Below are 262418 nucleotides of genomic sequence, written 5' to 3' on the forward strand. Positions count from 1 at the left end.
ATGCAAATACACATTTTTCTAATTAAAAGCCTGGGAGGCTGTGCTGCATACCAGAGTCAGGCAGCAAGTTCAAACACTGGCTCTGTTGCTCAGTAGTTACTCTGTCTTCTGGAGAAAACTCAATTTTGAAAAGACACATGTGCCCCAGTGTTCATAGCAGAACTATTTACAATAACTAAGACAAGGAAATAACCTAGGTGTCCATCAACAGATGAATGGATACCTTGACCACCTGATGGGAACAGTCAACTCATTGGAAAAGACCCTGATGCTGGGAAAGATTGAAAGCAGAAGGAGAAAGGGGTGACAGAGGATGAGATGGTTGGATGGCATCACCAATTCAACGGACATGAACTTGGGCAAACTCCAGGAGATAGTGAGGGACAGGGAGATCTGGTGTGCTGCAGTTCATGGGGTTGCAAAGAGTCAGACATGACTTGGCGACTGAACAACAGTAACATATGTGTGTGTGTGTATGGGTGTGTGGGGGTGTGTAGGGTTGACCCAAAAGTTCTTTCCATTTTCAAGTAAAAATAAAAGACTCATTTTTCATTGTCACCAAAAACTTCATTGAACAAAACACTCACTGTTTTGTTCTACTGCCTTCTGCCATTTTAGGGCAACTTCATAATTCCAACTTCCCAAAACTTTTTATCTTTTTGAGCAAAGAATTGTCCCAAATGTCTTTTACACTCTTCCAAGGAATTGAAATTTTTCCATTAAGAGAATTTTGTAAAGACCAAAATGAAGGGAAATCCGAAGGTGTGATATCTAGTGAATACAGCAGGTGAGTCAGGACTTCCCAGTTAAGCTGTAACAGTTTTTGCTGGTCATCAAAAAAGCATGTGGTCTTGGTTACAACAGAGGACTTGCTCATAATGGAGGACGCCCTTCCAGTCCCACCGTATATACACCACCTTCTTTGGATGAAGACTTTCTTTGTGGTATGGTTGGTGGTGGTTCATTCCACTTGCCCCAAGATCTCTTCCATTCCACATCACTGTACAATATCCATTTTTAATCACCTGTCACAATTTGTTTTAAAAACAGAATATTTTTGTTCCATTTAAGTAGAGAATTGCATGTGGAAATATGGTCAAAGTTTTTCTCCCCTTAACTTATGTGAAACCCAAACATCAAAATGATTAACATAACCAAGCTGGTGCAAATAATTTTCAATGCTTGATGTGGGTATTTTGAGTATGTGAGCTATCTCCCACGTGGTCTAACATTGATTGTTCTCAATTACTGTCTCAATTTGATTGCTATCAATTTTATCTAGTATACCTGACCTTGGAGTGTCGTCCAGTGAGAAATCTTCAGCTTGAAACTTTGCAAACCACTTTTGACAAGTTCTGTTACTCACGGCACCTTCTCCATACACTGCACAATTTTTTTTTTGCGTTTCAGTTGCATTTTGAAAGTGAAAGTGAAAGTTGCTCAGTCGTGTCTGACTCTTTGCGACCCCATGGACTATACAGTCCATGGAATTCTCCAGGCCAGAAATACTGGAGTGGGTAGCTGTTCCCTTCTCCAGGGTATCTTCCCAACCCAGGAATCAAACCCAGGTCTCCCACATTGCAGGTGGATTCTTTATCAGCTGAGCCACAAGGGGTGCAATTTTTTACCTTTCTTGAAATCATAAAGCATAATATGCTGAAAATGTTGCTCTTTTCCTTCCATCTTCAATATTAAAATGGCTACACAAAAATTCACCAATTTTGATAAGTTTTTAAATGCACACTGATATGACAACTGTCACAATACAATCTAACAAAATTGTTTCAAATGAGGTTAAAGACTAGTTTCAAATGAGGTTAAAGTGCTACTAGAGCCATATTATGGGGGGAAAAAAACAAACGAACTTTTTGGTCAACCCAATATACATAATGGAATATTACTAGTCATAAAAAATGAAATAATGTCATTTGCAGCAACATGGATGGACCTAAAGATTATCATACTAAGTCAAGTCAGACAGAGAAAGACAAATTTATATGATATCACTTATATGTAAATCTAAAATATGACACAAAGGAACTTATTTACCAAACAAAAACAGATTTATAGAAATAGAAATCAAACTTATAGTTATCCAAGGGAAGGTAGGAGGAGAAATAAAATGAGATTAACAGACACACACTACTAAATATAAAATAGGTACACAACAAGGATTTATTGTACAGCACAGGGAACTATATTCAATATCTTGTACCAAACTGAATATAGATATACACACAAAGATATGTACAACCAAATCACTTTGTCCTAAAGCCACCACTAGGATACCTGGATTCAGCCATTCCTGAAGCCAACATACCCCAACCTTTAACTTGCCTGAGTTAGAAGGTCCCTCTTTTCATTAATCCAGTTAAGAGGGATTTCTGTCACTTCCAGAGGAGAGACACTTGGATAGGTGGTGTCCTCAGAGTGCCCCACATTTTTCCTGTGACAACTCTTGTCATGCTTGCTTGTAGGGCTAGATGTCACATCTGACTCTCCCACCAAAACAGAAGTCCCATGAGAGCTGGATGCCTGCCTAAACCCTCCAATCCAGTGAGGAGTATGGCCCATTCCCTTCCATCTCTGTGGTCTCCAGAAAGGCAACCTCCATGAAGAGATCTCCCTTGACCATTCTGCCTAAAACAGTTCTTCCCATAATGCCCTACTTCCCAGGCCACATGGCTTCTCCTTAGAGCATCTCTCTCATCCCTTCATAACATTTTACTGTAGATGATGTTTTTGTTAGTTTCCTGTCTTGCCTCCCCATGAGAATGTAAATGCATATAACTTGCATGAAGCAGGGATCTTGTGTCTTGGGTTTTCCATCGCATTCACAGTGCCTGCAAAGTGCAGCATCTGATAACCATGGTTAGCAAGTGAGTGCATGACCACCGCTTACACTGTGGTGATTCTTCCTCTGTGCTAACCACACTTGGCCTTGTTCCAGGCACTGTGAGACTGCTAGCACATTCAGAGCGACAGCTAAGAGCTTTACACCTACTCTTTTCCCTTAGCTTCACAACCACCCCAGGAGGTAGGTATTACTATCACTCCCAGTTTACAGATAAGAAGCTGAGTCACAGAGAGGTAAATTAACATGCCTAAGGTCACACAGCTAAGTGGCATTGGTGGAATTAGGGTTGGAACCCAGGAAATGTGATATCAGCATCCATCATGTCATCACAATTACACAGCTCATATTCTTGTGGAAATAAGTAAGGCAGAGTCTCTGCTCCCAGATAATAGCCAGATACATGAAATAAAGTCAGTGCTACCCACACACAAAACTGGTTTATTTATTACTAATTCATTGCATTTGTGGGTAGAGGAGATATTCTGAGCCACAGAAGCCAAACTTACTCTGTCTCTTTTCAATGGTCAGCACAGATTTACCTTCATTAAAGCTGAGTGATCATTTAAGCCATAATTCCTTTTAGCTATTCTAGAGGAATTGATGGAAGGGTAGACTTACCTAAGATCTTTTCCTTCTTTTTTTTTTTCAGTAGTATTTTATTTTATTTTGTTTTTATTACTTTACAGTATTGTATTGGTTTTGCCATGCATCAACATGAATCCGCCATGGGTGTACATATGTTCCCAATCCTGAACCCCCTTCCCACCTCCCTCCCCATACCATCCCTCTGGGTCATCCCAGTGCACCAGCCCCAGATCTTTTCCTTCGAAGGTCAGTGAGGGAGGAGGTGGAGCAGAGGGAGGCAGGCAGAAGCGTGGCTGTTGATTATGTTCAAGATTATATCTGAGCAACTTCCCTGGCAGTCCAGTGGTTAAGACGCCACACTTCCAATGCAGAGGGCCCAGGTTCCATCCCTGGTTGGGGAACTAGGATCCCACATGCTGCACAGTGTGGACAAATAAATAATACAATCCATTTTAAAAAGATTATATTTTAAATAATTTCTAAGGTGTCACATAGAAAATGGCCCTTTAAATGGAGAGCAATGCGCCTTCATGCTGCCATTTTTCTCCCCTCCATCCATGAGAATCTTCTAGCTCTATGGTCCCTCCCCCTCCCACCCCTGAGCAATATACAGGCACATTTCAGAGAAGCCAAGAATTAAATCAAAACTACCTTTCTTGCTCTATCTCTCAGACAGATGGGATGGTTCATTTTCTTTGGCTCCTGGAGGCTCAGGGGGGCCAGAGGAGGGTTAATAATAATAATAATACTATATATCCATAGACTGCTATGCATCAGGGAGTGCCTGTCAACATCATCCTGCAGTATTATTAACCAGTAACTGGCTCTGAGCTCTTAGTCATAGGCTGGAATGAAGCCCCAGAGGCCAGTGAGAACTGAAAGCTATGTCTGAAAATGGCTAGATCCAAGGGTTAGTGCTCCATAAGAGCAGCCAGCATTTTCTTGTCCCCCACCATCCACACAGGCCCTTCCTCCTATCTGAAGATCTCAATGCCTTCACCTCTATGATGGGCTCAACAAGAGAAAAGGGAGTTAGGAATGCTTTCTGCTCCTGGTAACAGGACATCTGACTAACACAAACAAATAAGGGGCTGTCAGAATCTATTCATTAGCTCAATGATATCAGGGCTGTGTCTCTGCAATTATACTATCTGTTCCCTCATGGTTAGAAAATGGTTGCTACAGCTCCAGGCATCATGCCCACATTCCAGGCAGGATGAAAGACAGAGAAGCGCAAAGACAAGTCTATCTAGTCCTTTTTAACCACTAAAGTAAAAGCTTGGAACCCTCACCTCACCCCCAGCAAATATCCACTTATACCTCGTTGGCTAAAATAAGATCCCATTAAAACACCTAGCTGTACTCTAGATTGACTAGTCAAGGGAGAAAATGTTGGGAGTGAGTGCAGAATTAATCAGCTAGCAGTGCAGGGTAGTGGAAAGAGCACAGACCCAGTAGTCAGATGATCACTCTCTTCTGCCATCTAGGCCTATAGTCTGTTTCCTCACCTATAAAATGGGAAGTATTGAACCAGAAGATCCATACCTCTGACACTGAGTCAGTTTATGACTTCTACAGGAAGACTGGAGATGACATAGAAAGAGGCAACAGACTATAATCCCCTGCTCCTTACACTACCTTGAAATTGTAGCCTTGGGCACTGGAGCCTAGTCTAGAAGGAAAGGAATTACAGCCAGGGGGAAATCAGAGGGACTGGAGGGTCAAGACTCCTGTGTTGGGCTTCCCTGGTTGTGTAGTGGATAAGAATCCACCTGCCAACGCAGGAGACACAGGTTTGATTCCTGATTCCAGAAGATTCCACATGCCTTCAGGCAATTAAGCCCATGCACCACAAGCACTGAGCCCATGCTCTACAGCCTGAAAACTGCAACTACTGAGCCCGAGTGCTGCAACTATTGAAGCCCGCATGCCTAGAGCCTGTGCTCCGCATCCAGAAAAGCCACTGCCATGAGAAGCCTGTGCACTGTAATGAAGAGTAGCCCCCCTTGCCGCAACTAGAGAAAGCCCTAAAAGCAACAAAGACCCAAGGTAGCCAAAAGTAAGCAAAATAAAAAAGACTCTTGTGTTCCTTTTCCTGTTCATACTAACTTCCCAAGGATTTGGGTGTGCCCAGTACAGTATATAGAGAGTACATCATGAGAAACGCTGGGATGGAGGAAGCACAAGCTGGAATCAAGATTTCCAGGAGAAATGTCAATAACCTCAGATATGCAGATGACACCACCCTTATGGCAGAAAGTAAAGAAGAACTAAAGAGCCTCTTGATGAAAGTGAAAGTGGAGAGTGAAAAAGTTACCTTAAAGCTCAACATTTAGAAAACTAAGATCACGGCATCTGGTCCCATCACTTCATGGGAAATAGATGGGGAAACAGTGGAAACAATGGCTGACTTTACTTTTCTGGGCTTCAAAATCACTGCAGATGGTGATTGCAACCATAAAATTAAAAGATGCTTACTCCTTGGAAGGAAAGTTATGACCAACCTAGATGGCATATTCAAAAGCAGAGACATTACTTTGCCAACAAAGGTCCATCTAGTCAAGGCTATGGTTTTTCCAGTGGTCATGTATGGATGTGAGAGTTGGACTATAAAGAAAGCTGAGCACCGAAGAATTGATGCTTTTGAACTGTAGTTTTGGAAAAGACACTTGAGAGTCCCTTGACTGCAAGGAGATCCAACCAGTCCATCCTAAAGGAGATCAGTCCTGGTTGTTCATTGGAAGGACTGATGTTGAAGCTGAAACTCCAAAACTTTGGCCACCTGATGTGAAGAGCTGACTCTAATTAGAAAAGACCCTGATGCTGGGAAAGATTGAGGGCAGGAGGAGAACGGGACGACAGAGGATGAGATGTCTGGATGGCATCACCAACTCGATGGACATGGGTTTGGGTGGACTCTGAGAGTTGGTGATGGACAGGGAGGCCTGGCGTGCTGCGGTTCATGGGGTCACAAAGAGTCGGACACGACTGAGAGACTGAACTGAACTGAGTACAGTATAGAACCTTCCAATTGAAAGTCAGATAATCTGAAATAATAGCAGATAACCTATAATAATATCAGACATCGAAACTTTACCGCGTATCAGACACTACGCTAAGAGGTTCACAGGTATTATCTCATCAAATCCTAGCAATCCCATAATATAGGTGTTACTAACACACTCATTCAATAGATGAGTAAACAAGCTCCAAGTCATGCCTTTGTCCAACTCCACACAGGTACAAAGTGGAGGAGCTGGAATTCAGACCCAGGGACTCGTACTTACTGCCCAGGTTCTTAACACAACCTAACTTTTATCCTCTACCCATCCTTTATCCTATTTATCCCCATTCCCATGGCAACCCTATGGGGATGCATTGCTCTGTCTTCTACAAATAAGAAAAGTGAGTCTCCAAGACATTACTTGAATGACCCAAAATGACCAGCTGGTAAGTGCTAGAGGGCAAATGGGAACAGAGCACTCGCCCTGAGTCTTACTCTTGCCACTGTGCCATGCTACGTGGGCATGCATGTAGGAAGGAGGCCCTGAGAGGCTCCTCTGCCAGGAAGCCAATCAGTGCTGACCCTACTTAGCTGACCCACTGGAATTTGCTAATTCCTGCTAATTCTGGAATTTGCATTGTCAGTAATAGCCCAAGGAGGGGCATCCTTAGTGGCCTTGCTCTTTTGGGGGTCCCTGTGACAGCCAGGAATGTTGGAAGAGCTGTGTCATGACCAGAGGTTGACAAACACCACAGCTCAATCTCCTCCTCAGCTGGTTGTCCTGGGATTCACGGTGGCCGGTGATGGGGTACAGAAGGGGAGACTTCAAGCCCCGCGGCTCCCCTTTCTGACCCTCAGTCCCTACAGAAGCAGAAGACAAATCAGATCACAGCCGTGCCTTCTGGGAAAATAAACCCTGCACGCTGCTCTGAGCAGTTCTGGAAGCCTGACCCTCTGGGCCACCTTTAACAGGTGTGCAGAGTGCCAATAATCAAACCAGTCAATCTGAAAGGAAATCAACCCTGAATATCCATTGGAAGGACTGATATTGAAGCTGAAGCTCCAATACTTTGACCACCTGATGCGAAGAGCCAACTCATTGGAAAAGGCCCTGATGCTGGGAAAGATTGAAGGCAGGAGGAGAAGGGGGTGACAGAGGATGAGATGGTTGGATGGCATCATTGATTCAATGGAAGTAAGTTTGAGCAACCTCCAGGAGATAGTGAAGGACAGGGAAGCCTGGCATGCTGCAGTCCATGAGGTCACATAAAGTCAGACATGACTGAGCGACTGAACAAGTGTGCAGATCCCCCATGAACATGGCAGCACCAACCTCCTCTTAAATCCCACAGCAGACCACGTCCTGACCATACTCAGTTCTGAGGTGCAGGGGAGAGCATCACGTCCTGCAGGGATGCAGTATCATTGGGCTGCCTTCAGGAGTTAAAAGGAAGCTCAGAAGATCGCGTCACATCAACACTCCCACTTCGTTAAGTCCTCAAACCCCCTTCATTACAACAAGTTAAAAGGGGCCCCCAAATAAGAAAGGCTCCCGGTGAGACCCCTGCCTCCCTCTCCCCTGGCCCAGTACTCACCACCTCATGACAGCCACGGGGCAACTAAGCCCGTGTGCAACAACTAGTGAAGCCCGTGCACTCAAGAGCCCATGCTCCACAACAGGAGAAGCCGCTGCAATAAGAAGACCATGCACCACAACTGGAGAATAGCTCCCTGACTGCCACAACCAGAGAAAAGCCCACGCAGCAGTGCAGACCCAGCACAGCCAAAAATCAATCAGTGAATCAATTTAAAAACTTTACTCACCAATTTTTTAAAAATAAAAATAAATAGCAATTTAAATCCTTACTTGAAGTGTCTCATGAAACTTTTACAAAAGAGGGATTTGTGCATATGTGTGTGCTAAGTCGGGCTTCCCAGGTGGCACCTATGGTTAAGAACCCTCTTGCCAATGCAGGAGACATAAGAGAAGTGAGTTCGATCCTTGGGTTGGGAAGATCCCCTGGAGGAAGGGCAAGGTAACCCACTCCAGTATTCTTGCCTGCAGAATTCCACAGACAGAGGAGCCTGGCGGGCTACGGTCCATGTGGTCACTAAGAGTCAGGCACGACTGAGTGACTAACACACTGAGCGACTAACCACGCTTTTGGCCTGACCCTCCCACCTTGTGCCTCAATTCTCCAACTAGAGTTTTGCTTCGTTTCCAAGAGACTCCTACCTGCATTCCACTTATGGTAACTATACTCCTTCATTGTCCCACACAAATGAATGCTTTGTCGGGGGGAGCCCTGCTTACCAACCCAGCTCTCTAGGGCTTTTTAAACTTCAGTGTGCATGTGAATCACTTAGAGAATCTTGCTTAAATGTAGATGCAGATCCAGTAGGTCTAGAATGAGGCCCAGAAGCCTGTATTTGCAACAAGATCCCGAGTGATGCTTATAGCCCCGAACTGCATTATAGGGTCTAGAACAGGGATCCACAAACTAGGGCACATGGGCCAAACACAGCCCACTCCCTGTTTTGGTTACATAAAGTTTTATTAGAGCCCCATCTCACTCATTTATTTACACCCTGGCTATGGCTGTTTTGCAACAGTTGCAGAGGTGAGTGGTTGCAATAGAGACCACATGGCCAGCAAAGCCAAAAATATTCACTATCTGGTCCTTGAGCAGAAAAGTTTGCAGACCCCTGGGCTAGAATGATCACTGGTTCTCAAACTTAGCTGTATATTGGAATCAGCTTTGAAGTTTTAAGAGTTACTGATCCTAGACTTCCCTGGTGGTCCAGTGGTTAAGAATCTGCCTGCCAATGCAGGGGTATGGGTTCGATCCTGGCCTGGGAAGATTCCACATGCCATGGGGCAAGCAAGCCCATGCACCACTACACCCTGAAGCCTGTGCTCTGCAACAAGATAAGCCACTGCAATGAGAAGCCTACGTACTGCAACTAGAGAATAGCCCCCACTTGCCACTACTAGAGAAAGCCCTCACGTAGCAATGAAGACCCAGTTCAATTCAGTCGCTCAGTCATGTCTGACTCTTTGCAACTCCATGGACTGAAGCACGCCAGACCTCCCTGTCCATCACCAACTCCCAGAACTTGTTCAAACTCATGTCCATCAAGTTGGTGATGCCATCCAACCATCTCATCCTCTGTCATCTGCTTCTCCTCCTGCCTTCAATCTTTCCCAGATTTGGGGTCTTTTCTAATAAGTTAGCTCTTTGCATCAGGTGGCCAAAGTATTGGAGCTTCAACTTCAGCATCAGTCCTTCCAAAGACTATTCAGGACTGATTTCCTTTAGGATGGACTGGTTTGATCTTCTTGCAGTCCAAGAGTCTTCTCCAACACCACAGTTCAAAAGCATCAATTCTTTGGTGCTCAGCTTTCTTTATAGTCCAACTCTCACATACATATATGACTACTGGAAAAATCATAGCCTTGACTAGATGGACCTTTGTTGGCAAATGATGTCTCTGCTTCTCAATATTCTGTCTAGGTTTGTCATAGCTTTTCTTCCAAGGAGCAAGCATCTTTTAATTTCATGGCTGCAGTCACCATCTGCAGTGATTTTGAAGCCCAAGAAAATAAAGTCTCTCACTATTTCCATTGTTTCCCCATCTATTTGCCATGAAGTGATGGGATCAGATGCCATGATCTTAGTTTTCTGAATGTTGAGTTTTAAAGCCAATTTTTTCACTCTCCTCTTTTACTTTCAAGAGGCTCTTTAGTTCTTCTTTGATTTCTGCCATAAGGGTGGGGTCACCTGCGTATCTGAGTTTATTGATATTTCTCCCAGCAGTCTTGATTCCAGCTTGTGCTTCATCCAACTCAGCATTTCACACGATGTGTTCTGCATATGAGCTAAATAGGAAGGGTGACAATATACAGCCTTGACATACTCCTTTCTGTATTTGAAACCAATCTGTTGTTCCATGTCCATTTCTAACTGTTGCTTCTTGATCTGCATTCAGATTTCTCAGGAGGCAGGTCAGGAAGTCTGGTATTCCCATCTCTTGAAGAATTCTCCACAGTTTGTTGTGATCCACACAGTCAGAGGCTTTGCTGTAATCAATAAAGCAGAAATAGATGTTCTTCTGGAACTCTCTTGCTTTTTCAATGATTTCTTTCTTTTTCAGTGCCAACAGTTGCTGGCAATTTGATTTCTGGTTCCTCTGCCTTTCCTAAATCCAGCTTGAACATCTGGAAGTTCACAGTTCATGTACTGTTGAAGCCTGGTTTGGAAAATTTTGAGCATTACTTTGCTACCCTGTGAGATGAGTGCAATTGTGTGGTAGTTTAAACATTCTTTGGCATTGTCTTTCTTTGGGATTGGAATGCAAACTGACCTTTTCCAGTCCTGTGGCCACTGCTGAGTTTTCCAAATTTGCTGGCATACTGAGTGCAGCACTTTCATAGCATCATCTTTTCAGATTTGAAATAGCTCAACTGGAATTCCATCACCTCCACTAGCTTTGTTCGTAGTGATGCTTCCTAAGGCCCATTTGATTTCACATTCCAGGATGTCTGGCTCTAGGTGAGTGATCACACTATCGTGGTTATCTGGGTCGTGAAGCTCTTTTTCGTACAGTTCTTCTGTGTATTCTTGCCACCTCTTCTTAATATCTTCTGCTTCTGTTAGGTTGATACTATTTCTGTCCTTTATTGTGCCCAGGGCAGCCATAAATAAATAAATAAATAAATTTTTAATAAAAGGAATGAGGGAATGCTAGTGTACGTAAAAAGAGACAGGAAGCAGTGATTACTAATTTGCAAGGAATAAAACAGTCCACAATTTAAAAAAATACATTAAAAAATAAATAAGAACTGATCCTACTCCTAGAGATTCTGTTACGGGGTTCAGCCTAGGCCTTCAGTTTTTTTATACACTTCCCAGATGATTCTACTGTGCAGAATCATAGGGAATTGAGAAATGTAGTCTCCTGGACAACTTCCCCGCCCAGCCCTGCAGCTGGGCCACTCCTCACATTGTGACATCCTTCACTTTAGCTGGACTCTGCTTCCAGAAGAATTAGGCTTCAGCTTTTTATCAGCTGTTTTAAACAAGACAGCCAACTGGGTCCTGAAATGTGCCCTCTACCCAGGGCAGGATTTTGGAGGAGTTTCTGATCCTTTGGATATATCAGGCTTCACATGCTCATTTGCAATAATATAGAGATTCCCACCTCGTAGCTCAGTTGGTAAAGAATCTGCCTGCAAAACAGGAGACCCTGCAATGCAGAGTTTCATTCCTGGGTGGGGAAGATCCCCTGGAGAAGGAAATGGCAACCCACTCCAGTATTCTTGCCTGGAGAATCCCATGGACAGAGGAGCCTGGTGGGCTAAAGTCGACAGGGTCGCAAAGAGTCGGACACAACTTAGCGACTAAACCTCCACCACCCCTTCCCAGCTAAACTTCATTCAGTTTGCAAAACTGTGCATCCTGCCCCCACCCCTCTGAAAGAGGCACTACTGCCTAGATTGCCATGGCATGAAGCCACACAACCAAATGTGTTCCTGAAAACATGTGAATTGCCCTTCCTGGAAATAAAGAAAAGAGAATTACTGGTAAAAGGAAGTGAATTTTCAGGCCTCACTGTCCAAATGCATGTATAGAAACCCTTGACACTGGGCTCCAATTAAAGTCCCTAGGAGTCCCCTGGTTAAAACACTTGCATAGTCCATTAGAAGCCACCAGCTTCAGAAGGAGAAATGTTAAAAAAAAAAAAAAATCAAATGGGCTCTGAAGCTCACAGAGGTTATCGTCAAATTTTATATCACAGATAATGACAGACCCAGATTTTGACACCTACTGACTTGTCACATTGTGATGCACAGTTTTCTCATGCACGTGCACTTTTTTGTTTCCTTTGAGTTAGCTGGGACCATGTTCCCAAAGGCCCCAGCTCTGAGCACCGGATGCCTGTTATCTTCAGATCCATTATAGGACAATACGCTGCTAACTACAGACATCAGCTAGAGGGAGAGAAGGCTCCTTCTGGCTCCTACGAGGCCGAGGGAAGAGGCCTGATGTGCAGGTCCAGTGTGTGGAAAGGTCACATGCATCCCCCGCTGGCATGCAGTATTGCTCTAACAGACACCGACCACAGCCTGCCTAGGGGTCACTCCTCCCTTCTCCCTTGTTAATAAAACGTCAGTTTTATTCAGGTGACAAAGTGCCCAGCCTGGCAGATAAACCATGATTGATTGCTCCAAACTATTGTGCAATCTTCGATTTCTTTGCCAGGTATTAAGTCCAAAAATGGGCATTCGATCCAGTTCTGGAAATAAAAGAGAGAAAAAAAAAAAAGGTGCTCAGAAAAGACAACCAAGTGCTTCTGGGAAAGCTATTTCTCTCCAGACTTCCCTGATGGTCCAGTGGCTAAGACTCCATGCTCCCAATGCAGGGGGTCCAGGATTCCATCCCTGATCAGGGAACTAGATCTCACATGCCACAACTAAGAATTCTTATGTTGCAGCTAAAGACTCTGAAAATCCTGCAAGTCTCAACTAAGACCCAGCATGGCTAAATAAATAAGTAAATATCAAAAACAATAATAATAATAGCAAGAGAGAGATTCCCTGCATACAACAGAAGACAGCATCCTTCACAACCCAGTCACAGAAGTCTGCTCCTTTACCATATTCCATCAGCAGAAGCAAGTCACAGGTCCTGCCCACGTGCATAGAAGGATTTAGATGCAGGCATGACTCCCAGCGGGTGGGCGCTACTAGAGCCACCCTTCAACTCGCCCACCACTACCTCCGTATTGATACATCTACTGATAGAATTCTGATGAAAATCCTCTCTGGCCACCTCGCTCCTGAGTCAAACAACCCAACTCCTGCAAAAGATGTTTAAGGTACTTGGAAGATTCTGAATATAAACTATAAACTGGATGATAGGAAGAAAACAGTGTTAATTTTATTAGGTGTGCTAATGGAATTGTGATTCTATATAAAAAACAAGAAAACGTCAGTTTTCAATACAATCCCAAAGAAAGGCAATGCCAAAGAATGTTCAAACTACCACACAACTGCACTCATCTCACATACTAACAAAGTAATCCTCAAAATTCTCCAAGCCAGGCTTCAACAGAATGTGAACCATGAACTTCCAGATGTTCAAGCTGGATTTAGAAAAGGAAGAGGAACCAGAGATCAAATTGCCAACATCCATTGGATCATGGGAAAAACAAGGGAGTTCCAGAAAAACATCTATTTCTGCTTTATCGACTATGCCAAAGCCCTTGACTGTGTGGATCACAACAAACTGTGGAAAATTCTTCAAGTGATGGGAATACTAAACCAGCTGACCTGTCTCCTAAGAAATGTGTATACAGGTCAAGAAGCAACAGTTAGAAATGGACATGGAACAACAGACTGGTTCCAAATCGGGAAAGGAGTACGTCAAGGCTGTATATTGTCACCCTGCTTATTTAACTTATATGAAGAGTACATCATGAGAAATGCTGGGATGGAGGAAGCACAAACTGGAATCAAGATTGCCAGGAGAAATATAAGTAACCTCAGATAGGCAGATGACCCCACCCTTATGGCAGAAAGCAAAGAAGAACTATAGAGCCTCTTGATGAAAGTGAAAGAGAGTGGAAAAGTTGGCTTTAAAACTGAACATTCAGAAAACTAAGATCATAGCATCTGATCCCGTCACTTCATGGGAAATAGATGGGGAAACAGTGGAAATAGTGACCGACTTTATTTTGGGGGGCTCCAAAATCACTGCAGATAGTGACTGCAGCCATAAAATTAAAAGATGCTTGCTCCTTGGAAGAAAAATTATGACCAACTTAGATAGCATATTAAGAAGCAGAGACATTACTTTGCCAGCAAAGGTCTGTCTAGTCAAAGCTACAGTTTTTCTAGTAGTCATGTATGGATGTGAGAGTTGGACTGTAAAGAAAGTTGAGCACTGAAGAATTGATGCTTTCAAACTGTGGGGTTGGAGGAGACTCTTGAGAGTCCCTTGGACTGCAAGGAGATCCAACCAGTCCATCCTAAAGGAAATCAGTCCTGAATATTCATTGGAAGGACTGATGCTGAAGCTGAAACTCCAATACTTTGATTACCTGATGCAAAGAACTGATTCATTGGAAAAGATCCTGATTCTGGGAAAGACTGAAGGCAGGAGTAGAAGGGGCTGACAGAGGATGAGATGGTTGGATGGCATCACCAACTCAATGGACATGAGTTTAAGTGAACTCCGGGAGTTGGTGATGGACAGCGAGGCCTGGTGTGCTGCAGTTCATGGGGTCGCAAAGAGTTGGACATAACTGAGCAACTGAAATGAACTGAACTGAACTGAACTGATAAGAAAATGACTTCTTTTTTTTTCCTTTGGCCTCAACACATGACTTGCAGGATCCTAATTCCCCAACCAGGGCCCAGGAATGAAATTGTGGAGTCCTAATGACTAGACTGTCAGAGAATTCCTGAAAATGACCAGTTTTTAGTAACACTTAATAAAGTATGTTGGGATGAAATGCCATAGCATCTGAGGTTTGCTTTCAGGTATTTCAGCAGGGAAAAAGGAAAAAATACGGATAAAGCAAATGCAGCACAAACAAGGTAATTATGATGAATATATGAGAAGTCATTGTACTGTATCTCAACTTTTTGTATGTTCAAGTTTGATATTTCTTTTTTTTTTTTTTTTTTTGGCCTTGTGGCATATGGCATCCCAGTTCCCCAAACAGTGATCCAACCCTTGCCCCTTGCAGCAGAAGCACAGACTCTTAACCACTGGACCACCAGGGAAGTCCCCTGTTCAAACTTTTTATAATTATTTTCTTAAACCTGGCTACACTTTTATGATCTCCATAAAGCCAAGAACTCCACATTAAACAACAAGATTCAGTAAAACTGTGTTGAAAATACAAGCAGCTCTGAGCTGAGGGGCTTTTCTCCAAAGGTCTGCCCTGGCTTCCCTCTCCATCCTTTCCTACTTGTGTGCTCTAAGTCTGCCATCCTCAAGCATGCCTAGTTCCCCAAATAGACCACACTCGTTCATGCCCCACCTCAACAAGCTTTTGCATTTCCTGCACATTTACCTGGGAGTTTGTCCAACACCTTCCTCGAAGCCATCCATCTGGTCTACCTCCAAACTTCAGCTCAAGTGTCAGATCTCCAGTGAGGACTACCCTGACCCCATTTGCTTTGTAGAATGTACCCTCCCACTCTAGAGCTCCCAGTGAGTCTTCTGCAACATACTGACTATTCTAGTATGTATCACAGTGTATCAGAATTGTCTCCCTATCTGATTTCCCCACCAGGCTAACAGCTTCTGGAGAAAATAAGATTTCTCATTCATCTCTGTATCCAGTGATTAACACAGGGTTTGGCACACAGTCAGTGTTAAATAAATGTTTATTGAATAAATAAATGAGTGAAAAAAATCTCTACATACAATTTTAATCTGTTGATCAGAAAGAGATGAGCCCTGGGAAAGAGTCAGCTCACTAAGTGATTTCTGCAACCCAGCCTTGCCCTCCCCCCACCATCTGAGTCTCCCTTGGTCTAAATACAGGACCATTGCAAATCCCAATAAAGGAAAGACTCCAGGACGCTGATATTAAGATAAAGCACCAAGTGTCATTCCTTCATATAACTCAGAAATAGCACCAAAAACCATTCTTCAAGAGGAACTGCAGAAATTGTCTTAGAATTGATCTTGGAAAGTACAGCTTCATTGGCAGCTACCATTCTATGCAGGAAAGGGCTCAGAATAATAGAGCTATGGGATAGGAAGGAGGATTTAGGCTCGATATCATAAAGAAGAATGTTCAAACTACCACACAATTGCACTCATCTCACACGCTAGTAAAGTAATGCTCAAAATTCTCCAAGCCAGGCTTCAGCAATATGTGCACCGTGAACTTCCTGATGTTCAAGCTGGTTTTACAAAAGGCAGAGGAACCAGAGATCAAATTGCCAACATCCACTGAATCTGGAAAAAGCAAGAGAGTTCCAGAAAAAACATCTATTTCTGCTTTATTGACTATGCCAAAGCCTTTGACTGTGTGGATCACAAGAAACTGTGGAAAATGATGAAAGAGATGGGAATAGCAGACCACCTGATCTGCCTCTTGAGAAATCTGTATGCAGGTCAGGAAGCAACAGTTAGAACTGGACATGGAACAACAGACTGGTTCCAAATAGGAAAAGGAGTACGTCACGGCTGTATATTATCACCCTGCTTATTTAACTTATATGCAGAGTACATCATGAGAAACGCTGGACTGGAAGAAGCACAAGCTGGAATCAAGATTGTCAGGAGAAATATCAATAACCTCAGATATGCAGATGACACCACCCTTAGGGCAGAACATGAAGAGGAACTAAAAAGCCTCTTGATGAAAGTGAAAGTGGAGAGTGAACAAGTTGGCTTAAAGCTCAACATTCAGAAAACGAAGATCATGGCATCTGGTCCCATCACTTCATGGGAAATAGATGGGGAAACAGTGGAAACACTGTCAGACTTTATTTTTTGGGGCTCCAAAATCACTGCAGATGGTAACTGCAGCCATGAAATTAAAAGACGCTTACTCCTTGGAAGGAAAGTTATGACCAACCTAGATAGCATATTCAAAACAGAGACATTACTTTTCCAACAAAGGTTCATCTAGTCAAGGCTATGGTTTTTCCTGTGGTCATGTATGGGTGTGAGAGTTGGACTGTGAAGAAGGCTGAGCGCCGAAGAATTGATGCTTTTGAACTGTGGTGTTGGAGAAGACTCTTGAGAGTCCCTTGGACTGCAAGGAGATCCAACCAGTCCATTCTGAAGGAGATCAGCCCTGGGATTTCTTTGGAAGGAATGATGCTGAAGCTGAAACTCCAGTACTTTGGCCACCTCATGCGAAGAGTTGACTCATTGGAAAAGACTCTGATGCTGGGAGGGATTGAAGGCAGGAGGAGAAGGGGATGACAGAGCATGAGATGGTTGGATGACATCACCAACTCAATGAACATAAGTTTGAGCAAACTCTGGGAGATAGTGAAGGACAGGGAAGCCTGGTGTGCTGCAGTCTATGGAGTCACAAAGAGTCAGACACGACTTAGCAATTGAACACAACAACAACAATTGGGAAGAACTTCCTTGAGGGGAGTTCCCCATTTTCTAAAGAAGTTCCCCATTTATCCAAAAGCCAACGATTACTCACCAGGCACCTACAGCTCCAGGTGTTGCATTACTCTCAGGAACACTATAGAAAGTTAACTACCCTTGGAAATGATATGCTGGATACGCCCAGGCAAAGTCTGGGTGATTCCAAGAATACTGCAGAGAGGGTCTAGATTGAAAGAACCCTTTCCAATTGGACCAGATAATCTCTAAAATTCCTTCCAAACAGCAGATCTGTTTTTCTTGTCCCGATGCTCCTTTCCGCATTACAAATTTCACGTAGGACTAGAGGCTTCCAGGGATCATCTAGGGAGACTGGAAAAGGAACTATATGTCTTCTATCAAAGAATGCAAACTTGAGACTTCCCTGTTTGTCCTGTGGTTAAGACTATGTGCTTCCAACACAAGAGGTGCAGGTTTGATCCCTAGTCAGGGAACTAAGATCCCACATGCAGCACAGCCAAAACAATTTTTTAAATTAAATTAAAAAAAAAAAGAATATAAACTTTATCATATCTCAACAAAGGGAGATGGAGGGAGGGAAGTGCAACAAAGTGAAAGAAGGAAAGAAGGGAGAACTTTGGAAACAAGAACCCAGACAGGCAGTCTGAACAGCAGATCCACAGGGCAAGGGCAGAAGAGGCCAGAAATTAAGGTCACTGGTGTCAACCAGGTGAGCGACAACAGTGGGAATGGTGGACACAGACCTGGAAAGAGCTGGGGAAAGCAATGCAAATTTGAGAAAGCAAGAGCCACGAGCCTTTGGTCTGCCATTATATTCAGAAATCGGCACATAAGAGAGACTCAATGCAAAACTGAATAAATAAATAGTAATGGGAGTGGATGGCAGGGGACAAAAGTAACAGGGTCATTATAGCAGAGAGGACTGGGCTGAGGGGAGCTTTATGTATATGAAAGACAGGAAGAGTATAAGAAATAAGAAGAAAGGAGCTTTAAGAAGTTTTGCTATGCCTTTTGACGCCAGTTTCTTTTGTTATTTTCTCAAGAGGATTGCAATAAAAAATTAAATTGCCTGTTCAATTACTTTTGGATTCTGGACAGATCATTCTTTGCATGGGATTCCCGTTGAGAACAGAGAAAAAGTGGCCTACAATTTATATGAGTGACGATGTTTTTAACCTCATAGGAGGCCATAGCATTAGTCAATGGGCAATGATATCTTTGAGATGCCAGTCTTATGCAAAATGAGAATGCCATAGAATTAGCTCGACACACTGCAAACTTAAAAGTCATCCCTGAGATTCATTGATCCCCAGGCAGCTTGTTGTCTGGTCTTGTTAGATTGTCCAAATTTCCTTTTTGTGTTTTATTCATGACCTAGCTAAGGAAGGACATACTTACTGACAGGCAGTAAGACAGGATGTACAGAGTGGACAGAACACCAACGAGATTTGTTGTGTGTGGTTTTGATCAGCAGTGACATGTACAGTCTCTTGTGATACAGAAAGCCCCAAGAATTCATGTAGCACACATCATCCAAAGCATCAGGAGACGAAGTCTTGGATGGATTTGCAGCAGAAGTTAGATTTTTTTTTAATATTTACTTATTTATTTGACTGTTCTGTGTCTTAGTTGGAGCATGTGGGATCTTCAATCTTCTTCAAAAATCTGCAGCATGCGGGATATTTAGCTGCAGCGTGTGAGATCTAGTTCCCTGACCAGGGATCAAACCCAGACCCCCTGCATTGGGAACACAGAATCCTAGCCACTGGACCACCTGGGAAATCCCACAACAGAAGTTAGATTTGCTGCAGACACCAGGCTCGGACTCCACAGTGGGTCCATGGGCCACTGGGTTGGGTGACCTTGGCACCAGTGGACGTGGAAAACACTCTTGCCCCTGCACGGTTCTCCTTCCGCTGAGAGCCGTATCTCTACCATTCCAACTAAGAAACCACAGCCTTCAACATTTTCTGCCACTTCAACACACAAAATATTACCTGAATTAATTCATACAAAAGTCCCAAGAGTTAGCCATAATTGACCTAAGCCCACACCTCTAGTAAATGGAGAAACATGGTTCTTAGACCCAGTTTTCCAGCGCCTCTGTTATGGACTGAATGTTTGTGTTCTCCAAAACTTGTATGTTGAAGCCCTAATGACTGTATGACTGTATTCAGAGATGGGGCCTTGAGGGAAGTAATTAAGGTTAAATTAGGTCATAAGGGTGAAGCCCTAATCCTACAGGAGTGGTATCCTTTATAAGAAGAGGAAGAGACATCAACGAGAAAGACCTCACTGATGTCTCTTCCTCTGTCTCCCCACCTGCTCAGAGAAAAGGTCATAGGAGGATACAGCAAGAAGGAAGCCACCTGCAAGCCAGGAAGAGAGTGCTCATTAAGAAACAAAATCAGCCAGAACCTTGATCATTGACTTCTAGCTTCCAGACCTGTGAGAAAATAATTGTTGTTCAAGTCACCAGTCTGTGGTCCATTGTTCTGACATCCCGAGCAGACTAAGACAGACAGCAGCACCTTCCTAAAGTGCCCCACCACCTACCCTTCACTCTGAACTTTGTTCATCCTGATTCCCTGCTCTTAGGTCCCTTTCCTGGCTTAGATGCACTAGAACCACTCAAATCTCCCAACAAGCATCACCCACTCCATCAAACCATTCTGAACCCTTCTGACGCTGGTCCTACCCAGACATCAGCAATCCTGACAGCAGCAAAAGACGTTTATTGAGCACTAAGTGTCACCAGGCAGTCTGCCATGTATGTGTCATTTAAACCTCCCATCCACTATTTCTATCCACTTTATCAAATAGGCACTATTTCTATCCACTTTACAGATGAGGAAACTGAGGGTAAGTATCTTGCCCAAGTAAACGGCAGGACTCAGATTCAAATCCTAGCAGTCTGATGCCAGAGCCTGTGACCTTGCCGAATCTCATAGCACATGAATATCTGATCACCTGACCTGTTTATTATTTCATCTCCTCCCACCAGATTGTAAGCTCTGCAGGGGCTGGACCTGGTCGATCCATCTCTGAATCTCTGTGCCTCCAATGCCCAGCATAATGCCTAGGGTATTTTGGGCCTCCCAGAGGCTTGGGGAATGAATGATCGAATGAACGAATGAATGCCTCAACCTCACGCTGGTAGCCACCTGTCACAGTGATCAGAAGATGTGCAGTCCCTCTGACTGCGGTTATTAACAAAGAACCTCAATGTGTGATAGTGAAAGTTACAGCGTGTGCCCGTCTGTCCACACAGCCTCCCTCTGTCTCCATGCAGGCACGTCTGAGTGAACAGATAACTCACAGTGAGATTTACTTAAAAGGCATTTAACTCAGCTTGCACGTCTCCAGACCAAGCCTATTACTTGCCGTAATCTATTCCATGAATTACCATTTTGATTTCCAGTGCAGAGAGACGGTGGTGGGTTGGTAGGGTTTTCGCCCCTCCTCTCATCAGTTGAGTTACTGTCTGCTTTTGTGGAATAAATCGCTGTAAATTGAGTTACCAGCACTCCAAAATGGGGAAATATATTCTCGATGCTATATGGGCAGCTGACAACATTATGGAAATACACAAAGTGTATGTCCGAGTTTACGGGGAAGGTGATGAGTTGTGACAGATGTTGGGAGAAGGGTGGGGGTGGGGGTGGCCTCAGGCTCATGACAGGCTTTTCCTCCAGTGGGTTCAGTCTCTAGTGAGGGTTTTTGGAAGTAAAATGCCAGGGAGGGCTGAGGTATGAGGATAAACAAGGGGGCTGATCGCTGGACAAACAACTTGGGAAATAAAATAAAACCATCCAAGTAGGGATGGTACTGGGGACACTGTTGGTGCCCTACTCCGGGTCAGGAAGATCCCCTGGAAAAGGGAATGGTTACCCACTCCAGGATTCCTGCCTGGGAAATACCATAGACAAGAGGAGCCTGGCAGGCTGCAGTCCACAGGGTCACAAAGAGTCGGGCATGACTGAAGCCACTAACACTAACACGGAGATAGCTCTTACCCGACCTGTGTGCCCACCTCTCAGTTGCGAGATGCCTTGATTATAAAGGCTACAAGTGCAAACTCTCTTTGGAAGCCCACCCTTGGGCTACTGGAGTAGTTTTGCCGCTCTGCAGCGTCCCACCCCGGACCGGAGGCTGCTCTCTGGTGTGACGCTATGAAAGACCAGCGTCTTGCTCTGAGTGGGGAAGTGCTCTGAGGTTTCATATCCACTCCAGAGCTTCCCACGGAACCTGACTGATGCTGGGGTTTCTCCCGACGTCTCTCACCCACACTTTGTCTTCCTCCCCTTCCCTGTCCACTTTTCCCCTACTAGCTTACAGGTTTCTCCAGGGAGCATCTCCTTAATAAACCATGTGGATACAAAGGCTGATCTCAATGTCTGCCTCTGGAAAAGGACACAGGGTTTGCAGTCAGGAGCCTCCTACCAACCATGAGGGTCTGCAGCAGTGGATCATGGGAAAGCCAGGAGCTGATGGGGCAGCAATGTCCAGGGGAACAGAATAGGAGTGGAGGGCAGCAGGGGGATCCCCGGAAAATCTATCCAACGTCTGGCAGAGGGTCAGCTCCATCAGCCAGTCCAAAGGTCAGGAAGGCATGTGATGACACTACCAGGCAAATAGACCTTCCCTGAATCCCCTTTCCTTCTTCCCTCCACATTCCCCTACCCAATGCTCCACAGCCCCAGAGGAGCCAGAAATAACAGTTATCCATAAGAAGAAAAGAGAAGGACCATCCCCTTCCCAAAGCCAGAGCCCTGTCTGCAATCCAGCTGGATGGTGGAGGGAGAGGGAGGTGACTTACCTTGGAAACCCATTGAAGTACTAATATTGAATAGATCTAGACTGGATGTATGTAAGTGAATGCATGCTCAGTTGTGCCCAACTCTTTGCAACCCCATGGACTTTAGCCTGCCAGGCTTCTCTGTCCATGGGATTCTCCAGAATACTGGAGTGGGTTGCCATTTCCTATTCCAGGGGATCTTCTCAACCCAGGGATCAAACCCAGGTCTCCTGTAGCTCCTGCACTGGCAGGCAGATTCGTTACCACTGAGCCACCTGGGAAGCTCAGACTGTACATTCCAATTTCTGAACCAAGGCTCTATTTTGTACTTAAAGTGACCATAGGGGTTTCCCTTTCCTCAGCTGACCTGCAGAGCCATAAGGGACCACCAGAGTTTTCCTCCAGGGAAGGGAAGGGACAAAGCCAAATTTAGAGGGCTAGGGAGAGACAATAATAAAGTGACTTTTAGGATTACACCTCACAAGTCCTGAATGTTTGAACTGGGGTCCTGAATCGATCCAGGGTCTCCTGCATTGCAGGTGGATTCTTTACCAACTGAACTATCAGGGAAGCTCATTTGACACACCAGGACACATCTAATAGACTTTTGCCATAAGTATTACTGTTGCATTTGTACTTTAATTGATTTGCTGGATATAATGGTTTCTTATGCCCCTAAGACAGACATACTGTCAACGGGAACACTCTGGTGAGAATGGAGACAGAAAGATCAATTCAGAGGCTGCTAGGCTGAGGCATGACATAGCAGATGCCAAGATTGGCTACCTGAAGCCATATGCATCCCTCTTTCCCCTGCTTCCCTCTCCTATAGAGCCTGGAAAGTGAAACACAGCAACCAGGGGGAGTCACGTGACACAGTTCTGGCCAATGAGACATAGATGGAAGAGAGGAACTCCCTTCCCAAATAAAAAGACAAAGGCTCTCAATTAGAAGTGATAGCCCAGAATGTGGATGTGACGCTTGGAGAAGCAGCAGCTATATTGTGGTCATGAGAACCAATACCAACACTGAGGATGGCGGAAGAGAAAAAGCAGGAGCCAGGGTCCCTGGTGACATCCTTGGGCTTCTGTTCCGATCCTGAACTGCCTGTCCCAAACTTCCTTTTGCACATGAGAAACATACCCTTTACCTCTTAAAGCCACTGCAACAGAGTTTCCTGGTACTCAATCCTAGCCGATGTGAATGCTGAGGGTTTGACATAGAGAAGCTGTAGAGAGACAGAAAGGGAAAATGTGGGAGACGCTTAGGAGATATAATTGATAAGACTTGACACCTGATTGGACATGAGAGGAGGAGGGAATCAGGGATGAAAAGAGTGACTGTTTTCCCTAGATAAGGAATAGAGAAGTAGAAACAGATTTTAATGGACAGAGATAAACCATCATCATTTAACAAGCTGCTAAGAACTGAATCATGTCCCCCTAAAATTCCTATGTTGAACCAATGTGATGATGCTTGGAGCTGACGCCTTTAATTATCTCCTAAGTTATCTGTTTAGGAGATAGTTAAGTTTACATGAGGTCATGAGGGTAGAGCCTTCATGATTCGACTAGTGACCTTCTAAGAGGAGGAAGGCACACCAGTGCTCCCTTCCTGCCATATGAGGACCAAAGAGAAGGCAACTGTTTGCAAACCAGGAAGAGGTCTCTCACCAGGAGGCACAGGCTGAGGGTAGAGGTGGAAGAGGGCAGAAATACAGAAATAAAAAGTCAGATGGGAGGCAGCAGAGGGGCAAAAAGGAGAGAGAAGAGGGAGGGAATCGAGAATAAATCTCTGACTGGAAGGAAGAAGCCTCATATGAATTCTAGATCTCATCCTCCCACTTCTGAAGTTGAGAAACTGAGACCCAAAGAGGAGAAAGAGGAAAAGAGAAAATCTGTGGCACTGGTGGATGTCCACCCCTCGTTTATTCACTCAACAAACATGTATAGACAGCTTACCGTGTGCTACAGACCAGGAATCAGGGTCAGATAGGGCAGAGTCCCCAAGGGCACAGCCTCGTCCCATGGAGAGAGACTTTCTGTGCTGATCATGAGCATCAGTGTCCCAAAGCTCCCAGCCCTTAATTATTAAAGTACTTGCAAGAGTTGGAGTAAATTCACATTTGGAGGAGTCTGAAGCTTATTGAGAGAATCCTATCATGGAAAAATAATATAAAATTATGAATGCAAAACTGCGTACAAAAGTAGAAGGGGGTTGTGCAAGTGAGAGACCCAGAAGCTTAAGCGTTCGGGGCTTTAATAGCAATTGTACTCTGACCACACCTAAGCTGGAAAGAGGGTACCAATACTTCTAAATTGGGCCAGCAGTGCCCTCTAGTGGACATGTGGAGGAACGCCTTAGAGAGCCCCTAAGCTCCGACTCCGCTACCAACAAAGCCAGGCAGGCCAGTTTTCGCCGTTGGATTCCCAAAAGTTTCTCATCACCTTCACCTACTGACCCCAGAACTGTGTAATTATTACTAGAGGCTCAGAGATAAGCACCTAGATGTACAGTTTCCTGTAGTTGAGTCTGAGGCAAGTAACTTACACTTCTGAGTTTCAATCTCCTTTCCTGTAAATAATATGTATCTGAATATGATTAAATTAAATGTCTACTTCCAGGGTGGTTCTAAGATTAAATAACATGAGCTGGCGGGCCTAGAGCCTGTGCTCCACAAGAGAAGCCACCGCAATAAGTCCAAGCATCACAACCAGAGAGAAATCCCCACTCGCTGCAACTAGAGAAACCGTGCACGTAGCAATGAAGACTCAGCACAACCAAAAAAAAAAAGAACAAGGACAGGCTCTTCTATAATCACAGTTCAGTGATCAAAAACAGACAATCAACATAAATGCAATAAATGTTATCAACTCCACAAACCCTATTTCAGTTTTACCAACTCACCCAATCATGCATCCAGTTTCATCACTTCCTGTCAAATAGATGGGGGAAAAGTGGAAACTGTGACAAATTTTACTTTCTTGGGCTCCAAAATCACCACAGATGGTGACTGCAGCCACGAAATTAAAGGACTCCTTGGAAGAAAAGCTATGGAAAGTTTAGACAGCATATTAAAAAGCAGAGACAAAGGTGCGTACAGTTAAAGCTATGGTTTTTTTCAGTGGTCATGTAGAGATGTGAAAATTGGGACATAAAGAAGGCTGTGCATCAAAGAATTGATGCTTTCAAATTGTGGTGCTGGAGAAGACTCTTGAGAGTCCCTTGGACTGCAAGGAGATCCAACCAGTCAATAGTAAAAGAAATCAGTCCTGAATATTCATTGGAAGGACTGATGCTGAAGCTCCAATACTTTGGCTACCTCATGTGAAGAACTGACTCATTGGAAAAGACCCTGATGCTGGGAAAGATTGAAGGCAGGAGGAGAAGGGGACGACAGAGGATGAGATGGTTGGATGGCATCACCGACTCGGTGGACATGAGTTTGAGGCAGCTCCAGGAGCTGGTGATGGACAGGGAAGCCTGGCATGCTGCAGTCCATGGGGTTGCAAAGAGTCAGACACAACTTAGCAACTGAACAGCAATACAAAAGAAAATCCAGGATCATGCATGACATTCAATTGTTATGTCTTTTTGTGCCCATGAATTTGAGCCAGTTTCTCAATCTCGTGTACACACATACTTTACAACACTGGCATTTTTTTAAGACTTTTTTAGAGCTTTTTTATGCTTACAACAAAATTGAGAGGGAGGCACAGAGATTTCCCTGGCATTGACATTTTTAAGAGGACAGGCTAATATTGTAGAACATTTTTCATTTTGGATTTGTCTGATGTTTCCTCGTAATTAGATTTGGGTTGTGCATCTTTGGTAAAAATAACACGAGAGTGATGTTTTCTTCTCAGTGCCTTCTATTGAGAAGCACATGATGTCAAGTTGTCCGTTTGCTGGTGATGTTATCTTTGATGCCTGGCTAAAGTGGCCTTTGCCAGGTTGCCCCAGTAATGTTGCTGGGTTTTCCTTTGTAAATAATAAGTACCTTGTGGAGAGCTAATTTGAGATTGTGTAACATCCATCACCCCCCAACTTTGCCCACTATATCAGCATCCCTTGCCCACTCTCACCTCAGTTGTAACTATAATAGTTGTCAAAGAATGATTGTGTAATGCCATCTTTTTTTCTCTTGTTTATTTGGTTTTTCTCATAAGGCAGAGCTTTCTCTTCTAGCCCATTTTTTAATTTACGTACTTACCTTTATCAGTGGACTCTGATTCTTCCTTTATTATGGGGTTGTATTTGCTACTATGCTATGCTATGCTGTGCTTAGTCACTCAGTCATGTCCGACTCTTTGTGACTCCATGGACTGCAGCCCACCAGGCTCCCCCTCCATGGGGACTCTCTAGGCAAGACTACTGGAGTGGGTTGCCATGCCCTCCTCCAGCGAATCTGCTACTACTGTTGTTTATTTTCATCCTCAAATGGTGCCACCAATTTGACCAGTAAGAAAGACTGGGAGGTGAGCGGGTTTGGGAGCTGGTGAGAATAAAGTATATTTTTAAAGTCACAGGAAGACAGTGCTCAGCAAGCACCTGGGATTTAGAGCCAGAATGGAAAGTAATAAGATGTCATCCTTCCCATTTGCATTTTATTTATCTGTAGCCACAGGAATAAGGAAGAGAACTCTGATCCCTTCCCTCTGTAGTTTAAAGTCATTAAAACATGTCTTACAGACTGGGTAGCGCCAGCTGGAGCTTGGTTGCTGGAAAGGAAGATGCTGGGAGGAAGCTCACCTTCCAGTGAGGGGCTGGGAACTGAGGAGCATGAGGATGAAGCAATGACTAGACTCTGCACTGAGATCCTGTCCTCGAGGAGAGGTGATGGTCCAGCCAACTGGCACTGTGGGTGTGCCAGGGGGACAAGACAAGGCTGCCATCATCCTCTGGGAACTCATCACTGAAGAGCTGGGACCCTTGGGGACCCATATGACTCCCCGGCTGAGCATAACACAGAGAGAAGGAGGAAGGCAAAGCAAGGGTCACAGGGAATGGGCAGTGAGGTGGGAGAACAGGAAGAGCTATTGGGGACCAGGAGTGGCAGGATGAAAGCCAAATCATGGGTATGTGACAGGACCTCTGAGCATTTAGGAGACCAGAGGGAAAACGATCACCCCCCTCTAAATAAATTGAGGGCTCAGAGCAGTTGCCATTTGAGCAGGTTTATATATGCAGCTGTGCTTGGCTCCATGAAATGGAGAACATCAGGATACACTCTCTGCATCCCTGGGCACTGAATCAGAGTTACTAGCCTTCAAACACAAAGATGGGGTTGGGAATGACTTTTCTGGTGGGGTCGAGAGAAAGTGAGTTCTCATCTTGGTGTTGGTGGTGGTGGTGCTCAGTCGCTCAGTTATATCTGATTCTTTTGCAACCCTACGGACTGAAGCCCACCAGGCTCCTCTGTCCATGGGATTTTCCAGGCAAGTATACCAGAGTGGGTTGCCATTTCCTTCTCCAGGGGATCTTCCCAACCCAGAGATCGAACCTGCATTTCCCGAATCGGCAAGCGGATTCTTTACCACTGAGCCACCTAGGAAGCCCTCTCATCTCAGTACTGCCATTAATTTACTATGGGACCTTGGATAAGTCACTCCTCATATCTGAAAAACCAGTAGGATGAGGCCAGCCAGTACAAAAGGAGTATTTACGAGAATACAATGTATGTCTCAAATGACCAAGCAAATGATTTCGTGTCTATGAACGGGTCCTTCAGTTTATTGGGTCGTACAGAAAATTGCCAGATATGTACACCATGTTAATTTTTCTTACACTGGACTTCACCGGGAGGTTGAAGCTTTGATCATATTTTGAAAGAGCAAAATTCAAGAGGTTATTAATGTATTTCAGGAGGTCTGGGTGTTTCCATCATCTAGGATTAACCTTAATTGGTCATCTCATAGGTGAAAGGCATGGAGAGGAGGGAGAGAGATGGAAGCCCCCAAGCTGAGACAGAACAGAACTCAGGAAGTCAACATAGGAAAAACACAGAAGTTCATTGAACCACTTTGAAAGTAACCTGGTGATATCGGTAAAGAGTGATATGCACTAGGTTATAGTACTTCCAGGCTTCCCAGGTGGTAAAGAACTTCGCTAGTGGTAAAGAAATCACCGGCCAATGCAGGAGGCATAATGAGGGTTCAATTCCCGGATCAGGAAGATCCCCTGGAGGAGGGCATGGCAGCCCACTCCAGTTTCTTGCCTGGAGAATCCCATGGACAGAGAGCCTGGTGGGCTACAGTCCATAAGGTCGCAAAAAGTCGGACACAACTGAAGCGACTTAGCACACACGCGTAGTAGCATTTTCACTCCTAGAAGACTTCTCGAGGAAGCTCTCACACAAATGCACAGGGCACTCAAACAAGATTGCTGCACTACTGCTTACAACCATTTTTAAGTATTTATTTATTTGGCCGTGCCGGGTCTCGGTTGCGGTATGTGTAAGATTTGGAATCCAGGATCTTTAGTTGCAACGCTCACACTCTTAGTTGCAGCATGTGGGATCTAGTTCCCCGATCAGGAATTGAATCCAGGCCCCCTGCATCAGGAGCTCTGAATCTTAGCCATTGGGCCACTAGGGAAGTCTCTAATAATTTTTTAAATGGATACAATGTAAATGCCCAAAGTGATGAGAATGAAAAAATAAAATCTGGTACACTGCCACCATAGAATACTATGCAGCTGTGAAAATAAATCACTTCATGTACGTGTGTCAACACAGATGGACAGCGAAGGCAAAAGTTGTGTGTGTGCATTTTGCAACTGGGTTTCTGATTTTACTATTTCATGCCTTCTTTCTTTTTTCTCTCTGATCAGTCCAACTAGAAATTTACCCATTTTATAGATCTTCTCAAAGGACAACCTTTTGAAAATAAACCTTTATTTGGAATAATTTTAGACTTACAGAAAACTTGCAAAGATAGCTGAGAAAGTTCTCATACACCACTCACTCTGCAGTCTCAGGTTCCCCTTGTGTTACTATGTCACACTACTGTTGTATATTTGTCAAAATATAAGGAACCAACAAAGACACATTACTATTAATGAAACTCTAGACTTTGGATGTTGCAGGTTTTCTGTTAATGTCCTCGCTCTGTTCTAGGATCCATTACACTGTAGAGATTACCACTTTGCATTTTGCTGTGTTCGTGTCTTCTGGTCTGTGACTATGTTTCAACCTTCCCTCATTTTTCACAACCTTGACAGACTTGAGGAGTACTGGTCAGGTGCTTTGGAGATGGTCCCTCAATTTGGGTGTGTATCTGATGTATTTTATCATGATTTGGCTGGAGTGATGGATTTAAGGGAAGAATGTGTGCTCAGTCGCTGAGTTGTGTCTGACTCTTTGTGACCCCAAGGACTGTAGCCCATCAGGTTCCTCTGTCCATGGAATTTTCCAGGCAAGAATACTAGAGCAAGTTGCCATTTCCTACTCCAGGAGATCTTCCTGACCCAGGGATCAAATCCACGTCTCATGCGATGACGTGCAGATTCCTTACCACTGAGCCACCTGAGAAGCCAGGGGAAGAATACCTCAAGGTAAAGAGTCTTTCTCATCCTGTCATATCAAAGGTAACTAGTATCACTTGGTTAAGGCAGCACGTGACAGAATTCGACATCTACAATTACCACCTTCTCTCTCCGTGACTACAGTCTTCAGAATTGAGTCACTAAGTCTAGCCAACTCTCAAATGCAAAGGTGAGAATTAAGCTCAACCTCCTGGTGGGGGCCAGGAGTGCCTGCATATATTATTTGGGATTTTTCTACAATGCATATTTGTCTCTTTTCCCCTATTTATTTATCTCTTCAATCATTTACATCATTATCAACTCCTGTATATTTATTTTATAACCTTGGTTATGATCCAATAGATACCATTTAGTTAGTTTCTTGAATTGCTCCAGCTCTGACCATCGGGAGCTCTTTCAGGTCAATTCGTCTGTCCCTTTGACATACCCTCGCCTCCCCTCCACCCCACACACACACACAACAAACACACACACCCTCCGTTTCTCTTTCTGAAGAACTCTTCTTATTTTCTGGTACTACAGCGTGCTTCGGGCTCATTTGTACTTTCTCTTCCCCAACCCTGGAATCAGTTTTTCAGTTTTATTTATTTTCTCTATCATTTGTCTGCTTTCCATTTTAACGATTTTTGCCCTTCCTCTATTATTTCCTCTTTTCTGCTTATTTTGACTTTAATTTTAATTAATTTCTCTAATTTTTTTTTTTTTTGGCTGCATGGTGCAGCATGTGAGATCTTAGTTCCCCAACCAGGGGTCGAACCCATACCCCTGCAGTGGAAGTACAGAGTCCCAGCCACTGGACTGCCAGGGAAGCCCCCAACCCACTGATAATTTCTTAGAGTGAAAGTTGATGTTATTGACTTGAAACTTTGAGACCTGTCTTTTACTGACAGATTTAGTACCATAGATTTTAGTACTATAAATCTTCCTCGGAGCCCTACTTTAACTGCATCCCACACATTTTGATATGTTTTGTGTTTTTTGTTTTGATTCAGTTCAATATACTTCTATATTTCCCTTTTGACTCATTTTTGGATGTCTGCAGGATTTGAAGGTACATGATTTAATCTCCAGATAATTGGGAATTTTCCATAGAGACATTATCCCTATGTCACTGATTTCTAGCTTAGTTCCATTATAGTGAGAACATATTTCACATGACTTGAATCCTTTCTAAACTTATTAAGACTTTTTTTATGGCTCAATATATAGTCTATCTTGGTAAATGCTCCATGTGCTCTTACAAAGCATGTATGTTGTTGGGTGGCACACGCTAGTAAAGTAATGCTCAAAAGTCTCCAAGCCAGGTTTCAACAATACGTGAACCATGAACTTTCAGATGTTCAAGCTGGTTTTAGAAAAGGCAGAGGAACCAGAGATCATATTGCCAACATCGTTGGATCAGTGAAAAGGCAAGAGAGTGCCAGAAAAACATCTATTTCTGCTTTATTGACTATGCCAAAGCCTTTGACTGTGTGGATCACAATAAACTGTGGAAAATTCTGAAAGAGATGGGAATACCAGACCACCTGACCTGCCCCTTGAGAAATCTGTATGCAGGTCAGGAAGCAACAGTTAGAACTGGACATGGAACAACAGACTGGTTCCAAATAGGAAAAGGAGTACGTCAAGGCTGTATATTGTCACCCTGCTTATTTAACTTATATGCAGAGTATATCAAGAGAAACACTGGGCTGGATGAAGCACAAGCTGGAATCAAGATTGCCGGGAGAAATATCAATAACTTCAGATATGCAGATGACACCACCCTTATGGCAGAAAGTGAAGAATAACTAAAGAGCCTCTTGATGAAAGTGAAAGGAGAGTGAAAAAGCTGGCTTAAAGCTCATCATTCAGAAAAAGAGATAACGGCATCTGGTCTCATTACTTCACGGCAATTAGATGGAGAAACAGTGGAAACAGTGGCAGACTTTATTTGGGGGGGGGGGCTCCAAAATCACTGCAGATGGTGACTGCAGCCATGAAATTAAAGATGCTTACTCCTTGGGAGAAAAGTTATGACCAACCTAGACAGCATATTAAAAAGCAGAGACGTTACTTTGCCAACAAAGGTCCTTCTGGTCAAGGCTATGGTTTTTCCAGGAGTCATGTATGGATATGAGAGTTGGACTATAAAGAAAGCTGAGCACCAAAGAATTGATGCTTTTGAAGTGTGGTGTTGGATAAGACTCTTGAGAGTCCCTTGGACTGCAAGGGGGTCAAACCAGTCAATCCTAAGGAAATCAGTCCTGAATATCCATTGGAAGGACTGATGTTGAAGCTGAAACTCCAACACTTTGGTCACCTGATGCAAAGAGTTGACTCATTTGAAAAGACCCTGATGCTGGGAAAGATTGAAGACAGGAGGAGAAGGGGACAACAGAGGATGAGATGGTTGGATGGCATCAATGACTCAATGGAAATGAGTTTGAGTAAACTCCAGGAGTTGGTGATGGACAGGGAGGCCTGGGGTGCTGCAGTCCACAGGGTTGCAGAGTCAGACACGACTGAGCAACTGAACTGAACCGAAGCCAATTAACATGCTGCTCAAGGTTTTAGTTGCATTTCTGATTTTCTATTTAGGTATTCTATCAGTTATTGAGAGACAGTTGTTGAAATCTCTGACATAATTGTGTTTGTCTGTTTCTCCCTACAGTTCTTCTGACAACAATCTCTGATTTTCCTTAAGGTTCTGCCTGACCTACTCCTGGGTGAGGATGTGACCTAATTTAACCAATGAGCGTACCCCATGCCTTTACTCATACCAATTGCTTTCTGTTTGGACATATGATCCAATTCAGGAAAGAAGAGTCAGTCCCATGATACCTACCAAACAAACAGGAAAAAGAAACCTTCTCTCCAGGGATGTTGCTAGCAGTAAAGATAATAAAGCCTGGAACTATTGGAGTCACCACCTGGAGCCTGAGAATAAAGCCAGAAGAAAGCACCAAAGAGAGATGTCAAGAGAGCAGCTGGAGCTCCTCCCTGGATCCAGCCACAGCTGAATGCACTGGACACCTCAATAATGTTAGCCAATAAATTCCCCTTTCCTGCTGAACTAATTTGAATTGGGTTTCTGTCGCTTACAACTAGAAACATCCTGACCAATATTGAAGAAGAGAGATATACATTCCTGAGGCTCTTAAATACTTAGCAAGGATGCTAATGTCAGGTAAGGTGTCCCAGAAGTGCAATCCCATACCATTTGGTGAAACTCATTGCCAGTCTTTTTGGTGAGCAGGATAGGGGCTGTGCAGAAGGTCATTATGCCAGAGTTATTTTGTGTGCATGTGTGGGTGTTTACACTTGAGGGATATATTCAACAACTCTGTCTCAAGTGTTTTAACATCTCAGCATCTCACAGTTGTAAGAACAGTAATTAAACAGAATCTCATCTTCTACATAGCATAGAGGAAGAGAGAGAGTGATATGGCGAAAACGGCAGTGAAAACCAAGAGTCCAATAACCTGGTATCTAATCCTAATCTGATCACTAATTGACAGCATGGGTTGAGACAAATCCCCCTGCTCCTTTTGACCTCAATTTGTAAGTCTGTAAAGTGATAAGAATGACTATATCATCTTCAAGCACCTGTCCAATTCTGGAATGGACAGCCGGCTAGGATAGAGGTTCCTAATCTTTAATAGGATCTAAACCCCAGAAAAATACACACGTGCACAAACACATAATTTTGCAGAGAGTCTCATGGGTTTCACAACTCTAGAAGCCATTCTTTTAAGATGGACTTCTTGTAAGATGGAACTAAGATGGACTGGAATAGGTGAATTTAACTCAGATAACCAGTGTATCTACTACTGTGGGCAGGAATCCCTTAGAAGAAATGGAGTAGCCATCATAGTCAACAAAAGAGTCCGAAATGCAGTACTTGGATGCAATCTCAAAACAACAGAATGATCTCTGTTCGTTTCCAAGGCAAACCATTCATTATCACAGTAATCCAAGTCTATGCCCTGACCAGTAATGCTGAAAAAGCTGAAGTTGAACGCTTCTATGAAGACCTACAAGACGTGCTAGAACTAACACCCAAAAAAGATGTCCTTTTCATTATAGAGGACCGGAATGCAAAAGTAGGAAGTCAAGGAACACCTGGAGTAACAGGCAAATTTGGCCTTAGAATACAGAATGAAGCAAGGCAAAGTCTCACAGAATTCTGCCAAGACAACTCACTGGTCATAGCAAACACCCTCTTCCAACAACACAGGAGAAAACTCTACACATGGACATCACCAGATGGTCAACACCGAAATCAGATTGATTATATCCTTTGCAGCCAAAGATGGAGAATCTCTATATAGTCAGCAAAAACAAGACCAGGAGCTGACTGTGGCTCAGTTCATGAACTCTTTATTGTCAAATTCAGACTGAAATTGAAGAAAGTGGGGAAAACCACTAGACCATTCAGGTGTGACCTAAATCAAATCCCTTATGACTATACACTGGAAGTGAGAAATAGATTTAAGGGACTAGATCTGATAGACAGAGTGCCTGATGAACTTTGGACGGAGGTTCATGACATTGTACAGGAGACAGGGAGCAAGACCATCCCCAAGAAAAAGAAATGCAAAAAAGCAAAATGGCTCTCTGAGGAGGCCTTACAAATAGCTGTTTAAAGAAGAGAAGCAAAAAGCAAAGGAGAAAAGGAAAGATATACCCATTTGAATGCAGAGTTCCAAAGAATAGCAAGGAGAGTTAAGAAAGCCTTCCTCGGTGATCAATGAAAAGAAACAGAGGAAAACAACAGAATGGGAAAGACTAGAGATCTCTTCAAGAAAATTAGAGATACCAAGGGAACATTTCATGCAAAGATGGGGTCAATAAAGAACAGAATGGTATGGAGCTAACAGAAGCAGAAGATATTAAGAAGAGGTGGCAGGAATATACAGAAGAACTACACAAAAAAGATCTTAATCACCCAGATAATCATGAAGGTGTGATCACTCCCACTCACCTAGAGACAGACAGCCTGGGAAGTGAAGTCAGGTGGGCCTTAGGAAGCATCACTACAAACAAAGCTAGTGGAGGTGATGGAATTCCAGTTGAGCTATTTCAAATTCTAAAAGATGATGCTGTGAAAGTGCTGTACTCAATATGTCAGCAAATTTGGAAAACTCAGCAGTGACCACAGGACTGGAAAAGGTCAATTTTCATTCCAACCCCAAAGAAAGGTAATGCCAAAGAATGCTCAAACTACTGCACAATTGCACTCATCTCACATGCTAGTAAAGTAATGCTCAAAATTCTCCAAGCCAGGCTTCAGCAATATGTGAACCGTGAATTTCCAGATGTTCAAGCTGGTTTTAGAAAAGGCAGAGGAACCAGAGATCAAACTGCCAACATCCGCTGGAGCATCAAAAAAGCAAAAGAGTGCCAGAAAAACATCTATTTCTGCTTTATTGACTATGCCAAAGCCTTTGACTGTGTGGATCACAAGAAACTGTGGAAAATTCTGAAAGAGATGGGAATACCAGACCACCTGACCTGCCTCTTGAGAAACCTGTATACAGGTCAGGAAGCAACAGTTAGAACTGGACATGGAACAACAGATTGGTTCCAAATAGGAAAAGGAGTACGTCAAGGCTGTATATTGTCACCCTGCTTATTTAACTTATATGCAGAGTACATTTATTTTGGGGGGCTCCAAAATCACTGCAGATGGTGACTGCAGCCATGAAATTAAAAGACGCTTACTCCTTGGTAAAAAAGTTATGACCAACCTAGATAGCATATTCAAAAGCAGAGACATTACTTTGCTAACAAAGGTTCGTCTAGTCAAGGCTATGGATTTTCCCGTGGTCATGTATGGATGTGAGAGTTGGACTGTGAGGAAGGCTGAGCGCTGAAGAATTGATGCTTTTGAACTGTGGTGTTGGAGAAGACTCTTGAGAATCCCTTGGACTGCAAGGAGATCCAACCAGTCCATTCTGAAGGAGATCAACCCTGGGATTTCTTTGGAAGGAATGATGCTAAAGCTGAAACTCCAGTACTTTAGCCACCTCATGCAAAGAGTTGACTCATTGGAAAAGACTCTGATGCTGGAAGGGATTGGGGGCAGGAGGAGAAGGGGACAACAGAGGATGAGATGGCTGGATGGCATCACTGGCTCAATGGACATGAGTCTGGGTGAACTCCGGGAGTTGGTGATGGACAGGGAGGCCTGGCGAGCTGCGATTCATGGGGTTGCAAAGAGTTGGACACGACTGAGCGACTGAACTGAACTGAACTGAAGAGTACATCATGAGAAACGTTGGGCTGGAGGAAGCACAAGCTGGAATCAAGATTGCCAGGAGAAATATCAATAACCTCAGATATGCAGATGATACCACCCTTATGGCAGAAAGTGAAGAAGAACTAAAGAGCCTCTTGTTGAAAGTGAAAGAGGAGAGTGAAAAAGTTGGCTTAAAGCTCAACATTCAGAAAACGAAGATCATGGCATCCGGTTCCATCACTTCATGGCAAATAGATGGGGAAACAGTGAAAACAGTGGCTGCCTGTTTTTTCTGGGCTCCAAAATCACTGTGGATGGTGAATGCAGCCATGAAATTGAAAGATGCTTGCTCCTTGGAAGGAAAGTTATGACCAACCTAGACAGCATATTAAAAATAAGAGACATTACTTTGCCAACAAAGGTCCGTCTAATCAAGGCTATGATTTTTCCAGTAGTCATGTATGGATGTGATAGTTGGACACTAAAGAAAGCTGAGTGCTGAAGAATTGATGCTTTTGAACTGTGGTGTTGGAGAAGACTCTTGAGAGTCCCTTGGACTGAAAGGAGATCCAACCAGTCAATCCTAAAGGAGATCAGTCCTGGGTGTTCATTGGAAGGACTGATGTTGAAGCTGAAACTTCAATACTTTGGCCACCTGATCCGAAGAGCTGACTCATTGGAAAAGACCCTGATGCTGGGAAAGATTGAAGGCAGGAGGAGAAGCGGAGGACAGAGGATGAGATGGTTGGATGGCATCACCGACACAATGGGCATGGGTTTGGGTAGACTCCGAGAGTTGGTGATGGACAGGGAGGCCTGGTGCACTGTGCTTCATGGGGTCCCAAAGAGTCAGACACGACTGGGCGACTGAACTGAACTGATAAGTCATTCTATATCTCTAAACTCCCTGCTCCACAGAAACTATGACACTAGCTTCTGCTTGGACTCCTCTGGTGACAGGGAGCTCACTACCTTACAAAGTAGTCAAACATAACTGAACTGCGCTGGAAAAATTAATTCGTCTGCATATTGAACCAAGAGCTGCACACTGTAACTTCTACCCATTGGTCTGAATTCTCCAGAGCAAAATGGGGAAAAAACAAAACCCTTTCCCTCCTTTGTGTAGCAACTTTTCATTTCTCTGAAAACTGTTTCTAACTTTGAAATGCAAACGATTTATGGGGAGAAATGCAGATGATGTGCCGTGCAAATTATTTTTCAGTGCATTGTTATAAAGATACATTCTGCCTACCTCACCCCAAATACGCCAATCTTCTAAATGCAGATGCTAAATTCCAGACAAGCAGCACTGGTATTAATCTGCACGATTTTGCAAAGACAGAAGTTATTGTATAAAAATATCTTGAAGGAAACAGCAGGGTTTTTCGGAAAGAGCACTTCAGTAAAACTCAAAAGTCTTAGAAGTGGCTGGTAGCCTGTCTTGCACTCCAACTACCTGTGTATCCTTGGGCAAGTCACTTAACCCCTCCCTCTGAACCCCATTTCTGATCTGTAAAATGTGACGGAACCTACCTCACAGAGATGCAGTGAGGATCAAATGCTGTCCTGTTCGTAAAGCTTCTAGCCCAAGCCTGACACAGAACTAATTCTTATTACAGACTAGCTCCGGGGCTCAGCAAGCCCAGCATCTCATTCGATGCGCTCGGCGCTCTTGCACCAGCGGGATTCCCCTTCCAAAGCAGAGTCTGCGCTCTGGGCTCGACTGAGGCTCCCTGGTCGCTCGCGCTTTTCTCTCCTTCTCCAAGATGGCGGCGGTCGGCGGCGCTGAGGCGGGATCCGGGCGAGCCTAGTGAAGGTAGCGGCGAGCGGAGCCCCCACGAGGCCGAGCTAGGCCCCCACCCCCAGGCGGCAGCGGCCCCGCCCCGCCGCCACCCGCCGCCTCGGGCCGCGACACCGCCCCGAGAGCGCCCCGGGCCCCTCGCGGCCTAGCCCAGGGGCCGAGCCGGGGACTGGAGTAGCGGCCGCAGTCCGCCCCCGGGAAGGGGCTGGAGCGGGCCGAAGGAGGAAGGCGGGCGGGAGCTGTTCAAATGGGGAAGGCGGGAAAGTGCGGGCCGGGAGGGGGCGTGCGGCCGCCCCGGGGGCCCGCGGGCCGAGGCCGCCCCTCCCCCTGCCCGGCCGTCTCCGCCCTCGGGGGCGCCTAGAGCCGCCGGGACGCGGGAACCCGGGTCGTGGCCGCCTTGCGGCTCAGGACCCGGGACACGGTCCCTGGGCTGTCAAGGGGCAAGGGAGCCGGGGTGACGGGAGGGCTGGGGCGCGGCTGGCAGGAATGGATGCGACGAGCTTTCTTTTTTTTTCCCCTCTTCGCCCAGCTTTGTTGAACTAGCTGTTGCTGCAAAACTGCCAAGAGAATCCCGTTGGTTTGCCGTGGGGACCACAAAAATGGTGGTCTTGGGGGCTCTTTGTAGCAATAACCTGTGTGGTATGTAATCATTGCGTGCGACCCAGTTTGAACGTGCCTTCCTTAGTGGGATCTGCTCCATCCAGACCCATTTTAAACCCAAAGCTGTTTACTTGTAGGTTTCACTTAATTTTTCTATCGGGCAGAAGAGAACCATCTTATCTCTCTGCTACCTGATGGCTAAGTTGGTGGCTGATTATATTACCCCATAGCAGAATTAAAAAAAAACAACCACTGAATCTAGAGTAGAGCCTGTTGATTGGATAAGGCTTGTCAAAATTTGTACCGCTGGGTTTTTTTGGAAATGTGTGTTGTCAGCAGATCTGTGTGGTGGTCGTGGTTCCGCTCAATTGCACCCCAATGAGAGGATTCAATCCCCACCCCTGGCTGTCGGGATCTCTGCAGTTTCCAGAGCTGGCAGGGGCTGTGAGTGCTGCATAGGTAGGTTCGTGGAGAAGGGAGTGGCAAGAATTACCAGGCTCTGGGTTCTGAGATTGGAGGAAATCTGGGCGAAAATGAGAAGGCATCCCCTGCTCCTATCCTCAAAGTAACAACAGCAGCAATTCAGAAACTGGCAACAGCTGTATGTGCATCTTCCTTTTCCTGCACCGACTGGCAGCTTGAGTTCCTGAAAGAAGGGCTGGAAGAAGAGAACGTGGAATCTTGAAAATCTTGACAAAGGCTTGCCTCCTGAACTGGACCCGCGCCTCAGGATTTCGCTTACTGCCCGGGTTTCCGAGGCTTACTTTGTCTTTTTCAAAACACACTTACATTTTGGGATGAAGAAGCTTGCTAGTGAATGCTGGGGCTGAGATGACCTCAAAACACCATCTTCTGAAACTTTATTTTCCAAAGTACTTTTAATTTGGGCTTTCAAAATAACAAAGTACTATGTCTGATGATTTCCCCTTTTTTCCTGATTGCTTTGATAACTCCGAGGGCAAAGCCTGAACATCGCCATATACTCGCCTACAAGTGGAAGAGTAGCGCTGTCTCCTTTTTTCATCTCTTGAAGAGAAGTCCCCAAGTTTGATAATTCTCACCTTCCAAAAGTACACGTTTCGTGATGACATATTTCTTACTTCCACAAACAACATAAATAATGAACTTTTACTTCTGTTGTCATTTCTTAACCCACTGAAAGGAACATAATTGTAAAATTATCCTACCTTTTGAAGTTGACAGTTTTGAATTCTACACACACCAAAATTTATGGAGTTCCGGAGAATGAGCTTTAAACATCGAAATGAGTTTTTACATTTGCCAACATTTAATGTAATTATGGCCTCTGTTTTCTAATGTGAATATCCAGCCTAATATTTTTCAATTTCATTAATCCTCACAATCTGCTGCCTAAGCCTGGACTCTGAATTTATCATGGATAATGTTCAAGACCTGGAAAGAACATCAGGAGAGTTATCTTGTATAAATGTTGCCCTAACTTTGCCTTTCCTCCACACTGTTGCTTGAGACTTCTTTATCTGGTTTCATCTTCCTTCTATGAGTCAGCATCCAAAACTAACCCCTGGGCTGCAATAATATCCTCACTTGAAAGAACCTACAAGTTCAGGGTCCATCAGTCTGCCCAAGCTGTGAGTGAGTGAGACCATTGTATCTAATTTTAGTTTTCTAAGCTCTTGACCGTCCCAGTTCTTTACTGAGTTGGACTTGCCTTCAGGCCCCGTTCATTTTTTACTATAGGTTGTTTAATCTTGTAATTTATAAATGCTCCTCCTGTGTCTTTAGAATAATAGTAGCAGACCTGATTGTAATACAAAATGCCAACACCAGCACACGTTTTCTGTGCTGTTCTGTGCCTCTGAGGATCAGCTCCTAATTTTCTGTTCCCTTGTACAGTTTTTTCATCCACTGGTTGTTTTTCAAAGCAGTTAAGAGACCATGAGTGCCTTTTCATAGTCCAGTAAGTGACATCATTGTTTTCTTTCTGGAGCTGTCTTCAGAACTACTTACTCCTATTCTGTTAGTTGTTCAGCTCTGTTTTATGTTAGTTTTGATATTTCCAAAGGGAAGGCCTGGTTATAAGTCTCAGGACCTGCCTTCACTTCATACAGTAGAGCATTTTGTTCTTGACCACAGATTGGTGGCCGCATTGGCGTTGAATATTTCAGATTTTTTTGCCCATTATTTCTCAAAGGTTCTTAGCCAGAATCCATTTGGCATGGAAAACATTTAACTTGAGGTCACAAGTTGTGCTATTTCTTGGCATTATCAGCCTATGAAAATGAATGGGGTCCATATACTCTTCTAATAAACTTACTATGCTTTAGTGCCAGTGAGCAGATATTCTGTTTTTAAATGAATGGATGTAATTCCCTATGATGATGCTTCTCCTCTGACCCCTCCTGGAGTTGCACCATGTGGGTGGACAGGGGGCAACAGTAATTTCTATTTGAGAAAGTTTAACGCTTAGTATTGGAACATGGAAAACTGGCTATATTATGAATTTCTACATGATACCCAACCTCATATCCCCATAATTTCCTGTGAAAAGCCCTTTGAGTAAGCAGTTCTCCAGTTATTTGTAAAAAGAACCAAGTTCATTTCATTTTTCCACTTCACTCAAGCCCCTCTTACCTTGACCAAGTCCATTCTTCTTTCCATTCCTTAGGGAAGTGGAGAAATGCTTTTTTACATTTCTGAATGTTACTTGTAAATCGTTCCTGGTAATACTTCTTTTTCTATTTTCAACATAAACTTATCTGTGCATTGCATCTTATCTGACTTGTGCAAGTAGGTCTTTTTTCTTTTGGTTTATTTTAAATGTAACTCTTAGGAAAGTTGCCCTTGTTCATTCATCTTTTCTTTCCTAAAAGTTGCATACTTCACAATTACCTGTACCTTCCTCAAAGGGATTGTCAATATCTCGTTGAAGTGTCCTTCAGCATTTCTAAACCCCACTGTCGTTATGAAGGTAAAATATAAGTAAATAATCAGATCAACTTTTAAGCATTTCACTAACAGAATGAAGACATTTTCAATATATTTAGTATATAAAATTTAAACTTCCTGCAAAAACTTTTCCTGCAGGAATTGTGACATTGCCTGTCCTAAAAATATTTGAAGAACCTTACCTTCCAGTGCAGTTTATGGCTTGTCATCTTCACAGTCAAAATGGACATATAAAGTTGAATGCCAAAAAAGTAATGTTAACGAATTTAAAGCAGTATTTAGAACACTTAAATTTTAACAGTTCTTCAAATTAGTGAATATCTTAATAATGATAAAAATTCCATCACCAGTGGACAGGTGGCAATTCCTCCTTATTTTCACCTGTGAAAGTGAAAGTTGTTCAGTCGTGTCCGACTCTTTGCGATCCCATGGACTATACACTCCGTGGAATTTTCCAAGCCAGAATACTGGAGTGGGTAGCCTTTCCCTTCTCCTAGGGATCTTCCTAACCCAGGTCTCCTGAGTTACAGGCAGATTCTTTACCAGCTGAGCCACAAGGGAAGCCCATTTTCACCTGTAGCCTTTAAGAAAGGCTTGATGGCATTAAAGCTGTTTTATGGGCAACTAATATAAGAAGTGTGCCTACTTTTACACTTCTGTGATTTTGAGCAAATTCAAAGAGCCCAACAAAATACACACCAAAAAATTATGCTCTCAAGATCTTTACTATCCCTGTCATCATTTCTGCTTAAACTGCAATACAACAGATTTTAGCCTGTCACCAGTTCAACCAGTAGGATGTTGTGGTCTCAAATGCCTGGCATGATCTGTCTTCCTCTGCATCCTGCTTTGTCTGTGCATTTTGTGACCGTAATTGAACCTAACCCTGACTTCATGTCGGCTTTCACCCTGTCTCAGTGTTACTAGGCCTGTTGGCATTTCACAAGTTCTCATGAATTTTTGAAGTTTTTTTTTTTTAATGGGAGGTATTTTATATACTTCCCCAACTGACAGCTTTAATTCATGAATCAAATCGAATTAAGCCTAATGCACTTGCTACAGCTGCATCCCTAGTATATTTACAAACAGAAAGAGAAGGTGGTGACAAGACCCTCCTTTATTCCTTGCTGCCCTTCCAGTCCGCCCTTGGATCACTTCGCATTTCCACCTGGACGGTTGCTTCTCCACAGTGATTTCGCATTACAGGCGGGTTTTCCTTCTTTGTTTCTCAGACCTGGTCCTGTAGACGGGAAGGAGCCTGGACACAGGGACCCCATTCTCAAAGGCCCTGCAGGACCGCCATGGCTTATGATGACTCCGTGAAGAAAGAAGGTATGACCCCTTAACCTGAGAAGCATTCCAAAGAGGGTGTCCTCTTCAATCCTTGCAGCCCATGGACATAGAGACCAGGACTGGCCATCACAGCCTGGACTCCCAAGTGATGACCCAGAGCACTAGTAAAACTTCACATCATCCCCAGACTGGGCCCATGGAAACGCAAACTGGGACAGGGTTCTAACCCGAGAGTCTGAGCCATAAGTCTCTAGTCTATGGGGTGATCCCCAGCAGCACTCGTGGTCCTTGCCAGCTCCAGTGTGCAGGAGCCTGGGGATAGGAACCACACAGTGGACGCCCACAGAGCAGCACAGCACATGAATCCTTATTCTTTTCAGCCTTACCTCTGCAAGTCCGTGTCCACCTGCCAAACCACAACCAAGAAACCATGTTTCAGGACGCACCTTGGGCCTTTGCATAGCATGGAAGCATTGTTTCTTCAGGTCTGATTCTTATTTGCAGCCAACTCGTCAGGACATAATGCTCACCCCCTCGGATCTAGCCCTGTGTTCCAGTGGACTTACCAAATGACATGATTCTAATTCGGAAATGGAGGGACTGTTGCATTTCATGGGTGGTGATGCAGTCGTGACTTACTTGACTTTCTCATTTCCTTTCCCAAATGAACCTGTGCTTCTCAGATTGCTTTGATGGTGATCACAGCTTTGAGGACATAGGGCTAGCTGCTGGCCGAAGCCAACGAGAAAAGAAACGTTCTTACAAAGATTTTTTGAGGGAAGAGGAAGAAATCGCTGCTCAGGTCAGGAATTCTTCCAAGAAGAAATTAAAGGTAAATTCTAAACATTTGAATTAGGAATGTTTAAACTAGTTCATAGTGTGTTTCCTAGTATTCGAAGAAAGATGCTTCTTTGAAAAACGTTTAAAAAGAAAGATAAGCATCATTCACATCTTTTTTTTTTTTACTATTTCCTGTGTGGTACTTTATTTCCAAAGTCAGAAATCGTCAGAAAACAACATTGGTTCCAAAGTGCCTGTGCCTCATCGTCTTATTCGTTGCTCAGTTCTCCTTCCTCTTGAATTCTAGGACAGTGAGCTTTACTTCTTGGGGACGGACACGCACAGGAAAAAGAGGAAGCACTCCTCCGATGACTACTACTATGGAGGTGAGGCTGGGGAGCGGCAGCAGGCGGGACAGACGCTTCACTGGTTCTTGGAGTCGGGGTAGGGGAGAGAGATCCAGATGTTGCTGACTCAGTGGCCTATTTAACAGGACAGTGGTTCTTGTTCTGAGTGCCGATAAACCAGTGTGAAGGAGGAGAGAGGTGGAGGGCTGGTATTTTGGAGGATTCAGCATAGAAGAACAGTCTTCATTTGTGATACACCAGGTACCAGGTTCCTTCTCCCCCCAATCATCCACTTATCTTGCGCCCATTGTTATTAGCATCCCTCTTGCCATTTGTAGTCCTGGGCCCTCCAGCCTGCGCCTGTGGGTTCCTTCTCACTCCAGCGCGTATCCACTCACAAGACCAGCTTTTCTGAGCTATATTATGCACTTAGCTGACGAGACCGACTCTTTGCTAGAATGGATTTGTCCTGAACCCAGAAACAAATGAGGCTTTGTCTTCAGCGTAATCTAAAGTTGTAACTACGCGTAACCCCGCAGCCACAGTCCATCCTTCTGAGCATGCTGTCTTTGGTGGCTTGTGAAGACTCAGTGAAGAAAAACATCTTGAGTGGCAAGAACTGTCTTCAGGGTCAGAGGCAGGATCTACCAAGCCAAGAAGCACGTGGGCATCATCTCTGAATGTTTACAATCAGTTGAAGGGCCTCCCCTCCAGTCATTCCTGTTAGCCTCTTCCTCATCTTAGTTGGGGGTTTTTGGTGAGAGAGGAAACTTGCTAGAAGTTACTCTGCTATAGGGACAATTACTTCTCTTGATTACTTCTAGATATTTCGTCTTTGGAGCCGTCACAGAAGAAAAAGAAAAAGTCCAGCCCACAGTCTGCTGATACAGCTATGGACCTATTGAAAGCAATCACTTCCCCTCTGGCCACAGGGGCCAAACCCTCCAAAAAGATAGGAGAAAAGTCGTCCAGTTCCTCAAGCCATTCGGAGAGTAAGAAGGAACACCACAGGAAGAAAGTCAGCGGAAGCAGTGGGGAGCTGTCCCTGGAGGATGGCAGTTCCCACAAATCCAAAAAAATGAAACCGCTCTACGTGAACACAGAGACACTGACCCTCCGTGAGCCTGACGGCTTAAAGATGAAACTTATCCTCTCGCCCAAGGAGAAGGGGAGCAGCTCCGTTGACGAGGAGTCTTTTCAGTACCCCTCTCAACAAGGGACTGTGAAAAAATCTTCTAAGAAGTCAGCTCGGGATGAGCAGGGTGCTTTACTCCTAGGACACGAGTTACAGAGCTTTCTAAAAACAGCCCGGAAGAAGCACAAGTCATCCTCAGACCCACGTTCATCTCCTGGCCCCGAAGGCTGTGGCTCTGAGGCCTCCCAGTTCCCAGAATCCCACAGTGCTAACCTTGACCTTTCAGGGCTGGAACCTATCCTGGTAGAATCAGACTCCTCCTCTGGCGGGGAGCTAGAGGCTGGGGAGTTAGTGATCGATGATTCTTACCGGGAAATCAAAAAGAAAAAGAAGTCAAAGAAGAGCAAAAAGAAGAAGGACAAGGAGAAGCATAAAGAGAAGCGACACTCCAAGTCCAAGAGGAGTTCGGGGCTTCCCCCTGCTGCGGTGGCAGGAGAGGTCCCCGTGCCGCCTGTCCCCGCTCCCAGCCTCCCGTACGCCGGAGCCCCCACCCCGCCCCCGCCGCTTCCCAGCCTCCACACAGACGGGCACAGCGAGAAAAAAAAGAAAAGAGAGGAGAAGGACAGAGAGAGAGACCGAGGAGAAAAGGTAAGGCATGTTTTTAAGTATGACGGAGGACAAGAGGTGAAGCAGGTTTTTTCCTTGACCATAGTAAGTGGACTTGGAATTAAGCAGGTGAACCATTGGGAATGTAGCAAGATAAATCCACTGGAACGATGCAAAGTATAAAATAGTGCTGGGCTTCCCTGGTGGCTCACGAAAGAACATTGCAGAATCTCTAGTCCACTTTTTTTTTTTTAACAGAAGCAACAGTTCTACTGAAATATAAATCTGATGGCTCAGATGGTAAAGAATCTGCATGCAATGCAGGACACCCGGGTTCAATCCCTGGGAACACCCCCTGGAGAAGAGAATGGCTACCCACTCCAGTATTCTTGCCTGGAAATCCCACGGACAGAGAAGCCTGGCTGGCTACAGTCCATGGTTTGCAAAGAGTCGGATACGACTGAGCAACTAACACGTTCACTCATAAAATAGTACCAATGGTACAGAAATAGGAGCCATCTTAATTATTCATGGGTTTTCATGAGAAAGTTGTTCTCCCACTGTGCCAAGCATGGGTTTAGAAATACCAAGGTTTTTTTTCTGACTGGCCCTTGGAATTCATAGAAGGAGCCAAACCCAATTTCTTTTACTCGGCAGTGCAGTCTGCCTAAGGCAGTTGAGAGAGATGAAAAGGTATTCATTCTGTGAGTTCATCTTGAAAAACAGATTTTTTAAATTAGAATGACAAAATAAGGTAATGGCTTCCCACTAACTGATATTGGCTATGATGCGGTGTTCTTTTTAGTGTCAGAGATGTGTTCTGTCACCGTGTGAGTGCTTTCTGTGTGCCAAGACCAGTGCTGCCATATGAGTTAAGAGGTGGGAAGAGGAGCAAGGGGCCTATAGCTCTTGATCTCAGGAAGCTCACCATTTACTGAGAAGAAAGGAATAGAAATCAGATGCCTTGGTTTGATTTCTGTCTCACAACTCAAGAAATTTTCTAACAGTTACAGGTTTCCTTTAAAAGATAAACTTTTTCCCCCCAGTTATCAAAGTAGCATGTTATTTGTCTAGAAACTTAGAAATTCAGAATAGTAGAAAAAAATCTATCATAGTTTTTACCACCCAAGGACAACCATTTTCTTCCTTTCCCCTGCAAAGTTAAATGTCAGGTAAAATCAGAAAAAAAAAGCAACTAAGAGAAAATCAACTATATTAAGAACATAGGATTGGTGATTTCATTTCGGCCTATAATTGAGGCACAAGTTATTTTCCCCACTAGTAAGATTGCTGTTTAAGAAAATATACAGATCAGAAAGAAAAAAACTGTACCTTCTGATCTAAGGATCATCAAGAACTGGACAAATTCCAGGGCAGGTTTTATTCATTGTTTATTCCAAAATTATTTCACAAAGTGATACATTTCCTGTGTAAGATACTGTTTATTCCAAGAATTTCCACTCTAGTGATACATGCTAATGCCATTAATTAATCTCCTAGTTAAATGTGAGGAAGGCAAGGTGATCACAGAAAGCTTGAAGGAGAAAAAGGTTAATCAGCGGAAGGGCATGGAGGCAGAGAGATGTTTAGGAAGCAGGAGAGCAAAAGAGCTGAACTCCGGTCCTGTGTTTCCAACTCTCTGATAATATTTCTACCTGAACGCCTTGGCTACCTCAGACCGTGTGTCACTCACGAAGCTCATCGCCAGACCCCTAAGCCTGCCTCTCCCCCTCCATCGCTTCCTATAATCCTCATGTCCTACCAGTCAACCGAGACTCAAACCTATATGCTTATTATTTTTCTCAGTACTTTATTATGAAATTTTTTAAGCTAAAAGCATTAAAGAATTATACAGTGAACACCATATGCCACCCATTGAGATTCTGTAGTTAGTATTTGGCCATTTGCTTTGTCATCCATCCATTTATCTTATCTTTGTTAATATATCTTAAAGTAAGTTGTATGTATCATACACTTCACCCCTAGACACTTCAGTTTGCATATCATTAACTTAAGCTCAATATTTGTCTTCTGGGCTTTTATTAGGTAAAATTCACATATGGTAAAAATGCACAAATGTTAAGTATACCGTGTGATGAGTGTTGATATGTTCACACACCTATGTGACCAAACCTCTATCATGATACAGGTACTACCCTCATCACAGATACTCAGAGGTATTTCTCGTACCCATTCTCAGTCAGTCCCACTTTTTCTGATGTTTTTTTCCAACCTTATAGTTCACTTTTACATTTCCCTCCTCTTAAGGACTGAGGCTGATATTCTTCCTTTTTAATAACTTCCACACTTTTATGCCCTCTATCACCACTGCCTCATCTCTCTCAGTACTTAATGTAATAAATAGCCCTCTTTCCATCTCTTCACCCATGCAGTTAATTAGTCTTACACTGATGCCAGAATGAACTTAAGTATCACTTGATGATGACAGTTGTCCGCTCAACATCCTCAGTGAATTTTTACTGTCTTCATGTTAAACCATAAACTCCAGGGGGACCGAGATCATGTCTGCCTTGCTGTCCATTCTGTCCCTAATACGTAATCTGCAGTCTGGCCCATTGTCAAAAATCAATGAATGCTTGTTGAATGAATAAATATCAAAGTCCAAACCCTTGCCCAAGCATTCATAATGGTGATCTAGCCTGAAGCCTCCCTTTCCAGCTTTACCTGCTAGCAGTCTGATTTGCATGCAACTGTGCAGAAACCAGACTTGCTCCTCACAGTCTGACCTCCACTCCTTGGATTGTATTTTGCAGTGACCTTCTTCCCCTTATTTTTTCTCCTTCACATAGTGAAGCTCTGCTTCCCTTTCAAGACCCAATCAAACGCCACCTCCTCTAAGATATCCTGACCCTCCAGTTATAAGTAACTAATGAATTCCCAGAACACCCTTGCTATGGGCAGTTACTGCACTTATTTTCTTCTTTATATTGGATTTGTCTTTGTGTGTATTCCATTTCCCCTGTTGAAGATGGTAAGCTCCTTGAGGATGTTTTAGCTCCTTAGGGACTCTTTTAGCCACCTACTGTGATAGCTTTCAACTCCTCAATGTCCTTGGTAGGCATTTTGTGACACATGTCAAATGAATGAATATGTGGGTGAAAACAGCATCCAAAATGTAGGTTGTAAACAAATGGTAAAGAATCTCCAATGCAAAGTGAGAGATTTGGCCATGGCACTTTGGGTTCTGAGCAGGGTTTAAATATGCGGTAAATGATAATTTAAGAATAAAATGATGAAGCTATACCTGGTGGCTTAGACCGAGGAGAGACTTGAGGCAAATCACCCAGGAAGTTACTATAGTCAGAGGTCAGTAATGAAAGCCTGTTAGAAATAGAATTGAAGAGACAGATTCAGGAGAGACTCTGAAGGAAAAAGTGACAAGATCTGGCAGCTGGGCTTGGCTCTGGGGAGCCAGAAACATGAGTGAGTACATAGGTGTCCCTTTAGGTTTTGAACCTGGGTGCCTAGGAAGATAAAATTATAATCTCCTCAAGGGTGAGGACTTTTTTATAACTCCCCCAAGTGGTGAGCGGTTGCTAGTGAAAAATGAATTTGAGTTTATAGCAAAAAGTCTTACTATGAATCAGTATTTGATTGTGACTGTCCACAGCTGAAACCTGATTACTCTGAATGTAATTCTTTATTTCTCCAACAGATTATTTATGGGACATACACTGAGTTTTCACTGTGTGTGAAAATTTCCATGGAGCTTGAAAAAAATACAAAATCCTTCCCTGGGCTTTGTTTCAGTATAAAAAAAGAACTATCTGAGGGACTTTCCTGGCGGTCCAGTGGTTAGGACTGAGCACCTCCACTGCAGGGTCCATAGGTTTGATCCCCGGTTGAAGAACTAAGATCCTGCATGCTACTCGGTGTAGCCAAAAAAAATAGAACTATCTGAAAATTCACCTCAAGATAGAAAGGAAGGCTTCAGGAACAGCTTTCCCTTGGCCTGCAGGAAACACACACGAGGAGCTCACTGTGGAAGTGTGGTAGGCTTCCGTGTGCCCTTTCTACCCTAGGTTCTGTGACCAGGACAGCAGTAAACATGGAGAAGCAAGAAAATGTCTGATTTGGAAGAAGAAGAAAAGTTAGGTGTAGATTCCAAGACAGGAATCTAGAGATTCAGCAGAGCTAAGTGTGTGGTGAAGCTAAGTGGTGAAGAGCAAGGCCATGGAGCCAGCCCCGTGGGCTCCATTCCTGGCTCTGCCACTCAGAAGCTGTGCAGTGCTGGACATGTTGCATAACTCCTCCATCTATAAGTTGGGAGTGAGGATGGACCAACCTGGTAGGGTTGTTAAGGTTCAGTAAGGTGATACATGGAGAGGTGTTTAGGGCCTCTGTATGCCAAGGCCCTCTGGGGCACCAATAGCAAACTCACAGGGGTACCATGGGATTTTTTTCAACATTAAAATTTCAGGAGAAACAGCCATATATGCCATCTGTCAAGTACCTTCTGAACTACTGGAGTGAAGTAATTCTCAGTTTCAACATCTTTTTATACTCCGTTTCTTTCCGTAATGCCATATCTTTTCAAAGCTAGGTTTTCAGCGATTGCTGTTATAAAAAGCATATACTCTCTGGTGGTCCAGTGTTGAAGACACCAATTTCTACCATAGGAGGCACAAGTTCAATCCCGGGTTGGGAAACTACGATCCCACATGCCATACAGCTAAAAAAATAAATATGTTTTTTAAACAAGGAAATTAAAAATAAAAACAAAACAGCTATACCACCTGAAGACCTGCACAGGCACCGTGACCCAACAAAGTTTGGAAGCCCTCGACTTTGCACGGTGTTCGGCAAGCTAGCCAAAGAGCACGCGATACTTACCATTTGTCACTGACAAGTCACCAGTGACGAGGCATCATCTCAGGAGGTTTTCCAGGGAGCACTAGAAAAGTGAGGCCTTTGAGGTTGATGGACCACCTGAGACTTGGGTTAGAAGTTGGTGCTCGTGGGCAGTAAACGAAACGCGAGTGGATGAGAGGTCGTCGAGCCCAAAGCAGAATCATGCAACACGCACGAAGGCCCTGGAGGGGAAAGACCAGAGAGGCCTAGTAAAGACAGAAGTTCAGGTGTAATGGGAGCGGAAGCCAGGTTGGCAGAGTTCCCATGAGAATGGGAAGTGACATGGGGGGAGCTCTTCCTAAAGAACCATGACTGTCGATACAAATAAGGGAGACTTGACTGTCTCCCTCATGGACACGCTTTCAGTGTGGAGTTTTATCTTGGAGGAGGTTTTTAGCTTTTTTATTCGCTTCTTTGCTTCTTTGTTACTGCATCCTGCTTTCCAAGAGGAAGAGCGAAATCGTGAGGTGGTACCTTGCTGCATCATTTCCCCTTTAAGATCATGCTGTTGGAGTGGGGGTCTTCTGGTTTATATTGGACGAGCAGAATATGGTAGCATTTCCAAGACTCTTTTCCTTTTGTGTGTGTGTGGCTGTGCTGGGTCTTCATTGTTTTGTGCAGGCTTTTTCTGGTTGCAGCGAGTGGGGGCTCCCTAGTTGTGATGCTCGGGCTTCTCATCGTGGTGGCTACTCTTGTTTCCAAGCACAGGTTCTAGGCACTCAGGCTTCAGTAGTTGCAGCGTGTGGGTTCAGTAGTTGAGGTGCATGGGCTTAGTTGTGCTGAAACATGTGGAATCTTCCCAGACCAGGGATCAAACCCATGGCACCTGCGTGGGAAGGAGGATTCTTAACCACGGGACCACCAGGGAAGTCCAAAGATACCTTACTTTTGGTTTTACTAAATCAGTAAAACCTCATTCACTACCACTTGAAATAAAATCTGTGACATTGCCACTTCAGAGGCATGTCTTCACTTATCTCTTTCCAGAGTGATCTCATTTGCTCTAAGCAGATGAAGGCTGGCCTAGTGCCTGGCACGCTCAGACATTGCTATTGATCTACTAATAAACTAAATTCAGAGAGATAACTAGACTTGTCTTGTCGTGGTATTACATAAACGAGTCACAATAGCCAGAAGTGGTACCAGTAAGGAGGCACCATCTCTGACATCCTGCCATGTGCCAGGCTCTCTGAGGCCTTTTTGCACACAGAGGGGTCTTGAGTGATAGGTATGGTTAGCTCCCTTTCACAGAGGAGGAAGCTGAGAAGACAAGACATGGAGCCAGAATTTTAATAGAGGTTTCTTTAACCCTAATGTTGTACTCTTTCCACTATAGTGCATGCCTTTCCAATACTTAAGATGATTACCCAGTGCCACAGTAAGCCTTCAACAAAGCTAAATGTAGGTCCTAGGGGAACTGAGACTGATACAGTGCGCTGGTGTCTGAGATCAGCCCTATGGAGACAGACAGATGTTGTAATAAAGTGGCTGAAAGCTTGGACTCGAGTTCAGTCATCATTCAGTCATGTCCAAGTCTTTGCGGCTCCATGGACCGTGGCCTGCCAGGCTCCTCTGTCCATGGGATTTCCCAGGCAAGCATACTGGATTGGGTTGCCATTTCCTGCTCCAGGGAGGTCTTGTTCTAGTTGCTACTTACTAGACTTGTTCTCTGGAGATGGCTTCCTCGCTTCCCTGCTCACTTGTGAAAGGGGCTACTTAGAGTAAATCAGGTGAATGAGTAACATGCTTGGCACAGGGCATGTCTCAATCAAGAGCTTCTGTTACAGCAACTGTTTTCATCCCAAGTTCCTTGGAAGCATAAAATATTCTTGAAAACAAAACTTTTTTTTTTCAGCCACTCATTTCACAAATTAGAATAAGCAAGGGGGTGCTGCTTTTATGGTTTTGTTTCTGTTTTGTTTTCATATTAACACCCACCTTTTAGGAAGCCACCTCTGCAACTAACATCTATTTGGAAAGCAGTTAAGAACCAGAAAGAAAACAGGGTCCCTAAGGAGCAAAAGCAGATGTTACAGAACGAGTTTACAACAGATCCTTGGAACACTTCATGGGCGCTGGGGAAAGGGGAACATCAACTGGAGGTGCATCAAGGGGCCACTGGTCCTATTCTTTTCTGCACAGTCTTAATGAACAAGCACCCAGCCTGCTTCATGTAGAAGCAGATGAGGGAATACAAATGAATGTGCTTTTCACACACAATTCTGACACTTGGTTATGCATAAAATACATATTTATTCTGCACTTACATTGTGCCAGGCCCTGATCAGATACAGTGTCAGCTCTCAAAGAGCTCTCGATGTAGTAAGAGGGGTTGAAAAGTACCCAGTGGATTGAACCTCAGCAGAGATGCATGCCGAGTGCCAAGGAGAGCCTAGGGGTGACCAGGAAGCTTTCAGGGGCAGGCAGCACCAAAACCGAATCTTAAGGCCAGATAGGAATTGACAGGTGGAAAGGAGGAGTGGGCATTCCAGTCAAGGAGTGGAGAATGCGTGTGAAGGCACGAGAGGTGGTAGGGTGTTCAGAGAACCACAGGAAGTCCAGCCAGCCGAAAGGTAAAAACCGTGTGGAAGGCAGGAAGCAGGCGTTAGTAAATTACAGTGGTAATAAGAACTTTGCTATGGAGTTGCTCATACATTCTAAGAACTGCACTAAGTTTTTTAATCTATGGTGTACTGATGAATTTCCACAAGTGCCCAATGAGGTGTAGGTATTTTCATCTCCATTTCACAGAAACGAGCTCAAAAAAGTGAAATAACCTGCCCCTGGATGCATACCTGTTTAGTGGCAGTACAAGGGTTTGACCCCAAGTTTTTATGATGACAGGACACAGAAAGAATGTTTAAATTCTACTCAGTGATGTAATATGAGAGAGAGCAGAATTAGATTCCAATTGAGAAGGGTTAAAACAGAAGCTTTGGTGTGAAAACTTGACTGCTCCGGCACCCTTTCCTTTGGCCAGTACAGATTTAGAGATCTCAGTGAGGTTAGTTCAGAGGAACATCAGATGGTGGCCCTGCCAGTTCCTGGGTAAATGCCTCAAGTATCTGGTTCTCATCTTAAAATGCCAGGAATGATGAAACCTACCTTGTAGGATTGTTGGGAGCGGTAAAAGAGTTTCCACAGGTAAAGCCTTGGTAACTGTCTCCTGCATAGTATTAACATCAGTGAAGAGATTGGGTTCCGTCATCAGCAGAAGAAAGCCAAGTTTATTTAGAAAACTCATAAATTATGTTTTGCCAGATTCCTCTGTCCAGGGGGATTCTCCAGGCAAGAACACTCAAGTGGGTTGCCATGCCTTCTCCAGGGGGATCTTCCCAACCCAGGGATTGAACCCAGTCTCCCGCTTTGCAGGCGGATGCTTTACCGAATGAGCAACCAGGGAAGCTGTTTTGCCTTAACCCTCAGGTATTTTACCCTTTAAAAATAGGTTTTTAAACTAGAGTCCTAGATGGGTTCAAACAGCGATTTTTATCAGACTTTCACAAAGAGTTCTGTGCTCTAAAGGAGTTCAGCATGACTGCTTTATACAACACATTAAGAAATTGCTCTTGGAAGGTCTTGATATTGTGACACATGTCTTCAAACATTTAAAATGAGGTCTGGCTGTAAAATTACAACCTCCTGAGTCATGCTTAAGTGGATTTGTTGTAGTTATTTGCTGCTAGTAATAAAGTATCCAAGTTTTTGAAGTATTAACATTTTGTTAAAGGAGAGCCCCCAGTTATTCCAGATGTAACCACTATGAGTCACAAGACTTTGGGGGTAGGGAGAGGGATTAAATATTTGTATAATAAGTGAAAAAAAAATGGTTTACCAGTTTGTTATTTAGTTGCTAAGTTGTGTCTGACTCTTTGAGACCCCATGGACTGTAGCCTGCCAGGCTCCTTTGTCCATAGGATTTCCCAGGTAAGAACTCTGTAATTGATTGCCATTTCCTTCTCCATTACCAGTTTGGGAGTGGGGGAGAGGTGGTTATTTATTGTAAATAGCAAGTGCTAAACTTGAATATTGAATATTAAAATCCTACTATAAAAATAAAAAGTCTAGGGTATGGGCTTACCTGGGGATCCAATGGTTAAGACTGAGCTTCAGTGCAGGGGGCTCAGGTTCAATCCCTGATGGGGAACTAAGATTCTAACATACTGTGTGGGGCAGCAGAAAAAAATTCTAGGGTGAAATTACTGGCCTTGCACTTAGAATCATATGGAAATATTTTGTTTATCTGGAGATCATCCATTATTTGTTTTATTTCTGACTGTTAATTTAGAAAAAAATGGCTCTGCCCTGGAAAAAAATTTAACCCTCAAGTTTGAATTCCTAACTTTGGATCCTTAGGCTGGAGTTGCATGTTATAACACAAAGGCTAGGTTCTAAGGTCAGCACATAAGGTGAAAATTTAAATCCCTTAGGAAAGCTGAAGGCCAGTAGATGCTCAGTCCAACAGAATGTCAGCCCATTCTTCACCAGATGAAGTCATTGATGTATATTGAGAAGCCATAATTTTATTTTTTAAATTATGTCAGCTCCAACATCAGACTTACCCTTGGGAAGCGAGGTGCACACACTGAGAGAGACGTACAGGAACTGTCTGAGGAAAGCAGATTTATGCTTTCTGTCACACTCACTCCAAGGACTGGGTTCTCAGAGCAGAATCACCCAGACTAATCAGTCCATAGCTCCCTCTCTCTCTCTCATGGCCAAATATAGAACTGTGAACGCATATCTTTCTCTGTAATGCCACTTCATTTTATCTTGAGCCCAATGAAGGGAGATTTGAAAGGAGTAGAATACTTAGCACGTCTGGGGATATGAGGCTGTTACTCAATTAATAAAGGAGATACAGCACCCAGAACTCACTCCTGTAGCATCTCTGAATAGGACTGGCATCATCAGAAGAATACTAAAACTAAGACCTTTACTATTTAAATGAAATGTTTAAAGGCCTTGCCACTGTTTTCTTTGTCTGATTTAAGATGGATTCACCCTATCCCCCTTCACCAGAATTTCTATTTTTAAGAAAACTCACATTGGCTTTTTGGATGCTACAACTTCTATTGTAAAAAAAAAAGAAAAGAAAAAAATGGAATAGAAATTAACTTTTCTATTATGGCATCACAAATTATCACAGTATCCATTTGTTAATATCACCTCACTGCCCTATAGATCAGAAGTCCAGCCAGGGCTCCTCTGGGCCCTCTGTTCCGTTTCTCACAAGACTAAGTCCACGTGTTGGCTAGAACTGGGTTCTCGGCTGAGGCTAGATGTCCTCTGCCAGGTTGTTGGCAGCATTCAGTTCCTTTCAGTTGTAGAACTCATGGCAACTTGTCTCCAAGTTCAGGGCCAGCAGGGGAGCGTCTCCTGTTGGGTCTCACCTCTTTTAAGGTCTCACTGAATAATATCTTGGGTCACAAAGAGTCAGACGCAACTGAACTGAACTGGATAACATCAGGCCCACTCAGGATAATCTCTCTTTGATTCACTCGGATTCAATTCGCTTAGGAACCTTAATTACATCTGGACAAGTTCTTAGGAACCTTAATTAATAGCAAAAAAATCCCCTTTTGCCATATAGCATAATACGATCCATGGGAGTGACACCCTCTGGTATTCACCCGTCCTGCCCATAGTCGAGGGAGGGTGTTTTACAAGGCATGTCCACCAGAGGGGCAGAAATCTTGGGTGCCATCTTAGGATCCTGCCTACCATAGAGATAACATGACTGAGTACCTCCTGAAGTGCCAAACTGATGAATTCCCACCTCTGGAAACAGTATTATCCAAGCTCAGTGGTATCATCCAGGTTTTACTTACAGGGAAACTAAAGTCAGATTCTAACCTAGCTATGTCGGCCCCCAAAGCCCAGGGTCTTTCTCTTTACCACATTGTGTCTGATAAATCCTGTTAACTTTTCCCTCCCTTTCAATTGACCTGCTTCTCTCCAACCCCCCTGACTTGGCCATGGGCCTTCATCCACCCCTCCTGGGTGCTCCTGCAGCAGCCTTCTCACATCCACAGGACTCCCTGCCTCCAGTCCATTCTCCATGGTCATAAATTGCAATCTGACCTAGTGACTTCCTGCTTGAAATAATTGCCTCTTTCAGATAGAACCCTTACTCTTCAATACAGTTTACATGTCATCCATCTCTGAGCACTCCCTGCTTCTCTGGCGTCATCTCCTACCTCCTCTCTGATGAGTATCACCACGCTGAGAGCCTAGAACACTTGTACCACTCTTCACCTGGCTAATTCTACCCAGCTTTAGGGTCTAAGTTAAATGTCCTTTCCTCCAGAAAGGAGGACCTTCTTCAACTCCCTGATTAGTGAGGCGGTCCTGTTGTGTATTCCTGTAGCAGCCAGTACTTCCCCTATAATAATGTCACATTGTATTATGATGACACATTTATCTGTCTCCTCTGTTAGATTCTGTGTCTGGTTCTTGGCTGTATTCCCAATGTCTGGCATATAGTGGATGCTCAGTAAATATTAAGAAATGAATGACAGTACTTTGATGGGTTACTTTGTTTCCTTTGCAATCTCCTCCTTGTTAGTCTAGTCTCTGCTTTTCCTTCTTTGCCGCTGAAATACTTTTAATGGCACATGTCAGAAGAGCTATCCACTTCTCCTGTGTTTTATTCAGGATCAAATCATTAGTATAAGGTGAAGCTGAGAAAAGATGGTGGGCCTTCAAACTTTATGTTTCAAAAGTTTTCCATTTTATGCTGCTTGACTGCCTTAGAATAAGATCTGGGCTTCAAAAGCTCATCCTCTTTAACTACTCACTATACCCAGTACAGGTACTCAAAAAATGCAGGTTTATTTTCTACACAATTGAATAAAGTCCTTATGAGAGCTATGAGAGGAACTCCTTTCTTCAGGATGTGGATTGGGATCTAGTGTATTGAGTAAGAGTTGTGATTCATTCTATGAAAGTCATTTTAGTTTTATGTTATAGCTGTAGATAGCCTTGTGAAATAGAGGGCAGTAACCTTTCACAGTCTTACAACTTGTCTAAGGAAACATTGTTAAAACTCCTTACAAGTTTTATAATATGGCCAAATGTCAGTCCTAAGCTGTTTTTAAAAGACTGGTCTGAAATTTTTGAAGGTAAATTTACAACAAACATGCCATAATTTTTATAGCCAAAGAAGTGCTATCTCATTCAGAGCAGGTACTTTGGGAGATGTCTCAGGGTTGTTTCCATTCTTCAAAAATGGTTTCAGAATTCCTTTGGGAATTCAAGTCAGAGCTGTCACACAGCTTTTTTTATTGTCTTAAGTGTTGGCTATGACAAACCTAGACAGCGTATTAAAAAGCAGAGACATCACTTTGCCAACATAGGTCCATATAGTTCAAGCTATGGTTTTTCCAGTAGTCATGTATGGATGTGAGAGTTGGACCATAAAGGAGGCTGAGCTCTGAATAATTGATGCTTTCGAACCATGACGCTGGAGAAGACTCTTGAGAGTCCTTAGGACAGTAAGGAGATCAAACCAGTCCATCCTAAAGGAAATCAACCCTAAATAGTCATTGAAAGGATTAATGCTGAAGCTGAAGCTTCAGTGGTTTGGCCACTTGATGCAAAGAGCCGACTCATTGGAAAAGACCCTGATGCTGGGAAAGATTGAGGGCAGGAGGAGAAGGGGGTGACAGAGGATGAGATAGTTGAATGGCATCATCGACTCAATGGACTTTGAGCAAACTCCAGGAGATAATGAAGGACAAGGAAATCTGACATGCTGCAGTCCATAGGGTCACAAAGAGTTGGACACAACTGAGCGACTGAACAACAAAAGTGTTGCCTAGCCTTTGGTCTTTGAGGATAGCAGTTTTATGAAAACAGTATTAAGAATTAAGTCAGGTGAACCCAAAGTGCGCGATTAGACTTCGTTTTAAACAAGGTGCAGCTCTGAAGTCATGAGACAGGGATGGTGTTGTTTGTTGTTTTGTTTTGGTTGTAAAATATGACTCTTGAGGCAAACAAAAGTTTCCAGCAGCTTTTAAAGCACCAAACATTCATGTCATTATAATAACTTGCAGGACCAGAAAGGACTATCTTGGAAGGAGGTGGAGGACCAATCATCGTACTCTGATACTTACAAATGAGGTTGTAAGGAAAGCCAGACTGAAAACATCTCAGTATATTAGATAAAAGTTATAAAGGGATAATCGTTTATTCTGAAATAGTAACTTTTTCTGTAAGGAAGCAATGTATTTTTTCCCTTGGCCCATAGTGCATAGCCCTAAAGGTCAGGTGCTTGGGTTGTAGCCATTCTGGTGTTAAAACCGGCATAGCTGCAGGACCCAGACAAGTCACTATTTTTCTGAGTTTCCTTTTCTTCATCCTCAAAGTGAGGGGGTTGGACAGGTGCTATCTAATGTGCCTTTTCAGGTAGGAAAACTTTTTTCTTCCAAGTTTATGGTTAATTATAAAGTGGAATGCATAGTAATGTATAATACCTTCTGTTTTATATACACTTGGTTGATTTTAAAATCTTGTTTTTCAAAAATCCTGTGTTGCTTTTGGAATTGTCATAATTCAATGAAGCATAAACATACTTCAAGTAGTACAAAGCACTTGGTTGATGTGGAAAAGGTTCATCTTACGTTGAGTACCAAAGAATTGTCCTCGGTTATTTATTTACTTTTCACCTTGGACCACAAGAATGTGAATAATAAAATAACAATAAACTACAAGTGACAGTCAAAGCAGGATCAAGAAAATTTTAACATTAGAAATCAAAGCCAGGGACTTCCCTGGTGACCCAGTGGTGATCCAGTGGTGATCCATTGGATCCACATCCAATGCAGTGGGCGCAGGTTCGACCCCTGGTTGGAGAACGAGGATCCCATGTGCCGCAGAACCAAAAGAAAAAAGAAGAAATGAAAACCAGAAGCACAATATGAACGTAAATTTGGTTCTTGATTTTCTAGCCCCAAAGTAAAGGAAAGTTATGTGGTTCTTATTTTAAAGACAAAAAATAGCTACCCCAGGAGAGATAAAGATTTGCTTAGCACTCAATTCTAAAAGAATTAGGTAACATTTGTAGGACGAATGAAGAGCTTTACAAACAATTATCAAGTAGCTGCAACAACCTGAAAAATCTAAAAATCAGCATCTGGTTTTTACCTTCTAAAGGTAAAACTTATACTCATCTCTGAGTCATATGTAACATGGTTTAATAATTATCCTATTTAAGGAAAGCTGGTTGGCAACTTAGGACACTTGAGGAAAAAGTGCAGGTCACTTTTCTGTTTTGTTCTCATAGACACAAAGTTGTTCAACTTGGCTTCTGATTAAGTCTTACCGTGCTCTGTTTTTATGTGGTGCTAGCCAAAAAAGAAGAACATGTCGGCCTACCAAGTGTTCTGCAAGGAGTACCGTGTAACCATTGTGGCTGACCATCCAGGCATAGGTGAGCACATTTCTCATTTTTAGTGTTCTTACTTTCCATGTGTATCGAAGCAAGGCAGTTAATCCAATCAGCAGGCAAAGTTCTTCCCATGGTCTGAAAAGGACACAAATCTCATTTCTCTCCTCAACTGTACAGGTCTCTTTAGATTTTGTCTTAGTACGCCCCGTCCAAAAGCACAGTATATAAACATACAGTTGTTTCTTTCCAAGATTCTATAGTTGACTTTTTCCTTCAGCCGCCTCTTGGGTATGGAGTTGGAGTATAGGGTTGGAGTTGGGTATGGAGATGACATATTACATTGTTCATTATTTGTCTCTGTATCAGAAGTTGGTAAGGTGAGAACACTACACCTCAGCCCTTGGACAAGTCAGGTAACATCTACAAATCTCATCTGCCCGGTGTGTGGACTCGCTTCTCAACCCTCTCACCAGGGCTGCTGTGAGGCACACATGAAGCACCAGAAAAGACTCGGATGTGCTTTATAAAGTGTGAACTTGCTCTACAATGTGGGGAGCACAGTATCACACATCTGAAAGACTGCTTCTGAGCTGCTCTAGGGAAATTCTCCTTTGTTTCTGAGCTCTCAGAAATTTGGTAAAAACCTAACATTTCTTATCAAATTCTACATAACATTTTTTCTTTAACCTAAGTAGATAAGCCATGTTTCATGGGATCATATTAAAAGATACCAATACGATGCTTCAGGCATAAGTCCTTAAAGAGTAGATGTGTGAGATTTTGAGCCTGTCTCATAGCGACCCAAACAGCTTCTTCCTTCTATAAAAGACCCAAGGGAAGTTGTGGGGTTTGGTTTGGTTTTCTGAAAGAATCTTGTGCTATTTAAATCTGATCTTCAAAACCCTCTTCCTAGTTTTTGTTCTATTCGGCCTTCTGTTTTGTTTATGGTTAAACCTTTACTGTATTCAGTTTTCCTGGGTTTTTTTTACTCTTTTGTGCCAGATTTTGGGGAACTGAGTAAAAAACTGGCTGAGGTGTGGAAGCAGTTGCCAGAGAAGGACAAACTGGTAAGCAGACTTATCACAGGCACGTTTTCATTGCTCTGTCCTTCCAGTGTGTGATCCTCCTGTGTTGTTGTTGTTCAGCTGTTCAGTCGTGTCTGACTCTTGCTTCCCCATGGACTGTAGCCCACCAGGCTCTTCTGGCCATGGGATTTCCCAGGCAAGAATACTGGAGTGGGTTGCCGTAGCCTTCTCCAGGGGATCTTCCTGACCCCAGACTCAAACCCATGTCTCCAGCATTGGCAGGCAGATTCTTTTACCTCTGAGCCACTGGGGAAGCCCGAAATCCCAAACACTGAAAATAGGGAAAAAAAGAAAAATTATAGATTGGTGGAAAATGGCTTAGAGGGCAGTGAACAAGTTGGTGCCAGTTCACTCTAGGTGAGGATTTAGCTGCAGGGAGGCTGTCTTCTAACCTCATCTAATTTTTTTTCTCAGCAACCTTACATTTGAGCCAAAAGATGACCTACCTAGGGCAATGATACGTGTTAAAAGAGGATCTAAAGTCAGAGCCCCTGACTATAGCTAGTAGTTAGCTGTGGTCTGAGAACTGAGGAAAGAGGTCCATAGTCACAGCAAATAATAAAAACATGGGACAGTGTTTACTAGGAAGATAGGTTCTGGGTCATCACCTCCATCAACCATTACCAAATAATATACCGCCCTATCGAAACACTAATAAGACAATGATAAATAGTCATACCTGAATCACTCACAGTCACTTACAGTTAGATGATACAAAGGTGGTCTAGGAATTAGAATTTCCATTTTGCTTTATTTAAGATACTGCTCATCTAGGTGAGATGACATATATTTTTCACCCAGGTAGATTATCTTTAGTTTCTGAGTTTTGTGTAATTGTTATCCTACTGTTGGTGTTGCAAGCCGACAGGTTAGAAGAAATATTTAAACCAGATGGACATAAAGGTGAGCCAGAGGTTTCCTATGTGGTTTTACATTCCAGCCTTAGTTAGAGGGATCGCAGAGTGAATGCTGCCGTCTGAGCAGTAGCACTGAAGGACGTGCCTAGTCCTCGCCTGGGATGCTGCTGTCACCACTGCTGAAGCCTGTGCAGTGACCTTCCAGCTTAAAAAGAAACGCTAATCCTCTGTCTGCTCCCCTCCACTGTTCCTTTTCTTTTCTTCATTCTGTTCTTCCATGACTGCTTTCCCTTTCAGTTTTTTGCCCTTTGAAATTTATTTTTGCCCTGATCTGATTGCAGGTTTGGAAGCAAAAAGCTCAGTATCTACAACACAAACAGAACAAAGCAGAAGCTACAACTGTGAAAAGAAAAGCATCCAGCTCAGAAGGTTCCATGAAAGTGAAAGGTAATGACTACATCCTTCTCTTTTCATTCTATTCCCCACAGCTCTGTGAATTTTGCTTCTTTACTAAGAAATGGGGAGAGTGGCCTATATTAGAAGCAGATCTTGATATCCAGATACCAGATAATAAAGGTTGGCCCCAATATTTAGAAAATGTTAAGTCAGAAGTCAGCACACTTTTCTGTAAAGGACCAGAGAATACATATTTTAGGTCTGAGATCCATATGCATTCTCTGTCACGTATTTTTCTTTATTTCTTCTACAACAACCGTTTAAAAATCTAAAATCATTCTTAGCTCACAGGCCACACAAAGTAAGTTATTAGCCAGATCCAACCCATAGTCTACAGTTTTAGCATATGCCTGGTGGAGCTCATAGAAAGGGAAAACCGGGAAGAACAGTTTTGTGGTACAAGGCCCTGGGCAAGCTTTATCGCTCTGTTTCTTCTCTGTTCTCAGCTTCTTCTATGGGAGTACTGTCACCCCAGAAGAAATCCCCACCCACCGCCATGCTGTTACCTGCCTCGCCAGCCAAAGCTCCTGAGACAGAGCCCATTGATGTGGCTGCTCACCTCCAGCTGCTGGGAGAGTCCCTGAGCCTCATCGGACACCGCCTGCAGGAAACTGAGGTAAGGGCACCGTCAGTGGCAAGCTCCAGCTGCTGGTACAGTCTGGACCCGTGTGCTCATTCCACATCCACACAGTGAGCAACTGCTGTGTGCTGTTATACCAGGTGCTCAGGATACAGTGATAAGTAGGGGTGGCAGTGTTCACTGCAGCACTGTTTACAATAGCCAGGACATGGAAGCAACCTGGATGCCCACTGACAGGTGAATGGATAAAGGAGTTGTGGTACGTATATACAGTGAAACAGTACTCAGCCATAAAAAGGAACGAATTTGAGTCAGTTGTACTGAGATGATGAACCTAAAGCCTATTACACAGACTGAAGTACATCAGAAAAATAAACACCGTCTATAAATGCATATATATGGAATCTAGAAAAATGTTACTGATGAACCTGTTTGCAGGCAAGACTAGAGACACAGACATGGAGAGCAGACCTGTGAACAGAGCAGGGCAACGAGAGGGCGGGACAAATTGAGAAAGCAGAATTAAGATACATACCTTCAGTTCAGTTCAGTTGCTCAGTTGTGTCCAACTCTTTGCAACCCCATGAATCACAGCACGCCAGGCCTCCCTGTCCATCACCCTCACGTCCATCAAGTCAGTGATGCCATCCAGCCATCTCATCCTCTGTCGTCCCCTTCTCCTCCTGCCCCCAATCCCTGCCAGCATCAGAGTCTTTTCCAATGAGTCAACTCTTCACATGAGGTGGCCAAAGTACTGGAGTTTCAGCTTCAGCATCATTCCCTCCAAAGAAATCCCAGGGCTGATCTCCTTCAGAATGGACTGGTTGGATCTCCTTGCAGTCCAAGGGACTCTCAAGAGTCTTCTCCAACACCACAGTTCAAAAGCATCAATTCTTCGGCGCTCAGCCTTCTTCACAGTCCAACTCTCACATCCATACATGACCACTGGAAAAACCATAGCCTTGACTAGACAGACCTTTGTTGGCAAAGTAATGTCTCTGCTTTTCAATATGCTATCTAGGTTGGTCATAACTTTTTTACCAAGGAGTAAGCGTCTTTTAATTTCATGGCTGCAGTCACCATCTGTAGTGATTTTGGAGCCCAAAAAAATAAAGTCTGACATCGTTTCCACTGTTTCCCCATACCTTCCTGCTGCTGCTGCTAAGTCACTTCAGTCGTGTCCGACTCTGTGCGCCATAGACGGCAGCCCACCAGGCTCCCCTGTCCCTGGGATTCTCCAAGCAAGAACACTGGAGTGGGGTGCCATTGCCTTCTCCCCATACCTTACCGTACATAAAATAGATAGCTAGTGGGAAGCTGCTGTGTAACACAGGGAGCTCAGCCTGGTGCTCCGTAACAACCTAGAGGAGTGGGATGAGGTAGGTGGTGGAGGAGAGGTTCAAGAGGGAGGGGAGATGTGTATACCTGTGGCTGATTCACACTGTTGTATAGAAGAAGCCATCACAACATTGTAAAGCCATTATCCTCCAATTAAAAGTAAATAAAATTTTTTAAAGAAATGGGATGGTGATAGAAATACCTAGAGCCAGACACTGGAATTTGAAGTCAAGTGGGCCTTAGAAAGCATCACTACGATCAAAGCTAGTGGAGGTGATGGAATTCCAGTTGAGCTATTTCAAATCCTGAAAGATGATGCTGTGAAAGTGCTGCACTCAATATGCCAGCAAATTTGGAAAACTCAGCAGTGGCCGCAGGACTGGAAAAGGTCAGTTTTCATTCCAATCCCAAAGAAAGGCAATGCCAAAGAATGCACAAACTACCGCATAGTTGCACTCATCTCACATGCTAGTAAAGTAATGCTCAAAATTCTCCAAGCCAGGCTTCAGCAATACATGAACCGTGAACTTCCTGATGTTCAAGCTTGTTTTAGAAAAGGCAGAGGAACCAGAGATCAAATTGCCAACATCCGCTGGATCATAGAAAAAGCAAGAGAGTTCCAGAAAAACGTCTATTTCTGCTTTCTTGACTATGCCAAAGCCTTTGACTGTGTGGATCAGAATAAACTGTGGAAAATTCTGAAAGAGATGGGAATACCAGACCACCTGACCTGCCTCTTGAGAAATCTGTATGCAGGTCAGGAAGCAACAGTTAGAACTGGACATGGAACAACAGATTGGTTTCAAATAGGAAAAGGAGTACATCAAGCCTGTATGTTATCACCCTGCTTATTTAACTTATATGCAGAGTACATCATGAGAAACGCTGGACTGGAAGAAACACAAGCTGGAATCATGATTGCGGGGAGAAATATCAATAACCTTAGATATGCAGATGACACCACCCTTATGGCAGAAAGTGAAGAGGAACTAAAAAGCCTCTTGATGAAAGAAGAGAGTGAAAAAGTTGGCTTAAAGCTCAACATTCAGAAAATGAAGATCATGGCATTCAGTCCCATCACTTCATGGGAAATAGATGGGGAAACAGTGGAAACAGTGTCAGACTTTATTTTTCTGGGCTCCAAAATCACTGCAGATGGTGACTGCAGCCATGAAATTAAAAGACGCTTACTCCTTGGAAGGAAAGTTATGACCAACCTAGATAGCATATTCAAAAGCAGAGACATTACTTTGCCAACAAAGGTCCGTCTAGTCAAGGCTATGGTTTTTCCAGTGGTCATGTGTGGATGTGAGAGTTGGACTGTGAAGAAGGCTGAGCGCCGAAGAATTGATGCTTTTGAACTGTGGTGTTGGAGAAGACTCTTGAGAGTCCCTTGGACTGCAAGGAGATCCAACCAGTCCATTCTGAAGGAGATCAGCCCTGGGATTTCTTTGGAGGGAATGATGCTGAAGCTGAAACTCCAGTACTTTGGCCACCTCATGTGAAGAGTTGACTCATTGGAAAAGACTCTGATGCTGGGAGGGATTGAGGGCAGGAGGAGAAGGGGACGACAGAGGATGAGATGGCTGGATGGCATCACTGACTCGATAGACGTGAGTCTGAGTGAACTCGGAGTTGGTGATGGACAGGGAGGCCTGGCGTGCTGCGATTCATGGTGTCACAAAGAGTCGGACACGACTGAGCGACTGAACTGAACTGAAAGATTTGGAAGCTGGCTCTCAAAGCTTACACTGATACTTTTCTATTGAAACAATGACACAAAAGAAAATTACCCTGACACTTCCTCTCCCTCCCCTCTTTATAGAGAAATAATTGACATATAACCCTACAACTCACTTTTATTTTTGAAAAATGAGTCCAAATCCCATGGAAACTTTCATCATTTTTACTTCCAAGAGAGTTTGGATTTTTCTGTGCATTTCCAGCAAGGATTTGAATAGACAGGTTAGATTATCCAGGGGAGTCAGAGTTCCTCTACAGCTTTGAAAATAGGTAGCAAACGGGGAGATTGAGGTGTCCAAGCTCTTCATTACTCTGCACTTGAATTATACAGTGTTGTATACCCTAAGGAGATCTTTGTCCTTTTAAGCTTCAGTTTCAAAATCACTTAACCTGCAAAACTGTCATGTCCCATTTCTGTTAGCATATTCCACTTCTAACCATACTGCCCCCTGGCTCACTCAGTGGTGTAGGATTTCAGGTTTCTGCTGGGTCCTAGTAGGACATTGCAGCAAAGAAATCAGTCTCCGTTCCTAAAGCCATTTTTAAGCTGAGAAGTCAGCGTAAAAATATAAAACTACCCACTTGGCTTTTATGTGAAAGTTGAATTATTATTCAACAAATAAAACGCCAGAGGCCATGAGAAATGAAGCTTTGTCTAAGTTCTTTGGCTAATTTCTCAAAATTTAGTAAGTGTCACAAACAGACACTTCCTGGTAGGCTAGGATATTTGAATGGATATAGATATTTCTAGAAGAAAATATTCTGGAATCCTTATTTTTCATATTTAGATATTCTTATGTTTCCTAAAAAGTTACAGTGACTGTAGCCATGAAATTAAATGTTACTTGCTCCTTGGAAGAAAAGCAATGTCAAACCTAGACAGTGTATTAAAAAGCAGAGACATTACTTTGCCAACAGAGGTCTGTATAGTCAGTACTATGGTTTTTCCAGTAGTCATATATGGTTGTGAGAGCTGGACAATAAAAAAGGCTGAGCACTGAAAAATTGATGCCCTCAAACTGTGGTGCTAGAGAAGACTCTTGAGAGTCCCTTGGACTGCAAGGAGATCAAACCAGTGAATCCTAACGGAAATCAATCCTGAATAGTCGTTGGAAGGACTGATGCTGAAGCCGAAGCTCCAGTTCTTTGACCACCGGATGCGAAGAGCCCGACTCACTGGAAAAGACCCCGATGCTGGGAAAGATTGAAGGCAGGAGAAGGGGATGACAGAGGAAGAGATGGTTGGATGGCATCACCAACTCAATGGACGTGAGTTTCAGCAAACTCCGGGAGATGATAAAGGACAGGGAAGCCTGGCATCCTGCAGTCCTTGGGGTTGCAAAGAGTTGGACACGACTGAGCGACTAAACAGCAATAAAATTCACCTCCCATGTTACAGATTTTCCCTGCCATTTCCTTTTAGTTTAGCAAATACTTGTTGAATACTTAGGCATAATTCCAAAAACTGGGAGGAGGAGAATTCCTAATAGCTTCCTGATGATTTCATATCATCAAGAAACTTGCAGTGTAACTGGAAAGATAAAATAGATACAAAATGAGCAAATAAAACAAGCTAGCTTCTGTGAGCAGTTGCCATGGGAGGGTTACATGTCCATATTGACTGGAAAAGGGAAAAGAACGTTGCAGACCCTCTATTCCACTTTTTTTAAAAACATAAGAAACAGTCTTATTGAGATATAACTGTCATGGCTCAGACTATGAAAAATCTGCCTTCAGTGCAGGAGACCCAGGTTCAATCCCTGGGTTGGGAAGATCCCTGGAGAAGGGAATGGCAACCCACTCCAGTATTCTTGCCTGGAGAATTCCATGGACAGAGGAGCCTGGCAAGCTACAGTCCATGGGGTCACAAAGAGTTGAACATAACTGAGTGACTAACACAGCAACAACCATAAAGTTTACCCTTTTAAAATGTAGAATTCAGTGGCTTAGTATATGCACAGATTTCTGGCTCCATTACTACTGTCTAATACCAGATCATTTTCACTATCCCCAAGAGAGACCCCACATGTATCTGCAGTGGACTTCCCTGGTGACTCAACGGTAAAGAAGCTACCTGCCATTGTTGGAGACGAGGGTTCAGTCCCTGGGTCAGGAAGATCCCCTGGAGAAAGGAGTGGCCACCCACTCCAGTATTCTTGCCTGGGAAATTGCATGGACAAAGGAGGTTGGCAGGCTACAGTCCATGAGGTTGCAAAGAATTGGACACAATTTAGTGACTAAACAACAACAGTGTGTCAGCAGTAAGCAGTAATTCCCCTTCTAATCCACTTCTCCGCAGACTTTAATCATTTGCATATATCTTCACAAGTTTGCAATTTCCTCAGACCACTTATACTGTTATCTACTTTGTATTTTTATTTAAATACATTTATCCATGCTTTCACAGTGATATCCTGGATATCACAAGTGTGGTATTCTAATCTTTTTTCTAATGTACATTGGAAAAATGGATGTGCATTATCAACCGATTAATGTTCACCTGTATGCCACCTGAATTAGTAAACTACTACACTTTAAGGAGCATTGATTTATATATAGTTGCTCGTTTAAAATTGAATACCTGAAGCCTAATAAAATTGTGACCGTTATCATAAGTCTACACAACTCACTGTGAACAGGCTCAGCTCGCCCCACTGTGCAGCCTGCTGTCATTCTACAGCTCTGCCACCTGAAGCAGTTAGAGCAGTAGTCGAGAGCAGAGTGAGGGGGTCAGGAGAGGCTCTGAAAGGGAGGTGGGGTTCCATCAGGACCCAGAAGGACAGGCAGGACTTGCATCATGGAGATAGCATCCTAAACCAAGACCACAGTGCACATGTGCTTCTCAGCCCTGGCGTCTTCTGCCAAGATAGGTCAGAAGAGACCCAGTGGGGCTCTCAACCCCCATTCCTACCTTCACCAGATCTTTTAACTGTTTTATGTAGTAGGGTTCCACTTGAGGTTTTATTTTCAAAGGGTTTTATTGCTTAAATGATGAAAAACTAGAACATCCAGCGCCCAAGGTGGGGGAAGGTGAACTATGAAGGGCCCAGCACAAGTTGCGGAAGGAAATGACAGCTCAGCTTTGGGGATGTTTTGAGTAGAAGGAATGATCACAGCTCTCATCTGATTTTCTTTGAGAATATCTTCTACTTTAGATTGAGAGTGAAGACACCAGAATTAGGGAAAAGTTATAACAATAGTCTAGACATGACAAAGATTTGAATTTAATTCAAATATTTATTGGGGGATATTACACTATACAGAACCCCAGTAGTTACTGGGAGGATATAAAAAAGAATAGGACTTGGTTTCTGCCCTCAGGATGCTTATTGGGAGAGTCAGACAAAAAATATTACCTATAATTAACTGTAAAAGTATGGAGTAATACTATTAATTGCTATCTTTCATTGAACTCTCACTCAGGCAGCTTTGTGAGTGCTATACATGGAGTCTCTCGTTTAATTCACATTGCATGTTTTGTAAAACAGAATTTGTGTTCCCTTATTTTACAGAAGGAAGAATAGACTTTCAGATTAAGGAACTCTGTCTGAAATTTAGCCCCTAAGTGCTGAAATGGAGCCTTGAGTTTGGTGGCATGACCTCAGGGCCCATTCTTATAACCCTTTGCTTTATTTTCTGACTTGGAAGTAGGGGGATACATTAGACGAGGAGAATGAAGGGAAAGAAAAGTCAGTGGTGGCATGGCCTTGAGACTGGGCAGGTGTGTGAGTGATAATGACTTTAGCAGAGGAAGGAATGCTAGGAGGAACGGTAGGTTATTTCTCTTTACAGTGTGTTGAGATTGAAAAATACCCAAAACGGAAGATCTAGCAGGAAGCCTGAAATGCAGTTTTGGAGATGAAGATGTTGGTAATACTAGTAAGCAGTATGGATACTTTCTGAGCAGTTACCAGGTAGCAAGAACCACCCCCAAGTACTTTACATCTGTTATCTCACTTAATCCCCTCCTTGCTGCAGATGCTGTTAGTACTGTCTGTTACAGGCACAGCATAGAAAGTAACTTGCCCCTTTCAGTGAGTGGGATAGCCAGGTTCTGAACCCAGCTGTCTGAAGCCCAGAGCTCCTTCTCTGATGGACTCTGCTACACTGCCTTCTAGGTCCCATATCCTCACAGTACTCCTAGTTGAACCAGATTACACAAGAGCTCGGCAGCAGTATTTGCAGCAAGCAATCTTATTTCTTATCTCTTTGAATCCCAGAGATAACAAACGATATGAATTCTAGAAGAGGTTAAATTTTAAAAAGAACAGAAAAGTGGTATCCTCACCTGTCAAAAAGCTACATATGTGGAGAATTTGTGTGTGTGTGTGCTTATATTAATCATTAGTATGTAGAATTCTCATGGTTATCACATTTGAGCTATATTTGTGGAGTTCATGAGAAAAATAACTTTTGCATTCATGACCTCTACAAATCTTGCCAGCAGTTCTCCACAATAGGTGGGGCCTTTTTAAATATTTTTAAGTGTAGGGTTGTCCCCCCTCCCAGCCCCCACTCTTCCTAAGTGACCAACCCAAGGTCTCACAGAGGATACAACGGTTTAGAAATATAGACAGGAAACCTGGAATGTATTGAGTTACCAAAGCAGAAAGCTTCCATTTCTGCCGCAAGTTTCCTGGAACTGCCCCAGACTCAGAGAGCCATGCGAGGAAGTACCCAGGGCCTGGAGGGAGCCTCACGAGTGTGATGCAGGCCGCAACCTCCCCCTTTCATGCTCTTCTTTCAGGGCATGGTGGCTGTGTCCGGCAGTCTGTCCGTGCTTCTGGACTCCATAATCTGTGCGCTTGGCCCCTTGGCGTGTCTGACCACACAACTACCTGAGTTGAACGGCTGTCCCAAACAGGTCTTGGTAAGTTTCCTTGTTTCCTGGGATTTAGGAGGGGCCAGACCCTTGGGAGCCCTGTCAGGCACAACCTCTTAAAGCTCCCTGGATACCGCACTGCTGTCAGCCGGCGGAACGTGACACTGACTGCTGAATGTGTGCTGGACCCTCAGTGAAATCGCAGACACGCCATTTCCTAAGATTTCTCTCCTTTGGAGAGAAGCAGCGTAGCCCCTAAGGCACTGCACCGCCTGTGTTTCCTATTTGCTCTTCCAGAGATGAAGAGAGTGCGAGTCTGCTGCCACTGCTTTACTAGGATTAATGGGAGATGTCAGCAGAAAAGCTCCCAGCAAACAGACAACAGAATACCATCTTCTCCCCCGTTTTCTCTAACTCCAGACTCCTTTTCTGATCTCTCTCCCCTAAACAAAGAAATATGTCTCAGGGAACTAAGGTAAAGTACTCTTCAACTGAAACTTTTCCCCTTGTTTTGCAGTCAAACACACTAGACAACATTGCTTACATCATGCCTGGACTGTGACAGCAAAGACTCTTGGACAGAAACCTTTTCCTGCCCTGTTGCTGGCTTGTGTGTATGTGACTGTTCCAGATCCCTTCACTGGCCTCTGGGTGTAGGTTTTAAATTTTTATATATATGCACATATATATATATATATATGTAAAATGTAAAATATATACATAGGACTGTAAGTACTTTGCTTTTAATAATTTTATGAAATGGCAAAGGTTTAGCCAAGATGAAACCTTGGCATGAATATGGGCTTGGAATTCTTTCTTCTCCTGTGGTGGATAAATCTGCCTTAAAAATCAATGTAACTTGGGGGCTGGGGGCTAGTTTTGGATGCCTAGTGCGTCACGGTAAGGTTGGCTAAAATGTGATTTTTTTCCAAACTCAGTTGTACCTCCAGACCCATCACTGACCATTTGCCTTACCTGTCTTACAGTCTGAAATGTAATGGGAAAGATTATGGGAAGACGTCAGTTAACTGAAAATACAAAGCTTTTCAACTTGAAGTGACCTAGGTGGGAGGCGATAACATCGTTCCCATCGGAAAGTTATTGTGATGGCCTAAGTGAACTTAGTAGAGGGTTCATTCCAATTCCTGCTCTATCGGTGTCCATGTCTCAAAACTTATTGTAATCATTGGTACCATTGGCAGCCTCTGTCTGGGCCAAGGAGTTTTGTGAGCCCTGGAGTGGGTAAAGTCATCAGTGTCACCAGTTGCACAGTCTGTATTGTGAACTGACCCAGAGCATTTGGTCAGCAGCACTAAGAGCTGGTATCTTCCATGGGCAGCATCAGCTCAGCTCACAGTTCTCCCGCTTGGTTGTTGGGTGGATGTAGAAGGTGAACTTTGCCCAGCCTAATTCCTGGGATCTTCTCTTTGGCTCCCCTGCTGGCCAGATACATGGCGTTTCGCATTCCACACATAAGCGAATTGCAAAAAAAAAAAAAAAAGTACTGTGTTCTCATGTAGGTTTATTTATGTGCAAGTATGAATGTGTTTTAATTATGTGTATTTAACTCTTTAAACTCCCTTAGATTTTAATTTATCCTGTAAATTTCTGTATATATAATTTAAAAAACAAGAGCCTCCACCAGCAACAGCATGTGGAAGAGACTAGATTTGTCATTTCTTCCTCCCCTCCTTCCTCTGGCCTCCTCTGCAAACTCCAGATCACCCACTCTTTAGGGTATCGTGCCTCAAGACGGAATCATTATGTTGGGATTCTAGTTCTTTACAATTAAATAATGTCAAGAAAGTGAAATAAAAAGGAATGTTACCATTCCCAGCTGCCCTCATTTCCAAAGAACCAGATTTTGCTTCCAGTTCCAAAGAAAACAGTTGAGCCCTTCAGGGTTGTTTTTAAATTTGGTGCAAGAGTCCACATCAAAACCAAGCTCTGAGGTGACTGCTTGCTTCCCTTGGCCTGGATGGAGCAGAGGCATCAGAGTCGATCTCTGAGGATAGTGCCCCCAGCCTGCATCCTGTGTAACTCCTTCCATCCTTCTTCCTTCCCATCCATGTGGTCACAGGACTGTGTTCCTTAAAGGTATTCTGGCTGCCGAATGCCTTTCTCACCTCAGAGCAGTTTTGAGATTGAACTGGGGAAACAGAAGGGAACAGGAATGTCTGGGAACCAAAACTACGAAGAGCAGAAGTCCTGGTTTGATTTCGTGTGTCAGCGCTTGTCGCACACCTCCTCTCTACCCAGGTCATCTCCTGTTGGACACAGGGTATCAGGGAAGGGGCCTCGGAGACATGGATGAGTACAGAAAGAAGCCAGTCCCACCATCGTCATTTGTACACATTAACGACGTCTTGACGAGAGCCTGCTTTTTGTTTGTTTGTTTTCCTTTAGAGTCCAACCCTATTGTATTTGTATTTAAAATTTGTAAACATTTGTATAATAATCTGTTCCTTGTGGTATTTGGTACTATTAGAGGAAAAACTTTGGATTCAGACCTTCTTGCAGTTTTTATATCATTGTTTTATTTTGTTTTTTAAATAAATTCTAGCAGTTTGATCCAAATCCCATTACAGTTGTATAAAGAAATAAAATTTTGTACTTATATTATTAAAAATCACATTTTTAATATTTGTAGTCCAGTGTCAGCTATCTTTTTCCTGTGGCAACCAAAGTTCCTATGAAATTTTAAACCTGTCTTTCACATTAAAAAAAAAAAAAAGCCCATCTGGAATAGAGGTCAAGTTTCTGATCAAAGCTATCTTCCTAACAAACATCTTGCTCTGTTTCTATTAACTTTTACATTGAGGACTTTCATCTTCTCTTTTGCTAATTGCAAAGCCAGTGGCTCTGTAAGTGTAGCTATATTCACTGGCAAATGAAATTGTATGCATATTACATTGTTGGCCTAAGTCAAATATCTATCAGTCTTGTATAAGAGTTGCATTCAAATTGTGTGCTAAATCATGTGTTTCAGTACTGTCCTGATTTGCTGAGTTACACTGGATTGGATAAATCACTTAATTTTATAGGTATCTGCAGTCCTGTCTATAAAAGTGTTAATGTCACTTCCCTGTTTCCAAGCCTTGCAGCCAGCCAGCCTGACATGTATGTTTAGTAATACTGTGAACATCTAATATATGAGATTAGAACTTTCAAGGTAAAATTTTCAACGCAAACATAAGGTGTTAATAGTCATAAATAATAAAATATTATGATTGGCTGTAAGGCTCACTTCTTACAGAGAGGCAGCAAGAAAGAGATCACCATATTGCTGAAGAGTGCTTTGCATATTTTATTGCACTTAATCCTCCCCCAAAGATTTATAAATATTATCCCCTTTTACAAATAAGGAGACAGGTACAGGAAAGCACTTTCCCTGAGTTTAAACAGCTAAGTAAATGGCAAAGCCAGAATAAGCACACTGGAACAGCAAACCCCAAAGCTGAGGCTCTCTTCTACCCCATGCTATCCTATGCTAAGTCACTTCAGTCATGTCTGACTCTGTGCAGCCCCATAGACGGCAGCCCACCAGGCTCCCCCGTCCCTGGGATTCTCCAAGCAAGAACACTAGAGTGGACTGCTATTTCCTTTTCCAATGCATGAAAGTGAAAAGTGAAAGTGAAGTCGCTCAGTCGTGTCCGACTCTTAGCGACTCCATGGATTGCAGCCTAACAGGCTCCTCCATCCATGGGATTTTCCAAGCAAGAGTACTGGAGTGGGGTGCCATTGCCTTCTCTGCTCTTCTACCCCAAGCCACCTTCGAATTTAAATTGTGTATGTAATTCATCGGAATCCTTCTCCATTATCTGCAGTCCTGAGCAAATGTGATTGCAGGAAAACTATCAGAACTATTCATTGTCCAAATGTTCTTTTGTCCTAGCTGGACTTTACTATAGGGATCTCACTTTTCTTGTCATACTGTGGTCTTTAAATTTTGGAAGCAGAGTATCTTAATTTTTTTGTTTAAATGTACTTAAAGGTTATAATCAATTATATTACATTTATGCATTGTCAGTCTTGAGGGATTTCAACATTTTTATCCATAGTAAGGCATTTGATATTGATATTGCTAAAATGCTTAAAAGGAAAAATTAAAAGACTATTTACTAAATGAGTTTGTTCTGTTAGGAAATAGTTTGAAGACATAGTTTGTACTGCACTTAATGTTTTCCATTTACATTACTATTTATTGACAAAATCTACACACTTCCATTTCTAATTTAATAGCTGTACAACTTTCTGTCTGCATGGAGTTAATATAATTTCACTCCCTGTTTGGGGGTATGTGGGTTGTTTCTGCTTTCTTACTATGAAGGATGAAACTTATGGCTGTTCTATTCTCTGTAGTAAAGCCAAGATCTGCCTATAATCACTTCAAACCAGAGTGATGCAAGAAGGCAAGAACTTCCAGTCATCCAACATAGTGATATTAAAGGTTAATGGAAGAATCCAAAGGAAAATCATGCTAAATACTTGCCATACTAACAAGCAATATGCTTAAATGAAAAAAAACATGGAAGGTACCTACCTGACATGAAAATCATCATAAGTGCACATCCCCCCTTTATAGGCTAACTGCCATTGCTAATTTAAATTTTCAAGCATTAGTCATCGTGCTGGACAACAGTGAGAGAAACAGACATAGCATCCCAGCCTCAAGGAGCATCTAGACTACTGGGGGACTGGTTATATATTAACATGTCTCATGAGCATTATTAAAACACTTCAAAGCACAGGAGTACATGATTTCAATAAAGCTTTTATATGGTACAATAAAGATGTCAGACCCTATTGACTGTTCAGTTAACATACAGAAGTGATAAAGTTGTAATTCAGGTTTTCTATCATCCTAAATTTGAAAATTACTAGCCTTTCAAATTAAAAATTCATAAATATGTTCGATAAATACTAAATCACCTCGCAGTAGCTCAGACTACCAAAGCAGTGGTTATTATATCTTTTGGAGTGCATGTCATTAGAAGCAAAAAAATATAACCAATAGATAAGATATCTAATGAGTAAGTGACACAGCTGAAACATGGCACACGGGAAGATGGAAGAAGATATATGAATTACAAAGCTGGAGAAAGCCTTTGAGATTCTTAGCTTGGGGTCCACTGATGTACCTCAGGGACCCCAGAACCCCTCTGAGGTACAATTCTATCTTGCCTTTTTTCTTCAGAAACGCTCGAATGCTTTGTACAATTTCTCAAAGGATCCTGTGACCTAAAAAAATAAAGTTTATAAGTCCTTGATCTAATTCCAGAATTCAGAGAAAATGGAAGCCTGCTGTTTGAATCACACCGTAAATGAATGGCAGAGATGTGTCCTAGGACCCACTCACAACATTTGTATGCTTTCTGCCACCCTGAGCTCTAGCCCATCACTAGCTGCAATTCACTGAGTTGTCTCTCAGTGTCAAGGTCTCGAAAATCCTTGGCTCTTGCCTTCTATTTGAGGTAAGGGAATCTGGGCTGCAAACATGACGCATTTTGCAGCCAGGAGACCTGAGCCTCAAACAGGAAGCGTCCTCTCTGGGTAGGGAGGCAACAGGCCAGAGAGGCTGTCAACCCCAGCACCGGGTGTGTAGTCATACTGAGGTCCCGGGAGCTTAGACTAAGAGCTAGAGCTTTGGTCTCGGCTTGCTGGGTAACCTTACCCAAGTCATTTCCCGGGTCTGAGATTGGGTTTTCCAGATGAGAAGAGCTCAAAGACCACGCCCCTAAATCCTTAAGCACGCATGGAGGGCGTGGCTTAGCGAAACCCACGCCCCCTTGTCCGCAGTCGCCCTACGTACTGCGTGATGTCCACCGACGCCAAGTTAACCGCAGTGAGGTCATCACCCTCCGCCTCAGGGAGCCGACACTCCACGTCCGAGGCGGGGCCTGCGGCTCGGCTCCAGACTGCCTCTGCCCCGCCCCAGCCGCGCCTCCTCGAGGACGGTCCAGCGCGTCACGTGACGGGTCCGCGGTGTTGGCGGTTGCTGTCAGCTGATTCCCCGGTTTGGTGGCAGCGGCAGCAGTGGCGATGGACTTTCTCCTGGGGAACCCGTTCAGCTCTCCGGTGGGACAGCGCATCGGTGAGTCCCCGGGGCCCCGCGCAGCCCCAACGCACCACTCCGCGTTGGACCCCGGCCCCCCAGGGTACCTCCAGGTCCCGAGTCACACACCGGAGGGAGGCAGGGAGGGGAGTGAGGCTGGCGTGTCTCTCCCAGACCCGGCCCCGCCCTGCCTCCCGCCTGCTTTGATTGACAAAAGCCGCTGTCCACTAGGAGGCCTCGGATTGTGATGGATGCCCACGGCAGCCAATAAATAAAGAGAGAAGGCGGGCCCGCGTGGCCGCGGCTCAGCCAATGTGCAGCTGCTGGGGTCGCGAATCCAGGCCGAAAGTTTGGGGGGTTAAAGGGACTGCGTGGTTTTTGCAGTCCTTGGGTCCCTCGATGGTTTCTGTCGTCGCCTCCCCTGCACGGGTTACACCACCTGGGCTCTTGCCATTTCCTTCCTGGCTCGTCTGGAGCTGCGAACACTGATACCTGAGAAGGGCTGGAAGTCCATTCTCAAGGACCAGGAGGCTGGGGCTTGGCGGCCGGGCGGGCATATTGCGGGCAGGCGGCTGGGAGCCCTTCCTCCGCCAAGCCGGGGCTAGACGCTGGGGAGCCCACCCCACGAGAAGGCCAGGCCAACGCCTCAGGAACTGCCGGCCGTAGCCGCCTCATCGGCCGGCACCGAATGGACCGCGTGGAGTCGCAGACTCGGAGCTGGAAGGCATCTTCGAAACCACCTGATTCGGCCTCCCTCATTTCTCAGCAGCTGGGAGGGCCAAGCCCTCTGGGCGAGACACAGGCTCACTCAGAGCCCAGGTCTCCTGATTCTCTTGGCACCTGTTGACCCGAGACTTACTAATGGTGCGGCGTTGGCTGTCTGTAGAGAGGATCCCTCCCCCAGTGATGAGGGTATAATAATGATCCCTGCCTCCTTGGGGTTGTTGTTTAGGTTAAACTCGTTCATAAGTGTGAAGGATTTAGTGCATTCCACGTGGCAGATGCTCTCTAAAAGAAGGTGGTAATATTTATTATTGTTACTGAGACACCACCAAGTGAGGGTTCCAAAATCCTGAGAATGGCTGGACAGTTGGTCTCACAGACACTCATTCCTGCCCACCATCTCAGAGAGGACCCACACGCCATGGCCCGGACACTTCACCAGAACAGTCTGGGTGTGCTTCGTCGCCTGAATAAACCGAGGGAAGTACTGTGAAAGCGTCTCTCTATCTTTTTGATGATTTTTAGCCTTAAGTCCAGACTGGGAAAACTGGATCTTTTAGACAAGACATTCTTTTCATTCTTGCTGTCTTAGAAGTCAAACCTCACTTAAGTCTGTTAACCCAGCTCTGTGTTGAAATCGCCCCCTGCGGCTGTTTGTGGCTCTTTTGAGGTTTTGTAATCAAATGTTTTGAGAGGATGCTGTCAGTAGAGACTTTACATACCAGGAAGCTCCTGGACCTGAGAGGGGCAGCTGCTCTCTCAGGACCCTCACCCACCTGCTACACAAACACACACACACACTGATGAGTCATTGTTTGGAAGCTGAAGAGAAGGCAGCTCATCTCTTGTCTATATTTCTCCAACTGCAGAAACCTCTGCTTTTATCACATGTCAAGTTTGAGACTTCCTACCCACCCACCCCCCAAAAAAGAAAAAAATTCTGGTTCACAGTCAGCCAAATATGCCTGAGGCTTTCTAGAAAAGCTCGTTGGGACTCCAGGCTTGAGGTAGTCAAAGAAAAAAGCTTCTCTTCTTACCCTGAAGGGTTACCTGTCTTGGGCAAGAAATATTCAATCCGAAGAGCATGCTACTAAACTCTTAGTCCCTTAGAGCACAGACCATGTTTTACTGCAGGAACAGTCCTTATCCTGGGGCTCTTCTAATCCAGGGCTATCATCAGAATCCCCTGGAAGACTTGTTAAAGCATCAAAGGCTGGGCCCCACCCCCCCAGAGTTTATGACTGTAGATCTGAGGTGGCCACCAGATTGAAAACCTCCATTCTAGCCCATCCCCTTCATTCTACACTAGAGACTGAGGCCAAGAGAGGGAAGGTGGAAAATAGGACTCACCCAAGACCCCAGTGACGTGGTCAGAAAGCTGAGATTTCAGGGACCCCTCTGAGTCCCTGAAATCTGAACCAAAGCTGAAGAGGCTCTAAAAGTACGATTAAATGAATAATGTCTGCTATTTGAGTTAATACCCTCAGTATTCCTTTTCTTTTCTTCCCCCCCACCTCCACTCCCGGGGTGTGGGGGAGCAACATCCCTGATCAGCTGTAATTACTAATGACCTAGTATGAGCTGCTTGCATTTCTATAAACTGCAGGATTGAAATAATCTCTTCTCGAGCCTGCCAACTTCATCCCCCAGTTGAGCATAGAGCCCTGTCCAGTTGGCAGCGCTGAGCACAGTAGGTCCTGATGGTGTAAATCAGAGCACAGTGTCTCTCGACTCAGAAAGTTTGCAGTCACCCATCCACACCCCTTTCTGCTTGCTGCTCCCTGTGCCTGGAATGCCTGCTGCCAGTGCCTCCTTCAAAGCTCCAGGCATCATCACCTACTCCATGAGGCCTTCGCTGACCCCTTCAGATCCAGCCATTGTTGTTGTGCCCTCCCATCACCCTAGCTCCTCAGGCTCACTCCCTGTCTGCCTTTGGGCTCTGCTTCCTGGGTGGAATGGTGGTTATGGCAGCATCCATTTCTCAGAGTGGTTGTGAGAGTGAAGTGAGATGCTCTCTGGAGAGGGCCTGGCACATTATCAGTTTGCAGGAAACATCGTCATCATTTTTATTATTTTCACCAATGTCACACTAATAAAGCACTGTGGCATTCTGTTAGTAATTGTGCGTGTGTTTCCCCTGCTGGACTAGGCTTTGTGAGAGCAGATGCTGAATCTGACTGATCCAGACCCTGGGTACTTAGCATCATGCTGACACATGACTGGAGGGAAGAAAGGAAAAAAGGAAAGTAACAGTTTGTGAGCAAACACCAGGTGCCATACTCGCATCGCAGTCCTGTTGTCAAACCCAGGTTTGTGTGCTGGGTGTGCAGTGTGGCCAAACAGACCACAGCGGGAGTTTGGAGCAGAGAAAAGTTTATTGCAAGGGCCCAGGAAGGAGATTGGGCTATGCATGCTCACAAGACCCAAAATCCCACTGGTTTTCAGGGAGGAGTTTCTAAAGGCAAAATTAGGAGGAAGGTGGAACTCCAGGGTTTGTAAATTTCTCCTGATTGGTTGTGGGAGGTAACAAGGTGGGGCTCCAGGAATCTCCGGCGTCAGCCTTCTGGTTCCATCCAGTCTGGGGTCTCCCTGCTTGCGCAGACCTGAAGTCACCATCATCCACCTGGGTGGGGCCCCAGCTCCTATAGTAGAACTCAGAGATGTGTATCAGATTGTCAAGTAAATCCCTTGAGAAGGAACTAGGACACTTTTATATTGCTGCACTCTTGTTTCTTGACTGCTTTTCCTTTGTTTCTGGGTTCCCTCCCTCCCCTAATGAGTAACTGAATCTGCCCTTTGGAATTCAGGGAAGATTTAGGAGACAGACGCCTTTTCCGCAAAAACAAGAAATGGGGAACACTGAAAGGCTTTCGTACCCAGAAGGGCCCTGCAGGATACCAGTGGTTTTCAAAGCCCCCTTTTCTTTGATACTCTTCAGTCTTGGGGGCAACAGGTGTGGGACAAGAAAGGGAATAAAGTTTTGAATAAAGAAATTAATATGAACTTGACAGAGGAACTCAGTTTTAGGGGGAGTCGGTTTCAAGCCTACAGGGTTTTGCTATTTTTTCCAATCATCAAAAGTAAATCTGAAGGAAGGTGTCACTTCCCAAGGTTTCCCAGCTTCCTAGAGTCAGGACCCAGACCCAGGTCTCTCTGCCTGCAGAACTGAGGTCCTCTCTTGCACCCTCACCACCCTGCCCCTGGCTGGTCAATACCTGTTTGGAATTTGGAGCAACCCAGCCCTCCAGCAGCCACAGTTATTGTTTGACCCACAGACCAGCTTTTCTGCTTGTGGCGCTTACTGGGCCCTGAATGTTTCCAGGTCACTCGTGCTCAGTCAAGTCAGTCATGTCCAACTCTTTGTAACCTCGTGGACTGTAGCCCACCAGATTCCTGTGTCCATGAGATTTCCAGGCAAAAATACGGGAGAGGGGCGCCATTTCCTCCTCCAGGTCACTAAAGAATCCACTGTGAAGTAAAGAATATGCACAACCTAAAAGTTGAGCATTTTGTTTTGTCTGGAGCCCACACTGAGAACTACAGCCCGGGAGGCAGTCTCTCAGATAGCTCTTAGGCACCGTTCCAAAGAGGTCAGGGAGGAGCCAGGAGATATAGGAGTTTTTGGTGGGGGAAGGCAGGTGGAGGGGGGTGGGGGGACACACAGTCAGACAGCAAAAGATGACTGCTAATCACAAAAAGCAGACATCACAAATGAATGATTTTAGTGCTTTTCTCTGTGTGGGAAGAGGCAAGAGTCTGGGCGTTTTGAAGTCATTCCTTTGGTGTGCATCTTCACTATCTAGGCCCAGTATACTCTTTTTCTCCATCCTGAACTCTGCTCAGGTGCACTTTGGTGAAGGGAGGGTGCCGCTGTAACCAAAGGCTTGATGGCCACAAGTGCTTTTGTTTACTGAAATGGTGGGTGATGCTTTATCTATCAGAAAAGCTTCCAGTGGGCAGCAGCCTCTGGCTGAAAGGACCCCAGATAGTGAGTACTAGCTGGTGTTGACTCAGCCCTTTTCTTCCAAGGATTTAAAAACCCATCTGAGGTATTTTCTGAGGACAGCCCTGGCTGGCCTTGTTTTAAAAACCCAATTTTCCACCTCCAGCTGTCAGCTCACCCCAGCACTTTGACTGGAGGTGCAGCTGACCCAGGAGAGCCAGCTGCAAACAGCAGAGACTCTAGACACAGGCAGTGCCTGGGGACTAGCCCCTAGTCATGGGGCAGGAGGAAAGCTCAGAGCCTAAGACTGAGCCCTGGGGTGGACAGGAGAGGTGAAAGGTCAGGGAGAGCCACTCTTAGCCCCACAAAGGCCAAGCTAGGGGACTACCAGAAGGCATCATAGGTGGGAGACAACAGGCATTAGCAGGAAGAGAGCCCCACAGGCCCTCAGGGCTGCCCTTTGGGGAGCAATGAGTGGAAACCAAACCGGACATTCAGGCGTGTTGTCAAGGGAATGCCAGGCTAGGTGGCAGGAGACCTGGGTCCGGCTCACGTTCGTTCCTGACTGTGTCTCATTCCTTCTCACCACTTTCTGTTAGGGGCCATCACTCTCCCTCATTCACAGAGGACTGAACAACTGAGGGGACGGTGAGGACAGGGGAAGGTTGGTATTAGAGAGAAGAAAGAAATGGCTGGGTACTGGGGAGGAGTGATGGAACCGATTCCATCACTCCGAGGAGCTCAGTGCCAGCACGGTTCACAGCGGGACTGGGCGCAGTTTGGTAGTGAGCTCCCCACCACTGGAGGTGAGGAGGGGAGGGAGGCTGTAAGCAGGATGTTGCGTGGCTGGCAGAGTAGACTAGACCAGGATTTGCAAACTTTTTCTGTAAAGGGCCAGAGAGTAAATATTTTCAATTTTGTGGGCCGTATGGCTTCTGCTGCAATCTATTGGCCTCTGCCCTCAGAGGACGAAAGCAGACAGACAGTGTCAGTGAAGGGACATGGCTGTGTTCAGACTTCTTTTGTGGACACTGAAATGGGAATTTCATGTAATTTTCATGTTATGAAATGATCTTTGGAATTTCTTTTTCAACCATTTGAAACTGTAGAGACTAAGCTTGTGGGCCATGCAAAAGCAGACTCCTTTTGGCACATGAGTTTATAGTTTGCTGACCTCTTGGCCAGAGGCAGAATGATGGGGGGCATTGTGCTTCAAAATGGGGTCCCAAGATATCCCTGTTAGAGATGCTTGAGAACGCTCCAATTCTGGACCCCCCGATTCAGAATCTCTACCACTTCCCACTCTTTGCTATGTGGAGCCCTTGCAGCTTGAAGCTCCGATTCCTTGATCTGTAAGTGCTGGCACCAGGTTAGAACCCAACATTTGTGTCTTAAGGATAAGAGGGACTAATATCTAGAAAGGGCTTTGAGTCAGATGGCCACACGGGGTGTGTTCCTGAGTCAGACCAGGTGGTCCAAATCCTGGTTTATCCATCGTCTGCTTTGTTACCTGAAGCAAGTTACTTAACCTCTCTGTTCTCCAATTTCCTGTCTTAAAAATGAGGATAATAATAGCAGGGATCAGTCAGGATTGGGAGGTTCAGCCATGTAGGGAGGTTCTCATATGGTCACGTTGTGAAGCACTTGGCCCATTGCCCACCAGACAGTAATTGTCCATAATTGTCAGCTGTTGTGATTTTCCCCAGGTGTTATTATCATTGATGGGGCAGAGTCTAAGGTCACCAGGGAGCCAGGGTACCCACCTAGGGCCCTGGTCCCAGCACAGCCTCTATCTGGTCTTGGTGTTACTGGGAATGAGCAGTCGCAGGCTGGGTGGCAGCCACAGTCACAGACAGGTCAGGTTTCAGGCTGTGGGGTGGAGCCGGTTTTCACTTGGGAATTAAAGCCTTTGCCTGACTGTACAGATGGAACTGGTGAATAGGTTTTGTTTCCTCCCTGAGCTCAAAGAAATAAGAGTAAAGTCCCACATTTCCGCCCTTCTGGTTTCAGAAAAAAACAAAAACCCTCAGTCTTCTAATTAGCCTGGGGCCATCACTCCAAGGATTCAGGACAAGTTAACTCTTTACCTCCTTATCACAGAAGTCTCTGCCGAAGCTGGCTCTCTCCAGACTTCTGCCCTTGTGTCCCACCTTTAGTTGTATTTTCATAGTGTCTTCCTTTTATTCACTTACCTTTTTAAAGTTGGCCTTATCCTGTGTAATTACATCCTGAAGTCATGACTTTGACAAGCTGCTCGACATTAAATAGGCAACTCTAAAAATGTCTTTATGTTTGCTCATGATCCCACCTGATGCCAGGTTTGCTCGTGATCCCAGATGGCACATTTCAGCCACTCAGATGTAAGCAGTCTGAATAGGCTCAGAACATAGACCCTGCATCAGAAGATTTGGGTTCAAGTACCAGCTCCTCCCCTCCCCAGCCATGTCCCCAGGCAAGTGACAGAACCTCCAAGGGGATTGTGCTTCCATGGACATGGAAGACTTGAGAACTGGTAGAGACCCCAGAGTGCCATGAAGAGCCAAGCAGCTATGCAGGATCCATGGGAGGAATTGGGCTTTACACCTGTGGGGAAAGCAGGAAAGGGAAGGAGGGAATCGGGAGGGAGGAGCCAGCCAGGTTACAGAGATTGAGACCAGGAGAACAAAGGACAGGCAGAGATGTCCTCTGTTCACCTGGAGCTTGAATACACTGATGCAGGATAAACCCTGGGTTGGTTCCCTTCATGTGTCAATTTTGGCCAGGTCACGGTACCCAGATATTTGTTGTTGTTGTTTAGTCACTAAGTTGTGTCAACTCTTTTGCAACCCCATGGACTGTATAGCCCACTAGGCTCCTCTGTTCAGGTGATTCTGCAAGCAAGAATACTGGAGTGGGTTGCCATGCCCTCTTCCAGGGCATCTTCCCAACCCAGGGATCAAACCTGCATCTCCTGCACTGGCTGAGCCACCAGGAAAGCCCACACAGATATTTAGCCAAACATTAATCTAGATGTTTCTGTGAAAGTATTTTTTTAGATGAAATTAACATTTAAGTCCATCTTTGAGAAGAGCAGATTACCCTCTATAATGTGAATGGGCCTCATCTGACCAGTTGCATAGAAGAAAGACTGGCCTCCCCAGAAGATGGGATGCTGCCAGCAGATGACCTCTGTACTTGAACTGCATCTGTCTCCTGCTTGTCTGTCCTGCAGATTTTGAAAGGTTCCATGCTCTAAAGAGCAAAATTGCATAGGAACCTGGAATGTTAGGTCCATGAGTCCAAATTGGAAGTGGTCAAACAGGAGATGACAAGAATGAACATCGACATTCTAGGAATCAGCGAACTAAGATGGATTGGAATGGGTGAAGCAGAGACATTACTTTGTCAACAAAGGTCCGTCTAGTCAAGGCTATGGTGTTTCCAGTAGTCATGTGTGGATGTGAGAGTTGGACTATAAAGAAAGCTGAGCGCCGAAAAATTGATACTTTTGAACTGTGGTGTTGGAGAAGACTCTTGAGGGTCCCTTGGACTGCAAGGAGATCCGATCAGTCCTGGGTGTTCATTGATAGGACTGATGTTGAAGCTGAAACTCCAGTACTTTGGTCACCTGATGCGAAGAGTTGACTCATTTGAAAAGACACTGATGCTGGGAAAGATTGAGGGCAGGAGGAGAAGGGGATGACAGAGGATGAGATGGTTGGATGGCATCACCGACTCAATGGACATGGGTTTGGGTGGACTCTGGGAGTTGGTGATGGACAGGGAGGCCTGGCGTGCTGTGGTTCATGGGGTCGCAAAGAGTCAGACACGACTAAGCGACTGAACTGATACTGAAGCCTCCACAATAGCACAAGAAATCCCTTAAATCTCTCTATGGATAGATAGGTACATAAATAATAATGTACATGCCTACATACGTCATACATACATCTTTTGCATTCATGAGTTGGGGGAAGAAAAAAAGAATGTCATATATGCCTTGGCCAGTCCCTTCAAACCTCTGTTTTCACAGTTTTGCTCCTTCTTACCTGGATAGTTTTTCAAAAGCCTTCTTTCAGCAAACTGGAATTTTCTTCAGTTAGGTACTATAGTTAGCTGTATCAACTTTAAAATTGTGGGTTGCCAAAGTTATGCCTTCGGTGAGGTATTTTCGAGTTCCTCTTGTGGCGTGTGGTTACAAAATGGCAGGGGAGAGGCAGCCAGGGTTTTGGGGAAGGATGGCTCAGCAACTCAGGAGAATGATGGAACTTTCCATGCTGAGTCTGGAAAGAGCTGTTCACTGGAAAGTGGGCTTCAGGACAGTTTGCTGGCTGGGGGAAAAAAAGAATGGCTTCTGCATGTATGTGATTTAAAAAGCTATTTTTTGGGGATGCTTGAAATTTTCAAGCAATGATTTGGGGATTGATATTTCTAGTTGGTAACGTTTGTTTGGGGGCTGGCTGTTGTGCTGGGTGGGACGTGGAGCACATGAAGTGTCTTCTCTCATTTCCTCCTCACGTAACCCTGAGGGTCGGTGCTTTAGTTATCCTTTCCTCTATTCTGCAGGAGGGGAACTCGGCACAGAGAGGTTAAGGAATTCACTCAGGTCACACAGTCAGCGAGTGCTCCCGTCAGGACTTGAACTGGGGTTTGTCTGTGTCCAGATCCCACTCTCCTAACTTTGCCACCTGATTGCTTCCCCTTAGAATTGACAGGGACCCGGCAGGTTTCCTTTACAGTGGAAATGTGTGGGTCCAGAATGCGTGTAGTTTTGAGTTTGTTCGTATTCTTCTTTCTGCATTTCTGCACCCACGCACCCCCAGCCTTTAGCGCGTAGGTTTCCTCCTCCTGCTGGACTGCACGTGACAGAGCACGGTTAGCACCTGCCAGCACTGCCTCTGTTATCAGGGCAGGAAAACCTTCGCTGGGAGCCGCCAGAAAGTTCCACTAACGTCAGAGGCCAGCACTGGGTCACAGGGCCTCTTCTGACTGCAAGGGAGATTAGAACACCTAAACAGAGTACAGCAGTGGAGAGTGTCTTTCACAGCAACAGACTCTGTGGGGGTCAGGTCCATACGGTGGAGTGAGTAAACATCTCATATAGTCCCAGGGTGAGTTAACACGGATACCGCCTCCCATGTGGACAGGTACGTGAGTTCCCATGCTGCATTTCCAGGAGGACAGCACAGCTGGCCAGTGTCCCAAGGGGATGATGGGAATGGCGAAGGCTCTGGAGGTCACATCCAGAGTGGGGTGGTCACAGGAACTGAGGATGTAGCGCGGAGGTCAGATTAAAGAGGGACATGGTACTTTTTAGGGCTTCCCAGGTGGCACTAGTGGTAAAGAACCTACCTGTCAAGGCAGGAGACATAAGAGACACAGGTTCAATCTCTGGGTCAGGAAGATCCCCTGGAGGAGGCATGGCAACCCACTCCAGTATCCTTGCCTGGAGAATCCCATGGACAGAGGAGTCTGGCGGGCTATAGTCCATGGGGTCACAAAGAGTCTGACACGACTGAAGTGACTGAGCACACACGCAAGGTAGTTTTTAAAAATATTCATAGGACTCGGACTTCCTGGCAGTCCAGTGGTTAAGACTCCACACTTCCAATGCCGGGGGCAGAGAACTAAGATCCTACATGCCACGTGGCATGGGCAAAAAAGTTAAAAAAAAAAAAATTAAAAGTTCATAGGACTGCCAAGTGGAAGGAAGATTAGGATTTCTACACAGCCGCTACTAAAGGGTCTACGAGGGCCAAAGGGTGGGAGTAGTTTATTTAAATTAAAGTGCTCTAAGGGCTTATTGTCCTGTGAATATGGCCTCATCCTTCATTCAGTCATTCATCAAACACGTCCTGCAGGTTTTTCACAGGCCTGGTCATCCGGTCTGGTGTAGAGAATTCCATGACTCACAATCTCCACCCTGGAGCTCACAGCTTAATGGAAGAGACGGAGGAACAAAGCAGTAAATACTGCAAAGTTACCGTGACACTAAGCAGAGCTTGTAGTTTTGTCTGCGCAGAGTCCTGTTGGCCTAGCACAGAGGGCAAGGCCCTCTGGGGGTCCAGGCAGGCCCCATAGGAAGCAGGGCCCAGGCAGAAGTCCCAGGCAGTGGGAGGAGGAAGCGGGGAGAAGACCAGGCTCCACACCACATCCCGCCACCAAGCTTTGGAGTACCCTGGCTGCAAGTGACAGACAGATACCCAGCCAACACAGCCGAGCCGGCCCCACATGCTGGGCTTACCTGGCAAAAAGTCGGAAGGTGGGAGGTTTCAGAGTTGGTCTGACAGCTCAGAGATGTCTTTTAACACCCAGACTCTTGGTCCTGGACGTGCCGGCTTTATCTCCTGAGTGTGTCCCCCCTCAGCCTGAGCTCCAGGCACCATGCTCCTGTGCTGGCTCCCAGAAGCGAAGGAAGGAATGAGCGAGACAAAGCTCTCCCCTCCCCAGTGCAGCCCCGCAGACACCCCATGCTCCCCAGGGATCAGGACTGGGTGGCTTGCCCACTCCTGGACTGGGCACTGCCAGTGGGTAGCGGGGTTGTTGTTTTGGGTGGGGACGAGGGAGGAGTTGCTAGGGGGCAGGCTAGGGGTGTCCATGCCTGATTCCTTCTGTCCTGCTCCGAGGACTGGTCTTCCAAGCCGTTGGCATCACTGCCCTTCTCTGGCTGCCTTGCTCCCTCCAGGACCCTCAGCCCACCTCCGGCTCCTGGATCTTTCCTGGTCTCAGAACAGCCTTGTCTCCCTCCTTCGGGCCCTTCAGACTGACCCTCAAGCTCCTTGTCGCTCCTCTTCTCCTCTTCACCCCTGAGGTTTCATCTTGGAGTCTTTGCAAGACTCTCATGCTCTTCCTCTCCCAGGAATGTCCCTCCTCATCTCCTCCAGCCCAGCAGCTCATGCCCTGTGCTCAGCCCAGAAGGTACCTCCTCACTGGAACCTTCCCGGTTCTTCCCGTAGGTGCTGACCCCTCCCCGCGGCTCCCCGGTGCCCTGGACTGACCCCAGTCACATCACTTGTCCTTTTCCTCTAAACACATCTCTCCAGCTGTTTTCACTGACTGCTGTTGGGCCTCCCCAAGGGCAGGGATTCTGTTCATCTTTGCCCCTCTGGCACCTGGTGCAGGACTGGACAAACAGGAGCCGCTCAGAGTGTGTCGTGGGAGGGAGAAGAGAAGGGCAGGAAGAGGGCACCTGGGAGGCAGTGGAGAGGTGGGCAGAGGGGGCAAAGGGGCGCTGGGCCAGCGATGGAGGCAGACGTGGGTGGGGAGAGGGGCAGGGATCAGAGGGAGGGGTGGGTACAGTGAATTCCAAACAGCATATCATTTCACTCATAAATATTTCTGTGTCTTTTAAGGGTATGGAACAGGAATTGTAGTTAGAAACAAATGAGCCATAGTCACAATACCATTACACATCTTTAAAAAAATTATGCTGATGTGTTTTTTAAATCCTGAAAACAGTAAAGACTAGAAGGGAAATCTCAAGGGTTCACCATGGCTCCTTTGAGCGATATGAGTAGGTGGCCTTGAACACTGGAAAGGTGACAGTTCCTGAAGATCAGGTGGCCTGTGGGCACCCTCACAGGGATCTGGTCATAGGAGGAGGATCTGGAAAGAGAGCCCGTGGGAGCTCTGGGTCGAGCTGGCGCCTCATGTCACTGCTTGCTTGATCATGGTCAGCTACCTCACCTTCTATCCCAGGTCGGTGAGCCCTGCCCCAGGCGTGGTCACGGTCAAGGTGGGACTTGAGCTGTCGGCCTCGCCCTTTAAGACACTTCATTACTGTTTGCAAACCATATTTCATTGAATCTAGAAAGAAAAATCTACCAAGTTCTGACAGGTCGTTATTTGTAAGCCACATCCTAGCAGCAGAGGGGCTCAAGAGTGGACAAGGGAGCTTAGGTCAGTGAAGCATGAGGAGTCTTCCCCGGGACAGAGTGGGGACGGGTGCTCAGCAGCGAGGTGCCCTGGAGCCTCGGCTGGTCCTTCCACAAACATTGGCTGAACCTCTACTCTCTGTCCCACCAGAGGTGGGCCCGGAGAGACAGAGATGTCTCCAGAGCTCGGCATCCAGCTGAGGCAGGCGGGAGCAGAACAGAGGGGGAGCTCACAGGTCCAGACCCCCCTAGACCGGCTCTGCATCCCCACTCTCCACTTCCGGGTGTGGGTGTGAGCTGTCCCCGCACGTGATATGGGCTGTAGGGTGGTGACAGGAGAGGAGGGTCCCAGGCTGACGGGCAGGGAAGGCTGGTCATCTGGTTGCTGTTGTCCACAGCGTCAGTGCAGAGGGGCAGGATGAGCCTGGCACGGTTCACCTGGCTGGAGGTACGCTGCGGAGCTAACACTGGGGTAGGGCCTTACAGGTCCTCCCATTGGCACATCTGAATCGCACACCCCTGTGCTTGTCTCAGCACCTGCTCTTTTCTATCCAGGGGTTTTTCCCTTCTGTGATGCCATGGTGGCTGCCCACCAGGCTGCAGACTTCCTGAAGGCAGGACCTGGCCAGCTCTGCTCACCAGTGTCTCCCGGGGCCTGGATGACACGTGTTCAGTATGTTTGAGAGGCACGCAGCCTAGTAGCTAAGAAACTCTTGGGGTTCGAACCTCTGCTCTGCAACACGCACACTGTATGACCATGGCAAGCCACTGGCTTCTCTGCTCCTCAGTGTCTCCGCCCTCTGCCTTAGGGGCTGTGGTGAGCGCAGTGGGGCTGACGAGAAGTGCAGGGCCCGGGGCTTGGTTGTGCTGAGAAGCCGACAAGTGTTGGTGGTGAGGGCTGAGGTCTGACCGTCACCTGTGACCTGGTGCCTGCCTGGAGGGGAGCCAGGCGCCCCAAGCAGAAGCCCTGATGCATGAAAGAACAAGGGCAGCTGAGGGACGGAGGAGACCACAGCAGATTGTGGCCGGGCTCAGCCTCAGATGTCCCTCTCAGCCCGTAAAGAGATCTGGTTTTTGATCCTCGGGCAGTGGGGTATCATAGACAATATTTATACAGAGAAGAGCACTGGTTGGATTTATGCTGGGAGAGGAGAGTGTGAAGGTGATGGTACAGGGCTAGGTGGGAGACAGGCCCGGAACCAGAGCTGCGACCGTGATGACAGAGGTGGGCACCTCAGAGACACGTTGAGCAGCCGGGCCCCTGGGGACCTGGTGACGGAACGTGCAGGGTGGTGGGGAGGCAGCTCTAGGCTGCTGCCCTCGGGCTGACCTGGCAGGAGGCAGTCAGGGGGACGGGCACCCACAATGGTGACCCACAGGTCCCCTGAGCTCCACAGAAATGGCCTCCTATGAAGCAGGGCTTCCCCCATGGCTGAGAGGGTGGGCTCTCCAGAAACTCAGGGTGCCCCTGAGTCGAGCAGGCTGGCTCCAGGGGCCTGCAACTGGAGACTGCGGTGGCCACTGTCTGCTGCTCTCATCCCGGGTCATGGTCGTGGGACTCAGCAGCAACCTGCCACTGCTCTTCAGCTGACGCACTGCACATTGTCAGGCTGAAAAGTCCCATCACCTGTAGGGGCGGCCGTCTTCTTCCAGCTTCACAGATGAGGAAACCAAGACTCTGAGGCTCAGAGCCTTGCCCATAGTCTCCGAGTTCAGAGGTGAGGCCAGGCTTGTCCCACTCCAAAGCCATGCCACCACTCTGGCTGTGCCGGCACCAGCCCCACATGGAGAGGACAGACTGCTGAGCAGACAGACAAATGCCCCAAAATCCCCAACCTCCACCTGCCCGCCCGGACGACAGCAGGTGACTCACAGGGCCCGGCTTCCTCCAGAGCTGGGGGACAAGGGTAGGATTGCCCCAGGGCCTCCAAAGGTCACAGCCAACAGCAGAGAGCTCAAGAAGTCAGCTGTCATTCTTTTGGAACTAGTAACCATTGTCAGTGTTTTTATTCCGCCTTCTTAAAATAACCAGCTGAGTTGCTTCTGCGGTTAAAACCAAAAATAAAACACACATCCCCAGATTCCTGTGGGTTTAAATTTCTGCCCTTAATAGAGCATGCCTACCCCTTGGACCGTTTTGCACCTTTTTTTCTTTTCTTTTTTTTTAATCTTCTGGTCAAGCTGCTCAGCTTATGGGATCTTAGTTCCCTGACCAGAATAGAACCCACGCCCCCTGCATTGGCAGCACAGAGTCTTAACCACAGGACCACTCCACCAGGGAAGTCTCTGGACATCTTTATTGAGGAAGTCCTAGAACTGTCCCAGCCCTGAAGGGAGGGGTCTGGGCGCACCTCCCTTCTGCTGGAATTGCTCAGATGTCTCTTGTCTCCCTTCTGCCTCTTCCTCACCTCCTACCTGCTCAGACTGACTGCAGAGCCCCCTTTACCCTAAACCCCCTACAAAAAGCTCCATCCTCCGAATGGCTCCGCCCACAGCTGGCACTCAGGACTAAAGAGCTTGGCCCTGTGCTCAGGTTGGTGTCAGACTCACTTTCCAGGGGTCCCGCTGCACCCACCCTGGTTCCTCAGGATGGCTTTCTCTCACTCATAAATGCCCCATCTGCCCCCTCAACAGCCGCTTGCCTTTCTAAATGATCATAATCCCTTCTGAGACCTTGCCGCTCTCTCCCCCAGGAGGAGGGAGGTGCCGTGGTTTTCAGCAGTCCCTGGGGAGGTCATAGGGAGGAACCAATGGAGGAACCACCGAGAGCTGCTGGTGGAGCCAGGGTCCGGAAGGAGGGGGCAGATGGGCTGAGTGCTCTGGGTGCATCCTTCTGGAAAAGCAGAGTGCCTGATGCCCGATGGGAGATAAGGGCAGAGGCAGCCATAGCCACCCTCCCTCACCACCGTGTGATCTCTCCATGCCTCAGCTTCCCCATTAGTTAGACAAGGGCAGTAGTGGCACCTTATAGCTGCCAGGGCCCCAGTCACCTTGATGTAAACAGCTGAGTGTTACCTAGCAATATAACTTGGGAAGTGAAAACATTATCACTGTGGAAGAGCCTTGTAGGTCCAGCCGGGGGCTAAGGGACCTTTGAAGGATTTGGGAATGGACGGACACAATCACTTTCAGGTTCCAGAAAGTTCACTCTGGGTTAGCATGGAGGATCAGTGAGGGGAGCAAGGTGGGGAGGTGCCCTGGCTGGCAGAGAGCAGGGTGGGGAAGGGAGGGGCTGGGATGGAGAGAGCGTCCAGGGCTGGAACTGGCAGAACTCAGTGGATCATTAGAGGCAGTCAGGACTTAGGTTGATGAGCCCTTCCCGCCGTGGGACGGGGTTACTGAGACGTGGCTTCGGAAGGAGGTGCTATTCTGCATGGTTGATCAGCCACTGCCCCCCAGACCCTCAAAAGTAAGACCCAGCCCTCCCCTGCCCAGGGGTCACTTGTCAGCTCTTTCGGTTCTTCATATGTGGTTCAGTAGGCGTGTAGTCCCAGGGGTAGGGAGTGTGGCCCAGAGAAGCCACACCCAGGACATACTTGTGGGATGAGTAAGTCCCTCTTTCCACCCTTTTAAAGGGAGCCCTTTGTCAACCCCTCTCGCAGCCCTAAGCCAGGAGCCAAGCAACCTGCCTGCTGCCAGGTCCATACCTGGATGCCTGGCTGCCTGGCCCGTGTCCTGAGCTACCCAGGCCTCCATATAGCCTGCAGGACCCAAGGGGGCCCAGGGTGGAGCTGAAGTCAGGCTAGTTTCCAAACGTAGAGCATGGAAGCCACTGTTCTAGGGATCTGACTATGCCAGCCCAGCCCAGGCTCTGCCCCACAGGATAGGACTGCCTCCTGGCTGGAGGAGAGCCATGACCAGTCTCACAGAGCCTACTCATCTGTCCTGAGAGCTCGGCCTCTTTGAGCGCCACAAGGCAGGGACCATATCCGTCTGTCCACACTGCACCCCCGGTGCCCAGAGCAGGCCTGGCATGTCACCCCATGAGCAGGGTGGTGCGGGAACCTCCCCTGCACCATCGTGTGTAATAAGCTCTGGGTGCCTGGTCCACGGGGGCTCCTGGGAGATACCCCGCTGTACAGTGCCTGGGGGTGCACCGAGGCTACAGACAGGAGCACTCCTAGCCTGGAGCTGGGCTCTCAAGCTGAGAACTCAGCCATGACGGGGGATCTTGACTAGTGTCCTAACCAGTGATCCAGCCAGTGGTAAACACTCAGGTGCGTGCTTGACAGAAATGCAGGGATAACTCGCAGGGCAGACTCTTGCCTGAGACAAGCAGGGTATATGCAGTCCGCTGGAGCTTTTTTAAAGCTAGGTCTGTATGTGGATGGAACCTAGAAGGTGCAGAGGTCAGAGAAAACAGGCAGTGTGAACGCAGGTTGGCACTTCGCTCTTAAAGAATGTTTTTGAACGTCCTAGGATTTTCTCTTCCTGAGTTCGTTGTCCACCCACCACCTCTCACGCTGGAGCACACTGAGCAGATTTTACAGCAAAGGACCTCTAAACACGGCCTCTCCAGGCCTGGAGAGTCTCGTAGCCGGCTACATGGAGACCTCACCCTAAGATCCAGACAGAGTGGTTGGACACCTTTGTGAATATGCTAAATGCCACTGAAATGGTGAACTTTACTTTGTGTGACCTTTGCCTCAATTTTAATAAGAAAAAGACCTGCCACCACTTAGAAGCACCCGTTTGGCACCAAATATCCTGTCAATGCTGGTTTGCATTACCAGCTTCCCCTGGGTGGTTCTGCAGGGCACCTCAGAGTCCACCTCTCTGTAGATGAGCTGACACAAAGGGGAAGGCCGTGGCCAGGCCTTGTGGTAACAGAGTCAGGATTTAAAACCCCGTGTCCTTGGCTGTGCAGGTAAAGAATATCACTGGGAGAATTGAGAGGAAACTGAGGAAAAGGGAGCTAGGGGCAGGGGAGGCAGGTAGATTGACTCTCCATTCGATGTGTTTTTGGAACTTTTTACACTTTGAACCTCAGAAGTGTTTCCAAGTCCAAAGATAATTTAAAAGTCAAGAAAGAACACTTATTTGCAAGTATAAAACCAAACCCTGTTCTCAATATTGTCATGTCAGAAACGAGCACACTGAGGCCAGGCCTCTGAATCCATCCGCTGCCCATGTGGTAGACTCAGCCGGGGCTTCCCTCCTGGCCTCACATGGCTACTATAGGAATTAAGAGACGAAATGGGACGGTGAAGGTGATACCATATACATGGTGCTGGCCCACCTCAGTGCCCAGAGGCGCTGTCCTCCCCACTCCCGCTCTCTGAGTTTGTCCATCCGGGACCCCCGCACACCTCTGTGACCTGTGATTTCTTGTCCTCAGAGAAAGCCACGGATGGCTCCCTGCAGAGCGAGGACTGGGCGCTCAACATGGAGATCTGTGACATCATCAACGAGACCGAGGAAGGGTGAGGACCGCGGGGGGAGAGGGAAGCGGGCGAGGCGGCCACTGCAGTTCATCTGAAACATTTCAGAACCGTGATCTAGTCTGACCATCTCATCAGGTGGGTGAGAGGCCCAGAGATGCCACGTGTGCAGCCGGCCAGCTGGCCCCTGGATGCTTCCCACCCAGCGGCCACAGCACAGCCTGCTGGCTCTTCCAGGGACATCACCTGTGCGGCATCTTCACAGGACAAAGCCAGCCGGAGGCTCCTAGAATCCGGAGGTGGCCCTGAGCCCCCTCTGCATGCCGTGGGACGGACTGTGCATCAAGGATACCTAGCTTCCCCCGTGAGCAGGGACAGACTTTCATTTCCTTAAGATCTGAAAGCAGCACGGAGGGTTGGGATCACAGGGAGGCCAGTGAACATGCAGCGGAACCGAGAGAGACTGGGCAGAGTTAGTGTTTCTGGAGTACAGGGCACAGCCTCCTGCTCAGGGTCAGGGCATCCCACTGAAGCACGTGGTGTGGCAGAGGCACCGTGGTCCCAGTTCCTGGCCTCTGACTAGCATTGCTCACCAGCATCTGACCTTGGGCAAATCACTGTACCTCCCCAGGTCTTTGTCCTTAGAGACAAAGCTCTTTTCTGTTCAAGGCCCTGAGGGGAGCAGAGAAGGGTACAGGGTCACTGTCCTTCTCATGAAAAACCAGGGATGAGATGGAAGGGGTGTGATGACCACCGCCAGCCGGAGGAACTACCAGAGGAGGCCTCTGTCTGGAAAATGAGGCTCAGCAGTTGGAGCAGGCTCTCAGCGCTCCCCCCATATCTCCCTGCAGTGGTCCAGTTGCCCTGCAAGGGCTCCCTCACCGTGTGGAGGGAGCAGACAGGCAGCACCAACCTCAGAGCTAAGGAGGCTGTAGGCGTCTGCGGCACACAGTCAGGGCCAGTCAGGAGCGCTCAGTGGCTGCCAGAGCCTTCCAGTTCCCCAGCCGTGTGCCCTGGGCTCGCCAAGGTGCTGGGTGGGGACATGCCTTCCTGCATCTGGACTCTTGAGTGTGGCGGGGGGTGAGGAGGTGGGCAGGTGGTGGGGTCCCCGAGAGGACTGAGGCAGAAAACCTCACGGAGCCCGGTCGTGAATGTCGAGGCTGGAGGTCACTGCCGTGTCCTTAGAGAAGCAAGTCCCCATCTAGCTGTAGACATCGGCGGAACTGGGGTCATACTCGTTCAGGTGCTGTTGATGCGAGTACCTCCTGAGTTCCAGGCTCTGCGCAAGGCCCAGAGGATCCAGCAGTGAGCGGGGCAGACATGACCCTTGACCTCACTGAGCTTGTCATCTAAGCCTTTGTCTCTTGTCTGCTGCCACCTTGGGTTGCAGCCTTCTTGTCATCCACTTTGTGCCCTGGCAGAGAACTAGACCCGCAGGCCCATAGACTAGAACTAGACTCGTAGACCCATAGCCACAGGACACAGGCCAGAACTGCTGGTTCCCGGTGCTGCGCCCCTTCTCTGGTCACTTGGTAAGAAGTGGAGACTCGTCCCTTCAGAGCGCTGACGTGGCCGCAGGTGAGCGGCCAAGCCAGGAACAGAAACCAGCTTCTCCCAGGTTGGAGCCCCGAGGGCGGCTGAGGAGCTGCCCCAGGGCGTTGGGTTGAAGACTGCCCTCACACCCCAGGGGCAGGGTCCCTCCCCGGCTAGGGCCATTCGGTCCTTCACCCCTTGTGTCACCTCTGTCCCCACCGCCCTCCACGCAGGTCTGTTCCCAGGAAGCCTTGGCTGCCTCCTTCACTCCTGCACGGAGCCCCCGTCAGGGTTCCCGACTCTCCTATATTGCCTTTGATGGATTTGGCACTGACAGCCCGACACGTCCAGCCAACAGCAGGACAGCCCCCTCCCCACTCTCCCCAGCCTAGAAGTATTGCTTGAGCTCCTGCAGTGCACTGGGCTCTGGGAAGGCAAAGTGTCAGAGGAGAATGCCGCCCCCGGCCTCTAGGGGGTGTCCTCTCTAGCCGGGCAGCCCCGGGGGGCAAATGCAGCCAGGAGATGAGGACTGGGAAAGGGTCATGAATCAGCAGGATTTCAGCTGGGCTTTTACTCAGTAGGTGTGCAAGTTGTGGGCCACAGAGGCTTTTAGGCCGGAGCAGTCCAAGCAGTGTGGATCTCCCCTGCACAGGGCTGAGGGACAAGGACACGGGGTGAGGCGTGCAGACAGCCGTGGGGTTACAGGTGGAGCAGGGAGAGCAGCTGCCGCGCTCCCCTCCCCACCATAACCACAGGCCTCGCCAGCCCCTCCCTCACCTGCCACCACACGCGTGGCCTCCTCTCATTTCCTCCCCACCTGGGCCTGCTCCAGACTCCTGCCTCTACTACCTGAACCACTCTCCCTGCTCCTTCCAGCTGACACCATCCCACCCTTCACACTCAGCTGCGGGCCTTGGAGAAGGAGGAGGCTTCCCTGGCTTCCACACCCACCCACCCGCCTCCCCCTGGGTGGATAAGAGCCGTTCCCGTCTCCCAGCACCTCCTGATCTCAGGCACGCAGCCTCCCTGCTGGATAAAGAGGTTCTGATCCTCCGCCCATCCTTTCTTTTGTCCTTCTGCCCAGTCCCAAAGATGCCTTCCGAGCCGTGAAGAAGAGAATCGTGGGGAACAAGAACTTCCACGAGGTGATGTTAGCTCTCACGGTGAGTGCCCCGTCCCTCCATCCATGAGGATCACAGTCCACCAGGGGCCTGGCGGGACTCCCAGCCACCCTGGGGCCCCTCTTCCAGGTGGTAGCAGTTCAGTCACTAAGTCGTGCCCAACTTTTGCAACCCCATGCACTGTAGCCTGCCAGGCTCCTCTGTCCGTGGGATTCTCCAGGCAAGAATACTGGAGTGGGTTGCCATTTCCTTCTCCAGGGGATCCTCCCAACCCAGGAATTGAACCCAGGTTTCCTGCACTGCAGGCAGATTCTTTACCAAACAAGCTACGGGGCTGTGAGCAAAGCACTGGCCTGTCTACACAGGTGGCCAACATGGAGTGACAAGAGAGGCTATTTGGAAAAGTTCTCTCCAGCCTACTGGTGTGGGGAACAGACACACGGAGGCCCACAGCCCTCCAGGGCCTGTCGTGGAACACCTGGGCAGAGGACCTGCCTGGTGACACAGAGACTCAGTGCGCACAGGCCTCTGGCGGGCAGTACCCAAGTTGAGTTCCAATTGACACTTGGACTAATTGGCCCTGAAAAAATGAATGTAATGCAAATGTCAGAGGCCAAGGCCAGTCCTTGCCCACAGCAGGGCAGGACAGACATGAGCTGGCAGTCAGGGTGGGTTTGGCTGGGGAGTGGGGTTGGAAGGACTCTGTCTCTGCCTCCCCCAGGCAGTACTTATATTTGGATTAATCCACTAAACTGAAAGTCAAAGGCAGCTCCTGCCAGGAAGTGGGGACAGGAGTGGGGAAGAAAGTTGAACACCTTTTTCCTAGGCCACAGGGTCACCATTTCAGTGAAAGTTCTCTGCTTTCCACCTGAAGAGCCACCTCCCTCTAGATTGTGCTCAGCTCAGAGAAGGCCTCAGGACAGGATTCTGTGGGCACCAAGGCCACTCAGCCAGGGATCTCCAGCCAGTACTCAGCCCTCTGCCCACTGCAGGCTCACCCCAAGCTACCCAGACCCTGAATCCAGCGTCGTCCCTGCTCCTCCATGTCTGGGTCTCACTGGAGAGAGCCGCACCCTCTGCGGGGTCTGCATGATGGGACGTGGGTCGGGAGTGAGGGTGGGGTCCTGGGTGCCCCCCCTCCCTGCCAGGTGCTCACGGGCACCACACGGCATCCAGGTCTTGGAAACCTGCGTCAAGAACTGTGGGCACCGCTTCCACGTGCTGGTGGCCAGCCAGGACTTTGTGGAGGGTGTGCTGGTGAGGACCATCCTGCCCAAAAACAACCCACCCACCATCGTGCACGACAAGGTGCTCACCCTCATCCAGGTGCGTGCAGGCAGCCCGGGGCAGGCGGGGAAGAAGGCGCCCCCATCAGTGCTGCTTTTTGTTTGTCTACTTCGGTTTCTCTCGTTGGGAGCATCTTGCTCATCTGCGGACGGGACTTCTAAATGAGGGAGCCTAGTTGGCAGAGGCCTGGCTGCCCGGGTGATGCTGCCAAAGGACCAGCGAGTCCAGGAGGGAATTTCTGCTCCCTGGGGTGGTAGGCAGGCTTGCAGAGGAGCCACTGAGGAGCGATTATCAGCCCTGTCCCCTTGTCCCCTCTCAGTCCTGGGCTGACGCGTTCCGCAGCTCGCCCGACTTGACAGGTGTGGTGGCCGTCTACGAGGACCTGCGGAGGAAGGGCCTGGAGTTCCCCATGACTGACCTGGACATGCTGTCGCCCATCCACACGCCCCAGAGGGTGAGGGGCAGCGGCAGGGGTGGCGGGGGTCACTCCAGAGGGGGTTCTGCGGCTGTTTCCTGAGGGGCCCTGACCTTCCAGCCTTGCTGATTCAGCCTGTTGCCTTCTAGACTGTGTTCAACTCAGAGACACAGTCAGGACAGAATTCCGTGGGCACTGACACCAGCCACCGAGGGGACTCCAACCAACAGACCACACCCCTGCACACCTCGGCCCTACTCCCCAGCGACACACCCATTACGCCGACCCCTGAGCAGGTAATCAAACCTGGGTCACAGCCGTAGGCTCAGCACCTCCCCGCACGTTACGGAGGGGGCCCTGGCAGTGTGGAGGTACTCCAGCCAGTCCTCAGGCAGCCCCATAGGGGCTCATTATTTGGGAGATGAGGCTCAGAGAGGTCAGTTAACTTGCCCAGAGCCACACAGCCCAATGAAGACAGGGCCAGGATTCAAGCTCAAGTCTGTGACTCCAGGCAGGCTCTGTCCTGCACCCGGGCCCTTCTCCACACTGTCTCCTCTGTGGAGCCTTCTGGGCAACACCAGGAAGAGGAACAACTCAGCAGACGGCCCCTCATCCACAGCAGCTCCACTCCCTGCTAGGGTTTGCTCAGGTGCTCACACAAGATTTCATTTGAATAGAGGTTCTCGCTAAAATAATGATTCTCAAACATCTGCACCGAAAAAATGTTAAAGCTTTGTCTCACACCATGATACTTGCCATCAAGCCCTAAGAAGAGGATTGGGATTGTATGTAGTGTAAGACCCTGGAGGCCAGTCCTGGGCAGGCTTTTCTGGCGCCCCACGAGTAGCTTTGCAGGGCTTCCTTCTTCAGACCATGCCACTTGTCCCTCCTGCCCCTGAGCCCAGCGCCATTGCTTCTGCCCAACGAGGGACATCCACGGCCATGCCCAGCATCTCTGGGTGTTCGGTCAGTTTACTTGTGGCTGGGAGTCGTTCGTGGCCTGTGCACCACGGGTATCACTTCTGAGGTGTTTATAAATGTCTGCGTATTATTTAGCCTCAGAAACAAATAAGCTTACCAACAGCTTCACATTCAAACCTATTTAATTCCGTACTTCTAGCAAGTTATGATGGAGAAGGAAATGGCAACCCACTCCAGTGTTCTTGCCTGGAGAATCCCATGGACGGAGAAGCCTGGTAGGCTGCAGTCCATGGAGTCGCACAGAGTCAGACATGACTGAAGCGAGTTAGCAACAGCAGCAGCAGCAAGTTATGAAGTCAATCCCCAGAGTTACAAATATTACTAGAAAAGTTTTCCTAATAAATAATAGGCCCAATAATAAAAGGTGCATAAATGTTGTAAAATCACCCTGTGATCCAAAACTGATCTCAGTTCAGTTCAGTCGCTCAGTCGTGTCCAACTCTTTGCAACCCCATGGACTGCAGCATACCAGGCCTCCCTATCCATCACCAACTCCTGGAGCTTACTTAAACTCATGTCCATTGAGTCAGTGATGCCATCCAACCATCTCATCCTCTGTCATCCCCTTCTCCTCCTGCTTTCAATCTTTCCCAGCATCAGGGTCTTTTTTCAAATGAGTCAGCTCTTGCATCAGGTTGCCAAAGTATTGGAGTTTCAGCTTCAGCATCAGTCCTTCCAGTGAATATTCAGGACTGATTTCCTTTAGGATGGACTAATTGGATCTCCTTGCTGTCCAAGGGACTCTCAAGAGTCTTCTCCAACACCACAGTTTAAAAACATCAATTCTTCAGTGCTCAGCTTTCTTTATAGTCCAACTCTCACATCCACATATGACTTCTGGAAACACCATAGCCTTGACTAGATGGACTTTTGTTGGCAAGTCTAGGTTGGTCATAACTTTCCTTCCAAGAATAAGCGTCTTTTAATTTCATGGCTGCAGTCACCATCTGCAGTGATTTTGGAGCCCAAAATAAAGTCAGCCACTGTTTGCACTATTTCCCCATCTATTTGCCATGAAGTGATGGGGACCAGATGCCATGATCTTAGTTTTCTGAATGTTGAGCTTTAAGCCAACTTTTTCACTCTCCTCTTTCACTTTCATCAAGAGGCTGTTTAGTTCTTCTTTGCTTTCTGCCACAAGGGTGGTGTCATCTGCATATCAGAGGTTATTGGTATTTCTCCTGGCAATCTTGATTCCAGCTTGTGCTTCATCCAGCCCAGCGTTTCTCATGATGTACTCTGCATATAAGTTAAATAAGCAGGGTGACAAAACTGATCTAACCTGGTTATAATTTTAACCAGTTTGCCTGAAGTCTGGCCTCTGTGTAGATTAAGACTGATTATGTCCAGTGAAAGAGGTTCTTGCTAAACAAGACTGAGTAGTCTGAGTAGTTTAATTTCAGAGGGCCCTTCTGTCTTTGAGACACGTTGATGTAACTCCCATACTCCTTGTAATTAGGTCCCATCTGACCCAGACACGCGGGGTTTGTGATCAGTCGTTTTTCCACTCGCTTCTACCAAGAGCCTTCATTAAACAGGACAAATGTACCAGACATTTCACAGGTCTGGAAGGTGCTGGCAGACTGCAGTAGACTGTGTCTGCAGGCCCACTTCTTCATCTGTAAGGGGTGGGGGGTAGTGATACTTGTCTCATGAGACTGTGGTCAGGGTTAACTAGCAACATACGGTAAGTGCTTGTCACTTAAGAGGTGATCAGAATGGCAACTGCCTTCACAGGCACCGTGAATTTATATGATAACACTTGTATTTTGAAATCAACTGGGTCACCCAATTTAGAATACATCCAGCATTTCCCAAAATGTAGGCCACTAAATCTTAGTCTCATGAGATAGCCCGTGATCAAAGGGTTCATCAGCCAGGTCATGTTTGGCAACGTCCACAAGGGTCCCTTTCTGGGCGTTCACGGTGTCCACGTTGTCCATGAGGACACAAGACACCCCGCAGAGCCCACAGTGTGAGATGCTACACCAGGGCACTTCCATCACCTCACCTGGGTGCTAAGACTCTGCGACTTGATGTGCAGCTGTTTCCCAAGCCAGGACTGGGACCGTGGTCGTTGAGAATCTGCTCACATGCATACTCAGGTGGGGGGTGGCACTGGGACTTACCCTTGGTAGAATCTGGGACGCCAGAGCAGGCCGGAGCAAGACAGAACCCCATCTTCCTAGGAGGACGGCCTCCCTCCTCTCCCCTCAGGGGAACTGCCCTTCAGGGCCTCGTTAGGCGCCAGCATCCATGAGATGCTGGAGTGCTCAGCTTCTTTCCTCCTGGCCTCTCCCTGCTCCAGGCACCCCAGCTTGGAGATGGTAACGGTTGGTGGCACCTCTGTAAGCTGGTCTGTGAGGATGGGAATTAGCCCCCCACAGGCCTCCTGGCACAAGACTATGGTCCAGGAGCCTGGAGAGGGTGCCAGCAGGTTGGGCTAGTGGTGCCAGGCTGTGGGAGGAGCAGCGGCTCTGGACCCTGGCCTCACTCAGCAAGACCGACCATGTATTCCAGATCGGGAAGCTGCGCAGTGAGCTGGAGATGGTGAGCGGGAACGTGAGGGTGATGTCAGAGATGCTGACAGAGCTGGTGCCCACCCAGACGGAGCCAGCAGACCTGGAGCTGCTACAGGTGAGTGGCCACTGCCCCTGGCTCAGCCTCCCCGCTTCCCACCACCAGGGCAGTTTCCATGGCGACTCTGAGCTCCTTGGTCACAGTGGGAGAGGTTAAAACCAGGGACTTTGGGCTCCATCAGATTGGAACTCAGCTTCTACCACTTGATGGTATAAACAGTAAAGCCCCTCTTGTCTCAGTTTCCTCATATGTAAGATTCCTTTTATGGTATACATTTGACATGAGAATTAAATAAGGCTTTGCATGTAAACACTCCTTCCTGTGCCTGGTTCCAAATAGCTCCCAATCAGTGTCTTGATGAAGGCTGGAAGGTGAGGTTTCCAGCCATCAGAAGAGGAAGCCTAGCAGGTAGGCGTGAGCTGGGATCTACGGGCCAGGGCTCCCGTATGTCAGGTGATATCCCCAGGGTTCCACCCCCAGCTGGGCATGAAGGGGCTGTATGTGGGGAAAGGCACCCTCCCCATGGAGGTCATCCCTGGGGACCCCCGAGGCCCAGGAGCCACCTGAACCTGTGAGGGGACAGAGGGCTTGATGTGATCAACTCATTTGGTGACTTTCCTGCTGGACCCTCGCATTTCTGGTGGGCGGAGCAGGGTCGTTCTCATCTCTCTGTCCCCGGGCCCACCTGAGCTATGTGGTCCTTACCTTACTACAGGAGCCAGGGGGAGGGGTGAAGTCGGAGTCTCAGAGTTGAGTGAACCCACAAACGTGAAGAGTAAATGACAGAAGCCTGAGTGAGTTGGGAAGCGACAGGATTACTGTAGTGCAGTTAATTTCAGGTGTCTCATGCCAGGGCCATGTGGGGGTGAGTGATTCTGTGGCCTCAGGAGGCTGGCTGGCAGGCAGGGGTGACCCTGGGACAACTGACAGATGCTGAGCATGTCCCATGTGCCAGGTTCTGATGTGGACACGTGGTACAGGGTCACTCACTCAATCCTCCCCTTCCCCCCCATTAAGGTAGGCACCCTTACTGTCTCCATGTCCCAGGTCAGCAAACTGCTGAGGCAGAGAGATGTCATGGGACATGCCCAGGTCACAGAGCTGGTCATCAGCAGAGCTGGGTTATGAACCCAGGGCCCTGGCTCCAGTTGCTGCTTTTCCTCTCTTGAGAGGGAGTGGGAACAAAGCCACAGTGAGCTTAGTCATGGGGGGAGGAGAGGGGAGGCCCATGGGATGCTGGAGTCTGGGCTGCCCTGCCCCATGCTCAGTGGGCAGAAGAAATCCCAGGAGAGGGTCTAACTCGGGGAGGGGCAACAGGGTCTGCAAAGAACCAAAGTCAGTGGTCTTCATGATGCCTGGAGAAAAGTCTGGCTTGTGGCTGAGTCCATAGTGCCCAACAGCTGTCTGTTGGGACCTCAAGACTCTAACCTGGACCCCTGTCCACCTGGTGGCAGGCCCCTGAGGAAGGAAGTGCTCAGTCCTACAAATGAAAAGCCTGTGATGCTGCAGCTTCATTTTTTTTTCTTTTTCCCAAACAAGCTTAAATACATAACATTAACTGATTAAAAATCAGTCAGTGACCTGGTGACTAAATGCAGTGTGGGACTCTGGAACAGAGTGGAAAAGGACATGAGTGGAAAAGCTAGTGAAACCTGAGTGAAGCTCGTAGGTCAGTCAATAGCAGTGTACCCGTGCTAAGGTCTTGTGACAGTGCCAAACTAAGGTGAGAGGCTGGGTGAGGGGTTTACAGCGACCCCTGTGCTCTCTTACCTTGGGAACTTTTCTGCATATTTAAAATTCTTCCAAAATAAAAGGCATTAAAAAAAGAAATTAGACTAGAGAGGCAGAAATTTGGAGTCGGGGTTTGTGGATAATAGTTGGATCATCCAGTACATTTTTTATGCTTTGGTCACAAAAAACCTAACTGCCCCATGACATGTGGCAGGTGTTTCACCAGCCACCTTGCCAGCTCAACCTTTCCCCAAATCGGAGATGGTGGCAGGAGCTCCATCCAGAGGTCCGCACAGAGCCAGGTAAACGCACAGCGCAGTTCCCATTTGGTTGTGTCCAGTGTGCTCCACACTTAGAAATGAGACGCCGGTGCTCGTCCGTAGAACCCCAAAAGCTGTTCCCTGCAACCTCAAGTCCAGTGTGGAGACCGCTGCTTCTCCATGGCGCGCCAAGGACCGGGCATCTGGAAGGGACGGCCTCGCTCCCAGTCCAGTGGCCATAGTTGTCTCCCTTCCTTCCCCGGCAGGAGCTCAACCGCACGTGCCGCTCCATGCAGCAGCGGGTCTTGGAGCTCATCCCCCGCATCGCCAATGAGCAGCTTACCGAGGAGCTGCTCATCGTCAATGACAATCTCAACAACGTCTTCCTGCGCCACGAACGGTAGCCCTGCCTCCGGCCCCGCCCCACCGCCTGCCCCGCTCCAGCCTGCGGCCCCTGCCATCTCCTCTGTTCACACCCGCTGACCTTTCATCTCCCTCCCAAACACCAGGCCAGCTGCCCAGTGCGCACTCTCAACTGCCTTCATCCAGCGCAGGCCACAGTGCCCGCCCTCCCTCCACCCCTCCTCTCCTGCCACCGGTGTGTTGTGTCTGCATCCCGCCTCCGCCTCCAGGCTAGCACCGGTGGTGGCTGAGCGGCTGGCCCACAGGCAAACAGGCCCATTCTGTCCCTGCTCCCCCACCCCTACCCCGCGCCCAACTGCCTGGCTCTGGGGCTCCTTGATTGCAAACTCGGTAAGCGCTTCTGGCTAACTTAAGCAGAAAAAGAAGTCATTAGGAGAACAGCTTTTATTGAATGGGCAGCTTTCAGAGCCCAGAGAAGAATAAAACAGTGAGCCTTCCTAAGGGGAGAGAAGGGCAGATGCCAGGATGGCTCAGGGGTCTCGGGACAATAATGCCTGGACCATGATCCCAGGGTGTCACCCTGAATACGTGGGCTCCAAACACTTGCCGCCTTGGGAGGTATCATTCTGTGCAAGAGTCAGAACCCCGGGAGACACTCCGATTGGCTCAGCCTCCTTGTGCCCACAGTAGGAGGGAGAGGCCCCCTTGATCCTGGCAGGCCCACCAGGGGCACAGGAAATGGGAAGCAGTTCCCCAGAGGAGCATGTAGGTGCTGGGCCTGCAGAGACAGCACACCCCCACTCTTTTCTCTGTCTGTACAACGAAGCTGTGATCCCTTGTAGATAACCGACAGCCCATGCAGTTATTCCTGTAAGGGCCTTGTCAGTCAGGCTGTCTGCACAGGGTGCTAATTAGCCTGCTGCCTCCAGCTCCCGGTTCATTTCATATGTTTATCCATCATCAGACACTTGCTCAGTGATTCTGAATCAAGTGATGGGGATGGGGCTGCAGCAGATAACATCTGCCCAGCCTTTCCTGCTCACTGGACCAGTGGCGCTAAGAGCCCCTGCTACTAGGGTGTGGGCTGGGGGGTGGCCCACGGGCCCAATCTTGAGGTGACCAGGACCCCTCTGACACTCACTCATCGGACCTCGTGTCTGGTTGTTTCCGGTTTATAATCACTCCTCAGTGTCTTTGCTTGATCCTCACACCTGGGAGGCAGGTTGCACTGTCACCCCCTTGTTAATTGTTCAGAGGTGATGTAATTCACCTGGGGTCACACAGGGAGGGACAGAACCAGGACAAGAGCAGATCCCAGACCGAGGTCTTCAGCCCACCCAGCAGCAACTTGGCCTGTCTAGGGTGGTTTAAGTGTCTCCATGAAATAGTGTAAGAGATATGTGTCCTCCTTACACCACTTTAGACACTCACCACATGCACAAATGTATGTTATCAAACAAAGTCCCCCAAAAAATCCATACCTTTACTATGTGCATGCACCCCCTTTTCCTTTTCCTCTCTGCTGCTGCTGTCGCTTCAGTCGTGTCCGACTCTGTGCGACCCCATAGACGGAAGCCCACCAGGCTTCCCCGTCCCTGGGATTCTCCAGGCAAGAACACTGGAGTGGGCCGCCATTTCCTTCTCCAATGCGTGAAAGGGAGAAGTGAAAGTGAAGTCACTCAGTCGTGTCCAACTCTTAGCGACCCCATGGACTGCAGCTTACCAGGCTCCGCCATCCATGGGATTTTCCAGGCAAGAGTACTGGAGTGGGGTGCCATTGCCTTCTCCATTTTCCTCTGTAGTCTATGCCTGTTGTTTGTTTAATGCTAGTTGTAACTAAATAATTGGTCATCTAATTGGGACAGTTGCTAGTGTAAGAGGCACCCTGCTAATACTCCTCTAGGGCATACACTGGATTGTCCGGGGCAAACCTGACCAGTCACCATCCTGCTTGTGACCCATTCCGTGGGTTTCGAGACCTGCAGTGGGCAAAGCTCTGGCCTGGTCTGTCTCCTTGACCCAGGTCTTTTCTGTCCTGTAGGTTTGAACGCCTCCGAACAGGCCAGACCACCAAGGTAAGAGGCAGCTTCTCCATATTAATGACAGGAAGGGCTGTGCCCACCTCCCTCCCCAGGTATCCTGGCCAGAATGTGTCTTCTTAGCCAGGCTCTTAGAAAAGGCTTCTTCTAAGTTTTTTTGTCATTGTCCCTTTAGGGTAAACAAGGTTCTGCCACCAGCTGATGCCCCAGGGTCTTATGAACCTCCCAGCAGGTCCAGCTGAACTAGAGGCCAAGGGGAGGAAGAAAGACTCCCTGACTCCCGGTCATAGCTGCTGGGGGTGAGGAGGGGAGGAGGGAGTCTAATGACACACCCTCAGGCAAAGAATGCAGGCACCAGTGCTTCAGGGCAGAAGGGAATGAGGCTGCACCTCCGGTCAGAGGGTGATGGTGGCCTCTCCCCTCCCCACAGGCCCCAAGTGAGGCCGAGGCGGCCCCTGACCTGATCGACATGGGCCCTGACCCTGTAGCCACCGGCAATCTCTCATCCCAGCTGGCAGAAATGAGTAAGTGCAGCACTGGGGGCTCTGGCCAGGGTATGCTACCTACCATGGGTACCCCTGCAGCTCTTGGGGTGCCCTCTCATTCCACAGTTGGGGCTGGAGTGCCCACAGCAGAATGTTGGCCCAGCCCCTACCTCCCCAGGGTCCCCTGCTGAATCTTGGTGTGGGTCTCAAATCTTGCTGCACAGCTGGGATAAAACACGGGAGACTCTCCCTCCCAGCCCCATAGCTCCTGAGCCCTCTTAGATCTCAGAAACCCTGCTGTTGTGTGATTGCCCCTGGATCATCTGGTGAACTTGGACACATCACGTGGACACCCTGGGCCCCTTTTCTCCTGAATAAGCTTACACACAGAGTGGGCTTAGACCAGGCCAGGCCCAGAATGGGCTTCTGGTACACGTCAGCCATCAGCACCATCGTCACTTGATCTGTTAAGTGTTATCGGCTGCCTGCTCAGAAGTAATTGAGAGAGAGGAGGTGAGGTGCCCGGTGTCCCTCAGCCAGCAGGTGGCCTGTCCCATCCGTTTGCCCTTCCCTGCCCCCACTCCAAGTTGCCCTGCTTCTCCAGAACCAACCTGGGCCTGCCAGGAAACAGCCCAGCCGCAACTCAGTGTCCAGGGACAGCCAGGCAGACCCTTCATGTGGTCTTTTTGTCCCCACAGACCTGGGCTCCAGCAGCGTGAGGGCTGGCCTGCAGTCTCTGGAGGCCTCTGGCCGACTGGAAGATGAGTTTGACATGTTTGCGCTGACGCGGGGCAGCTCACTGGCTGACCAACGCAAAGAGTGAGTGCTGAAACCCACCCTGGGCTCCTGCAGTTTGGGTCAACCGCTGTCGGGGGAGGGCCTCTCTCCAGGTCTCTGAGCTCGGTGTGTGGGTGGGCACACCAGCCCCTGCCTGCACCCCCTCAGGATGGCAGAGTTTTTCCCCCTGAGTCAGTCCTACATGGCCTGGGATGGATGAGGGAGGGACGCCCTTTGGGTGATGACCAGCTTTGTTCCAGAATCTTACACAAGCCAAGCAGATGAGGAAACAGAGACTCTGAGAGGCTGATCATTTGCCCCAGCTCAGACAGCTAATGTCTGATAGAGTTGGGAATCCCAGACTGTCTGGTTCTAAAACACAGTGTCTCCAACCCAGCCCAGCTCCCCACTGCACTGTACACCATGTACCAAGCCCTCAGGGACTGGTCCAGTGATTTCTGCTATTCTGCAACCAGCCTTAATTTCCACAGAAGTCGCATTATCCCACTCGAGTCTGCCTGCCCTGCTCTCGAGCTGGGGCTCTATGCTTCCTGGGACTGTCCATTTTCAGGGAGATACTTTCAGCAGCAGAGGCCATGTGGCCAAGTGTCCACCAGGCTGGCTTCCCAGGACTGGCTCCATACAAGTTGGTCAGGGGACAGGGTTTGCTTGGGGTTGTTGTCAGCCTTTTGCTTGTAACCCCGGGGCAACCAGGATGTACAACCAAGGAAAGCACTGGACTAAGGGAACTTCTCGGCAGACTCCATTCTGGTCTCCTTGGGAACTGTTGATGGGCCTCCAGAGGGCCCAGGGGTCCGCCATCCACACTGGCCAGTCCCAGTGAAACCTGACAGGCGGTAGCCAGCCTGGGTCATAGGGCTGCTCACAGCCCCACCCACTGGCCGACCAGCCCTGCACTGTGAGCCGAACCATGAGTCTGGGGCGGAGTCTGTGCTCCCAAGCCCAGGCGCTCTGGGACCAGCGGCTCACGGTCACCTTGGAGGTAGGGCGCGGTGAGGCTGCTGGGGGACTGGAGGCTAATGAGCCTGGTGGGACTTGCCGCCAGAAGGTGGCCGCCTGAGAGCCCCGGCCCGGCTGAGGTTTGCTGCCATGCTGTCCCTACTCTGGGGAGCCCTGAAGGCCAGAGAAAAGCACACCCCGAGCTTGCCTCCAGAGCCTGCAGTCTCTTGGGGGTGGGAGGTAGCCTGCCTGTGGACTGCTGCTGTGCAGCTCTGGGCTGTGGATCAGCTCGTGCAAAGGGTCAGAGGCAGGGGTAGCACAAGACACCCAGTTTTCCGGTTGGCTGCAGCCCCCTTGCGTGGTGAGCCATGTGACAGGGTTAACCCGCCAATTCCCGTGCCCTCCTGGCTACCTCCGTTCTTCAGAGAGGCTGCCTGAGAATTTCGGGGTTTATTCTAGAGGCCCCTTTAAGTGCCAGCCTACCCAGTCCCCAGGGAGGCAGGTTGGCGCTATCAGAGCTACATGTGCTGTGCTTGCGCTGGTCCAGCCCAGCTCCAGCAGAGTGTGAGGTGCTCCCCACCCACCCCACCTGGAAAAAGACCCTTCCTCCCCAATGGCGCAGGGCCTTCCTTTGAGGCAAGAATCCCAAGATTCTCATCTTCGCCTCAACAACTGACCCAGGGACTTCCTGATGGTCCAGTGATTGACTCCATGCTTCCAATGCAGGGGACACAGGTTCAATCCCTTGTCAGGGACCTAGATCCCACATATCACAGGATGACCACCAGAAAAAAAAAGACTGACCCAGTCTCACCTCCTCTCTGCCAGCAGTTCAGGGCAAGAATGACAGCTCTTCCCAAGCTGCTGGACCACGTCCCCAAGCCTCCCTGGATATCCCCCTCTGTAGTAGCCAGAGAAACACCAGCCCGCTTGTTAGCATGGGCTTTCCTCCCACTCCCCCTGAGCCTTCACTGGAGACACAGCGGATCCCTCCCTCCCCATCCTCCTCTGCCCTGAGGGTACAGTGTCCACTGCGTTTCCTCCCAGTCGCCAGGGCTGGCACCCCGAGCACATGCAGATCCTCACCCGCCGTCTGCAGGTTTGTTTTCAGCTGCAGAATGGGGTTCCCCCGTTCACACACAGCCTTCACAGAACCACAGATTCTGAAATGACGCTGTGGGAGCTGCTCTGGAGAGGGTCTAGATACGAGCTCTCCATGACCACGGAGTCTGGGACGCTGTGCTCATCCCTGTAGTGTGGCCAAATCCGGAAATAGGAGGTCGGTGGTCTTGGTCTCTGGCCCCCAACACCTCGCTTCTCCAGCCTTGCTCTGCCTGTCATGCAGGTCACATGTCTGACCAGGTTCCCAAAGGCAGGAAAGGAGACCTTTTCCTCCATCTCAAGGCAGGCCTACAGATTGGTGCCCCTCCTAGGGCCCCTGCCCAGGCACATTCTGAGTCCACACAGGATGTGGGTCCAGCCCTTGCCCACCCAACCCCTTCCCTCCTCACATCGGCTGGCATGTCTGGTTCGGTGAGGGTGGCAGGTAATGGCCACAGTGGCCTCTGTATTTCAGGGTAAAATATGAAGCCCCTCAAGCAACAGATGGCCTGGCTGGAGCCCTGGATGCCCGGCAGCAGAGCACTGGAGCGGTAAGCAGAGGGGCCTGTCCAGAGGAAGGCTAGGCAGTGCTTGCCTGGTGGTGCCCTTGGTTTATGACAGGAGGTGTAAGAGTGTGGATGGGAGAAGCTCAGCACTGACTTGGAGCTGAGCTAGTATTCAGCCTCACTGCCCCTCCAGAGCCCTGTTATCTGTAGGAATGTGGACAGAGAGGGGCTGGAGGACAGACCCTAAAACCATAGGGAGGCACCCAAAGGTGCCACTTGTATCCATTTAACTGCTTGCATATGTGGAATGAAAGCCACCTCCCACCCTGAGCATGCTCTGCCAGCCACTTGCCCCCTCGGCAGGAGCTCCAAGGACAGTTCCCTTGCCTTTGAATTTGTTTCTGGGTGCCTTTTGGGCAGAGAGCGGTGGTTAGAACGTGCAGGACCCGGGTGCTGGAGAGGCAGGGGCAATGAACATCAGGGCCAAGGAAGGGGTTGGTCACAGCCCAGGGCTTCAGAGGTGCAGGTGGGACTGGGTGCTAGGAGGTGAAGCCTGAGGGGCAACTGGGAGGACTGGCTTCTGCCTGAGGTGGGAGCCCTGGGCAGTCTGGAGCAGGGGTTGGCAGGGGGACGTTTATCTGGCTTCATTTTAGAAGGACCCAGCCTGGAAGCTGGGAGAGCAGTCAGGAGGCTGTGGAAGCTGCCCTGTCCTCTGGAGTGGGAAGGGGGGCACAGGAGATGCGGGAGGGATTCCCAGCTGCATCCCCAGTGTCCCAGGAGTCATTCCCAAGTCAGAACAGGGCAGGACCAGCGAAGGGCTCAGATGCCTCCTTGGGTGTGTTATAGATCTGCCACCACGCGGAGTGCGTTTATGCCCTGAGTCTCAGAGCCTCCCACTTGGACCCTATGTCCCCTGCTGAGTGAGCATTCTGTGTCCCCCACTTACTAAGTCATTACCCAAACCCTGAAGGGGTCCCCTTTGCAGATGAGAAAGCCAGGTCCCAGAGAGGGGTGAGTGAAACCAGAGATCTCACGTCCTTCGCACAGTGCCTGGCATATAGTGAAACGTTTTACCTTCAGAGCACTGCAGTGTGGTCGTCCTCACTTACAGAGGAGACACCAGGGCTTAGAATCAAGGTCATTTGCCCACGATCTCACAGCCGTTGGTCTGTCCAGCGTGGAAACCAGTGCTGGTAACGAGAGCCCCAGATGACCTGCAGAGCTCCAAGGAACAGAGTTGCTCCGATGCTCAATCTTCCTTTTCCATGGGCCATCAGTCTGGCTCCCGAGAATTCAGATGAGTGCGGACAGTAGGGAGCACATCCCTCCGCCACCACCTGGTCCTCGTGGGCAAAGACTGGCCTTTCAGCCCTGTGCTTTCTTGTTACAGAATTGGGGTGGTGGGGGACAGATGTCACCTGCTAGGGGCACAGAGCAGCTCAGGGACCTGACGAGCACTGGGACGAGGGCTCCTGGCTGCTGCCCCACCTGCCGTCAGCCTTGGGGCAGAAACACACACACCTCTGCCTGCAGAAAAGCAGATGCTGACAAGTTCTGCCCGGTCATCTTTGGTGACTTGAGATTTAAGTGAGTTCTACCAATCATGGTACGACTTCCTCCAAAGGAAGTAATAAAGCAGATCATAAACATCTGCTCACAAGATACTCAGATCTGGCTGAGGGCCAAGGCTTTCTCCCTCTCAGCTGTCAAAGGCAGCTGAGTACCGAAGGAATTCCAGGCAGGTTCCAGGCAGCAAAGTACCGAAGGAATCAAGCGTCGACCCTGTAGGTGGCCGGCCGGTGTTTGCCCCCAGGGGTTGATGAGTCCTGGGAGGTGAGGATGCTGGACGGCCTGTGCCAGGCCCCAGGCTGGGTCTGTCTGGCTGGGGAAGACGATCACGGGCTGATGGGCCAGGAGCCAGGACCCTAGGCTTCCTCCACCATCCGTCTGTTCTGGGGCCCTGGGCATCTCCTGTTTGCCCATCAACAAACATGACGGGAAACAGGTACAGCAGTGCTCCTGACACTGGGTGCCCATCAGACCCCCCTGAGAGCCAGTGGAGAGCTGCCTACTCCATCCTAGGATTACTCAGCACACCCACCGGGATCTGTGGGGTGAAAGTAGGTGGCGAGGCTTTGCCCCACCCATCCAGGGATGTGTGTGCGTGTCCCCACAGGAAGACACCTTTCCTATTCCCTTTCCCCGGCCACCACACCTACACAAACATGGACACATACACACCACACACATACCACACACACACACACACACACCCATACACACACACACACCCCATACACACACACCACACACACACACACACACACACCACATAAACACCATACACACCACACACACACACACCATACACACACACACCACGCGCACACACACCACATGTACACACACCACGTGCACACATACCACACACACATACTACACACACACCACACACATACTACACACACACCACACACACACACACACCAAACACATACACCACGTGCACACATACCACACGCACACACCATACACACACACACCACACACACACACACACACACACACCACACACCCACCACACACACACACACCACACGCACACATACCACACTCACACACACCACACGCACACACCACACACACACCACACGCACACACCACATGCACACATACCACACACACACATGCGTGCACACACCACACACACACACACCACATGCACACACCACACACACACCACACACACACCACACGCACACATACCACACACACACCACGCGCGCACATACCACACGCACACACACCACACACACACACCACACGCACACCACACACACAGCATACACACACACCACACGCACACATACCACACACACACACACCACACACACAGCATACACACACACCACACACCACACGCACACATACCACACACACACACACCACACACACAGCATACACACACACCACACACACACACCACACACCACACGCACACATACCACACACACACACACCACGCGCACACACACCACACATACACCATACACACACACCACACACACACACACCACGCGCGCACACACCACACACACACATCACACACACACACACCACAAACACACACACTACACATACACACGCACACACCACACACACACACACACACCCCTCTTGAGGCAGTAGAAGGCCTGTGCTGGATGAGGCTCCCAGTACACCAGTGGCCTGACATCCCCACCACCTTCAGCGCGACTCTCTCTCACCCAGATGGGAGGCGGCAGTGAGAAGAGCCTCAGTGACTGGATGGTGAGACAAGGCATGGTGAGGATGGGCCAGGCGCACTCGCAGGGGGCCCAAGTGGCGCCGGCATCACAACCAGAGGAGCACAGGGTCGACCGAGGGCCTGCGGGCCCCACCCAGCGCCCAGCACAGTCCCACTCCCTCTGCTCTCGCTTCCACGGCCCCTCGGTGCTGCCTCGCAGCAAGTTCTGGCAGCTGGGAGGTACCCGGGGCGTGTCTGGGTCTGGGCTAAGTGCCGGCAGAGGGAGCTGGAGGGTGCAGCCCAGAGAACTTGCTGCTGCTGCTGGTGCTGCTGGGAAGTCAGCTCTGCCGCTTCTATGGTACCCCCGCCCCCTTGGGGTCTCGGTGCTGAGTACGGGGCTTGGGGCCTGAGCTGGCTTTGGTTGGAGGAGGACTCGCTCTCCCTCTGTTTCTCAGAGTAGCTGAGTGGTAGCTTGCATTTCCCAAGCGTCTGCCCTGTGCTGGGCGCAGAGTGCACTCTTTATCTCCTCGTCTCTTTAATCCTCACAACGACCTGGACCTAGACGGTAGGTGCTGTCATCCTCTCTAACGATGAGCAGTGAGGGTGAGAGGAGCTAAGTCACCTGCTCCAGGTGCAGGGACCCAGCCAGCTTCCGGTCTCTGTGACCCCGGAATCTGCCCCTAACCTCCGGCTGGATTCTTCAGATGTTTTTCGAATGGGAAGACCCCACACCAGCCCTCAGCCCCCACCCTGTGCAGGGCTGTGTGGCAGACTCACAGTGACACATCGCCTCTGGGCCCACCAGCCTGGCCTCCTCTGGTTGGCTCGGCCCCTGCCTCCTCACTGGCCCTCCTCTGCCAACTTCCACCAGGAACTCCAAGTCTGCGGAGGCTTGTGGGGACAGCCTGCGGCCGTGCCCCTGCCCCAGCCTTTCTGGCTGGCTGCCCACTTCCTGGGCTTTGAATAATGTGCCAGTTGTCAGGAGCCCCTCTCCATCCCTTGCTCAGCCTGCTGACCCCCATCCTCCTCGCCCACAGCCTGGCACAGTGGGCAGAACTCAGGGAGACCTCAGCGTCCCAGGCAGCTGGGCCGGAGCTGTCTTGGAGGGACTGCCATGAGGGGGCTGGGCAGGTCAACTGGCCCCATCCCATGAGTGAGGGGCTCAGTTTAGGTAACTCCCCTGGGGCCATAGCCGGTGGACTCAGGGTGGTGAGGGGCACTGCCCTCCCGCCTCAGCCCTGCCCTCCCCTCCAGATCCCCGTCACCCAGGCCTGCCTCATGGAGGATATCGAGAAGTGGCTGTCCACGGACGTGGTAAGTGGGGCCCGCTCCTCACCCACCTCACCTGGGGCTCCCATTTTCCCAGGAGGAAGTGACCGGTGTGGGGGCAGGGCGAGCAGCTGGTGAGAGAGCGTCAGCAGGGTCAGTGTCCCCTCCCCTGCTGCTTCCCCAGTACTTCGCCTTAGAGGGGGAAGCCTCACACTCGCAGCCTCTGGGGCCTCCCCTTGCCCAAGCCTGCTGCCCGCATGAGGGCCCACTGTGGCAAGACGGGCCGCCCAAGGGCAGCAGGGACATGAGAGCCCTGAGCTCGGCACCTGGGGTAGCTTAAGGAGTGGTGCCAGAGGGAGCCCCATTGTGCAGAGCAGAAACTGATGGGCAACTGTCAGGAGCGCTATGCCAGGAGAAGGGGGCCCAGCATCCTCCAGAGCCCCCAGTGTGCAGGAGGGGCAGTCAGTCCAGGCCCCCTTCCAGGTTTCTTCCCCAGCCTCTGCCAGCCCACCCCTCATCCTGAGCACCAAGGACCAAGTGCCTGGGCACTTCCTAGCTCCAAGGCCGCCTTCTGCAAGTGGCCAAGACCATGTTTCTGCCCATGGTCCATCTGTTTTGCCTACTGGGTGAAGGCTCACCCCCTCCCCGGCCCCTAGTTGAGCGTGTGTAGCTGACACAGACGGGTGTCAGCCTCTCCACCATGAGCGAGTCTGCCCATCTCTTTGAACACCGGAAGAGGAGGAACTAGTGCCCTTAAGGGCACCACACCCTGCACCTTGCACTCTTCGGAAGTCCTCCGCCTTAGGTTGCCAACAACCCCGTGAGTGTCACCAAGCAGAGAACTGAGGCTCAGAGAAGCCAAGTGACACCCAAGGCCCATTGGCTCAGAGTGGTGGGGCCGAGGTCTCTGGGTCAGCAGCTGAGCCCTGCCCCGCCGTGCGCGCAGCTAACCTCCCTCCTTCTGCCTTGTCAGGGGAATGACGTGGAGGAGCCCAAGGGCGTCACCAGTGAAGGTAGTAGACCCTGGCCCTGCCCCCCCTCCCCTGCTCCAGCCTCGGAGCCCAGCCCCAGCCTCCCTCTCGTTGCTCTAGAATTCGACAAGTTCCTGGAAGAACGTGCCAAAGTGGCCGATCGTTTGCCCAACCTCTCCAGTCCCTCAACCGAGGGGCCCCCAGGCCCCCCACCTGGCACTGCCCTGAGAAAGAAGACCCAGGAGAAAGACGACGACATGCTGTTTGCCTTATGAGTGTGGGGCCTGGTGCCCTGCTGCCCGAGCCCTGGTTGTTCCCACACCCCGTTGCGGGGGCCTGTCCCTCCTTTGGTGTTAAGGCTGCTTGGGGGTGGCTTGTCACATAAGTCCTTCTCTTCCCCTTGAGGTTGGGGCCGTGCTGCCTGGGAGTGTGGGAGGCAGATGGATGAACTGGGGGAGTGAGTCAGTTCTACTTCGGGGCCCTGGGCACTCATGCCTCCCCTCCCACCCCCACCAACCACTGCAACTTTGCTGAGGACAGGAATGCCCCAGGCTGGAGAGGCTGGTCGCTTGGTGGCCCAACGTGACTCCCCTTGTCCTGGGTGATCCCCTCCTGGGACCCCACCCCCACCCCAGATGAGCCCTCTTCAGAGCCCACACTGCCAGTCGAAGCCTGGCCAGAGGCTGGAGACAGCAGAAGTCTCTTTCGCAGCCTCAGGCCCGTTCCCCAGTGCCTGCCATGGAGCCTGAAGGGTTGGCCAGCTGTTGAGGGCAGGGCCTGTGGCTCTCTACTGAGAGCGCACTGTCCAGATAAGCTGCATGTGACAGGGGGAGACCTCGCCAGCCCGAGGCCGCCAGGGGGCTTCCACCGATGCTTGTGGCTCCTGGGACCCCCCCCCCCTTCCCCGCCGTGACCTCCACTGCCTTGCCCTCCTTCCTCTCTTTCTCCCTCGCAGGGCTCCACCAGGCACTGGGCCCCCCACCTTTCGGTTGATCCTCTTGACTGGGAGAGGTGCCTTTCGTATTCCCAATAAAGGTAGAAGAGCACCCTAAAAGTGTTCAGTCTCCAGGAGGAAGCTACTTGGCCTCACCAGGGCTGGGCTGGGCTGGGCTGATGGCCGCCCACGAGACAGACATCTGCAGATGGGGTAGATGCAGGGGCAGGACTGGGCACCCAGCCACACTGCACCAGCACAGGCTCCGCCACCAGTTGCCCGCCAGGCAGCCCCGTTGCTCTCTGTGGGTGACCTGTCCGCATCCTCAGGCCAGCCCCTGCCCAGCAGCAGGAGCTCTGTGATCACAGACGGAGCAGGTGTGGGTGTGGCAGGCGACGGCCTGCAGGGAGGACGCAGCCATCCTGTCCAAGGCCTGGGTGCAAGGCTTTCCGTGAGCTCATGGCATCTAATCCACAATCCTGGGTGGAGCAAAGTTGCATCTCGTTTTCCAGAGGCTGAGTCTCTGACTCAGTGGGTCCTGTGAACCGTCCCAGATGCACTTGTTTATCAGGTGCTGGGCACTTCCTCATGCATCAGTACATCATCCCCATTTTTCAGATGGCAACACTGAGGCTCAGTGTGGAGGCCTTGGCACACGGCTCAGGAGCTGGGCCACAGGTCAGGTGCTGGTGTCAGTTCTCATCTCTGTGGCAGCTCAGGTGCCCTGGTCTTAGAGCACAGCCTTTTCCGGTCTGGAATCTTCACACCAGGCTCTCCAAGAGTCATTGCTTGAGGCACATGGGAGCCCCCAACCCAGCAACCCCTCGGTGGTCGAAGGGAAGGGGGCTGGTGTGGAGCTAGAACAATTGACCTGCCTGAAAGGTCAGCCTGTGGAGGAGAACAGAAGTTGGAATGCCTGGGCCTGGGGGCTGAGTGACCAGAGTGGGTCCAGGGGCCTCAGTAGCCCCCATCTCCCATGAGCAACAGGTAGGCTGTGTGTTCTGAGGTGTGGCCTGGAGCTGGACGCACAGGAAACCAGGCCCAGCCAGCCCTTCATGAGGAGCTGGGGCAAGGGGAGTAGCTGCAAAGCAGGTACATGGGACCAAAGGCTTGTCCATACTCCAGGCAGGGAGGAGGGGGCTCATTGTCCAGGCCACGGTTCAGAGCGTGACGAGAAGCCAGCCTGGAGAAAGACGGTTGAATGTGACCTCTGACCCGTCTCCCCAGCCTGAACCACCTTTCTCTCCCCACCACCCCCTGGGGAGCAGCTGTGTCCCAGTCCCTGGGCAACCAGTGTCAGCCTGGTCTGGCAACTTTTTAGGAGATGGAGGCGCCCACCCTTCAGTCACACCAAGCTCAGCTGGTCTGAAGGTTACCTCCTGCATCCTGCATAAATTAGTTGTGTCCGCCCAGGTAGTGGGAAGGCTCTGGTTCTCAAAAGATTAATATTAAGCATCTCCTGGATGCAGTCCAGGCTTGCCTGGCTACTTGGCAGTGACCCCCATGCCAGCCCTGCCCAAGGATGCTCAGGCTCAGAATGGGGGAGAAGCCAGAGTTGGTGTACCATGCCGGCACACAGTCCCCAGCACCTCTCCATCTTCTGCCTCACATCACGCAGAGGTGGCCGGGTGCTGGGGACCGCAGCCCGACTCGCCGGGCTGCCACCCCCCGACAGCTATCAGGACAGCAGATGGCTTCCAGAGGCCCCTTACTGGACTATTCTGGCCAGTGGTCAGCAGCAGTGCACCAGACCACCAGCCTCTGGGGTGGTAGCTGAATTCTGTGTGGAAGGAAGGCCCCAAAGCACCTGCGTTTTATGACCATCTTTTTCATAATACCCACCTGTATCATGAGGTTGGGAGCCTCTGGTGGTCAGATAAGAGGACTGTGGTGATAATAGGTGGGTTACCCCCAACCCTTGGCCTGATGGGACTGCTGTCAGGCACACTCACACACACGGCGGAGCGGGGTTGGGTGGGGGCGGGAAGCTATGCCGCTGAGCTCTGGCAGGTGTCCCACCTGCTCACTGAGCCTCCAGGCCTCTGACCTGGGTCCCCCAGAGGCTGGGGCCCTCCCCTGGCCTGGGCCTTTCCACCCCTCACAACGGTCCTGTGGAGTCAGCCAGGAGTGAAGGGTGGGACCCAGTGCTCTGGGCGCTGCTGCCTCTGCTCATTTCTGCCCCCGCTGCTCCAGGTGAGTGACGGCGAGCCAGGAAACCCTCAGTGGGAGCTCCAGGGGCTCATGGCCTGTGCATGGCTAAAGTCACCTATTCTTTCCTGTGTGTGGGTACCCCCAGTGGCACACCAGATGTGGTTCTGTGTACTTAGAACTCAGAGGTGAATGTGCCAGGCCACGGAAGGGCAGGGGGCAGTAGACACAGGTGTAAGCTCCACACGAACCACCTACTCTGATGTGGAGAAAACGATGCCAAGAACAGAGCCTGGAGGTCAGACAGGGCCCGAGGCCTGCCCTAGAGAGCCTGGCCTCAGAGGTGTCCAGGCTTCCCCTGGAGGGGGCAGCACAGGGCAGCCCCACCTTAAGGGCCCCTCCAGAGAGAAGGTGTCTGGGGCTGCGATGGGTGAGGGAACCCTGGCAGAAGCTACCAGTGCTGGCCAGGCTGGGTCTCCTGGCACCAGGCGTTGTTTGAGGCCGCAGGCCCCAGGTCAGTCGCAGCAGCAGGAAGCCGCGGGGCCCCACTTAAATGAGGACCATCTGCAGGGGGGGCCTTGACCTGCGGGTGGGGGCAGGATTATCCAGGCGCCAGTGGCTCCTACTGAGCCCAACTGCCTCGGAAATGGTACCCAGCCAGGGGCCTGGGGAGGTTGAGTGGAGCCAGTTAGGTGGGTAGGGAGAGGGGAAGTACTGACCAGAGCTGCCTTCAAAGCCCACTGGCAGAGCCTCCACCCCCTTTGCTCCCTCCTGGCTTCCCTGACCCACCAGACCCAACCCTGAGCCTGGACGGTGACCCCACTTCCCCGCTCCCAGTGTCAACATCTAACCTCTCCAATTGTCATACAATAGCCAGTCATGGTGCAGCCCTTCTGAGCTGTGTGGCTTTAGGTTAATAACTTAACTTCCCTGTGCTCTGGTTCTCTCACTTGTAAATAGGCTAACGGCAGTTGCTCCCTCATAGGGCTGTTACACGAGGGTTAATTAAGAGGACCAGTAGCATAACATCTGTCAAGGAAATGTTCCAACATGTCGTCATGGATGGTACCACCTCCATCCAGAATGGCCTCTGCATCAGACACTCAGCCAGGCGCACTGCCCTGTAATTTCAGAGACCCCAGTTCAGCCTCCAGTATTGCCTTTCCAGCTCTCAAAGGTGCTGGCTGCCTCCCAGACAACCTGGGTTCCCACAACAGGGCCCTCGGGCTCCTCTCTTGGGTCTGAGCTGCTGCCCCTGAGTGGGGCCATGGTGCCTTGATCCCAGCAGTGGAAGAGAAGCAGGATCTGCCCACTGGTCTTGGATGGTCCTGCTGACTCATGGCGGGCACTTGGGAAAGCCCTCCCCCCATCTCATCCCCGCCCTCTCCAGGAGTGACTGTGGCTCGGGACAGTGTCCTACAGTGACCACAAGGTGGCAGCAGTACTCCATGTCCCAGGGCCAGTGGGGCCAGCGCCTCTGAGTTGACAAGAGGAAGAACCCGCAAAAGAGCCCTGGGTGGGCAACACGGAGCCATGGCCCTCTGAGCTCCCCAAGGCTGTGAGTGCCTCCTACGAAGTTACAGGGTGCGCTCATTCCTGCGTGGACGCTCAGTGGACGCAGCATGCAGATCCACGTGTGTTTCTAGTTCTACCAGTATACGCATGATAGCACAAGTTTATACAGTCACAACCCAACACCACAGATAGCCTCCAGTTTTCTATTCCTTGTGCACCCCCTTTAACTGCAGAGCCTGGTTCCCACTGCCCTTCATGTACAGACCTATTTGCTCAGGCCCATTGGTAGCCAATCACGCTCTGCCCGCACCGGCCCAACCCTGAAGGTGTCCTCACCTTCCTTGCGTCCGGACATCCTTGGATGGACCACCAGAACCCCTGCTCAGACTCCACCCTACCTGGGGCCACCGCAGCACAGCCCCATCCCACGGCTGCTTCCTGCCTTGCCTGATACTAATGACTTTGGATCAGTTACTCAGGACGGAAGAGAAAGAGGGGATTTCACTTTAAGAAGCATGGTCAGGGACTTCCCTGGCAGTCCAGTGGTTAAGACTCCCTGCTTCCACTGCAAGGGGCTTGGGTTTGATCTTGGGTTGGGAGCTAAGATCCTGCATGCTACGCAGAACAGCCAAAAAGGTTTAAAAAAAAAAAAAAAGGATGGTCAGAGAAAGCCTCTCCAAGGTGATGTGTGAGTCCCATTGTCCCCACAAACCATCCAAAAGTTTGCACAAATCTAGAATTTACACCTCCAAACTACCATTGCCTACCTCTTATATCACAAAACACAAAAATCCTTAGTGAGTTCGTGTGCTAGGACTGCCATAACAAAATTCCACAGACTGGGGGCTTAAACAGCAGAAGTGTTTTATCTCATAGTTTGAGGCCAAACAGTGCCAACAGGTTGTTTGTCTGGAGGCCTCTCTCCTTGGTTTGCAGACAGCCATCTTCCCTCTGTGTGTATCTATGACCTCATCTCCTCTTACACCAGTCATACTGGATTAGGGCCACGAGGTCTGCAGTCCATGAGGTCGCAAAAAGTCAGGCACGAATCTGTCTCACACTTCACTAGTGACCTCATTTTATTTTAATTACCTTTTTGAAGACCCTGTCTGCAAATACAGTCACATTTTGAAGTCTTAGGGGCTAGGACTTCAACAGATGAATTTGAGGGAGACACAATTCAGTCCGCGTGCTCAGATATACAGAGTCCCTCTGGCCATCTTCCTAGGGCATGCCTGCTCTGCTTTGGCCCCTGTCCCAGAACAGGATCACCCATGACCCACACCAGCTCTGCAGAGGGGTGACCATGTGTCACGCCCACCTCCACCCTCTTCATGTCCCCTCCCCTGGTAGGGGTTCGAGGGCAGTTTAATCCATCCTTGGGCCAGTCTGGCCTTGAGGGTCGAGGAAAGCAGCCGTGGGGGCCAGGGGCAGAGCAGAGCGGGAAGGAGCTGGAAGCAAGGAGACCACAGACACCCAGAGCCTAGGCCAGGGGCTGTCCTGGGCCCCATTGCCACCTGCTGTGTTTTAGAGCAGATCCAAGGGAGTGACCTGGTGGAGTTCCCTTCCACCCACCCTGGGGGACCAGGACCAGGCCCCTTCGTCTCCCTTTGCCTCTGACTCAGGACTCGTGGCCTCTCCCAGCCCCTGCCCGAGGCCAGCCTGCACCTCTTTCCCCTGTAGTCCAGCTGGCTTCATGCCGAGTTACAGCTGGCTGGGCCACTGTGTTATCACCGACAGGGAAACAGCAGCCGAGAGAGGGGAGGGGGCCTGTCTGTGCAGGTGTACTGCCTCCCTGTCCAGGAAGAGGCAGCTCCCAGCCCACCGCAGGAGCTCAGGAAGGCCAGGGCAGGAGGCCTTATTTGTCAGGCTAGAGGCTGCGCAGGGCTAGCCCTGGCAGGAAGTCAGCAGACACAGTGGCTGGCTCACACAGCCACTGGTTTACGGTGTGGTCTGAGGCAAGCCCTTCCCTCCCGGGGCCTCAGTATCCCCAGCTGTCAACCCAAGAGACTAAGTGATCCTGGGACTCCCTCCCACTCTGCTCTTCTGCTCCCTCAACCCCCAGACTCCACTATCCTCCCTCTGAAAGGAAAAAAATACATATATGAGGCTAGAAATCCTAATAACAGAGGTAGCAACATGGGGTCTCAGGGTTCTCCTACTCCAGGACACACACGAGTGGGAAACGCCTGCCGACCAGGATAGTAGAGCAGGTAGGTGAGGCCCTGGGCCAAGCTAACTGCCCTCCGGGAGCTGGCAGCCCCAGGGGCAGAAAGGAAGTGAAACCCAAGCTGCGAGCTGCGACAAACCTCTTTGCACTCACCACCCTCCCTCCGCCCCCCCGCCACCACCCCAGCCCTGGGATAGCCCCTGAAAAGAGGAAGCTAGTGGTGCAGCAGAGCAACCTGCCCTTGGGCTGCACAGGGTAGGGGTGGGAGCAGCCCAGTCCTGGGGCTCCTGAGATGGAAAGGAAAGGAATCACGGCTTCCCTGGTAACTCAGTGGTAAAGAATCCACCTGCTGATGCAGGAGACACGGGTTCGATCCCTGATCCAGGCAACTGAGCCCGTGCACCGCAACTGTTGAGCCTGTGCTCTGAAGCCCGGGAGCCACAACTACTGAGCCCACATGCTGCAAGTACTGAAGCCCTCGCACCTGAGAGCCGAGCCCATGCTCTGTGACAAGAGAAGCTACCTCAGTGAGAAGCCCGCACACCGTAGTGAAGACCCAGCACGGACAAAAATAAATTAAAAAAAAAAAATGTCCATCTTGTGGAGAAGAGAAGCGGGCTCAGAAAGGTCAACTACTCAATCCAGGGTTAGACCACTGGGAAGTGGACTGCCCCCACTGAGTCCTCCTCTTCTTGGAGGATAGAGTCCTACTGGGGGTCAGATGAGGTGCATTTTATTCTGATACTGGGGCAATGCCTAGGGCTGCTTTGGGGCTAGAAGAGTCATTGTGTGCAAGTGTGTGTGCATCACATGTGCATGCTTGCACAAATAAATGTCTGTGTGCCCCTAAAGTGGGCTGGATGCACCATTTAGTCTGCAGGAGCGTCCTGGTCACCTGTGGGAAGGAGGCTGCCAGGGTGAGGCAGAGTCTCTTGGGCCCAGAGTGATGCAGAAACTTGGCCAAAGTCACAAAACAAATCTGTGCTACAACCAGGATTAGAAATCAGGTCGCCCACAGATCGGGCCCAGCAGGAAGTGGGGAGAGGACAACAGTTGGGAGTCCTTCCGTGGAAACACCTCCTGGACCCTCCCTGCACCCCAGCTCCCACAGAATGTTAAACCTCAGAGACCAACTGGGCCGCAGGTTGTAAACCACTCACCAAGGACTTCCTTTATCACTGCTTCTCCAGGACCTGACTTGCAAGTTTTTTTGGTCTCGGTTTTTTGCCTACAAAACACTTTGCAATGCATTGAGGAGTAAATGCTTTACCTTTTGTGTGTCATAATCAGACTGTGTCACATAGTGAGGCAATTTCTCATTCCAGTCAGAAATAGCCCTCCGGGGCCCATCCACTGTTTGGGGCAGCCCCACCACCCGAAGAGCAGGAGCTGAGGACTACTGCACGATGCCAGGCGCCCACAGGTCTTGGCTTTCACCTTTGCCACACATGACCATTCTTGACCCCTGGCTTCTGCACTGGCCCGTCCCTCGTGGACACAGTCTGCTCCCCACCTCCCTCCTCGACTCTGTTACTGAGTCCAAGCTCATACTGCTCACTGCACAACAGGCTGATGAATTGAGAGAGGAGTTGTTGGGACAGAGAATAGTGACTTTATTTGTAAAACCAGCAGACCAAGAAGGTGGTGACTAGTGTCCCAAAGAACCATCTTACCTGAGTTAGAATTCAGACTGCTTTTTTAGTGAAGGAGAAGGGGGTGTGTTTGAGTGTTGATAACTTCTTGGTACCGGAATCCTTTGTTCTAGCTTATGCATCTGGTCACGATGTTCCTATAAACCTCCAACAAAACAAATGTGCTTGTTTGTTTGTTTTGTGTGTATTTTGTATTTTAGGGGAAGTACTCCTTCACCTGCCTCCAGACCCAGTCATCAGAGACTATGTTCCTGACCCTTCTTTCCAGGCCTGTCTCTTGCTAATAATTTTTTTTTAATATCTATTATCTGTTTGGCTTTGCTGGTCTTTGTTGCAGCATGCAAACTCTTAGTTGTGGCATGTGGGATCTAGTTCCCTGACTATGTATCAAACCCAGGCCACCTACCTACATTGGGATTGAGGAGTGTTAGCCACTAGATCCGGAGAAGGCAATGGCACTCCACTCCAGTACTCTTGCTTGGAAAATCCCATGGACGGAGGAACCTGGTAGGCTGCAGCCCATGGGGTCACTAAGAGTCAGACACGACTGAGCGACTTCACTTTCACTTTTCACTTTCATGCCTTGGAGAAGGAAATGGCAACCCACTCCAGTGTTCTTGCCTGGAGAATCCCAGGGACAGGGGAGCCTGGTAGGCTGCCGTCTATGGGGTCGCACAGAGTCGGACCCAACTGAAGCGACTTAGCAGCAGCAGCAGCAGCAGCCACTAGATCACCAGGGAAGTCCCAAGACAAATGTATTCTCTGTTCTGCAGCTTTTTATCTCTATATGAATGGAAAAGTGTTATACCTTTAAAGGTCAGAGTCTTGAGAATGGATTATCCCATATTTCAGGCTACAGGCAGCATTCTTTTAGTGACTAACTTGTAGCAAAAGCAATAGAACACAGAGGTTAAATTGAAGAAACAGATCCAATATGGAGTCAGATTTGTTCTCTGACACCTGCAGGGGCTTCCCAGGTGGCGCTAGAGGTAAAGAACCCTTCTGCCAATTCAGGAAACATAAGAGACTGATTCAATCCCTGGGTCAGGAAGATTCCCCGGAGGAGGGCATGGCAACTCACTCCAGTATTTTTGTGTGGAGAATCCCATAAACAGGAACCTGTCAGGCTACAGGCCATGGGCTCGCAAAGAGTTGGACAAGCAGCTTAACACACGTATACACATGACACCTGCAAACCCAGGCTATCAAATTGTTTGAGTCTCATTTGTCCTACCCTCCGTGACACTCGGGAACCTCCGCATTTAGACCAGGACTTGTGGTGAGAAGCCCCACCCCTTCTGCCCCTCTCCAGTTACTCTCCCACCAAGAGCTCCACCCATTGCCCACCCACTGAGGATCAAGACTGAAGCTGCTGAGCCTTCTCAGATGCTGCCAAGGTGCTTGAGGACCAGGCAGGGTGGTCAGAGACCTCCAGGTGAGAACGCCCAATGCCGTCCAGCCTCGTCTCCATCTCTCTAGCCATGCACCACTGGTCCGTACACCATCCCTCCATTTGTTCATCCAACACAAATGCCAGTATAGCCTCTTTCCTTCCATCACCGTCTATCCAGACTGCATAGATGCCTGCCACACAGGGGACATCGAGGGCCCCCAGTGAGGGCCACAGACACAAGGACATCACACAGTAAGGACCACGGCAGCAGCCACTGACAAGAGATGAGGACCTTTCTGTCTTTCTCATCTCCGCTATAGCCCACCAGAGAAGAAAGGGATCCAGAGAACAGAGGAAAGTGGGGGGTGAAGGAGCAGGCCACCTCACCCCTTCCAAATCTCTGCAGCAAGGACCTTGGAGCTGAGGGATGAGCAGGAGCGGAGTGGAAATTGGATGAGAAATTTAACTTTGAACCTTTTCATGCTTGAAAGTAACAAGAGGAACTTCTCTGGGGCTCCAGTAGTTAAGACTCCAAGCTCCCACTGCAAGGGGGGTGGGTTCCATCCCTGGTTGGGGAACTAAGCTCCCACATGCTACAGAGGCTTGGCCAAAAAATAAAAAGTAAAAAGAAAGTTAACAAAACTGCTGGAAGTGTCGAAAGGGCTGCAAAGGTGACTTTGGGCACCGTCAAAGGCAGGGGTTGGAGAAAATGAGCAAAAGTCACAGTCACGTTTGTGAACTGTGACCGATCTGCAAGCTTGGAGGGCGGCCTGGGGAGAGCAGAGCTGCTCTGTTTAACAGAGGAAGACAAATCCCGCATTCCAATGTCCACAGCCCGCTCCAGGAGAGGGAGGGAGCCCAGAGTGACAGGGAGGGGAGCCCAGGGTGAGGGGGAGGGGAGCCCAGAGTGAGGGGGAGGGGGCCCAGGGTGAGGGGGAGGGAGCCCAGGGTGAGGGGGAGGGGAGCCCAGAGTGAGGGGGAGGGAGCCCAGGATGAGGGGGAGGGAGCCCAGGGGGAGGGGGAGGGGAGCCCAGAGTGAGGGGGAGGGAGCCCAGAGTGAGGGGGAGGAGAGCCCAGAGTGAGGGGAGGAGAGCCCAGAGTGAGGGGGAGGGAGCCCAGGGTGAGGGGGAGGGGAGCCCAGAGTGAGGGGGAGGGGAGCCCAGAGTGAGGGGAGGAGAGCCAAGAGTGAGGGGGAGGGAGCCCAGGGTGAGGGGGAGGGGAGCCCAGAGTGAGGGGGAGGGAACCCAGAGTGAGGGGGAGGGGAGCCCAGAGTGAGGGGGAGGGGAGCCCAGAGTGAGGGGAGGGGAGCCCAGAGTGAAGGGGAGGGGAGCCCAGAGTGAAGAGAAGGGGAGCCCAGAGTGAAGAGAAGGGGAGCCCAGAGTGAGGGGAGGAGAGCCCAGAGTGAGGGGGAGGGGAGCCCAGAGTGAGGGGGAGGGGAGCCCAGAGTGAAGAGAAGGGGAGCCCAGAGTGAGGGGAGGAGAGCCCAGAGTGAGGGGAGGGGAGCCCAGAGTGAGGGGAGGGAAGCCCAAAGTGAGGGGGAGGGAGCCCAGAGTGAGGAGAGGGGAGCCCAGGGGGAGAGGGAGGGAAGCCCAGGGTGAGGGGAGGGGAGGAGGAGAGAGGAGCCAGGGTGACCAGACAAAGGGTTGAGGAAGGTCTGGAGATGAACTACTGGACTGGGGGAGGGGAAGGAACAGAGTATCCCTGAAAGTTCCAGGAGAACAGACCTATCTAAGATGCCCTCTGCAGTGCCTTCTGTGTGGGACTTCACCCCTCTTTGTGACCCCAAGATCTTTATGTTCCGTTCACAAGTGTTTGTCAAGATGGGAGTTTTATGGAAATGGAGAAGGGACCAAGTTTCATGTCTGAGTCAGCACCATACTGAGGAGAAATCATTCAGGGAGAAGCGAGAGCGACAGGGGAAGTGGTGAAAACATAAGCGTCCAAGAATCTCTGAAACTTCGGAGGATTTTGAACTTTTACTGGACGTAAAGTTAGAGTGTTAAACCCAGCAGCTCTGCCTTCCGCCCAGTGAATTCCTCATATGCAGCCAAAATAAATTGTAAAAGGCAAATCTGTCCATGTTTTATAACACCTGCACTCCTAAACCCCAAAACACAAACACGAAACCCTCCACTTGCTCTCAGGTTAGGGCCCACTTCCTGGCCTGACCTGCAAGGCCCCTGGGGTCTGGGCCCTGCCACAGTCTCCAGATCCTCTGCACTCTTGACACCCAGGCTGGTTTTCTCATCTCAGCAGTTTCACACCCTACTGACCACAGGGCCTTTGTACATGCTGTCCTCTCTAGAACTGCCCCACCCCGCCCCAACCCCGGGTTAACTCACTCACCCTTCAGCGCTCACCTCAGACAAGCCAGTCCTGACCAAGTCATCCGTTCATTGTGGAATTTACCACACCGATTACACTGGCAAAGAGGAATGGAATAATCACAAGATGGCTTGGAATCCATGCCTTAGAATAATCATGATTCATGTCCTGGTGCTAGGCACACCTTCCCTGAGTATGTTTTCATTTGAATCCCAAAGTGGAGGTCTGTCTTTGAGGGGACGGCGGGGATGGCTGTTGAATAGACGGTCAACAGTGTCTGCTGTATTACCATACACTGCACCCTCTTGCAGGGTGGAGGGGGCTAGCATCTATTTCTGGAAGGGGAGGGAATGGGCGGGCGTCCCAGGTGGCACAGTGGTAAAGAATCTGCGTGCCAATGCAGGAGACACAAGAGACTCAGGTTCGATCCCTGGGTCAGGAAGGTCCCTTGGCTTAGGAAATGGCCCACTCCAATACAAGAGCATGAATGAACTCACCATGTCTGAGGGCTGGACTCAGACTGGCCTGAGGAGATTGTGGGCTGTGTGAGGTATAACGGAGCCTTACTGGACAGCTTGTTTTTCATATGGGTAAACTGCAGGTCTTCTTGGGCTCCAAAATCACTGCAGAGGGTGACTGCAATCATGAAATTAAAAAACACTTCTAGGAAGGAAAGCTATGACAAACCTAGACAGTATATTAAAAAGCAGAGACATCACTTTGCCAAAAAAAGTCTGTATAGTCAGGATATGGTTTTTCCAGTAGTAGGGTACAAATGTGAGAGTTGGACTATAAAGAAGGGTGACTACCGAAGAATTGATGCTTTTTAACTGTGGTGTTGGAGAAGACTTGAGAGTTACTTGGACAGCAAGGAGATCAAACCAGTCAATCCTAAAGGAAATCAGTCCTGAATATTCATTGCAAATACTGATGCTGAAGCTCAAGCTCCAATACTTTGGCTCAGATCAGATCAGATCAGATCAGTCGCTCAGTCGTGTCCGACTCTTTGTGACCCCATGAATCACAGCACGCCAGGCCTCCCTGTCCATCACCAGCTCCCGGAGTTCACCCAGCCTCACGTCCATTGAGTCAGTGATGCCATCCAACCATCTTATCCTCTGTCGTCCCCTTCTCCTCTTGCCCCCAATCCCTCCCAGTATCAGAGTCTTTTCCAATGAGTCAACTCTTCACATGAGGTGGCCAAAGTACTGGAGTTTCAGCTTTAGCATCATTCCTTCCAAAGAAATCCCAGGGCTGATCTCCTTCAGAATGGACTGGTTGGATCTCCTTGCAGTCCAAGGGACTCTCAAGAGTCTTCTCCAACACCACAGTTCAAAAGCATCAATTCTTCGGCACTCAGCCTTTTTCACAGTCCAACTCTCTCATCCATACATGACCACAGGAAAAACCATAGCCTTGACTAGACGAACCTTTGTTAGCAAAGTAATGTCTCTGCTTTTGAATATGCTATCTAGGTTGTCATAACTTTCCTTCCAAGGAGTAAGCGTCTTTTAATTCCATGGCTGCAGTCACCATCTGTAGTAATTTTGGAGCCCAGAAAAATAAAGTCTGACACTGTTTCCACTGTTTCCCCATCTATTTCCCATGAAGTGATGGGACCGGATGCCATGATCTTCGTTTTTTGAATGTTGAGCTTTAAGCCAACTTTTTCACTCTCCACTTTCACCAACATCAAGAGGCTTTTTAGTTCCTCTTCACTTTCTGCCATAAGGGTGGTGTCATCTGCATATCTGAGGTTATTGATATTTCTCCTGGCAATCTTGATTCCAGCTTGTGTTTCTTCCAGTCCAGCGTTTCTCATGATGTACTCTGCATATAAGTTAAATAAGCAGGGTGACAATATACAGCCTTGACAAACTCCTTTTCCTATTTGGAACCAGTCTGTTGTTCCATGTCCAGTTCTAACTGTTGCTTCCTGACCTGCATACAAATTTCTCAAGAGGCAGATCAAGTGGTCTGGTATTCCCATCTCTTTCAGAATTTTCCACAGTTTATTGTGATCCACACAGTCAAAGGCTTTGGCATAGTCAATAAAGCAGAAATAGATGCTTTTCTGGAACTCTCTTGTTTTTTCCATGATCCAGCGGATGTTGGCAATTTGATCTCTGGTTCCTCTGCCTTTTCTAAAACCAGCTTGAACATCGGGACCTGGCTTATTGGAAAAGATCCTGATGCTGGAAAATACTGAAGACAGGAGGAGAAGGGGGCAGCAGAGGATGAGATGGTTAAATGACATCACCAACTCAGTGGACATGAAATCGAGCAAACTCCGGGAGACAGTGAAGGACAGGGGAGCCTGGTGTGCTGCAGTCCATGGGGTATCCAAGAGTCGGACACAACTTAGATACTGAACAACAACAAAACTGCAGGTGAAATCATGTCCCCTAGAACACACAAAAACCCCACACAACAAAACCTCCCAACTCAGTTAGCAACAAGTAAGATTTTTCATCTCATCCTCAGACAGAATCCTGGTAAAGACCAGTATGGAGTCATAGACCACTGCCATCAGCTAAGCCCTAATCTGACACCTAGTCTTTGCTTGCTCACCCTAGTAACAGGACACTTGCCACTTCCCACAGAAGCCCATGTCACTTGGCCAGATCTCCAACACTGACCCACCATGAAGCCATAAAATCTGATTGGCTTATTGTTTAATGGAAACAAAGTTTCAGTTTAGGATGATGAAAATGTTCCGGAGATGGATGGTAGTGATGGTTGCTCTAGAATGTGAATGTACTTAATGCCATTAAAAGCTACACTTAAAATTGGTTGAAAGGGACTTCCCTGGTGGCCCAGTGGCTAAGACTTCTCGCTCCCACTGCAGGGGGCCTCGGTTCAGCCCCTGGCCAGGGAGCTAGATCCCACATGCCACTACGAAGATCAAAGATCCCCCCATGCTGCAACTAAGACCCAAAACAGACAAATAAGTAAATATATTTTAAAATGGTTAAAATGGTAAATTTTATGTATTTTTATCAGAATTTTTAAAAGTGCATTGCCTCTGGGCTTCACAATTTATAAGCTTGTGTGACTTGGAGTACTTTTAAAGTGACCATTTAAAGGTTACTCTAAAAAATCTAATTAACAGTTAAGGCAAACCCTTAGGTGCACCTCACCCTCTTTGATCCTGATTTGTTTTCGTTCAGTCTTGTCCCCCCAGCTAAGAAATCTGGGCTTATAATTCCAGTTTCAAGTCCTGCCTCTGCCCTGAAGGGAGTACAGTCACTGTGACCCTCCCTGGCAAGGAGCTTACTATGCGCTAGGCTCTGAGGCTCTAAAGATGCCTCAAGGAATAAGTCAGAGTCCTTGTTGTCCCAGACACACAGAGAACACTAGGACTTCTTTTTTTTTCTTTTTTTTGGTACAAAGCTACAGGCCTCCAGTCCACAGGAAACCTGGCCCAGCCCTAAAGGCCTGCAAGGCTGGCCCACGATGATTCAGCCCTGAAGACGTCACCTAGCTGAAATGATGACAACGGCACAGGACGATTCTGGTTCCTGAACACTAAGCACCTGGAATGTTTGTGGGGTGCAGCCTGTGGCCTCCTGGAAATGGGTGACGCAGGACAGCCTGGGGATGTGCCGAAGGACAGGAGGCAGGAATTGCCATCTCTGAAATCTTATCTAAGTTCAACCCCACCTGACCCCCCAGGAATCACAGACCCACAAAACAATCAAAAAACCGGATGGAGACCGGAGGAAATGAAACACCCAGCTAACTCGGGGTTCACACTGGCAATTTGTAGGCCTTGTCAACTTTTATAGGGGGATTTTTTTTTCAACTGGGTTTTTTGTCAATGTTCCCCTCCCACACACATGAAAAAGTGAAAATTCTCATTCGTCTTTGAAAAATTAGTACATAAATGAGGATGTCTCTCATGATGAGCTGGCTGGAGCTGAGTTCCATCTCGCTTTGGATAGGCAATCATCCCAACCCCTTAGCTTCCCTTACTGGCACCGCCCCCGGGCCCCTGGAGGCCTCTGAGTTCAGGTTTTCTCATCTAATCCAAAATCTCTGTGTCACAGAAGAGTTCAATGAAGCCCAAAAGGTGAGTGACTTTCCCAGTAAGTAACTCATCTGGGACCAGAAAGATCTAGAATCTCAGGGGTGCTGCCCAGGGCCCACCCCAATCCTCTAAAGAACCTCCGTACGGGCTCTGCTGATGCGCAGCAACATGGGCCCTCCTGTGTGGGGAGGGGAGCAGGTGGTTCATTGGGAAGACTGAGGAGATGGCCAGTCGGGTGCCTTGTCCAGTTAGAAACGTGCCCTTCTGTGGGGGACACAGACGAATGCAACGTGGTCCTTGCCCCTCACCACACCCCCTGTCTCCGCTGGTCTCCTGTCTCCATCTCTCCTCACCAGGTTCTTCCTCTGTAACATGGGAGTCCTCCTTGTGGCAGGCAGAATTGAGGTCCCATCCCCTGAGTGTGTGGGAAGCTGCAGGTGTGAAGGTTGAAAGGCACTTGGGGAGCAGCATGGGAGAGAAGTGGGCTGATGAGGACGAAGAGGAAGGAGAGACAAGGCAGCCGCCAGGAGGAGAGGCCCTGGGAAAAGGGTGTCGATGTTTATGGGGGTATCAGGATGGACCAGGTGACGCTGAGGTAAGAAACAACCCCTCCTCTCAGCCACTCCACTGTTTTACTTATTTTCCCCCAATTTTATTTAGATATAATTGACAGACATTTGTATTAAAGGTGTACAATGTGACCATTTTATATATATATATATATATATACACACACACACATATATATAGAACGGATAAACAACAAGGTCCTACTGTATAACACAGAGAATTATACTCAATATCCTATGATAAACCATAAAGGAAAGCAATATTTAAAAAAGAATGTGTATTTATATATATATTAATATATATCTGAATCATTTTGCTGTGTAGCAGAAATTAACACAACCCTGTAAGTCAACTATATTGCAATTAAAAATATTAAACCTAAAAAAAAATAGTTTAAAGGAATGGGGTGATTTTTTAATTTGTCTTAGCCAGGTCTTAGTTGCAGCACATGGGATCCAATACCCTGATGAAGGGTCAAACTTGGGTCTTCTGCATTGGAAACGACGAGTCTTAGCCACTGAACCACCAGGGAAGTCCCAGAATGAGGTGATTGAGGGAAAAAATAGTTGACCCATCATGTGGAAAAGCTTCTTTTAAAAACTTTTTTTAATGTCATTTTTTATTAAAAAGAAAATAGTTAAAAATTTAAAAAAAAAAACACATCCACAGAAATAATTACTTTTTACTGAGCAATTGCAACAAGTCAGCCACAGTGCTGAATATCTGACATGGATAACTTCATTTCACACAAGCTAAGAGGTAGACACTATTAGTATCCTCATTTTACGGATTTAAAAAAAACCCAGGCACAAAGACATAAAAGACTTGCCTAGATCACGCAGCTTATCACTAATGGAATTCATAATTGGTAATATGGTCTAGATATGTTTAACCATCAGGCTTTATAAGGAAGCAATAGCATCGTTTATAGTAATAAATCCTATTTTCCTTTGCTTAGTGAGCATCTCCCACTTGACACAAAGGCACTCTTCCTGAAAGTCCTATGTAATCAATCATAGAGCTAGTAAAGGCAAATTAAGAATCTGATAATAAGATGTATCTAAACTCTGACACCAACTAGCCAGGTCTCAGTTTCCTTATGTTACCTTATGGGTTTAACAAGACCACATGGTATTTTTGCCAATGCCCAAAATTATTCAGTTCAGTTCAGTTCAGTCGCTCAGTCGTGTCCAACTCTTTGTGACGCCATAAATTGCAGCACGCCAGACCTCCCTGTCCATCACCAACTCCTGGAGTTCACTCAAACTCACGTCCATCGAGTTGGTGATGCCATCCAGCCATCTCATCCTCTGTCGTCCCCTTCTCCTCCTGCCCCCAATCCCTCCCAGCATCAGCGTCTTTTCCAATGAGTCAACTCTTCACATGAGGTGGCCAAAATATTGGAGTTTCAGCTTTAGCATCAGTCCTTCCAATGAACACCCAGGACTGATCTTTAGAATGGACTGGTTGGATCTCCTTGCAGTCCAAGGGACTCTCAAGAGTCTTCTCCAACACCACAGTTCAAAAGCATCAATTCTTCAGTGCTCAGCCGTCTTCACAGTCCAACTCTCACATCCATACATGACTACTGGAAAAACCATAGCCTTGACTAGATGGACCTTTGTTGGCAAAGTAATGTCTCTGCTTTTGAATATGCTATCTAGGTTGGTAATAACTTTCCTTCCAAGGAGTAAGCGTCTTTTAATTTCATGGCTGCAATCACCATCTGCAGTGATATTGGAGCCCCCCAAAATAAAGTCTGACACTGTTTCCACTGTTTCCCCATCTATTTCCCATGAACTGATGGGACCAGATGCCATGATCTTGGTTTTCTGAATGCTGAGTTTCAAGCCAACTTTTTCACTCTCCTCTTTCACCTTCATCAAGAGGCTTTTTAGTTCCTCTTCACTTTCTGCCATAAGGGTGGTGTCATCTGCATATCTGAGGTTATTGATATTTCTCCTGGCAATCTTGATTCCAGCTTGTGCTTCCTCCGGCCCAGCGTTTCTCATGATGTACTCTGCATATAAGTTAAATAAGCAGGGTGACAATATACAGCCTTGACGTACTCCTTTTCCTATTTGGAACCAGCCTGTTGTTCCATGTCCAGTTCTAACTGTTGCTTCCTGATCTGCATACAGGTTTCTCAAGAGGCAGGTCAGGTGGTCTGGTATTCTGATCTCTTTCAGAATTTTCCACAGTTTATTGTGATCCACACAGTCAAAGGCTTTGGCATAGTCAATAAAGCAGAAATAGATGTTTTTCTGGAACTCTTGCTTTTTCCATGATCCAGCGCATGTTGGCAATTTGATCTCTGGTTCCTCTGCCTTTCCTAAAACCAGCTTGAACATCTGGAAGTTCACGGTTCACGTGTTGCTGAAGCCTGGCTTGGAGAATTTTGAGCATTACTTTACTAGCATGTGAGATGAGTGCAATTGTTCAGTAGTTTGAGCATTCTTTGGCATTGCCTTTCTTTGGGATTGGAATGAAAACTGACCTTTTCCAGTCCTGTGGCCACTGCTGAGTTGTCCAAATGTGCTGGCATATTGAGTGCAGCACTTTCACAGCATCATCTTTCAGGACTTGAAATAGCCCAGCTGGAATTCCATCACCTCCACTAGCTTTGTTCGTAGTGATGCTTTCTAAGGCCCATTTGACTTCACATTCCAGGATGTCTGGCTCTAGGTGAGTGATCACACCATCGTGATTATCTGGGTCATGAAGATCTTTTTTGTACGGTTCTTCTGTGTATTCTTGCCACCTCTTCTTAATATCTTCTGCTTCTGTTAGGTCCATATCATTTCTGTCCTTTATCGAGCCCATCTTTGCATGAAATGTTCCCTTGGTATCTCTTAATTTTCTTGCCAGAATCTAATCAGGAGAAAAAAAGACAAATCTAAAACATGAAACATACATTTTCAAGGCAACTGACCTGACCCTTCAAAACAATTCTTTGTGAGTTAATGTCACAAAAGACACTAAAAAGACAACCAAGAGGAAGACGTGGACCTTGACTGGGTTAGAAGGGAGGAAGCTGTAATTTAAAGAACTGTTTTGGGGGCTTCCTGGGGAAATGGAATGTGGACAGACGAAGGATGTCACAGAGTCAGTGGTCACTTTATTGTGATAATGATACTGTGAGCCCTTGCTCTCACAGATAAAGGGTCATGAGATCTTCAATTACTTCTAAACAGTGCTGGAAAAAAGTACAGGCATACCTCTTTTCACTGGGATTGCAGATACTGCATTTTTTTTTTTTTTTCAAATTGAAGGTTTGTGTCAACCCTGTGTTGTCAAGTGATGGTTAGCATTTTTTAGAAAGAAAGTTTTTTTTTCATTGAAGTATAGTTGATTTACAATATTGTGTTAATTTCTTAGCTGTACAGCAGAGTGAATACATATATATATCTTATATATATATTTTATATATATTATATATTTTTTGTAAAGCTAAGAAATTAGCATTATAAATATACACACATATACATTCCTTTTTAAATATTCTTTTCCATTATGGTTTATCACAGGATTTTTAAAAATTTTTTTATTGTGGTAAAAGTCACATAATATAAAACATACTGTTTAACCATATTTAACTGTACAGTTCAGTGGCACTAAGTACATTCACACCGTTGTGAAACTCTTGCCATCATCCATCTCCTTCCTAAACTGAAACTCTGTCCCCATTAAACACTAACTTCCCACCCCTGGCCTCCCGCATCTACCAATGTACTTTCTGACTCTATGAATGTGACTATTCTAGGAATCTTGTGGAAGTGGAATCAAACGGTATTTGTCTGCAACTAACGTCTATGGGCTTCACTGGTGGCTCAGATGGTAAAGAATCTGCCTGCAAGGCCAGGTCAGGAAGATCCTCTGGAGAAGGAAATTCTCCAGAATTCTTGCCTGGAGAATCCATTGGACAGAGAAGCCTGTCAGGCTATATAGCCCTGGCATTGCAAAGAGTTGGACACGACTGAGCAACTGAACTGAACTGAACTGACTCGACTAACACGTTCAATTTCAGTGTCTATTGAAGTGCAATTTTTTTGGTCTCTATTGAATTTGCTATGATATTGCTTCTGTTTTATGTTTTATGTTTTTGGCCATGTAAGATTTCAGCTCCCCAACCAGGGACTGAACCCACACCCCCTGCAGTGGAAGGTGAAGTCTTAACCACTAGACCACCAGGGAAGTCCTGGAGTGCATTTTTAAGGTTAACTGAATTTATGTCCTAAAGACAGATTGTACCTTCTTCTTTTTCCCCTGTGCTATACAGGGGAAATTTTATACATATTTTATACATAGTAGTGTACATATGTCAGTATCATAGGATATCGAATGTAGTTCTCTGTGCTGTACAGTAGGGCCTGGCCATTTATCCATTCTCTATGTACAAGCTTACTTTTGCTAACACCAACCTCTCTCTCCATCTCTCCTGCACACCTTCTCCCTCCTTGGCAACAGTCCATTTTCTCTGTGAGTCTCTTTCTGTTTCATAGATGGGTTTATTTGTGTCATATTTTAGATTCCACATATAAGTGGCATCATATGGTATTTGTCTTTCTCTGACTTATTTCACTTAGTGTGATAAGGAAAGAATTTTCAAATTAAGGTTTATACATCTTTTTTTTTTTAAGACATAATGCTATGGCACACTCAGGTTACGGTACAGTGTAACTAGAACCTGATACGCACTGTGCGAGCTTGCGTGCTAAGTCACTTCAGTCGTGTCCAACTCTTTGTGATCCTATAGATTGTAGCCCGCCAGGCTCCTCTGTCCATGGGACTCTCCAGGCAAGAATACTGGACTGGGTTGCCATGCCCTCCTCCAGGGTATCCCCCCAACCCAGAGATTAAGCCCATGTCTCTTATGTCTTCTGCATTGGCATGCAGGTTCTTTACCACTAGCACCACCGGGGAAGCCCCTGATATGCACTGGGAAAACCCAAAAAAATCACGTGACTCCCATGATCGCAATCTTTCCCTTATGGTGGTGATCCGGATCCAAACCTGCAAAGATCTCCCAAGTTCTGCTGTAGAAGAGAAAAGGAGGGAGAGAAAGAAAAGCAGCAAAGTGTCACCAGTGTGTGACCTCAGGGAAGGGTATGCTGTTCTGTTCAGCTTCTTAAGAGGTCTGAAATGCTTCCACAATGAAAGGGGAGAAAGAGGGTATTCCCTGGCAGTCCAGAGGTTAAGACTTCACCTCCCAATGCAGGGGGTGCTGGTTTGATCACCTGGTTCGGGAACTAAGGCCCCAGGGTTCCACATGCCTCTTGGCCAAAAAACCAAAACTTTAAACAGAAGCAATATTATAAAGACTTACAAAACTCAATAAAGACTTTAAAAAAATAGACTTAAAAAAATTTTTTTAAAGGGAGAAAGAGGGATTTTCCTGGTGGTCCAGTGGTTAAGAATCCACCTTCCAAAGCTGGGAACACAAGTTCGATAACTGACCAGGGAGCAGAGATCCCACATGCCACAACGCAACTAAGCCTGCACGCCACAACTCGAGAGAAGCCTTCTTGCCACAACTAAAGAAGCCTGAGCACAGCAACAAAGATTTGGCGTGCTGCAACTAAGACAGAACAAAGCCAAATACATTTTTAAAAAATTTCAAGGGGGAGCATGGGGAGAGAAGAGGTAGAGGAAGGTGGAACTGGACAAGCCTGATCTCTCAGGGTCCCTTGGGTTTTAGAGTCTGGGACCCTGTGTTCATTTGCTAAGGATGCCAGGACCGTGGTTCACAGACTGGCTGGCAACACTCATTCTCCCAGTTCGGAAGGCTGGAAGGGCATGTCGGCAGGGCTGGTTTCCTCTGAGGCCTCTCCCTTGGCTTGCAGGTGACCCTTCCTTTTGTGTGCCCCCAGGGCTCTGTGTATCTCTCCTTTTCCTAGGAGGACGCCAGTCACAGTGATTACAGCTACCCTACAGGCGTCGTGTTAACTTCATTTCCAAACACAGTCATCTTCTGAGTACTGGGGGTTAGGGCTTCAACATATGAATTCTGGAGGGACACAACATTCCCCACGTGCTACCAAGTCCAGGTTCATACTGCTCACCGCACAACAGGCCAGTACATCAAGAAGCAAGTTGCTGGGGCAAGGAATAGTGACTTTACTTGAAAATCCAGCAGACGAGATGGTGTCCCAAAGAATCTTCTTAGCCTAGTTATAATTCAGGTATCTTTCTTTCCTTTATTTATTCTGACTGTGCTGGGTCTTGCAGCATTCAGACTTTTCTCTTGATGTGGAAAGCGGGGGCTACTCTAGTTGCAGTGTGGACTTGTCCCTGTGCTTCACGGGCCTTGTCATTTACTTGTTTTATATAAGGAAACACTTTGCCTAAAGATGTTCCTTTTGTTGATATTCACAATGCTAGGTAACCCAGCCTGTACCTCCCTGACACCCCAACTTCTTGGATTATATGGAAGCACCCTATTTTCTAATTTTCAAATGCAAAGCTCCCAGCGCCGCCCCCCCTCCACCCAAGGCACTGCTTGTTGGGGGAGCTCACAGTCCCCCTAGCCAGCCTTCTTGCCTTTCTTTCCTGCTTCTGCGACTGCCATCTCTTTTCTTCACCTTCATTCCTACCAAGACCTGTGCCTGAACCTGTGCCTGAGGATCTGTGGTGGTGGTAGAGAATTACAGGGCACACAGCATAGGCAGTGCCTTAAAGTTGCATATTTGCTGCCTCTGCCCACAAGCCCAGTGGCCACTCACCACTTTCTCACCCTAAACCTCAATGTGGCAGCAGGACTGTTTTCTGACTTTTGTGGGCTGACTTTCCAGCTGAGGCTGAAGGACCTTCTCAGAAGCCCCTCCCTCTTCACTCTTTCTCCTTCTGTTTCACCTTTTCCTTTCAGACCCTGTGGGATGGGTGTGAGGCAGGCAAAGTGTGCTCAAAAATCAAAAAGGCAAATCTCTGATATGAATTATGCCCCTCCTCTAGGATGTGAAATCCACTCAGGTTATTTTTGTTTGTTTTAAATATTCATCTTTCCCTTCTGACGAAAAGAAGGGAGGGAGGGACGGAGGCAAGGAGGAAGAAAGAGAAAAGAAACAGAAAGCAACCCAAAGGTTTATTGTAGGTGCTGGCTATTTAGATTAACTATATTTTGAAGGAATGAATATGCCCACTCAGTGGATTTTTGTGTAGCCTTTGAAATGAGGCTTACAAGCGGGTTGTGATAATTTGAGAAAGCAGTTAATTAAAGGGGGGAGGCACAAAATAGACATTATCACAACATACAGAATTTGCATAGGAAAAGGCTATAAAGAAAGACACCTACTTCTTAAACTGTGGTCACTGTTTTTTACCTTTCATCATATTGTATATTTACTCCTTTGTGAGTATGCTACACTTTGCCTAGCATATTAACTCTAATTTTCTCCAAGTGTGAAATTATAAACTTCAGTGAGCCAAGTGGCCGTGCAGTGCTTTCAGATGTTGCTGTAGTTGTGTCCGACTCTTTTGTGACCCAATGGACTGTAGCTCCCCCAGCCTCCTCTGTCCATGGGATTTCCCAGCAAGAATACTGGAGACAGTTGCCATTTCCTTCTCTAGGGGATCTTCCCCACCCAGGGATCGAACCTGCATCTCCTGCAATGGCAGGCAGCTTTTGCAGGCATTGAGCCACCAGGGAAGCTCAGTACTTTCATAACTGATAGGTAAAAACAGATTCTTTAAAAAAATGTATTTATTTAAAATTCAAAGATGATAACAGATTCATGAAATGGCATTAAGTGAAGGGAGTTTATCTTTGTTCCTCAGTTTTAAAATGGAGGAACTGAAGACCCAGAGAGACAACCAAGTGTTTACTGAACTAGGCAGAAGGAAATCGCTGATCACTCATTTGTGCCAACCCCACCTTCCCAGGGCTCCAGCAGTTCCCACGCTGCTGGAGGCAGTGAATGGCCAAGTTACTGTCTCCAGGTCATTTGTTAAGGTACCCTGTGAACCCCTACCATTCTGAGCTCATTTAAGCCTCCCAGTAGCCAGGCCTGTGCGGTTGGCGATGGTGTTAGCTGAGCTCAGGAAGGTGAGGCGGTAAGGAGGGGTCAGGGGGTCAAGGGCAGAACGCTGTCCCCTTCCTGCGGACGGCCTGGGCGCCAGTGTACGTGACCGGGCTCCGCCTGCCCTGCTGAGCAATCCTTTCCCAGCACGTCTTGCTGAGTCACGGTCCCCAGCAGCTTTTCGCTGAGTCACGGTCCCGAGATCTGTTTTCGCCGAGTCACGGTTTCCAACTGCTCCCGCCTTAATCCCTGCGGGCAAAGTCCCAGTTACTAGGCAGGCAGCGGCGACTCCCAGGATCAAGCCGGTCCTGGCTGACGGCTGAATCGCCCCCAGCAAGCCCTCTTCCCCTTCCCCCCTCCCGCGGCTCCCCAGCCCGCCTCCCTCCCATCCCTGTTTTAGGAAACTTAACACTTCCCTGCGGCCAGGAACAGCTCTGGGGGCTTCACACTTTAGATTGCAGAGCCCAGTGGGGTCTGCGGGATGGTCCTCTTTAAGAGATGGGGCTCTAGTCAAAAGCTGGATCGTCTGCGAAACTGCTGGTCCGGATCATGGCCAGACAAGGTCATGGAACACAGGAAGGCAGAGGGCAAAGAAACAGGACAACTAAATGCAAGGGTTAGAACCTGGACTGAGGGAAAGGGCAGTTAAGGACCTTTGAGGGCACTTGTTGAAATTTGAACATAGCTTTAATATAATGAATGTGTGTGAAAGTCACATTTCCTGATGTTTATAATTGGATCGCAGCTTACCAGAGACAGTCTTCTGGATATACTACATGCTAAATGAGCCAGGAAAAAAAAATTCATAGATGAATGTCAAAAAGAGCATATATATAATGGAAAGAGAGGGAGAATGAATGGTTAAACAAAAGGGACCAAATTCTAACCTAACAACTAGTGAATCTCCGTGAAAACATACAGAAATTCTCTGTAGTATTTCTGCAACTTCTGTGTATTTGGAATTACTTCAAAGATGATTTTTTGAGAAAAAAGATGAGAAATCTCTTGTTCAAAACTCCCAACTGAGAGCAAAGTTTGTCAGGTATTAGTGAGCCTGACCCTATTCAGAACCATCCAGAAACTTTTAGATAGGAAAAAGGCTCTTGGGGGCCCTGAAAGGGGAACTAGATGCCACTCTCAGACCAAACAACAGCTAACACTCACTTCAGGCTTCCTGTGCCAGGCCCAGCTTCGAGCTTCTTACAGATCTTGAACTGATTTAATTCTCACCACATCCCCTTGAGCTGATGCTGTTATGACTCCTTGTTTTGCCAGACAAGGAAATAAAAGCTTAGTGTTGAAAAATATATACATGATAAGTCATGAATCCCAGATATGACTACAGTCCTTTGTGGAAGTGCTGTGATCAGACTGAACCGGGTCCAACCAGGTCTTGGAGCCATAGTCAGGCTCCATATTGGCCAAGCTTTTTAGCAGTCTGAGCTCCCTAACACTGGACTGCTGCCTGGTCTGGCTGTGGTCTTCAGTTCCTGGACCTGTGTTAATGGAGACTGGGCAATGTTAGAAAAAGATATTAGTCTTTCTTCATTCCTCACCACCTCAGGCCCAGGATTTCTAGACAGTTCATTGTTGTAGAACTTCAGTATGCTTTACAGCCAGACACACCTGGCCTCCCTCATGTCTCAGGTGAGCTATGTGACCACGGGCAGGAAATTTAACCCTGCTAAGCCTCCTTCATTTAATATGAAAAGATCATTTAATATGAAGGGACTGGATATAGGGAGTGTCACGATCCTTGCTATCTTCAAGGATCTTACAGTCAGGATGGAGGCTACTGGGGGACAGGGACCTCAGCCAGGGACCCATAAGGCAAGGGGAAGAACTTCAGGAAAAGTCTGAGCCAAGTTAGTTTGTTTTACAGCTTTATTGAGATGTAACTGACATACAATAAACTCTATATATTAAAGGATGCAAACTGATGAATTTTGACATGAGTATACTGGGAAGCTATCTCCACAATCAATGTAATGAACTTATTCATCAGTCCCAAAAGTTTCCTCACCGTTCTTTGTTATCCTCCCCTGCAACAAGAGAACTGCTGATTATATTAGTTTACACTTCCCAGAATTTTATGTATTTCTATATACACTTCATATATAATTTATATATAAGTGTTAGTCACTCATTCGTGTTGACTTTGCAACCCTATGGACATAGCCTGCCAGGTTCCTCTGTCCATGGGATTCTCCAGGCAAGAATACTGGAGTGGGTTGCCATTTTTCTTCTCCAGGGGATGTTCCTGACCCAAGGGTTGAACCCAGGTCTCCTGCATTGCAGGCAGATTCTTTGCCATCTGAGCCACCAGGAATGCCCTATTTATATATAAGTTTACATAAAAGAAATTATACAGTAAGTACTCTTTTAGGGGAAGGTCTGACTTCTTTTCCTCAGCAGAATCCTTTTGAGATTTTTTCATGTTGTATGGATCAGTGGTGGCTCATTCTGTTTCATTGCTGATAATCCAGTGCATGTTCGTACCACGGTTTGTTTACCCATTTACCTGTAGATGGGTTGTTTTCAGTCTGGGGTTTTGCAGATAAAGCTACTGTGATTATTCATGTACAGGTATAGACATATGCATTCATTTCTTGCAAATAAATACCTAGGAGTGGAATGGCTGGGTTGAATGGCAGGTGTATGTTTAGGCTCTTAAGAAATTGCCAGACTGTTTTTCCAAGTGGTTGTACTGTATAGGAGGAAGAAAACCTTTCCCTCTACCCTCCTAGGTTCTCCAGCTGGGGCCCTGGAAATTAAACTGAGGGAAGATAAATTGACAAGAGAAGCAGAGTGTGTTAAAACGCAGAGGGTTCATTCATGTGGGAGAAACACTGTGGTGAATTAGTCAAAAGATCCTTAGAACTGAGGCTTATGTAGCATCTTAACAGAATAAGGGTGTAGAGAGGTGACAAGATAAAAAAAAAAAGAGTTTAGGCTTTGGGGGCAGCAAGCAGCGGGAGGGTAAGCATACGGGGGAAACTCATGGAAGATAAGGGTTAATTTGGAAAGGTTTGTTATGCCCGTTCTTTGGGGTGCCATCCCTAGGCTAAGAGTCTAGAGTTGTCTAAACCTGCTTTCAGACAAATCAGGGGAAAAGCAGAGAAGTGGTTTTCTGACATTTGTTGTTTCTCAGTTGTCTTCAGCTCAAAACAACCCTTATACCAAAGTAGCATAACCCTTACACCAGAGTGTGGTGGGGCACACTCTGGCCTTTGGCCTCTGGCAAGTACCATTTCATGTTCCCACCAGCAGTAAACGTTCTCCTTTGTCTGCATTTTCAATAGCAGGAAGAGTCAGCCCTTAATTTTAGCCATTCGAATCAGTTTATAGTGGTATGTCATACCGGTTTTAACTTTCGTTTCCCTAATGACCTGAGATGCTGGAGAAGACTCCTGAGACTCCCTAGGACTGCAAGGTAATCAAACTAGTCAATCCTAAAGGAAATCAACCCTAAATACTCATTGGAAGAACTAATGCTGAAGCTGAAGCTCCAATACTTTGGCCACCTGATGTGAAGAGCCAACTTATTGGAAAAGACCCTGATGCTGGGAAATATTGAGGGCAGGAGAAGAGGGCGACAGAGGATGAGATAGTTGGTTGGCATCATTGATTCAATGCACATGAACTTGGGCAAACTCTGGGAAGTGGTGAGGGACAGGGAAGCCTGTTGTGCTGCTATCTGGGGGGCTGAGAAGAGTTGGACATGACTTGGCAACTGGACAACAACAACAACAAAATGACCTATGAACTTCAATGTCTTTTCATGTGCTTAGTTAGCATCCATCTATTTTCTCTGGTGAATTATTTGCTGAAACTTTCTACCTATTTAAAAGATTCACTTATTTGCCTTGTTATTGAATCATATTGATTCTTTACATATTCTATAGACAAATCCTTTGTTGAATGTATTTTTGCAAATATTCTCTTCTATTTTATTAAATAGAATAGGTGTCTATTAAAAGACACCTCTTTTTTTTGCATCACAGTATCTTTTTCTTTTTAGTATTTATTTATTTGGCTGCTCTGGGTCTTAGTTGTGGCATGCAGGGTCTAGTTCCTCACCAGGGATGGAACCCCAGCCCCCTACACTCGGTGTGAACAGAGTCTTAGCCACTCAAACACCAGGCAAGTCCCGGTCACAGTGTCTTTTAAAAAGCAAAAGTTTTAAATTCTAATGAAGTCCTATTGGTTTTTTTTTTTTTTTTTTTTTTTTTTAATATTTTCTGCTCTTTTCTTTTGGTTGTATTGGAGAAATCTTTGCCAAATCTGAGGTCAGTAAGTTTTTCCTTTATGCTTTATTCTGTATGCTTTATAGGTTTACCTCTTTCTTGGAGGTCTATTTCTGGGCTGAGTCTTGAAAGGTGAGTAGCCAAGCAAAAGCACCGGAAAGAACATTCTAGGCAAGAGGGACCACTGGAGCAAAGGCCCAGAGGGATGGGAGCTTCTGTAGTTCAGGAGTAGTCAGGTATTCCTGAAACTAGCACACAGGGTGTAAGGGAACGAGAGGGGTGGGATCCCTCCTACTGGAGACGTGGCCTGGGCTGAGGGCAGAGGGCTAGACTGAAAAGCTTGCACTTTATCCCAAGGGCTACGTGGAGCTAATCACGAGTGTTAACCAGAGAAGTGCTGCCAGCACCTCAGTTGCCTTATCAGCCAAATCAGGAGGAGGAGGAGAAGAAGAGATAAGGAATGAACAAGTGTTTCATCTTGCGCCCTGGCAGGCCCTCTTCTCCTGCTCTTTCATGGGGGTACCCAGTTCTCCCAGAAGGGAAATGATAATCAACTCCTATTAAATGCTAACATTTCCTGGTGACTGTCTTCCTGCTTCTGGGAGCTCTCCCTCCCCTCTCCTTTTCCGCTTTGTTTTTATTGATATTAAGGTACAGTTAACTTACAGTGTTGTGTCAGTTTCAAGTGGACAGCAAAGTGATTCAGTTATACATCTCTTATAAGGAGCCCTTTTATTAGCCATGTTCATCTTTTGTCTGTTACAAGAAGTCCAAACGTTTTTCTCCCATTCTGTCGCTGGGGTGTCAATTTTGTTTATCAGGCCTCTTGCAACCTAGAAAGATTCAGTGTTTTGCAGTCCAGACTGAGGATGGTTTTCATGATTTGGGGCTCGTCTACCTTGCGGAGACCAAGGCTGGGCTCTATGTAGCCTGCACACCACCGTGGCATTCCCCGTTCCACCCCATCCCCCTACACTCCCTGGGTTAAGGACTTGCTTGTTCTCTTTGATCCGTGTGGGGCATGGATGCGGTCTGGCTACCCCTGCTTGAGGACACCCAGGAAAGAGTCCACTGATTCGCCTGGAAAACCGGTCCAGCTGAAGCTAAAGATTTCTCACCCCCAACCCTGTGTTCTCCCAGCCTCCGCGGAGGCCTCGCCTTGGTTTTTCACTTTCGTGCCTGAGGAGCCGCAGCCCTAGCCCCTCCCTGCAGCCCATGCCGCTTCCGTTTTCCAGGCGGGCGGAGGGGTGGCGCCTTCGGAAAGCTGAGTCTCGGGTTTCCACGTTCCCCTCGTGCCATTTCTGCTGTGTCATGGTTGGGAGGGGGACTGGCGGAGACAGGAAAGGCAGATTTTGCTGAGTCACCCCAGCTGCTTCCTCAGCCTCCAGCTGGATGCTTAGGTAAGGGCAGTCTTCCCTGCTGGCAGGAGGAAGTGAAACTTCTAGAAAAGGGTAGACGCTTCCCATTTCACTCAAGTTTTTGCACCGCGTTTGCAAAGCCCTGTCCCATACATCTCAAAAGGGATGTGTCCAAGGTTGAGCTGCTGAAGGTCTCCCATCACAGCCAACTGATCATTCCATCTTCCCAGATGGTTGAACTCAAACTTTGGAGTTAATCCTTGACAGCTCCTCTTACTCACAACTCACTTCCTATTCTAATCCTAACATGTAAAGCTCTGCCTTTACAATATGCATGCCCTAGGCCACTTACCTCTCTGTTCTTTGCAAGCCAGCATCATCTCTCCTTGGATTTGTGTGGTCAGTTGCCTTCTGCCAATGTCCTGTGTCACCCAGAGCAGCCAGTGATTGATCCCAGGAAAACCCAGTGAGACCCCAGCACTCCTCCCTTCCCAGCCCTTGGGTCTCCCCTACTTACAAAGGTCCTAGCAATGGCCTGCAGGCCTCACAGGCTACATGTCTCTCCTGCTCCCATTTTCCACCTGTCCCCTCCCGCTCTCTGCTGCAGCCATGCTGACCTCCAGGCTGCTGCCTGTCCCTGCCAGGTCTGGGCCACCTGGGGTCTCAACTCTGACTTTTTCCTGTGGCCCCAAAGAATGATCCTCCCACACCTCCCAGCCTGTGGAGCCCACCTTGACCTGACTGACTTAGCATCACAATCACTTATTGCTTCCCATACTTCATATCTCTCTGACATCTCCAGCCAGGGAAAGTTCTGTGCTTGCAAGGGTTTATGTGGCTAGACTAGGCCCTTCCAGAGACTCTGCAGTGATTTCCCTACTTTGAGACCTGTGACCTTAATTACATGTGCAAAGGGTGATTGAGGAGGAGACAGGCTTCAGGTTAGACATTTACAACTGGCCTCCTGCAAAGGGTAATGATCCTATTCGATGATAACAGAACATATTCACAGGTTGTAAGGATTAGGCAAGGACATCTTTGAGGGGCCATGATTCTGCTTACCACAGATAAATGCTTACCTCTTGGGTATGGGGAGGATGAAATGGGACCCTGCTTGGGAGAAAGCTTGGCTCAGAGCAAACTCCAGTGTTTCTTTCCCATTTCCATCTACATATGGCTTTGCTGCTACCTACCCCCTTTCTGGATAATTTCCCTGGGCCCAGACTTCATAAGGACACTGAGCACCCATGTTCTGTCAAAGTGGGGTTCTAGCCTCTTCAGCTTTGTACCTCCAGCTCCACACATAATAAAACTGGCCCATTTCAGCTGCTCAAGTATTTGACTCTGCAAGGGAATCCAGAGAGAGGGTGGTGGGTTCTCTGATGGAATTAAGCTTTATTTGGGGGGCAGGGAACTCCCAAGTGGTTCAGTGGTAAAAAAATCTGCTTGCAGTGCAGGAGACGCAGGTTCGATCCCTGGGTCGGGAAGATCCCCGAGATGAGAAAATGGCAACCCACTTCAGTATTCTTGCCTGGGAAATCTCATGGACAGAGGAGCCTGGCGGGCTCCAGTCCATGGGGTCACAAAGAGTTGGACATGGCTTAGTGACTAAAGAACAACAACAACACTTTAATGGTGGAATGCTAGGCATCATGCAGGGAGATGGCAGGAAGGATCTCTCTGTCCACCCCGTCCTGCTTCCCGAAGCTGTCGTGGCAAATATCACAAACACAATGGTTTGAAACAACACAGATTTATTCTCTGGAGTTCCTGAGGTCAGAAGTCCTGAAATGGGTGGGCAGGGTTGCATCCCTTTTGGAATTCTAGGGGAGAATCTACTTCTTCAACTTTTCCAGCTTTTGGAGGGTACCAGCTTTCCTCGGCTCGTGGCCCCTAACTCCGTCTTCAAAGTTAGCAGCACAGCATCTTCCAATATCTCTGTCCTGCTTCCCTCATCACATCACCTTCTGTATCTGTAACCTCCCAGCCTCCCTCTTATAAGGACTTTTCTGATCATATTAGGATAATCTTCTCATTTCAAGATGCTTAACTTAATCCCATCTGCAAAATCCTTTTTGCCATGTAAAATAAGTAACATATTCAGATGTTCTGGGGATTAGGATGTAGACACGGTGGGGGGCATTATTTAGCCTACCACAGGAGGAGAAATATTTAAATCATTCCAGTTGTTTGAGAACAGAGAAGAGGAAGTCAGGAAGCTGAATCAGCATGGGGAAAGGCCACAGGCTCAACACTGGGACAGAAGATACTAGATCAGCCCTATCCAGCCCCCTCCGCCCTAGGGTTGTCTGTGTGTGTTTGTGTGTATGTGTTGGTGGGGTGGGGTGGGGGGGTCTGTTCTGGCTAAGTCAGGGGCTCCCACGGAAGAAGCTGTAGTGAGGAGTGAGCCTGGACTTGGAACCAGGACCCCTGGGCCACTGAAGGCTCTGTGTGGGGCACAGCCTGGCGAAGTCACTCTCCTCTTGGATCTTCTGCTCCCCCATGTTAAGTATGAGAATGGCAGATCATATGAGCTTTACCTTCTGGGCTTTCTGAATGGACAGGCTGACGGCAAGCATTCAGACTTTCCCACTCTTATCCTGTAAACTCTTGGAGGATAGACTGGCCTCCCATAAAAGGGCATGTGATATGGGGGTCAGAAGTATGGATTCTGGCTTCCAAGTGCTGTGCTTTGAATCCTGGCTTGGCTATTACTAGCTATGTGACTTGGGAAAACGACTTTACCTCTTTGTACTTTAGTATTTACGTGGACAAAACAGAGATGAAAATCACAGGGCTTTTGCCAGGATTAAATGCAGTCTTGCACATAAGGGTTCTGTACACAGTAAGTGATCAGTAAAGTCAGACTAAGATCAAAACTTGTAGCTTGATTCCAACTCTTTCTGGCAACCTAGCTGTATGATCATGTTTACCAGAAAGAGATCTTGTGGCATATATTCATTCATTCAATGTTGATTGTCTGCTACTTACCAGGCACAGTTCCAGGCTCTGGAGATTCACAAAACAAAACCCCTGTCGTCCTGGAGCCTACATTCTAATGGAGATATCTGTTTCTAATAATCCTTCTTTCTAGAAAGTTCCTGGCAACTCTTTTTTGAAATCTGCTAGCAGCTCCAGTTCTAGTCCTTACCTCTGTGAATCTTGTGAACCGGTAAATGCCATCCTCTGTAGAATGAGCCTTTCAAGGACAACCATGGAGGTGACTTCTGGGCTCTAGCGGGAAAAACCATGGTTTGTTTTTTGGCTTGTTTCACCTTCTACTGGATTCTGAGACATGACACCCTACCTTGAACTTTTGAAATCTTTATGTTAGACTGCCTGGATTCAAACCATTATCTTCACCTCTCTGCCACAGTTTCCTCATTTGTAAGATGGGGACAATAACAGTAACAGCCTTATGGAGTTATTACAAGGATTTAATCTGTTAATGGAGAAGGCAATGGCACCCCACTCCAGTACTCTTGCCTGGAAAATCCCATGGATGGAGGAGCCTGATAGGCTGCAGTCCATGGGGTTGCTAAGAGTCGGATATGACTGAGTGACTTCAATTTCACTTTTCACTTTCATTCATTGGAGAAGGAAATGGCAACTCACTCCAGTGTTCTTGCCTGGAGAATCCCAAGGATGGGGGAGCCTGGTGGGCTGCCGTCTATGGGGTCGCACAGAGTCAGACACGACTGAAGTGACTTAGCAGTAGCAGTAGCAATCTGTTAATACATGTGTTTAGTATAGTATCTGACGCACAGGAAGGGCTCAATGAATATTAGCTATTAGTATTGTTATCATGGTTCATCGAAGCAGAAGGTCAATATATAATTTATACCAAGAGCTAGATTCTTTGGCATAGCCCCCCTCTCTAGAAGACTGAGCAGCCCCCATGTCTCTGATTGATTTGGTGGTTGAAGTTCAGGTCAGTGATCCTGGAAGAGGATGGATCATGGGCCAGAGCTCTGACCTTGGGTCAGATGGACACACTGACCTCCAGTACCTGCTTGGTTCTTCCAGACTGTCTCCAAACATCAGAGACTTCTACTTACGCCCAGAAAGGACCGCCTCAGCCGCTGTAGTCCCCCAATCCAAGAATCCGTGCTTGATGGCTGGGCTGGCCGTCCTCAAGCTTGTACTCACATTCTTTCAGAAGTGGAGCACTTGCTACCTCTTTTCCAAACAACATCCTTGTCCTGAGTCAAAGTTAAACTTCTTTTTTTGTTTTGTTAATCTAGAATCCAGAATTGCAACTTTGGGAAGAGACTTTGATATTGTCATTCGCATTGTCATCTGGGCTTGCCCAGTGACCTGCTTCCCCTGATCCTAAGTGATCAATCTCATGCAATATCAATTCCATAGTTGATCACAGGACCAGCTCTGTTCCAGGCCCGGGTGGGTACCACATGTGCGCTTAGTCACTCAGTCATGTCTGATTCTTTGCAACCCCATGGACTGTAGGCCGCCAGGCTCCTCTGTCCATGGGGATTCTCCAGACAGGAATACTAGAGTGGGTTGCCATGGCAATCTTCCCAACCCAGAGATTAAACCCAGGTCTCCCACATTGCAGGCGGATTCTTTATCATTTGAGTCATGAGGATGAGATAACTCAGACTCAATGAGCTCCTACACAGGTGAGCAGGGAGGTGGTCTGGATGACCAACATCATTGTCCAGCTGGGAACCAAGTGCTAAGAGGGCCTGAAGGAGACAGGCAGAGACTTGAAGTTTGGGTCCCGTTTTCCTGCTTTATGTGTATCCTTGGTCATGTCACTTAATCCCTGCCCCCACCCACCCCCTAGCTTCATTTTCTCTGTCTGTAAAATGGTAGAGATCTACCTCATAGGGTAACTGTAGGGATGAACCATGAAAACAGTACCGTCTTTAGCACTTAGTAGGTGCTCAAGAAAGAAAAAATGGCCAAAAGGAACATGAGGAAGACCCTCAGGCTGCCAGCTGAGGGTCCCAGAAGGAGGTGATACTTAGGGAGCAGGCTGGTGCGGGGGACTGCAGACAGGGTCTGGGGACGGTGAGTCCTTGACATTGCCCTGCAGCCTCCTGCTCTAAGAATCCCTGCCTCCCAGCTCTCTGGAACCATTCAGATTCCTGGGGTATTCAAGTACCATTTCTGGGCTGGAGGCTCTGAAAGGGGCAAAATCACACTGCTGCACAGATTTCCAGAAGTTTTTTTTTTTTACGTCTTGTTTTAAATAGATTGTTTTCCACGGGTCATATGACCGCTCCTCCTCCGCCCCCGCAGGCCAGGGGCGGGCGGGGCGCCGGCTCCCGCGGGTGTTGCAACTTCGGGCCCCAAAGTGGGGAAAGGCCAGCGGGCGGCGGCCACGTGACTCGCCCCGGGGATAAATAGACGGCGAAGCTGGGATTCGGCACCGTAGCCCTCCCACCTCCTCGATCCACTTCTGGGCCGTCGGAGCCGGAGTTCTCGGAGCCGGAGTTCTCGGAGCCAGCATCGACCCCACACCTACACAGCCGCAGGATGGAGCGCCCGCAGCCCGACAGCAGGCAAGTGCGGGGCGGGGGACCGGCCTCTCCCGGGCAGGGCAGCTCCCTCTTCCCACAGAGCTCCCGAGACCGAGCCGGGAAGCAGGAAGCGACCTCGCTGAACGGGCGACGGTCACTTGGGGCTTTGGTGTTAGGAGGAGCTGGGTGCCAGTCCCGCCCGGTGGGGCAGCTGGAGAGATGAAAGGTGATTGACATGCCTGGCTCCCTGTGGATGACCTGATGGGAGTGTTGTCGTGGGACCGACTTTGGTTTTGGTTTTGTGCGAGTGCTTGGAGGTAGCGGTCTGCTTAATCCGGGATCCTCGCGACTGTTTGAGCCTGGGTGACAAAGCCTGGCTTTCTTACTGGGGACTCCTCTTGGCCGCATCCACCACCTCTGGCTAGCTGTCGAATTAAGGAGCACATCACCCCGGCTCCTGAGCCCGCGTTTGCAGTATGAGAGTGGCATAGTAGAGGAGGCACAGCAAGCAAGCCAAGGTCTCCTGACTAGCTGGAATTTGGCCCTGGGTTTGTCCACCTCTGAGTCTGGCGCCTCCCATCTCCCAAGAATTTGACCAGCATGTACAGAACAGGGGGTGATGTTTCTGAAGGAGTGCTGGCCAGAAAGGAGAAATGACACTCGTGTGGGAGGTGGATGCAGAGGCAGAAATACTCCCCAAAAGGGACTGTTTCTTTGAGTAAAGCTGAGTTTTACTTGAGCTTTTTCAATACTTTGCTGCGAGCAGAATATTACAAGGGATCATGAGATCTGTATCTGAAACCTCAACAAAGTTAATGAGTTAAATCTTGGGTCTAAAAGCCAGTGGAAGCAGTTGCAGGTGAATTGAGTGTTCACCTTGCCCACCGATGCTGCCCCCTTCTCTTCTCTATTGAGAATAATTGGCCAGACCTTTCCTGTTGGTTTGTGGGACCCGTATTACAGTGTTTTAATAACTGAAAAGTGTGGCTGGGGTTGCATCTTAAAGGTAGTTGGGAAAGTGGCTGTGTATTAGATGGGAACCTGGGTTTCCGCAGAGAAGCCTGATAAAAGCGGAAATCTCTTTTTTAAGTCCTGCACACAGGCAGGGGTACCCCTCAGAAGCTCACGCTGGAAGAGACTGTGCCCAGAGCCCTGTCCTCGACTCCCTTGTTCACCTCTGTACCTTCTCTCTGCAGCATGCCCCAGGATTTGTCAGAGGCCCTGAAGGAGGCCACCAAGGAGGTGCACACCCAGGCGGAGAATGCAGAGTTCATGAAGAACTTTCAGAAGGGTGAGCTGACCCAAGAAGGTTTTAAGGTATGTGGACTGGAGGTACCAGCCTTGGCAGGGGTACTTTGGGTGGGAGTGCACCCAAAGCGCAGAGCAGTGGTGTTAGTGGGCATGGCTGCTTGAGATGCAGAGGGACCCGATGAGCATGTTCAAGGAGTCATTTTACAGGTCATGACATTGAGGCTCAGAGAGTGGAAATGACTTACCCAGGGTCACACAGCAGATTTCACAGCCTGCAATGTGGTATTGTGGAGGGGCTGGGGCAGTGGTACTCTTTAAGTGACCACCTAGTGCCTGCTTGGCATTTTACTCACTTAATTTTAATTAGTGCTTCAGCTTTGATAAGGAAGATGAGGAAGGGAAGGCTCAGAGAGGTTAAGTAACTAACAGAAGGTCACACAGCCTGTAAGAAAATGGGAGAGGCCAAAATCGAGCCAAGGCTGGTTATCTTATTTGCCTCTGAAGGTAAGAGGGGGAGTATGGGTTCGAGCTTGAGTTCTTCCATCCCCTAATAGTAAGACTATGGGCACCATCTAATCTCCCCAAGGTACCTTTTCCTCACCTGTGAAATGAGACTTTTCAACAGCAGGGTTTTCTTTTTTTTGGACCACACTGCACAGCACGTGGGCTCTTCGTTTTCCAACCAAGGAGCGAACGCATGCTACCAGCAGTGGAAGCACGGAGTCCTAACCACTGGACCAAGGGGAGTACCTAGCATGATTTCCTCAAGTGCCCATTGTGTTCCTCACGCCCATTTGAGGTGTGAATTTTTGCTATTACTCAGCACGGTTGTGAAATTCATGCACGTGGAAGGAAAGCATGTGACAAGAGAACCCGGCAGGTGCTGGGTGTGAGGAGAGGCTTGTTGGGGTTGAACAGTAGGGGTGGGGAGCTGTGGCTCACCACTCCGGACACCCTGTCTTTGGCTATTGGGAGATGCCCCCTACTTCCAGCAGGAGAGGTGCTTCAGTGAAGGGCGATTTAACATGCAGCCCTAAGGGGCTCACAGCCCTGGGCTGTGTCCTGTGGATGTGAGTTTAGCCCTTACTCCTTTGTTCTGCCCCCACTCCCCTGAAAAAGCTGATGTACAGTTGCTGTAATGGGAGTGGGGAGGTGGCCGCTGGAATACCCCATACCCAGCCACTGTACACTTTGGAGCTTCCTTCTTGGCCCCTGAGTTCAGAGTCAGCACAAAGATCCAGGAGAGGACCCAGTGCTCACTCGGATTGTGCTGATGGAGGTAGCGTTTTTTATCACCACGGTCCAGCTTCAGTGCTGGCTACCAGGTCGCGCCTAGCGCTTTACCTCTGCCATCCTCCCTGAGCCGCACACCTGCCCCATCAGTCTGTGGTCAGATTACCCTTCTTTGCAAGGAAGGGGACCAAGGCTTGTCTTGTGCAGAGTCACTCAGGCCCCAGATTGCCTAGAGAGGGAGAGTGGTTTTATCCACCGTCACCCAGCTGAGGACTGGCCGAGCGGAGCTAGGGCCAGGTCGGTCACAGTTGAAAACCCAGGCTGCTCTGTACCAGGCTGCCTGGGTTTCTGCACTGGTGAGAGACAGTGCTCCCACGAATGATTAAAGGCTCAGAAATCACCTGAAAACCTCAGCCGGAACATCTAAACTTTGTCCTCTTTCAAACTCAAATTAATGTGTAATGGGAGTTACCTGAGCCAAGGGCTCAGCCAAGGGCTCAAGTCCCCCAGCCCAGCTTTCAGAGGTGATGGGGTTCAGAGGGGTCTTCTGGGGAGAGCTGTGCCCTGCAGATGGATCCCCAGAGGTCAAAAGCCAGGGAGAGGTGCCTGGTGTCTTCCTGTAAGCACGTTCATTCAGTTACTTCCTCCAGAAAGCCATGCCTGTGCTTGGCTCCATTTCTGTTCCTTACTAGCTTTGTGACTTCGGTGTGTCATACCCTCTCTGAGCCTTAGTGTCTTTCCTGTAAAATGGGCATAGCCATTCCTTTGTTAGATTTTTCCAAGGATGAAATGAGGATTTGTATTTTTTCCAGTGTGATAAAAAGGTTTTTAGGCTCAGACAGTGCACAATGAAAATTTTCTCCTGTGACACTTTCTCTGGCTGCCACATGCGGAGGGTTAGAGGGACTGGCAGGAGGTGGGAGCCCAGCCTGGGGAGGTGACAAGGATGACTCTGAAGGCGATAGTGCCAAGGGGCTGGATGCTCTGATAATGACCTGCTTGCTCTGGTTTCAGCTGGTGATGGCGTCTTTGTACCACATCTATGTGGCCCTGGAGGAGGAGATCGAACGCAACAAGGAGAACCCCGTCTACACTCCCCTCTACTTCCCAGAGGAGCTGCACCGCCGGGCCGCCCTGGAGCAGGACATGGCCTTCTGGTACGGGCCCCGCTGGCAGGAGGCCATCCCCTACACGCAGGCCACCAAGCGCTACGTTCAGCGACTCCAGGAGGTGGGGCACACCGAGCCCGAACTGCTGGTGGCCCATGCCTACACCCGCTACCTGGGAGACCTGTCTGGGGGCCAAGTTCTCAAGAAGATTGCTCAGAAGGCCCTGAATCTGCCCAGCTCCGGGGAGGGCCTGGCCTTCTTCACTTTCCCCAATATCGCCAGTGCCACCAAGTTCAAGCAGCTGTACCGCTCCCGCATGAACACTCTGGAGATGACCCCCGAGGTCCGGCAGAGGGTCCTGGATGAGGCCAAGACCGCCTTCCTGCTCAACATCCAGGTGAGGGTATGGGCTGTGCTGCAAGGCCACCCCTGCCTCCAGCTGCTCTTCCAGGGTGGGGGGCAGGGGGGTCAAGGGTCGTATTTAAGGGCAGAGGCTTGGAGTCTAGGGTTCCAGTTCTGTCACTTACCTGGCGGGGTGATTTTAGGCAAATCCCTTTCTTAATCACTTTGTACTTCAATTTCCCCATCTGTAAAATGGGGATACAATAGCACTTAGCTCACGGAGTTGTTGTGACTGCTTAAATCAATCAAGTCCCCAAAGCAGGGCATGTCACAGGGTCAGCCCTTGAACATTAGCTACGGTTATTGTACGATGTGAGCGTCACCGTTGTGGCACTCTGTGATAACTCCCTGTGACAACATACAAGTTGGCTGTGTGTTCATATGTAGCCAGGTTGGCACTGCAGGGTTCACGGATGCCGCAGACCTGGCCTCTGCCATCTGGGCCTCTCAGCCCAGTCAGGAGGCATGATCTGTCTTTCTACAAGTGTCTCAAATCCAGGGGAGGATAGGTTTTGCCTTGAAGGGTGACTTCTTAGGCAGAACCACGATGGGTGTTCCCAGTGGGGGTGAGATTCCTTCTAACCCTGATGTTGTAGAATTCTGTCGCTCTCCTCCTATCTGAAGGCCCTGTGGGAACTGGGCTCTTAGTTTATGCTCTCCTGGCTCCTTATTCCCAGCCTGAGACCCCAGAGGAGATTGCTCATAGCACTCGCTATTGAGCAATGTGCATCTTTTGCATACGGCTAAAAAATACCCAGCACACCTGGTCAGTCTTCTGAGAAAAGCTGTATCTTTCAGAAAGGTGGTGTAGAAAGAACAGGTGTTTCGGAGCCAGAGCCCCATGGGAGGGCTGGCCCTTGCCGCTTGACCTCTGGGTTAGCCACCACCCAGGCACTGAATCTCTGGAGTGGCAATGACCTGGTCTGTAACCCTAGCTAATGAGTACCACAGAGCATTGAGTGCCTGCTTGGGGACCACTCAAGACATGGTACTTTTCAAAGGGACCCAGCATATGGGCATGAGTGGCCATTCAGAATGGCTGTTATTGAGGAGCATTTGGGGAAGAGCAGGCAGGCGAGTTAATGAACTTGTGACATCTTATCTCTTAACCCGGATGTTCAGTATTTTTGCTGTGATTCTGTTCTGTCTTGCTATTTCACAACCAAACCTCAGACCTCCCATCAGCAGGCCTGGCCCCACCTTTCATGGAGACGTGCACTTTGTTCTCTTGCAGCTGTTTGAGGAGTTGCAGGGCCTGCTGACCCAGAAGGCCAAGGACCATGATCCCTTGCAGGCACCAGAGCTTCACAGGCGAGCCGGCAGCAAGGCGCAAGGTGAGGGCCTCCCCGGGGGCGTGTGTGGAAGGCATATGGCCCAGTCGTCTGGCTCTGGTGTCTCTGACTCTTCTGTCTTCTCCATGCTTTAAATGGGAAGTCAGGGGTGGAGCCAGCCTTCACCAGGATGCCCCTCTGCGCCTCAGTCTCCCCAGTTCTAGAATCAGGGGAGTTGGGCTGGTTTTAGCTCACTTTCGAGTACTCAAAGGATACTCTGAAGTCATGACAAGTCCTCCCCCAACCGCCACACACACAATTTAGGTCCTTTGGGGGTCTATTAATGGTTCCCGAGCAGAGACCCCCTGACTTGGGGCTAGGGGCCCAGGGTAGCTTCTAGCTATCCCCCCCGCTGTGGACGCAGGGTCCTATCTTGGGTTAGTCCTTCCCTCAGGCTCAGAGAAGCTCTCTAGGGGGTGGCAGTGCTGAGAAAACATGGGAAACTTCCAGAGCACCAGAGTCCCCTCCCTCCCTCCCTGTGGGCGAGAGTGTGGCTTTGGGAGTCAAGAGAGGGGAGGGGTGAAGCTCTGCCACCTGCTTGGCAGGTCATCTCAGGCCTCTGCTCCTGGTGCCACCATAGCTCATGCATGCCAGGACTACATGGACCCCTCCGTTGGTGGGGTTTTGCAGGGAACACTGGAATGTGGCCATTCCTGATGAGATTACAAGGTAGGGGGGAGGGGACTCAGCCCTAATACATCAATTCTCAAACTATGGTCCCCTGGGTATCCCTGGAGAGTACTTCTCACAATCTGGCCGAAAATGGAAGAGTGGACAGCTTGGAGAAGTAAGCTCCCTGTCTTAGGAGGTATCCAAGCAGTGGCTAGAGGGCTACTGGTTTGCATCTAGCAGGGACTTTACTAGACGCTGCTGAGGTGGTTTTGATTTGTTTTTCCATGACGTCAAATGGCCCTGCCTCCATCCTCCTGGACTTAACATCATCTCCCTTCTCTTTCAGACTTGGCTCCCACCAAGGCGTCCAGGGGGAAGCCCCAGCCCAGCGTCCTCTCCCAGGCACCTCTCCTGCGATGGGTCCTCACACTCAGCTTTCTGGTGGCCACGGTCGCTGTGGGGCTTTACGCCATGTGAATTCAAGTGTGCTGGCTCCTGGGGGCCATGAAAACTGTTCGTGGAGAGGGGCAGCCTCTTGGCTGGCTTCCTTCCCTTGAGCTTGGGGCAGGGGGCAGCTGTCAGGGCTCCTGCTGTCTCCCTGTATCCCTGTCTTCTGGATAAAAGGAGCCTGAGATATCTCCACCAACCCAAAGTATATCCAGCCAGTGACCTGAACTTCAAAGTGGGACAAGGGGTCTTCCCTGGCCCCTCAGCACTCTCCCCTTCCTGTTCCTGCAGCAGAGCCCAGAAGATGTAGCCAGAGCAACAGCTGTTGAAAACCTCCAAAAGCCTTGGGTCTGAGGTCTCCCTTTTGACCCGCTGTGACCGCTTGCCCTATGGGCCATGGCAATTTTTGTATATGTTCAAAGATGTTGTGTCTTATGTTTCCGTCTTGTTTTTGTTGGAGCAGCTTTGTGTTCCTGGCTCAGCCTGAACTATGGTATTCTGTTGTGTGCTGTTCTGTTCTTATAACAGGGTAGGGGTGGTTTGTGGCGGGTGGGGAGGAAGTGTTTAACAGGACTGTGGCCTTGATTGCTGACTTTCATGTGAAATAATAAACTAAATGGCCTGATAGTAACTTGATGTGTTTTTCTTGGGCTCTGTTACCCTTGGGGAACTGACCTTTTTTCCTCACTTGTTTCTTGAAAGTCTGGTGGGCAGAAGGTGAAAGTGCGGGTGACACAGGAGCCAGTTTGAGATGTTGTGCTCTGTTCCGAGGGTGGTGGGGGCGACCTTGAAGCAGTCAGTGGGCACATCTTTGGGGTGAACCCTGCTTGATGGAAGACAGCTTTACCAAGGACGGGATTCACTGTAAAGCTGCAAATTCTGGAATAAGATCTGTCTTGTACAGTGAATTGTAGGGACTGGAGTAAGAACCCTGGTTTTCTTCTTTCTGTAACTGCCTTTGGGGTTAGGTATTAACCCTTCTGGGGCTCAATTTAGACACCTTTAACACCAGAGACCCAGCTCACCTGTCTTGAGAAGCAAATGAGATGCATGTAAAATGCCAACAGCACACAACGTGAACTCTTAATAATGAAACGAGGGAGATCAGTGTTCTGTGATTCTTGCCAAGTGATTCTTTACTGTGCAAGTCACCTCACATGATGTCATCTCATTTGATCCTCAGAAAAACTGAGGAGTTACCACTTCTAGAGGGTCAGGAGGGATTTAAACCAGGTCTGGCCAGCTCTAGATCCAAGCCTTTTCCATTGTCCGAAGTCCTCAAAGTGTGTTAGTTGCTCAGTAGTGTCTGACTCTTTGTGACCCCCATGGACTATAGCCCACCGGCTTCTCTGTCCATGGAATTCTCCAATTCTGGAGTGGGTAGCCATTCCCTTCATAGGGTCTTCCCAACCCAGGGATTGAACTCCAGTCTCTATGTTGCAGGCAAATTCTTTACCGACCGAGCCACCAGGGAAGCCCCAAAGTCTTAAAAGCCACTGAAAGTAAAAATGTAGTCCCTCAGTCTGGGAGAGTGAAAGCCCCAGGTTGCAAGTGTATTTAGCAAAGCAAAGGACAAAGCTTTTCCTTAATGAGACTCGAATGTGAACACGGATCCAGGAGACCTCTGTCCCTAGTTATGGCTCTGTGAAGTAAGTCTGGAACCTGGTCAAGTCACTTCACGTCTCCATTTGCTCGCTGGCAAACTAACAACCACCTGCATCCCAAAGCTGGTAGACGGGTCTAGTGGTCTCCAAACACCAGTCTGTGGCTGGTGACATCAGGATACCTGGGTATCATGGACCCCCAATCTGAGAGGCTGATTCTGGAGACTTGGAGCAGAACTCTGCAATGGCTCGTTACCAAAAGCTTCTTCAGTTCAGTCGCTCAGTCGTGTCCGACTCTTTGCGACCCTATGAATCGCAGCACGCCAGGCCTCCCTGTCCATCACCAACTCCCAGAGTTCACTCAGACTCACGTCCATCAAGTCAGTGATACCATCCAGCCATCTCATCCTCTGTCGTCCCCTTCTCCTCCTGCCCCCAATCCCTCCCAGCACCAGAGTCTTTTCCAGTGAGTCAACTCTTCGCATGAGGTGGCCAAAGTACTGGAGTTTCAGCTTTAGCATCATTCCTTCCAAAGAAATCCCAGGGCTGATCTCCTTCAGAATGGACTGGTTGGATCTCCTTGCAGTCCAAGGGACTCTCAAGAGTCTTCTCCAACACCACAGTTCAAAAGCATCAATTCTTCGGCTTCTTGGGAGATTCCAAATAGCATAGCAACTAGGTCTAGAAGCCACTGTTTGTGTGATGATGTATACCAAGAGTAGGCATTCAAAATATTTACTTGGCTCTTTTCACTCAGGCCCAGTTTCCAATTTTCTGTGACAAGGATACCAGTACTCATTGTTTGCAGTGACAAAGAAAGGAAGGAAGAGAGGGAGGGGCGATAGAACCACTTTAAATTCTACTAACAGGAAAATGGCTTAATATTCTGTATTCTATTCACACAGTGGAAGATTAAAGAGCTGTTAACTAGAATGAATTAGAGCTATGTCTCCGTGCAGAGGGACCTCCCTGAAGGATCAGATTCATTTGGCATAATTTTGACACCTTTAAACAAACTCATATTTTAAACACTGCCTGTAAATGTGTCAATGTAGACTACGGAATAAAAAGATGGTTCCTGTAGCTAGTGTTTCCAGTGAGAATGGAAAAGCCCGGGGAGATTATGCAGTCCTTGCTGCCGCTTGAGAATCCGTCAGGTTTTGCTGGATCTTCCCGTTTTTCTAACCTAGAGTAGGAATCTGGTCGTGAATTTTTGCAAATTTTAAGCATTGCCAGATAATAAAAACTCTTCTACAACTTAAAAAACAAAAACATAAAACACCATTTGGGGTTAAGAAAACATTCCTGGAGTCCCAAGTCTGACTTTAGTCCTAGAGGCGTTAAGGAGACCACAGGTGGATTATTTCTAATTAATCCCCAACTTGTTTAGGCGTGAGAGCTGGGAGGGTAGGAGGGCAGCGCCCCCTCCAGACGCTAGGGGACAGCAGGCTCACACCCAGCAAGTGACTACACCTTGAGAAGCAAGTACTTCTCAGGTACCTATAGCTTCTTCCGCCCGTGGTCGGAAAGGGGTCATTTCCTCCTGAAAAAGGCTTAAGACAAGTACACATTAACGTCCTCCCCTCCGCCATCTTTGCGCCCCGCCCCGCCGCTTCCTCCGGGTCAGTTTCGCGCCAAATTGTCCCGCAAGCAAAATGGAGCCCGGAAGGAGGGTATCCCGACGTCCTGCGCCCTGCAGCCAATCCCCTTCAGCAGTTTCTTTGGAGGCGGGACCCTCAGGCGCAGAGCGGCCCAATCGCTGGCCTCGGGGTCTCGGCGAACCAATGAGGGCGCAGCTGCCGCGGCGTCCAAACGCTGCATCTGGTTTTTCCCGCGAAACGCTGCAGTGGACTGTGGGGGCTCTTGTGTCTGCGGTTCCGGGGAGCGCGGGAAGGCAGAGGTGAGGCTGGCGGAGCTGGGGAGTGGGCCCCTCGGAGCCAGCCCCCCCGGGAGACGGCCGGCGTCTGCATTTGGGGCGCAGTAGGGCTGGACAGGGGTATCTCATGGGAGAGCTTTGGTCGAGGTCTGGGAGGCGGAACAGGGCTCACGTCTGCCTTGCGTTCGGAGCCGAGGACCTGCGTGTCGGAGGGGACGCCGCACGCCCCCATCTGCCCTTCAGTCTACTCCATCTCCTTGTTCCGCGTCAGGTGCAGTCATGTCGGGCTTCGACGACCCCGGCATTTTCTACAGTGACAGCTTCGGGGGCGACAACGCGGCCGATGAGGGGCAGGCCCGCAAATCGCAGCTGCAGAGGCGCTTTAAGGAGTTCCTGCGGCAGTACCGGGTGGGCACCGACCGTACCGGCTTCACTTTCAAGTACAGGTGCGTACCGGAGCGGGACAAGAGGGGAGATGCGGTCCCAGCGGTGCTACGTTCCACTCGCTGGGGCCCCGCACCCTCGTGGCGTTTGGTTTTGTATATTTCATATCTGAAGTTAACTTTTGAGTGAGTCACCTGGGCCCTTTGGTTCTTTTCCCAGGATTTGCTTTTATTCATCTGTTTCTTACAGTCCTTCTATGTTATGCCTACAATACTTTGTGAAGCGAGTTATCTTCAGTTCTCTGGAGATGGTAGTTATGCTTTACCTTACTTGCTCACTCATTCATTCCTTCCACTCAGTCAGCTTCTATTGACTGAGCACCTGCTGCATGCCAGCCACTGTTCTAGGTGGTGAGCTGCAGCACTGATTGAGCTGGGCAAAGCCCCTGCTCCTAGTCATTATACAATGGTGACATCCTACCAAATCCTGTAGGCCCTTAAATGCAGACAGCATGGATTTGCAGGTCCAAACTTGGGCCTGATGCATTATTAGCTCAGTGACTTCCAAGTGACAGTCTCTCCGAGCCTCAGTTTCTTCATCAGTAAAATGGGCATAGCCACTCCTGCTTCGATTTATTCATGCACCAGCTGACACTGACCATCTGTGTGCCAAACCCTAGTGTACAAAGATGAAAAGATTCATACTACTTGCCCTCGAGGAGCTTTTGAATCAGTGGGACTGAGGCATAGGCATGTCCAAGTAAATTACAAGGTGATGATTGCCTCAAAGGAGGAGTGTACAAGAGGAGTTAGGGGAGGCTTCTGGTGATCTAGAGCTGAAAGAAGAGTATCTGGTGTGGAAGGCATTTCTGATAGCAGGAGGTGCATGCATGGGCAGTATGGGGTGGCCTGTTACAACAAGGGGCTCTCAGAGCCAGACTGGCTGTTTATGTGGCTCTGGACATAAGGTAGAAAGGGATGAGGCTGAGGAGGTCAGTGGCCCCCAAAAGTGTTTTGGGGATAATAGTCTCACGGGATGCTGTTAAAAAGAGTCTGGTGGTTGATAAGACAGGCATGGTCTCTGCTGCCTTTCATTGCCAGGTTCCAGCTGTGTGCCTTGTTAGTATCTGAGAGAGGGTTAAAGGCTCCAGGGAGTCCAGTGAAAGGACTGGTTTGCAGTGAGAGTCTCCCAGACTCGTGTGTGAACTTTGAACTGTTCTTTGATGATGACTTGGACTGCTTCCATGGAACTTGCTTTGGAAGATGCTTCTGTGGAGGGGGGAGCGGATGGTTTGCTGGGTTATAGCAGATCCACCTGGAGCTCGATGTGTTTGGGAAACTAGTGGTGTGGGCAGACTCAGGGTGTGGGTGCGCCTCTGCCAGTATTGCCTCCTCTTCTCTGTGCCCGTCCCTGCACCTACTCCAGGGATGAACTCAAGCGGCATTATAACCTGGGGGAGTACTGGATCGAGGTGGAGATGGAGGACCTGGCCAGCTTCGACGAGGAGCTGGCTGACTACTTGTACAAGCAGCCAGCCGAACACTTGCAGCTGGTGAGTGGGACCCCTGCCCCGGGCCCCTTGCCCTAGAACTCCCAGGGCTGGCCCCGCTCTGGTCACTCACAGCCTTTCCCCTCCCCATCTCCAGCTGGAAGAAGCTGCCAAGGAGGTGGCTGACGAGGTGACCCGGCCGCGGCCTGCTGGTGACGAGGTACTCCAGGACATCCAGGTCATGCTCAAGTCGGATGCCAGCCCGTCCAGCATCCGTAGCCTGAAGGTGGGTCCTCTCGGAGGGTGGCGGTGGTGGCTGTGTGCGTGGAAGGGTTTTGGAAAGAGACCTGAGTGCCAGCTGTGCGACCCTGAGCAACTCATTCAACTTTTCTGAGCCTGTTTCTGCCTCTGGAAAATTAGCTCCTTGGACAAATGTTTGCTGAGCTCCTTCTGTGGGCAGGACATGAGTTGGGTCCTGGAGGAGCAGTAATGAACTCAAGGACAAGCTTCTTTCCCTGAGAGACTGGATAAATGGTTAACATCACCACAATAACTGTAGGTGACTGTGAGAGCAATGGGAGAAATTGGAAAGTGATGAGAACGCATAGGGCCCCTCTGGAAAAGATAGAGAAGGCTGCTTTCCAGAGGGGACATCCGAGTGGAGACCTGTGGGTGAGAACGAGCAGCGTGCAAACAGTTGGGAGGGCACACGGGGTGGGGAGAGGAGGGCAGGGCATAGCTAGTGTAAAGCTTGCAAGGTGAGGGGCCAGGGCGTGTACCAGGCTGAGGGAAGGACACTCAGTGTGACTGGAGAGTGATGGGGCCATGGGAAAGCTGGGTAGGGCCAGTCTGCCACCCAGCAAACACTTTCTGAGTGGCTGCCTCACACCGGATGCTGGGTTCGACTTTCACTGTAGACGGTAGGTTCCTGGTTCTGTGGAGCTTATAGTGAGAGAAACAGACAAGGAGCACTTGAGCTGGTTTCAGGTCCCAGGACATGAGCCACGAAGAAGAAAAAACGGGATCAACGTGAGGGGCTGGGTGGCGGTTGGAGAAGGCTTCTCTGAAGCAGTGGTGTTGGCACGAGTCTGAGGGATGTATGACCCTGTGACAGCTCAAGGGGGGAGTGTTCCGGGCTCAAGGAAAGGCAGGTGCAAAGGCACTGGGGTGGGGACAGCAGCCATTCCAAGGGCCAGACAAGGGGCAGATGGCAGCTGCTGTGGCTGGACCCCAGGGAGTAAGGGCAGGGGAGAGGAGCGGAGGGAGCGAGTGGAGAGCCAGATGGCCAGGGCCTTAGCTGCTATGGAAAGGAGTTCGGATTGAGAGCTACGTAGGAGGATGGGCTGATTCCGACTTTAAAAGCTTCCTCTGGCTGCCAAGTGAAAGGAGAATTTATAAAGCGGGCAGGAGTGGGACCCAGGGGAGTTTCCTGAGGAGGACATGAGGGTCGAACGTTGGTTCTTCTGTCAGAAGGTGGTTGTGAGAAGCAGATGCAAGGATGCGCGCGCCTGTGCCTGGTGAGCTCTGGGCCCAGGTTGTGCCACCAAAAGGCCACGCACTGGCTTTTGCTGCAGCCCTCATGTCCCGCTGCGCAGTTCAGGTCCCCACCAGACCTTCCTTGGTTGGCACCGTGGCACGTCTGTTACAGGAGCAGGGCCAGGCTGCGGGCTCGTGAAGCTGTGGCGTGAGCTAGCTTTGTGTCTGTGCGCTGCACCAGCCTGGGGGGGTGAGGGGGGAGGCACAGGCGGGCCCACACTTGAAACGAAACCGAGCATCATGTCTGCCTGTCCATGGAGGCGGATTTGGGCTTGTTTTGTGGGGCAGCTGTTCCCTCAGAAAAGCAAACCTCAGCCCCACTTGAACAGATTTCCTCTTCTCAGCCCCATTGGAGAACCCAGTGACTGGCCTGCTTGGGTGGGCGTTCTGTGGCAGAGGAGAAGCCCTCTCTAGAAGGATCACTCGTCAGGGTGGCCTCGGGGCTGAGGCAGCCCCAGTCCTTTACAATCCTGGGGGCTCAGATCCCTGCACTCTATAGAGTGTTTTCCAGAAGCAAGCTCTGAGGTGGGTGTCAGCAGTTCTGGGGTCCCCTGGGCACGTGTGCCCCTGGTCTCAATCACCAGAGAGGGTCAGCCTCCTTCCTTCTCCCCTCTCCACCCCCCTGGCTTCAGAGGGGGCATCAGCTGGAACCCATAGCCTACCTGCCTGTCCCAGAACACCTGCTGAAAATAGGAAGAAAAGATGATGATAAAAGGAACTTTTCTTGTTTTATTTTGCTTTTTATTATAAAAATATCACACACAAAAGTAGTGAGAGGGGCATCCCTGATGGCCCAGTGACTAAGACTCTGCTTCCAATGCGGGGGACTGGGCTTCAATCCCTGATCAGGAAACTAGATCCCACATGCTGCAATTAAATATATATATATATACACAAACACATATATTTATGTATATATACACTAAGTGCCACAATTAAGACCAGGCACTACCAAATAAATAAATATATATATTTTAAAGAGTAGCGAGAATAGTGTAATGACCCCATCTGCCTCCATCTGGGTTTAACAGCTGTTAATATTTTGCCTTACTTCCTTTCTCCTTTTTTCTGCTGAAGGATTTTAAAGTAAATCACAGACATGGCACTTTATGCCTAAATACTTGAGCAGACATTAGAATAGAAGAGATTCTTGATGCGTGATCTCGGGGTCCCTGGCTCCCCTCACCCAGCCCCCTCCCTGCGGCTCTGTTGCAGTCGGACACAATGTCACACCTGGTGAAGATCCCGGGCATCGTGATCGCAGCCTCGGGGGTCCGCGCCAAGGCCACCCGCATCTCCATCCAGTGTCGCAGCTGCCACAGCACGCTCACCAACATCGCCATGCGCCCCGGCCTGGAGGGCTATGCCCTGCCCCGGAAGTGCAACACGTGAGTGGGCTTCGCGGGCCCTGTGGCACCCTGGGGGGTGACGGGGAGATGTCTGAGCAGAGGTGTAAAGGATGAGGAGGAAGCCCTGCAGCCGGGAGGGGCTGGCGCCGCGGCGTGCCCTGTGGGCGTAGGCCCAAGCGGACGTCCTGGATCCTGGGGTTGAGAACAGGGTGGTGTCCCCCTGCCCCTCTGTGGTGGTGAGTTCTGTCCCTCCAGGGAACCCAGGCAGCTGTGCAGGGGGCTGGGGTGGGGAGTCCACCTGGAATCTTTAAACCCTGGCTCGCTGGGGCAGGTCTGGGGCAGAGGCCCAGGAACATGCCAGGCTCCTTGGTTTACATGTGGCCTATGGCTGGTTGCCTGTGGCCTCGTGGCCCACAAACAGAAAATATGTGTCTCTGGCTTCTTTCAGAACATGATTGCAGACCCTGATCTTCAGGGCCCTCACCCTTTCTGGCTGCTGGTTCCCCTGTGCTTCCTAATCTCAGGCTTAGCCACACTTCTCTTTTCTACACTTAATTCCTTTTTGATCTGGGTTTTTGAGTACCCTGAGTGCAGAGGACATGCAGATGTGTGTTTCCACTGAACCCCAGACTCCAGTCTGGCTGCCTGCCAGACACCCCCATGTGGCTGTCTAACACGGGTTAATGGGAGAGGCAGGTTCCAAGCAGGCCTCCCCAACCCTAACCCCATATATTCCACCCGCCGAGCTGCCGTCCTCTAGCACCTTCCCTGAGCTTTTCCTGGAGACCCTGAACTTGCCACTGGCCAGGCTTGTCGCTGACTTGTATGATGGGTTCCCTGGGCTTGGGGCTCTGGGGGTAGCTCTGGTGACTCTTTGCTCCTCTCTTCTTAACAGGGATCAGGCTGGGCGCCCCAAGTGTCCACTGGACCCGTACTTCATCATGCCGGACAAGTGCAAGTGCGTGGACTTCCAGACCCTAAAGCTGCAGGAGCTGCCGGACGCCGTGCCGCATGGGGAGATGCCCCGGCACATGCAACTCTACTGTGACCGGTGAGCGGGCCCCTGGCTGTGCCACCGACACGGGATCAGGGCTGTGAGCAGGCTGGCTGGCCATGCCTCCCGCCCCTGAGTCAGGGGCCATATGTGGACCCCGAGTGCAGTAGGGAGCAGGGAACAGGGCTAATTATGGAAACTTGCTCTGTGCCTGGTGCTTCCTCCAGGCTTTTCTTCCCCTCGTCTCCAGTATTCTGCAGGGGCGGGTCAGTCTCACGTGTGACCAGCTCCCTGAGTGGAGGGGTCTGGCTTCTGCTGCCTGCATTCTTCCTGCAGAGTCTCCCTGGTGCTCTTAGAACCAGGAGGCCTGAGGTGGCACAGCTGGTCGGCCAACGGCAGGGTGGGGAGGACCCTCTTCCCAGGCTGAGGCCCACCCTGGGCTTTCTGTTAAGATTCTTTTTGGATGTTTCTGGGTAATCGGAAAGTGTGGAGAGGGTGCTGGGCTGGCCTGGTCCCCTTCCAGAGACCTCGGAGGATGGCGTGGAGATATGGACAGGGCTTCTTCGCCTGGGCTCACGCACCCTGATACCTCAAGCAGGTAGTCTGTGCAGTCGCTTTTCGGACGAGGGGATCCACAGGTTGTTGCTCCTTCAGCGACAGTGGAAGGTGTAGAGGTCAGACTGCTGAGCAGGTGACGTGAGCTCACTGAGCCTCAGTCTCCTCACCAGGAAAATGGGGACAGTGACGGGCCTTAATCTCTCATCACTGCTGGGAGATTTAAAGTAGAAAATGCACGTGAAGTGTTTACTACAGTTCCTTCATACAGATTAAGTATTTGGTGTTAGATTACTTGTGCAGTCTGGGGTTAGATTTAAAGCTGAAGAAGTGGGATCTGGGAAGAGAGGAGTCCCAGAATGTTAACAGTGACAGTGAGGGTCCTATAGGAATGGGACTCTATTTTGCCTAATGCCCTTCTGGGTCTGGTACCTCACTTGATCCCACAGTAACCCAGCAGGTCAGATCACTTCATCAAAGCCCTCCAGGGTCAGAGAGGTGCAGTGACTTCTTTGAGGTCACACGGCTTGTAAGTGGCAGAGTATGAATACGTGCCCCAGCATCCTGTCCACGTGGCATTGGAGCACAGTTCTGGCCGGAGGGCCTTGGAGACTTCCTTGTTGCAGTATTTTTTTTTCTTAAAGAGGAGATTAAAATCCAGGTGCAAAATGACTTGCCTGAGCTTCGTGGAGCTGTGAAGAGGCAAAAATGGGGAGTGGCCGTTGCAGGGAGGCTGGGAGGGCATCAGGAGGAAGGCTTCCCCTGCGATGGCTGAGGGGAGCCTTGCAGTGCTGCTGACAGCAGGCCAGGTGGAAATGGGGAACCTGAGGAGCTGGGGGTGGGCCTTCTGACCCTACCCAGTCAGGCCGCTGCCATGACCGAGGATTGTCCTCCTCCCGGCAGCTATGCCGTCCAAACGTGGGCTGGGTCGTGGTGAGAGGGTGAGAACCCTGGGGCAGAGTGGCGGCTAGAGCCAGATCAGCTCGTGAATTCTCCTGTAGAGATGCTGAGGTGAACAGCGAGCGTGACGGGATGGTAGGAGCCAGGGACTCCTGCCCCCACCAGACTCACCTTCTTCCTCCTTCCTCCCCACCCTCCTCTTAGGTACCTGTGTGACAAGGTCGTCCCTGGGAACAGGGTCACCATCATGGGCATCTACTCCATCAAGAAGTTTGGCCTGACCTCCAACAGGGGCCGCGACAGAGTGGGTGTGGGCATCCGGAGTGCCTACATCCGGGTCTTGGGCATCCAGGTGGACACAGATGGCTCCGGTGAGTGGGCTTTGGGCCAACTCCCCTTGTCCCTCCCCAGGCCTCTCCTAGTCCCCCTGTCTATACCCCCGCCCCTACACTCTGTTCCGCACGGCAGCCAGGGAGAGCAGTGCTTTCATAACCAAAGATACCTGTCACTGCCCTCAGCAAGGTAGAAGACATCCTGGTGGTCTCTGAGGGCCCCTCTGATCTGGCCTCTACTCCTCACCTCCCTTCCAGGTCCTCCCCTTGCTCACTGGAGCCTGCAGCACACAGACCCAGCCCTCAGGCGAGAGGTGGGGTCTGTCTGTGCTCAGACTGATGCTTATGCTGCCAGGCTCTGAGGGCCTTGCCCACTGGGAGGCCCGGGGCTGGGAGGGTGGGCCCTCATGCACCCGTGCCCCCTCTGCCCTCCCAGGCCGCACCTTTGCTGGTGCCATGACCCCGCAGGAGGAGGAGGAGTTCCGGCGGCTGGCCGCCCTCCCCAACATCTACGAGCTCATCTCCAAGAGCATTGCCCCCTCCATCTTCGGGGGCACCGACATGAAGAAGGCCATCGCCTGCCTGCTCTTCGGGGGCTCCCGAAAGAGGTGGGGGTCCAAGCCTTCCCAGGTCCAGGGAGGGGACGGGTGACTTGCCCACAGCAGGGCAGCTGTTGGATGGGTAGGACGGGAATGCTCTTTCCATCTGCCCGGGACCCTCAGTCCCGCCTCCTACTCTCAGGCACTCTTCCCACCTCCCAGGGTTGCTGTCAGCTGGTGGGGGGCCGATCCATGCCCTCCCTGCAGAGCAGTCCCCCCGACCCTGGGTTGGTGGGGCAATTTGGGGGACCTGGCAGATGTAGTAGAGAGAGCTCTGGGCGTGGAGTCTGGAGACCGGGGATTAAATCTCTGATAACTACTTACTTACTGTGCAATTTTAGGCAAGAGACACCACCCCTTTGTACCCAGATGTCCATATGAATACAACAGATGGAAGCCTAACACTCAGGGAACATTGTGTGTCCTTTTGAGATTCTGAAACAGTAGAGATAAAGAGAGTGATAATGTTACTGGCAGCTACCAGTTACTGAGTTCTTATCATGTGCCAGACAGTCTTCTGAATGTTTTCATATATTTGCAACCCAGTTCTCAAGTTAGCCCTATGAGAAAGCTATGGTTGAACCCATTTCATAGATGAGGAAACTGAGGCATAGAGCATTAAAGAGATTGCTAACAGGCACATGTCCTGGCCTGGAGCCTGCCCTCTTGGTGTCTGCTCCACGGTACCGCCAGCAGCACGCTGGCAGGTCCCATCTCTCCAGCTGGGGCACGTGTTTATCAGATGCTGTCTGTGTGTGCCCGAGCCCAGCTCTTGGTGTCATTTTCCTTTGACCCTCCCCTTCCTGGGTGGCAGGTCACCGCAGAGGAGGCTAGGAGATAGAGCTGGCTAGGAATGTGGCTCTCAGGCCAGAGCCCCCGCCTCCCACCTACTCCAGGGCTCATGACGTGGTGGGATGGAAGTGATAGCCAGACCGCTGTGACCAGCCAGCCCTCGCTGGATTCTCCTCTTGCTCACCTGGCCTTCCTGCCCATCTCCCCAGGCTCCCAGATGGCCTCACTCGCCGAGGAGACATCAACCTGTTGATGCTGGGGGACCCGGGGACAGCCAAGTCCCAGCTGCTGAAGTTCGTGGAGAAGTGCTCACCCATTGGGGTGAGTGTCCCGGATGACCTCTGCCTGCCCTGGCTTCCCCACAGGGATAAAGCTGCAGGAGGGGCCACAGGGGAGAGAGTGTCCGGTCAGCCGGGTCCCCTGTGTGGTGATCAGCACATCTGGGGGATCGGAGTGGGGTGAGGATGGCTGTGTGGTCTCATGGGGGGAAGCGTGGCCTCTGGGTAGACGTGGGGTGGGTCAGGTGTCCTCTGCCAGTGCTGCCCGGTGGAGACACGTGGACTCTAGCTGTGAGCCTCGAGGAGTGTACATTTCCTAGTAGCCTCTTAGAAAAGCAAAAGGAAGTGGTGATGGGCTTCCCAGATGGCTCAGTGGTCAAGAATCGCCCTGCTAATGCAGGAGACACAGGTTCTATTCCTGGGTTGGAGAGATCCCCTGGAGAAGGAAATGGCAAACCACTCCAGTATTGACTGGGAAATTCCATGCACAGAGAACCCTGGTGGGCTACAGTCTGTGGGCTTGCAAAAGAGTTGGACATGACTGAGCTTACAATGGAGAAGGCAATGGCATCCCACTCTAGTACTCTTGCCTGGAAAATCCCATGGATGGAGGAGCCTGGTGGGCTGCAGTCCATGGGGTCACTAAGAGTCGGACACGACTGAGCGACCTCACTTTCACTTTTCACTTTCATGCATTGGAGAAGGAAATGGCAACCCACTCCAGTGTTCTTGCCTGGAGAATCCCAGGGACGGGGGAGCCTGTTGGGCTGCCGTCTATGCGGTCGCAGAGAGTCAGACATGACTGAAGCAACTTAGCAGCAGCAGCAGAGCTTACAAGTACACAATCTTAATTCTGTTTAAGCTGGGTAAAATGTTATTATTTCAGCATGTGGTTTAAATAAGAGAACCTGAATAAGGTACCTTGTATTCTTTTTAGCACTAACTTTGAAATTCCTGTGTATTTCATACACTTAAGCACACCTTGCTTTGGACTTGCCACAGTTCAAAGGCCCCTTGGCAGCATGTAGTTCTCAGGTCTCTACAAAGATGATGGGACTCAGGGTGGGGAAGCTTTTCGGAGAGTCTGGAGTTCACCTTACTGGGAGAGTGTCACTTCTCTCAGCCTCAGTTTACTGCTCAGTGAGCCCAGCTCCTGGAGGCTGATTCATGAGACAGTCGGGCTCAGGTGAGTGATGGATATGAACAGCCCTGGGGAGAGCCTCCAGGCCAGCTGGGGCTGGTGGCCCCCCATCAGAGGAGGAACGCTGAGATTGTCTGTGCTCTGCACCCCGCTGTGATGTGTGACCCTGGGCGAGCTCCAGCTCTGGGGGCCCCTTGACTCACCGGGGTCAGAGCCTGGGGGCTGTGTTGGGCCCTGACCCTCCCGTGGCCCTCCCCCAGGTGTACACGTCTGGGAAAGGCAGCAGCGCCGCCGGGCTGACAGCCTCGGTGATGAGGGACCCCTCGTCCCGGAACTTCATCATGGAGGGCGGGGCCATGGTCCTGGCCGACGGAGGTGTCGTCTGTATTGATGAGTTTGACAAGGTGAGCCTGGCAGGGCGAGGGGGTGGCTCAGTGCTGGTGGCACCTGGTGGCCGTGGGCTGGGGGCGTGAATGGCAGAAACCCCCTTTGATGACGTAGAGACCTCCCATCACTATAGGGGCATAACTAAAGCTCTCCGAGCCTAGAGAGTGGGGAGACGAGAGCCAAGCCTGCACGTTACCCGTGTGACTAGAGGTGACCTGGTTCCTGCCGTTGGCTGGCACGGAGCAGGGACTTAGGAACAGTAGCTCCTGTAGGGTGTCCTGCTCCCGCTGCACCCCAGCCCCCTCACCTGGAGCTGGTGGACATTCCTCTCTTGCACACAGATGCGAGAGGATGACCGTGTGGCAATTCACGAGGCCATGGAGCAGCAGACCATCTCTATCGCCAAGGTGAGCACCCTCCCTGGGGCCCACTCACCACAGAGCAACCTGGCCCAGCCATGCCCCGGGCGCTGGGAGGGCTGGGCCCGGGCCCCACCCTCAGGCTGTCCTGAGCGTCCGGCCTCTGTTGACTGCAGCAGTGGTCCTGGAATCGTGTGTGTGTGTGTGAGTGTGACCTGAGAAGGCTGTGAGCCTGAGTTCTCATTTCTCTCCTCTGCTGCCCCCATACTCCCCTCTCAGGCTGGCATCACCACCACCCTCAACTCCCGCTGCTCCGTCTTGGCTGCTGCCAACTCGGTGTTCGGCCGCTGGGATGAGACAAAGGGGGAGGACAACATCGACTTCATGCCCACCATCCTGTCCCGCTTCGACATGATCTTCATCGTCAAGGACGAGCACAATGAGGAGAGGGATGTGGTGCGTAGGGCGCCGGGCTCCTCCCAGGCCTGCAGGTCTCAGGCGGAGGAAGGGTGGGCAGACTAGGGGCTTCAAGGGTCCAGAGTCTTGGCTACCATATCAGCCTGTCAGTGGGCCCCCAAGGAGGTGGGTTGCAGACTCCAGAAACACTGCACTGGGGGCTCCTGGTCCTGCCTCTCCTGTGGACCACATGTGGTTTGATTTGGGGTCTCTCATTCCCTGGGCGTCGTTCCTTTGTATGTGGAACAAGGGGGTTGACCCTTGATTGCAGGTATTAGAACCCCAGTTCCGTTTAGTCTTTCTGGAGGAACTCAAGAGAAGGGCTTGTGTTACAGGCAAGCCTGGAGATGCAGGGCCCAGCTGGGTCTGGTCTCAGGGTTGTCTGCCTCTGCCTCGGCCTCCCTGGGTGGAGTTTTGTTCTCCGGCAGCCTCGCCCCGCCTCAGGGCAGCAGGGAGGGCCCTGGGAGCTCTGGATGTTGTTTTACCAGCTGACAGCCCCCAAGGAAAGAAGGGCCACCTCCTCTCCACTGGTTCTAGCCCTGGGAGCCCTCCCTCCCTTCCTGCTCCAGCTCTGTGTTGGGACCTGGCTCGGAAAGGCCTGTGGGCTGACCCTGGGTCCCCTCTGCCTCCCAGATGCTGGCCAAACACGTCATCACGCTGCATGTGAGCGCATTGACACAGGCCCAGGCCGTGGAGGGCGAGATTGACCTGGCCAAGCTGAAGAAGTTCATCGCCTACTGCCGCGCGTGAGTTGCAGACGCTGGCCCCCGGGCGTGGGGTTGCCAGTCTTCCCTGGTTGGGGAGATCCCTTTCAGGATACCTGAGATGAGCCCTTAGGCTTTAGCTCTGCTTCTTCCTCCCACTACAGTCACCCACTCCGTGGCTCTTGGCCTCAAGCTTCCCCGTTTCTAAAATGAGGGTGGAGGGTTTAGATGGTCTTGAAGGCACCCTTGACTCTGATGTGTGGGGATGCGTTGTGGACATGGTCTCTGGTAGCGCCTGCCCCCACTGTGTGGCCTTAGGCAAATCAGCTGACCTCTGAGCCTCGCTTTCCTGGGGTGGTTGTGCCCTCAGGTTTTTCTAAGACTCACACAAGATGACTCATGAGCTCTTGGCACGGCCCTGTGCCGAATAAACACTTAGTGAACAGCAGATGCAGCCTTAAATATTGTTGTTCTCACAGACTGCCAGCGATGGTAGTCATACATATAGTGATTATTCTGTGCCAGGTGTTATTCTGAGCATTTTTAAAAATTTTTTAAAACTTGGGTAGCGCTGCACAGCTTGCAAGATCTCAGTTCCTTGACCAGGGATTGAACCTGGGCCCTAATAGTGAAAGCACTGAATCCTAACCATTAGACCGCCAGGAAACTCTGATTACTATATATACATAAGTGAACTTTATCCCTCTCCCCAAACCTGTGAGGTTGGCGAATTGTTATCCCATTTTACAGATGGGGAAGCTGAGGCGAGGAAAGGTTAAGTAACTTGTCTTAAGTTTGCAGGCAGGAGCTAGTGGAGCCAGGATTTGAACCCAGGTGCCTGGCTCCACAGGCTGTGCTTTTGGCTCCTGTACCAAGGTTCTGGACACGCACCTCCACTGTCTCTTACTGGAGCTAAAACCCGGGGTGGAGGGCTCTTGGAGTACCTTTCTGATGGGAGGTGAAGTCCTGCATCTGGATTGGTGCCTCCTCACCGCTTTTGTCCCAGTGCCCTAGTGCCCAGTGGTACCGGGGTCTTCGTCATGGTTCTGAGCTCTTCACGGCCCCACCCTTGGAGGCTTGGGCCATTGTGTGTGAGTCTGAGAGCCCTGAATTTTTGTTCTCCCTTGATGCCAGGTCCCAGGGGGCCTTGGGGAGTTTCCTCCCTCCCTCTGGGCTCGGTCACTCAGTCATGTCTAACTCTGAGACCCCACGGACAGTAGCTCTCCAGGTTCCTCTGTCCATGGGATTCCCCAGGCAAGAATACTGGAGTGGGTTGCCATGCCCTCCTCCAGGGGATCTTCCCAACCCAGGGGTCGAGCCCAGGTCTCCTGCATTGCAGGCAGATTCTTTACCATTTGAGCCACCAGGGAAGCCCTGGAGTAGGTGATCTGAGGTTCCCCTAAACCAGTGACTGTCAGTTGGCTTGGGGCGGGGCTGTGGGGTGGAGGGGATAGAGTGCAGGTGGATCTGACCAAATGTCCCCCGCTGCCACCCTTCCAGCCCCTCACCCCCTAGTCTGGCATGCTTCTAGCCCCTGGACAGCAGTCACCAGGAGCCTCTCGTGGGTGTCATTGCGCATCTCACCCCTGAATGTGTTGGGGGGAAGCACCGCTGTGAGCCTGCCATCTGGTGGGCCCAGAAACTGTGTCTGCAAGCCAGCAGAGGCTGGCCAGGGTGGGTACCCCAAGATTCCTTCCCACTCTCATGGCAGCTGCTCTCCCCAACCCCTGTCCTGCAGGAAGTGTGGCCCCCGGCTATCAGCAGAGGCCGCAGAGAAGCTGAAGAATCGGTATATCATCATGCGGAGCGGGGCCCGTCAGCACGAGAGGGACAGCGACCGGCGCTCCAGTATCCCCATCACCGTCCGGTGAGCGGGCTGGGTGGGCTGATGCGTGGCCTCGGCTTACAGGGCATGGTGTGCCCTGCAAGTCTGGGGCTGGGACCCACTGCTGACCACTGGTGCTGGCCATGATCAGGCTGCTGGGCGGGGACCACTCCTTTAGGAGTGAAAACAGTGGCCTCCCTAATTATCCGTATCTTTTGCTTTGTTTACTGTTGGGAAAATCTGGAAGCCTCTCTTCTGAGTTCTGTCTAGCTTCCCCCGTTTTAGGGAAGCCTGAGGGTGAGGGAAGGTCCAGGGATGGAGTCAGGAGACCTGGTCCTTGCCTCCTGCCCACCGTGTGACGGCTGAGAGATCGCTTTCCTTTTCTGGGCCTCAGTTGTCTTAGTTGTTAACTCTCTTCACTGTGGTGAGTTTCTCCAATTGAGTGACTAAGAGCTTAAACCTACCTCATTTGAATCCTGCTTCTGGCACTGATTAGATAGAAGTGGGTTTTGCTCTATGTAATGGAAGGTCCAAATAAAGTCACTTAAGTAAATTGGGAGTTTATTTCCACCTTAGGTGAAAATGTTTGAAGGCAGGTAGTCTAGGATCGTGTGATGGTTCTTTAGTCATCAGCAGCAATTTGTGCTCCTTCAGGCTCACCCTTATTCTCATTGTCCAGTGTGGCTGCTGGAACTCCAGTCATTACCCCTGCATTCCAGGTGGCAGGAGAGGGAGGAAAAGAAGTGCCTTTTTTCTAAGGACACTTCCTAAAGTTCCCATAAAACGTTTGGACATAAAACATACTGGCCACATCTTAGTCACACAGACGTACCTGGATGCAATGGAGACTGGGAAATGTCTTGTAGCTGGGTACCATGTGCTGGAATAGAAGTTGGGGTTCCGTTACTAAGAGAGAGAGATCACGGGGACAACCAGCAGCCTTCACTGTGAAGGGGCTGGACAGAAGAGGGACGATGGACTGAGTGCACCCTGGCGTCCCGTTGCTCCCACACAGGCAGCTGGAGGCCATCGTGCGCATCGCCGAGGCCCTCAGCAAGATGAAGCTGCAGCCTTTCGCCACAGAGGCAGACGTGGAGGAGGCGCTGAGGCTCTTCCAGGTGTCCACGCTGGACGCCGCCTTGTCTGGCACCCTGTCAGGTGAGCAGGTGTGGGGAGACAGGCCGGGTGGTCCGTGGACTCTGGTGGGGCTCATGCTGGATGCCTGCTGTGCTGATTGCTTCTCTGCACTTGCTGAGGTCTCTGTGCTTCCTCCTGTGAAGAAGCCACCCCCCACTCCCCGTCCCCACCCCCACCAGCCATTTTGTTCCAAGATGGGAAGAACAGCCTCTGGAGACCCTGGAGCACAGTCTTCTTAGGCCCAGTCCATTATTAAGGCTCACAGTTTTATCATTGGTTAAGAACAGCACTCACCAGCCCTGTTGAGTTGTAACCGTTTGAGCGCTTCCGACGCTCTTCTCCTGTTTTACTTACAGCTGCCCCCAGAAGCCAGGTTGGGTGCTTAGTCCTTCCCCTGTTAGAGATGAGAAAACTGACACCGAGAGAGGCCTGTTCACAGTGCCCAAGGTTGGTCACCATTCTCCCAGCTAGAGTGCAGGTCTCCTGACCCTGAGTCCAGCCTGGGTCAGGCTGCCATCAGTCCTGCCGCCTGCTTCAGGCTAAGCCTCTGAGCGGACTTCCCAGAGCGTTAGCTCTGTGCCAGGCTCCCCTGGGACAAATGTGTTCCCTTGCCAGCAGACAGGGCTTAGTGTCTGCCGGGCTGTTTCAGGTGCCAGGAGGGCAGGAGCAAGCAGATCTCTTGAGTTCCACCTTGCAAGGCCCCCTTTCTCCTGGGGAAACACACCAGAGGCAGACATGCCAAACTCAGGGAGCCGGGAGTGCAGAGGGGAGAACTCCAGCAGGTCAGGCGTGTTGGAGAGGGGTGGGGCTGTGTCCCCGTCGGGTGGCCCAGGATGGGCTCTCAGGAGGTGGCAGGAAGCAGGGATGGGCATGAGTAGACACCTGGCTCCCTGGAGTGTGGGGATGGGCCCCTGGGTAGAGAAAGGGCTGAGTGGCAAGACCCCAGGGACAACAGGTTTAAGGGCCAGTGTGGCTGGAGCCGGGGAGGTGGGTAGGGGCTGATTGCCTCTGCCCTCCCCTTGGTGATGACGACTCAATCTCTGCCCTGGAGGGGCTTCCTGTCCCCTGAGATATTTGGTTATGGGGGGCTCCCTCGGATGTTTGAGGGCGCAGAGTGGGTATGATTTGGGGCAGGGTAATTAGAGTTGGGCTTTGCAGGCTATATAAGAGTTTGCCTCGTGAACTCATTTCAACTTGAAGTCCCTCTCAGCGGCTTCTCCCCTCCCACCTCGCCCCTCTCTGTAGCTGAAACACCAAGGCGTCTGCAGGCCTGGGTCAACAGAGGAGACCCCCTTCCAGCAGTTGTCGGAAATCAGGAGCTGCTTGCCAGAGCTGCTTGGGGGCCTCGCTGATGTGGTCTCAGGACAGCCTGCATGCTCCTGGGTCACTGCGGGTCCTCTCTAGCTTTGCATTCCGATGTAGCCGCCTCCAGGAAGTCTTCCTGACTTGTCTAGCCACCTGGGGCCCAGGTGCTGTCCTCAGCTCGAGGCCCTCCTCACAGCCCTCCAGTGGCTGCTCCACTCACCAGAATCAGGAAAACTTGGGCTATGCCCTCTAGCCTGTGGGACCTGGCCCCCATGTGGCCCCCACTCTGGCCCTGTCCCTGGCCCTACGACTAGATTTTGAATGAAGTGGGCATGTTTCCCACCTCTGAATCTTTGCACCTGCTGTTCCCTCTGCCTGCAGCATCCTTCTGCTCATGCCTGCCCTGTCCTTGACTCCAGGCCTCTGTCCATCGTCTTGGTCAGGCCTTGGCTGTCCCCAGGCTCCCCCTCTGTCTTCCTCTCATGTTCTCTCCGGGGACTGGCTGGCTCTTCCCCGCTATGGGCAAACTGAGGTCCCCACCCGCTGACCCGCCTCCCTCCTCGCACTCACAGGGGTGGAAGGCTTTACCAGCCAGGAGGACCAGGAGCTGCTGAGCCGCATCGAGAAGCAGCTCAAGCGCCGCTTTGCCATCGGCTCCCAGGTGTCTGAGCACAGCATCATCCAGGACTTCACCAAGCAGGTGGGCCTCCAGGGCCGGGTTCCCACTCACCCTGTACCGTGCCCTGCGCTCAGCAGGCAGGCTTGGGGTGGGGTAGGGGTGGCTGTTTCTAGGCCCAGGCCTGTCCCCAGCGCTCTCCCTTTGCGACTTTCTCTGTCGCATTAAAGGGAGAGGACAGGGGTCTGAGGTTCTGCTGGGACCTCCCAGGCTCCCCCAGCCCTTTGTCTCTCCCTTCCCCTCCTTCCCTGCCCTTTGTGGGGTTGGGGGTGCAGAACCAGAGGGTGAGCCTTCCAGCCCGCTGGGGACAGAGCTCTTGATCCCATAGATGGTGGAAGGGCCTTAGCCTTCTAGAATCTGTGGGGAACTTGTCACCATCTTTGAAGTCACATGGACAGTCTAGTTTCTGGGCTCAGCTCCCTTTCGTGTATGTCATCTCCTCTTCATCTTTAGGGCAGTTTATGTGGTAGGTGGTACCCCACCCATTCGAAGGGTGAGCAGACCAAGACTTGGAGGAGTTCGGGGATGTCAGGAGTGGTAAAGAATCCGCCTACCAGTGCAGGGAGACTAAGGAGACCTCGGTTCAATCCCTGGGATGGGAAGAGCCCCTGGAGGAGGAAATGGCAACCCACTCCAGTATTGCTGGGAAATCCCATGGACAGAGGAGCCTGCTGGGCTCCAGTCCATGGAGCAAGTAGTAAGTGACTTAGCCTCTCTGTGCCTTCGTTTCCTCCCCCGTAAAATGTAAAGTGATCACGTACCAGCTGCTCGGGGATGTTGAGGGGTGGAATGAGTTTAAGTACGTGAAGATTTAGAACAAAGCTTGGTAGGTAGTAGGTGCCTAGGACGGGCAAGCCCATTTAGAATGCAAAGTGGTAGGTTGTGAAGGCTGGAAAGTCCCATGAGCAGGGGGTGCCTGGGCTCCTGAACCGTGGGGTGTCTGGGGGCACGCCTCTCACCCTGCCCTGTGTCCCGCAGAAATACCCGGAGCACGCCATCCACAAGGTCCTGCAGCTCATGCTGCGGCGGGGCGAGATCCAACACCGCATGCAGCGCAAGGTCCTCTACCGCCTCAAGTGAGCCTGCGGTCGCCGCCGCCACCGCCTCCAGCCACCCTCGCACTCTGGACGGAGGGACCCCACCGCCCCCTGCCTCACCGCCTCTGGTGTCTGCCCTGGCTGCAGATCCAGGAAATGTGCTTTTGGAAATTTATAGAAGTAATAAAGACATGGTGTGTTTGTGGATATCTGTGGGCTTCTGCACCGGGTTGCAAGGACAGGCTTTGGAGCCTGGCAGACCTGGGTTTCTGACCTGCCTGTGCCCCTTGGGCTCTGGGCAGGGCGCGTGCTATGCGCGCTGGTAAGAATCAGCAAGACCCAGAGTATAAGGGTGCTTACGAGAGCCCGAAGCTGCTCCCCAGCAGCTAATGTGTGGTCAGGAGCTATGGTTCTGCATCAGATTCACTGAACCGTTCTGCACCTCAGTTTCTTCATCTGTACATGGCAGTGAGTTCCAAGGGATGTGTTTAGGAGAAGAGTGAACGTCCAGAAGGAACCAGGCAGTGTGCTGAGATTGATCCAGGCATTTGGATCCAGGTACCTGGATTCCCACCGGGCCTTAGAACAAAGTAGGTAAGAGTACTGGGATTCCGTTCTAGGCTGGCTCTCTCCCGGTGGGCCACCTCAGACAGTGTGACCCTGAGTGGGATGCCTGACTTCTGTGGGCCTGAGACTTTTCTTAAGCCATTGAAGTTGTATTTTATCTTTTGAATTTTGGCTGTGCTGGGTCTTTGTTGCAGTATGCGTGCTTAGTTGCCCTGTGGCATGCAGAATCTTAGTTTCCAAACTGGGGGATTGAACCATGTTCCCTGTATTGCAAGGTGGACTCTTAACCGCCAGACCACCAGGGATGTGTGCGTGTGTTTGTTTTTTTGACGTTTCATTTTCTTGGTCTAGTTAGCATCCACCACACATAATTACAGGCTTTGTGTTCTTGCCATGAGAAATTTAAAGATCTATCCTCTTGGCAGCTTTCACATGCCCAGTGTACCTCATAAGTGCACTCACTATGCCGTACGTTACATTTCCATGGCGTGATGTATTGTGTGCCTGGAGGTTTGTGCCTTGTAATCCCCTTCACCCGTGTGTGGTTCCTGCCGGCACTTACCCGCCTCAGCCCGCAGACCATCTCACCTCTGTTCTGTGTCTCTGAGCTTGGTATTTTTTGATTCCACATATAACTACAGTCTTGCAGTATTACTTTCTGCATCTTGCTTAGTTTGCCTAATATAATGCCCTCAAGGTCCATCCATGGCACACGTTGCAGGATCTCATTTTTTAATGGCTGGATAGTATTCCGCTGTATGTATGTATGACATTTTTATTGTTCTGTCGATGAGACCTGGTGTACTGTAGATAATGCTGAAAGGAAAATGGGGGTACAGATACCTTTTTAAATTACTGTGCCATATTTTCTTCAGATAAATACCCAGAAGTATCTGTCTGTGGGATTATACAGTAATTCTGTCTTTGCCTTCTGAGGAGCCTCCATACTCTTCCCCTTAGTGCCTGTCCCAGTTTACCTTCGCACCAGCGGCGTGCAAGCGTCCCCTCGTTCCTGCGTCTTCACCAGCACTGTTTGTTGTGTTTTTGCTAATAGCCAGGTGTGAGGTGGTATCATTATAGTATTGACTTGCATTTCCCTGATGATCGGTGATACTGAACAGCTTCTCTGGACCTGTTGGCCATCTGTGTGTCTTTTGGGCAGGTGCTTATTCAGATCTACCGATCTTTTAATTGGATTGTTGGGGGTTTTTATTTTTTGCTGTTGTATGAGTTCCGTATGTACTTTGGATATTAGCTCTTTATCAGATATGACTTGTATGTTTTCTCCTGTTCCATAGGCTGCCTTTGTTCAGTTTGTTGATTGTTTTCTCTGCTGTACAGAAGCTTTTTAGTGACGTTGTCCCATTTGTTCTTTTTTTTTTTGCTTTGGGTATCAAATTCAAAAAATTATCACTGAGACGGATGTCAAGGAGCTTACTGCCTGTGTTTTCATCTAGGAATTTTATGGTTTCAGTCTTAACGTTTAAGCCATTAATCCATTGCATTAATTTTTGTGTAAGGTGTAAGACAGTGCCCCAGTTTCTTTCTTTCGCATGGGGCTGCCCAGTCTTTGCCGCACCATCTATTGAAAGAGACTGTCCTTTCCCTATTGCATATTCTTGGCTCCTTTGTTGTAAGTCAGTTGACCATGGATAAGTGGGTTATTTCTGCGCTAGCTGTTCTGTTCCATTGATCTACGTGCACCTGAGTTTTATCACTAAATGGAGGTTGTAGGAGTCGTCACTGTGAGCTGTGACGTTTGAGTAGTAGAAAGCACTAGTAATAGTAATATTTGAGAAAATCAGCAATGCCATTTTTTTGCTCATTATTTTGCTTAATTTTGAAATGACAAGTTGAGTATATTTTGTTTTTAAAAAGTTAGAATTCACAGAATTAACAAATCAATTCATTTGCTCAGTTGTGACCCCATGGACTGCAGCACACCAGGCTTCCCTGTCCTTCACTATCTCGGAGTTACTCAAACTCATGTCCGTTGAGTCGGTGATGCCATCCAACCATCTCATCCTCTCCCCCTTCTCTTGCCCTCAATCTTTTCCAGCATCAGTGTCTTTTCCAACGAGTTGGCTCTTCGCATCAGGTGGCCAAAGTACTGGAGTTTCAGCTTCAGTATCAGTTCTTCCAATATATATTCAGGGTTGATTTCCTTTAGGATTGACTGGTTTGATCTTGCTGGCCATGGGACTCTCGGGAGTCTTCTCCAGCACCAGAATTCAAAAGTATCGATTCTTTTTTTTTTTTTTTTTTTTTAAAGTATCAATTCTTTGACATTCAGCCTTCTTTCTGGTCCAACTCATCTGTACATGACTTCTGGAAAAACCATAGCTTTTGACTGTGTAAGGTATTTGATATTGAAAATACATTTGGAAATAGAAAAAAACTCAAAACATGAATGTACCAATATACATTAAACATCTTATTCTAATAAATTATTGAAGTGTTTAAAAATAACTACCATGTAAAAAGGAAGACAGTCACGAGAAATTCAAAGATGATTTGCTTTTCCTAAAAACATCAACAGGAAGACTTGATGCCTCATTGTGCTCATGTTGAATCACAAGTGTATTTTTGTGCAACAGTCTCCTGCTGCTTAAAGCTGTTTGCGACGGATGATGCTGTTCCAGGAAATGGAGAGGTCCAGGGACTAAGTCAACTTTGCTGACTCACCCATGTTCAAAGCCCATTCCTGCTTGGATAATTGGAGGAGCACCTTTCTCACAGCTCTCTGTTGTCTTGTCTGGATGCTGACCTTCTTGAGAGCATCTGAGCACTTCCGTTTCCTCTCAGCCTTTCATCTTGTTCAGGCGGAGACTGCTTCATCCATCGCAGGACCCGGCCTTCCATTCCTTTGTTGGAGGAGCGTCGAGCATTAGTACTGCAGCAGGGCTGGTCTGCATGTCTAGGAGGTGGAGAGGGAGCTTTCTCCTGGGAATGTGCTCCCCAAGGTCTCAGCCAGTGAGGGTTAGTGCCCAAACCCATGGAGACTAGAAAAGGAATTTTTCCAAGTCCTTCACCCACATTTGAAGCTGGGGTGCACTCGCCCACATTTGAAGCTGGGGTGCGCTCGCTCCCCTAGCAGTCATGGCTGCTGTTACAGATGGGGAAACAGAGAGGCAGGGTCAGTGAGCAAGGGCGGGGTCAGCATCTAAACCCAGCTGGGCTCTGAGCCTGCCTGCCACGCCGACTTCACTTCAGCCTGGCAGAGGTGTCTGTCCAGGGGAAAGTCCACCGCCAGCCATGGTCACAATACCCCAGGGGCAGACGGCACTGCCATGGCAGGCCTGGCACAGAGGGACCAAATGGGGGTGCCACTAGCGTGGCTCTGGCTCCTGGGGCAGGAGTGGGGCTCATGCTGAGGATGTGAGCAGGAGCGGCTGGGAGCTGGGAGCACCCAGGCTGGGAGACACGCAGGGCTGGGCCCAGGGTCTTGGTGAAAACCGAGAAGGGTCCTAACACGTTCCATTCCATCCTCAGCTGCTCCCTCTCCTGAGCCCTAACTGCTCTCAGATCTCCCTCCCCGCTCTCAGATCTCCCTCCCCTTGTCCAAAGAGAGCCGTCCTGCGGACCTCTTCCTCCACTGGGCAAGTCCCGTAATCTCTCACCTGTAAAATGGAGGCAACAATAGTCCTCCCCTGCTGTGGGGACTCGCAGAGATGCCAGATGTCCCGTCAGGCCCGTGCCTGGCACAGAGGAGGGGATCCCAGGAGAGGCTGGGTGTCTGGTTTTCTCTGCCTTATGGCTTCTGTATTGTTTCCACCTCTTTCTACCCAGAATGGCCCAGCTCCTCTCCTAGTGCCCTTTGTCCCCCGATCCATCCCTGGCTTCTGTGGGTCTTTGAACTTTGCTTTCCACTAAGAGAACTACCCTGTACCCTCATCTCCAGTCCAAAATCCTGGAGAAAGAGCATGAGTGAGGAGAGAGCAGAGGAGGGGCTGTGATTCAGCATCTCTGTCCAGGGGTTTGGAAATTCACATCATTGCAATTGTCCTAAGTCAGATATGGTTTAATCAGCCCCATAGTGGGGCTGCCCCAGTGGCTCAGGCGGTAAAGAATCTGCCTGCAGTGTAGGAGACGGGTTCGATCCCTGGGTCGGGAAGATCCCCTGGAGATGGGAGTGGCTACCCACTCCAGTATTCTTCACTGAAGAATTCCATGGACAGAGGAGCCTGGCGGGCTACAATCCATGGGTCGCAAACAGCTGGCCATCACTGAGCACACACATACTCGCAGTGGCACCTTCTCCATGTGATCTTCCCTTGTTAGTTCACACACACTGAATCAAAAGTTTCACAGTGCAGATGTGCTAAGACCTGTTTTGTAAAGGAAAATGCAGTGAAGTTTATATCAGTCTGGCTTTTTATTCATTTGAAATGAACACGGTCCACACTTGAGATGTGTTATTTTAGAGAAGTGCTTGCAAATAGCAGCCTAAAACCCATTCTCTAAGAAATAAAATCTCAAAAAATACTGGATTTTAAAAGTCACAGGGGACAAGCATTCTACCTCTAGCTCATGAAAGGAGTCTATATTTTTGCATGCCGTTGTTCAGCTGCTAAGTTGTGTCCAATTCTTTGCCACCCCATGGACTGCAGCACACCAGGCTTCCCTGTCCTTCACTATCTCCTGGAGCTTGCTCAAAGTCATGTCCATTGAGTTGGTTATGCCATCCAACCATCTCATCCTCTGTCACCCACTTCTCCTCCTGGCCTCAATCTTTCCCAGCATCAGGGTTTTTTCCAGTGAGTCAGTTCTTTGTGTCAGGTTTCCAAAGTATGGGAGTTTCAGCTTCAGCGTCAGTCCTTCCAATGTATTCAGGGTTGATTTCCTTAAGTATTGACTGGTTTGATCTCTTTGCTGACCAAGGGCCTCTCAAGAGCCTTGTCCACAGTTTGAAAACATCAATTCTTCAGCGCTCAGCCTTCTTCCTGGTCTAATTCTCCCATACATGACTACTGGAAAAACCATAGCTTTGAGTATACAGACCTTTTTGGCAAAGTGATGTCTCTGCTTTGGATGCCATAACAACTTTTATGGTAGTTGTTTTATTGCTAAGTCATATCCGACTCTATATAAAATATAACAACTTTTATATATGAACTTAAACACATACATACGTCAGTTTTGTATTTGATAATGAATGATGTAAATACAAACTTCACGTCTGGATGAGCCAGAGTAGACATTTGTTTAATCATGGTCTGGCCAAAGAGTACATTAAAAGGGTTTCTAATACAACTTTTGATAGAATATAGATTAAAAAGAAGGGCTTCTCTTGTAGCTCAGTCGGTAAAGAATCTGCCTGCAGTGCAGGAGACCCGGGTTCAGTTCCTGGGTCAGGGAGATCCCCTGGAGAAGGAAATGGCAACCCACTCCAGTATTCTTGCCTGGAAAATCCCACGAACAGAGGAACCTGGCAAGCTATAGTCCACAAGGTCGCAAGAGTTGGGTACAACTTAGTGACTAAACCACCACCAGATCAAAAAGAACCATTTTTCACTTAAAATATGAGGCAATAAAGGCATAGTTTTGAAAAGCATGGACTCGGAGCCAGGCAGCCTGGTCTCCAGTCCCAGCTCTGCCACTTTCTAGCTCATGACCTTGGGCCACTTAACTACCCTCTCTGAGCCTTGATTTTCCCACCTGGCAAATGCGGATGATACTGTCTCCTCAGGAGAGATGTGGGGATTCCATGGGTTAGCGTTTATAAAACACACCGGATCGTGCCTGGTACACCAGAAGTGTTCAGGATGTGGGCTAATACTGTATAAAACAAACATTTCAAAGTGGGTTCCAAGTGCGTGGCACATATTACTGTTCATGAATCAAAAAATAAGCGCTAAGGGATACACTTCCGCCCACCACACACAGGGCGGGGTTGTTAGGTGGGGCGGGGAGGGTTGGAGGGATGGGTAAAACCGAGGGAAAGTGAAGACAGACTGTTTTGCCCACAGAGTGGGTTTTTGCAGATGCTAAGGCAGGATGGTGCCAGGTAAGGACATCTTAGGGACCTGAGATGAGGGAAGAAGGAAAGGCATTCAGCATAGAGAGAGGACTCAGCAGTCAGAAATGTGTGGCATTGGGATTGAGGGGAGCCAAAGCCCCTGTCCCAGCAGCTTAGGTTCACAGAGGACATCTAGAGACAGGCCCTAGGGGTTACTGGGAGCACGCTTCTTTTGAAGTCCATGATCTTCTGGGGTTTTCCTTTGCCCTGTGCTGTTCCCTGGCAGTTTGTGTGAAGATTGAATCTAGTTCCCCAATACAGTGCTTGTTGAATGAATGAACGGTAATGCCCCTTACTTACTGAGCGCTGCTGTGTGCTAGGCACTCACATTCTATGAGCTGATCCTCCCTGAGGCCCTGTGAACTTGTACTTTATTACCTTCATAGGTGAGGAAACCAAGCACAGAGGGGTTAAGTAACTCCCTCAAGGTCACACAGCTGAAGAGTGGTAGCAGTGGAATCAAAATGAGGATTCTCATGTACAGTGGAGCTACCTGATACGTCTATCAGACAAAGAAAAGATTGATGTTTTACTGTCCATATCGTCTCAAGACCTCTGAGACCTTTGCTGGGATCTCTTCTCTAACAGGCCTCTGCAGCCCTAGAAAGGACTTCGTCCTGGGGCACGGACCAAGTGGGAGGCCTGGGCCCAGGATGGACCTCAGAAGCTGGAAGGGCAGGCGAAGCTGCTCACTGGAAGGCCTGAATGTTCAGTTTGCCCTCTGGGGAGACCCCTCCTGGGTGTGTTCGGGAATTTGGGGTGGGTAGGTAGGGGGTGGCGATGCCAGCTTCCTCACTGCTGTGGGAAGGGTGCTCACAGCCAGACCTCCGCTCCCAGAGAGCCCTGAGGGCAGGGGGTCTGGCTGGAGCTGGGCCAGGTGGCTAGTGAAATCTTCGCCTGAAGATGCAGATTGGTAATGGGGGGATGGAGTTCAGATGCTATCAGGAGGGTGAACCCCAACTCAGGCAGAAGCCAGGCAGAGGCAGAGAGACAGAGAAGGAGCCCACATCCTAAACTGGTCGGAAAAGCTTCTGTGCTGGCGGTGACTGCTCCAGCCCAAACCCTGCCCAGAAACTGAGGGCTACCATGAGGATTAGCAGGTTAATACACACAAAACACTTAGCTCCTGGCACAGAGTAAAACTTGTTAAATGTTCATAGACATACAGGAACCAAGGTGCATTGGCTCCTGCTAACAGATGGGCTGTGTTGTGGGGTAGCAAGCTCCCTGTCTCTGTAGGCAATCAAACACCCATTGAACAATGGGCTTGTTCTTCCAAATTTGGGGTCTAGGATTCTCCCAGGCTACTTGCTAATCAGAGCTTACTATGCACCAGGGACTCACACCCACTAATTACATATGTTACTGTTTCCCCTCTCTCATGCCAGGTGCGCAGTAGGGACTCGGTAAACACTGATTAAATGAATGAGCGGCAATGCAAGGTTATTATCTTCACTTTACAGGTGGGAAATCATGGGTTGGACTTTAAGAATGTCCCAGCCCATAAGTGGAGGGTCCAGCTTACCAACCTAGGGTATTCTTATTAGGAGACACTGTTGGTGCTTTCAGGGGATTCTTGTCTGTCCCACCGTTTCTTCTCACCCCCTTCCACCCTCTCGCTTTGTTCTTTATGGAACCAGCTCAGCCTGTGTTTCTGAGTCACTTGACCTGCCTCATTCCAGAGCCTGATAGCAGTGCTGTCTGTCTATCACTGAGAATTTGTCTCTTTCCTCTAGGTTGCCCGTCATACTGGCATAGAGTGACTTGTAGTATGTCACCCTCTCTGGGTCTCAGTTTCCTTGACTGTAACACATGTACGTCATTCTTGGTGTTAGCACCAAAAATCCTGCATCCCAGAACTACCCCCTGCCCACCATCCTGGGCAAATCAGAACAGTCGGTCACCCTACCAATGGGGGAAACAAAAGCCCACCTCAGAGAGTCATGGTCAGAGTTGAACGGCACATGCGAAAGCACTCAGCTTGGTCCCCGTCATAGGACCAGCACTCCATGCACCAGTGGGAGAGGCAAGTACCGATCCTTCCTGAGAGCCAGGCGGGGCCTGGATCCCGAGCCTGGATCCCAACATCGCCACACCCTGGCTGTGTGCCCTGAGTTCAGTTTATCTCCGTGGGGCTCTGTTTCCTCAGATTTGTAAAGAGGCTGATAGTCATGCAGACTGAGCACGTGTGGGGAGGATGAAGTGAGCGAGCACTTCTTTCCCGCCTAGCAGGTGGGGTGCACGCCTGCTCAGTCGCGTCTGACATTTTGCAACCCTATGGACCGTAGCCATAGCCTGCCAGCCTCCTCTGCCCATGGGCTTCTCCAGGCAAGGATACTAGGCTGCCATGCCCTTCTCCAGGAGATCTTCCCGACCCAGGGATCGATCCTGCATCTGTCTCTTGCACTGGCAGGCAGATTCTTTATGCTAGTGCCACCTAGGAAGCCCCTAGCAGGTGGTACCTGTGGTTAATAATGTTACTAAGCCATGGTCAAGAACTGCAGAACTTTTGCCAAGTGCTGTATATTGGGCTGGAGAAGGCAATGGCACCCCACTCCAGTACTCTTGCCTGGAAAATCCCATGGACCAAGGAGCCTGGTGGGCTGCAGTCCATGGGGTCGCTAAGAGTCGGACACGACTGAGCGACTTCACTTTCACTTTTCACTTGCATGCCTTGGAGAAGGAAATGGCAACCCACTCCAGTGTTCTTGCCTGGAGAATCCCAGGGACGGGGGAGCCTGGTGGGTTGCCGTCTATGGGGTCGCACAGAGTCAGACACGACTGAAGTGACTTAGCATATATTGGGCCAGGGGCCCCAGAGGAACTAGTGGGCTTCTTGTCTTTAGCTTTGGTCTTTTCTTTAGAAATTTTTTTAAATTTATTTTTATTTTTGGCTGTGCTGGGTCTTCGTTGCTGTCCTTGGGCTTTCTGTAGTTGCAGCGAGCATGGACTACTCTCCAGTTGCGGTCTGAGGGCTTCTTGTTGCCGTGGCTTCTCTTGTGGAGCACCGGCTATAGGATGCACGGGCTTCAATAGCTGTGGCCCATGAGCTTAGTTGCCCTTGAGGCATGTGGGATTTTCCTAGACCATGGTTCAAACCTGTGTCCCCTGCACTGGCAGGCAAACTCTTAACTACTGGACCACCAGGGAGGTCTCTGGTCCTTTTTTTTTTAATCTATTTCTTTCTTTTTCATTTTTTAACCTGGTCCTTTTTGGAAATAACCCCAAGAAATGGGATGTTTTTGAAAAAGTGAAGCCTCCTGTTCTCCCAGGGCTGTGAGGAGGGCAGTATCCAGGAGGGGGCGCCAGAGCACCATTCACAGCGGCGGTGTGACTCCCTCCCTCCTCTCCTCCCCCGCTGCCTGCCTGCTGTCACCAGTGGCTTCCCGGGGACCTCCGGTCCCTCCCTGGGAATCCAGAAACTCCCTGGCTGGGACTCAGCCTGGAGAATCCTCTAGGCTCCGGGTATTCACCACTTGCTTTATTTAGAGAAAGGTTCTGCCGTGTCCCAGACCCTGGGGGGACACCTGACATACTTCATCTCATTTAATCTTCAGGTGTTCCAGGGAAAGAAGTTATCCTCGTCTCTGATTCCAGATGAGAAAACCGAGGTGCGATGAGATTAAGTCACAGCCGTGGATGCCGCCAGGATTCAAACCCAGGGGCATCTTACCCCCACGTCTTTGCCAGCTGCCTCTGAGAAGCCTGGTCTTAGAAGGACTTTACAGTCTTAGAGGCTTGAAAGGCCTAGACCTATAGAAATTTTTAATTCAAATCAACTATATATTTGTTTTATTTTTTACACTTAGGTAATACCTGATTGAAAAAAACAAAAATTTTCATTTTATTGAAGTATAGTTGAGTTACATTGTGTTAATTTCTGCTGCCCAGCAAAGTGAATCACTTATGCGCACACACACATTCTTTTTCATATTCTTTTCCATTGTGGCTTATTACAGGATATTGAATATAATTCCCTGTGACATGCAGTAGAACTTTATTTTTGCCCTATATATCTCCCTGGGAAATGTGATAATCAGAAGAGATGGATGTAACGGGAAGAGATTATTACCTTATCACACAGCCTCTCATGGTTTGTGCCTGGTGGTGGATCTGATCTCTTGTGGGTTAATGCCTTCCCATTGAAAGAATATGGCATTCACTCATTCTTGCATTTCTGTTGTAGAGATATTAATAGTACCTCCAATGTAGGATTGTGATGGGGATTAAATGCTTTAATGTGTGTACAGTTCTTAGGAGAGTGCTTGGCACATGGTGGGTACTATATAAAAGTTTCTATTATTATCATCATCAATCTTTTTTAGCTCATTTAAGAAAATTTACTGAGCATCCACTGTGTTTCTTGGGACTAGAGAGAACAAAGCTTGTTTATTCCCGACTTGGGGGATAAAGGCCCAGAAAAGGGCATCAGTGCCAGACCTGTGAGCAAGCACCAAGTGCTAAGTTATCTTCCAAGAGGAAGGGGCTCCTTGTAGGTCCTGTGTGTGGGTCCTGGGGTGGCCTTCTGCTTTGAGATGGAGCCAAGGGGGCTGGCTGGGGCTGGCGGCATCTGGCTGCAGTTCCATAAGCCCCCCAGCCCCAGAGCCAGAGTGCTGCCCTGCTGGCTCTGTTCACAGCCCCCAGGTACACCCTGCTTCTCCAGCAGGAGGGCTGGGGTGAGGAGGGGGAGGAGGAACATCACAGAGCAGCTGCCTCAAGTCTGGAAGCATCATCCCCCACCTTCCCAGGGGAGGAAGACAAGAGACTGGCCTCCAGCGCCAACCACAGGCATTAGCTGAACAGCTTCCAACCGCCATCTCGTCCCCTGGCCCAAGCCACCAGTTCAGCCCTTTCCTTAAGCCCAGTCTGGTTTCACCTCACTCTGCTGGGGGCTGGGGGCTGGGGGCTCGAAAAGAGTGAATGGGGTTGGGAGCAGGCTGGGCTGCATGAACATAGAAATGATGGGTCAGGAAGGAAGGCCAGGGAACTGCAGTAAGGAGAGGGGCAGCGGGAGAGAGGATGGAGGGGAAGGTGGCTCCGGGGGCAGGGTCCTTGGGTGAGGGTGGCGGAGGCCCAGGCCAAGCCCCTAGGTGGCCTCTGTCCATTTGTGATCCCCTTCACATGGAAGAGAAACTGACCACTGGAGCTTGAGAGAACCTGGGCAATATCAGATCACCACCCCTGTGTTACAGTTGCAGAGACTGGGGCCCAGAGAGGGCATGTAACTTCCTCACAGACACACAGCCAGCTAGAAGCTTCCCCAGAGTCAGAACCCTGAATTCTTGACTCTTAGTCCAGTGCTCCTCATGTGATAACACGTTGCTTTTTGAGGCCTCAGGGCCTCCTGTTTTACTGGATAAAACCTCATCTTGCTGGGGGGCGTGTTGCTGCCGCTGCCCGTGTGTGTAACCTGCACTCCGTCCTGTTCTCCCACCTCCATCTTCCTCCCTCCGGGGAAGGGCACAGCCAGGTGCAGACTCAGTTCAGCTTTTCCACTCACAGGACCCAGGGCTGGTGCCAAGGAGCTGAGAGCAGCCTCCCGTACTCACTGGCCTGAGGGTTGGGGCCTGTGGTGGGCACCCTCCTGGATGGCCTGGATGATCCATATCCTGGTACTTGTGCTCTCATGTCATCCTCCCCCTTGAGCAGGGGCTGATTTAGCAACTTGAGTCTAAAAGTAGAATATGGATTACCACTTCTGAGATTTGGTTACGAAAGAGGGTTGCTTATATCAGGGTGGCCTATCCCTCTCTCCCTTTCTCTCTTGCTTGCTGGGGGCTGGCTGCCACATTGTGAGCTGCCTGGCTGTGTCAATAGCCTGCCAGCGCCGCAGACCCACCAATAGCCATGGGAGTGAGCTTGGAATCTTCCCCAGACAAGCCTTCAGATGAGACCATGGTCCTGGCTGACACCCTGACTGTAACCTCATAAGAGACCCCGAGCCAGAGAACCCAGTTGAACTGTGCCCAGATTCCTGATCCTAAAAACTCTAATAAATGTATGTTGTTTTATGCTACTAAGTTTTGGGGAAATTTGCTGTACAACCACAGACAACTTAATACAACCCACCACCACCACTTCCTGGAGCCATTTCAGCCCTCTCTTCTGCTCCTATCTCCACTCCCTCCCACTCCCCTGAGACCTAAGGGAGAATTCACAGTCTCGAGTTCTAGTGCTCCACATGATATTGCCTGACCTTGACCTGACCTTGGGAAAGTCATCCCACCCTCTCTTCCTTAAAGCCATTTACTCACTAGTAATAACTTGCCCAGGTACACAGGTCTGTGCACAGGGCCTTTCCCACCTACTCTCTCACCTTGACCTTCATAACCATTTGGAGATGCATTTGGGACAGGTCTCCACATCCCTAAATGACAGAAGAATGGACTGAGCCCCAAGTGAGAGATGCTTTGTGAAGGACACACAGTGAGGATACAGCCAAGCCCAGGCAAGTTTCCCGACTCCAGCTCAGGGCCCTGTGTGACGTGGCGTCAGCACTTCCTCAGATGACAGAGATGAAGGTGAGGGCCAGCCTCTGCCTGTGACACATGCCACACTGAACACACCCTCCACGTAGCATGCCTCCTGTGCTGCAGAAGCTGCAAAACTCCACAACTACATTTTCCAGGCTCTCCTGCAGGTAGCAGTGCAGCTGTAACATAAATCCTGCCATAAAGAACAATTGCATGGACTAGAATTTGGAGCTGAGTTCTGTGGGGAAAGAGCACAGAGCACCCATTTCCTTGCATGGACTGTAGTGGAGCAGGCATGGTTCTGGCTGGCAGCCAAGGGGTGACTTCCTTCTTGCACAGCTTTCTGATGGTGGCCCAGTTCTAGTGTGTTTTGGGCCATTGTTCCAGGACACTCAGCTACTTAATATGCTTTAAAAATTTTCTTTTTGATTAGACTAGCTAGAATGGAATCTGTTGCTGCTGAAGCCTGGGAGATAGTCACATCTTCTCCAGTGTATGAGTGACAAGGTCACTGCAAATCCCAACTCCGCAACTTCCCCCATCTTCTGGGAAAGCAAGAGCTTCCCTTTTCTTGGTATCCACATACCAGTCCCAGGGGAGCTCTCTGATTGGCTCTGTTGGGCATGCCCTTCTCTGTTGGACCAATCACAGTTGCCAGAGAGATGAGGTCAATGACTGACTGGTCAGATCTGGCTCATTTCCTGCTCTTGTGGCCAGGGGACAGGGCTGGTCCCCAGAAGAAGAGGATGAGAAAGCTTGGGCACAGATAGAGCATTAACTAACAAGTCTGTGTGACACTCCATGCCAAAGGGAAGCACTATTAATGAATCCCAGGAGGCCATCACTGTAATTAAGCCCAGAGGTCAGGAGATTATTACAGGCATCCCGGAGTCCCAGATCATGGACAATCACATGTGCTCCCCACCCCTGCCATGCTGGAGGGATGCAGAACTCGCTTCATCTCTACCCCTTGACAATGCTTCAGGTGGGAAGGGGGAGACTGAGGCTCAGAAGAAATGAGGTGCCTGGGAGGCCAGGAGACAGAGAAAGAGATGGGAGTTTGGATCCAGGCCTCCCATTTCCCGTCCATTGCTGGACCAGGAAGCAGACAGACCTGGGCTCCGAGTCACTCTGCTGGGGTCTCTGTCTCAGCCCCAGTGCTCTCATCTGCCGAATGAAGACGACGATGGCTTCAGTGGGACAGCCTGTGTGTGCCTACCCCAGGGCCTGGCCACAGCAGGCTCTTCCCCATGACACTGACGGTGGTACTTGATTCCTTCTGCTGCACAACTTTCCCGTTGCCATGGTGACCACACTAATGGGGAGTCGGGCTTATTTTAGAACTTGGTCCACCCAGTGGTGGCTTGGTCCCCAGGCCCTCCTGCAGCAGCCTTTGTCCTGTGGGCCCGTCTCCCGATGCTTGAGCCGAGAGAGGGGCGGGTGGAGGAAAGGGGAGCTCCTCTAGGCCTCCACCTCAGCCCCCTCTGTCCCCTCCCGCCAGCCCCTAAGCATGGCCTCCCCGCCTCTGCTGGAGGCTGAGGCTCGCGTTCCAGTCCTGTTTCTGCTGTGGGCCTGCTGGAGACCTCTGGGGCCTCTGTCTCCTTGAGAGCAAAAAGGAAATGATATTTTTGCTGGGCTTCCCCAAAGGGAAGGAGAATGTCTAGCACCATGAGATGCAGATGTCAATCCTGCCCAACCCCCTGCAAATTCTGAGAGCAGCTTCTCCGGCCCCCCTACCCCAGGGCCCTGTGGCTCCACTTCCTCTGAACACAGCTTCTGGAGCTTCTTGGGGGCCCCCTCTGCTCTGTGACTCCCCCCGGACGTGGAAGTCAGCCTTCTCTTCAGTTTCCCTGAAAACCCCTCTCTCCTGTGTAATGAAACAGACTTCGGGGAGGATGTGGGGAGGGCTGTGGGGATGGGAGGATTTGCTCTGAACCCAAACCCGTGGCTTCATGTTTTCCCTGAGAAGCCCCGTGTTCTTACTGTTCCTTTGGCGCTGCCCATCCACCCAGGCCCACCTGCAGGCAGTCCTGGTCTTATGTAGTCTCCAGGGCAAGGTCCAGAGAGGGAGCAACTTGCCCGGGGACACACAGCAAGTTAGTGGTAATTCCCCACCCATCCTTTCCCCACTCTCCTGGCTTCCTGTTCACCACCTCAGGAGTGAGGGCCAAGAGGGAAAAGGTTTGAGATGCCCCAGGCAGGGGACCCAGATGGAGACCATCATCTCCTAGGCAACCAAGTCACTGCTTCTCAGACAGAAGATGAAGAGTATATAAAAATCACCCTGCTCTTAGCCCGGGAACTGCTGCTTGTCTGATGTTCTCCACCATCCATCCATTCGTCCATCTTTCCATCTGTCCATCCATCCATCTCTCCACTCCTCTGTCTGTCCATCTATCTGTCCATCCATCGTCCATCCATCCATCTGTCTGTTCATCCATCCGTCTAACCAACCATCCATCCTTCTGTCCACCCATCTATCTATCTGTCCATCTGTCCATCCATCCACCCATTTCAACAAGTACTAAACATTGTGTGTACTTTGGACAAAGCAGTTAATGTAGCACACTTAGGTTATTTTGGTCTTTTCTCCTTCCTTCCCTCTTTCCCACCTTCCTTGTCACTCCACTCCCACTCTCCATTTAGAGGAAGAACAGGAAACTTGGAACTGGAAGTCTTTTGTTCAAGTTCTGTTTCTGACACTTAGTAGCTACATGAACTGGGCACTTAATTTTCCTGAACATATGGGAACTACGTTTTCCTCATTTTGAAAATGGGGTTGAAGAACATTACAGGACTGTTGTAGCGATACAATGGAACCACGTGTGTGCCTCTCCTGGTACCTGGAGCAGCGTGCATGCACGGAAGTGTCGGTTGCACTCTCCTTTCTCATGCATTGATCACAGAGTAACCAGAAATGTTAAAATAGAAAGAAAGGAGAGGCCCCTAGAGTCCCACTGGCTCTGTTGGTTGTGCGTGCTAAGTTGCTGCAGTTGTGTCCGACTCAGAACACGGGAGTGGGTTGCCATGCCCTCCTCCAGGCCGCCTTGGTTGCCCTCCGTCAATTTCCCACATCTCCCTCCAGTCCTAATTCACATGCAGACATCATTTTCATGCAAGTTTGATTGTACTGTAGATGCAATCTGGGGTCCCAGCCCTTTTCCTAGCATCATATCACTTGAGATGTTCAAAGAGTCTTTGATAAGCCTCTGTGATAAAGAATGTCAGTGAAAAAAAGTCATGAGAAACGGGAAATTGGCTGGGAGACAGAGCCTGAGTGAGATATATGGGCCTTTTTGGGGCTAAAGAAGCACACAGAGGGCCCCTAGGGTAGTTGTGATGGAAATGGCTGTGAACCAGCCACTGGAACCTCACTGAACCTCAGTTTCCCCATCTATGAAATGGGACCATTGAGTTAGCTGAACCCTGAGGCTTCTTGAGGCTCTGAGGTTCTGGGCATCGGTGACCCATGAACTGGCCAGAATATTTTTGGCACACCAGATGCTGTCGGGGATAAGATGGGAAGAGGCATGGACCCTGCCCTCAGGGAGCTTTCAGTCCAATTGGAGCCACAAAGCCAGGATACAAAATCCAAACTCAAGAACTCTAATTCAAGAATTATAAGGAGGAAAAGAATAGAATTCCAACCACAGCAACGCAAAAAGCGACACTGGAAACTACTCTTGTCCCAAGTGCTGGAACAGGACTTCTGCTTCCAGAGGCTCTGAGGAAGTCAAGAGCTGCTCTGGAAGCTGAGATGGGACCTCCCTTGCCTCAGTGTCCCCAGAGGCCAGCACAAAGCCCGGTGAGCCTGCGGTGAAGGAAGCTTGTGTCCCACGTGAGCCCTGCCCGGGCACTGTGAAAAGTTTATGCAGAAAGGTCTGGAAACCTCACTGTGGGAGTTGCAAGAGAAGGGACTGGGCTGCTTTACCTGGAGACAGGAAAGCTCAGGGGACACTGATCACTGCCTTCAAATATTTACAGGACACCATGTGGAAGATGGATTAGATGCGTGCCGGTGGCCTGGGGGCAGGATGGGGGCAGTGGGAGGAAGGAGCATAAGCCTGTGCTCAACTCAGCTCTAGAGGGAGCCCCCACACCCCTGAACTCTGTCTGGGGGTCATCACAGCAGACGTGCACGCTTGCGGTCTACCTATCTTGCACCCCACAGGCTTTGTGTCGACGGATCTGTGTGTTCGTATCTGTTTAATCCTCACAACAGCCCTACCAAGCAGGTGCTGCCATTGTCCTCACTTTACAGCTGAGACATCGAGCTACAGAGGGTAAGGCACCTCCTAGGGGTGGGATTTGAATCCAGGCGATGAACATCCTGGCTGTGGGGCCATGTGAGCAGAGGTGAGAAGGGATGCAAGAGAGCGGGGGTGGGGTGACAATAAACTAGGAATTTGGGAGTAACATATACACACTACTGTGTACGAAGTAAACAACTTGGATGGTAAAAAATCTGAAAAAGAATATGTATGTTTATGTATTATATGAATATGTAAATAAATATTATATATGTAAATATAAAATATGTATTTATATATATATGGAAGTATTAGTCACTCAGTCATGGCTGACTCTTGCAACACTATGGACTGTACCTGCCAGGCTCCTCTGTCCATGGGATTCTTCAGGCAAGAATACTATAGTGGGTTGCCATTGGCTTCTCCAGGGGATCTTCCCAACCCAGACATCAAATCCAGGTCTCCTGTACCACAGGCAGATTCTTTACTGTCTGATCTGAAACTAACCCAACATTATCAATCAACTATACTTCAATTCAGGCTTCCCTGGTGGCTCAGACAGTTAAGAATCTGTCTGCAATGTGGGAGACCTGGGTTCAATCCCTGGGTTGGGAAGATCCCCTGGAGGAGGGCATGGCAACCCACTCCAGTATTCTTGCCTGGAGAATGTCCATGGATAGAGGAGCCTGGCAGGCTGCAGTCCATGGGGTTGCAAAGAATCAGACATGCCTGAGCTACTAAGCAGAGCAGATACTTCAATTTAACAAAAATTAACCAAAAAAAAAAAAAGGGAAGAGAGAGAGCAGGGGAAGGGCTGGGGAGATGGGTCCTGAGGCCCCTGTGGTTCTAGAGGCTCATCAGGGATGGCTCCCTGAAAGAGGTGTCCTCAGGCTGATACTTGCAGATTGGGAAAGCTCAATGGGGAGGAGCAGCAGGGGTGTCTCCAGGCCAGGGAAGGGGTAGGTGTGGAGACCTGGAGGTGGGAACTTGGAGTGAGTGTGATGGTTGGGCAGGGACCAATGGGCCAGGGCTGAAGCTGCTTACGGGAGATGTAAAGCCACAGGCAGAGTTCCTTGTTTGTTTTCTGAGGGCTCTTCCTGTCAGTCAGCCAGCTTACCACAACTGCTTGTTGACTAGCTTCATCCCTCTGTCCTTCCAAACTCCCTGCTGCTCAGTCGCTTCAGCCGTATCCAACTATGTAAGACCCTATAGGTGGCAACCCACCAGGCTCCCCCGTCCCTGGGATTCTCCAAGCAAGAACACTGGAGTGGGTTGCCATTTCCTTCTCCAATGCATGAAAGTGAAAAGTGAAAGTGAAGTCGCTCAGTCGTGTCCGACTCTTAGCGACCCCATGGACTGCAGCCTACCAGGCTCCTCCATCCATGGGATTTTCCAGGCAAGAGTACTGGAGTGGGGTGCCATTGCCTTCTCCATCCAACCTCCCTACGCTATGCTATGCTAAGTCGCTTCAGTCATGTCCGATTCTGTGCAACCCCATAGACGGCAGCCCGTGAGGCTCCGTCGTCCCTGGGATTCTCCAGGCAAGAACACTGGAGTGGGTTGCCATTTCCTTCCCCAATGCATGAAAAGAGAAAAGTGAAAGTGAAGTCGCTCAGTCGTGTCCGACTCTTAGCGACCCCATGGACTGCAGCCTACCAGGCTCCTCCGTCCATGGGATTTTCCAGGCAAGAGTACTGGAGTGGGGTGCCTTTGCCTTCTCCTCCTGTCCAATCCCTCTACAATCTGATGGAATCCAAATCTCATCAAGCTGCTCCTGCTCAGAAACACTCCATGGCTCCCCATTGCCCGAGTACAAAGTTCTGGCTCCTCCTTTTGGTGTTGTTTCAAGGCCTTCCTGTCCCACCCTCTTCAGCCCCATCTACCACGTGTCTTATGCTCCAGCTCCAGCAGACAGCTCACCATCCCCTAACATGTCTCATGATTTTGAGACCCACAGTGCCTTTGCTCTTGTGCTGGCTACTGTGTCTGCCCCTCCAGAGCCACCTTGCCCTTCTCTCCCTGCTTTCTGTCCTGGGAGGCTGACCTACAGAGCCAGTATAGAGGTTTCCAGTGGCTGCTGTAACAAGTGACCAAACACAGTAGTAAAGCAGACAAATTTATTCTCTTACAGTTACGGAGATCAGAAGACCTCAATTAGGCTCACAGAGCTAAAGCCAAGGTGTCAGCAGGGCTGGTTTCTCCTGTAGACTCTAGGAGAACCCGTGTCCTTGCCTCTTCTGGCTTTTGGAGGCTGCCTGCTTTCCTTGGTTCGTGGCCCCCTTTCTCCATCTTCACAGCCAGCAGTGGAGTCTCCTCAAGCCTCTTTATCTCTTTCTGCCTCTCAGGCTCCATCATCATATGTCCTTTCTCTGATTCTGACCTTCCTGCCTTCCTCTTTAAGCACCCAGGTGCCGCTAGTGGTAAAGAACCCACCTGCCAATGCAGGAGAGACTTAAGAGACGGGGGTTCAATCCTTGGGTCGGGAAGATCCCCTGGAGGAGGGAATGGCAACCCACTCCAGTATCCTTCCCTGGAGAATCCCATGGACAGAGGAGCCTGGTGGGCTATAGACCATGGGGTCGCAAAGAGTCGGACATGACTGAAGCGGCTTAGCATGCAAGCACAGCCTGGATGATTCAGGATAATCTCACCTCAAGGCCCTTGACTGAATCCTGTCTGCCAAGCTTCTTTGCCCTGTAAGATTCCAGGGGTGCCTCTGTGGACGCCCTGGGGGAGCATGACTCCGCCTACCATGGATGCACCAGCAGGCTCCATCCTTTGTCTCCCTGTTGGGTTTGACCAGCGTGTATCAGGGACACTGGAGGTGGATGTGGGGAGCGGTGAGCTTGGGGACCCTATTCTGGGCGCCCTCCCATGGGGCTGCTATGTCGGCTGCACCCCTGCAGAGGCTGCACCTCCCAGCCTGGCCCAGCAGAGCTCTCCCCTCCTCTTGCTAGTCATGGATGTGGGTTTTTGCTCTCAGGGCCCTGGCCCTTGTCAACCTTGCCCCCACCTTCACAGGTCACCCTGGTTAAAGTTTCCCTGGTGGCCTGTGCAGGCCTGCCACGGGGTATGGCAAGTGCAGCTCCTGGGATGCAGATGGGGCTTTCCCGATAGCTCAGCTGGTAAAGAATCTGCCTGCAATACAGGAGACCCCAGTTTGATTCCTGGGTTGGGAAGATTGGCTGGAGAAGGGATAGGTGCAGATTTAAGGAAGATCCTGCTCTCAGGGCAGTGTCAGCTCCTCACCCTTTCACCCCAGCCCAGCCTTATGCTTGTATCACTTTTATGTCCAGACCCTGCTCTTCCTTCAGCCTGACGTCCCTCTCCTGGCTGCCTGTTCCGGGGAGGACACCACCTTCTCCTGGGTAATGGCTCCTCCCCTTCCAGTCCTGTGCCTGCCAGCACAGCGATGGTCCAGAGGGGATGTCCCCTGTCCACTCAGAAGGCCAAGTCCTCACTGCCCCTCCCTGGATGGTGAACTCAAGGGCAGCTGCCGCTCCTTCTTCAGGCCCGTGTCCTCGAGCCCAGTGCAGGCACTTGGGGGAGAAGAGCAGACTGTAGACACAGAGGTGAAGGAGCCAGGGCACCCAGGTTGAGATCCCTGCTCTGTGTTACTAAGTCTATGATCTTGGGCTAGTTACTGGACCTCTCCATGCCTCAGTTTCCACATCTGTAAAGTGGGAGCAGAGATGCCTCATAGGATTGCTTTGATGATGAAATGAGACGATGCTGTAAAAGAATAGCCTGGTGCCTGGTACACAGTGAAGGCTCAATCCGTGTCAGCATCAGTGCTGTGGTCATTGCTAGGGACTCAGGCACTGTGGGCTGGCTTTAATAAAACTGGGAGGCAGGAGAGAAAGGAGAGATTTAGATAGATAGAGGGGGGAGGGGATTGGAAAGGGCTTTATGAGTGGGAGAGGAGGCAGAGACGGGGCATGAAGCTGGGGAGTGAAGGCTGCAGGTGGCAGGAGAGGGGAGGCGGAGAGAGCCAGGGCATCAGTCAAGGTGCGCCTGGCTCCGGTGAGAACTGCTCCGTCACGAGGTGACACGTGCCAGCCAGCTGCTCTCAAAATAGCGGTTCCTGCTGGGGCTGGTGCTGGGGGAGGGGGAGGGCTGAAAACCTTCTCTGGACACATCCTGGGGCCCTGGGCTCTTCTGTCTTCCTGAGCCTGGCAGGATGCCACAGTGACCTGTGTCTTGAGTGGCTGGGACGGGGGCTTGGGAGTCCCTTCTGCAGGGTCTGTGTGTATGTGTTTGTGTGTGTATGTGGGCTGGGATGGGGAGAGGGCCTGCCTGGCTTAGGCACGGGAGGTATGCCGAGGACAGGCAGGGAATGGCCATAATAATAATGATAATCCCCATGGTGATCCCTTTCATGGCCACCATCCAGAATGAGGCAGGCACAGCAAAGTTGCCCAGCTACATTCATTTCCCTTCCTCCTTTTGAAAGAAGGCCAGGTGTGTTTGGGGCTGTGAACACACCCACTTCCCAGACTCCTTTGCAGCTAGGTTGATCATGTGACCATGTGACCTGCCTCTGGCCAGCGAGATGCAAATGGGAGTCAGCTAGGAGAGCCCTGGGAAAGCTAGTGTTCTCCTGTTTGGTCCTTACCTCTTGGGTCTGTGCGTCTCTGTGCTGATGTCCTTCCCTCCTGCCACAGATGGGTCTTTTCCAACTGGTAGAGGAAGACAAGGCAGGAGAGAGCCCCGGCCATTTGGAAAACAGTATCTGGGCTGTCATAGGAAGAAGAGAGACGCTGGGCTACACTGCTCTGGGTTTGCCCCCAGCTCTGCCATGCCCTCTCTGACCTTCCTGACCCTCAGACGTGTCACCTGGGAAATGGGGATAAAAGTGTCTTGCAGTCCTAGTGGCCCTTCTGGGCCATAAAGGAAAATGTAATGCGGTGTTAGATGTATTTGACTGCGTTTTGGCAATGTTTTTGGCATTTAGCCCTTGAATTCAGTTCAGCAGACGCTCTTAGAGATCCCTGACACTTGGAAACCTGGAGCAGACACACAGGCGTGGTTCTGCATCGCATTGTGTTGCCATGTCTTGACCTGCGCCTGTCATCAGCTCCAGGCCCTGGGTTCTTCCAGGCCAGCGATGGTGAGTCTGGTTTACCTCTGTGTGCCCATTGCCTGGCTGGGAGCCTTGCAAATACCAGGCGTTTCCTAGATATTCACTGAATGGACAAATTCATATGTTTCGTTAGCAAACATCTCACTGTGGCTTTTTGTGCCCAACTCTGTACTAAGCACTGGAACAAATAAAACCAAGAACACACCAGGGGTGACTGAAGGATAAAGGCCAGTGTGCTCTCCTTTGGCGGGCAGATCTGCTTTAACAGGACACAGCAGTGTCTGGAGCAAGGACAGAGCCTTGCTTTGGGAATGCTAGGCTTTTCTGGGGAAGAAGTAGGCCACTGTGACCAGTTCTTGGCTGGAACATTCCAGCACTTGGATCCCCACTAAGAAAGTCAGGTATCCAGGTGTGGGACCCAAAGAAGCCCTCTCTCCTCCCCCTGGTGCTGGCTCTGATAGCACCTATGGTAAGACCTTGTCCAGCCATCACTGCATCTCCAGCGCCCAGAATTGCCAGGTATCCTGCTGAGTCAGTGAATGAGTGAGTTTGGTGTGTGTGCTCAGTCACTTCAGTCATGGACTGTAGGCTCCTCTGTCCATGGAATTTTCCAGGCAAGAATACCGAAGTGGGTTCCTATGCCCTTCTCCAGGAAATCTTCCCATCCAGAGATTGAACCCACATCTCTTATGTCTCCTGCATTGGCAGGTGGGTTCTTTACCACTAGCTAGACCTGGGAAGCCCCAAGTGAGTCAGGGGATAGCTCAAAGTCTGCAGGCAAGGCTGACAGAAACCACCAGCAAAATCTCACCGTGGAGTAGTGAAGTGTGTGCAGAGTAGTGTCCTGGGTGCCTCGTGGACTGAGAGGCTGCCAGTCTTATGGAGGAGTAATCGAGGAACTGGAAGTTTCCCTGGACTCCATCCATAGAATCATGCAGACTGTCTTCTCATGTCCGAGCCTGAGCAGCTCTTCCTCATGATGAAACCGCACGCTCTCACCTTCTTCATCCTTCTCTCGCCTCTGTTCTCTGAGCATCTCATCACCCAAATCCCTTCTGAGGGTCTTTTATGAGGGTGAGATTTATTCTGAAGATTCCTGTCCCCTCCCCCAACCTGCTGCCCAGACGTCCCTGGTGGGTCACACAGCATCCCCCTCGCCTCCACCTCCAGGGAACGATCTCCACTTGACTCATGTACAGAACAAGCTTATGAGTGGCAGTTAGACCCGGGTCCCAGGCCAGCTCTAGTCCCTCCTGTGTGCTGGGAAAAGTCAGTGAATTTGAGTTTCCTCATCTTTCGTGGGGAAGACGGCAGAGTCCTGCAAACATGGGGATGTGTAGGAAAGTGCTTTGAAAGCTGCAAAGAAGGAAACAGATGGGAGTGTTACTATCTACGCTTCCTCCTCACCAGCTTGGGGGTTCCCCACCCAGATGAGGTTTTGGGGACCTGCACAGGGATCCCCTTCTCCCCATGGTGCCTGAGATTCCATCAATGTGGGGTTTTCTCTGCTTTGTCTCTAATCCTGGGATTAAGGGTATGAGTGGTCTATACGTGGGTCAGTAGTGCTTTCTATGGGGGCAGCAGGGAAAGAGGAAGAGGGAGGGGAAAGCTGCTTCGTGGACTGTGAAGCCCCAGCCTCTCCATACTGCCTCCTCCAGGCCACCAGAGATCAGAGGGCCACTAGAGCGTGGCGTTTGTCCCCAGTAAGCGATCCAGGGCCGTGACCCCGCAGATGGAATTAAACCACTAAAAGAAACCCACGCTCTCCCTGGTTTCCCTCTGGTAGTGAACCATCCTCTCCTCCCCATGTGCTGAGGGTGAATTTCTCAATCCCCATCAAAGTCAGCAGTGTCTCAGGTCAGCTGATGTTTGCTCTGAACCGTGAGATGAGCTCAGGGTGTGGTGGGGGAGGTTAGACTCAGCTTTGTGCTTATGCTTCTCTGCGCTTTCCCAAGCCTGACACCTCTGTCCACGTTGGGGCCGTGATGAGAGCTTCCTCCCCAGCCCCTCTGCAGGGTACCGCCCTCCATATCTGTCTCCTCTAGCAGCAGTCACTCAGCCTTCTGCCCCGTGTGTACACTCATGCCTTTCCTCTGTTTCAGGCCTGTCTAGACACCACATTCATTAACTCTCTCAACATGTATCATAAGTTCTCCCATGCATCAGACCCTGTGCTAGGCACTGACGACATAGTAGTGGTCTAGTACAAGACAAGGCAGCGGCGACTCTGTTGTTGCTCATTTGCTAAGTTGTGTCTGAGTCTTTGCGATCCCGTGGACTGCAGCAAGCCAGGCTCCTCTGTCGTTCACTATCTCCCGAAGTTTGCTCAAATTCTTGTCTATTAAGTCAGTGATGCTGTCCAGCCATCTCATCCTCTGCTGCCCTTTTCTCCTCCTGCCTTCAATCTTTCCCAGCATCAGAGTCTTTTCCAATGAGTTGGCTCTTCTCATCAGGTGGCCAAAGGATTGGAGCTTCAGCTTCAACATCAGTCCGTCCAATGAATTGTGTGTTGTGCTTAGTTGCTCAGTCGTTTCAGACTCCTTGTAACCCCATGGAGTGTAGCCCACCAGGCTCCTCTGTCCATGGGGATTCTCCAGGCAAGAATACTGGAGTGGGTTGCCATGCCCTCCTCCAGGGGATCTTCCCAACCCAGGGTTAGAGCCCAGGTCTCCCACATTACAGGCAGATTCTTTACCATCTAAGCCACCAGAGAAGCCTAAGAATACTGGAGTGGGTGGCTTATCCCTTCTTCAGTGGATCTTCCCGACCCAGGAATCAAACCGGGGTCTCCTGCATTGCAGGCGAATTCTTTTCCAGCTGAGCTACCAGGGAATATTCAGGGTTGATTTCCTCTAGGATTGACTGGTTTGGTATTTTTGCAGTCCAAGGGACTCTCAAGATCTTCTCCAGCATCACAGTTCAAAAGCATCAATTCTTCTGGAGCTCAGATGGGTAGAATAATGATAGAAGGCTAAGGGCTGTGTATCAGTCACTTATTCTCACAAATTTGTGGATCCACTGGGCTCAGTGGATCTCTCTGGGCTCCATGGGACTTGGCTTCAGGTCTCAGTGGCCTTCCATCCCTGGACTGCCTAGGACACATTTGTCCCTTGGGGTTGGCAGAAGGGCGAGGGGGCAGGGAACAACCTGAAGGCCTCTTAAGGCTCAGAACTGGGACACTTCTGCCCACATTCCACTGGCCAAAGCAGGTTTCATGGTCAAGTCCATCATCAGTGTGCTGGGAGAAGAAACCCTGTCTCTTGGGAGTTGCAGGGAGACTCTGCAAAGCCATAGCACATGTGGTGTGGACGCAGGGAGAAGAACCTGCCACAGGCTCTGCAGGAGGCAGAAAGGGAGTGGAAATGGATAATCTCTGAGGCTGCCTCTTCTAATGCTGGCAGCTCAGAGCAGCCTAGGCCTATGCCTAGACCTGGAGGAGGAGGAGAGCCTGTGCAGAGACGGGGAAATGCATTCCCAGTGGAGGGAACCCCAAGCACCAAAAGCCAGGAGTGAGGATGAGCTGTTGGGTCCTTGTCACTGACAGGAGGCAGGTGGGACAGGCACGACCTCTCTTTCATCCTCTAGCCTCCTCTGCCCGCCATCAAGACCTGCACACTCTGTTCCAAGCTGAGCACCCACCCTGGGCCTCTGGGGGCCTCCTTGGCCCTCTCTGCCCTGGTCACACTGAAGTAGGCAGTTGCCCCAGCTGTCCTATCTAGGCCTGTGGCTGGGCTGTGTCTTCTGCCTGGAACATCCATCCTCCTCCCCTGGAGAAATGCTACTATCCTAAGATTAAACTTAGAGGTCACTCCTGTAAGGAGGCCCTCCCCGATGCCCTCTCGGGAAGGAGTGAGTGAGGTTTGCCTTCCAAGGGTTTCCACAGCACGTGGCCCGTCTCCAGCATACTCCCTAAAGACGGCTTGGAGAATCCTGTGCCAGCGCAGGACTTGGCGAGAAGGGGTATTCTTAAACATTTGTGGAGTGAATAAATGAGGAATATGTTCATCCATCTCTCAGTCCTACACCTGTGGTTAAAATGGGCTCAGACCCAAAACCCAAACTGGTGTATTTCTGTTCTTTAGAACACACCTCCATTGTTGCATCTGGTTCTTTTTTCAACTCAACAAATATTTACTGAGCACCAACTGTGTGTCTACGTGTCTGGCACAGACCCTTGGGACTCAGAGGTGAACAAGACAAAGCTCAGCCCTCATGGAACCGCCTACAGATGGTCAGCTAGACGCACGAAGCAATGTTGGGTGGAGTTAAGATATTATGAAGAAAAATAAACAGAGTGATGGGAGAGGGGGAGAAGGAATGTCAATTTCTAATATTTGTTATTTTAAAAACTTTAATTTTGTTCCAGCTGCACAGCACTGCTCGCAGGATCTTAGTTCCCTGACCATGGATTGAACCTTGGCCACAGCCATAAAAGCACAAAATCCTAGCCCCTGGACAGCCAGAGAATTCCCTTTAAAAACTTTTATGATGGGGAGCTTCTCTGGTGACTCAGTGGTAAAGAATCCTGCCAATGCAAGGGACAGGGATTTGATCCCTGGTCTGGGATGATCCCACATGCCTTGGAGCAACTAAGCCCGTGGGTCACTACTATTGACCAGCTCTCTAGAACATGGGAGCTGCAGCTACTGAAGCCCATGTGCCTAGAGCCCCTGCTCCACAATGTGAGAAACCACTGCAATGAGAAGCCTGCCTACCGCAAGAAGAGCGTTGCCCCTGCCCACGTGCAGCAACGAAGACCTAGTGCAGCCGTAAATAAATGAATAAAACCTTTTATGATGGGAAATGTCAAGCATATAGAAAGTTACAGAGAATGGATCAATGACTGGCCCCCCTCCCCCAAGGTACCCATTACCCAGCATGGCTGTCTTGCCTCCCTTGTCTGGCACTCCATCCTCTGCCCCCCAAAACTGATTATTTTTGGCAAAGGAGGTGCCTATTTCAGATGAGATGATCAGAGGAAGCCTCTCAGAGGAGGGGACGTGTAATCTTGCATGGAATGTAAGCGTCATTGGGAGAGGAGTGTTCTGAGCGGGAAGAAGAGCAGGGGCCAAGTTCCTGGGGAGGAAGGAGGCCTGCAGGGTTTGGGGAAGAAGGAGGAACTGGTGGATGGAGGTGTCAATGAAGGTCTGAGTCCTCCGGCTGCCCCCTCTGTGTGTGGGGGGAACAGAAGGCGGACTGTGACAGAAGTGGACCCTCTGTGGGCTGCAGAGGCCCTGAGGGGGAGGCAAAGCCAGGTTTCAATCTCAGATCTGCGCATCCTTTGGTCACTGTGACCCTGATGCTGGGGAAGATTGAGGACAGGAGGAGAAGGGGACGACAGAGGATGAGATAGTTGGATGGCATCATCGACTCCATGGACATGAGTTTGAGGAAAATCCAAGAGATAGTGAAGGACAGGGAAGCCTGGCATGCTGCAGTCCAGGGGGTCACGAAGAGTTGGACATGACCTAGTGACTGAACAAAAACAGCCACAACCTTGGATGCATCACTTCCTATGTCTGAACCATGGCCTCCCGCTCTGGAAGGAGGAGTCCCAGCTCTCCACCTCCCCAGCTCACTTGCTTCCTTCCCTCTCCCCACATCCGGGGGGACATCTGGTGTTGACAATTTCACTGAAGGAGCAGGAATTGGGGCTGTCCTGTCCCAGCTGCCTGCCTGGCCTCCAGCCTGTGTCTACCCCGATGTGGGTGCAGGAACTCGTTGGGCCCCATCCAGGCCTCTCTCCCCATCTCTCGCTCTGACCAGAAGCCAGGCCCAGGTCCCAGCAAAGCCAGGCTTGTGGGAGTTGGGAGTGGGGCAGAAATGATGGGTTGATGTCAGTTTCTCTCCTGTCCCCCTGTCCAGGGGTGACTTCTGGGCTAGACAGGCCCACTCTGGTCCCGAGGTCAGGGTGTTGGGCCGAGTGGGCCTGGGAAGGAGCTGTGTGATCCTAGGTGAGCCTCCTCACTTTGCTTTGATTGACTTTTCACATCCACAGAGTCAGGATGATGAAATCTGCCTCCCAGGCCTGTTGTGAGAATTAAATGAGGGATTTTGGAAGGAGCACGACCCACGGATGAATTCCTGATCAACTTGCTTGCTTTCAGGGTGACCTTATTCCACCTCTCTGGGCCTCAGTTTCCTAAACTGCAAAATAGGGGGAAAGAAGGCTGCCTGGCAGGGTTGTTGGGATTAAGCAGGGGCCAGGAGGCCCTCCTGGGATGTCACACTCCTCTCTCCCCCGCATCCTTCCTTCGCGTCCTTCTGGGACCGAGCTCAGGGGAGGAAGGAAGGGACCCTGTTCTCTCCCTCTGAGGGGGTGGTGACAAAGCCAGCCTTGTTCTCTGACTTGGCTGAGTCCCAGCTGCCCAGTTGCCCCCCTCCCCCGGGATCAGCCCTCCCCGCCACTGGAGGGCCACGGGAGCCACAGTTGTTGCCCACACACTCCTCAGGTGCAGAAGACCTGTCTCCGTGCCTTGCTATGGGCTCTCAAGTGTTTTCTGCTTCCAGCATCTTCAGAAGCAAGTCTGAGTCTTATACTTCACTTAAAAGAGGAGAAAGGCAGGAGTCTAAATGAAAATCCAGATCTGTTGGACTCCAAAGCCAGGCTCCTTCTGGTTTTGCTTTTCTATGTGTGCTGTGTGTGTGTAGGGGGGGGGGGGGCGGGGGCGGGGCTCTGCCTGCTCCTCTATCTACCCAGCCTGAAGGCAAAAAAGGGCCAGAAAACAACATATGCTCAATGGCGAGGGGTGAGTGTGCGAGGGAGAGAATGAATGAATGACTTACAGGCGAAGCAGTGAATGAATGAGTGCATCTGCAGAGGTCCATTGTCTTCTTTTTCCAGAACCCCCCCTCCCCATCATGTTCTACCCCAAACATGTTTACCACAGCCTACCATGGTCCCAGGCCCCTCTTTTGCCCACCATGCAGCCATCTAGGGGCTCCCAATAGACAGATCCTCACCTCACCTGCAGCCCACTTGCGTCCTCAGGATGCTCTAAGGAGGTTGCCTGGGCAACCATAAGTTTCCAATTGGAGCAAAAACTACCTGCCATGATTTGTGATGGAAAATGACAGGGGAAGAACCAGCTGAGAAGGTTGCCATGGCAACTGGAATATTTAAGTCGAACGCCTGGGTCTCAGTGTGGGGAGATTACCACCCTTAGCAAGTCAAACAGACTGGGCCCCCTTGCCAGACAGTTCTGCCAATGTTTTGTTGTGCGTTTGTGGGGAGGGAAACTGCCAGGCCTGCCTCGAAGGGCCAAGACTCTTGCTCTCCTGTCTCTGGTTTCCTCCGACAGGCAATAAGCCCCAGGCGGCTTCACACAGGACAGCTTCCAAGTGGACGGAGCTCGTGGAGCAGGGCTATTGTATCCTCCATCGCCTCTGTATTGGGTTGCACTTTTGGCCACCATCTTACTGCCCCCCTCCTCTGTTAACTAGCTTGTCCTTTGTCCCCCGGCAGAAGTTGAAGAGGAGCTGTCAGCACAGAGAACGTGGCCTTGGCTTTGTCAGGAGTGGCTGCCAAGTGTGTTAATAGAATGAACATCTCTCTGGGGAGAACACGGGGGACGCCAAGGCTGGCAGGTGGCGAGGACAGCCTAGCATCCGATCCACAAACAGACAAGGCCACTTAGAGGCCCTGTGGCCGCCCTGGGGGACTGTCTGAGTCCCACTGGGCTATTTTTGGGGCACCTGGTCTTGCAAAGCAGTTGGAGGGGGGCTGGCTGGGAAGAGAATGGGTCCCAGGGCCTGGCGGCCTCAGTCCCAACTTCTGCCCTCATCCTTCTCTCTGCTCCAATCCTGCCCTCTAACCTTGTGTGCAGCCCGCCTGCTCTCAGTTCAGGGATGCCCCCAGGGCCTGCCTTACTTACCAGGTGGGCTGCACGTATGAGCCCACCCTGCCCCCTCCATGGTCCCCTTGACTACGGACATCCCAGCGACTCTGCCCTGCTCCCTGATCCCCCAAAGGCCCTCAGCTCAGTCCTCGGGCCTGTGCGCCTGCAGAGCCCTGCCTGGATCGTGCTCCCTGGGACACCTTGCTCCCCTCTGCCATCGCACACTGGCCTGGCTCACAGCCCTTGCTCTGAATCAGGCCTCTGTGCCCTCCCTGGGAGCTCGATGTCATTTTGTGTCCCCTTCCTGCCCAGTGAGTACAATGAAGGAGGGAGCGGCGGCTGACTGGGGGGGTCACGCTTACCTGCAGGTTGGAAGGCACCTGGCACCAGACCTCCATAACAGCAGTCGTCTCTCTGCCCTTCTGTGTTATGTGTAGAGTGAAAAGGAAGCCTCCAGGAGCTGAAGCCTCGCTCCTCATCGACTTTCCAGCTCGTGGTTTGCCGTATGTGTGTGTATTTCTGCTCAAGACCCACCTTCACCCACCCTCCAGGTGGTGACATTGGTGCCCGCGTGGCCTGTTCTTGTGCAAACAAAACACTTTTTAAATAATCCTGACACTTGTGAAGTTTGTTCTCCTTCAGAAATATTTCTTAGTGCCATTTGCAGAGACATGGATAGACCTAGAGACTGACATACAGAGTGAAATAAGTCAGAGAGAGACATCCCATATAATAGTGCTTCTATACGAAATCTAGAAAAATGGTACAGAGAAACTTATTTGCAAAGCAGAAATAGAGACACAGATGTAGAGAATAAACGTATAAATACAAAGACGGGGGAAGAGGGGGTGGGACAAACTGGGAGATTGGGATTGACATATATATACTACTATGGCAACCCACTCTAGTACTCTTGCCTGGAAAATCCCATGGGCGGAGGAGCCTGGTAGGCCGCAGTCCATGGGGTCACTAGGAGTCGGACACGACTGAGCGACCTCACTTTCACTTTTCACTTTCATGCATTGGAGACGGAAATGGCAACCCGCTCCAGTATTTTTGCCCGGAGAATCCCAGGGACGGAGGAGCCTGGTGGGCTGCCGTCTACGGGGTCGCACCGAGTTGGACACGACTGAAGCAACTTAGCAGCAGCAGCAGGTATAAAATGCATAACTAAAGAGAACCTGCTGTAGAGCACGGGGAACCCTACTCAGTGCTCTGCAGTGACCCAAATGGGAAAGAAATCTACAAAAAAGGGGATGTATGTAAACACATAGCTGATTCACTTGGCTGTACAGCAGACACTAACACAATACTGTAAAGCAACTATACTCCAATAAAAATGAAAATAAAACAATGAAAAGACATATTTCTGCGTGATTTCTCCTTTTTTTTTCACCTCCAACTCCACCTCATCCCCTCCCTCTACCCCACCCTCCAACCGAGCCTGGGAGATGTAATTCAGGACCTCATTTCACCCCAGGACCGGGGCCTCCCACAGCCCTCAATGGGTAAATATTTACACCTCGAGGGTGTCCTGGGGATTGTCACCCGCCTTCGGTTAAACAAACAGATGACACTGAAGGAAAATGGTCCCCTGAGTATCCGCCCCACCCGCCCCCTCTCTCTGCTTTGACCTGGCGGGGACAGCAAGAGCTAAGGTAGCTGAGTAGTTGCTCGAGCAAGAGAGTGCTGTGTGCAGGTGGAAAGGCCTTTCCCATCTTAAGGCATTGGTGCTGTGACTCCGGCTGAGTTCAGAGAAGCTGAGCAACTTGGGCAGGGCAGCACAGCTAGTCATAATAGAGAGTGCGCCCGCCTGCAGGACCATGAGCCTGAGGAACTTTGCACAATTCATGAGCAGGTGTTGGGTGGACTCTTCAGTGGCTCTGGGTTCCTGTATCAGCCTGGGCAGTCTGCCCACCTCTTTCTCATTCCTAGGGCTGGGGGAGTAGTGGCTACCCTCTCTGGATGACAGCTCATTTCTGGGGTTCAGCTGGGGAGGGAGAGACAATGTCTGGGCAGACATTGGGGGCAGATCTGGGGGCTGGGGCTTGGTGGTACCTCTAGAGCTAGGATTCTGGTTTATAGGAAAGTTTATCTGGAGGCAGCCCAAGCACTCTGCAGGGAGAAGCCATGGCATGGGCGGCAGGGGCCAGGAAAATCCCTAGTAGCTCTTACTCGTAGCAAAGTGTGTCAACCATGTGGTTTCTTTGTGACCAAAATCTTACTGTAGATGCCCCAGAGAAACAGACTCCTCTGGCCAATACTTACACGAAAGGGAAGTTCAGGCGATCGTTTTGGAGCATGAACAATTGGAGCCAGGCAGGCAAAGGCTGAGCTCTTGTGCCCTTGCCTTCTTCTGTGACGTGGGAATAGGCAAGCACTTGCCTTCTCTGAGCCTTGGTTTCCTCATCTGTAGGATGGGGGTGATGATAATCTAACCCCAAAGCAATTGTGTTCCATGGGGTCCAGTCTTGGCTTGGTGACGCGTGCAACGAGGCAACCAGGAAGTAGTCAAAGGAACCTCAGATCTTTACCTTTTGACTTTCCCAAAATCTCAAAGTGGGCGACACGGTGGGGTCAGGGAGAAGTTTATTCCTCATTTATAACAACATTTAGAAATTTTTTTTTCCTAAACCTACTCCCCCACTGCCTGCACCTTGCTCAGAGGATGATGGTGCCGTGGATGACGATCCCAGGACCCAGGTGGATGCTGGTTCCCGTCACTCTCTCCAGCACCCTCCCAGGCCCTGGAAAGGGGGCCTGGTCCCCAGGAGCAGGTTTGACTGCCCCAGCTTTTAAAGAGTTTAAAAATCTGCATAGGGAGGGCTGGTGCCCAGGTCCACTTGCATGCCAGCTTTCTCTTACATTGTCTCAGCAGCCCTCGGGTTGTTCCCTTCAAATGCCAGCCCTCTGGGATGTAGAAAATGGGATTCAATTACAGCAGCTTGTGGGGAGCACTCTGCCTGTTAGAGAAAGGTCCTCTTCCCACCTCTCAGTGGAGGATCCAGAGAGGGAAGGGAGGCCCAGAGAGGTCAGTGAATGGCTCAAGGTCACACAGCTAGGAAGGTGCAGGGCAAGGCCCACCCCAGTCTGTGTGTCCCCCACGCTCTCCATTTTCTGCATCACACTGGTTGGGACCTCAGGCTGGGGTGGGAGACAGGAGTCCCTAAAGGTCAAAGATCAGAGAGAAAGGAAGGGACTGGAAGACTCAGAGCCTCCCCAGACAGAAAGGGGCATAACAGTACCGACCCCAGGCAGGGAGCCAGCCTGTGGTTCCTCCCCAGGCAACTCTAGGAGTCTAATCTTCTAGACTCTGGTCTTTAATGTTTTAGTGGTTTGTACACAGTGTTTCTCTAGATGCCCTTTACTCCCATGGGGAGGGATTGTTACTCCCACTTCACAGATGGGGAAACTGAAATTCAGAGGAAAGTTCAATGAGGGACTAGCTACAAAACTCCATGCACAGAGCTGCACACCTCAAATTCCTTTCTCGTTTAGTTTGAACAGCATCCGGGTGAGGTAGGAATCCCCTATTTTGTGCATAAGAAAATAGGCTCAGGGAGGTTTAGGCTCAGAGAAGTTAAGGAAGGGGCTGAAGCTTGCCCAACTGGTGGACGGCAGAGCTGGGCAGCGTTCGGCGTGCCTCCGGGTCTGAGTTTGGTCCTGTGTTTATCTCTGCATGTTCCAGGACCACATGGACTCTCTCCTGGGCTCCACCAGAGATCTCTGACTGTCGGTCTCCCTCTCTCCTTGCTCAGTGCTGAGGGGAACTTCCAGTGGGATCCCACCATCTGAGCCAGATTGTTCAGCAAGGATTCTCTTCTCTCCCCCTTCCAGGGAAAGCTTTGCTTCTCTGTCTCACTGATTTGGGGATCAATCATATGACTTGCTTTGGCCAGTGGAATAAACCACAGCAGAAGCAGAGGCCTTGAATGTATGTGTATGGTGTGGTCTGGCCTCTTGCACTCCTGGCCTCTTGCACACCAATCCTCAGGAAAATGCTGGTCCAAGGAGGAGGAGAGACATGTAGAGCAGACCTGGATACCATCAGAGCCAGGAGTTGAGCCCACCCACCCAACCTGCAGCCTGAAGCAGACCTGCCCAGAGGCCCATTCAAGAGAAAAATAAACAATTGTTATTGTAATGAGCTTTGGGGTTGCTTTGTTAGGCAGCATTATTACAGCAGTAGTTGCCTAGTACACGTATGACATACGAAAGGATCCCTACAGCTGTATCCACCCCACACCTCTTCCACATCCCTCCAAGCTACCCAGATAAAGATATATATATTATATATATATATATATATATATATATATATAGTGAGGTCATGGAAACAGCTTTGAAGGGTAAAGTTGGAGAGGAATGCCAGCCAGGAGTGCTGTGCAGATCCCAAGGTGTATAAAAGGGAGAGGGGAGTGAAAGGCCATACCTGACCTTCCCACCCTCTCTTTTCTTTAATGACAGACCATCTCTTTCCTGTGGGAATACATTTCCATCCCTTAGAAGGAGAAAAATGTTCCCATCCTCCACCCCTCATTCAGGAGGTGGGTCTGTCACTCAAGCCTGACCAATGAGAATGTCTCCCGTCCCCTTAGCCATAGCTCAGGAATGGATACATGTCTTTGTCCCAGTAGAATCCTCCCTGGGGATTTTTGCAGCACTCTTTTGCTGGCTTGTGGGCTTTGTACTTGCTATATGAGGACAGTCTGTTTACAAGATGAAATGAGAAATAGAGCTCTGGTGATGTCATTTGAGACCCTTGAATCAGCCAGAACCAAAGCCTACCCTAATGGCAGGAGTCCTGAGACTATGGGAAGCCAGGAAGGAAGGGTGGGAGGAGGACGGAGGAAGAGGAGGACTGTGGGCCAGGCAAGCAGGCTGAGAAGCATCCTTGCATAGTGTCTACCCCTGCTGATGCTCCATGAGGGAAGGAAAGAAGGGTACTAGCGGGGCCATGTGTTCTGAAGGCAGTATAAGCTTTTTTGCTCTCCAGGGCTGATGAAGAGGGGTTGTCATACAGTGTGGCCCTGAAGACCTCATGGTCTGAAAGTTTAGGGATTGAGCAAGATTTTCCAGTGGGGGTGTAGGTCCAACCCAAAGACTAGAGGGGCAGAGGGGATGTGGGTCCCTTAAGGGCTTGGGCCATAAACCCCCTAAACCAAAGATTAGGGGATCATGGATAGTTGGGCTTGGGGACATCTAGATCTGAATTGATCTTCCTGTGGCCACACTTGGTGGCAGGGATCAAAGGTTTTGTAGAGGGACCCACTGAGCTGCACAAGTCTGCTTGAGCCACCAGAACAAAGCATCCCAGACTGGGGGCTTGAACAGCAGAGATTTATGTTCTTGCAGTTCTGGAGACCGGAGTCCATGATCAAGGTGTCGGCAGCGTGGGTCTCTTCCGAGGCCTCTCCTCTTGGCGTGGAGATGGCGTGTCCTCACCTACCTTTCCTCTGTGCCTGTGCGTGTCTGTGTCCAAAGCTCCTCTTTTTTTATATGTACTTATTTATTTATTTGGCTGTGTCGAGTCTTAGTTGCAGCCCTCGGCGGGGGGTGGTTCTTCGTTGCATCACGTGGGATCTTTCCCGCAGAACATGGGCTCTCTAGTGGTGGTGTTCTGGCTCAGTAGCTGCAACACTCAGGCTTAGTTGCTCCACGGCATGTGCCATCCTAGTTCTCCAACCAGGAATTGAACCCCCATCCTCTGCATTGCAAGGCACATTCTTAAACCACGGGACAAGCAGGAAAATCTCTAAGCTCCTCTTCTTAAAAGGACATCAGTCACACTGGATTAGGTTCTGCCCTAAAGATCTCTTTTTCACTTTAATTACCTCTTTAATCTCCAAATCCAGTCACATTTATAGGTCTTGTGGTGAGGACTTCAACTCATGGATTTGGGGGGAACACAATTCATCCATGATAGCTGTGCAGTGGCAGCCCCCACAGCTGAGGCCAGGGCCACCTCTGTTTCCCAGGGCCCAGGTAACCTTGGGGTTCTGTGGTACCCACAGGAAGGAAACGGAACAGAAAATCTCCCCACTCCCCCATCTGCTCCAAGGATTTCCTGCTAATCTTGGGAGTGGGTTGAGCGGCATCTGATTCCACTTGCTGACTTTTTTTTTTAATATTTATTTATTCATTTGGCTGCATCAGGTCTTTAGTTACATATTCAGGCTCCCCATTGTGGAGCTGGGGGTTCCCGCTGGTTGCATGACTTGGGATTAGTTGCCTCACATCATGTGGGATCTTAGTTCCCAGACTACGGATTGAACACACAACCCCTGCATTGGAAGGGAGGTTCTTAACCACTGGACCATCAGGGAAGTTCCCCCTCCATTTGTTTATTATAAGCATTTCAGTTTACTCCTTGAGAAGGTAACGCAGGTGCATAGAACAGAATCCACAAGGCTTAGAGGTATTCGGGGAAAAGCCTCCTCCTTTCCCGCCCATTGTGTGTCGGGTCTTAGTTGTAGGTTGCCCTCCCCAGACACACTTCCTGGGGACCCCTTGCATCGTCTCTGTCTTAGACCAGAGCTTCTCAGCTTGGGCTGCACACTAGAATCTCCTGGGGAGTTTAAGGGTCCTGATGGCCAAGTCCCACCCCCATGTCATCAAGACCGCAGTCTCTAAAGGCAGGCCCAGTACTGGTCCTTTGAAATGCCCCCCACTGATTCCCACTGATTCCCGGCAGGCACAGCTCCCTGGCTCTGTGGCCACCTGCATCTCAGTCCAAGGAGAAGAAGAGGGAGGGAAGGAGGATGCTAAGCTTGCCTGGGTACTAGACCCTTGCAGGCACAGTCTGCCTTCCTTTTTATGACACCCTTGCCAGGTAGTATCGTTGCCATCCCTGTTTTACAGGTGAGGAAGGTGATACTTGGAGGGGCCATACAATCCACCCAGGTCCCCCAGCCAGCAATGGGGGAACAGAATCCAGGCTCGGGAGGATGGCTCTAATGTTTTCCTTCTTGGGGCCATGCTGATGGAAGGATAATAATAAAGCTGCCGTTCAGGGAATGTGGGACTGAGCTGTGTTAATGGAGAGAAAAGGGTTCAGGAATCAGCCAGGCAGCCTCTTACCGACACGCACGTTCATCAAAGTGCTGAGAGGGGACCAGAGAGCATCGGGGCCCAATTTGTCTTCCTTTGATCAAGTTTTCCCTCTGCTTCCAGCTTTTGTTTTGTCTCCCTCCTCCCTCTCTCGTTCACCTGCTGAATATTTTCTCTCTGCTCTTCCAGACTATCATTCTGGAAAGCTCTGTGCCCAACCTCATCCTCTGCCCCCAGCTCCTCCTTCATTCTGCCTTTATCCTCTGTCAGATCCTGTTCTTCAGTCTGCTACTCTGTCCCTGCCTGGGGGGCTCAGGGGCTGACCCACTGATTAGCAGGACCCAGTTTCCTGAAGGGAGAAGTGGAGGAGCTATGACAAGCTCTCAGCCCTGAAAAGCAGTGGAGAGGAGGAAAATGGTCTCCCTCAGTCCCCAGCCCCAGCCTTTGCTGGGCACCTATTTTTTTTTTTTTTGCTGGGCATCTTTTATCCCATCTGCCTTTCCACCCATCCATCCACCCACTCACCCATCCATCCATCCACCCATTCATCCATTCATCCACTCATCCATCCATCTATCCATTTATCCACTCACCATCCATCCACCCATCCATCCACTCATTCAACCACCCACCCATTCACCCATCTATCCACTCACCCATTCATCCATCCATCCACTCCTCTATCCATCTTTATTTGTCTTGTGTGCCAGGCCCTGGAGATACAGCCATGAACAAGAGAAACACAGCCCCTCTCCTCATCCGTCCAGAAGACATCCATTAAATGATTTTATTAAACAAAATGCTATAGGACAACGCTCAGCTCTGGAGAAGGCAGCTTTTTGCAGTAACGCTCAGGGTTAAGAAGACAGACTCTGTTGACAGAGAGGTACATGTGATGAAGCAGGAAGTCTGGCTGTCTCCGGGTCCCTGCTGGATGCAGCTTTGTATACTGTGCGCATTCACTTGTTAGAGGCTCAGCAGGGCCTGGGGGGCTGGTGCTGCCATCCTCCTCTAAGCAGATGAGGCCCAGGTGCAGAGTGGTGAAGTAACTTCCCCAAATCATTGGGCTGCGGCAGAACCAACTGAGGCATTTTTGCTGGGCTAATACAGGAGGGGCTGTTGGACCGTGTCGCCCAGGGTTGGATAGATCTTATCCTTCCACGGGACTGTCCTGGGGGATGTCCATCCTGCCAGCTCAGCTCTTAGAAGATGTCTGGGGCCATAGTGGACCACCACCAGGGACAGTAACAGCAACAGCTCTGAGCAGTCTCTAGAGGAGAGGGGGAGGTAGAGTCTGCTTACCCTCTCTAGGGGGAAAAGAGAACAGAGGCTGAGAGCTGAACCTTGGGGCCAGTCTCCAGGTTCGAATCCTAACTCTGCCTTTTTATTAGCTCTGTGGCCTTTGGCAAGTTACGTGACCTCTCTGTGCATTATTTTTTTAATCTATAAAATCAGAAGGACAAAGTGCCTCCCTCAAGGTTGCTGTGAGGGTGAAGGGATAATCATGCCAGGGTATCTTGCTATTGTTCAGTCGCTGAATCATGTCCAACTCTTTGCAACCCCATGGACTGCAGCATTCCAGGTTTCTCTATGCTCCACTGTCTCCTGGAATTTGCTCAAACTCATGTCCTTTGAGTTGGTGATATCGTCCAACCATCTCATCCTCTGTTGTCCCCTTCTCCTCCTGCCCTCAATCTTTCCCAGCATCAGGGTCTTTTCCAATGAGTTGACTCTTCATATCAGGTGGCCAATATATTGGAGCTTCATCTTCAACATCAGTGCCTAGCCTTGTGTTATTCATGATTTTATGTGAGACACTGTGAGCAGGTTCCTCGGTCCCTCCAGGCCCCATTTGGTATCACCTATGATGGGAATAAACCCAGCATAGACCTCAAATGTGAAAGACGCTCATAGAGGAGGGGACCCCCAAGCATCCAACAGATGGATGCTCCTGGACAAAGGCGTAGGTTCTGGGAGGGCTTGGGAGGCCAGCACTTTATATATATATGATTTTTAGTCCATATTCTTGTGATGTAATTTACTAAAGTCTAGCATTTTTAGTGCCCAGATCTGCAAGTTTCGACAAACGTACTCCACTGTGTAACTGCCACAATTAAGACACAGAACAGTTCTTTAAATGCTCTCTTCTCAGCTTCTAAGCATCTCCATGTGCTGCACTTAAGAAGCAGGCTGCCCACGCTCGACAGAGGGAAGACAGAGTTGCTTTGGGAGTCTGAGCTGTGGACCAGGCCTGGCTGTGACATTTGCCCCTGTGTCTGAGAGCACTGGGCAAGGAGGAATTTGAGGCCAAGGACAGGTTGTGCCTGGAGCAGGGAGGGAATAATCCAGGCCCAGGAGGCAGCCTCAGGCTGCCTCTGTCCTGGACGACTGAGTCTCCCACTGCCTGGGGCAGATGTAGGGCCGGCAGCCTCCATGGGGACCACGGGCAGGGCTTGCATCCATGCGTTCCTGTCCTGGGTCTTACTGCTTCTTTGAGCACAGTCTTTGGGCATCCAGGGACACCTGCAGAGTCAGGGATGACTCTGAGGGGCTGGACAGCTGTGTCAGCTCAGGAAGTCAGCATCTGACCAACACGGGGCCCCCAACGAAGGCCCAGGAACACCACATGTTTTTGAGGGAGCAGGAGGTGAGGTACCCATCACTTTGTGTGCTGTGAAGGGTCCTACCAGGCTGACCCGGCTCCCCCATCATGGGGGCCTGACTGCTGCCACTAGAGTTGTGTCTTTGCTTCAGGGATACCCAGGGTAAAGGTGCATTTAGGGAATTGGCTGTACATGTGACAAGTGCATGCTGAACTCTGGGGCCCAAACTCCCTGAGTTCAAATCCTCACTTCACCCTCACTTTACTCCCGAACAAATGCATGTGTCCTGGGAGTGTTTGAGAAAATTGTTTAACCTTTCTGGGCCTCGGTTTCCTCATCTAGGAGATAAGGATACTAATAATACCTATCTTACAGAGTTGTGAGAGTTAAATGAGAAAACACTTAGAAGAGTGCCTGGTACATGGTACTTGGAACAGGTTTACTTGTGTTGTTTAGTCACCAAGTTGTGTCCGACTGTTTTTCGACCCCATGGACTGTTACCCAACATGCTCCTCTGTCCATGGGATTTCCCAGGCGAAAATACTGGAGGGCTGCCATTTCCTTCTCCAGGGGATCTTCCCAACCCAGAAATCAAACCCGTGTCTCCTGCTTGGCAGGTGGATTCTTTACCACTGAGCCAGCTGTGATAAGTATTCACTGCTATTATTGTTATCTTAAGTTGGGGGAGAAACCCAGGTTCTGGTTCCATCTGTGCCACTAACATGCTGTGTGACCTGAGCAACTCATATGCCCTCTCTGAGCCTTTGCTTCTACATGTATGATTGGTAGACAGTAGAAACAATAGTGCTGCTTAGCCGCGAAGTCGTATCTGATTCTTTTTGACCTAAGTTGTGTCCAACTCTTTTCGACCCTATGGACTGTAGACTGCCAGGCTCTTCTGTCCATGCGGTTTTCCAGGCAAGAATACTGGAGCGGGTAACCATTCCTTTCGCCAGAAACAGTAGTAATAGTGATACTTATAGAGGTCTCTGCTTCAGCCCATGCTACATATTTTATATTCTTTGTCTTATTTGACACTTACAACGTGTCTTTATGGTAAGGTTTTTTAAAAACTTAAAAAAAAAACAATGTTATTTTATTGAAATATTGTTGATTTTACAATGCTGTGTTAATTTTTGCTATACAACACAGTGATTTGGTTATGTGTGTGTGTGTGTGTGTTAGTTGCTCAATCACATCTGACTCTGCAACCTCATGGACTATAGTCTGCCAGGCTCCTCTGTCCATGGTATTCTCCAGGCAAGAATACTGGAGTGGATTGCCATACCCTTCTCCAAAGGATCTTCCCAATCCAGGGATCGAACCCTGGTCTCCTGCATTGTAGGCAGATTCTTTACTGTTTGAGCTACAGGGAAATCCCAAACAGTCCATGGAATTCTCTAGGCCAGAATACTGGAGTAGGTAGCCGTTCCCTTCTCCAGGGGATCTTTCCAAGCCAGGGATCAAACCCAGGTCTCCCGCATTGCAGGCAGATTCTTTACCATCTGAGCCACAAGGGAAGTCCAAGAATACTGGAGTGGGTAGCCTATCCCTTCTCCAGCGGATCTTCCTGACCCAGGAATCGAACTGGGGTCTCTTGCATTGCAGGTGGATTCTTTACCAACTGAGCTATCAGGGAAGCCCCTGATATAATATATATATATATATATTCCCTTATGGTTTATTACAGGACGTTGAATATAGTTCCCTGTACTATAGAATAAGACCTTGTTGTTTATGCATTCTATCTGTAACAGTTTGCATCTGCTAACTGCAAACTCCCAATCCTTCCCTTCCCCTCTCCCCCACACCCTGGGCACCACAAGTCTCTTCTCTCTGTCTGTGAGTCTGCTTCTGTTTCATAGATACATTACTGGCGTCATGTTCTAGATTCCACACATAAGTGATATCATATGTTTGTCTTTCTCTTTCTGACTGACTTTACTTAGTACGATAATCTCTAGGTCCATCCACGTTGCTGCAAATGGCATTGTTTCATTCTTTTTTTATGGCCCAGCAGTATTCCGTTGTACATACGTACTACATCTTCTTTACGCACTCATCTCTTGGTGAACATTTAGTTTGCTTCCACATCTTGGCTATTGTAAACAGTGTTGCAGTGAACACTGGGTTGCATGTAGCTTTTCAAATTATAGTTTTGTCCGGATATATGCTCAGCAGTGGGATGGCAGGATCATACGGCGACTCTAGTTTCAGTTTTGTGAGGAACCTCCATCTGGTTTTGTATGGCAAGGTTTCAACACTCCCTTTTACAGATCAGGAAATTGCGGTTCAGAGAGAATAAATAGCCTGCCCAAAGTCACCTATTTGTAAGTGGCTGAGACCAAAGTTGAGCCCACACTGACCTGAATCTAAGACCCAAGTGTTTAACAGCTGTCTTTCACTGCCTCCACTTTCAATTGAAATCAGGGTGACAGGCTCAGGAGAGGGGAAACACAGACTCGGGCAGCCAGGGTGGCTGTGTAGTCTGCCTGAGGCCGGGGGGACAGCAGACAGGATTAAGAAGTCAGAGCAAGGCCAGTAACAGGACAGAGGGGTGGCCTGGCAGACCTAGGGATGTGGACCTGGAGGCCTCCCCTGGATGTGTCCCCCACCTTCCCTCCACCAGAGCACAACCAGTTGGAGTGCCAGGGTCAGGTCATGCATGAGTTTCCCCTCCAGGGGTACCTTCCTTTTAAGCAAGGAGGCTGGAGAGGGTAATGCTCAACCTAAAGGAATAACTCAGTAGTGACAGGGGACTCAACTTCACAAGCCAGCTCTCAACCTTCCTCAGTGCTCAATTGCTGAAGCCTCCTGCTTCCACTGAGCCCGATATGCCTCCTTTCATTAGTCCTGCTTTTGCCCCTGGGGGTCTCCCCAGCTCTAGTTAGTTTCGTCTTTCCAGTGAGTGCCTTGCAAGTTTTGAAGACAGAGCTCATCCATCCCCCACTGTCCTTTCTGGTCCCCAGGCTCCCATAGCATTTCCAACTCTATTCATTTCTTTTTCAGATACTTCCTGATATTATTTTTAAAGGCTTTCATCTTCTGTCATGGAGCTTCCAATTAAGCAAATCATTTCAGAGAGTTCGCTTTGGCCAGGCATTATCCTTAATCCTAAGGAGGTAGAGGAAGACAGACCTTCTTCTGTCTGAGCCCACTGACAAACTGCTTGTACACTCAGCCTCCTCCAGAAAGCCTTCCCTGATTCCTGGGTTGGCATAGGAGTCCTTCTTCTAGGCTTACATAGCCTCCAACTACTCTGCCATGACATTTAACACATTCTTTTAAAAAATTATTATCATTTTTGGCCATGCCACATGGCATGTGGGATCTTAGTTCCCTAACCAGGGATTGAACCCATGCCTCCTGCAGTGAAAGCATAGGGTCTGAACCACTGGACCTCCAGGAAAGTTCCCACTTAGCACATTCTTGGCCTCCCTTTGTCTCCTGCCCTAGATCATAAGCCCTGAGAGGACAAGGACTGCGTGTTGGTCACTGTGGCTATGCCCAGCCTGGAGCTGGCGTGTGAGCTGCTTAGTGCACAATTGTTTTCTCCACAAATGAGCTGTCACAAAGGTGGTTCTTAGAAGACCCAGAAGGAAGGGAACTTCTTTACCATTTCTGGAGGTGAGAACAGTGCTCATGAAATTAGCCTCTGCCTGGGGTGGCCTCCACCCTCTCTGGTCTTATGTCTCTTCCTCGCTCCCCATCTCAAGCTGCAGTGCAGGAGTCTGGCATGCCTCTGGCTTCTAGAGCGTCATGGCAGAATCAGTCATGGCCAAGTCAGTCAAACATCTGCTTTTGCAGAGACTTGGAATCCTGGCTCAGCCACGAACCAGCTGGGTGGCCTTGGGCAAAGGACTTAACCTTTTGGAATCTGAGTTTCTCTGTTTATAAAATGGAAACCACTGTTTTTTCATTGGGTTATTGTGATGGGTGAAGGAATTCAGGCGTGCCAAGAACCTGGTGCTTAGTAAGTGTGCCACAAACTTTAGTTCTCACCTTCGACCAAACAGGACTCTGCCAATCTTTCACCTTAGACTTGAGGCTGGAGGACAGTGATGGAGGATGGAGTGGGAGATGTCAGATGGCTTAGATACCCAGTGGCTTTCTTAAGTTGCGCTTGGCATTCTCATGCGGCAAGTCCCAGGGGACTAGGAGAAATCTGGGAAGTGACCTGCAAGGAGACCCAGGACAACCGTCCCAGACCACAGGCTTGATTTCCCAGGCCAGGGGACAAGTGCAGATTGATGAGCATCTCAAACCGCACCCGTGACTGAAGATGACGCTGACGTCCACAGAGGTCAGATGACTTGTCCAAGGTCACACAGCAGATGGTCCCAGATCATCAGATTCACAGCCTTTTTTTTCTCTCCCTCCTCCTTGTCCAAGAATGTCTCCTTAATGATTTCTCCTTGGAGATGACTAGTCCATGAGTTGTTTCTTTTGTTCTTTTTGTAAATTTATTTTTTTTATTGAAGTATAGTTGATTTACAATGTTGTTAATTGCTGCTGTACAGCAGAGTGACTCAGTTATACACACATATTAGATACCTTCTCTTTTATGTTCTTTTCCATTATGGTTGATTCCAGGATATTGAATATAGTTCCCTGTCTATGCAATAGAACCTTGTTCTTTACATATTCTATATATACACGTTTGCATCTACTAAGCCCAAACTCCCAAACCATCCGTCTCCCCCACCCTCGACAAGCACAAGTCTGAGTTCTATGTCTGTGAGTCTGTTTCTGTTTTGTAGATAGGTTCATTTGTACCGTGTTTTAGATTCCACATGTAAGTGACATCATACGGTATTTGTCTTTTTCTTTCTGACTTACTTCACTTAGTATCATCATCTTTGTGTCCTTTCTTGTTGGTGTTGTTTACTTAATAAGTCTTGCCCGACTCTTTGTGACTCCATGGACTGCAGCCCAACAGGCTCCTCTGTCCGTGGAATTCTCCAGGCAAGAAGACTGGAGAGGGTTGCCATTCCCTTCTCCAGGGGATCGTCCCAACCCAGGGATCAAACCCAGGTCTCCTGCACTGGCGGGCAGATTCTTTACCAGCTGAGTCACCAGGGGAGCACTCTATGTCCATTCATGTTGTTGCAAATGGCATTATTTCAGTCTGTTTTTACAGTTGAGTAGTATTCCATTGTACATATATATCACATCTTTTTTATCCATTCATCTGTCGAGTGACACTTAGGTTGCTTCTGCGTCTTGGCTACTATGAGCATTAGGGTGCACATATCTTTTGAATTATAGTTTGGGCATGAGTTGCTTCTTTATCTCCCCAGTGACACAGAGCTAGCCAATCCTCTAGCTGCGTTGGAGGAAGCCTGGAGATGGTAGGAAGGTCTGTGGAAGGTCTGTCCCTTGTCCTTGCATGCACCATGCCCTCTCCTTCCACACCTTTGCCCTTGTAGTTTCCTCTGAGCTGTCAGGCAGGCTGGCGGCTCCCACACACTGTCCCAGGGGCTCCCAGGGTGCAGCTGCTGAGCTGACAGACAAGAGACCAGCTACCCATCGGCTGCCCTTGCCAGGCTGCAAGCTCCTTGAGAGCAAGTACGTTATTGTCATTAGCACCATCCTGAGAATGGCCGTCCTCCTGCTCATCACCGTGTTCAGTGCCATGAAGTAATGAAACAATTGTGCCCATGTAATACGGGAGGAAGAGGGCTGTGGCTTAGGTAATCTGCCTGGGCCACCCAGCTAGTTGCACTGAGAATGAAACCTTAACCCAGGGACTTCCCTGGCATCCAGTGGTTGAGACTTCACCTTCCAATTCAGGGGGTATAGGCTTGATCCCTGGACTGGGAGCTAAGATCCCACATGCCTTGCAGCCAAAAAGCTAAAACTTAGGACAGAAGCAGTATTGTAACACATTCATCAAAAAATCTTTAAAAATAATCAAACGAAGAAACTCAGTGCCTAGTGCCCTGATCTACGCACCCAATGCTAACATTTCTGGTCTTTGAATTATTTGCCAGACACAATTCTAAACACTTAATATATCCTAACTTGTTTGAACTGTGGTATTGGAGAAGACTCTTGAGAGTCCCTTGGACTGCAAGGAGATCCAACCAGTCCATTCTAAAGCAGATTAGTCCTGGGTGTTCTTTGGAAGGAATGATGCTAAAGCTGAAACTCCAGTACTTCGGCCACCTCATGCAGAGTTGACTCATTGGAAAAGACTCTGATGCTGGGAGGGATTGGGGGCAGGAGGAGAAGGGGACGACAGAGGATGAGATGGCTGGATGGCATCGCTGACTCAATGGATGTTTGAGTGAACTCCGGGAGTTGGTGATGGACAAGGAGGCCTGGCGTGCTGCGATTCATGGGGTTGTAAAGAACTGGACATGACGACTTAGCAGCATCAGCAGAGCGACTGAACTGAACTGAACTTGTTTCCTAGGCACGATGACCCTATGAAGTAGGCACTGCTACTGCTCCCATCTCCCAGGTGAGAAAACAGAGGCAGAGGGAGGTTCTGTTTCTTCCCCGAGGCCACAAAGATAATAAGAGACAGAAAGTGAAAATGAAGTTCGCTCAGTTGTGTCCAACTCTTTGTGACCCCATGGACTATACAGTCCATGGAATTCTCCAGGCCAGAATACTGGAGTGGGTAGCCTTTCCCTTCTCCAGGGGATCTTCCCAACCCAGGGATCCAACCCAGGTCTCCTGCATTGCAGGCAGATTCTTTAGTAGCTGAGCTACAAGGGAAGCCCAAGAATACTGGAGTGGGTAGCCTACCTCTTCACCAGCTGATCTTCCCAACCCAGGAATCGAACCAGGGTCTCCTGCATTGCAGGCAGATTCTTTACCAACTGAGCTATGAGGGAAGCCATAAGTGATAGAGGTAGGATTTAACCCAGTGGGGCTGGCTCCTGAGACCACGTTCTTCCCCAGGATGCACCTGGTGAGAAACAGGCTGGCAGTGCATGAAGAGGTAGGTTGGGGGAGAGCGGGGTGTCTCCCTCAGGGTCACCGCAAGGGAGGTGATGTGAACGGCGGGGCAGGAGTGAGCTGTGGGGAGGGACAGAGTCCTCCCCTTGGTACACACAGCATTCTTCCCTCACCTGGTCCTGCCTGGGCTTCTGGAAGTTAAGATGTGGGGCAAGCAGCACAGGTCCTTTCTACCCAACACCGGCCCTGCCCTAGACTGCTCTTCTCTGTGAGGTTCTCAAGAACCTCAGTGACGGAGGATGTGGCAAAGGGCAAGACCATTCTGCCTACTTTCCCTACCCTCCTCCTGACTTCTGGCCGGCCGCCTCTGCCCCACGGCGTCTGTGGAGGAAAACGGGAAGGCACAGATTTGGGCATCAGGAACCAGGCCTCCATCAGCTCTTCCCCCTCCCCCACTCAGCTGGGGCAGGAGAACAGAGTGGTTAGCACTGTGGGCTCTGGAGCCTGACTCACTTTCAATGCCAGCTGTGTCACTGGGGCATGTGGAGCTCCTAGGGAGGAGGACCCCAGCAAGGGGAAATTAGAGCCATCTGGGTAAAGATGGGGGTGGTGGGGAAGGGGGTGAGGCCGATGAGCCCACTGGGAGGTGGTGCTGTATGAGGGGGCAGGAGCAGGTCTTGAAAGTTTGGGTGCCAAGGCCAGGGCATCTGATCTTATCCTGTGGGCAGTGGGAGCCACTGCAAGGTCCTACACACGGGAGAGGCTGGTCAGATTAGCATCTAATTTCTACAAACTCTGCTGTGTAACACGGAACAAGTGTCTCCTCTCCTCTGTCAAGCAAGGCAGCTGGGCTTGTTGGTCCTAAGGGCCCATCTAGTTTCTGTATCTGGTTAAGAGGCAGGGCCTGGGCATAGGGTCAGCAGGGTGCCAGTCCTCTCAGGAGGGGTCTCAGGGCCATGGGAAGACCCCCGTCCGCACAGCACTGCTAGTGCAAGCACCACAGGGCAGAGTCCTCCATCCGGTGCTAGGACGGTCTGGACCTCATCTTGATCTCCTTTGTTCCCAGCCACACTCATCTCTGTGGTCCTCCATCCATCCTACAGCCCCAGGATTCTTCCTGGGGAGGGAATAGCCTTTGCTGAGTCATTGATTGCATGGGACAGGAGGCCTGCTCGCGTAACAAGCTTGAGGGGAGAGGGCAAAACCACCCTGCAGGAGACCAGTGGATCTGCTGTTGGAGGCGGGGGGTGGGGTTGGGGAGAGACAGAGGAAGAAGAGAAGAGAAAGAGGCAAGCAAGTGTTTTTAAAAAACTTCAGGATATACTTAATTGAAAATAAGAGGAAAACCATACTTATAACACAAAGGTAAAGAACACTACTCAAGATATATTCATCAGCATGGAGTAGTTAGAAACTTACTGTATAGAATGGTTTCAAACCCTTGAAAATATCCAAGGGACTTGACAATGGAGCCCGATTCTGTAAACGAATGGAAAGAAGCAGTGTGTTTAGCTTTTCTATTGTATTAACACATAAGCCCCTGTTAACTCTCCTCAACCTCCTTAGTTTCCAAACTTGCCAATAGGTATCACATTATTGTTAGTGTTATTTCAGCAGGAATTGTTTCTCTGACTACCTACTGTGCCTTCCACAGGCATCTTGGAAAAATGCGTTTAAATTTTTGTGTTATTTGATATTTTATTATGGAAATCATAAACAGGATAATAAGCCCTCATGGACCCATCAGCCAGCTCTGCCACTCTGGTTTCCTGTCTTCCCCCCTCCATTTTTCCCCCCCAGGAATTGCATTGCTTCTCCCATACATAGAAAGATGTTTGAGCGTGGAGAGTCATCTCCCTGGACCCTTCAGTGCGGACCTGGAAGTAGCTCCCTAGTTTCAGGTATAGGACGATGCTCTCTCGAACCCAGGAGGCAGGGTGCGAATGTGAACCCCTCAAAGACTCATTGAAATATTGACACTCTTTCTTCCTCTAGGCGTGGAACTGAGAGTGGATACAGGGTTGGGGCGTGGTCGAGGCTATTGCGTCAAGGCCACTGTACGACATTTAGCTCGTGACCTCCAGGATCCCAAACCCCTGGACTGTCAGAGCTGGAAGACCCTTAACCACCACCCAGCATGTCCTCTCACTGGACAGAGGAAGAGACTCAGGCCCAGGAGGGCAACTGTCCTGCTTGAGGCCTCACATCAAACCCATCAGGACTCAGACTGAGAAGCCAGGGGCCTGGCTGTTTCCTGTTGGTTGTCCATATAGTGTTTATGCAGCCCCTGTTGTATACAGGGTGCTGTCAGGGGCTCTGTGCATCCCAGAGCTTCAGTGGACATTGCAGAGGGGCAGGGACACTGTCACCCTGAGAAAGGTGGGGGGTTTCTTGTGCAGCATCCCCAGCTCCCTCTCCACCCAGGAGTGGCCCAGGGACCCAAAGACCTCCTCTTCGACCCCGGGCAACCATGGGAGGACTCGTTGTCCAGCTGAGGGATGCTCAGAGAGCGTTTGCCCCAGTCCCTCAGATGACGGTCAACCAAGTCTTTCCTGCTCATGCAAACATACACCCTGTGCTGCTTTCTCCTTAAATTCTCTCTTCCCTCCTCTCTCCTCTTCTCTTTATCAACCCACACGCATCTCCCCACCCCTTCTCTCCTCATTTCCCTCCTTCTCCTCTCATAAATTCTCTCCCCTGGGACTTTTTGCTGAGGAGTTGAATAAACAGGAAGAGAGAGAGGGAATAAATCACAGAGGAGTCTCTGGACAGGCTCTGGGAAGGTTTCCGACTCTGGAGACCATCACAAAAGAGCCTCATGGCCTCTGTTTGGGAACCACAGCCTGGGTCTGGAGGGATGAGGGGCTGGGACTGGTGAGCAGTGGGGGACAGTGCCATTTGAGGTCAGCATCAGCCTAGTGAGCCACCACACGATCCTCAACATGAAGCGAGGAGAGGGGCTCTGTTTGCCGTTTTGCTGTGTGACCCTGGGCAAATCTCATCCCCTCTCTGAGCCTCAGTCTCCCCATCTGTAAAAGGAGGGGTTGGATTAGATGGCTGGGAAGGATCCTCCTAGCCATCTGTAAGGTTCTGAGGTTCCATCTTCCATACAACACAGGAGGCTCTGTATTGCCGGGCCTCGCTGAGCAGCCCTGAAGGTGGAGATCATGTAGATTTCAGTTTCCCCACAGCTCCCAGAGGGCCTCAGGCAGAGCCCCCAGCTGCCCTGGGACATCCTTGAGGGGAATGAGGGTAAGAGCACCTGGTTCCCGCTGGAGGCCCACAGCTCAGTGCTGGCTCTGTCTATACAACTTCCACTCCTGGCTTCCTTGGATTCTCCAGGTGAGCAGGGTCACAGCCCAGAAGATGGGAATAGACATGTGGGCTTTTGGTTGGCGGAGCTGACAACATCACCCCTTATGTCCAGACAGGCTGGGGACTTTGGGAAAACAGACATAAATATGTGAGTGGTGGAGGGTGAAGAAGGGTGAGGAGATGGGAAGGAAGGAGAGAGAGAAGGGCAGTGAGGTCTGGGGGAGGCCTGGATCGTGGAGAGCCTATTGTGTGCGCATGCACCCTCTCCAGCATCATTGTCTCAGCATCAGAGGCCAGGTGTACACAAAGATCTGTGTCTGTCGGCGATTTCATTTGTGCGTCCCTGGGGTAGACGGTGTGAGTCTCTGTGTGTGGCTACCGGGGGGCAGTTTGATGTTTTGAGATGCATCTCCGAAGCTCTTTGCAACCATCAAAGCTCCGTGAGCTCAGAGACAGAGCACTGCCCTGGAAGTTAGGAGATCCACATTCCAGCCTGGGACCTGCCACAGTATTGCTGGGCAGCCTTGGGCAAGCCCATGCCCATCTGGGGCTTGAGAAGCCTCAGTGGCAAATAAGAATAGCAGCCAACTCTGATGGAGCACTTACTGTGTGGCAGTCTCTGTTTTGAGCACGTTACGGGTCAGAGCTGTCACATCTCCGTGTTACACATGGGGAAGCAGACATACCCAGGAAGTGGAAGAACTGAGATTCCAGCCCAGGCAGCCTGGCTGGAAGGGTGAGCTCTTAACCGTGCAGTGATCCTGCAAGGGGCAGGGGGTGGGGGGAGGAGGGCTGACCACACAAGGATCCGATTCAGACTTGTGAAGGTCCCAGTGCAGACCTGTGGGCCTCGCTCTCCCCTCTCTGAGAACTGTGGCTCCCCTGGGCCAAGGTGACTGGCTGGAATGCAACTCCGCTCCCTTGGGTATCCAGCAGGCCTGCGTTGATCTCTCAGAGTTCTTGGTGTTCCAGGATGCTAAAGACTTGGTGTCTGAAACATACAGTCCAGAGCAATAAATGTCACAGGAGGAAGGATGGGACCAGGCTGCAGAGGAAAGAGACCAAGACATTCCAGATCTCCCCCTCCCCGCCCCATCCCTGATTCACCCCAGAGCCAGCAGATACGCTGTCCTTCGATCCCAGAGGTCAGCAGCTGCTTACACGCCTCTGGTTGGTGATGGAACCTCTACTCCTGGCAAAGCTGGAGGGTTGGTGATGCTGTGATGGAGTGTCTGTGTTGCTTTTCAAGTTAACGAGCACATTCTCTTTCTGTCCTCCTCTTCTCTGTCCCTGGACAGTCTGATTCAGCCAAAGGAGGGGAAGCAGGAGGAGTCAGGGACAGCTGGGGCTGGGAAGGAGAAGTCCAGCTTGGTGACATTAGTGGGGAGGCAGAACTGCCTGGATTTTCCATTTCTAGATACAGGCATGCCCATAAAAACTGAGCAAACCCAGGCCTGTGCTGGTCCCTCGTGGCCCGAGCTCTGCCTGTTGCCGGAGGCCAGGGGTGCAGCCCGAGGGGAAGGGGTCGGCCGCTCTCCTAAAGCCAGTTGTCAGGCTGCTGACCCCTGGGAGGCAGCATGGCGCCTGGAAGGGCTTGCTGGGTGCTGACCGCCTTGGAGGAAAGGGCTGTCAGTCACAGTGCTGGGTGGTGAGCATAGAGAAGGGGCAGAAATAGTCCCAGCCTGGGAGAACATTGTTGTCTAGAGGTGGCAACAGCAAATTGGTAGAGGACTGAGACAAAGAGGCCAGGGCAGAGGTGGCCCAGGGGAGGCTGGGAGGATTTGGGAAACCCACCCCCACCTGCAACCTTAAAGCAGAAATCAGACTGAGCCATTTTCTGGCTTAAACTCTCACTAGTATTAAAGTGTGTAGTTGCTCAGTCGTGTCCAGCTGTTTGCGACCCCACGGACCATAGCCTGCCAGTTTCCTCTGTCTATGGAAATTTCCAGGCAAGAATACTGGAGTGGGTAGCCATTTCCTTCTCCAGGGGATCTTCCTGACCTGGGGATCGAACCTGGGTCTCCCGCATTTCAGGCAGAGTCTTTACCATCTGAGCCACCAGGGAAGCTCCCTAAACTCTCACTGGCATCCCTTAAAATGGAACCCAAGCTCTTTCTCTCATCCTACAACTTGGGTCTGCCCTCTCTCCACCCCCCCAAACACACTGAGCTATTTTCCACCTCAGGTCAGTTACCATCAGGAAATCTCCCTGCCCTACACTGTGCCCTCATTCAGGGCTCTTATTAAGTGTCACCTACTTGGAAGGGCCTTCCTTGGTGACTCAACCCAAAAGGGTTCCCCTGACATTCTCTATGTCAGCCCCATCCCTCAATGGATAAAACTCATTGCCATGTATAGTTAGTTCAATCATCTATTTTATTATTTTTACCTGTCTCCCACTATACTGTCATGTAAAACAGGAGCTGTGTGAGTGCTTGATAAATATTTGCTGATCATCAGAAAGATTGTATGTAGGAGGGATAATGGCTCCTCTGGCTTTGGAAGGTTGTGTGGGAACTGGGGAGGTGAAGAAAAGACAGGCTTAGCTGTAATAATAGAAAACCCAACTATCAGTAACTTAAACCACAGGACACCTATTGCTTACTTAGTGAGATGTCTGAATGTAGATTGTCCTAAGGTTGATTCTGCAGCTTAATAATGTCATCTTTCCATCTGTCTTAGTCATTCAGGCTGCTATCAAAATCCCATAGCCTGGGCAGCTTATAACAATAGTCCAGAGGCTGGAAGTCCAAGATCAGAGTACCAGCATGCTTGGGTTCTGGGTGGAAGTCTGTTGACTTCTCCTCATATCCTCACATGGCAGAAAGAGGGCATGAGGTCTCTTGGGTCCCTTTTGTAAGAGCACTAATTGCATTCATGGATCTCCATCCTCATGACCTAATTACCTCTCATGGTCCTAACCTAATTCTATCACATCGGGGATTAGGATTTCAATATCTGAAGATTTGGGGGATAGAAACATTCAGTCCATTGCATTGTCTTCCACTCTAGTACCCTCAGCATGTTGGTACTTGTCCTTAAGCTTGATCTCTCACGGTCACAAGATGACTGCCACAGCTCCAGGCATCACATCCTCATTCAACAGTGTCCAAAACAGGAACAGAGGGAAGGGAGCAAAGGTGGCTTTCTCTTCCATCAGAGAGGAGAAACTCTACCTTGAAGCATCCTGTTACTCACCACATGCTTCAGGGATTCTTCTTTATATTATTATGACTCTGAATGGCACCACATGCCCACTCAAGACCAATGAATGGTAAAGGACAGAGACCGCTCTGAGAGCCTTAAACCAAGTGGGATTCATCTAATCACCTCTTAGGTTGTGTGTGATTCAATCTGAGAAGCTTCTGTCAGTGGGAAGGAGGGCAGACAATAGCAGTGGCTGCTTCACTGTCTCTTGGGAGCCTCCCAGTGCCTCATAGGAGGCAAAGGGCTACCTACCCTGGTCCTTAGAGCTTTAAATTTTTTTGTCATTTGGGAAAGCAAGGTTCAGAAATGTGTTCAACATCACATAGAAAACTAGAAGGAAATAGAATTTAGCCTCTATCTCTTATCCCAGAGCCTAGGATACCGCCCAGGGTGCCTGTGTGGCCCCTCTGAACACTGTTGCTTGTTTAATTGGCATCCTTCCCACTAAACTGTGAGCTTCCCAAGTGCAAGGACCTTGAGTCTGCCCACACTCTGCCCCTGGCCTCTAGAACACAGTTTGCTGAATGGATAAATAACTGGGTCTTCTGTGTATAGAACAGAGGACATCCTTGACCACGGTGTAACAGTCCTGGCAGCAGGCACTTAGTGTGAAGCCTTTGGGCCCTTAGCTGGTACAGGATGATGGCATGATGATGAATTTTACTCATGTAAATCTGCCCCGTGGAAGAGCGTAAGCAAAAATGGAAGGTACGGCCAGTCCTCACGGTGGGTAGAAGTTTCCAAGAAGGCGTCAGCTCTCAATCAGAGCTATTTGAAAATAAAATTGGCTGCCTCATGAGGCAGTCAACTCTGTTTTTGGAAGTGATAAGCATCTCTTGGGCTGCATGCAATGCAGAATAAGGTAGAACCAAAGACCACCTGAGGATTATGCTTCTGAGAAACGTTGACTTAAGAGTATGTCACAACAGTATGTCACACAGAATTCTCATAACAGGGCCCTACTTTGATTTTAACAGCAGAGGAAACTGAAAAACAGAAAAATGAGGTAACATGCAAGTCACGCAGTTTGTTTGTGGTAGAGGCAGGATGAGAATGCAGGCCTTTAAGTCTTCTGGCCCCTTCTCCTGCCTCCTTAGAGATCTAAGGCTCTGTGACCCTAAGGGTTTTGACTGTAACATTGTAAGGGTGTATTTCTCTAAGATTCTATGAGCCAGAGCCAACTCTGTGATCCTAAGCACCTATGGTGCTGCCCTCTGTTTCGGGGATCCAGTGTGCTCCTGCTCTGTTATTGAACTTGATTTAGTTAAAAATCATTGGCTTGTTTTAATTTCTGTTACTTTGTATGGAAGGAAAAAACCCATTCCAAACCCCAGCAGATGCTGGCCCTGTCTCCCAGCCTGCAGGTCCAACCATCCATCCTGGAACTGCTGTCAGTGATCTGCCAGGTATCATAACGATGCAGGGGAGCTGTCAGAATCCTTGGATTGGACCAGACTCCAGCCAGTACTGCCCCAGGAGGGGGCTGGGGGGCTCCCTGATGGCCACCCAGCCAGATAGGGACTGCTGTGGGGTTGCTGCTCGGTGGATGAGAAAGGGGGTGGGAGGGAAGAGGCCCAGAGTAAGCAGGGAGGAGTTGGGAGGACCAGAGATGGTGGGTGTGCTAGCAGGCAGCAGGTTCTTCCAAGGGTCCATTCCTGCAGACCCGCACGGGAGGCCCTGAGACATGAAGCCATGGCAGGCTACGGGTGATGAGCCTTCCTATTCACACACCTCCCAGAGCAGACGGAGAAGAACAGGCTGATGGGGAGCCTTCCACGCACCAGCCCCAGGGAGGACCTCTGCATCTATCGATCCCTTTAATCAGCTGCCCTGTTTCTAGGGCAGCAGTGCCCCGCACATGGGCTTGGTCCCTCCCATCTGCTTCCGAGAGCATCAGTCTCTGGCTTCTTGCAGCTCCCGTCTCTTCCTCTGTGGGATGCTCCCAGAGGCTCCCTTCCCATCCCTTCCTCCTCTACATGCTCTTCCTCGGCGGGTTCGTGCATCCCCTGCTTGTAGCCCCATGTCTGAGTGGATGCTCCCACATCCCCAGCCCCGGCCCAGCCCTCCTGGGCCCAGGCCTTTGCCTGAAGCCTCATACTTGACGTCTTCCCTGGGGGATCATGAACACACCTCCTACTCAACTGTGAACCTGAACTCAGGCGAGGTTTGCCTATCGCCTCTGGACCCACGTGTGCACCAACCAGTCCACACCCTTGGCAGTCACAGGCTTCTCATCCTCCCCAGACTCTGTCAAGTGTTGAGACTAAGAGTTTCATTCGAAGCATTACTAGGGACTTCCCTTGTGGTCCAGTGGCCAGGACTCCGTGCTCCCAATGCAGCGGGTCCTGGTTTGATCCCTGCTCAGGGAACTAGATCCTGCATGCTGCAACTAAAGATCCTGCATGATGCAAAGAAGATCTGGTGCAGCCAAACAAATAAATATTTTTAGAAAACCATTACTGAACTCAGAGAAACATGGTGATATAATGATACTATTCTTTTTCTCCATTAATGAATACTTGAAGTGAAACTGTCATCCATATAGTCCTTTAGAGAGAGTCCGTAGAGTCCTTTAAAATTGCAAAGCATTGTAAAACTGGAAAATTTTGGAAACACTTCACTACACCAATCACAGTGTCATTCATTTACTATTTGTTGGCTCGTGTACCAGTGTTTATCATTCATGTGCCAGCACTGGGGCTAGAGATAAGTCAGTGAACAAATGAGTGCGATCTCTGCCCTCACAGAGCTTATATTCCAATGTGGAGACATACAGCAACACTCCAGGTAGATATGTGTTAAGCTCCCACTAAGAACTACGCGCTGTTCTAAGTGCTTGGCTGCATAAGCCCATATGACTCTCACAGCAGTGCTGCAAGAAGGTCATTTGACTGGCTTGTTGCACAGATAAGGAGACTAAAGCAGCACAGAGAGATGCAGGAACTTGGCCAAGGCCACACAGCTGATGCAAGGGAAAACTTTGTAAACTCATGCAGTCTGATTCCCGAGTCCATGCTCTTGGCCACGGCTCTCTCAGGAGGCAAGCAATGATATAAATAAAGTGTGCAATCACAAACTGTGAAAAGTGCTGGGGAGGAAAAGCCCCGGGTGCTGGGGAGCAAAGAGAGAGGCTCAGCCTAGTCCCAGGGGCTGGGAAAGACATCTGTGAAGAAGGGTTACCTCAGTGGAGACTGAGAGAGTGAGTGGATATAAACCAGGTGAACAGTTGTGGAAAGAGCACCACGGGCAATGGAAAGAGTCTGTGCAAAGGCCCTGAGGCAGCCAAGTTCAGCATAGGGAGGACAGTTCAAGCTAGTGTAGCAAAAATAAAATAAGAGAATATGTAGATGATGGGAAGTGATGTGGGGTGCAGGAGGATGGACACTGGGAGCAAGGAGATTTGGGGAAGATGAAGCTGGAGCCGGCAGGCATCAGATTTTAGATTTTATCCATCCTGCATTAGGAAGGGTTGATAGCAGGGTCAGGTCCAATTGACACCCACGTTCCCCCTGCCCCAGGGGGACACAGGCAGCTGGTGGCACGGTGGGATTTAGGGGGCTTGTAGAGACTTGGCTGGTCTAAACAGGCTCCATCAGTCACCCTGAAAGTCCACCACTGCTGAATCTGTCCTTGGGCTGGTGAGAAGCAATCCCTGACGTCTGGTCTGGAAAGTCAGACATCTCCATGAGGAATAAAGCCCGGAGCCTTTGTCAAATGCTACCTCAATGATCAGCGTCTCCATCAAGAATGAGCCCCTGCTCAGCTCCAGTGAAAGGACTTTGCCAGGACACAAGGTGATGGGGAGGCAGCCGAGTGATGGACTGCTGTGTTGGGGACCCAGGCTGTGGGCCCAGGGCGGCTAAGCCCAGTGATGTTTCTAAATTGGGAGCGATATCCCCCATGTAGAAACAGGAGGGTCTGGGAAGGTTTCCCAGCAGAGGTGATATTTGAACTGGACCCCAGGCTCATCAGGTGAAAAGGGGGAAAGGCATTGCAGGTGGAAGGCCCAGCGTGGGGGACAGGAAGATGCACTGGAGTCATGGAGAGAAGGGCGGGGAGCTTCTGCAGTCCTCAGAGACCTTCACCCAGGTATGGGTCCGGGGAGGTGGGCTTCTGAATCTAAATGACTAAAATCATCATCTTCGTTTAACAGATGGGGACACATTTTAAAAGAGTTTGTATTTTATTATTATTGTTGTTGGCTGTGTGGGGTCTTCGCTGTTGTGCATGGGCTTCTCTAGTTGTGGTAAGAGGGCTTCTCACTGCGGTGGCTTCTCTAGTTGTGAAGCATGGGCTCTAGGGCACATGAGCTTCAGGAGTTGTGCCTCATCGGCTTTATTGCCTCATGGCATGTGGAATCTCTCCTGGGCCAGGGATCAAATCTATGTCTCCTGCATTAGCAGGTGGACTTTTTACCACTGGACCACCAGGGAAGTCCCAGATGGAGAAGGTGAGCTCAAAGTTTAACTGATTTTTTCCCAAGGGCACTCTGAACAGCTGGGATCCAAACTGCATGACTCCAGAGGTGGGGCTCAGAACCTCCAAGATACATCATTTCCCATGTATAGAAAATACCCCTGAGAAGCTGGACAGGTATTGACAAGGCAGTGGGACACTGGAAGGTCCTAGCCCTGACAGCCACTCACTCTGCAGGTCTCTTCCCTTCTCTGGCCTCACGTCCCTCATTTGCAAACAGAACAGCCTTTTCACCATTGCAGGCTGCTGTGAGAGGTCAAAGAGATGACAGAGGCCACAAGCCTTTGGGACGGAGACCCTGGCAGGGCCTGGGAGGGCCGGCTCCTGGGAGGGCAGAAGCTGCCAGACAAGGTGGGCTGAAAGAGGCTGGGAGGAGGGCCCTGAGATGGATGGGGCTGTCCCTCCCCCTCCTCCCCCTGCCGGGCCAGTGTAATCAGGGCTATCCATCACCCTCCCTGGGGCCATGGCAGCCTGCTCGGTAGCACAGTGACAGCATTGCCAGCTCATCCATATTTCATCAGCCTGGAGAGCGAGGAGCAAGGGAGGGAAGGATGGAGCCAGAGGGAACCTGTCCGCCAAGCACGCCAGCCTTCTCACTCCAGCCAGCCCCTCAGTACAGGCTCTGTCCAGTGGCCCAGGCCACAGGGCAGGCGTCCTTACTGGAGTTGCTCTGTGGTGTGGCTTGGGCAGATGAGACATAATAGAGACATAACGACAGTGATGATGATGATAATGAAGGTGATGACAACGGTGATGATGACGGCAATGGTGATGATGATGGCAATGGTGGTGGTGATGACGGCAATGATGGTGGTGATGACAGCAATGATGGTGGTGATGATGGCGCCGATAATGATGGTGATGCTGCTGCTGCTGCTGATACTGATGGTGATGATTTGTTATCACATTGGAGCCCTTGCCTGGTGCCAGGCTCTGTGTAAACACTTTGTGTACTGCATTTTCTCATCCTCTAAATTACCCCATGAGGAGGGCTCTGTCACGACCCTCATGTATAGATGAGGAATTTGAGGCTCAGAGTAGTAGGTAGCCTGCCTGAGACTCAGCTAAGACATGGCCGAGCTGAGGCTCGACTCTCATTCACTAGGGCCCCAGCGTCTGTGCTGTAATCCCAACCATCACTCTTCCCTGCATGGGTTCAGAATCAGCGGACTTGGGTTTGAATCCTGGGTCCCCCACTCCCTGGCTGAGCAACCTTGGGCAATGTGTTCACCCTCTGTATGCTCAGTCACTTCAGTGGTGTCCAACTCTTTGCGACCCCATGGATTGTAGCCTGCCAGGCTCCTCTGTCCAAATTGATTCTCCAGGCAAGAATACTGGAGTGGGTTGCCATCCCTTCCTCCAGGGGATCTTTCTGACCCAGGGATCGAACCCACATCTCTTTATATCTACCTGCATTGGCAGATGGGTTCTTTACCGCTAGCGCCACCTGGGAAGCCCCCTAAGCCTGTAAGATGCCTTGTGGAGCTGCTCAGAGCCTTTGGTAAATTACTGTGGCTCAGAGCTAGCTCCCTCTCCCCGTGCCCCAAACCCTTCAAGTCTGCTCAAACGCCACTGCAAGACCTGGCCTGACCACCTCTCTTTAAATTGCAACTGCCCCATTCCCCTTGGTCTGTGCTCCTTGTCCTACCGTTCATGTCCCATATCACCTTTTCATCTATTCATTTACTGCTTTCTCTGTGGTTGGGCAGGTAAGCACCGGAAGGCAGGGGTCCCTGCTCAACTGTATTCCACATGCTAGGACAGAGATGGTGAAGGACAGGGAAGCCTAGCATGCTGCAGTCCGTGGAGTCTCAAAGAGTCAGACAGGCCTGAACAGCAGCAGGACAGCACCAGGATGGGCAGTTCACACGGGTTTTCTTGGGGAATGAACGCATGACGGATGTTCTTTTTCCCTTCCTCAGGGGCCTCTTAGAGGCTGGAGGACCCAGGGGATGAGATTTAGCTGGCAGGGTTGGGATTAGCTGGAGAGGCTGGGAGGGAAGTATTTGCAAAAGGGGAAGAAAACACACTAGGGGGACTTCCCTGGTGGTCTGTGGTTAAGAATCTGTTTGCAACACAGGGAATGACATAGGTTTGATCACTGGTCGGGGAACTAAGATCCCATATGCTTCAGGGCAACTAGGCCAGCACATCATGACTGTGGGACCTGCATTATAGATTCTGAGTGCCGAAACTAAGACCCGACACAGCCTAATAAATAAAAGAACTTATTTTTTAAAAAAGAGAAAACACACTGGGTTCTGGGGTCAGGAGATGCAGTGAGGTATGGGCTTGGGATGGGCTTCTCCAGAGCAGGGCGTGGGCGGGTCTGTTTGCCATTTCAGATTTGTCTTCTAGCCACCCTCCCACCCCTCAGCTGCAGAGGGTCCATCAGCCTGGCCCAGAGCCTGCCCTTAGTCCTCTTCTGCACCCCCAGTTCCCTCCTCTCCCAAAGCCCACCCAGATGGGCCCTTGCTGCCCCCACATCTTGACTTTTCTCTGATTTCCTGCTCAACCCTTCCTGGGGTCGGGCACCCCCATGCTCCTCAGTAACGGTGTTGATTTAATAAAAGGTCATTCCAACCCTGAGTCATAAATGTCAGAACTTCTTGGACTTGGAGATTCCAATCCTCTGAGGAGGGAACGAGCTCAGAAAGAAGGAGTGACCACTCGAGTCGAACAGCGAGGTCAGCCCAGTCCTGTGTCCCAGACTCAATGGATGAGGAGTCTCAGGGTACCACCCATGCCATTCTCTGCACCTCCCCAGCTCTCGGCTTCCGTAAATGCAGCCTGGCTTTTAAGCTCCAGAAAGAGCCAGGTGCCACCACCCAGCTTCCCAGCCCTTCGCCCTGCCCCAGAACTCCCTGCCCAGCTGTGCTCCCTGCTCTGGCCACTGTTCAGGAGCACACTCTGCCCCTAGGCCTTTGCACATGTGGTTCCTCTGCCAGGGAGCCTACTCTGCTCCAGCCAACGGCCACCCAACTCCTAGGATGCAGTATGAGTCCCCACCTCCTTCAAGAGGCCTTTTGTGTGGCCTATGGTTCATTCTGCCAGCTTTGACTCACAGGGTGCCATGTATCGGGATGTGTGTGTTTTCAGATCTCCTCTGAATTTGAAGGGATGTGGAAGGAGACAGGGCAATATGTGGGCTTATAGCTTTCTGCTCCTCCAAACTCCTGTGATCTTGGATCAGTTACTTAACTCCTCCGAGCCTCAGTTTTGTCCTCATCTACAAAATGAGGTGAATGAAGGACTCCCTCCTTGGCCAACTCAGGAGTTGATATGAAAGAGCTGAAATATGAACAGGTGAGGTCCATCCTTGTTCTTGGGGGTCAGAAGCTGCAGTGAGCCCCCAGTGGGCCTCTATCAGCAAGACAAGGCCCTCTTGGTTGGGACCCATGTTCTTCCCCATCTCCTCCACGGGTCCTGGCCCTGAGCTGGATACTTGGGAGGATTCAGGATATACAGGAGAACTCATCTTAGGTACCAGGACCATCCCTGGAGCTGTCCATACCCACAGACTGCCTTCTCCTTGAGGATGGGGACAGAGTCTTTGGTTTTCTCTCCCCAGCACCCAGCACAGGGCCAGCTCCAAGCAGGCGCTCTGCTCCTGATCCTAGAACTAAAGGGTGGGTGCCTGTGACCCTGGGAGTGTGCTGTAGCCCAGGACAAGACCCCAGAGATCATCTCATCAAGTAGCATCACTGGGCAGATGGGGAAACCCAGGGCCAGAGAAGGGGTGGGGCAAGCTGAGCTCAGGTAGTGGCAGCTACTCTGGGGACAGATAGATCTGGGTTTGGGTCCAGTTCTCCAACTTCCTGGCAGTGGGAACTTGGGCAAGCTATTTGTCTCTCTGAGCCTCAGTTTCCCCATCTGCAAATGGGGCTAATAATGAGGGCTGTCATGGGGATGAAGTAGGATTTTCTCTCTGAAAGTGTATATACAGCACCTCACCCGTTCTAGGTCTCCAATAAAGTTTTGTTTTCTTGCCCCGCCATCCTTCACAGTGGCAGATGGCAGATCTGGGGAAGGAGGATTTGAGGTGGGTGTAGAACCAGGTCACCCGTTCCCCGCCTCAGCTCCTTTCCACCCCTTTGATGAGAAGTAGCTGGCTGATCTCCCCTCTGAGCTGGCCCAGCCCAGGCAGCCAATACTTGATTCTATCCCAAGTGCCCTATCTATGGCAAGGGGCTACTGAATCTCCCCAGGAGGTTCTAATCAATGCAGTGACAGGCAATTTCTGCCAAGATCCAGGTCTGGTGTCCACACCTTCTCCATTACACGGACACGAGTACCACCTCTCAAGTGGCTTCCAGCCCGGAAACTCTGCTCACTTAAGATCAAGTCACCTCCCTCCCCAGCTCCCAGAGAAAGTGTTCCCCTCCTCCCTCCCTCCCATAGGCCCTGCTCCCCACACCAGGCACCCTGGGGAGAAGAGATAGACATATCTTAGCCACCACAGCAGCGCCAGCGGATCTAGATGACGGTGCCCCAGCCATGGAAGACAGCTTAACATGCAAGCCCAAGTTGGGTAGAGGGAAGACACTTAGCAGCCAGAGAGTTCTGGATGTGAACCCCTGCTCTGCCCCTCACCAGTTGCCTGCCTCCAGGCCAGCCTCTCTGCCTCCCTTTGAATGAGGACCAGAATCCCTACTTTGCATATTTGTAGACAAAGTGCCCAGCACAGCAGCATCTTCACTGTTGGCCACTCCTGCCCTGACTTTGGCAGCCCCATCTGCCTTGGAGGAAGCCTCATTCTCTGGTCTGGTCCTTTCTCATTGCGCAGGCCCTGCCTGTCTTGACCACCTTCACCTGCTCACCCCATCCTGTGTCCAAGCTCTCCAGGATCGGACTCCCCTTAATGTAGCCTCCTAGCATGGCACCCGCCTCAGGGAGCTCAGATCAACTAATTTAACTCTCATAACTGTCTTATGAGGACAGGATCACCATCCTCTCCATTTTGCAGATGAGAAGACTGAAGCTTAATGAATAGCTTGCTTAAGGTCACACAATTAGTAAGAGATAGAGCTGGGATTCAAATCCAAGCACACTGGTTACCACACTCCCAGACTCCCCAGCTTCCCACCACTGATCCATCCGTCTCTCTTATCACCTGTTTATGCATCCTCTTTCCATCAAGTCGTGGACCCATCCACCTGTCTGCTTACCCAATTATCAGCCATCCCTCCCTCCATCTGTGCTGCCCCAGTTGGCCATTTCCTGCCACCAGATTTTTTGCACTGACTACTGAGGCCACCATGGTGGCCAAGGTCCTGCTCTCATGCATATCAGATTCTGATTGGAAAGACTAATCAGGTGAAGACAAGTCATTGCAATGAGTGTGATGAAGGGCCTCGGGTTCTGCAGAAGCACGGTGGGAGTGCCTGCCCCAGGCTGGGTGTCTGGAGAAGGTAAGCCCTGGTCTGAGCCCCAAGGGGAAGGGTGCTGAGAGGGGAAGAGCATCTCTTTAAAGAGAAGTGGAAAGGCTTGGCCTCTCAGGAGAGTGTGGCACACAAGGGTAGCTACATGTAAGCCTTTCTCGTTGAAGGTAGAATTCTAGATGAGGCTGGGGTGGGGTGGCGGGGAGGCTGAGGTCAGGTGGTACAGGAGTATGGAGCTGGGCCAGTGAGTGGTGGTGGTGATGGGAGCCAGTGAAGGGTTAAGTGGGGCAGTGATCAGTGTAGGGCAACACTGGGTCCCAGAGCACTCTAGCCCCTGCAGGGAAAAGAAGGTGATGCCAGAGGCAGAGAGAGGGGAGCAGGCTGTTACAGTGGGTCAGCTCCCAGTAGGAAGAACCCTGGACTGAGATGGTGCGCCAGGAAGGGGAGGGAAGTGGGTGGGTTTGAGGCCTGTTCAAGACGCAGCCTCGATGGGCTGGATGTGGGGCAGGGTATCACCTCTCCAGAGATGACCTCCAGGCCTGCCTCAGGGGCCACCCTCTGTGTCTTACACCCCCAAGCTTTTGCATAGGCTCCTTGGCCTCCTTGGAAGAACCTGACTTTGAAGGTCATGTGAAAAATGTTAGCTTAGCCAGCAAGCTACAGAGAACCACTGCCTGCATGGTCAGCTGCAGGTGTTAGAAAGACTCTGGCCCCAGGGATGGCCAAGGTCAAGTAGGTGTGGAGGGGGGATGTGAGACTATGGGTACCAGGTCCCAAAAGAGCCGTTCTGTCTTCAGAGCTTCCTTCCCTGATGTGCTCAGCAATCCTAAGCCAGGTTCCTCTCTTAGGATTAAACATCCCACTCTGAACTTCCACATAATTTTCAGTTGTATATTTATATGTCTCATTGGTTAATTAATGCACATGTCTCACTCTAAACTATATGCTCCATAAATATGGGGACATTATCCTTGTGTTGTCATTATATCCACAGCAACTAGCGCTGTCTTTGCACATGTGTGTTACTTGCTCAGTTGTGTCTGATTCTTTGTGACCTCGTGGACTGTAGCCCACCAGGCTCCTCTGTCCATGGCATTCTCCAGGCAAGAATACTGGAGCAGGGAGCCATTCCCTCCTCGGGATCATCCTGACCCAGGCAGATTCTTCACCATGTGAGCCACCAGAGAAGCCCTTGGCACATATCGCTAAGTCACTTCAGTTGTGTCCAACTCTTTGTGACCCTATGGACCATAGCCTGCCAGATTTCTCTGTCTATGGGATTCTCCAGGCAAGAATATTGGAGTGGGTTACCATGCCCTCCTCCAGGGGATCCTCCCAACCCAGGGATGGAACTCTTGTCTCTGTTATCTCCTTCATTGGCAGGCGGATTCTTTACCACTAGCACCACCTGGGAACAAGCCAGGTGCTTAATAAATGATGCAGTGTATTAAAGAGCAGAGACGTCACTTTGCCAACAAAGGTTCGTATAGCCAAAGCCATAGTTTTTCCAGTGGTCATGTATGGATGTGAGAGTAGGACCAGAAAGAAAGCTGAGCGCCGAAGAATTGATGCTTTTGAACTGTGGTGTTGGAAAAGACACTTGAGAGTCCCTTGGACTGCAAGGAGATCCAACCAGTCAATCCTAAAGGAAATCAATCCTGAATATTCATTGGAAGGACTGATCCTGAAGCTGAAGCTCTAACATTTTGGCCAACTCAATGGAAAAGCCCCTGATGTTGGGAAAGATTGAGGGCAGGAAGAGAAGGGGGTGACAGAGACTGAGATGGTTGGATAGCATCACAGGCACAATGAACATGAGTTTGAGCAAACTCAGGGAGACAGTGAAGGACAAGGAAGCCTGGAGTGCTACAGTCCATGAAGTTGCAAAGAGTTGGACACAACTTGGCGACTGAATGACAACAGCAATAAATGATGAGTGAATAATGAGTGAGTGATCCTGGCTGGAGTTTGGGCAGTGCTTGGGTCCCTGGGTACAAGGTTAACTGGGAAGAAGCTGCCAGTTGGTAGAACTCGGAGGCCAAGCTTAGACCAACTCCCAACTCCCCAACACCCACTTTGAGGAATATCTACAGAAAAATAATTTTTAGGAATTCTAAAATGCGAAATGGGCTCAAAAAGACCATCAGGCCTCCCAGAAGAAAGCTGGCAGGGCTCAGGGGCTGCCCATTTTTCGGGATTACTCATCTGGTGCCAGCAGCCTTCTATTGGCACAGAGAATGGAGCTGCAGCCCCAGCTGTTTTGTACATAGGGCCTGGATCTGGACCAGGTACTAAATAAAGGCTGGAACAAAACGTGCCACATTTTCAATACTGAACGTATCTCAGTGTCGACAATAAAATATATGTTTTTAATTTTTACTAAACTACAAAGTGAATGAGATTTGCTTTTTAACATCTGGTGCACCAGTTGAATCCAGAAGCCTGATGTGAGGGGGAAAGAGCTCCATCCAGGGCTGGTCTTGCCTCTCTGTGCCAGCTTCCATACAGGCTGACTCTGTGGTCAGTCACTTTGCTCTGGGAGTATCCATTTTCTCATCAGTAAAATGAGCTAAGTGTCTTCTCCCCACTCAATTCACTGGTGTGGAGGCGATTTTGGAGGTTAAAATACACCGAAAACCAAAGGGCATTGGATAAGTAGGAAGTGTCACTTAGGCAAATTATTAGGTATTAATTAGGCAATACTTCAAAGGTATTTAAGGTACCTTTCAAAAGCAAGGATACTGAAGCATCTATCTCTTTCCAAGCTCTGTGGTACACGTGAATACATTTTTGGTTTGCTGGCTTCATTCTCTGCATCTCCCAATTCACAAAGAGAAACTGAGGGGCTCAGTTCACCTTTCTGCCTATGGCTACATTATTAGCCCCTAGCCAATGGGCTGGCTGCCTCCACATCAGACTCCTGCCCCCTGTCCAATCAGCTGCAGCCGATGGCTCACATGACAGGCTTTCTAATATGCTTTTCAATGGGGTCACGAAGAGTTGGACACTTACTGAGCGACTTCACTTTCACTTTCATGCATTGGAGAAGGAAATAGCAACCAACTCCAGTGTTCTTGCCTGGAGAACCCCAGGGATGGGGGAGCCTGGTGGGCTGCCGTCTCTGGGGTCGCACAGAGTCGGACACGACTGAAGCGACTGAGCAGCAGCAGCAGCAGCAGATAGGTGCTATTATTATATCCATTTTATAGATAAGGAGAGTGAGGCACAGGAGAGCTAACCCAACCAATGACACAGAGCTCTTAAAATCCAGAGTTAGGATACATTCCTTCCACTGTCCTGTTCATCTTTATCTTCAGGGCTTCTAGGAGTGCCTGGCACGTAAGAAGCACTCCATCTGCATTTGCCAAGCGAGAGTTTAGGAATAATAACACTTATTTTACAGGTTTATTATGAAAATTAAGTAAGTTAATATTAGTGAAAGCATCTGGCCCTGGCCCTGGGATTGAGCGGTGGTGAATAAATATTGGTTTAATTCACTTGTGGATCATTTACACATCCTCCCTATGGCTTGGGGGCCATTGCTCCAGGCAATCTCAGGAGGAAGGCTAACCCTCAGGCAGGTGTTCTGCAGATGGTGACGGCTTTAGAGCCTGGTGACCTTTCTTTTCCTCTTTCCCTCTGTTCATCCTGAGCATCTGTGAAACCTATTTGCCAGTGGAGTTGGTGGTTGAGGTAAGCCCCTCTCTGACCATCCTCCCCAAGCCTGCCCCCCTCCTCTCCTACGTGACCTTACCTGCCCCCATCAACACACACTCCTGCTGCAAGACTCGTTCTGGGCTTTTCTCTCCTGCTACCCTCCTCCTGGGAGGTTTCCTGTCCAGCCTTCCAGAATATTCTTTTCCAGTCAGAAACCACCTCTCCCATTTGCTGCTCCCCTGCTTCTTGATCTACACCTCTCTTAAGATATTTTGCATTGGGGACACCACTGATTATCCCATAATACTCATTCATGGTGGGGTGGGCATGTGTGTCTGTGCAGGTCCACACTGGCCCTGTGACTTGGGCAGGTCACCTCTCCTTCCCGAGTTCATGCTTCCTATGGATAAAAACAGAATTAAATAATCCCCACTTGGCAGAACTGTGAGGGTTAAATCAAGTGATTCAATTAGAATAAATAAGAAATATTAGTTCCTTTCTACATACGATGCTTGTTGTTCAGTCGCTAACCCATGTCTGTCTCTTTCCACTCCCTTGGACTGAAGCACACCCGGCTCCCCTCTCCTTCACTGTGTCCCGGAGTTTGCTCAAACTCACGTCCACTGCGCTGCTGATGCCATCTAACCATCCCATTCCCTGCTGCCCTCTTCTCCTTCCGTCCTTTTCTGATCTGACAGTCTACAGCACAATACGTAAAGGAGCGTCGGGTCCAGTGCTTTTCAAATTTCTTTTCCGCTGAGCAGAACCGTGTTTCCCACAGAAAGTTAAGCAGAAGTTCAGTATCTAGAAACAGATCCACTGGGACTGCTTGTGCGGAGGCGGGACCCAGAGCTCCATCCACTTGGCTCCTCCCCCTGGTCTCCACTCACCCCAGGTCCCTAGGCACCCCCTGTGAGCCCCCAGGGCCCTCAGTGATGTTTGAAAGCCTCTCAAGTGGTCTCCCCACCCAGAGGGTATCTCTGGACCGTTTGTGACACAGGATCAGGAAACTCAGAATAAGGGCGCTGAGAGCGGCGTGGGCGTCTGCTGTGGTTTCTTTTTTCTGGTTGGGAGAGTGTATATTCTCTTCACAGAGTTTGAGAAAAACAAGTGAAGAAGCTGCAGGGCTGGTTTTTTTTTCCCCCCCACCTAAGTCAGGTCTAAAGAGGTATATACTTTACATAGAGTAAAATTCGCTTTTTAAAGTGTACAGTTTAGTAAGTTTTAACAAATAGATACAATCATGTAGCCACCACAGTCAAGATACAGAACATTTCCACTCCCTTAAAAATTCCCTCATACTCCTGGCAGTCAGTCCCTCTTCCCACCCCTGGAAACCACTGATGTGATGAAAGATAATTCACCAGTTTTATTTCTGTTCCTATAGTTTTGCCTTTCCCAGAATGTCACATGCGAGGAATCAAACAGTGATTAGCTTTTTGTTCCTGGCTTCTTTCATTTCCCACACGGTGTTTGGGGGTCATCCATGTGGTCACATGTATCCGTATTTGTTCCTGTTGATCGCTGAGTAATATTCCATGTGTGAATGACCACAATTTATTTATGGCTGATGGATATTTGGGTTGTTTCCAGTTTTTTGGTTGTTATGATTGAAACCTATGAATATTCCTATAAAATTCTGTGTGAACACAAAGTGTCATTCCCCTTGCATAAATATTTAAGAGTGTGATTGTTGGGTCAGATAGTAAGTTTATATTTAAATTCACAACAAACTGCCAAACTGGAGTTAATTTTTGGTGAGTGAACTGTGTCCTTTGTGACCACGTGACTCACAGTTTTATAAGGGTTGCTTTGTACTTTTGGTGAGTGAATTACTGCTTTCTATGTTGTCTCTCCCAAAGACATTTGCATTTTAACTAGAAACAACTGTTCCATTCAAGAATCACTCCCCCATCACATAAGTCAAAGGATTAGTTTCTTCCTTCGTGAGGAAATGTTTCCCCTGAGCTAGCAGGTAGGAGAAGGTGATCCTAGGCAAGGAGAGATGGGAATGCCATGTGGGGTACCAGTGAATCATGTGTTAGCCTAGAACTGCAGGTAGATGGATCCCTGGATCCCCTAAGTACGCTGACACCCAGAATTCTGCAAGGGAGCGTGACCAGTGTGGAAGAAGTTCTGGAAAGAAGGGGGCTGCTGGAGTGGTTCTTCCCTCCTAACACCATCCCTTGCTGTTTTTGCTCAAGCCCCTCTCAGATCCCATGTTTGCTACCAGTGCAAAACAACCATTTTTTAGGCAAAGGCGTGACAGAGGAGAGCTCTCCGGGGGACTATCTCTCCTGTCTCAGGTTCCCTTCTCCCATGCAAACAGTGGCAGAAGCAGAGCAGAAAAGGGTGCAAAGAGAATTCAGTTTTATTTCATGCATATCCTTGACTTTGTCCATCCACTTCTCTTCGACTAACATTGAGTGGGCACTTATTATGTGCCAGGTACTGCGTAAGTAGTGTTAGTCACATGTCCTACCCTTTGTGACACCATGGACTGTAGCCCACCAGGCTCCTCTGTCCATGTAATTCTCCAGGCAAGGATACTGGAGTGGGTTGCCATTCCCTTCTCCACAGGATCTTCACCACCCAGGAATTGAATCCAGGCCCCCTGCATTGCAGGCAGATTCTTTACCATCTGAGCCACCAGGGAAATCCATGTAAGCACTTAACATGTAGTAATTTTTTTCAATCAACATGAAAATCTATGAGGTAATTTCAATTATCAGCTCCATATTACAGCACGAGAAGCTGAGGTTCAGAGGGGTGAAGCAAATCCCCTAAGATCTTTATCGGCTTTGACACTGCATGCCTCCATGCCGCTGCATATAGGGACTTGCTCAAACGAGTGATTAACGAATGAGAGAATGAAAGACAAAATGAACTCCCATTTTACTGGTGGAAAAGCTGAGGCCCCTCTATAGAGGAGCCACTTGACCAGGTCCTTCAGTGAGGCAGACTGGGAAGCTGGAGGGCAAGGCCTGAGGGTGGGACGGGTTTCCCTGATGCCCCCTACCCCCAGCCTCCCAACCATGTTCCACTTGAGCCAGGCGCCCCAGAGTCAGCCAGGCTCATCCCAGGCCTCACAGTCTGATGCTTTCTTCCTGCACGAGACTCTCCTTACACTCTCCCCAGAGCTTTCCAAAGCTTGCCCCTGGGCAGCTCTTCCCAGAAAACCAGAAGGCAGCTTCTAATTCCTTCTACTCCTGCTCTCACACCCTCGAGCACCAGCCCGCCGCAATGGCATAGCCATGAATCAAGCCACCTCCTCAGTTTTTCAGTTCTTCAAATTATTCTTGCTCTCTCTTAGCTCTCTCTTCTCTGTGCAATGCAGGGAGTTCCCTCCTTGGATTTATTCTCCCGAAGAAGCTTTGTGTTCAATACAAATGTCTCTTAGCAACATCTTGTAACTCATCTTCTCATAGAAGGTATTTCGCTAATGATCAAAGGTCTATTTTTATAGACTTTTTTTCTTCTCAGGATTGCAAGAAAATTTCTGCCTCATATAGGTACAGAGTGTTTTCTTTCAGTGATCCTCATGAGAAACACAGGTGGTGGGTATGACTTGTCCCCACTACACAGATGAAGGGCTGCAGAGAGAACTGGCTGTTTGGGCACTGTGGTATGTCCAGACCCAGTTATTGTTCAGTCGCTAATTCGTGTCTGACTCTTTGTGACCCCATGGACTGCAGCACTCCAGGCTTCCCTGTCCTTCACTATCTCCAAGAATTTGCTCAAATTCATGTCCATTGAGTTGGTGATGTTCTCTAACCATCTCATCCTCTGTCATCTTCTCCTCCTGCCTTCATCTCTCCCAGCATCAGGGTCTTTTCCAATGAGTTGGCCTCTTTGCATCAAGTGGCCAAAGTATTGGAACTTCAGCATCAGTCCTTCCAATGAATGTTCAGGGTTGATTTCCTTTAGGATTGATTGGTTTGACCTCCTTGCTGTCCAAGGGACTCTCAAGCGGCTTCTCTCACCCTAGAGGTGAATCCTGATTGGTCTAAACCAAGCCTGATGATGTCATTTCCCTTTGCCAATGATTGGTGTAGGACCTAATTCTGGTCAATGAAGTGTAAGTAACATTTTCCTTCCTGCATAGGAGAGGGGCTTCCCAGGTGGCTCAGTGGTAAAGAATCTGCCTGCCAGTGCAGGAGACTTGAATTTGATCCCTGGGTTGGGAAAATCCCCTGGCAGAGGAATGGCAACCCACTCCAGTATTCTTGCCTGAAAAATCCCATGGATAGAGGAGCCTGGGGGGCTATAGTTCATGGGGTCACAAAGAGTTGGATTTGACTGGGCACATACGTATGCACAGAAGAGAGAGAGCTACCTAAGGAGAAGGCAGAGAAGGAAACTTTTTTTTTTTTAGGTAACTCCTTTTAGCTTTGCATACTATTTATAAGGACTTGATATCCAGAGCCGTGGCAACCATTTTGTGATATGAGGCAATAAGCTAGAGGGTAAAGAGTTAAAATCCCCAGAATGGCAGAGTGGGGAACTTGGATCCTTCTTGACATGGCTGAGTCAGTGGTCTCAGCTTGGGGCTACCTCCCTCCCTAGTCTCATTGAGTCAACACTAATGTCCTTACAGTTGAGCTGCCATTGATCTGGTTTTCTGTAACCTGAAGCTGAAAGCATTCTTTATTGCTAACTGAGGATTCTCTCATTGACCGCCCCCTGGCATGCCTAGGCTGCCTTAAGATGTGCCACAGGAACGGCAGACACAGGTGCTGGGTGCAGGCGGGGGGCTTGGGAAGACTGGGGAGTGGGGGTGGTGAAATGAGGAGGCCGGTGCAGGCTCTAAGTCCCACTCCAGCACACTCATCCGAATGGTGCAGGACCAAGTCACTTCCCCTCTAGTTCTTCTGTTTCCTCCCTGGTAGATGCAGGGTTCAGTTCCATCAGGGGCCTCTCCTAACAATGACTCACAAGCTTCGAGACTTTTAAGCTCCCAGACCACACGGACTGCCTGAGCTTTTACTGATGACAGTGACGAGTGGAGAGGGTCCAAGCTCAGCTCACTGGTGAGTATTTGGAGGTGACTCAGTGAAGAATCAGAAGGCCCCAGAGTTTTTATTTATTCCTCTTCCCCATTTGTCAGAAATCCTTCATTGTGCCCCAGTTTCAGGGTGTATTTTTAGTGGAAATAAACTTGAGCAGCTCAAGATGACACGATTCCTTCAGGAGTTTCAGCATCACCTGCTGGAGAGAAGGGCAGGTGGAGTCAGTGAGAGCTCCTGACCCAGTGGTTCAGGCTTCCGGGCTCACCAGAGAAATCATTTAATCTGCCAGAAAAACAAAAGAAAAATCTCCCATGGCTGCAAGCCTGGGGTGAGGTGAGTACCTTCAGTCTGGGATCCAGAATCAATGCTTTCAAGACAGTTGGCATCGGCGCTTCCCTGGTGGCTGGGTGGATAAGAATCCACCCACCAATGCAGGAGACAAGGGTTTGATCCCTGGTCTGGGAAGACCCCACATGCTGAGGAGAAGCAAAGCCCCTGGGCCACAAAGACTGAGCCTGTGTTCTAGAGCGCAGGGGCCACAATTACTGAAGCCTGCATGCCCTAGAGCCTCTGCTCCATCACAATGAGAAGCCCCTGCACCGCAACTAAAGAGGAGCCAGTGCAGCAACGAGGATCCTGTACAGCAAAAACAAACAAAAAAAGACAGCACCTAGCCAGGGAAGCAGAGCTGTTATTTGAAATCCTATCTGCCCTCCTCTAAATTTGAGCCTGGATCTTGCTTGTGTTTTTCTGAGCCCTTTGATACATTTGGATAAATATGCTTGGGAGTGAGCAGCTGGGGGGAGTTTAAATCCTCTGCCTAAATAAGGGAGGAGAATTTAGAGTTTCCAGAGGCCATGGAGAAGGCGGAGTGTCATAGACACAGTTAGCGACCTGCCCAGACACCCTGGCAGGACTGATTCACCCCAGCTCCTCCTGATGTGGATGTTGACCGTACCCTTCAACGCATTTTCTTCCATCGTGAATTAGTAAGAGCAGGGCAGGACCATGTCAAATCCTTATGTAATAATCACAGCAAAGACTTACATGGTGCTAGACTCAGTTTTTTGTTTTTTAAAGGTTATACTAGTTAATTTTTAACTGAAGTGTAGTTGATATACAATGTTGCATTAATTTCTGCTGTACTGCAAACTGATTCAGTTATACATATATGTGCATTCTTTTCTTTAATAATCTTTCCCATTATGGTTTATCATAGGATACTGATATAGTTTTCTGTGCTATACAGTAGGACCTTGTTTACCCATTTCATATATTTAATAGCTTATATCCTCTGACCCCAACCTCCCACTCCATCCCTCCCCCAACCCCCTAGGCTCAGTTCTTGATTCTTTATAAATACTAACTCCAGTCTCCCATTTTTACCATTCGGTCATTCAGCTAAGATAGGGTGGCAAGTGACTTGCTCAAGGTCACACAACTGAGCCTGCAGCTGACTCCAGAGCCAGGGCTCCCAGCCTCTGTGGCCTCCTCTCCCGGAGTTGGGAGGGGGGCTCTCTGGAGAGCTCCATATCCAGCCCTCTCACTTCACGCAGGTGAAAACCTGGCGGAATGAACTTACCCCCTCCACCATGAAGCCACAGTTTGCTCAGTAATAAACTCAGCAAAAGGTCAGGAACAGCAGATCACCCTTGACATTTCCTTAGGCATAGTCACATGGCAGCCCCAGACTGTCTCTAATCAAACCAGTACGACCTGTCTCCTCCAGATCTGGCTCTGATCCCTGGCTCCTCACCTCTACCCAGAAATAGGAGCTGGTGTGCATGTAGGGTCCAGGGAGCATCTTGAGACACTGGATTCTGGCTCCAGAAGGGGTGAGTAGGACCGGAGCTGATGCGGAAAAAGGTCGGGAGGTGCCCTCACTCTGGGGGAGGGATGCTCGGTTTGGGAGGGAGGCTGTGTTAGGAGTGGGCAGGTCTTTGCTGTGGGTCTGTCCTGTGGTTGCTGCCACCACCTGAGTATAGGTAGCGTCTCCATCATGCAACAGAGAACGTCCCCATGTGTTTCTCAATGTGCCCTGGGGAGGGCCTGGGGGCAGAGGACCAGCAACTGGAATGATGTTCCTTGAATGACATGGGGTAGAGTAGTCATCATGTTCTCTCTCTCTCTAAACACACACACACACACACACACACACACATATGCACACACACACACACATATGCACACACACATTCTCTCTCTCATTATCCACGGGGCTAATTTCTGTAACTCCATCCAGCTTGGGGATGCCTTCTGTCACTCGCACAAATATTAAAAAGGAACATTTATTTTACTTTCCCAAAGGTTAATTTGTTTTTATTGTTGGTGCAGTTTTTATAATATTTTGATGTTAAAAATTCTTCGTATTTCAGAACAACTGTTCCGAATGATGACGAACCTGTTCACTTATTTGGCACAAGTCCACGTGTGTTCTGTTTTGGTCTCTGGTCCACGTGTGTTCTGTTTTGGTCTCTGGTCCATTTACACTGAGAATCATGTCTCTAATGGCATTTGGGGTGGGAATTCATGCCCCAAAACAAAATAACTTCAGTTGTCAACTCAAAGGAGGCAACCTGCCACATGTGGCGTAAATTGAATGCTGGGTTCAAGAGTCCTTATTACAGAGCACCTCTCAAACTGAGCTCGTGTCAGAGCTTGAATCACCCAGACAGCTAGTTACAATGCAGATGGCTGCCCTCCCCACCTCCACACTGTGTCTGACTCAATAGGTCTGAGGTAGGGCCCCTGAGTTTGCATTTCTAACAAGCTTCCTAGTCACGATGATGCTACTGATCTGAGGCCCACATCATCCTCATGGTTAACGCACTACCATAATTACAAAATCTCTTTCCTATCAATAATTTAAAAACTAGGTACTTTGTATATGTATTCATTTCAACACACGGCTTGTTCACTTATTCAACAAGTAATCATGGAGCAGCTACTGAATGGCAAGGTCTAGGCACTGGGGACTCAGGGTGGAGGAAAGAAAGCCCTTGACACCAGCAAGGACATTGACAATCAACTATCACCAATTAAAAATATCTTAAAGTGACAGGCAGTGAGAAGTGCTACCAGGAAGAGAACAGCAGGGGATACGGAGGGATGAGAGATGCTACTTTAGAGAGGATGGTCAGAGGAGGACAATTGAGAGGGGTGACATTTGCGAAGACTCAAGTAAAAAAGATTGTGAGCAGTGCAGACATCTGGAGAAGAGCATTCAAGGCAGAGGGAATGTCAGGGGCCAAACCCTGATGGGAGGTACACGTTTGGTGTGTCTGGTGACTCAAGGACACCTGTAGGGGTGGAAGAGAGGAAGTGACAAGGAGAGGGGTAGGAAGAGAAGGCAGAGGGGTGCGTAGCATGGGGAGGGTCTTCCAACCTGGGGTTGGGGTTTTAGCTGAAAGAGAAGGAGTGTTAATGCAGAGGGTGACATGATCCGATTTCTGTTTCCAAAGGACCTCTCTGGCTGCTGGGTGGAGAGCAAGATGGCGAGGGTGGAGAGCAAGATGGCGAGGGCTGAGGCTGGAGGCCAGTGAAGGGGCTGCTGCTCTCACCCAGACAAGAGATGACAGTGGCTAGGTTAAGACAGGAGGAGGCTAGCGATTACTGGAAAGATTTAGGTAGGATTTAGGTTGACAGAGCCAATAGGATTTGCTGACAACCTTATGTAGGAAGTGAGAACCAGATGGAGTCAAGGGCCACTGGTAGGATTTTTAGCTAGGGCAGCTGGAAACATGGTGCTTCTTCAGCAGTTCTTAGGGTCTGGCTGTGACTCCCAGAACAGCCAGCATAGAAACAGACAGTGAAGATGTGATGTCCGCCCTCAACACCTAACATCTACTGCAATACTCAATAAACGTTGAGTGTCTGGATAAAGTGACTCCCCAGAGCAGGGACAGTCCCTTTGGGGTCACATGTTACCAGTTTATCTGATTAGAAACATCCCTTTCTGGGCTCCACTTGGGTAACAGATGTCAGGTGAGAAGCTGCCTTGGCATCACATACATAGCTGGCTGAGCATCCGTGTAGGTTAGAGATCTGTGGTTTACGAACTCACTGGAATTGGAAAGAATCAAAGAAATCAGTTGAGAAGAATCAAAATGGCATTCCAGATGAACTCTACTTAGGCTTATATTATATCTATTATATCACAGGTATGGTATGCTCTAATAGATTAGTACTCTTCCAGCCATGGCTGACCAGAAGAGTGTTTTAGTTTTAATTATGCAATAGTTGCTAGCTGGCAGGACAGAGGAGGAGGATCTCAGATTTTCTTGGTATTATTTCTAGTCATCAATTGATCCTATGTAATTCAATGTCAGATGGGAGCCTTCCTACTTCTTGAAAGCTTCAAAAAATTAATATCCATCTCCAATTCCATACACAGTGGATGTCTAAATCAAAATTTCTGTGAATTTGGTGGGAGGCAAGGACTCTTACTGTCAAGGTCACTGCTGTCTCCAGACTATTGCTTCTGCTGGTACTATCTTTGTCTCACACCAAACTGATGGCCCGTGAAGCTCATTTCCTTCCTTATCCTTATTTTCTGCTGTAACCTGATTATAAGCAAGGGTCCCATGTGACCCAGTCTTGGGATGGAGTTGTATCCAGGGAGAATAGTTCAGCAAACAAAGGTAATTAAAAAGTAATTCCAATCTTTATTTGTATCTTTCCAATCAAACTTAAGAGGATCTCAATCAGATCACATAGTTTTATTTCTTGACTCTCTTATCTTGCCAGACCTCACTTTATCTCCATGTACTTCTATATTTTTTCACCTGCCAAACCTTTCTCCCAAGTTTTCCATCTTCCCTTTGGTCTTTATAGTTCTGTTTCTTTATTTCTGATCTTTCTTTAAATTATCACAAAAGGATGTAATATAAGATGCAAAAGACTGAACTTGCATTAGAGAGAATTAGAGGAAAGCTTTATTAATGCTTTTTATCCCCATTCTCTCTCCTGAAATCTGCCTACTAAAGTACTAAAGATAATTTTCTTTGTTCTCTTCTCCCCTTCTTCCACAGTCACCAAAACAGTCATTAGTGAAGCACAGTTCACTGGAGATTTGGTGGGAGAAAGGTAGGGCTTCCATCACAAAAATGCAAATCACTTTAAAATGTGCATTAGACATCTGTGCTTCTAAGAGACATTTCAGCCACCACCACCGGGGTTTGCCTCCGACATTAGCCCATCTCAACCCATTTTAATGGCTTCTTTATGCTGCTTGTCTCCACTGATCTTCAGTATGTCTCCTCTGCTTCTCTCAGGTACGTGCTCAGTAGTTCAGTGTGTCTGACTCTTTGTGATCCCATGGACTATAGCCTGCCAGGCTTCTCTATCCATGGGATTCTCCAGGCAACACTGGAGTGGGTTGCCAGGCCCTCCTCCAGGGGATCTTCCCAACCAAGGGATTGAATCTTTGGCAGGTGGATTCTTTACCACTGAGCCCCCTGGGAAGCCCACTCCTCCCAGGTGCAAACCACAAATTCTGCTCCTTATCTTTGCAAAACAGTTCGGCCTGTGAGCAAAGGGGTTGAGAGCAGGGGCACCAGAGCCCATCTGCCTGGTTTGAATCTCGCCTCTGATTTACCAGCTGTGTGATGTTGGGAGAGCTTCCTACCTTCTTGTCCTTTAGTTTCTTCATTTGCAAAATAGAACCAATGCTCATACCTTGATCATAGGATTGTTAGGAGGATTAACTAGGCTAACTGACCTGTGGTCCTTGGGGAGGCATCTGGTGCCTTCAGGGGCTCCTGAAGCCTCAGCTCTTATGACTTCTTGGTTTCAGGGCTCACATGTTGCCTCCTAACAAAGAGACTTGTCAAAGTCTTTTCCAAACAAAGGCCATTTCCTCTCCAGGAAGGATTTTGCCACCTGTCCATGCTGCTTCACCCCGTTGCTTCTGTAAGGGACTCTGGGTTCCAATCCTGACTGCTGTTTTCTAGCTCAACCCTTCAACTCTGAGTGTCTCAGTCTCCTCTTCTTAGTTTTTCCTTAAAATATTTTTGTTTATTTGGCTGTGCCAGATCTTAGCTGTGGCATTCAGGATGTTCAGTTTTCATCGCAGCTTGTGGAGTCTTTTAGTTGCAGGATGTAGGATCTAGTTTCCAGAACAGGGATCAATCTTGGTCTCACTGCATTGGGAATACGGAGTCTCAGCCACTGGACCACTAGAGAAGCACCCCAGTCTCCACATCTTGGAAATGGGGATAAGAATCCTATGGTTGTTAGGGTTAAGGGAAATTGCATGTGGAGCATCTATGGTAAGAATGGTTTTTCGAGTATTGGCTGGGTACTGGGCACTCTCCCATACACAGGTAACCCCCGCTTTTCGAAAGTTTTCATTACTTCACTTTTGTGAAAGACCTATTAGAACCTGTTTCATTAACTGAAAGAAATTTGAAGAGGAGTTTTGCTTTTATGAAAAAAAAGCAAACAATGAACGTGGCCTTCAGAGTTTGTTTTGCAGGGAGCCATGCCAGAGGCATTGCATATCCCTGGGATCGAGGGGCCCCAGCCAGCTCCTTCCCAGAGGGCTACCCTCAGCCTTTCGGCAGCAAGCCACCATGACTGTCAAGTCTGTGAGCATCTGTGCTGTATCTTGATCCATTTTTTTTGTCTGTTAGAAAGATGTGTTCTTAGGTAATTGCTTCTTTGCTTTCCATCATTTTGGCTTATGGAAGGTTTCATAGGAACCTCTGTACTTTTAGATAGCAGGGGACACCTGTAAATTCTCTGCTCAGTGACCAACACCTAGGACAGTCAACAGATGTTATATCGGCTCATCCCTGAGAGATGGGGAACATGGTTCCTTATGAAGGACAGGTGCTCCCAAGTAACATATGATTAGAGTTGGGATCAGGTACAAGGGGAAGTCAAGGGAGGGCAAGATCCCCGGGCCTTCCTGCCAGAGGAGGATGTATAATCAGGGAGGATTTGGACAGGGAACATGAGGAAGGAACGCAGAGGAGAGGGGCACCCAAGCAAAGGCTGGGAGGTAGGCCTGTACTTTGGTGCCATGTTCCTCCCCCAAACCACTCTTCTGATTCAGCCAAGTGCACCAGCAGAGCAGCTGACCTGGCCAGTCCATAGGGTTCCCATCGGGGGGCAGGTGAGCAACAAGGGCAGAACAGAGGGCTGGGGAAGGCTCCCTGCCAGGTGGAGGTGTTCAGACGTCAATGTTATTATTAATAATCATAACAAAGCAATAAGATGGAGCATCATTTGTTGTGCTCCGACGTACCAAGCACTGCCCTAGAGGGACTGGATTCTCTCATTTCTCCCATTTTGCAGATAAATGGCCTCAAGCTCAGAGAGCAAAGACCACACATCGAATCAATGTCAAGGCCTGGACTGAGTGTCAGAGTCACCTGACGCCAAGGTTCGGGCTGTGGCTGTAATGAGAGCCAGCATCAGCCTGGGGTATTAGCAGCCTCTGTGTATTTCACAGGGGTCACTCTTAAGGGAGAGTTCTCTTCCAGGATGCAAGGAGTTGGGGACAGTCTCGTCCTCTCCCCCTTCCCCTCTCTTTTCTCAAATCCCTCTGCACAAGGTCACAGGCAACTGAAGGCTCCCTCTGGCCACCCTCAGCACCCCCGTGGGTCTGTCATCCATGGAGTCGGGTTTAATAACCAAGGGGTCCAAGTGTCACAGGGCCCTTACTTTCAGCTTTCCTCATCTGAATGGGACCTAGTAAGGTGGAGATAGCGAGGGCAGGAGAGGGAGAGGAGACTCTTCTCTCTGCACCTCCCCAACCCTGCTTTGGCATTTTGTGTGCTGGGAATGAGAAACCTAGCGTTGCTATGGAAACTGCCATCCCCTGCTCCCTCTCTCATTCTCTGTGGGCAGTTCTTGTATGTAACATGGAAGTGCAGGGCTCCCTGCTACCCAGGGGGCTGGAATTCAGGAGGACCATCTCTGGGGGTGGGGATGCAGGAATGGATGGGAGCTGACAGAAGGGCCTCCCGCGGTTCTGCTCCCAGGAGGGGTTTCAGGGCCTCCGACCTGAGGGCAGCGTGAGGGGCAGCCATGGAGCTCAGGCTGCATCTCTGGAGTGAGCCTGGTAACAATGCTCATTCACACTCATTGCAAAGAAGAGTTCACAAAGTGCAGTCAGCTGGGCTGTTTAGAAAGAGCTTGGGCCCTGCAGTTCCTAAGACTCAGGCTTGAATACCAGCATGGGTAACTTCTCCAAGCTTCCATTCCCCACATCTGGAAGCTGAGCAACCTCAGAAGTGGTCACATGGGACCAAGACTGTGCCCCTGTCCCCTGCCTGGAGGCTACTTCAGAGATAGCATCTGCTTAACGGAGGGGAGGAGTCCCCTCTCCTCTCTTCCCCATCTCACCTGATTCCACTCAGGTAGGCAGTATGAGCCCACTTTACAGAAGAGAATACTGAGATCCAGGCCAGGGACGGAAGGGGCTCACAGTCCACAGAGTCGGGGCCGGGCCTAGGGCTGAACAGGAGCCTTGCACTCTCCCCGGTTTCCCAACAGCCCTTCTCGCTCTTGGCACTGCTGCCTGGAGCTGGCCTTAATTGCCAGGCACGTGACCTGCAGGACTCCCTCCCTCTGAGCCACGTGCTAAGCCCCAATCCCTCTTGATGCTGTCATGGTGGGGGGGATCAAGCCTGCGGCAGAAACACCTCTCTTTTGGCTTTTAATACTAAAATAGAATAAAGTGCTGTACGTTTTCTGTGGGAAATGAAAGATGGGACTGGGGAGAAAAACAGCCCTCCAGTCCCCAAATCAACACCCCCGTCAGCACCCCTCTCAGCTTCCAGAAAGAAAACATTCCTTCCAGGTGATTTGTTAGCTCTTTCTGGGGCAGAAGAAGGTGGAAAACTAATTTTAACTTCTCAGGGATTTTTTTTTTTTTTTAGCTTTTATGTTTTTCAGACCAGAGGTAGGGCATCAAGTGCCCTTAGGTCCACTGATTTGGGGAAAGACTTGAAGCGGGCAGTAATTTTGCCTCCACCAGCCAAGTCCTGCAAATCTCAGTGGGTAGAGATGCCGAGAAGGTCAAGGTCGGGTGCTAACCCTCCCTAGATAAGCTCCCGCTCCTCCCTCCCCCAAATCCAAGGAAAGTGTCCCCCTAAGAGTTAGGAGACTGAAGTCAGACATGTGAATCTGTGAAACCTAGATCTGTTTTTTGTCCTTGAGCAAGTCACTTCACTTCTGGGCCTCAGTGACCTCATCAGTCACTGGGGAACAATAATTGCTGTCTTGACCACTTCCTAGGTGGCTGTGAAGGTTCAAAGCAGTACTGGGCTGATTTCTTGGCCCCAGTATTTAGAGGGGCATAGCAAAACTGGTGAGGGTCCCACAGGACTCATCAGAATGGGGAAGGAACCCCTAGGCCATCCACCGGAGCAAGAGAACCAAGAGATCAGGCCCTATCTTGTGCTTAGCCCAGTGTCTGGCACATGGAGGGTTGTTAATGCATGTTTATAAATGAGAAGTCAATGAGCATTCCCACTGGGAATGGGGACAAAGGTTAGCCTGGAGAAGAAGCTGATGGGAAATTGGTTAATTGATCTACAAGCAGCAGAATGACTGTGATGGAGTATAGAGAAGAGACAGGTTAGAGACAGGTTCTGGGACCACAAGTAGACTCTGTAAGAGGACAAATTTCAATTCCACATGCAGACTATAGGGGAGGGGGAGTGAGCTTGCATTAAGCATTTGCAATGTGTCTGGGTTCTGAAGAGAAACAGCTGAAGTCCTCGCTGAGAGGGTTGTAAAGAGGTTGTAAAGAACCCAATGGCTGGAGCCAGAGAGCCTGGGTCCAAAATTTGCCTCTGCCACTAACCAGCTGTGTGGTCTTGGGAGAGTTACTTCCCATCTCTGAGTCTGTTTCCTCATCTATAAACTGGGGTTAATGATGTTACTGAACTCAGGAGTAGCTGTAAGAATTATAGTATATAGACATATATATATCAATCCAGGAACAAAGCCTGGCAAAGAGTAAGTGTTTAGTAATTGCTTTGTGAGTGTTGGCCAGCATCATTACTTTCCCTTGGTCTCAAGCTACTTGGTTTCATCTAATCTTCGTAATGATCCCATGGGAGGTAACATTTTCATCTCCATTTTCCAGATGGGGAAACTGAGGTCCATGCACTTGTCTTGAAAGTGGCAGTATAAGAACTTGAGCCCAGTGCTGCCTTCCTGGAAGCCTGCACTCCTAACCATTGCAGGGCTCCTATCATCTCCCCGAGGGGGAACCCCACTATGCCCCCATTTCCCAGCCTAGGAGGCAAATGCCCGGAAA

The 262418-nt window shown here is 49.4% G+C and overlaps 4 protein-coding genes and 2 long non-coding RNA genes across 31 annotated transcripts; 5 read left to right on the forward strand and 1 right to left on the reverse strand.

Annotated features, from left to right (window-relative positions):
• Positions 1-37630: 37630 nt before the first annotated feature.
• Positions 37631-73412, forward strand: HMGXB4 (HMG-box containing 4). Of its 23 annotated transcripts, none has more exons than XR_015164071.1 (13): positions 37830-37945; positions 38460-38569; positions 43435-43583; positions 43839-43917; positions 44703-45661; positions 53753-53917; positions 59843-59924; positions 60885-60949; positions 62166-62271; positions 62727-62896; positions 70689-70811; positions 71281-71416; positions 71750-73412. XR_015164071.1 is itself a non-coding variant. In XM_086401213.1 (13 exons), exons 7-13 carry the CDS (start codon positions 44771-44773, stop codon positions 71323-71325), a joined length of 1482 nt encoding a protein of 493 aa, XP_086257339.1. In that variant the 5' UTR covers positions 37869-37945; positions 38460-38569; positions 42691-42790; positions 43435-43583; positions 43839-43917; positions 44025-44139; positions 44703-44770; the 3' UTR covers positions 71326-73412. The 23 variants fall into 23 exon arrangements, 15 of the variants coding, with proteins under 15 accessions (XP_086257342.1, XP_086257349.1, XP_086257340.1 ...); XR_015164068.1 differs by lacking the exons at positions 38460-38569; positions 53753-53917 and adding exons at positions 42691-42790; positions 44025-44139 and having other exon boundaries at positions 37853-37945; XM_086401213.1 differs by lacking the exon at positions 53753-53917 and adding exons at positions 42691-42790; positions 44025-44139 and having other exon boundaries at positions 37869-37945; positions 71281-73412.
• Positions 73413-76739: 3327 nt separating this feature from the next.
• On the forward strand, positions 76740-117416 carry TOM1 (target of myb1 membrane trafficking protein). Of its 3 annotated transcripts, none has more exons than XM_086401224.1 (16): positions 76740-76857; positions 94676-94760; positions 97336-97414; positions 98549-98698; positions 98979-99113; positions 99224-99370; positions 102576-102692; positions 104893-105026; positions 107031-107064; positions 107459-107552; positions 108212-108332; positions 110827-110902; positions 114128-114181; positions 115377-115436; positions 116365-116404; positions 116483-117416. In XM_086401224.1, exons 1-16 carry the CDS (start codon positions 76806-76808, stop codon positions 116635-116637), a joined length of 1533 nt encoding a protein of 510 aa, XP_086257350.1. In that variant the 5' UTR covers positions 76740-76805; the 3' UTR covers positions 116638-117416. The 3 variants fall into 3 exon arrangements, with proteins under 3 accessions (XP_086257350.1, XP_086257351.1, XP_086257352.1); XM_086401225.1 differs by having other exon boundaries at positions 114128-114166; XM_086401226.1 differs by lacking the exon at positions 114128-114181.
• Positions 117417-129370: 11954 nt separating this feature from the next.
• LOC147372410 (uncharacterized) lies at positions 129371-132406 on the forward strand. Its single transcript, XR_015164074.1, has 2 exons — positions 129371-130889; positions 131893-132406. It is a non-coding gene; the product is annotated as an uncharacterized LOC147372410 (long non-coding RNA).
• Positions 132407-152113: 19707 nt separating this feature from the next.
• HMOX1 (heme oxygenase 1) lies at positions 152114-159221 on the forward strand. Of its 2 annotated transcripts, none has more exons than XM_086401230.1 (5): positions 152114-152247; positions 153402-153522; positions 154116-156195; positions 157435-157534; positions 158490-159221. In XM_086401230.1, the coding sequence occupies exons 3-5, from the start codon at positions 155680-155682 to the stop codon at positions 158618-158620; spliced, it is 747 nt and encodes a 248-aa protein (XP_086257356.1). In that variant the 5' UTR covers positions 152114-152247; positions 153402-153522; positions 154116-155679; the 3' UTR covers positions 158621-159221. The 2 variants fall into 2 exon arrangements, with proteins under 2 accessions (XP_086257356.1, XP_086257355.1); XM_086401229.1 differs by having other exon boundaries at positions 155704-156195.
• A 2787-nt stretch (positions 159222-162008) lies between these two features.
• MCM5 (minichromosome maintenance complex component 5) lies at positions 162009-180512 on the forward strand. Its single transcript, XM_086401228.1, has 17 exons — positions 162009-162094; positions 162342-162516; positions 163880-164006; positions 164101-164229; positions 166695-166867; positions 167724-167879; positions 169482-169648; positions 170046-170217; positions 171210-171321; positions 172680-172823; positions 173148-173213; positions 173445-173621; positions 174255-174367; positions 176064-176192; positions 177166-177308; positions 179165-179292; positions 180247-180512. The coding sequence occupies exons 2-17, from the start codon at positions 162350-162352 to the stop codon at positions 180346-180348; spliced, it is 2205 nt and encodes a 734-aa protein (XP_086257354.1). The 5' UTR covers positions 162009-162094; positions 162342-162349; the 3' UTR covers positions 180349-180512.
• Positions 180513-249489: 68977 nt separating this feature from the next.
• LOC147372413 (uncharacterized) lies at positions 249490-253146 on the reverse strand. Its single transcript, XR_015164867.1, has 2 exons — positions 252484-253146; positions 249490-252341 (listed from the first exon to the last, which is right to left on the reverse strand). It is a non-coding gene; the product is annotated as an uncharacterized LOC147372413 (long non-coding RNA).
• Positions 253147-262418: the final 9272 nt, after the last annotated feature.

The sequence above is a fragment of the Bos grunniens genome, chromosome 5 (assembly GCF_055505025.1).
Source record: "Bos grunniens cultivar Pamir isolate PY7600 chromosome 5, Bosgru_T2T1.0, whole genome shotgun sequence".
Classification (NCBI taxonomy): Eukaryota; Metazoa; Chordata; class Mammalia; order Artiodactyla; family Bovidae; genus Bos; species Bos grunniens.

Bases quoted from the DNA above. Each gene is read 5' to 3' on its own strand.
- HMGXB4 (XM_086401207.1), top strand. From the start codon at position 38,530: ATGGTGGTCTTGGGGGCTCTTTGTAGCAATAACCTGTGTG. The intron at 43,584-43,838 runs GTAAATTCTAAA...CTTGAATTCTAG, and splicing joins CTTCCAAGAAGAAATTAAAG to GACAGTGAGCTTTACTTCTT. The intron at 45,662-59,842 runs GTAAGGCATGTT...ATGTGGTGCTAG, and splicing joins AGAGAGACCGAGGAGAAAAG to CCAAAAAAGAAGAACATGTC.
- HMOX1 (XM_086401229.1), top strand. From the start codon at position 152,222: ATGGAGCGCCCGCAGCCCGACAGCAG. The intron at 152,248-153,401 runs GCAAGTGCGGGG...TTCTCTCTGCAG, and splicing joins CGCCCGCAGCCCGACAGCAG to CATGCCCCAGGATTTGTCAG. The intron at 153,523-155,703 runs GTATGTGGACTG...CTCTGGTTTCAG, and splicing joins TGACCCAAGAAGGTTTTAAG to CTGGTGATGGCGTCTTTGTA.
- MCM5 (XM_086401228.1), top strand. From the start codon at position 162,350: ATGTCGGGCTTCGACGACCCCGGCATTTTCTACAGTGACAGCTTCGGG. The intron at 173,214-173,444 runs GTGAGCACCCTC...CTCCCCTCTCAG, and splicing joins AGACCATCTCTATCGCCAAG to GCTGGCATCACCACCACCCT. The intron at 176,193-177,165 runs GTGAGCGGGCTG...GCTCCCACACAG, and splicing joins AGTATCCCCATCACCGTCCG to GCAGCTGGAGGCCATCGTGC.
- TOM1 (XM_086401224.1), top strand. From the start codon at position 76,806: ATGGACTTTCTCCTGGGGAACCCGTTCAGCTCTCCGGTGGGACAGCGC. The intron at 97,415-98,548 runs GTGAGTGCCCCG...CACGGCATCCAG, and splicing joins AGGTGATGTTAGCTCTCACG to GTCTTGGAAACCTGCGTCAA. The intron at 98,699-98,978 runs GTGCGTGCAGGC...GTCCCCTCTCAG, and splicing joins AGGTGCTCACCCTCATCCAG to TCCTGGGCTGACGCGTTCCG.